The sequence below is a fragment of the Polypterus senegalus genome, chromosome 4 (assembly GCF_016835505.1).
Source record: "Polypterus senegalus isolate Bchr_013 chromosome 4, ASM1683550v1, whole genome shotgun sequence".
In the NCBI taxonomy this organism is placed as follows: Eukaryota; Metazoa; Chordata; class Cladistia; order Polypteriformes; family Polypteridae; genus Polypterus; species Polypterus senegalus.
The window spans coordinates 171,220,291-171,508,648 of record NC_053157.1 but is presented as its reverse complement, the minus strand read 5'-3'; the positions used below and the strand labels follow the sequence as shown (position 1 = coordinate 171,508,648).

Sequence of the window (288,358 nt, the reverse complement as noted above, 5' to 3'; positions counted from 1 at the left end):
GAGATTCAGGTCCTGACTTAGTTGGTCTTCTGTTGGCTCACTCACTTCACATTTCATTTCTGTTTAAGGAAAGAAATGAAGCAATTCAGAGGAGCGATGAAGAAATTCAGGGGAACAAATCATAAAAAACAAGTCAATTAAAATTCATTCAAAGGAAGTTAATTAGCAAAAACAGGTCACTAATTAAGAAAAGGGTTAGAATGAAAACCTGCAGCTACTGTGGCTCTGCATGACTGAAGTTGGGGACCCCGGTCTACACTATTGACAAAGAGACAATTTTTGGAGTCTTTGTAATCCAGTGGAACTCAGCCTTAAAAGACTTACCATTAGGTTGTAGCATTCCAGCTCACATAATGGCCACACTTTCTTAGCTACAGGGACCTCTCAAGATAAGATCCTAGTACTTCATGAGCGTTGTACTGATTGATGTCAAAAATCATATTTCGTTAATGTTTGATTGACATAAGCAAGCACAAAAGAAGCAAAAGCTGTAGGATATTTCCAAGCTATAAACTTCCCTCTTTCCTCTTCAAAAATGTAAACCTGAAAGGCATCTGTTATGTAAGTTTACTGCATAAAATAGTATTATAAAATAGGCAGGTGAACAACTTTATCTTTCTCTAAGTATCTGAAGCAGAAAGGGACATGTGAATTGTAGAGGTTTAGGATACTGTTTATAAAAATTACTAATTAAAATGTTTAAATACTGTAAAAATACAAATAATGCGAAAATTAATAACCGTCACTGAAGAGGATTAAATAAAAACACAGTGACGCCTACTACACAATGAAAAAAAAATAACATTGAAAAATAACTACTACTACAAAAATGACAAATGATGGATATCCATCCATCCTTCTTCCAAACCCTCTTTATCCTTAGCAGAGCAGATGACAGCTAGAGCCTATCCCATCAAGCATTGGGCACAAGACAGGAATAATCCTTGGACAAGGAACCAGTCCATCGCAGAAAAATGATGAATAATCATCTGAAAATACTGATAAACCCATGATGGATTTAAAGCTACCTAATTGCCACAAGAACATTAAGCAGAAACTTTTAAGAAAAACAGAATAAGCCTAGTTGGAGGTAGAGAGGCCAGGCACTGGAAACAAAGAAATTAATGGAAAGTAAGATGCTGCTTTTCTAATCCATTGTTTTGGGCAGATGGATGAGGTAACGTAACAGGTAGACAACGTTTTAAGACCACTTTAGGAATCCCTGGAGATGCAGTAGGGGTTTGTTTCCATTCTGTTTTTTTGCTACTTTGGGACCTCGCTTACTGTCCGTTTCACAGTTTTGTTTAACAAAGGGACTATTTTTCAATTATTTATGCTTATTTTCCTCATTAGGGGGCTGCCACACTTTCCTCATCAACCTGCTTACAGTAACAATAAGCCAAAACAAAGCTCTCCAAACTATAAATTAATGTTACAGTCCAACATGTGGTTACTGTGTGATCTGTAATATTCATAACATAATATTCATAACATAATATGATTTGTTAATCGTGGTGTTTCTGTCTTTGGGATGAAATAAATAATTAAAACATTTCAAAGTACAAATGATGAAGAACTGTGAAGAAAATTTCTCACTCGCTATATATCCCTCGTTGGTGTTTTCTGCTTTCAAATAACTTGCTGGGCACTCATTGAACGAAATATATTTCCAAAAAAACAATTTGAAAACTGCTTTTATTATTATTACTATTTCTGAGCTTTCCTCTGTAGATACACCTTTAACAGCAAAGAATTAAACAATATCTGCATGCTACATTATGCATGCACACTACATGTTTTTTTCTGTCAAGTGCAATCTGGTCAACGTGTTCATTATTTTTTATTTTCAGCTGCAAAAGAGTGGTCTGATTTTAATCCAATATGAGATGTCCCTGTCAATCACTCATGCAAAATCTTTTACAAAAGGACATTCACAGAATCTGTGCAAATGAAAAATTTTGGATGTGTCGAATAGTTAAATTAATAATTTCTATAAAAATAAGCTAAAAAATAAAGAAACATTCATTGAGTGTTAGCTGATCAAAAGGATTTGGTTTGAAACCTTTATTATTTTAATTGGCACTCTTCGTGCTGCCTAGAATTGCCATCAGGTGCCTCATTAAAGGAAGACGTTAAAAGCATGCATTGGTTTTCACTAGCAAGAAGATTTGGCTTTCCCTTAAGGCCTGACACACAGCATCAGTTTTGCGTTCCACTCTCTACAAAGGTCCATTCTCCACTTTTTGTTTTACTTCAGTATTTCTTTACATTGTTTCTCTGCTAAAGCAAGCATGCACTTTTCCTTGGAGCCAAACCTGTTTGTGTACAAATAAAACTCAAATATTTCATTTCAAAATGCTTATTAATTTATCCATTAATAATGTTAAAAAACTTGAAATTGAATGTTCATAGGATTTTTAATATAATGGGAAAAGTGCAGTATTTTTTCAATATTTTAATTACAATTGCTTTTGAAGGCTGCACTTAACAGACACACTTGTACCACGTCAGTTGAGGTCCACATCTTACCCTCTAATACTGGATCATCTTATTTAACACAATCTTTACTGACAATTTATTGTTCACATTTACACATCTTAATGCAATATTTAAACAATGCAAAAGCATATTCTTTACATTCTTTCAGCCTTTTATAGTTGTGTCATCAGAGCTAGTTAGACTTTATATGAACCAAGATCATCGACACCAAACAAAATTGGCTGCGGAGAAACACAAAGTCTGCAAGGGGTAATGCAAGAAACAAGCTCAGATTTACTGTATGTATCCTCAGGAACATTCCAAATCACCAAAATAGATAAATAAATGTGGTGGTGTACTAATTGTAGTTAGGCCATTAAGCATGAACACCTACAGCATGTGTCTAGTAACAGGAGGAAACTTAAACAATTTGTAGTCCATTTGCTCGGTGTAGCACAATTCAAAGATACAGTGAATGTTACATTGATGATAATAAATTCAGGAGCATCCAAAGTTGTATTCTTTTAAAAGATACAATTACAACACACGGTTTGGTTTGTATGTATGTTCTCCCTCCTCAGCTATATGATACTTGTCACAGGTCATTTGAAAATTTAGCTTTTTACTTGTTAAGCAGTCACAATTGTGTCTGCCTTGCTTCTTTACTTAAACACTGGGTACTAGACATGAGACAATACGTGTAACCCACAATCTAATTCATAATTCAATTCAGACTTCAAGATTTCATATTTGCATAGTATGAAATTTTCATAAAAGAAATCAACTGCAAGTTAGTGTTACCTATTATGAGATATTCATGAATTGAAACACTGCAAAATTTCAGATTGGTGCAAGAATACAGAATAATTAATGAAAGGTAACATAACCTTCTGAAATTTTTTCCTTTATTAAAATAAAATAATCTTTAATATTAAAATAAAATTTTTGCACTGCACTATCATAAGGAATTTTGCATTTTGATTAGCACATGCAAGTAACAATTTTACTGTACTCTGTACAAGTAACCCTAATGACCCTATAAACCTATAATATAAAGTTACTGCAGTATAACACCACCCAAATTTAAACTGATCTTTTTTATTTTCTGGTTTGCCATCAAACTGCACCTGCAATGGCTGTCCTTTAATTTCCTATTTGAATACCTCCAGGTACCATTAGCTGTGGGTCCTGAATGGATTTATGAATAAGTTAGATTATTTATATTGGCACTTATTTGCTTAGCAGTGTCTTTTGTGCAAAATGATGTAAAAAGAGGTCAAAATAAACAAGTAAACATCAGCCTAGGGAACTTTTTGGGAACATGTGTTACAGGCCATGATCACAAAATTAATCAACCCGAGTGAAGACCTCTGAACAAAATACAAGCTACTTACTATTTCTAGTTTACAAAACCCAAGTGCTATTATCAGTTATACAGAAATGTATGAAAAAAGAGAGTTTTTCAAATGCTTCTTAAACACAATATTTTACCTAGTTGGATAAGAGTATCCACAGCCTTTATTGGAAATTGGTCAGCAAAGCAATAAAAAATGTAGATCGGTCAATACAATTGGCACAGAAAAGTGAACTGGATGCACAAGTTACTAATTAAAAAGTAACCAAACTAAAACATTTACCACTCCTAATACAGTTGCCCAAAACCCAGAAGTTACTCTTCATAACATAATGTCATATACAGTATGTCAACACTCTGACTTTGCATGAAGTTGAGACCACTTTGCTGTGACAATACAAGGCAAGCTACTCAAACTCCTTAAATAGGTAGCATACAGAATAGGCACACAATAATGGCTAACTGTGGCAATGTGCCTGCCAGGCATTACTAGTTTAATGAAAAAGTTTTAAGACTAGTGTAAACCATTCATTGCCACCTGCCGCTGCAGAATAACAAGCATGGAGTGTCAGTTTAATGCATGCATTATTTCAGTTAAGGGGATTCCAAATTAACATTACAAAGGAGTAATTTACTTTATATTAAGTCTGGAGAAAATATTGGCATGTCCAATTGTCACAAATTGTGGGTGCACTTGCGTTGCCACCATATATTTTAATAGAGGCCTTGCAGAGGTGTGACAGTGCATAATCAGAGCATGCTGGCATCACCCACATTTGGAGGAAGGGAGCGGTGTGGCATAGGAGGTATTTATATTTATTGGGTCTGCTAATTGGTTTTTTTTTGTGTTTTAAACAAAAAATTCTTGATCAACGTATCAGGGTGTATATACTTTTTTGTTTCTTTTTGATTTGGGGACATTAGATTGCAATGTAAATAATCACCATATTTTTCTTTATTGATTCTTGTGTGTCATTATCTATGGACTCGCATGACACTGTTTTGTCCCTGCACCTGTAAATAAACTGCATTCTTTTCATTGAAACCCAATATTGGTGTCTGTTGTTCTGTGTCTTAGATCTCTCCTGCTGGTTTTGTTTTGTCCTCAACTACATTGATGCTTAGTGTGTAGTCTGATGCCATCTTTTCCACTACACAGGGTGTCACACTAACTTGTTGTAAATGTGTTATCTGTAACCATAATGCATCAGTTGTTTCTGCTCCTTCACTTCTACACCTTATGTGTGGGGGCTTTGACAGTTATGTCAGGGTTAACAGCTGAATTAAATATACATTTTCTTTTTTTAAATGTTGACTTGCTTGGAAAATGATTTCTAGTTAATATTTGACTTTGTTACAAAGATCAGAACATATATTTTGACTTTTGCATGTGTGTATACAATTTCTTTATGTTTAAATGTGCATTCAACATATTTTGTAATGGTTTCATGTAGAAATGTGGTGCTTTGTAGCCCTCATTTTTAGCACTATGGTGTCTGTGCTCATTAGGAGCAAGGGCATTCACACAGGCACGCCGTGATGGATGCATAGGGGCAATGACCCATGTGAATATTTGAAGTGAAGTCCATGGGTAGCAGCTTGTTCAAAAAAAAAAAAAGATTCCTAGTTAATTACCTTAGTTTAGCCTAATATCTTACCCTGACATTCAAAGTTTGGGTAAAGTATTTAAACACAACTTACAATGGTTCAGCTTTCAGATCAAAGGAACTGAAGCTCAATAGATCTTTAACACTAGAATTACCGGCCCACCTTAAATCCCTTCACACCTCTCCATCAGCGTCTTTTGTCTTCTAAATGTGTCGATAAGCCCAAGCAGCAAGCAGCCTGCAATGCCACCCCCACCACTAACCCCTCCACCCCCACCGCCTCAGAACGGGTAAGAAAAGAAGTTCTCCCAGTTCCTGCCTTGATTGATTATCTGGGAGTGAGCTACCCAGAATTGTAAGGGGAAATAATTTGATGTGTGTTTTGTGTCTACAACAATCTATGTAAACACATTGTTAAAACAGAAACGTTTTTCATGTTTTAGTAATAAATAATAAAATGTAGACATGAACTGTATAATGTGTGAAGGCTGATGGGCAAATATCAAATAAACACTTTCAGAAAAGGTGCAAGTACAATATGACAGCTTCTGTGGTGCAGTGGTTAGAACTGCTGACTTATAACCTAGAGGTTGTAAGTTTGAAACCAGCTCCCTGGCAAATTTACTGTTTTGAGTAGTGAGCTGCTCTTATTGTTAATATTATACAACTAGTAAAATACCTGCGCTTCGCAGTGGAGAAGTAGTGTGTTAAAGAAGTAAAGAAAAAGAAAAGGAAACATTTTGAAAATAACGTAACATGATTGTCAAAGTAATTGTTTTGTGTATTTGGCCGCAGTGTCACGAAGTTGTTTTCGTCTAGCTGCATCAGAAAATGTACCACGACGACTGACACTTTTTAGTATTTTCTCACAGCTTGGATTGCTGCTGTTATAATCGATTTGAGTCTACATATATACAGTGGTGTGAAAAACTATTTGCCCCTTCCTGATTTCTTATTCTTTTGCATCACACAAAATGTTTCTGATCATCAAACACATTTAACCATTAGTCAAATATAACACAAGTAAACACAAAATGCAGTTTTTAAATGATGGTTTTATTATTTAGGGAGAAAAAATCCAAACCTATAGTATTGCCCCTTGTTCAAAAATACCTAACTGTGGTGTATCACACCTGATCAATTTCCGTAGCCACCCCAGGCCTGATTACTGCCACACCTGTTTCAATCAAGAAATCCCTTCAATAGGAGCTGCCTGACACAGAGAAGTAGACCAAAAGCACCTCAAAAGCTAGACATCATGCCAAGATCCAAAGAAATTCAGGAACAAATGAGAACAGAAGTCATTGAGATCTATCAGTCTGGTAAAGGTTATAAAGCCATTTCTAAAGCTTTGGGACTCCAGTGAACCACATCTAAAGAACTGCAGGCCTCACTTGCCTCAATTAAGGTCAGTGTTCACGACTCCACCATAAGAAAGAGACTGGGCAAAAACGGCCTGCATGGCAGATTTCCAAGACGCAAACCACTGTTAAGCAAAAAGAACATTAGGGCTCGTCTCTTTTGCTAAGAAACATCTCAATGATTGCCAAGACTTTTGGGAAAATACCTTGTGGACTGATGAGACAAAAGTTGAACTTTTGGAAGGCAAATGTCCCGTTACACGTAAAAGGAACACAGCATTTCAGAAAAAGAACATCATACCAACAGTAAAATATGGTGGTGGTAGTGTGATGGTCTGGGGTTGTTTTGCTGCTTCAGGACCTGGAAGGCTTGCTGTGATAGATGGAACCATGAATTCTACTGTCTACCAAAAAATCCTGAAGGAGAATGTCCGGCCATCTGTTAGTCAACTCAAGCTGAAGCGATCTTGAGTGCTGCAACAGGACAATGACCCAAAACACACCAGCAAATCCACCTCTGAATGGCTGAAGAAACACAAAATGAAGACTTTGGAGTGGCCTAGTCAAAGTCCTGACCTGAATCCAATTGAGATATATATATCATGCTATCAAATATGAATTACAACAATTCTGCAAAGATGAGTATATAAAGACTCATGCAAGTTATACGCTTATATATTGCTGCTAATGGCCCAACCAGTTATTAGGTTCAGGGGCAATTACTTTTTCACACAGGGCCATGTAGGTTTGGATTTTTTCTCCTAAATAATAAAACCATCATTTAAAAACTGCATTTTGTGTTTACTTGTGTTATATGACTAATGGTTAAATGTGTTTGATGATCAGAAACATTTTGTGTATGCAAAAGAATAAGAAATACAAATATCACACCACTGTATATATATATATATATATATATATATATATATATATATACAGTATATATATATATATATACATACATATCTTCATCATATATGCACACACATACATACACACACACAAATTATATATGTGTGTGTGTATATATAATGTAGATAGGTGTGTGTGTGTGTGTGTATATATATATATATATATATATATATATATATATATATATATATATATATATATATATATATATATACACATACACATACATACACACAGGTATATATATATGTGTATATATATATGTATGTGTCTATATGTGTGTGTATAGCTTTGGTCACTGAGTGCAAGGGAAAATAATAAAATGTAGTCTAAGTTATTAAACAGTAAAACATTAACGTTTTAAGAAGTAAAGCTACATTGAGCATTACTGGAGTGGTTTCGGGTAAACTACATTTTAAAGACGGTGTAACATAACAGGTAAGTAGTACTAACAGCAGCTGAAATGTATATGGATGATCTCTCGGTAGTAGATCCCTTTTGAAAGGCGCTACATGACGGCTGTGGTATAGAAATTACATTTTCTATGTGAACGTCCAAATTTCTGCCTCTGGTAATGTTCCTTACTGGCATTACCAGCAATTAAAGAAAATTAGTTTTGTGTCCTCTGCAGTGTTAAGAGAGAAAGGCTTTGGTTTGGGATAAAAGAAAAAAGGTGTAAAGAAAGGAAAGTTGCCTTTTTCTTTTATATAGTGTAGAGAGATGTCTTCGCTTACGATATGAGCGCCTTTTGGGAACAGTCGCGTTGGGTCATGTGTAGACTGGTGAGACGTCCCTGCCATTAATCGGCTGCGATGGCACTGTTGGTCCTCCACTGCTGTGCGTGTCTTCATAATCCGAGCTGACGACCTCATAATCGTATACGTGCAAAAGAAAGTGCGAAGCGCCTTAATATTAGTTTGCCGTGGTGTAGAAAAGGGGTCCCGTGTTTGCACTTGTCTGGGCTATAGCTCAGGGGGAGGAGGAAAAAAATTAAAAGTGCTCACTTTGACTTAAGTCAGAAGCACAGTCAGCGTCTCAAAGGCCGGCACAGCTGTGCGTGCGCGCCGGCTGCTCGAGTTTTGCAGGGCAGGAGACGCCACTTTTTGCAGACACGTTCACGTGATCAAAAGTCTCAGCGCTCTTTGGAGGTCATTCATATATATATATATATATAACTGATCACCCATTGGCCTCGCTCACTGAGTGCAAGGGAAAAAATAAAATGTAGTCTATAAGCTATTAAACAGTAAAACATTAACGTTTTAAGAAGTAAAGATACACTGAGCACCAGTGGAGTGGTTTCGGGTAAGCTACATTTTAAAGCCAGTATAACATAACAGGTAAGTAGTACTAACAGCAGCTAAAATGTATATGGATCATCTCTTGGTAGTTGATCCCTTTTGAAAGGCGCTACACGACGGCTGTGGTATAGAAATTACATTTTCTATGTGAACGTCCAAATTTCTGCCTGTAGTAATGTGTCTTACCGGCATTACCAGCAATTAAAAGAAAATCATTTTTGTGTCCTCTGCAGTGTTAAGAGAGAAAGGGTTTGGTTGGGGATAAAGGGAAAAAGGTGTAAAGAAAGGAAACTTGCCTTTTTCTTTAATATAGTGTAGAGAGAGGTCTTCGCTGACGATATGAGCGTCGCGGTGGGTCTCGTGTAGACTGGAGAGACGGCCCTGCCATTAACTCTCCAGGATGGCACTGTCGGTCCTCCACTCCTATGTGTGTCTTCATAATCCGAGCTGACGACCTCATAATCGTATATGTGTAAAAGAAAGTGCGAAGCGCCTTAATATTAGTTTTCCGCGGTCTAGAAATGGGATCCCGTGTTTACAGTTGTCTGGGCTATAGCTCATGGGAAGGGGGTAAAAAATTAAAAGTGTTTACTTTCACTTAAGGCAGAAGCGCAGTCAGCGTCTCAAAGGCCGGCACAGCTACGCGGCACGCGCGCCGGCTGCCCGACTTTTGCAGTATTTTTGCAGTGCAGGAAACACCACTTTTTGCAGACACGCTCACGTGAGCAAAACTTTCCGTGCTCTTTAGAGGTCTTGCTTTCTCTGCGTACTGCGTTCATAGTCAGTTCACGTGAACCGCTCGGAGTACATGCATCAAAGCTTCTGAGCTGTGCCTGTGCTATCTCGTGCGATCTCGCGATGTCCACGGCGTTATTTAATGTTAGCTAAGACCCGGCACTTAAAAGTTTCTCTCTACAGCAATTTTAACTCTGTTACAAAGTGATCCAAAGTCTTGTTTATACCTCGTGTCTTCTCATTAAACTTGTATCTCGTGAATAAAGTATTCTGCGTTTTTCTTCAGCGCTCTTTGGGGGCTCTTCCTTCTTTTCTACGTACTGCGGTCATAGTCAGTTCAGGTGATTACGTGGGAGGCGTGATGATGTCACACGCAGCTCCGCCCCCCCACGGCCATTGGGCTAACGTCCATTATAGTATATGTAGAAAAATAGGTTCCAGTTATGACCATTACGCGTAGAATTTCGAAATGAAACCTGCCCAACTTTTGTAAGTAAGCTGTAAGGAATGAGCCTGCCAAATTTCAGCCTTCTACCTACACGGGAAGTTGGAGAATTAGTGATGAGTGAGTGAGTGAGTGAGTGAGTGAGCGAGGAGTGAGTGAGTGAGTGAGGGCTTTGCCTTTTATTAGTATAGATAAAAACATACATTTGATGTGTGTCTGTAACAGCCAGTGTAAATTTATAGCACTTATAAAAGTTAGTGTTTTTCTTCACTTTTATTCTCTCAGTCACAATCACAATACAACACCCACCCCCCACTCCAGATCTGACACGGTTACTTTTTATCTGAAACTGGGAATAACTGTAGATGTGAGTGGGTCTTGAGACAAATGAAAATTCTCTGATCTGGAGGGATAAAAGCTGACACACAAACGCTGGTGAATCTACCTTTTTCGTATCTCACCGTCACTTGAATTTTTTTTTATTCAGCTTTTAATTAGAATGCACCTTATGGTCCTTGATGTCAAAGCCGCACTGACAAAAAAACAGAGACATAGGTATATATGATATTTGGAATTATTCATTTTATGACCTGTATAGTACATTTCGGAAAACATTATGTCATTGATGAAACATTATTCATAATCATTCACAAGCCTTCTTGCGCTTGTAATCTGTGACTGCATTTTTTTTTCCCTGATCTTGCCAGTTTTCACTTGTTGCTGCATGGTGCTGTTTCTTTTGTACCTCAGGACATGAAGAGGAAAGAATAGTACAGTGAGGTCAGTTCTGTGTTATATGCAATCATCAGATTCAAATGTTAACAGTTCCCACACACCCAAGGACCGTCCTTTCTATGTTTACGACATGTGTACCTGTTGCAATGTACACACTTCTCTCTGCGCTGTGGTTACTATTACACTGAAGGAGCTGGGGAAGCGGTGGTCTTGGAACAGAAGCTTGTCGATGTTGCATCCTCTCTTGCTTTATCCATCGCCTTTTCTAGTAATAAGCGACAACTAGATTCCTCTGCAAGGTGAGCAAAGAACACTCTTCTTTTCTCAGTGGCCCCCGTGCATGCCTTGCACAGCACATGTGCGTTTATCGCCGCCAGGTCAAGCTTGTTATAGCACAAGCAACCGGCCACATGCATTTTCCTGCTCGTACTGAATAAGCTCACGCCTTATGGTGCACGATGTCAACGCAGCACCAGGCAAAAAAGAAAGAAACAAATATATGTGACATTTTGAAGAAATCATTTTATCAACAACAACATTTATTTATATAGCACATTTTCATACAAAAAGTAGCTCAAAGTGCTTTACATAATGAAGAATAGAAAAATAAAAGACACAGTAAGAAAATAAAATAAGTCAACATTAATTAACATAGAATAAGAGTAAGGTCCAATAGCCAGGGTGGACAGAAAAAAAGAACTCCAGACGGCTGGAGAAAAAAATAAAATCTGTAGGGATTCCAGACCATTAGACTGCCCAGTCCCCTCTGGGCATTCTACCTAACATAAATGAAACAGTCCTCTTTGGATTTAGGGTTCTCACGGAAGGACTTGATGATGATGGTCATGTAGACTTCTGGCTTTTGATCTATCCATAATTGTTGGAACATCATGATGCTTTGAGTAGGTGGTGGTTGCGCAGGCCACCAACACAGAGAAACCGGAAAAAGAAACAAGAGAGAGTAGGGGTCAGTACAGATTTTAGAGTCACCATGAATAGTTATTATGATGAAATGACCTGAATAATACCAATTAGAAAACATCATCGCACTAATAAGATGCAATATTATTTGAAAACGAACAGCGTCAGATTGGGAGTGAATTTTTATTGGCGCTGTTAGAGTCAGTTCGGGGTTGGTATTTTGGGGGATGTGGCGAGGGAGAGTGTGAACGTGACTGAGAGAATAAAACTGAAAAAAAGCTAACTTTTAGAAATACCATACATTTACAGCAGGAACGCATGGCAGGCTGGCTGCCCCACTATCTTCATGTGATGGGGGCAGGGATGGCAGCAGCAGTCGCGGTCACAGCGCAACACAATCTGGTTTGTACCTAATGTCACTATGAGTGGCAGTCTTCATCTACACAAACGTGTTCGGTACCACGATTAGCTGCGATCTCAATCTCCAAATCACTTGCATCAGAATCGGAGTACAATAATATGCAAAACATCGTCCACAGAGTAGTTTGCTTTGTGCATTTGCTTCAGTCTCTCACCAGATGTCAATGCCATTTTTGTGTTGTTTGCTCTTCACTACTCCTACAAGTGCAGGTAATCTTGGTCAAACCAACAACACTATCTTTCCTTCTAACAAAGAGAGTTGAACTAAAACGTAACAGCGGGTTTTGTCACCATTTGCAGTGGCTTAATGCTCTCAACCCCTCCTGCTGACAAAAGTTGATATGTGCCCTGAAAGAGTTAAATAAATCTGGATTGCAGTCAACATTGCTTACAGTAATGGGAGGTGGTACTCTTTAATACTGTAAGGATGGGAGAGAAAGAGATTTTTCACATAGCCCTTCATTAAGCAAACTCCTATCAATCATGAAGAATCCACTGCATCTCCAGTCAGAGGAGTAGCTTCAGTGACAGACTTTTGTCACTGTCTTGCTCCACTGACAAACTGAGGAGATCGTTCCTCCCCCACACTATGCCACTCTTCAATTCCACCCAGGGAGTAAATGCTATCTATCTATCTATCTATCTATCTATCTATCTATCTATCTATCTATCTATCTATCTATCTATCTATCTATCTATCTATCTATCTATCTATCTTGAATTGCTACACAATGGTATAGCCTCTGGACTCTCCTATGCTTGGAATAGAAACTTTCAACTTAATTCAGGATAATGATCTCAGCATTTTTTTCTGACAATACTCAGGTAAACATAACCCAGAAAAAAATAAAGCAGTTGACAGAGTTAGTCCAGTTCCCTAATATTATGCTATATGACTGGATGTCTGATTCTCATATTTCTGGAAATGATGTATTCAGGTGACAAAAGCTCCTTAGTACAACATTCACACAAACACTCTGCACAAAGTCACAATGATGCCAAGAGCAACCAATATTTCACCAAGTTCCTTCACATGCTCCACCTTCCAAGGCAGTCAAAATGAATAGGAATTTTTGTTGCCTTAGTAATTTACTAACTTGAAATAAGTATAGTTTTTATGATAATGACTGAGAATTTAACATAGGCAGGAACAAGTTAAAGTCACTGCCAAAGGTCAAATCAATGAAATGTCAGAATTAATTTGCTGAACAAGATTCAAAAACAAGTAATCAGAACAGAATTCTAAACCAAAAGAACAACTAAGATTTTAATTCAAACAATACACATAAATCTGTCAATCTTCGATACTGCACTTCGAAACGCACTAAAGCTAGATTTGTGCGCTAATTTTTGGGACACCTCACGCGGGCTAGTTTTTATAGTCTGCAGCTAATTACATGATTTTCCTGTAAAGAAAAACATATTTTTGTTTTTATGTACCTAATTCATGGCAGGTAACATCTGAATATGGATATATGAGGTAAAGTTTATGGGTACCAGATTGTACCACATAACAATTGCTTGGTCATGACCAAAGGCAACAACCCTATCCTTTTCATAACTTCCAAAAAATTAATTCACAGTTTGGTTGGCATTCATGATGTTAATAGAGTTTAGATGGTTTTGTGGGGAGCTAAACTAAAGAACTGCAACAAATCTATTTAATATAAAAGCTTTGGAATGCTTTACCATAATGCATCCAAGACTGTTCTTCACTATTTTTCTTCAAAACTGAACTGAAACCCTTTCCCATCTGCTAGTACTTTTATTGTCTTACCCTTTACTTTCTGTACTTTTTGTTTTACCTTTTTTTAAATTCTTGGAAGTTGTTTTTGTTTTGTACAGCGGACCCCCGTGACCCTGTGTTAGGGTATACTGTAGCATGACTGACTGACCCTGTTATTTTGATTTTTTTAAAATTATTCTGTTCTTATTTTATTATTCATTCTGTGTTATATTATCCTCCATTTAATACTATAAATGGTGACCTTTGAGAAAGCTGCTATATAAATAATACTTATTATAATTTACTTATATTAAAAGCAATTGCAAAGATATTAAAGAAATTCATTTGAATTAAAATAATGGTCATTTGTTTCTACCAACATACAGTATTCTTCTTTGCCTGCAATTACATTATCAGAAAATGTCATTTTCACATGAGGAAATATGTGATCCTAGTCTTGAATTAAAGCTAAATTAGGTTTATGTCCACATCATTACTAATTCAAAAGCCTAACATAAAATTGTTTGTGAAGATGCCATTATGTTAAAATACCTTGGTCTCTTCTGCTCTTCTTTTCTGACTTTCCAAAAAGTGCCAGTACTCATGTACATGGCTGCAGCCGCCACTAGAGCTGTTGTGTGCTAAGCAGAATGGAGCCCAAGAAGACAGTAAGGAGTAACATTCTATGATTTAAACATTTGATTAAGAAAAGAACAAATCATGTCAGTTTAGTGACCATGTAATTCAAATGGACTAAGCCAAGAACTGGCAGGTTTTTCTATACCCCAGTGGAAGTCATTCTCATTTTCTGCTCTGCTCTGAGTAAAGGTGAGTGTGTTTACCTTTCAGAATAACACATTGAATAAATTAAAAGGGGCGGACAATAAAGGACGGAATTTTTGTAGTTGGGCACTTCTTACTTGTCAGATATTTAGCACTAAAGAAAGTGGGAGCTTGATCACACTGAATAAAAAGCATATTTTGCCCATCAACAAGGCAGTTAACAGAATAGGGAATGTGTCATCTTTATCTTAATTATGCATTTTGCTGAAAGGATTATTGAAGTAGTGCTGGCTACAAAAAGAATCAGACCTTGAAGATGTCAAAGTGAATCTAGAGAAAACACTCCTACTCCATCTGCAATTAACTTGTCATAGTATGAATTACAAGAGGAAGGTTGCAGTATGCTGGATGATTATAAATTATATGTGAGTAATACCTTATAAATTTTGATTTGAAATCCAACATTTATCAGTCGAAAACATATAATGATACGTGGTATTTGTTGTGTTAATGAATTGCACATGATTAACATAGTAATGAACACCCTATGCATTAAATAAAATAAAAATGAGCACACTGCTTAAAAATGACAGAGATGGGAAGCCACATGAATCACATATGCTATTCATAATTTACTTTAAAAAATCAAAGCACAGCCCCATATCATTGTATAAATCCTTAAAAAATATTTTTTCCTTTATATGAATAATTAAATCAGCAATTTGGTTATAATTTTAATATATCCATATATTGATTACTAAGCTTGTTCAGTTCATTTCAGTGCCATGGACAGTTGTAGCAGTATCAGGCACAAGATGCAGGGCACACACAGACACCCACAAAGACTCCCACTGGACCAACTTACAGTTTCGAATCAGTCGAACACACATGTCTGTTGTTAGGCTTTACAACTAACAGGGTTTGCCAAGTGCTTTATTGATCTGATTTGTTTTGTTACTCACAGTACACTGCCAGTGGTTACTTGCCGCCTTCCATATTATGTAGATTGTGGCTGCTGTGAAGTATGTATGTGCACTTTGTAATCATGTGCTGTGTGTCATTTGAAGCTATGAATGCTTAATGGGGCATATCAGCTGCAGGTGAAACTGCTGTATGCCATCTTTGTGACGTTCCTGAAGTTTACACCTTACTTGTTTGTTTAAGAAAGTCTGCTATCAGAAGTAGATGTACCATAGGAGGAATATGGATATGTGTTGCAGCAAGAGGCTGGGGGTGATGGGGGTTGTCTTTGTTGTTTATTCAATGGGCTAAACTGCTGTTTCCTTCCTCTGACACTGCTGCTCTCCTGATCTACCATGGCACCTTTTAGGTGACTCATATACTCTGAACTATGGCTTCATCTACAGCATGCAGATTCACACCCTTGACTGCACATGCAAGTCAATCTGGGTCAAAGACAACACCATCTGCACTCATTTTCCCCGATTCCATGAGTTTGTCTGAGCCAGACTCCTTAAAGAATACATGCTGATAGCCACACTCCCAGACCAATGACTTTTAGCACAGAAAATGAGCCTTCTGCTTGCATGTAAGTGCACTTTATTTATGCTCTACTATTCGATGCTAAGCAACAGCTCCTTTCATGGCTGATTAATAACTCCAATGATTTTCCTATGTATCATTTCTTTTTTATATATAATTTTATTGATTTTATTGTAATCATTGCATACAAATAGATCAATTTTTACAAAAAATAGGATTGAAAACAAATCAACCCCACCCCTGAGAAGCATGGTCAACAGAGTAAAACTTAAAGCTAATAAAAATAAATAAATTGATAAGTTTAATAAGTGGATAAAGATAAATGGAGATGAAAAAGAAATGGGAAGAGAATCTGCTTCCTCAGTGCTTTAAGAGCTTATTCTAAAATATTATTTATTAGATCCTGCCAGGTTTTGAAAAAGTTCTACACAGATCCTCTAAGTGAGAATTAGATTTTTTTCAGATCAGTTACCCATGAACATGTGACCGAGTGAGGCTCGAACTTGATTGCAGCGTTTGCAGGTTGGATCTTGCCCTGAAAACATTTTGGACAGTTTTAAGCGAGACAGATGTGCTCAATATATACTTTTGAGTTGAATAATTGTATGATTTGTACATATGGAGCTCGAGTGAATTCTCTGCATTGTTACCTTCCACTCCTTTTCCTCTTGGATCTTTGAAAGGAAGGGACTGTAAAATAATTTTATATATTGCAGAAATGCTGTATGAGTCCTCAAAACTGAGCAATATTTTTCCAGCATAAGGGAAAGGTGGGAGATGAGGAAAATCGGGCAGGTTCTGTTTAACAAAGTTTCTAATTTGAAGATAGTGAAAGAAATGTGTTGCTGGAAAGTTAAATTTGGAATGTAATTGTTCATAGGATGCAAAGATGTTGTCTATATAAAGATCTCTAAGTAATTTAATCCCAAATGTTTTCCAGATATCAAAAACTGCATATGTTTGCAAGGTTTGAAAAAGGTGGTTCTCATGCAGAGGTGCCACTGATAAAAGATTGTCTAACTTAAAATGCTTCCTACACTGGTTCCATATTCTGAGTGAGTGAAGCACAATTGGGTTGTTAGTATATTGGCGATAACTTGCATTTATAGGGGCACAAAGCAGGGAATACAAAGAAGTGCTGCAGGATTTTATTTCCATTGTGCACCAGGCCTGTGTATGTTCATCTGTTTGTGTCCAGGTTTTATAGGTTTTATGTTTGCTGCCCAGTAATAAAACTGATAGTTAGGTAGAGCCATGCCACCTTCTGCCTTATGTCTTTGTAGGGTCATTCTTTGGATACGTGGATGTTTTAAGTTCCAAATAAATGAGGTTATGGTTGAATCTAATTTCTTAAAAAAAATATTTATTGATGTATACTGGGATGTTTTGAAATAAAAAGAGAAGCTTAGGAACGATATTTATCTTTACAATGTTAATTCTTCCAGCTAGAGTGAGATGAAGGGTTGACTATCTATGCAAGTCTTGCTTAATTTTTTCCATACATACGGTGAAATTATGTTGATAAAGAGCTTTATGTTTACTTGTGATATTTACCCCTAGGTATTTAAACTGATATGCAATTATAAAAGGGAAGGAGTCCAATCTAATATTGTGCGCTTGAGAATTCACTGTAAAGAGCACACTTTTATTCAAGTTAATTCTGAGACCAGAAATCTTTTGAAATTCTGTAAGTGCTGTTAGGATTGCAGGCACAGTATTTTGTGGATCTGATGTATACAGTACCATATCATCTGCATATAGAGAAAATTTCAGTTCAAGTCCTTCTCTGATAATACCCTTTATCTGATAAGCATTTTGACAGTGAACTGCCAGTGGTTCAATGGTGATTGCAAAAAGTGGTGATGACAGGGGGCATCCTTGTCTGGTACCACGTTCTAGTAATCTGAATTAATGTTGTTAATACAAACTGAAGCTCCTGGATTGGTATACAGTAGTTTGATCCATGCACAAATGTTCAGGCCAAACCCACATTTCTCAAATTACTGAAAGGTAGTTCCAGTCAATCATATCAAATGCTTTTTCTTCATCAAACTATAATATCTCTGGAGTGTTTTACTTTGCTGGTGAATATATTACATCAAGCAGGCGTCAAAGATTGGAAGCTAAGCGTCGGCCTTTAACACTAGAATTACCAGACCCTACAAGAAAGCTTGTAAATCCGGCCCACCTTAAATCCATTCTCACCTCTCCGTCAGTGTCTTTTGTCCTGTAAATGTGCCGATAAGCAGCAAACAGCCTGGTATCACATCCCCACGCCCACCACTGCAGTTCAATTCGCAAAGAAGTTTCTCAGTGCTCAGTGTTTATCTTCAAGTGAAGTGCTGGGGCATTATAGGATAAAATAGTACATCATCATTTGGAATATTGTGAGCTGGAAGGGTGATCGCACCCCAAGAGGACATGGACGTCCCTGGGAAAACCCCTGAAACACAGTCTACCTTCACATTGCTCCTTACCCTTCTCACTTGCGCTATAACGCGTAATAAAGCCCTCGCATGGTATTCCACTTACTTAAAAGCCTTGTGCAGCGCCTGTCAGTTTTAGTATTGATTTGTTTTGCTTTCTCTCTCTCTCTCAGACTGTCCCTGCTCCTGACGCATACTCCTTTGAAGAAGAAGATACGTACGCTTACCTTTAATTGATAGACGGAACTGTCATCTCTGTCAAGGAGCAAGTTTTAAAAAATCTTTTGAAGAGACAAATGTTTGTTTGCAGTGTTTGAATAAAATCCTTCTTGTCTCTATGACCTCCTGTGTCTCTGTGCAAATCTGTGACCTAAGCGTGACAAGTGGTACCAGGAGTGGTTGCACAGATGGATGCCTCAGAAGAGTTATTTCATTTGGCTCAGAATGTTCCACTTCCTTACAATATGGAGGATGACACGCCTTCTATTCCTGATCTGAATAACCGTCAACTATATATTCCTGATCCGAATGTTCCAATTCATAACCGTCAACAGTACATCCCTTTACCACCACTTCCTGAAAATGCAAAGAATGTGTTGATGAAGATGGGCCCTTCCAATGACCCAGAGATGTTCCTTATAGCCTTCGAGCAATTCGCAACTTTGCTGGGGTGGGACAAACGGTACTGGGCCATTATAATCACACCCTTTTTGTCTGGAGATGTTCTTTTTTCTTTACGAAATGTGCCTAGAGATAAGCTCGGCAATTATGAGTTCCTGAAGGAACAAGTTGTATTACGTAAGACTGTGACTTTTTTGGCTAAAGGTTTCGCACTAAATGACTGGAAACTAAACATGGATGGCCCAATCCGTGCACAAATTCAAGATTTGATACATTAAGTGCAATGCTGGTTTGAAGGAGACGTGATGGAACAAGTTGTTGAAAAGGTTGTAATGAATATATTACTAACCGGGATACCTGCAGTTCCTCAAGATGAATTTCTGCGTCATGATATTGAATCATTAACGATTATGTCCAGACAACTGGAGGGTTCAAAATCCACTAGGAGAAAGAGCGGTGGATTTGGTGCTGCTTCGCAACCTGTGAATGGACGTCCAGGACATTCAATTCTTCGATAGACGGCAAACAACATCGACAAGCTGCAGGACCGGAAAATCGAATGGGGTCAGATAGGCCTCTGGGGAATCCAGTCGTAGATGAGATGCCTATTTCTGGGGAGACAGCAGCAGCAGGCCGAGGAAACCGTGGATGTCACAGAGGATATTTTGGAAGCGGAGCTGACCGTAGATGTTTCCGGTGTGATCAACTCGGCCATTGGCAAGAGAATGTCACTTGTCAGGGCGGCATGGTGGCGCAGTGGTAGAGCTGCTGCCTTGCAGTTAGAAGACCTGGGTTCACTTCCCGGGTCCTCCCTGCGTTGAGTTTGCATGTTCTCCCTGTGTCTGCGTGGGTTTCCTCCCACAGTCCAAAGACATGCAGGTTAGGTGGATTGGTGATTCTAAATTGGCCCTAGTGTGGGCTGTGGGTGTGTTTGTGTGTGTTCTGCAGTGGGTTGGCATCCTGCCCAGGATTGGTTCCTGCCTTGTGCCCTGTGTTGGCTGGGATTGGCTCCAGCAGACCCCCGTGACCCTGTGTTCGGATTCAGCGGGTTGGTAAATGGATGGATGGAAAATGGATGTCACTTGTCTCCAGCTCAATCAATGGAAATTGGACTGGCTTAGGTTTGTTGCTCAAATATTACATATTCTTCAGATGAAAAAGATGGCTTGTTGAACCCGGTGAAATTGGGGGCAGAGAATTCTCAGCATTGTTGGACTCGGGAAGTGACCTTTGTGTCGTGAGATGAGACTGTCTTGATGAACGATGCCTTAGAGACTGTGAGACTGTAAAAATACGCTGTGTACATGGTAATGTTAAAGATTGTCAGACATTACTTCTTCCTTTAACTTATAGGGGTCACCACATTTCAGACTCCTGCTCATAACCATTACTCATAGGACGGAGAAATGCCCTTTTTCCTAAACTAATTAATAAATGTCAGGGATCAGTAGTCCAGTCCACTATTGAACTTAGTCCGGGGAGAAGAAGAAAACCAGGACGAAGAACTGGTAGCGGCCGGGGAAAATCTAGAGCCCAACTTAAATATTGAACCTGATCTCTCCAGTGAGACGGAGGTCACCCCCGACAATTTTCCAGAATGGCAGACTGGTCTTTCTGCAGCTTCTCAGATTGCAAACGCCTCCAAACACAAACCGAGCATTAACGAACAATCAGATTTTGCGCGTTTGCAGCATACTGATAGCTGATTAGAATATGCATTTGAACAGGCTCGCTCTGCCAATGACTCTTATTACCAAGAGTGTGATTCCGGGGGCGTGAAAACCCCCCACTTTATAGAAAAGGATGGTTGCCTTTTCAGAGTGATCTCAGACCATTTAATGGGGGAATTTATTGAACAACTGGTTGTACCTGAAGTACATAAGGAAACTCTTTTGCATCTGGCACACTCTCACATCTTGGCGGGGCACCTGGATGCTGATAAGACCAGCGAGTGGTTATCAAAACGATTTTATTGGCTGAATATGGGAAAAGATGTTGAATTGGCTGAATATGGGAAAAGATGTTGAACGGTTTTGTACTTCTTGTCCTGACTGCCAGATTGTCTTCGCTTGTAAGCCTCCTCGGGCCCCCCTTTGTCTTATGCCCATTATAAAAGTTCCCTTTCAGCGGGTGGGATTAGATATTGTAGGCCCTTTACCTAAAACTAAGAATGTGTACCAATATTTGCTGGTGTTGGTTGACTATGCAACACGATATCCAGAGGTGATTGCTCTGAAAAAGGCCAACTCCTCAGCTGTAGCCAAAGCTCTGTGTGATATTTTTACTCGTGTTGGCATCCCTAGAGAAATCTTAACCAATCAAGGCACACCTTTTACTTCTCACGTGATGAAACAATTATGTAACAGCTTTGCTATTAAGAAATTGAGTACCACAGTTTACCATCCACAAAGGAATGGTTTGACTGAGCGATTTAACAAACCTTTGAAACAGATGATCAGGCGAGTCGCAAAAGACAGAACTGTTATCTTTGATCGAACAGAACACTGATGTCTTTTCAGATTTACCAGGCAAGACTAACATTACAAAACATAAAATCACTACTGAACCTGATGTTTGCGTATAGATGTGGCCATTCCGGATACCTGAAGTGCAATGAAATATTGTATGCGAAGAGGTAAAGAAGGTGCTGACATTAGGTGTAATTCGTGAAAGGAAAAGTGACTGGTGCAGCCCGGTCATATTAGTCCCAAAGCAAGACGGTTTGGTTCGCTTCTGTATCGATTTCAGTCACTTGAATAAGGTCTCTAAATTCGATGCTTATCCGATGCCCATGTCGATGAACTGTTGGAAAAACTGGGTCAGGCGAGCAATATCTCCACACTAGATCTCACAAAAGGTTATTGGCAGGTGCCTTTAGAGGCTAGCAGTTGTGAGGAAACAGCATTTGCGACTCCTGACGGACTTTATGAATTTACAAAACTGCTATTTGGTCTTCATGGGGCACCTCTAACTTTTCAATGTATGATGGATCAGATCCTGCGTCCTCATTCTGAATATTCCGGGGCATACCTTGACGATGTCATGCTTTTCAGCAATGATTGGCAAACACACTTAGAGCAGCTTCAAGCTGTTCTTGAAAGCTTGAGACAGGCTGGCCTTATTGCTAACCCTAAGAAATGTAAACTGGGCATGTGTGAGACTCATTACTTAGGTTATTCTATGAGCAAGGGTTTAATTAGGCCACAATTAAGGAAAATAGAAGAAATGCTTGCTTACCCGAGGCCAAAAATGCAGAAACAGGTACACGCTTTTCTGGGGCTTGCTGGTTACTACAGAAGGTTCATTCCAAATTTTGCACATAGAGCTGCTCCTCTTACACAACTTACTAGAGGCAGGAAAAGCCGACCTATTTTATGGACAGAAAATTGTGAATGTTCTTTCAACGATTTAAAAAAAGCCTTGTCTTCTTATCCGGTTCTAAGGAACCTGGATTTCACAAAGGATTTTGTCTCACAAACAAAAATGTCCTGTCACAGATTTTTGATGGAGAAGAACATCCAACCACATATTTGAATAGGAAATTACTTCCAAGGGATCGTAATTATTCTACAATTAAGAAAGAATGCTTGGCAATTAGGTGGGCTGTGGAGGCACTTTGCTATTACTTGTGGGGATGGAACTTCATTTTGGTAACTGATCGATAGACGGAACTGTCATGTCTGTCATGCTCTACTTCAATGATTTTAAAAATCTTTTGAAGAGACAAGTGTTTCGTTTGCAGTGTTTGAATAAAATCCTTCTTGTCTCAACGACCTCCTGTGTCTCTGTGCAAATCTGTGACCCAGGCGTGACAATACATACATTTCATGTGTGTTCTGTGTCAACAACAATCTATGTAAAATGTAGTTAACAGAGAAATGTTTTTCATGTTTTAGTAATAATTGAAAAAATGTAGACACGAAATGTATAATGTGTGAAGCCTGAAATACAAATAAGAAATAAACCTTTCACAAAAGTTACAAGTATAACAAAAAAAGCGCGCTTTTATTCAAGAATTTAACCGAAGAAAAAAGAAAGCAGGTTATGGTAGGCAGTTGATACGACAGCTTGCGTGGTGCAATGCTAAGAACTTCTGCCTTCCAGTCAAGAGTTCGCGGTTTCGATATCAGCTGCTTCCCAAATTTACCATTTTCAGTAGTGATGTGCTCTTATTGTTAATATCATACAATAAAAGCATACATTTGATTTGCTTCTGTAAATTTATAGTTAAAGTTAGCATTTTTGTTTTCAGTTTTATTCTCTCACTCACGTTCAAACTCCCACACACACCCTCCGGATCTGACGCCGTTTTCAGATAAAGACATGGTATAACAAACAAACTTGTTTTGTTATACCCCTCTTTATTTGAAAACCATGTCAGATCTTGTGCGTGAACGAGAATGGGAAAACTGTGGACGTGGATGTGAGTGGTGTGCGTGACTGAGAATGACTGTGGATGTGAATTTTTTTTATTCAGTTTTATTCTTGAGTGCTCCTGCTCACGCTGAATTAGTATGCACCTTCTGATCCATGATGTCAAAGAAGCACTGACAAAAAAGAAAGACTTAGGTATATATGACATTTGGAATAATTCATTTTATGACCTGTATTGTACATTTCGGAAAACGTTGTTGCACTAATGCAACATTATATTCATTTGCATACCTTCATGCGGTTGTAGTTAGTGACCGCGTTTGTTTTTTTGTTCTGATCTTGTTGCTGCATGTTGGTATTTCTTTTGAACTCCAAGAGATGCAGAGGACAGCATAGTACAGAGAGGTCAGTTCTGCGCTATATACAATCATCAGATTCAAATGTTAACAGTTCCCACACATACCCAAGGACTGTCTTTACGACATGTGTATAAGGTGTGAAGCCCAAACATCATATAAACACTTTCACAAAAAGTACAAGTATAACAAAACAAGTGCGTTTTTATTCAAGAATATAACCGAAGAAAAAAGAAAGCAGGTTACAGTAGGCGGTTGATTCGACAGCTTGCGTATTGCAATGCTAAGAACTGCTGATTCCCAATCAAGAGGTTCTGGGTTTAATGCTGGCAGTTTCTCAAGTTTATCGTCTTGAGTAGAGAGCTGCTATTATTGTTAATATTATACAATAAAAACATACATTTGATATGCATCTGTAACAGCCGCTGTAACTTTATAGTGTTTGTCAAAGTTAGCATTTTTTTATTCAGTTTTATTCTCTCAATCGCGTTCACGCTCGCCCCGATCTGACACTGCTGTTTTCAAATAAAGACGTGCTATAACAGCAAGCGGTGCTGTTTCTTTGGAAAGGTGATTGGCAGGATGACGCTGGACTATGTCCTGTATCCAAACGGTGCCATCTTTCACCTTTACGCCTGGTGCAGCTGCATTGTTCTTATATGTGAGTGGACGTTTCTTGCGGGGAGGGCTTCTGTTCTCTTTCTCCGATCTGAGTTCACCTCTGTTATAGCACATCTTTATTTAAAAACAGCCGTGTCAGATCAGGGCGAGCGTGAACGCGACTGAGAGAATAAAACCGAATTAAAAAAAAAAACGCTAACCTTTACAAATATCATACATTTACACTGTCTGTTACAGACTCAAATCAAATGTATGCTTTTATTGTATAATAGTAACAATAAGAACAGCTCACTACTCAAAACATATATTTTCGGAGACATTATGACTCGAACCTAGGACCTTCTGAATTGGAGTCAGCAGCTCTAACCAGTATACTACCCGAAAAGTCAGGACAACAAGCAACACTAACCTGATTTCCTTTTTCATGGGTTGGTTTGGTGGGAAGCGCATTTGTTCTAATTGTTAAACTTGTATCTTTTGTGAAAGTGCTTATTTGATATTTGGACATCAGTCTTCACACATTATACACTTAATGTCTACATTTTGTCGTTAGTACTAAAATATGGAAAAAGTTTGTCTTTTAGGTATGTGTTCAACATTTCTGTCATCCTACACTTACACAGATCTTTGTGGACACGGAACACACGTGAAATGCATGCGTTCTGAACAACAATATTTTTTTTTTGCCTAGGTACCTGATTCACTAATAAACAAGGCTTCATCTGGAAGAGGTTTTTGCAGTTTGTCCGGTGGTGGGGGGGATAGTATAGCAGGCTGCTTGTTGCTTGGGATTATCGACACATCTACAAGACAAAAGATGCTGAAATGAGACGTGCGAGTGGATTTAAGGTGGGCCAGATTTACGAGTTTTCTCAAAAGCTTTGGTAATTCTGGTGTTAATAAATCCAGTTTGATCTTGTGATATTACCGAAGGCAGCACTTTCTCCATCCTTCCAGCTAGGACTTTGGAAAGTATCTTAACATCATTATTTAGAAGTGAAATTGATCTGTATGATGCACATTGTAATAAGTCCTTATTTTGTTTAGGAAAGACGGTGATTAATGCTTGGTGAAAAGTTTGAGGTAAAATTTGATTGTCTCTGGCTTCTAAAAATGTTGCTAATAAAAGGGGAGCTAGTTGAGTGGAGAATCAGGGCCTGTTGCTTTCCCACTCTGAAGTGACTTTATAGCATCTAGTAGTCCTGATAGCACCAGAGGTTTATCCAGTTCCTCTGCACTAAGAGTATCTACAGTATTTGTGGTATCTGTAATACATCCAGAAATGCATTAGATTGTGTGTTGTCTTCTTTAAACCCAGTAGAATATAAGGATTTATAGTAGTCCCTAAATGTGTGCATTATATTGTTATGGTCATTATCTCCGTTCGTGTTGGTGATTGCTGGGATTGCATTGTGAACTTCTTGCTTGTGGATTTCTTGAGCTATGAGCTCATTAACTTTCTCTCCGTGTTCATAGTAATGATGTCTTGATTTAAAAAGGAGTTGTTCAGTTTCTTTGGTTGTTAAGAAGTTGAGCTCTGAATGCAGAGCCTGCCTTTTCCTATGAAGAGCCTCACTTGGACACCTGGCATGTTCTTGATCTGTTCTAGTAATTTCGCTGGTTAGCTCTGATACCTTCTTGGCTTCTAATTTATTTCTGTAGGAAAGATATGAAATAATCTGTCCTCTTAAGAAGGGCTTTAGAGTTCCCCAGAGTATTCCTGCAGAGATCTCTGCGGATGCATTTGTCTCTAGAAAGAAACTGGTTTGTCTTAATATAAATTCTGTATAGTTCTCGTCTGCTAATAGAAGTGGGTTAAGATGCTCTCTGCATTGAATTTTTGACAGCACCTCATAATGCTTTGCGAGGCTAGTGCAAAATTTCCAGGAGCTGTAACAACCAACATTGGATGGGACTGCCCCCCAGGTATATAATATTGATCATTTCCATTACAGACTCTGTGGGACTTAGTTAGTGGTAGAACAGATAATTAAATAATGCAGGTTCTCAAAATTTCACTGTTATGAAATGAGTCATCTCTGCTTGTCAATTTCCAGGTTAGTATAGGAGATGGAGGCATGTGCCTTATGCATGCATAATTAGCTACGTGGAGATAAAAAACAAACCTTGAAGGAGCCCGACATAAAACAAACACAGAAGACTCTATCAAATCTCTAAAAATCGTGGAGAGAAACACTAGGGATACGAGACGTGATCTTCACATGCAGATCACAGAAGACACTTAAAAGACCGCCAAGACAAAAGAGAAAGAACGCGGAGCGTCTTGCAGGGACCTTAAACATGAGACTTTGTGCCAAGAGATTGACCCAGGACTGTTTCACGATGATGTAGAACATGAGATTCATGCAAGATATGCCCTACTTACAACCAATATCAAATAAGACCACGGGCAGCAAAACATTCAGTCGTATGAAGGATTTGAGCACACACAGATCCAGGATCTCAGTGCGTATAAAGTGTATAAGGACAATACGTTATAAATGAAACGTCGACGGATAAACAAACAAGAAAGCAGCACGGAGAAAAGAGACTCAAAATGTTGGAGAGAAAAAAGAGCAAAAAAGAAAAAGAATAATCTAGGTGCAAATTTAGAAAATAAGGAAAGTAAATATCAGCCCGTAACAAGTGGAATTGATAAAAAGCACATCCAATCGGGCCCAGAATTAAAAGACAGAGAGTAAAACACAAAGCAGAACTTCATAAAGACGTTCACAAACGTTTGCGCTAGACACATGCAGAACAGGTTAGAGATTATGAAAGTAGTGGAATTCGAAAGGCTCCAAAAAAAAAACTTTGGCACAGTACACATGTGGAGAAAGTTAAAGAATATGAAAGAAGGAAAATTGGTATAAAAAAAAGTAAGCAAAGATTGCATTATCGCAAACAAATGGAAATTATTACTCGAAAAAGGGAAAATAATCACCACGGACCAGGTGTCATTGAAAAAAAAGAGCAGGACAAAGCAAGGTCAGAAATAAAAGGCAGTGTAGAAAACAAAGTAAAACATCATAAAGAGGTTAAAAAATAAGGGGGCCAAACACATGCTGAGTAGGTTAGAGATAATGAAAACTGGAATTCAAAAGACTAAAAAAAACGTAGGTGTGAAACACATGCAGAGCAGGATACAGAATATGAAAGCAGAAAAAACAACAGTGTCAAAACAAAGAAAGTAAACATCGCATTAGCACAAACAAAGAGAAATTATTACTCAGAGAAATAATGAAAAGGCGAATAGAGATCGAATATATGGACATAGGTGATATGTCTGAAGTATGTAAATATTGTAAGGCTTTGAAGTTTAAGTCAGAGAATTTCAAAAACGGGGTTTACCCCACATGCATTTATTGGTTACTTTGCAAAAAAAATTATTAACTACTGATGATGTAGATTGTTTTGTCTGTGCTGAAATTCCAAACAGAGAAACCTATCCTGAATTACTGTATGGTACAAAGTCATTAAACACATGTCTCACTGACCTCATTTAAAAGATTCAGCATATTGGGACTCGAAAGATTCCAAATATTGTTTTTACAGAAGTTCTGAAATAAAAGTGAAACTAATGAAATAGCAACAATTCAAAGAAAAAAAAATCTTAAAAGTGTGTATCCGGAAAACCAAAAACGGGGGTTGGCGAGCGAAGAGAGCAGGGGGCGAAGGCCCCTAGTAATAATAATAATAAAAGGTTTATTACTATTTCCAAAATAGATACAAGAAAAAGTGCAAAGCATGATCATGACTTCAAAAATAGAATGAGCCAGCAGCTTCAATTTTGACATGGCACTTTGAATTTTCTGCCATTAAATGAACTACGTATTTTTCTGACTTTTGACTTCTTTTTTCTTTGATCTCAGGGAGGCAAGGTGGTATAGTGGTTGGCACTGCTGCTACACACCTCAGATCACCTTTCTGGCCATAATAATTTGTCCAGAATAGTTGCAGATGTTTCCTTAGCCCTCAGGGACACTTTTAAGATGATTACACCATTATAATTTAGTCAAATCTAGTTCAGTTACTCCTTCCTATTTGACTTCAATGTGTTTTGCTGAGTTTGGCGATAATCACAAACACTTCTGGAGTTCGCTCATCACTGTTAATGAGCAGATGTTACCACATTATTACTATAAAGAGGACAAGATTTTTATTTTTTTTATTTAATATTTACATGCAAATCTCATATAATACAATTCTTGGATACTTCACATGCAATTGTTACTAAAGTGCCAAAGATTTATAAATTGACTTAGTTTCAGTAATGGGTAAATTTAAAATAGACACACCCTTTGTCGTAACAGGAATTTACAACAGATTTTACAAGTTTTCCTAATTTGTTGCTTAATTAGCACATGAGTATGTAGTAAGCTTTGTTGCATTATTTTGTGTATGTGTTTAAAATAAGGTCAAAACAGTTATTAGAAACAAAATATGCTAGCTTACTTAAACAGACTGATGTTTTGCATTTACATTTCTCTAAGAGGTTAATAAAATAAGAATTAATTTCAGGGCACAAATGAAAAAACGTGTTATTGAACTGCATAACATTATTTGGTAGTTACTCTTTTTAGCAGCACACACTTTGCCTTCTATTTGATTTAATTGACACTTTTCTGAGCAGGTTACAAAAAATAAAACATGATTTCAGACATAATTATGCTGCATGTGCCTTTTTAAAACTTTAATTATTTGCCCTCATAAAGGACTAAATGGCAAGTGTTGAATAATGTGAGGTGCACTGATCAAAATACTTTAAAAAGTGGACCCACATATATTTAGTTGAGCATTAATGTTTTTGACAGCACTAAGGGAGCCAGTCAGAAGCATTCCCGTAAAATATGAGATATTTTCTGTCGCTATTATTATATTGAAAGGTCTATCTAATATTTTTAGACCCCCAGTGCATGAAGAGAAAATCAACAACAGAAAAAAAAAACTTTCTCATAACTGACTATGACATGGAATGTCAAAAACTCAGTGGTTTGTATCTTTTATGAAGCCCTTTTGTGCTGTGCTCCAGAGATCTTATTTAATAACATATTTCCAAAGTTGACATTTAATCCATGCAAACAAATCACCTTGGGGGCTACCTGCTCCGACCACTGTTTATTTATATGACCAGAAGAAGCAGGAGTCGCAGAAGCAATAGATCACACTTATATAAGATGTTAGCAGTAGGGAATTAGGGTATTTCTGAAGTAATTTTGTTATAGTTTCTTATTATAACTGTATAAATTAAGGCAAAAAATTAGTTACTGCCCAAGAAACTGATTAAAATAAAACTGTGCTAACTTTACTTTATAAAAATATGTTAAGCAAAAATGATCTGTTGATTTATGGGTTCCATCATTTTTATGAATGTCTACACAATTTACAGTTGAATATTTGCAAGAACAGAAAGCCTGAAATCTTCAAACAGGGGCTACATATATTCAGTTTTCATGTGGACGCCAAAAATATTTAGGAAAATACATTCTAACAAAAGGCATTTTTAGTTTGTTTTCCATATTTTCAAGTGTTTCGGGCTTCTCCTAAAGTTAGAAAAGTGCCAATCAGCAAAAACGTCTGCAGAAGACCAATAAACAGATAGTTTGTGGGAAGCCAAAATCTTCTAATATAACAAGAAGACAAAATAAAGGCAAAGACAAGATTATCTAATGTGCGTACTTAAAATGGCAACAATCATTCACATTATACACATCACATTTTCAATGCAAGTATTTATTCTGCTTGGTGCTTGCTTTTTAGCATACACACAGTACACATTTTTTGGGGAATATTTAATTTTGCAACTTATTATAAAGCTAGTCTTCAAAAAGAATAAAATGTCAGAATAGTTTCTGCAAACATTAAGAGTACTGGCTAAGGCATAAGTTTGTTGGTCCAATTTCAAACTCATTTTGTGAATGCAAAACATATATAACGTTTAATGTGCCCTGTACATTATTAAGGATGTTGAGCATAAGACAAGTACTTTATAAGTAAAATGTGCCATCTTGCTAATTAAACAGAGATAAATAAAGTAGATAGACAGACAGATAGAACTTTATTTGTCCTCAGGTGGAAATGCCTCAATTATAAACAAATTATAAGCAAAATCTTCTTATATAATACGCTACCGTGGTTGTCTGTTTGTCTGTCCTGGATTTTAAATCACCTGTAGCTCGCAAACTAATTGACCTATTGGCCTGAAATTTGGTACTCATATACTACATGACATCTACTATCCGCTTTCATGGTGATGATTGACCTCCAATGTTATTCCTCTTTTTATTTTTATTTTATTGTAGAATCAACTCTCAGCAGTGCCAGCAGCGGGAAAAGTCGATGGATGGCACATGCGTATGGGCGTCGTTCTCATTCCCGACCACCTTTGCCGTCTCATCCCCTACCTCTTCATATCATTCTTGAGGCAAATTGAAGACTTAAGTGCCAGCTTAAATGAAAAATGAAAGAAAACGTACTAAGTAATGGCAACACAAACACTGACTTAATCAGTTTTAATGCGAAAAGATGCCGATGAAAGAAGAGAAGAAGCGGACCGCTAGGGTGGAGAAAAGAAGTGCTTCTCAGGAAGTAGCAAGCGCATCAACCTCTGAGCAAACGAATGCTAAACGTACAGAGAAAGAGTATGAAAACTATGAATGCTCAAGTCAAGTGTATTCACTGCAAATTATCGTGCAGTGTGCCATTACTGATGTACTATAATTGTGTAAATCTATACAATGCTTATATCAACTATATAACTTTAATATAAATCATTTAATTTAATGACTTTTTACTAATAATTGTAGAACATTGTCTGAGGTCATTCATTCTGCGGACATTCACACAGACATCAAGACATTTTTCAAAATTACATTCTCTTACAAGGATATCTCAAGTCCATGGTAGTCCACCACAAGAAACACACACATATAAACACATTACGCCAATTGTGAGACACCATTTAACAAAACATGGGAAGTAATTGGAGTAACCAGAAAGAACCCACATGGCCAAAAATGAAAATTATTCCAACTTTAGAAACAGTAGGCTGAGATCAAACCGGTAACTGAATGAAGGCTCCTAGAGCTGAACAGAAGCAGTGCTAACCACTGCGTCATTGTACTTATCTTTAGAAATATACACTCATCCTTAATCAAACTAATGCTATGTGTGAGGTAGCACATTCTAGTAATGATAATGACCAAATACTGCCCTTTAAAGCTCATGGATCTACTCATAAGGTCCATTTATAAAACACATACGTAGATAGCATTCATCCAAGGTTTGCCATGGTTCTTAATGTACACAGTTCCTTATACTATTAAACATGAAATGCTAAAGATGTATGTGTCTATGCATTTACAACAACAACAACAACATTTATTTATATAGCACATTTTCATACAAAAAAATGTAGCTCAAAGTGCTTTACATAATGAAGAATAGAAAAATAAGAGACACAGTAAGAAAATAAAATAAGTCAACATTAATTAACATAGAATAAGAGTAAGGTCCAATGGCCAGGGGGGACAGAAAAAACAAAAAAAAAACTCCAGACGGCCGGAGAAAAAAAAAATAAAATCTGCAGGGATTCCAGGCCATGAGACCGCCCAGTCCCCTCTGGGCATTCTACCTCACATAAATGAAACAGTCCTCTTTGGATTTATGGTTTTCACGGAAGGATTTGATGATGATGATGATGATGATCACGTGGACTTCTGGCTTTTAGTCCATCAATGCTGGGGCATCATGGTGCTTTGAGTAGGTTGGTGGTGGCGCAGGCCGCCACCACAGAGAAATCGGAAAAAGAAACTGAAGAGAGAGTAGGGGTCAGTACGGATTTTAGAGCCACCATGAATAGTTATTATGATGAATTGAACATACAGAGTATCAGGATTAAGTTAAAGTGAAGTTATGAGAAGGCCATGTTAAAGTAATGTGTTTTCAGCAGTGTTTTAAAGTGCTCTACTGTATTAGCTCATAATTCCTATCGGTAGGCTATTCCAGATTTTAGGTGCATAGCAGCAGAAGGCCGCCTCACCACTTCTTTTAAGTTTAGCTTTTGGAATTCTAAGGAGACACTCATTTGATGATCTAAGATTTGAAGATCTAAGATCTAAGATTACGATTTGGAATATAGGGTGTCAGACATTCCGATATATAAGATGGAGCGAGATTATTTAAGGAAAAAAGAGATACAAAAATAATGTAAATCTCAACATCACCAGAACAACAAGTTTTGCATTTGTTATTAGGTTTCAAGAATTTCATATGAAGGTGGCAGTTGCTTTATTAATATCCTCTAGGCTCAGCAGAATGCAAGATGAATAGTTTGTTACATTGTAGCCTTCTTTACATTCATGAGGGACCGTGATAAGGGAAGTGAAAATTTGGGAGAAAAAAATACAAAATACATGCACCCACACCACTGTTGCAAACTGACGATCTGGTATGGTACACCAGTAAGTTGTCAACCAAATCCCAATTCTTGGAAACTGCACAAAGTCACTTTTGATTCAACACAATGGACAGGGGTTTAATCAAACCATCCTTTAAGCGCTTGTTCTCTAGGATTAGAATTAATTTAAGAAAAAAAGGAAAAAGTGGTAAATACTTCTAGACGTACACAATGTGAACACTCTTATCATGCTGACTACAGACTACAACTTTATGGTACAAAACTTTGCATACAAATGTAATGAACAGGATATTGATATGGCAAGGATGACAGGGTGATCTAAAAATGAACCCCCTTGCTCAATACGTGCAGTGTCTTAAGATTCAGGCATTACAGACTAAGTAAAAGACCACAACTGTGTGATGTACATACTTTAGGCAAGTTTTAAATGTTAACAATATTGTAGATCTCAAATATGTGCTACCCTTGGGTGTCAGGCTGAAGTTACACATGAAGCTGTAAACTTGTATTTTCCTAATGAAACACTGTCTGTATGCTACAGGATAAATGGTATGAAATTGATGGTGCTGGGGTGGTTTGTTCAATACCATCCTTGCATGATTAAAATGTACTTTATTTTTAATATACACTAATATATTATGTACCTGCATGAATTGCATCTTTAATTCAAATTAAACTGTTCAAAAATGCTTCATACAGGGGAGAGATGTTAGGAGCAGGTGCTGATACAGCGCATTGCCGCACCCACCACATGACAAACCAAATCAGGATCCCAGATTAGGACCCGAGTACAGCCATGATATGGGTGACACCTCAGCACCACACTAGTTCAGATGGAATGGGATAGTGTAAGATTTTTTATGGTGGCTGGAGTGCCAATTCTGCCACCAACCTCAAGTTATTCCTTGCAGTTTGGAGGGGCTACATGCTGGGCTGGATGCAGATTAACGTCATACCCAGGACGGAGCAATTGCAGGTTAAGGGCCTTGCTCAAGGGCCCAACAAAGTAGAGTCACTTTTGGCATTTACAGGATTCAAGCCGGCAACCTTCTCATTGCCAGTGCAAATCCGTAGCCTCAGAGCCACCACTCTGCCCAAGAAATGCTGTATTTATAATCACAGTAACACAGCTAGTCAACTGCATGAGTCACGGGTAATTAAATGCAGTTACAGTGTTGGACTTGAAGGATGAGGAACAATATTTCTGTAATTCTTTAAATATACAGTAAAAGTGCATGCCACTGAACAGCTGACAACACTTGTGGGTGCTTACCTGTAAACAACTTTTGAGTCCAACGTTGATTTTTAGTTGTCTAAGAATCATGCCTGTGTATGAAAATGTGCTATAGAAATACACATTGTTGTTATCTTTTATGTTTAAAGCTAATTAAGATCTACAAAAGTAGACAACAAGAGTACTGTACAATCGATTTTGTGAACAGTAAAGAACAAGCTACTTCTGAGCAGTGATATTTTCATTTATATTTGTAAAAAACTTGCAAACTTTCTCTCTCAATACTTTAAACTGATTAGCTGAAAAAAAGATTTTAAAATCAGGCAATATTTTTTTGAAGAGAATACAAATGAAATAGCCAAGAGAATGTCTTTTATGATATGGTGTTACTCAAATATATTACTTCATTGTTACTTTCTTCAGATTGATATCCTTGTTCTAACACTGTGATATATTACACCTATATGTGTTAGTAAACTAAATGTTTGTAGTGCATAAGTGAACACTTTTTCAAATGTTTTGCTTTTATTTGTTTCAGACCTTAGTTTCTCACTAATTAACATACTGATGTGCATGTATTATGGAAACAACGACTCTTGTTTTTTGAAATCTGCAAAACTGTAGCTGTCTTAAGCTAGGCAGAGATGAGTCTGTTGAGGAAAATGTGGCCACCAGTTAACACTACCATCCATCCATTATCCAACCCGCTACATCCTAACTACAGGGTCACGGGGGTCGGCTCCAGCCAACCGCAAGTTATCACTACTCATGGCAAAATCTTTTATTTTGGTTGTTGGCTAAAGACTAGTTGATAAGCAAACAAAAGAAAATGTTTGAACTCAACCTAATCTCAAGTCATTTTTCATGCAGTCACCTTTTTTCTAATTGTGTTGTCAACATATCTTTGACTCGAAAGAAGTCTAAACAAGTCACTGAAATACCCTGTTCATTTATCATTAAGTAGAGATTAGAAATTAAAATAACAAAAAACATAATGTCCAAATGTGCATTCTACAAATTGATCTTTAGAAGATGTGGGATAAGATGTTTTCCCTGATATTTATTCTAAAGCTGGGCTTCTCACTTCACAATCACTACACCTACATAAATCCTGTTTTAGGGTTGATTTATGTTTGGCATCCTCACCTCAAGAGTAGATGTGTAAAGGCTAAAAAGAAAGAAACAGATGAAGTGGAGATACTAGGGAAGCCACGCCTGTCCTTGTACTTTGTTAAAACTCTGCAGTACATTTCTGCATTCCTGGGACCAAACTCAATTTTTTATGCTGCAGGACTAAAATGTAAGAATAGTGAGCAGATGTGGGAGTTTAGGCCTTATACTCCTGTGGATGGGAGTGGCCGGTCAGACCTTTGATGAACCACCAAGAGGAATTACAAAAAAATAATCTTTATACTGTATGTATATATACATTATACACACGCACACATGTATATATATATATATAAACTGCTCAAAAAAATTAAAGGAACACTTTGAAAACACATCAGATCTCAATGGGAAAAAGAAATCCTCCTGGATATCTATACTGATATAGACTGGGTAATGTATTAGGGACGCAAGGATGCCACATCGTTTGATGGAAATGAAAATGATCAACCTACGGTGCCCTGAATTCAAAGACGCCCCAAAAATCAGAGTGAAAAAATTATGTGGCAGGCTAGTCCATTTTGCCAAAATTTAATTGCAGCAACTCAAAATTGTACGCAGCACTTTGTATGGCCCCTGTGTTCTTGTATACATGCCTGACAACATCGGTGCATGCTTCTAATGAGATGACAGATGGTGTTGTGGGGGATCTCCTCCCAGATCTGGACAAGGGCATCACTGAGCTCCTGGACAGTCTGAGGTGCAACCTGGTGGCATTGGATGGACCAAAACATAATGTCCCAGAGGTGTTCTATTGGATTTAGGTCAGGAAAGTGTGGTGGCCAGTCAATGGTATGAATTCCTTCATCCTCCAGGAACTGCCTGCATACTCTCACCACATGAGGCCAGGAATTGTCGTGCACCAGGAGCCACTGTACCAGCATAGGATCTGACAATGGGTCCAAGGATTTCATCCTGATACCTAATGGCAGCCAAGGTGCCTTTGTCAAGCCTGTAGCGGTCTGTGTGACCCTCCATGGATATGCCTCCCCAGACAATCATTAACCCACCACCAAACTGCTCATGCTGAATGATGTTACAGGCAGCATAATGTTCTCCATGGCTTCTCCCGACCCTTTCACTTCTGTCACGTGCTCAGGGTGAACCTGCTCTCATTTGTAAAAAGCACAGGGCACCAGTGGTGCATCTGCCAATTCTGGTATTCTATGGCGAATGACAATCGAGCTGCATGCTGCTGGGCAGTGAGCTCAGGGCCCATTAGAGGACATGGGGCCCTTGGGTCACCCTCATGAAGTCTTTCTGGTTGTTTGGTCAGAGACATTCACACCAGTGGCCTGCTGGAGGTCATTTTGTAGGGCTCTGGCAGTGCTCATCCTGTTCCTACTTGCCCAAAGGAGCAGATACTGGTCCTGCTGATGGGTTATGGACCTTCTATGGCCCTCTCCAGCTCTCCTAGAGTAACTGCTTGTCTCCTAGAATCTCCTCCATGCCCTTGAGACTGTGCAGGGAGACACAGCAAACCCTCTGGCAATGACACGTATTGATGTGCCATCCTGGAGAAGTTGGACTACCTGTGCAACCTCTGTAGGGTCCAGGTATCGCCTCATGCTACAAGTAGTGACACTGACTGTAGCCAAATGCAAAACTAGTGAAGAAACAGTCAGAAAAGATGAGGAGGGAAAAATGTCAGTGGCCTCCACCAGTTAAACCATTCCTGTTTTGGGGGTCATCTCATTGTTGCCCCTCTAGTGCATCTGTTGTTAATTTCATTAACACCACAGCAGCTGAAACTGATTAACAACCCCTCTGCTACTTAACTGACCAGATTAATATCCCATAAGTTTCATTGACTTTATGCTATACTCTGATTAAAAAGTGTTCCTTTAATTCTTTTGAGCAGTATATATAAAAAGTGCACCAAAACCCATTCAATATAAATATCTCCACCAAATCTTCACTGTGACTATGAGATTTATAATAAAGCAAAAGAAAAAAATGTATACAAAAATAGACACAAGACAATAGCAACTGAAACTATTACTGTATGAAATGCTCTGCAATCACACCACCTCACTCTCTCTATTCGATCAAAGAAAGAAAGAAAGAAAGAAAAGAAAGGCCGACTCCTGTTGGTAAGAAGTGCTTTTTATTCTGGGGAGCATTACTTCCATCCAGTTTCATTTCTTGCCGCTCCCTTCCTCCAATTGCGGCTGGTGTATACACGTTACAATTATGTGCTAAGCCACACCTCTGCAAGGCCTCTATTAAATTATACAGTGGCCACTCAAGTACACCCACAACTTGTGACAGGTGGACATGCCAACTCTTTATCCAAACTCTTTCTCTTTCATTTTAAATCGGGATCAATGTCATTGAAATAATGCATGCCTTAAACTAACCCTCCACACTTGTTGTTAACAGAGTTAAAATGTTTGCAGAAACACTCACTTACACTTCAACTGTTTGAAAAGGTTAAGTGACTTAATTTTACTAAGCATAAGATGTTTTACAGTAATAATGTAACTTTTTTCTTTGAACTGCTAATGCCTGGTAGGCACATTACCAAATTCAAGTGCAAGAGGGAAAAGTGGGAATGCAATTGGAAGCAGAGCAGAAACTTTTGCAAGCGTGGGAGAAAGCAGGTGGGAACAGGCTGGAATTTGTCAGGAGCAGCTGGGAGATTGATGAAATTGGAGTTGTAAGGAGCAGAACCAAAAAAATCAGCACCTCATAGACCTCCTTTATGTAGCGCAGAAAAGTGTAATTACACCTATTAGTTTAAAATTTCCCATTGATTAGCATGTGAGATAAAGAATCATCGAAGTGGTTCATCTTCCTTTATAAATGCTCCTCGTTGGCTTTCCAAGAAGAATTTAGTCATTGGTTGTGCTGACCATTTTTAGATTTGTTTAACCCTCAAGCACAAAGTTATTAATTCTCAAGCAGATTTGCAATGGGGACATTCATTTTCTTATATACAATTAATTGCACAAAATTATAGTAGAGACAGTTATCTATTGCTTAGCAGAATAGCGGCCATGAAACAAGCTTCAAGTGACAATGAATTGCTCAGTACCCAAGGAAAACTTTCACGAAGATCGTGCCAACTTAAGAAATTTTAAAGCTGTAAAGCAGAAATTAGAATTTAATTTTTGGTTGTTACTGGACTTCATTGTTAATGAATTACAGTAATCCCTCCTCGATCGCGGGGGTTGCGTTCCAGACCCCCCTGTGATAGGTGAAAATCCGCGAAGTAGAAACCATGTTTGTATGGTTATTTTTATATATTTTAAGCCCTTAGAAACTCTCCCACACTGTTTATAAATATTCTCTGCACAGTTATACAGTAAACCCTTGTTTATCGCGGTTAATCCGCTCCAGACAGATATATGAATTTCCACGAAGTAGGATTCTTTATTTATAAATCTTTATTTATAAATATTTTCGCAGTTAGAGCATAGAAAACCTGTTTACGACTTTCTAAATACGTTTTTTTTTAACATTATTAGAGCCCTCTAGACATTAAATAACAGCCTTTAGTCAAAAGTTTAAACTGTGCTCCATGACAAGAGAGAGATGACAGTTCTTTCTCACAATTAAAAGAATGCAAACATATCTTCCTCTTTAAAGGAGTGCCGTCAGGAGCAGAGAATATCAGAGAGAGAGAAAAGTAAACAAAAATCAATAGGGCTGTTGGGCTTTTAAGTAAATGAAGCACCGCGATAAAGCCGCCTCAATGAAGGGATCAATGTGAAGGTAGTCTTTTCAGCATTTTTTAGAGGATCGTCAGTATCTTCTAAGCAAACAGCCTCTGTGCAAACAGCCCCTCTGCTCACACCCCCTCCATCAGGCGCAGAGAAAAGCAAACAATCAAAAATCAATACGGGCTGTTAGAGCTTTGAAATGTACGAAGCACCGCGCAGGAAGCATATCGTATATCATTGAGAAGTTTTATTTAATATGTAATACGTGCTTTGATTGGGTAGCTTCTCAGCCATCCGCCAATAGCGTCCCTTGTATGAAATCAACTGGGCAAACAAACTGAGGAAGCGTGTACCTTAAATTAAAAGACCCATTGTCCGCAGAAATCCGCGAACCAGCGAAAAATCCATGATAGAGTGAAGCCGTCAAAGTCGAAGCGCGATATAGTGAGGGATCGCTGTACATTGCATGACAGTAAAAAAAATATTAAAACACTCATAATATAAAACAAACAGAATGAGAATTTAGTCAATGCATAATCAAAATTATATTAGTGTCACACATGTGCACATGGGAGGCAGCTAAAGGGCTTAAGTAAGGACAGTTCCAAGACATACTGGGATGTGGCAGAGAGCACTGACTCTTTTTCTCCCTTGCTTGCAGACCATTCACGGGAGATTCCACCTGGTCCTCTTGACGTCACTTCTGGGACTGAGCCAATGGAAGGAGACCTTGCCGGCCCCTGTGATGTCACATCCGGGCTCGCACCAATGGCAGAAGATCTACATGAGCCCAACCCCTTTGACTTCACTTCCTGTCTTCCCCTTTAAAAGCCTCCACCTTTTCCCTATTCCCTCAGTTCTGTTTTGGACTCGGTTTTGTGCATATCAGTGCTGTATCAATTTAAAAGCAACTTTGCAGGCAGGAAACCAAATTATACGGGTGGCTGCCCTAAACCTTTATATGACTCTGTCTCAAGTTTGTGACAATTGATATTACTAATATCCAATAATAAATTAAATTGGCCATTTTTTCCCACATTTTAGGACTGACCAGTCCTACACATTGTTTTGTTGTTTAACATTTATTATTTGTTTTTATTTTTAATGGTCTTCTGATGGCCACAACATTTTTATCTTATTGTGATAAGTTGTGATTCTCAGCTCTTGTTATCTTTATGGAGAGTAATATCCCATCATTTACATGTAAAATTTTGTCTTGCTGTTAATTAGCTAAACTCTTCTCTAACATTAATATGGTTTTCCTTGTGCATACTTGTGGAATGTTTTGTTTCAGCACTGAGATCTCCATGAACGTGTTATAAAAATTAAGGGCATTTTGATCCATTTTTGTATTATGTTGATAGGCACTTGACCCAGACAAACATGGTGAGCCCACAAAAACATTTCATCTTGGTTTAGTATATAATATGTTGTCCAGGTTTTTGGATTTCAGAGGTATACTGCTACTTTACTCACAATCTAAAAGCTAAGTTAAGGTAAAGGAGTTAGGTTTAGGGTTCTTTGCTGCAATTATTCTGACCTTAAGAGTTAGCTCAGGGTTCTGACTTTCACTGTTTGATTTCCTGGCTAAATCCCTGCTTTGTTTTGTGGCCTTTCTCTTTGCTATGCCCTTTGGCTTGTTTTCATCTCCAGGTTGTTTGCTTAAATATTTTCTGGCACATTCCATCAGGTAACAATTGTAACATTCTGCGCTATTTATCATAGGCACAAAATCACTCTGATCACATACAGCCAGGTGGGTAAAGGAAAGCTTTGTCAATTCAATCACAAGACCTTCATTTTAGCCCTTTGCCTGATCTATAACAGGTTTAGGATCAGAAAGCTTAGTTCAATAGTACTTGCTCTCTTTACTTTGTCATTTTGTTATGCCTGCCAAACCCTGAGTATAATCATGAGCTTTTTACTTTGGTTTTCACAGTCCATATATATTCTGGCAGATTGACTGGCATCTCTAAATTTCTCTAGCGTGGACTTTAGTGACTGTGTTTAGGATTACCCTGTAATCAACTGATTCTGCTTCCACAGTAATTTCCTACCATTTTTGTATTGCTATCAGTTTTTTGCCTCTCTTGAAACAGAACTGCAATGATTATTAAAAAATATAGAGATGTAAAAAAATGTATTTTATTTTTTTTATATGGTTTGTTTAGCATTTAGGCTTTTAAGTATTTTAAGTAATACCAAACAAGTCCTTCCTAATACATCTCAGATACACTTGCCTATGCATTGAAATGTATTTGATTTATCTTTAAATATTTCTTTTCTGCTGGAGTTCATCACTCCTGTCATTTAAGTCAATGAAGTGATGAAATAGAGGAAGGCCTCCACCATTTTAATAGGCGAGGATATGGCTTAGCAGGCCTTCTTGATCACACTCCTTGAGAACAAACCCATCACAACTAAGAAATAAGAAAGTTAATCACGCTACTAACTCTAAATTTTAGCTGCTCGTTATTTACATCAGTTATATGCAAAAGGGTTCCAAATATTTTTCTTGTATTTTAGTTTTCCTGATTTGTATTATTACATTCATTAATTTTATATTAATCTATTTAATACAAATCAAACCTGATATTGTGTTGGGGTAAATTCTGAATATTTCTTATAATGTGGCCCTTATACAAGCAGTTATCTTCATGGTAACGTATTAATTCCTGCATCATTCTCTTTAACGGCCAAATATATTTTTAGGCCATCGCTAATTAAGCAATCATAAAAGTGCAGTTAGGAAATATTCCCCTAAAACAGTATTAGATATAATCAATAAATTCTGAAATATACCATATTAGATTTTTTCATTTAACTTGAACTTTCATAAACAATCCAATGTACAGCAATCTACTTAGATAAATTAATAGCAGCTTTTAGCTTTGGTTCTTGAATCTTGAAATCGTACAAAGCAAATTTACTTCTGCAAAACTCCCCAAATTGTTCTGTCAGAGAAGAAATAATGTGAATTGAATGTCTGACAGCATCTTCAGCTGAAGAAACAAGCAGGTCAATGCACCAGACAGAGCAATCTGACAGTGTTTTAAATTCTGGACTTTCTTGTGTCACCCCCCTTATTATTGTAGATTTTCTCTTTTCTGTACCATGAACAAATCTGATTTTTCAGCTCTTGCCTCCTGGAAGTTTATTGTTCATTTTATGACAGAGAATAATAGTCCCACACCGATGCAGTTTAATTGCAAAGAAAATGAGTATGGCACATGCTATTGTGTGAAGTACTAAGATACCATTGGGGGCATACAGAATATAGCTTGAGCGCCATTCATTTGATTATGAAAATATAATTTAATCAAACTGGGAATGAAAAATTACAGAAGCCTAATTTTAACCTTCTTCATACCTTCTAGTAACAAATGATGTTGAAGACTAAGATGTGAATATTTATATTTAACAGCGATATGTAGTAGTTAAAATGTGTTGAATTAATCTTAATTAATTATCTTCAAAAAGATCTTGCAACAATCTAAAATAAATGAACTGCAATAAGGAAGATAATGAGGACAGGCAAAGTTATTGGTGAAAAGGTCTATAATTTAAACAGTTATGTATTTGAAGGCCTAAAAGCCATTTGTTAGTTTGCATTAGGGTTCCCCCTAGTGGCATACTGAAGGAATGTACTGTTGAAAGTAAGAATACAGGAAGAATATTGAAAGTAGGAATAAGCAAAGAACATGGCAGCTAGACCTCCTCACACATATCTCTTTTTCTCCCTTTAGATTATAGCCCTTTCTAAATCATACAATTCATGTTTTTTACAGAGACAGTAACACCAATAAAACAGCAACACATCTCAACTGTGCCATATAGGCAACATTTAAAACTGAAATTTGCTATCAGACCTTAATGTTTTAAAATATAGTAAAAAATGTACAACAATATATTTAAATGCAATACACAGACAATGCACATCAGATGTGTGTATCATCAGGAGAAAATGTAACTTATTTTTATCTTGCAATACTTGTAAACCCAAAAAGGGTCATGAAGGTAAACAATGGTTCAATATTTCTGAAAAATGCAATAGAAAATACATTTAAGTAAAATATTCTAATTCCTGCATATTTCTGAAAGACATGCAGCATCAAAAGCATATTTGCACATATTAAGGAAACTGACATTCATTTCAGCTTAGCTCAACAGCTGCCAATTCAATATCATAAAATGATAAATGGAACATGCAATCACTGCCTTTGTGTGCAGAAAGTGATGCTCCAGTATTCTGCATGGATGCAGAATGCAAGTAAATGTTGTGCATCATTCAGTATGGTGCATGGCAGAAATTTAAAAAGAAATTCTCATTCATTCTGTCCTGGGTATGATGTTAAACTGCATCCAGCCCTGCATGTAGACTCTCCAACCTGCAGGGAAAACCTGGAAGTTGGTGGCAGAATTGGCACTCCAGCCACCATAAAAAACCTCACACTATTCCATTCCATCTAAACTAGTGTGGTGCTGAGGTGTCACTTATTGATTGGCTGCACTCAGGTGCTAATCTGGGATCCTGAGTTGGTTTGTCATGTGGTGGGTGTGGCAATGCGCTGTATCAGTGCGTGCTCCAAGCCTCCTCCTCCTTCTCTCATTCATTCACTTATTTTGCAATAATATTCTTTCCAATGCATGTCAGAAAGAGACTCTTGGAGAAAAAATCAGGATGCCAAAAGAAATAAAGAAGTGAAAACAAGACCAGCTTGCAAAATCAGGGCTTATGACTGTAAGATGCTATGTGTCACAGATAGCACCATGACACTCCAACAAATGCAATATGAACGTCCATACCAAAACAGCAGCCATCTGCAATCATCTTACCTGATTATCTTAGTGTTACAAAAAATAATCTATCCATTGAAAGTTGGGCATGATTTAACTGATTTGATGTTTTATAAAAGTAGACATTTATTTAATTTTAAAAATACACACACACACACACATATATATATCTTGTTGCAGTTGGGCTTCCAAGTTGCACAGAAAGACAGTCAGGAGGATGCTTGCAAATAGACTTTTATTCATGAACTTGAAGAAACAGTATTGAAGCTTTTATTCAGAAACCTTGGTAAACATAATAACTTATTCATCTGTTGTATTCCAGTGGGAGATTCTTCTGAATTAAAGAACTAGAAGATGTCCTCCTCAGAGGTATTCCATTGAAAGCAGGAGGAGCTGAACTGTGGAGCATTTGTGCCGGACAGAGTACAAAATACTTTGTAAAGAATCTGACTTTAAAGTATTGTAACATCATGAGATATACTATCAGCAGTTGTTCCAGCATTTGTACATTCAAATTTATCTGAAAGTGTGCTTTCTCTGCACTTGAACCAACCTTAGGGAACAAAAGCACAGTGCGACTGGTCACATCCCTCCCCTCAACTTTGTCCACTCCCTTGTTAATGAAGTAACATTCCAAAGAGGGCTTGGTGAGATGAGAGGGGATGCCCGTGTTAACATGCAGTGCCCCAGATGGTGATGAACTTAGAAATTAAACTGTTGCAATTGATTGAACCATCTAGTGAGTCTAGATTTCATGTCTTTTTGACTGTTGAGCCATTGTAACCATGAATGATCAATTACTAAAGTAAATTTCCAGCCCCATAAGTAACAACGGAGTGCTTCGACAGCCCACTATATTGCAAGACATTCCTTTTCAATGGCTACTGAATTACGCTGTCTGGGCAATTTTCCATAATGGGATGTTAGTCCTCATTAAACACATCCAAACCAATCATCCGTTTGTAGGATAAAATCTTTGGTAAAGTCTGGATTTCGCAGAACAGGGTAAGCAGTCAAGACCGCTTTTGAATCAGTAAACGCTATTTTGCAATCATCCAACCAGACAATTTTTTGATTTTTATGTCCCTTTGTCAAATTTGTTAAAGGAGTAGGTCTACTACTAGAAATTAAATATATATATTAACCCACAAGAGCTAAAAAAGCATGAACCTGCTTCTGTGTCCCCCCTTCCCCAGTCTCATTCATTTGTGGTTTAATTAGCCTGTTACTCATTGAATAGTCAAAGTAGTTGTAAACTTGTTTCTGACAAGTTTAATTTACATTTATTTGTATTAACAGTTAAGCCAGCCTCTCTCAAACTGTCAAGAAGCACCTGGAGGCATATCACGTATAATTCCCAGTCACTTCTGAAAGTGATGTCATCCACATACACACCAGAAATATTCAGAATGCAGATGTAATATTTGATCCACGATTCACTAAAATGTCAGAGGTGCCTCACACAGTCCAAACTGAAGCTTAACAAATTCAAACAAACCATCCCAGGGGGTGAAAGCAGTTTTTTTATTACAGTTAGTTTTGATTCCGTTAGAGGCACCTGCCAATATCCTTTATTGAACTCCAACACAGAAATATTCACAAGACTTGACTGATCTTTTTCAAAAACACATCAACACGCAGCATAGGGTATGCGTAAAATTCTGAAACATTGTTCAATCGCCTAAAATCTGTACGTACATTTTACAGCTAACACAATTGAAGTACATCACTTATTCTTACATTCCCGAATTATACTCAACTTGAGCATTTGTTTCACCACCTTGCAAACTACTTTTCTTTTAGCTCCCAGTATTCTATATGGGCACATTTGCAATTTAATGCCAAGATCCATGATTATGTTGTGCTTAGCGAGTTTAGTCTCCTCGGGCAAGGAAGAAAAAACATTGCTGTTTCTAAAATAATTCAATTTCCTGTGTGTCAGTCAAATCATTACCTAAGACAACTTCAAGTTCAGAAATTTCAGCGACTGTAACAAGCACCTCACCGAATTTTGCCATTCCTTCAAAAGACTGATATGTAGTATCTGAACCTGCTTGTAATGTTCAGGTATTCTAAGTTTGTAATTTATGGGATTTATTTGTTCTTTGATCATGATCAGACCCAGCCACATAACTAGAAACCTATGAGGTTCAGTCAGAACCACAACAAGTACATAAACGCCTTTACGGAATTCACTAATTTTACACTTTTGTAATCATACAAATGTTTCTGTGCTTCTTGTTCATGCTGCAGATGTTCCTTCACAATTGAAGAAATTAACATATCTGCAAATTTACATTTCTGATTGTCATATTGACCAATTAACCACTCCTCATTAAGAGTGTCTAACGCCGTGTGGGGCTGCCTGTCAAAAAGCAATTTAAATGGATTTAAACATGTGGATGCCTGGGACGATTCTCTGACAGCATACATCAGAAACAGCAGCACTGTGTCCCAGGATGTTGGGTGATCATGAGCAACACAACTAATCATTTGTTTTAACGTTTCATTAAATCTTTCCATTGTCTCATTTGTCTGAGGATGATAAACAGCTGTACTTAACTTATTCATAGTAAGGCTCTCACACAGCTCTTTCATGAGTCTCGAAGTAAAAGGCATACTTTGATCTGTCAAAATCTAGTGAGGTATGCCTATAAGAGTAAAAACCTCCATCAGTGTCTTGGTCATCACCAGAGAATCTGTCCCTCACAAAGCTGTCATTTTTAGATACCTGTTAGTATAATCTACTTTAATATATGCTGGTACCCATTTTTACTTTTAGGGAGTGGCCCAACAATATCTAGTCAGATTCTGTTAAAAGACATTTCCAAAGCTGGCATCATTGTGAGGAGAGTGCATGGAGGTTCATGCGACGACAATATTTGACAATCAGAGCAAGATGTACAAAATTATTCCACATCTTTATCCAATAACACTGTTTCAGAATCTGTTCTCTCATTTTTTTCAATGCCGAAATGGCCACCTAATACATATTTATGTACAATGCGTATAACTGTTCCCCTTCGGGCCTGCAGAATGAACTGCTCTATAAAGCTGGCAGCAATTTGATCAGATATAACATGGTATAAGAAACCCTTTTTATTAAAAAGTGTGGAATTTCCAAACTGTTTGCATGCCACTAAAGTAGTCATCATCCTCTAAGTGAGGCTGTTTGAATGCAGATTCTAAACTTGAGTATTCTTTCTGAAACTGCATGAATTTCAGCTGTGCACCATCCAATCTACTATGAGTGCCTAACTCTTCATTAATAGCAGAGGAGTTCGAAGGCATAGCACTCTTAATTTCTGTTGGCTGGTCCGAGGTCCTTCAGAACAGCTCCTCCAAATTCACAAAAGGAGACTCCTCCCCGTCCTTACTAGACAAACTGGCCTTCAGGACAACTTTTCTGATGACAAGTCCCTACTGCCATCCAACCACATTTTCCCCCAATATTTCACTGGAAACAGTAGAGTCTCATATTTTTTAACGCCATCATAGACACAATGAATGTCAACATGCATTAGGCTTTTGCAAAACAATTCCTGGAGCAAATTGTGGTGTATCACACAAAGATCACAGCCACATCCAGTAACACAAGCACTTCCTGTCCTGCTAAGTCCACAGAGGAATTTATCTCTTTTTTCTGTCTTGGCTGGAACCACGGACCTCTGCCAAGCCAATATACATGGACTGAGCCTGGGAGGGACAGTATTCTCTTGTGATATGGCCAGTGCACCATATCAGAAGCAGAAGCAACTGCTAAGCTTCTAAGGCAGAGTTTTCTGCTTAGATTTCTAGCTTTGCCAGGTCCAGCTGGCACCATAGAGCTTGAAGTGATGGAAGCTTGACTAATGGGAGTAGAAATTTGTGGAGAAGGCTCTGGGAAAATAAGAAGACAAGCATATTCTTGGATGCTGTGATGGGCATACAGAGGGATGTAACCTTGAACACTTTGAGGGCAAGGCTCCAGGAAAAAGGACTTACATCGATGATGGTTTCCCCCAAAAGGAGTTGGACTGGAACACAGCAGCAGCTCTGGACCAGGTCAGGCTAGAATAGCCCCTCTCTTTCTCCAAGTGGCCTGTGCACTCTCGAGTCTTCTGACCAGATGCATCAGGAGTTGGACATTGCTTCTAAGCATCTCATTGTGGAACTTGTCACTTATTCCACTCGGCATCCCATCCATACAAGCTTCTCTATGATATGTTCTCCAGGGTAATTGCAGAAACAGCTTTTGATGAGGTTCACAAAGTCCTGGGCCTGCCTCTTTATAGGGTGAAAGGAATTGATCTGCCCAACTCAAAATCTAGGCCCCTTGGCAGAGGAACTCATTGAGGTACAAAGAAGAATTTGCTTCATAAATTTGCAATCATCCACCAGATCATGCTTGCTGAACATCACCAGTCAACAGAGCGGCCAGGATATCGGCTCAATTTCTTCTTTCCCAGCGCATCATTTTAGCCATGCACTCAAAGGTATACAGAACATACTTGGGGTCAATGGAAAGGGACATTTTCTACAGTATATCACTGGGATGAGTAATAACAGGAGCCCTGTCTTCTACACCAGGAAGAAGAGGAACATTCTGAGGCCTGAGTATATAGTGAGCCTAATGAGCCTACTGCTGTTTTTGGTGTGGCTAATAAGGATCCACTTTGTGCAAACCTACTCCTAATACCACTTGTCATGTTTATGCTTCTGGGTTGCACAAAAGAGTCAGGAGGGTGCTTGCAAACAGATGTTTATTTTTTAAATTAAAGAAATAATATTGCAGCCTTTACTCAAGCACACAGTACACTTGACAACTTCTTAATTTGTTCTGCTCCAGATGTGGATTCTTCTGAGTAAAGAAACTCAAATATGTCTTCTTCAGAAGAATTCAGTTGAAAGGAGGCAGAGGCTGAGCTGTGGACCACCTGGGCAGTTAATAGAATAATGTACTGTATAAGTAACCTGACTTTAAAACTTCGCAACACCATGAGATATATGAGTTACACACTACCTCCTTAGCTATCTGCAGTTGATCCTACACAGGTAAATTCTAACCTGTCAGAAACTGTGCTTTTTTATGCATTTGCTAGCTGTTTGAAAATGTGTTTTCTCTGCAGTTAAACTAACCTTAGAGAATTAAACTGTAGAGCAACCATTCACAATACATACATACTGTATAAAACTGAGACAGGATATTAATGCGGCCTAGATGTTGTCAGTATTGAGCAGAGTAAATGCACTAAGACTAGTAAACAAAGCAATAAAGCATAATAAGATCCAAATTTAGAAACATACTATACTTACTGCACAGAGCTGTACTAGTTTAAAGTAAGATGGAATCAAAAGATGGCTTGTAATTGTAATAGCAAGCCAAAGGCAAAACTAGGAGGGTAGGAATTAAAAAAAAAAAAACAAAGGTCAGGAGGTGAGACAAAAATCAAAGACCAAGAAACATAGTAAGACAGTTAATAACCAAAATATTTCACAACGCTTAAGCCAAAATGCAAGATGCAACTCAATGTCTAAGAATAGAAAACAATTTTTTTAACAATAACAATGTAAGGGCTGGTGAGACAAAAACTGTATGATGCTACTTTATACTGTCACAGTAATGACGTCACGTGTCACACACTCCCATCTGTCCTGCCTACCAACAACCTGTCAATCCTGTAACACAAACAGCAACCAATAGTAAAAACAAAACGGTGCTCCAGGAAGACATTTTTTTTTAAATAATATCTTTAAAGATTTTCTAATTAAAAAAAAAAAGTCTGAACGTTAAATGCATAGTCCTCTAAAATCTCTAAAACAATATCTCCATTATTTTTATAGGCCAAAGAAAAGACTAAAAACATATAAAAAATACCACATCATGACACAGACAAAAATCAAAACCTAAACAAAAAATTCCTAAAAGGAAATGGCTGGAGAATTTCTGGATCCTCCCTTTGACAAACAAACAATACAACAGCATGCAATTCGGCTTTACATAAAATGGCCACAAAAGTAACACGTGTGCATAGCCATGTGCATGTATGTCCCCTAGTGGCATGAAGTGTCATAGAAAAAACAAAATCCAAAATGTCAAAGTGATGACAGTGAAATGACAAAAATAGATTTAAAAAAAATAACTTTAAAAACAAAATGTTAAGTTTAGATGAGAATCGTCACAAGGTATAATCCAGGACCAAATGTTTCCTTGGCCTACTTTAGCAGCAAGTTTCAGGACAACAGAAAAAAGTCCAGGCGAATAACATGCAAACTCCATATATTGTAGATGGCAACAAAATCTTAACAATGATAATAATAATAATAATAATACATTTTATTTATATTGCACTTTTTGAATGCTCAAAGCACCTAACAAATATTCGAAATAGTGTAATAGGAATAAAATCACAGTAGTAATTCAAAAAAATAACACTAGATACAAACTAATATTAAACATCAAACAAAAATAGAAATAAATAAATGGCATGTGAGGTTCTCAATTAGAATCTATACTAATAAAAGGCAAAGCCCTCACTGACTGACTGACTGACTGACTCACTCACTCACTGACTCACTCACTCACTCATGACTAATTCTCCAACTTCCCGTGTAGGTAGAAGGCTGAAATTTGGCAGGCTCATTCCTTACAGCTTACTTACAAAAGTTGGGCAGGTTTAATTTCGAAATTCTACGCGTAATGGTCATAACTGGAACCTATTTTTCTACATATACTATAATGGACGTTAGCCCAACGGCCGTGAGGGGCGGAGCAGCGTGTATCATCATGCCTCCCACGTAATCATGTGAACTGACTATGACCGCAGTACGTAGAAAAGAAGGAAGAGCCCCCAAAGAGCGCTGAAGAAAAATGGCGAATACTTTATTCGCGAGATACAAGTTTAATGAGAAGACACGAGGTATAAACGAGATTTTGGATCACTTTGTAAAGGAGTTAAAATTGCTGTAGCGAGAAACATTTAAGTGCCGGGTCTTAGCTAACATTAAATAACGGCGTGGACATCGCGGGATCGCACGATATAGCACAGGCACAGCTCAGAGGCTTCGATGCATGTACTCCGAGCGGCTCACGTGAACTGACTATGAACGCAGGTACGCAGAGAAAGCAAGACCTCTAAAGAGCGCCGAGATTTTTGCTCACGTGAATGTGTCTACAAAAAGTGCCATTTCCTGCACTGAAAAAATACTACAAAAGTCGGGCAGCCGGCGTGTGCGCGCGCGTGCGTAGCTGTGCCGGCCTTTGAGATGTTGACTGCGCTTCTGCCTTAAGTGAAAGTAAACACTTTTAATTTTTTCCTCCTTCCCCTGAGCTATAGTCCAGCCAACTGCAAACACGAGATCCCTTTTCTAGACCGCGGAAAACTAATATTAAGGCGCTTCGCACTTTCTTTTACACGTATGCGATTATGAGGTCGTCAGCTCGGATTATGAAGACACGCACAGGAGTGGAGGACCGACAATGCCATCCCAGACAGTTAATGGCAGGGCCGTCTCTCCAGTCTACACGAGACCCACCGTGACACTCATATTGTCAGCGAAGACCTCTCTCTACACTATATTAAAGAAAATGGCAGGTTTCCTTTCTTTACACCTTTTTTCCTTTCATCCCAAACCAAACCTTTTCTCTCTTAACACTGCAGAGGACACAAAAATGATTTTCATTTTATTGCTGGTAATGCCGGTAAGTCACATTAACGCAGGCAGAAATTTGGACGTTCACATAGAAAATGTAATTTCTATACCACAGCCGTCGTGTAGCGCCTTTCAAAAGGGATCTACTACCGAGAGATGATCCATATACATTTTAGCTGCTGTTAGTACTACTTACCTGTTATGGTATACCGGTTTTAAAATGTAGCTTACCCGAAACCACTCCACTGGTGCTCAGTGTATCTTTACTTCTTAAAATGTTAATGTTTTACTGTTTAATAGCTTATAGACTACATTTTATTTTTTTCCCTTGCACTCAGTAAGCAAGGCCAATGGGTGATCAGTTATATATACAGTGGTGTGAAAAACTATTTGCCCTCTTCCTGATTTCTTATTCTTTTGCATGTTTGTCACACAAAATGTTTCTGATCATCAAACACATTAAACATTAGTCAAATATAACACAAGTAAACACAAAATGCAGTTTTTAAATGATGGTTTTTATTATTTAGGGAGAAAAAAAATCCAAACCTACATGGCCCTGTGTGAAAAAGTAATTTTTGTTAAAAAAATAACCTAACTGTGGTGTATCACACCTGAGTTCAATTTCATTAGCCACCCCCAGGCCTGATTACTGCCACACCTGTTTCAATCAAGAAATCACTTAAATAGGAGCTGCCTGACACAGAGAAGTAGACCAAAAGCACCTCAAAAGCTAGACATCATGCCAAGATTCAAAGAAATTCAGGAACAAATGAGAACAGAAGTAATTGAGATCTATCAGTCTGGTAAAGATTATAAAGCCATTTCTAAAGCTTTGGGACTCCAGCGAACCACAGTGAGAGCCATTATCCATTATCCCCTCTGGGCATTCTACCTAACATAAATGAAACAGTCCTCTTTGGATTTAGGGTTCTCACGGAAGGACTTGATGATGATGGTCACGTAGACTTCTGCCTTTTAATCCATCCATCATTGTTGGAGCATCATGAAGCTTTGAGTAGGTGGAGGTGGCGCAGGCCACCACCACAAAAAAAACGGAAAAAGAAACAGAAGAGAGAGGGGTCAGTACGATTTTAGAGCCACCATGAATAGTTATTATGATGAATTGAACATACAGAGTATCAGGATTAAGTTAAATTGAAGTTATAAAAGGCCATGTTAAAGTAATGTGTTTTCAGCAGTGTTTTAAAGTGCTCTACTGTATCAGCCTGGCGAATTCCTATTGGCAGGCTATTCCAGATTTTAGGTGCATAGCAGCAGAAGGCCGCCTCACCACTTCTTTTAAGTTTTGTTCTTGGAATTCTAAGGAGACACTCATTTGAGGATCTGAGGTTACGATTTGGAATATAAGGTGTCAGACATTCCGATATATAAGATGGGCGAGATTATTTAAGGCTTTATAAACCATAAGCAGAATTTTAAAGTCAATCCTGAATGACACAGGTAACCAGTGTAGTGACATTAAAACTGGAGAAATGTGTTCGGATTTTCTTTTCCTAGTTAGGATTCTAGCAGCTGCATTCTGCACTAGTTGCAAACGATTTATGTCTTTTTTGGGTAGTCCTGAGAGGAGTGCGTTACAGTAATCTAGTCGACTGAAAACAAACGCGTGAACTAATTTCTCAGCATCTTTCAGTGATATAAGAGGTCTAACTTTACTTATGTTTCTTAAGTGAAAAATGCTGTCCTAGTGATCTGATTAATATGCATTTAAAATTCAGATTACAGTCAACAATTACCCCTAAGCTTTTTACCTCCGTCTTGACTTTTAATCCTAATGTATCCAGTTTATTTCTAATAGCCTCATTGTATCCATTATTGCCAATCACTAAGATTTCAGTTTTCTCTTTATTTAACTTGAGAAAGTTACTATTCATCCATTCTGAGATACAAGTCAGACATTGTGTTAGTGAATCAAGAGAATCGGGTCATCAGGTGCTATTGATAAGTACAGCTGTGTGTCATCAGCATAGCTGTGGTAGCTCACGTTGTGCCCTGAGATAATCTGACCTAACGGAAGCATGTAGATTGAGAAGAGCAGCGGACCCAGGATAGAGCCTTGTGGAACACCATATTGGATATCATGTGTCTTTGAGTTGTAATTACCACAACTAACAAAAATTTTCTCCCTGTCAGGTAGGATTCAAACCAATTTAAGACACTGCCAGAGAGGCCCACCCATTGACTAAGGCGATTTCTAAGAATATTATGATCAATGGTGTCAAATGCAGCACTCAGATCTAAGAGGATGAGAACAGATAAATGGCCTCTGTCTGCATTCATCCGCAAATCATTTACTACTTTAACGAGTGCAGTTTCTGTGCTGTGATTTGTTCTAAAACCCGACTGAAATTTATCAAGAATAGCATGTTTATTGAGGTGGTCATTTAACTGCATAATGACTGCCTTCTCCAGAACTTTACTTAAGAAAGGCAGGTTAGAGATGGGTCTAAAATTTTCAAGAGCAGGGGTCAAGATTATGTTTCTTAAGTAGGGTTTAACTACAGCAGTCTTAAGACAGTCTGGGAAGACCCCGTATCTAATGACAATTTACTATGTCAGAACATTATCAATTAGCACGCCTGATACTTCTTTGAAAAATTTGTTGGTATTGGGTCAAGGACAGGTGGAGGGTTTTAATTGAGATATTATTTTTGTAAATCAGGTAAATCTATCCTAGTGAAAGAGTTTAATTTGTTTATAACAGGATGCTGGGGTTTAGGAGGATCCTTAGTGTTGGAGGATATACTATGTTATTTCTAATATCATTAATTTTTTGATTGAAAAATACAGCGATAGCCTCACAGGTTTTACTGGAAGTACTTAGGAGGCATTCCTTTGAGCTACCTGGGTTTAGTAGGCGATCAATTGTAGAAAATAAGACTCTGGGATTACTAGCATTGTTATTTATAATCTTAGAGAAATAGCAGCGCTCTCAAGATGGACAGTGTTATTGTATTCTGTTATTTTAACTTTTAATATTTCATAGGGGATAGTAAGTTTAGTCTTCCTCCATTTGTGCTCAGCTCTGCGGCATGTTCTCTTTAAATCAGACACTCTTTGGGTCTTCCATGGTATAACAATGCTAGAAGATTTTTTCACTGTCTTTTCAGGTGCAACTATGTCAACAGCAGCTCTCACTTTAGTATTAAATCTTTCCACCTTACTATTTACATTATCCTCACTATTATAGTTGGCACTATAAACGGACTGATTGCTTAGAATGTTTGTAAGTTTTAAAGCTGCTGCTGAGTCAAAGAAGCGTTTTTTAACAATATGCTTCTCATGAGTGTTTTTATCATTATTTCTATATTAAAAAGTAGAAGAAAATGGTCTGATAGACCAATATCAATGATCTGTTTTATATCAACTTTCAGTCCTTTAGTAATCACTAAGTCTAACGTTAATATGTAACGTAATAAAATGAAGGCATTCATTAAAAACACATGCACAAAATGATGATGGCATGATTTCACTGAAATTAAACTGCTCATAATCAAAAATAGGAATTTAAATTGTGTAAAAAACAAAATGAGTAACGTAACGCAGAAGATTAGCACATAGAAATGCCTTGAGAGTCTCTATCACTAGGCAGAAAAAATAAGTACAAAAACTATTTAGAGCTCTGGAAAAGCTTTTACATAGGTATATCCCAAGTATGCACACAGTAAGGAAACCTGCCTACTTTAACTATTTCCTAATGTCTATAAACCTCACTGTGATTGAAAAGGAAAAAGGCAAATAAAATTAAAATAAGAAAGAATACAGGCAAGTGCACAACAACAAAATGTTCGTAAGAAGCAAAGACGAAGGAAAATAGTGTGCAAAGAATACAGACACGGATCAAACATGATACAAAATGTTTATAGAACTGAGAGAATGGGAGAGTCGGGATTACATTTTGAAAAAATGCACAAGACAAATTCTTTTGTACATGGAAACTCTGTTACTAAAGAATGGAAACAGATATCATATACATGGATGTATACATAATTGCAGGTACTGCATAATTATATACATAATGTCTATATGAAAAAAATTATTATTCTTCCGGCAGCATGGTGGCACAGTGGTTGCGCTGCTGCCTCGCAGTAAGGAGACCAAGGTTCACTTCCCGGGTCCTCCCTGCGTGCAGTTTGCATGTTCTCCCTGTGTTTGCGTGGGTGTCCTCCCACAGTCCAAAGACATGCAGGTTAGGGGCATTGGCGATTCTAAATTGTCCCTAGTGTGTGTTTGGTGTGTGTGTGTGCCCTGCGGTGGGCTGGCACCCTGCCTGGGGTTTGTTTCCTGCCTTACGCCCTGTGTTGGCTGGGATTGGCTCCAGCAGACCCCCGTGACCCTGTAGTTAGGATATAGGGGGTTGGATAATGGATGGATACTATTCTTCCTGTAAATCATAGTCAGACTGAGAAATACGAGGCAATAAACACTAAAACCATATGCAATTAATGCAAAGAGTTTTGACTGCCATCAATTGAGTGTTAGTCATCAACTGGATGGAAATCTTGACCGAGGACAAACGCTAACAATTCACTTTCATTTTTCCCTTTTCATAGCCCATGAGACTCCTTAAGCTGGTGAATGTGGGGTTTCTGAAGGCAAAGCTCCATTGACTTAGTGGTTCAGTTTTAGTCTGACCACTAAATTCACCATCTGCAGAAAGCAGAGACTGGGAATGTTTTAAATTCACTCTATTACTTGTACTTAAGTACATTTCTGGAATATTTTACTTTTCAGGGTGGTTTTTGACAAAAAGACTTTTTATTTTATGTGTTTATATACTGTATATTGTGAGGGACGGCCGGCGGTTCAGACTGGCCGGGACGTCCCTGAAGGGAAAGAATGGAAGAAGACAGCCTTTTCAGGGCACTGCCTCCCCCAGGATGCTAGGTGGCAGCTCCCCGGATGTCAACGGTTCCCCGGATTCCCTCAGGGCATCCTGGGACATGGAGTTCGTTTCCTCAGCCTTGTTGGGTGCCATGGGTGCCGGCCAGGGGGAGCTCTCAAAGAACCTGGGCACTCCTACTGTACTCCGGAGTCACGAGGATGGAAGCTCGCAGTACTTCCAGGCTACTTGAAGAAGGATGTTGTGGCATTTGACCCAGAAGAAGAGAAGGAACACTTCCGGGTGATGGACTATTTAAAGGACTGGTGAAAACCCAGCAAAGGGAGCAGGAGTTGGGAGGTTGGGTGACGAAGCTGCTGGGAGTGGAGGATTATTGTGATTATTGATTATTGTATTGTGATTGGAGAATTGTGGAAGGTGTGGTGCTTTGTGCACTTTATTTGAAGAAAACATTAAATATTCTTCCTGGTGCTTTTACAAGTGTGTCCTGGATGTCTGTCTGGTGGGTTTCATGGGGCAACAGTGCGCCTAGCATCCGCAATATTTATATACTGTATGTATATATATATATATATATGCACAGTATATTTTGCTTCTATGGTATTTTATGCAACGCTACATTTTGTGTTGGGTATATATATTTTTTTACTGTCTAACTATAAATAAATATTCTGTACTTGCAGTAGACCACAGACAGGAATAAAGTCAATTGACATATACTACTGCGTGGTTAGTTCATTTCTGGACATTTTATAGAGTACAAAATTGTTCTGTTTTGTAGTACAATTTTTCCGACAAATAATGTCAGTTACTTTACAGATGATACTTTCATGATGTTCCATTTTACATTTTAGGTAATGCTGTCTGTTGTTAGTGTTTTGTAGGCCTTTTGTTTTGTGTTTGATGTAGTGTTCTTCCAGAAGGACATGAAGTGCTACTGTTTTGGTGCTGTAGTGTATTTTCGAAGAGGGCTTAACTGCTTGATCAGGCTGTGTGTTGGTATTGCAGACTGTATGAAGAGTTTTGAGAATCCGACTCCAATTTTGCAGAATCTGTCTTAGCAAGTGAAAAAAACTGTAAGCTGCTATTTGGAGTGTGCAACGAAAGATTATTCTCACCAGTTATTGAAAAACAAATATAACTGTGTTATTTCATTTCGAAAATATATTGACAATTTGTGATGGGTGAAATCTGAAGCACATGTGCTTTTACCATCTAGTGAGAAGATTAAGCATGTAAAGGGAAAATTCTTGAAGCCAAAGGATCAACTATTTGATCATTGAGTTAAGGAGTAAAATAATTGTTTTCATTGAGCTACTCAATTCTGGACTTTATCCAAACTCTCTGTCATCTGATTTCAAATGAATCCACGTGACGCTTTGGAATGATGTAAAAATTACTGCAAATGAGGTAATACACAAACATGAAACCTAATTGCCCATGGGATCGTGACTTCTTCTTATACAAACCAAAACTGGTATTGCCAAATTGACAAAAAAATAACATTATTACTAAAATTATAGAAGGCGTAAAAATTCTTTGGAAAATATCACTGGCACTTATGAATCCCATTGCCCTAGGTATGCCTGACCCAGAAAGTCAAACATTCATTACCAAAATATGAAACAAAACCATTTAATCATTTAAAATGTGCATTGATAAAAAGGTAATTGTTACATTAATAATGAACTTGCACTACAAGGGAGTTTTCTGGCAACTTTGTTGAAAATGAATCTAAGAAATGAGTTGTATGTTTTGTCTTGGAAATTAGATTTAATTTTATTTATTAAGATTTAAAATTTTAAGTTGTAGTAAATCCTTTAATTGTAGTGAATTTTTACAGAGAAATTGGCTGGTTTTCTATTTCTGTCAGGCCTGAATAATGTTCTCTCATTCTTCAGTATTGTACTGTTTTTTTTTTTTACCTCAACAACAATACAAAACATGCAACAGTCTGACAATAACGGAGATACATTTAAATAAGTATAAAGCCTAAGGATTAGAATGGAAGAAACCTTTGTATAGTGTGTGTCTTATTTCCCATTAAGAAGTACAAAGTAGATCTGATTCCTTTATAAATCATAATGCTACAAAGGTAATTTGAGAATTAATAAATCTGCTATACAAGGAACAGCAGGAAACAAATTGTTTCTGTTATTTTATTAACAACAAAAACTAATTGTTTAATCATGTAACTCCTGTTGACTTTTTTCCAGTTTACTATTAAGCTATACTTTAAGATAAACTTTATTTTGTCTTACTATTATGCACAAGATAAGACAGATGTCAGGTCACTGCCTTTTGTCTGTAGGAAAGCGATGCAAATGCTACATCAAATGGCACAATGCCAGGTTAAGTCTAAATGCCTTTTTTTTACCTTGCATAGTAGGAAACATCAAATTAAAAAAAGACAAAACTCACAATGCTGACCTAATGAGTAACTGCCAACAGGCAAGACCTTGAAAGATACCAGCCTGCCAACTTGTGTCCAACACTATGGAGTCACATGTGACATATTCTGACAGAACAATCTAGGGAAGTTCCCCAAGGACATGTCATCTGATTCAAACCATGGTGTCTGCCAGCTGTGCACTTCTGTCACTATCAAGTTAGCAAAAGATGGAAAAATGCCAATTGCATTACATTGCTCCTATTCATTGGCATAGCTCATTCAGTATGCTGCATGGAGAATAGCTAGATGATCAGTGAAATGTTGATATTTAGTAGCAGTAATATTGTTACATGTACAAAATACAGTAGTTACAATTCTGACCAACATGCAACACATCACTGCTTTCCAGCTCCATATTAAACCTGAATGAATTAAAATAGATAACTACATTTTAATTAACAAAAAATACAAGTTGGCTTACCTGATGTGGAATGGCACAGACTTTAGCGCTGCTCTAAACAGCAAGGGTGAAATTAAATTTACAGAATGTGTATTATATTACATTAGGATAAAAATTCTCCTCATACTCAGTAGCTTTTATACAGCTATGCTTTAACTAAACATACCTGGACTATTTGAGTCTTGTTTACCTCCATTTTAATAAGAAAAAACTAATCTTATCTGGTGTACAAATCTATTTAGATAAGGAAATGCTACAAACTTCCACTAAGATAACAGCAATGCCACTTCCGCATAATCTACAGTGACTCAAAAAAATGCTTCATTTTAAGGGTGTATTCTTTTTGTGATCAAATATTTATTTATTTTTCCATTAATAAAAAAAACAGTCAAAAGTTTCAAATAACAAGTGAGATAGCAATGTAATAAAAAAAGATAAAACAAACAAAAAACCATCCAAAGCAGCACATACTTGTAAGAACCCCACTGACCAGCTTTCTATTCAGAAATGAAAATTACACCATAAAAGAGCAAATTTAACAAAATCATAACTCCCTGAACCTCCCAGAGACTCTGGAATTTCATCGAAAGATATATAAGATCACAAGAGATACAGTATTAGACGTTAAAGGTGCAAAAAGTAAAGAAAGAAGCTATATATAGGCTTTTAGTGCATCAGCGGTCAACCTCTACAGGTTGATAGATTTAGATGAAGCATTATTAATTCTAGCAGTGGACATTTCTAAATGGATTTAATTAAAAAATGAGAAAACCCAATGTTGAGCTGTCATCAATTCTGGGGATTTCTATTTAGCTGCAATAATGATTTTAGCAGCTTTGGTACCTAATAAGAACACTCTGCCTTCTGGTTTGCATTTGCCAATTTGCTTTCTGGTATATTAACCTGTAAAATTCCCTATTTTCCTTCAGTCATTCTCCTTGCTGACAATTCTTCCCTTTCCTTTAAATATTATGAAAATGGGTATATTCTTGTTATTGAGTATCAGCTACACTGACTTTAATCTAACAAATAAATGATTTCAATGAAGGAAATGATTTTACAAAGACAGTCAGATCAGGTTAGGTTGGGGAGCCTGCACGGGTACAGCGCGTTGCCGCACCTGCCACATGACAAAACAGCATGGGATCCGTATGGCAACACCCCAGGCAGATACACATTCTAGTCCCACCCCCGCCAGACCATCTATCTGCTGCAGTCAGATGTTACATGGGTGTTCCCTAGGCCTGCTCCAGCCACTCTGGTCCTCAATAATGAGGATCCTGTGAAGAAGATTACCCTTTGAGAATCGCACCACATGGACATTGAGCCATAACTGACACTCCCTCACAATGCAGGTAATGTGTCTCATTTGGGACTCCATGTGTAACAGCTCATTCAACACAAAGACAAACCAGCAGTACCCAAAGATTCTCTGAAGAGACACAGTACCAAAGAAGTCCAGTCTTCGTCTCAGGTCACTGGATAGCATTCGTGCCTTGCAAACCACAAAGCAAAGCAGTCCTTTTGCAAAGATATCGGGAGCACCATACACCCCTTTCCAGAGACCTCATGACCCCCCCATGCTCTCTCAATCTGTTTACTCACTTCATAGGAAGAGTCACCAGAGACATGAATGTCACTGCTGAGGACACTACTAATGGTTGTGAGGTCATTAAAGGCCTGGATCCTGGTTTTCATCCAGGACACTCGCAAGCCCAGACACTCCAACTCCTCACTCAGTCTCTTGAGAGCTCTGATCAGGGCCTCCATTGACTCCCCGAAGATCACAGGATTGTCTGCAAAGTCAGTGAATCATTCTTCACCAACAGATGCCCCACAGCCCCTGGAGCCCATGACCCTGCCCAACACCCAGACCATGTAAGCATTGAACAGAGAAGGAGGAAGAACACACCCCTGACGAACACCAGAATCAACTGGGAAAAATGCAGAGGTTCTGCCTCCACTCTGCACAGCACTCACAGTACCAGTGTACAGGCCAGCCATGATATTCAGCAACTTTGAGGGTATCCAGTGAAATCGCAGGATGTCCCACAGGGCAGCTCGATCAACTGAGTCAAACGCTTTATGAAAATTGACAAAGGCTGCAAAGAAACTCTGCTAATAGTCGTATTTGTGCTCCATGAGAACCCTCAGTTCCAGGATGCAATCAATGGTAGACTTCATAGACGTTAAACCAGACTGCTCCGGTCACTGGTAGGTGAGCAAGTTATCACGGATCCTATTAAGGATGACACTAGGAAGGACCTTACCTGGCACTGAATGCAGTGTCATCCCCCTGCGGTTGCAGACTGGGATGACAAGTCCTGTTTCTAAGTTAGTTAGGATGACGTCTGTCTACCAAATGGAAGCAAAGACAAACCAAACAAATAAAATTGACTATTTGGCAAAGTCATCACTATAGCCACCACAGTCTTTCAGATGACTTGAGGTAGTGGAAATGCCTTTTAAGACACACACATGACATACTTAAATCGTTGCAATCAACTTCAGAACTTCTTTATTCAAGCCCCCCCACACACCCCCACCACCCACACACCGAAACAATTCTTACACCATCATTCACTTCACTTCCCACACACCTCAAGGGAAGGCTCCTTTCTGTGATGCTTATATATGAAAATATCAAATCATCAGCTTCAATTAAGGTGGTACAAAGAACTTTGACAGTTGCAGTGTCTTTAGTTTTTAAGGCCTCACTACTTAGATACCTCAATACAAATTTTTCACGTAGGCTTTCAGCATTAATGAGGATGTAGTCAAGAAAAAGGCAGATTTGGAAAGGTGAAGCGCCAATGGCCCAGCATTGTGTGTTTTTCTAACATGTCAAGAAGGTTACACAGTAGGTGTCAGACAGCTGAGTCCTACTGTGTGCCATATACACTCCTGTAAAGTGAACATTCTAACAACCATCAAATGACGATACCCTGGCTGAAACTTTACTGGGCCTCAAAATTCAACTTAGTTATCCTTCTTTGAATTTCTGCATTACAAATAGTTTTGAGACAAGTTTAATACAAAAAAGTAGAGAGTAGTTCAGATAATGAATCAAGTTGTCTGATGCTATATCTTTGACCCAAAATTACTGCAGAACTTGCATGCTTTTTAACAAAGGCAACTGTAATTAGTATGCACTGCATACAGCTTCTGAGTTGAAAATTGGCCAGATCTGCAGAATAAAATCCTGAAACTAATTAACACCACTGGACTTGAAAAATAAAAGAAGGCTTATTATTTCACACCTCTAAATTGCTGCTTTTCAGTATGACTGTATTCTGATCATGATTATTAATCACACATCTATACACTGCATGAATATTCATTGTTTAAGAAACTTCTTTTGATCCTATGATAAGCCTCATTCTTTCCATAAAATGTATTTCCTGTCCATTTTCAAACTCGACGTTTTCCATTATAGGATTGCAGAAAGCTGTATTCTATAGTAACAGCATGACAAGCAAATCTAAAACCACTCCAGTGCAGGGCATTCACTTGCAAATACACTCACATTCACACAAGATCAATTTATGCTAACCAGTTAGTGTAGCATGCATGTATTCAAAATGTATTGGGGGTTTGCATATCCAGTGAAAAGCCCCCAGCTATAGTAAGCAGGAAGTGTAAGGCAACAGTCTTAAGTCTCTGTAGCATTGTGCTTCCTTACATAATATGAAAAATGAAAAATAGCAAAAATGCCTCCTGAAACAAAATCCGTGTGATTACGTTCGGTGTTATGAAGGCATTTAACTACGCGACTGCCATGGGTGGTCCCTTTTTAAACAAAATGGCTGCAGCCATCAGACATCAACATGAAAAATCAATACCTGCAAGAACTAACATTCCACAAACGCACTAACATGACATCACTATTAAAACAAGAAAAAATACAGCCCAAACGAAATACTCAGTAGATTCAATAATTGCAAAAATGAGATGACTTGCATCAGATGATAACAAAACACAGATTTGATATGAAAAGCCTCCCAGATGTTTTTGCTGAAATTTAAAGAATTACCCAGGAGAGAGAAAGACAGAACAAGTGAACCTGCTGTTAAAGGAGGATATCTGATGCCATCTCATGTGCCTGCATCAACTTCATCTTCTTTTTCTTGGTTGTCATGTAACTTTGTTTTTTCCCATAAAAACATATATGGCTTGTTAAAGTATATTTCCCATGAATGCTGGTGGAGTTTGATGGTAGGCTGGCCGTTAAGAATGAGTTAAACTATTGGTTTTCAATTTTTTGCTTTCCTGCTGTTGGATTAGAGCTCATTTATGGTGTGAAAAATCATTGGTAGCACATGATCTCTGTTAAACATTACGTTTTTTCTATTATTTTCCTCACTAGGAACTGATGCTTTCCTATGCCCATTTTCTTGAAATGAAGGGCTTGTCGAAGTTCATCCCTGAAAAAGAGAGAAACTGTATTTTTTCTAAACATCTTGAGTCAGTTGCAGTATACATTCACCATGGGATAGTCCCAAGATGATCTCATCTTAGTACGCATTTACAGTAAAAGACATACTAGATGCAAAGGAGTCAGCCAAGGGGAACAAAACTGTACTCATGAGCAGGTCTAACTGACTTAGTATAGTGGTGAATGTTATAAAATGAATATCCACGCACATACAGTGTTACAGGCTTTAAAAGGAATGTATATGAAAATACATTAACTGGATCTATATCAATATCTTCTCTATGCTATATACATAGATATCCACATATATGAATGTGCCAAAGATTAAAAACATCAAACAAATGTAAGAAAACCCTTAAAATACATGCGAAAAGCATAGCAAGAAGGCATCCGGACCCAAAAATAAGGAATAACAACTGTAATAGGTCAGTTTCTAGATTACTAGGTTTCTTTTTGGAGTGGTACAGGTTAAGTAAACAAACATAAACTGAAATTACTTTTACAAGGACAAAAACAGTATAGTCTATACATAGAAGCATCAAAACAAAGAGTGAGTTGAAACTTAAGAACCGAAGAGTGCCAAGGTCAAAACCACATTCAGGTTTTTTTGTATGATTTTCTTTTGCACAGAGCACATTAGATGTGTTCTTTTCTTTTTTCTCAACACTGGATACTGCTTTGTATTCTTTAATTTCTTTTTGCCAGGAAATATTTGCAATTTTTCTGACTACTAAATTTCCTTTTGTTTTGAAAATACTATTTTTTTTCTCCCCTTTATTTTTTTCCAAAATTCTTATTAGCACTAAATTTAACCTCAAATGGGTAAAACCTCTTCTTGCATTTGGGAAGCAAATGTTTGATGTGAAAGCTCTGTTCATAGCTTTTTTCTTATGCAGCATAGTAGATGTGTATTAAGTGATGTTAACAAAGATGCCAGTAGCATGCAATAATAATAATAATAGAATACAACCCAAATTCTAAAAAAGTTGAGATACTGTATAAAATATAAGTAAAAACAGAATGCAATAATTTGCAAATCTCATAACCCCGTATTTTATTCACAATAGGACACAGAAAACATATCAAATGTTTAAAGTGAGAAAATGTACTATTTTAAGGAAATAATAAGATCATTTTGAATTTGATGGCAGCAACACATCTCAAAAAAGTGGGGAGAGGACCACGTTTACCACTGTGAAGCATCCCCCCTTCTTTTAACAACAGTCCATAAATGTCTGGGAACTGAAGAGAACAGTTGCTGAACATTTGTGGATGGCGTGGCAAACTGTGTTCACAGATAGTGATTTCCATGACAGAATCAGGCCTGTTTTTAATGCAGTGCCAACTGAAGGACCAAAGATCATGGGAATCTCATATTGATTTTCAGCTCTTGAACACAGATTTCTCCAGATTCTTGGAATCTTTTGATAATATTATGTATTGTAGATGAAGAGGTATTCAAAGTCTTCACAATTGAGGAACATTATTCTGAAATTGTTCTACAGTTTGTAGATGCAGTTTGTTCCAGATCAGTGAACCTCTGCCAATCTTTACTTCTGAGAGACTCTGCCTCTCTAAGATGCTCTTTTTATACCCAATCATGATGCCAATTAGCCCAATTAGTTGCAAAATATTCCTTTAGCTGTTTTGATTTACTACCACTTACTTTTCCAGCCTTTTGTTGCCCCGTCTCGCTTTTGAGATGTGTTGCTGTCATCAAATTAAAAAATGAGTTAACATTTTTCATGAAATAGTAAAAGGTGTCACTTTAATCATTTGATAAGTTTTATATGTTCTATTGTGGGTTCTATTGTGTATGGGTTTATGAGATTTGCAAATTGTTGCATTCTGTTTTTATTTACATTTTATACAGCGTTCCAGCTTTTTTGGAACTGGGGTTATAGATATGTCCAGCAAGTCATGAAAGTGTTAAGAATTAAGAAGTTAAACAATGAAGCTAGAATGCTTAGGTCAAATACCCAAATGATGAAGACTTTGAGTTAATTTGTATCTCATTGAGCCTATCAAGGTGTGACATACGATATAAGTCGTATATCAGTATACAGCCATTATAGATACAGTCAGCTTGTTGCTGCATCTCATTTATCTACTATAAAATGTTGCTTTAGTCATAACAGAAAATAGCATTATAAATAAATAGTCCATAGTTATCTTGTTGTGAAAAAGGAATAAAGCTACTGACATTTTGAAATACTAGATTTGTTGCAAGATGAAAATTTTAATGATAATCACAGTGATCAAGATAGTGACAATTAATTGGATGATGTGGGACCTGTAGGCTCCAGCACTGATGAAGACAACTGCCTTGAAGGCGTTCCTCATCACAAGGCATCCGACTTGCCATTCTCCTAGGACTCTCATTCAAATGGAGACTTTTACCTGTGTTGTTTCTTTACATTTGTGATGGAGTTACTATTGATAATAAAACTGTTGCTTTCTAATCCATTTCTTTACATGTTTTATAAATTTTGATAGAATTAATTATTTTTCACATATACATAGACTTATACTGCAGCATCCAGGCAATAAAATGGTCCAGAAGTCAATCTATTAAACAACAAAAAATGTAAGTAATAAATGTATAAATAAACTCTTATAATTGCAACCCTCAATCCCATAATATCCAAATGATTTAATTTTCAGTAACTTGAGTAAATAGGTTAAAAAAAATTGAAGCAGAAAAAAATGCAAATTTAAAATGCTTGAAGCTCACATTGATTTAAAAATTTAAAGCTTAAAGAAAGTTAAGTGTATTGAGCACTAACAAGTTTTGCAGCTTAAAGAACACAAGTCTAATTTTCACTTTGTGTAGAATAAATGTTTAGAGTAGTGCACCATATAGAGCTTAGTTAAAAATCCAGTGCTTTTAGTACACATATAGTAATTTCAAAGTCATATATAAAGTAATAAAAATCTAGGAGACATTATTAAAAAGGGATGTCAATGTTGAGGCAAAACCCTAAATAAGTGTTTATGTGCTTGATCCTAAACAGCAGCTTAGTGTCATGGACCTGGCCTTGAAAGTTTTGGTTTTCCATGCCATAGTAAAGATAGCAAGCTAAAAGAAATACACAATAAATAACACATGGCATTACATTAAGGTGCATTCAGAGACTTAGTGAACTGTTTTGAAAGTTGTAGCATTTTACATTTACTATAGCTTAGGTTGATATATCAAATTTTTGACTATGAAATATTCCTGATGACAATGAATAACATTTAAAAATAACAGAGATAATGCAATGTAAGTACGTGTATTAGACTATTCAAAATGTTTCAATATTATATAATGAAAACCATGCCCAAGTAGTTTTGTGATGGCTGAAACAGGATTCACAGACACCAGATTCCAACTCAAGTACTGGAAGAATTGCATCAATTGATGTACTATAGTTAGATGTTAGTTGTAGAGGGTCTATTGTCAGTTATAGTTCATATTTTTGAAAATCTAAAATTCTCCAAAGATGTGCCTGCTGAAGAGGTAAAATCTAAAGAATGTTCAACTTTATTGTCATATGTACATACTGTAATACACATTGAACATTTACACACACAAGAACAATTTACTGGCTTTAAGCAGGTATGGAAAATGCGGGAGGAAGAATGTGACATTCAGACCTAAATTGCTTCTGTTTTGTTTGCCTAGACTGGAGGAAGATATTAAAGGCAAAGCCTAATGGCATTTCCACTCCACCGCTCGGGGATTTCTTCAGGACCCTATATAAGCCAAGTTTTTATCTATATGTTGGCATTTATTATGGTCCCTGATCCCATCAAGTACAGACCTTTGTTTTGAAGAGGATAAAATGTTTGATTTTAGGGGGCAACACAGTCATAGGTGAACAAAACATACATACAGGAGCTCTGCACACTACTCTGAGGAGTGCCTGTGTTGAGAGTCAGCATGCAGAATGTGACGCTAGTAATCTCCACATGCTGAGGCTTATTGTTTAGTCCAAAAATTCTGTTGCAGAGGGTGGCGCTGAGTCCTTAATTGAGGGGTTTTGTAGTCAGCATGATGATACAACAGTGATAATCTGTAGCCTATAAACAGGACCAAAATGCCACCAAAATGGTATGAAGTGCAAAAGATATGTCGTTTTTAATGGACCAGTTGTGACAACATACAAACTGGAGGTGGTTATAGCTACCTACAATATTGTGTTCTGTGTGCCTCAGCAGCAGTCCCTCAAACCACTTCATCATTTCAGTGTAGGTCACTGGTCTGTAGTCATTCAGACATTCCTTGTATGTTTGTCTTAGGCAGAGAGATAACTGTTGACCTTTTGTGGCAGTCTGGACAACAGATTCGCACAATGAAATAAAGAGATCACTGAAGATATCAACTTATTGGTTGCTACAGATTTTTTAAAAACTAGACATTAAGCCCGTTAAAATAACGGGCGCTAGAACAGTAGTGCATAAACATTTGTATGAACAGTCTATATTAAATGGCAAGGGACCTTGTATGTGGCTGTAATATGTGTCACTGTATTGTGTGCCTTTAATTTTCTCTCTCAGTAATACTGGTTTGTATTTCCGTAAAATGCCTGTAATTTTGTCTGACAGTAATACAGTGGAACCTCGGTTCACGACCATAATTCGTTCCAAAACTCTGGTTGTAACCCGATTTGGTCATGAACCGAAGTAATTTCCCCCATAGGATTGTATGTAAATACAATTAATCTGTTCCAGACCGTATGAACTGTATGTAAATATATATATTTTTTAAGTACAAATATAATTAACTATACCATAGAAATCACAGCGTAATAGTAAACTAAATGTAAAAACATTGAATAACACTAAGAAAACCTTGAACAACAGAGAAAACTAACACTGCAAGAATTTGCGCTATAGCCTTATGACCCGCTCGCTAAAAACTCTTTTTTTAATGAGTTTTAAGCACAGGGGAAAAAATGAACATTTGAAAAATCTGTAATTTAATAAACAACCAAGAAAAGTAACATTGCAACAATTCACGCGCGCGCCTCTGTGTGTGTGTGTGTGTGACTCGCGCCGCCTGTGTGTGGGTCTGTCTCTCTCTCTGCACAGGGATTGCACAGGAAGAGACTGAACACGTGCTGTGTGGCCCCGGCATGCACACTTCTCCAGAAGACACACACAAACGGACACCGCGCGCCTGTGTGTGTGTGTGTGACTCATGTGTGCGTGTGTGTGTATGACTCGCGTGCGCCTGTGTGTGTATCTGTCTCTCTCTCTCTGCACAGGGAATGCACAGGAAGAGACTGAACACGTGCTGTGTGGCCCCGTGCATGCACACTTATCCAGAAGACACACACACACGGACACCTGGACGCACACAAGGGTTTTATTAAAGAGGATGCCCTGAAATTCCATCTAGACCAGATTACTGGTGGACATTAACTTGGGTAAAAGTCCTAATTACATCATGTACAGATACAAAAAGAGATGAATCATGTTGCGGTGCAAGCAATGGAATGGCAGGATGTTTGCTGGGCCTAGAAAGCATTAAGTTGATCTAGAAGGGATAATGAAGATGACATTGGATTCAGTTTTACTTTATAGTCTGTTAGCATCCTTAATCCCTGCCAAGTTTGCACGAATTGCTACAGCTGTTAAATGCCGTCTGTAGTTCACTCTGTTACTGATGCTTAGCAAGTCTGAATGTTATTCTGAGTACATATCTGCATTTCATTCTTTAGTTTCCTGAAGGAATTATCATTGCTATAGTACTTTTGAGCTTACTGTATTGAACACTTATTCCCACATGAAATGAAGACAGTGCTGGTTAATGTCTTCTCATTGAAGGTGAGTACATTTACATTAAAATATGGTTTGCAAGTATAGAGTAAGCCAAACCAAAGAGATCAATTTTATATTCCTTGAAGAAAAGTTTTATGGAAAACACGTTTAAAAAAACTTGAATATATTAAGACATCACAACAATGACTACAGAGACCAATAAAAGTTTAAATTTAAAAAATTAAACAATAGATTCATTTTGCAACAAAAAATATGTAGATGATTAATAATATTACTATTACACATTCAATTTTTTGAAAAACACAGAATCATCACATGTTATTTTTTAGAATTTGTTCTGCCTCAGTGTGTTATTATTTTAGAGTTCCTTGCCCAGAAAGCATTGTAGGAGAAAGGATGGCACGAGGGATATTGGGAAAAGTCAAGGTTATACAATCAAAGCCATTAAGATTCTCAATTGATTTATTTCTTCCTTGAGCTTTTTAGGATTTATTAAAGAAAATACTCTGTAAATAAAGAACAGCCTTGAATCACCACTACAAATGAATCCAAAGATGGACGTCACTTATTACACTAGGCTGCAGAATGGCTATTTTTATCAGGTAAGTGCATTTACATAACATAGTCAAGAAAGTATTTTAATTACACCAATCAGTACAATTGGCATATTCTAATAACATCTGTTAGGTATTATCTAAATGTCCCAAAATAGTTAAACAGAAAAAGTCTTGAATAAATATCTGGTTTATAGGATAAGACTTTTTAATTATAATTATTATTTTAAGAGAACAAAGGTAATCGTTAATATCTTATATGATCTCATCTCTAATTTGATGTGCTGATGCACATAAATCAGGATGTTCTAGTTTAACAGGTAGGCACAGTTTGAAGCAGTTTTTACAATCCATACAGCAAGTTTTTCACTTACGCATTACAGGTGAAATATGGGCTATAGCATTTCATACCACTTACTATTTTGAAAATGTAACTTTGTTCCCTGGCTTTGCCTGGGTATTATGTCCAAATTTTGCTGTAAATTTAAACTGAAAAAATGATTGTGTTTAAACTAAATATAATCAGTTATCCCTGTTCATTATGAGATTTGACTCAGTTTTGGAGTTATGAGCACCTGCTCTATCATTAGGCCACTCCTGCAAAGCCCTAGGGGGAGAAAAGCCTAAAGATGACAAATGTATGCAGCTTCAAATATACTAGAAAAACAGATCAAAATGGTGGTGTAATTTTGAGGGATTATGCTGGGGTTAAGAAGAACATAATTATCAACCAAGCAAAGTTCATAACCAGAAGACAATCCTATTTTTTTTACCTTAGCTAAACTCAGAGTTCAAAAAATGTAGTCAAGAATTAATAGCAAGAAGACAGGAACAAAGTCAAAAGTAATGAACAGCAAAACGCACACACTAAATAGTTTTATCCAATTGCTGGATAATTTGTGAATATATGCACCAGGCTTTATGTGGTTGTGCTGATTGCCACACATGTGCCATCCCAGAGCATTCAGGGTAGAATCAAGTTAGCAGCAAAACATGCTAACACTAGAAAAAAAACATCAAGGAATATACAACTTCTGAAAAAGTATTTTAGAAAGAAAAAAAGAGAGAGATTCCTCAGGGTAAACAAATCCCAGATTAGTCAAATACTTTGCTGTAATAAAATACCGGAAAGCTTCAAAGAATTAAAGAAATCCACCAATCATAACACATATCACCATTACTATGTCAAAAACCTGGCATATGCTGGGAAGTATCTGTCTGACAAATTTTAAATCTATGTCATAAAAACAAAACATGTGCTTAAAGAAGAAAGAAACAAACAACAACTGAACTTTACGGATATTGTGGAAATATGTTAATTAAGAGGTATCTTTAATTCTCATCTAAAAAGACCTGGTGCCATACTTGCTTTATTTCTTCAGTTATTATGTTGACAGTAACTTTACTAATTTAATATTATAATAAGAAAACAGAATGAACAATTTACTGAATGGTGTTCACCTTTTTCTGCCTTGTTTAGGAAACATAAATTGAATCCTAGCCAAGAAGCATGCAGACGGTGCGACTGTTTAGTATTCTTTGTAGATTCAGAACCTTTCCTGCCAGCGATAAATCAAACATTACACACCAGGGGGTGGACTCATTTTAACCAACAATGACAGTAAGGTTTAACTATTGTTAGTATGTGTGGTCGGTATAGTAAAGTTTACTGCCACTGCTCCAACTTCAACAAAGTGTCACCATTTAGGAATCAATATAATAAATGTCTATTAACTAGTAATTTAACCATTTTGTGCATACTTTAAACATTATTTTTTAATAGACCAGTCCTTTAATAGTAGCAGCTATTTTTTTGTGAAGGTTTTGTAGAAAATGGCCTTTTTTGCCTCTTAACACACAATTAGGGCATCAGCACTGACTGCTCCATATCTCAAAGGTAATATTTACTTCATGATTTGTAATGCCTATTTCAGATTTGTTTTACATTATATGTCACTAAGGGAATTTAAAACCAGATGCATGCATGGGCATATGGAGGAATATGTTTTATCAATAAGTTATTTTTTTTTTTTTTGCTTGTAATAGGAAGCTTGCATATGACTAATATAAACATTAAATAACAAAATAATTCTGCTTGGTCCAAGAGCATAAGACTAAATAGATTTGTTTTCCTTTTGCACAAGGTTGCTACATTGACTATATACTGACACAACAGAAACTAAACTTGACATCTTCTCTTCTAATCAGTTACAATGAAGCATACCGGCTAGTATTCTAACAGCATTGTATTTCATTTTACTTCAAGTATACAATGCCTAAAAGAGGACCTGGACACCGATTTGACCTTGATCTCTCAGAATGAAGCAAACAGAATGGCTTTTCCCAAGAGCTGCAGTTCTTTGATGGTTTAATTTCTTCGAAATTAGTATAAGTTTTATCCACTTGGTCTAGAATACTTAACAATAATTTTAAGCATACTGCTTCAAGCCACAATGACATAAATAAAAATGATTAATATTTCCAATAAATAAAATGGCAGATTAAATCATCTCAGTCCCAAACACTGAAAAAGCTGCTTCTTCTGTACTTCCTTTGTGCCACAATATGCTCGCAAACCGTTTGACATGTTGACCTGAAATTTGGTACACATATAATACGTGACATCTAATATCCACTTTTAGGGTAATGATTGACCACCAAGGTTATTCCTATTTCATTGTAGAATCAACTTTCAGCAGTGGCCAGCAGGGTGGCTGTGCGGCGCATGTGTACGGGTGCCGTTCTCATCCCTACCACCTTCGCCATCACTTTCCCTAAATCTTCATATTTTAAATCATTCTTGATGCAGATTGAAGACTTAAGTGGCAGCTTAAGTGAAAAATTTAAGAAAATGTACTAAGTAATTGCAACACAAACACTGACTTAATCAGTTTTAACGCAAAAACATGCCGACGAAAGAAGAGAAGAAACTGCACAAAAAAATTAAAGGAACACTTTGAAAACATAACAGATTTCAAAGGGGAAAAAATCATGCTGGATATGTATACTGATATAGACTGGGTAATATGTTAGCAACAAAAGGAGGCCGTTTGATGGAAATGAAAATTATCAACCTACAGAGGGCTGAATTCAAAGATACCCTGAAAATGAAAATGAAAAAATGATGTGGCAGACTAGTCCATTTTGCCGAAATTTCATTGCAGCAACTCAAAATCGTTGCTGTATGCATGCCTGACAACATTGGGGCATTCTCCAAATGAGACGATGGATGGTGTCCTGGGGGATCTCCTCTCAGATCTGAACCAGGGCATCACTGAGGTCCTGGACAGTCTGAGGTGCAACCTAGCAGCATTGGATGGACTAAAACATAATGTCCCAGAGATGTTCTATTGGATTTAGGTCAGACGAGCCTGGGGGCCAGTCAATGGTATTAATTCCTTCACCCTTCAGGATCTGTCTGCATACACTTGCCACATTAGGCCGGGCATTGTCGTGCACCAGGAGGAACCCAGGACCCACTGATACCAAATGGCAGTCAAGGTGCCGTTGTCTAGTTTGTAGAGATCCATCACTGACCCACCACCAAACCGTTCATGCTGAATGATGCTGCAGGCAGCATAACGTTCTCCGCGGCTTTTCCAGACCCTTTCACAGACCTTCACAACAGTGGCCATGCTGAAAGTCATTTTGTAGGGGTCTGGCAGTGCTCATCCTGTTCCTCTTTTCCCAAGTAGCAGGTACCGGTCCTGCTGATGGGTTAAGGATATTCTATGAGCCTGTCCAGCTCTTCTAGAGTAACTTGCTGTCTCCTGGAATCTCCTCCATGCCCTTGAGACCGTGCTGGGAGACACAGCAAACCTTCTGGCAATGGCACGTATTGATGAGCCATCCTGGAGAAGCTGAACTACATGTGCAACCTCTCTAGGGCCCAGGTATCGCCTCATGCTAGCCAAATGCAAAACTAATGAGTAAACAGTCAGAAAAGATGAGGAGAGAAAAATGCCAGTGGCCTCCACCTGCTAAGCCATTCCTGCTTTGGGGGTCTTCTCATTGTTGCGCCTCTAGTGCACCTGATTTTTATATATATATATATATATATATATATATATATATATATATATATATATATATAGTGGTAGATAGGGGGCGCTCTCGCTCCCTTGAACCCCTGTCCACGACTCCAGACACCAGGTAAAAGTCCAATTGTTGACTTTATTTTGTTGCCACAGTGTACAAAGCACACTCTCCACCACAATACTCATATAATAACAAATACTACAATAATAAACACAATAAACCAATCCTCCAGCTCCCAGACGCATTGCCACCCTTCCACCCAGCTCAGCTCGCCGTCTGGGAGCTCCCACAGTCCTTTTATATTCCCTGACCCGGAAGTGTTCTCAATCCCCAGTCCATGTGATCCTCAATCACTTTCGGGTCAGGTAAAAGTTCTTTTCTTCACCCCAGAAGCCTGTCACTCTTCCTATGACAAACTTCCGGGTCATAGGGCACAAATGAGTCCTCGGTCCTCCCTGCAGCACCTTCTTGCAGCCCCTAAGGTATCCAGCAGGGCTGAGGATAAAAACTACAGCGTCCATGATTCCCTGCTGGTCTTCGGGGCACCTCCATACTGCAGGGAGGGCTCCATCTGGCGGCCTGGGGTATTGGCCAGGATGACAAGCCGCCACATATATATATATATATATATATATATATATATATATATATATATATATATATATATATATATATATATATATGTAGTAAACATGTATGTTATCATTGTTCTGCTGCATTTTGCAGAAGCTTATTTCCGACACTCCAAAAGATGTTGCAGGCCTGCTGCCAGTATCATTGTGCACAAGCATGCTTCGGCTGTCCAGCTTGCAGACCCTGACCAAGCTAGAAATCAAACCTGCATTCCTAGTACTGTCAGGTAGGATTGGAACTCTGTACTGCACTTTACTAACCTTAAACTAACTTAACATTACCTGCCTTCTCCCAGTATGTGGATTGTAACACTCGGGGAAACAGGACTATCGACCTACTGTATGCAAACGTTAAAGACGCATACAGCGCCACCCTGCTGCCTGCGCTTGGGAAAGCAGATCATAACCTGGTTCTGCTTCAGCCTCAATACAAACCAAGAGTGAGGGCGCTACCTACAACTACACGCTCATTCAGGAAGTGGTCCCCTGAGGCAGAGCAGGCTCTGAGAGACTGCTTTGGAACTACAGACTGGGATATATTGCTTGGGTCACATAGTGAGAACATTGAAGAGGCTGTTGAATGCACAACTGATTACATCAACTTCTGTATGGACATTGTAGTTCCAGTAAGAACAGTATGCTGCTATGCTAACAACAAGCCATGGGTTACAAGTGACATCAAGGGCCTTTTGAACCAGAAGAAAAGGGCTTTTAAAGGTGGTGATAAGCATGAGCTCAAGTGCGTGCAGAAGGAACTCCGAGTCCAGCTCAGGGCGGCGAAAGAGCAGTACAGGAGAAAGCTAGAGCAGAAGTTGCAGAACAACAGCATGAAGGAAGTGTGGGGTGGGATGAAGATTATCACTGGCTGCAGCTGGAAGCGGGGTGCCGCCATCGAGACAGGCGTGGAGAGAGCAAACCAAATGAACAACTTCTTTAATAGGTTTGATCACAGTAACCCACTCTCACCTCGAGTACTGCATCCTCCAACCATCCTTCTGCTGATACCAGCATAGGTGAGACATCCCCACCCACAATTACAGCAGCCCAGGTGAGCAGAGAGCTGAAAAGACTTTGTGCCAGCAAAGCAGCGGTCCAGATGGTGTATCTCCACGATTGCTGAAGGCCTGTGCGTTGGAACTGGGGAGTCCTCTACAGCGCATCTTCAACCTGAGCCTGGAACAGGGAGAGTCCCAAGGCTTTGGAAAACATCTTGTATCACCCTGTCCCAAAGGTATCACGTCCTAGTGAGCTGAATGACTTCCGGCCTGTTGCTCTGACGTCACATCTGATGAAGACCATGGAGCGGCTGCTGCTTCACCACCTGAGGCCACAGGGCCGCCCGCCCTCGACCCTCTGCAGTTCGCATACCAGGAGAAGGTGGGAGCGGAGGATGCCATCATCTATATGCTTCACGATCCCTCTCCCACCTGGACAGAGGCAGTGGTGCTGTAAGAATTATGTTTTGGACTTCTCTAGCGCCTTCAACACCATCCAACCTCTGCTCCTTAGAGACAAGCTGACTGACATGGGAGTAGACTCACACCTGGTGGCATGGATTGTGGACTATCTTACAGACAGACCTCAATATGCGTCTTGGGAACTGCAGGTCTGACATTGTGTGCAGCAATACAGGGCGCCGAGGGGACTGTACTTTCTCGGTCCTGTTCAATCTATATACATCAGACTTCCAATATGACTCGGAGTCCTGCCACATGCAAAAGTTCGCTGATGACACTGCTATTGTGGGCTGCATCAGGAGTGGGCAGGAGGAGGAGTACAGAAAGTTAATCAAAGACTTTGTTAAATGGTGCGACTCAAACCACTTACACCTTAACACCAGCAAGACCAAGGAGCTGGTGGTGGATTTTAGGAGGCCTAGGCCCCTCATGGACCCTGTGATCATCAGAGGTGACTGTGTGCAGAGGGTGCAGACCTTTAAATATCTGGGAGTGCAGCTGGATGGCAAATTGGAATGGACTGCCAATACTGATGCTCTATGTAAGAAAGGTCAGAGCAGACTATACTTTCTGAGAAGGTTGGCATCCTTCAACATCTGCAGTAAGATGCTGCAGATGTTCTACCAGACGGTTGTGGCGAGTGCCCTCTTCTACGCGGTGGTGTGCTGGGGTGGCAGCATAAAGATGAAAGACGCCTCACGCCTGGACAAACTTGTTAAGAAGGCAGGCTCTATTGTAGGATTAAAGTTGGACAGTTTAACATCTGTGGCAGAGCAACGGGCACTAAGCAAACTCCTGTCAATCATGAATAATCCACTGCATCCACTTAACAGTGTCATCTCCAGACAGAGGAGTAGCTTCAGTGACAGACTTTTGTCACTGTCCTGCTCCACTGACAGACTGAGGAGATCGTTCCTCCCCCACACTATGCGACTCTTCAATTCCACCCGGGGGAGTAAATGCTAACATTAATTTTATTTTATTTTTTTCATTTTTATTACTATTTAATTTAATATTGTTTCTTTGTATCAGTATACTGCTGCTGGATTATGTGAATTTCCCCTTGGGATTAATAAAGTATCTATCTATCTATCTATCTATCTAACTAACTAATTAAAACTAAATTGACGGCACACTGAGTGCACAATAAATCTCTCACTATTATGATCTGACTCTTCTTTTGAAATTTTATTAGCCTTTCTGCTGTCTTAAAAAAATATTGAAATATCATTTTGATGGACTTTAGAGGCTATGTATTCTAATGATTATATTTGTTTATTGTTTTTGTGTATTTTTACTGTGGTACTGAGGTAAAATAATGCAACTGTTTTACTGACAGCAATATGAACCTGTAGCATTTAACTACCAATTAAAAACAAATTGTGTCAAACATTTTAAATGGGTATCACATGGTAAGATGTGGTAGACTAACTTTTTGTTATGAAAATAATCACCTAATTGTTGTTAAACATAATACACAGCATAAACAAAAAACAATTTTCACAGAGAAATAAGTTGTTTAAATTGCTTTAGCATTTTAATCCTTTACATTATATTCAGTGTAAAAACATATGGAACATATTTAAAAACATATGCATTACATAAGTCAAAACTTTTCTGTATTCAGAAGTTTAGAAAAACTACATTTTATTAAAACAAATACAATATAATACATGGGAGATCAAATCTGTTTTAAAATTTTCTTTTTTTTGCATTACATTCTGGGTATGGGTAACATCATATGTAATATTAACATAACCATGGAATATTTTTGTGCACATCTATTCATTCACACATCATCATCAGACCCATTCAATTCAGTTCAAAGTCACTGACGGCCCGTGTTTTTCCTGGCAGAACTAGAAATCAGAGAGCAACTATGGATAGGTTGAGGCTGTCCATTATAGGACACATGGGTGCCACCACGTACACTCATTCATATGAGGTCAACTTAGAGTAACTAGTTATCCTAATATGTGTTTCTTTGGACTATAGATTGAATAACAGAGTATGCAGGAGAAACCCACTTACACAGAGATATTGGTCAAACCAGGATTCAAACCCTCGACTCTGAAGCTGTCAGGCAGCAGTGTAAATCATTTATCTGCTGTGATTAATTTACAAACATTGGAACAACTAAAACACATAAATCATAAGAGTGATTTTATATATGCTGTGGGAGTGGGGGAACAGGGGCTTAGTAGAACAAAAGATAGCACTACCACCTCATAGATGGTTTAAATTCTGTCCATGGACTTTTTTTCTTTTGGTACTCTGTTTATCCCTCCCACATAATGGGGGGTGGTCTTGCATGACTGTCAGAATGTTAGATGAAGTTTGGTCATCAATGGTTTTCCTTCTTGGTGAATCGAGCACGATCATTAGAGCAGGGGTTGGGCAGGTGGTTTATAATGATGGGCGATCCACCCATGATGATTCAATTGTGATCGAGCACAATCATTGAAGCAGTTATGTTGTTTGGGGGGGTATTCCGAGATGGAGTTAGCCAGGATTAGCCGTGGCCCATAGCTTGGGAAATGCTGAGACAGACAGACAGACAGATAGATAGATATGAAAGGTACTATATAATACACAGACAGATAACTTTTAGCTATATAACAGTTTTATTTTATATATACTTTATATATCTAAAAAATACACTAAATCATGTACTAATCATCAGGGGCCTCATGTATAACGCCGTGCATAGAACTCGCACTATAACATGGCGTAAGCACAAAAGCCGAAATGTGCTTACGCACAGGAAAATCCAGATGCAGGAATCTGTGCGTACTCCAACTTCCACGTTCTTCTGCTACATAAATCCCAATCAGCGTGAAAACTAACACTCGTGCACGCGCATTATGTAACACCCCAAATCCTCCCAGAATTACGCCTATTTGAATATGCAAATCAATATAAATCACCCTTAAACGCAGCCTTCTGTGAAAAGACAATGGGAAAAGCACGGGGAAAATATAAGAATTTCAGCGAATACCAAGTGGAGGCAAAGGAAAAACATAGTATTTGTTCAAATAAACCGTAGTATAATCAACAAAATGAAGTTGATCGAGTGACATAGCGTGTTGGAGAAACTTGAAAGCTCACATTCACAAAATCGCACAGTGCCGGAAATAAAAAAGAAGTCACATATCAAAGTTGCCGTGAAAAGAAGAGTTGTAAGCCCACTGTCTGAGTGTCATATGAAAGTTTATTAGGGTACAGAGAAAAAAGGCACACGGTGGGGAAAAAGCACGAAATGTCAACTTTAATCTCGAATTTTCCACTTTAATCACGTAGTTTATTTTGTCATTTAGAAGAACATTATAAACTTCATCTTAAAATCGTTTAATTAACCAGTTTCTCAAAATTACATCGTAATTAAAGTAGCACGTTAAATGCTTTGTTTTGTATTTGATCTTCTACTCGTATGTGCTCTATGTGTGTGAATCACTACTTGCTTCTTAAACTGGCTCTCTTCCTCCAACTGGACACAGAGTCCATTACATTTGTGATATTACAACTCTCTGAATAACTAAAATACTGAGATGTATACGTGATATCATTTTCATGATGATAGGAGCTAAAGCACATTATTAAACATGTGTTTCATGAGCCTTGTGCTCATGATAAGTATTTATCTTTTGTCGAAATTTGTCGCTGCGTTTTTAGCTGTGTTGTTATTTTCTCTTTCTGTTTTATATTCAATATATATTGGCGGCGCCCAAGAGTCCTTGCTTTTCTTTCCCCAAGTAACAGATCGCCATACAATCAGCTCTGTAATAGACGTTAAGCCATCTGTAAGCTTAGCGCCGATTCTTCAAAACCGTTTAAAGAACATTGAAATATCTTCGTAGTACATGTTTAATTATTCTATCCTTCACGACACTCCCAGTGAAGAATATAGATTATTTAAATGAAGTTAAAGTTTTATGTGTATAATTTAACAAACATATTTTGCTGCATTTCACCTTAAAAATGATATCGTCATCATATGTAAATACGCGCTTTATAAAGTGGCCCAGGTTGTGAGATATTATAACTGTAGTGCAAGTTTACAGTGGGGTGATTGTACTTATAAGTACAAACCGTTCTACAAGGAGCAATTGATTGAGTGCATTTAAAGTTCTTGGGATTAAACTGTTTCTGAACTGCGAGGTCCGTACAGGAAAGGCTTTAAAACATTTTGCAGTGGCTGAGACAGCGTGTCCTTAAAGCTGTATACCGATAATTTTCTTTCCGATCAGCTGCTGCTGTGATTCACACAGTGATATAAATACTCCGAATCGTGCAGTGAGAGTAATAAGGAAAAAGATGATCCGCTGTGGCAACTCCTAACGGGAGGAGCTGAAAGAAGAAGAAGAAGAAAAGAAGAAGAAGGAGAAGTGAGAGTAACAACGCTAAAGCAGTTATGGTATTTGGAATACTATGGCTCTTCCCTGGACCATTATATTGTTACGAGTTAATTACAATCAGATGCATTACACTAATAAACAATATGCGGTTAGTTTCTGTGTATTTATAAAGCCGCGTCATGAAAATAATGAGTAATCACACAAGAACAGTACCATTGCTTTGACACTGGGTGCCGCCAGTTTGCAAAACCGAGCGGAGAACTTGCATACGACAAGGCATGAGGTACCGTGGAAAAGTGCGTGGCTTTACGCCAAGTGGAGGTTTTATACATCGCGATTTGAACGTGGAAAAGCTCTTACGCAACATTTCTGTGCGTACGCACCGTTTATACATGAGGCCCCAGATGTTTCAGGAAGGTAAGTAGGCAGTGGGAGTACATATAGATGTGAAAGGCACTAGATAAACTGATAGATAGGGAAGGCACGGTATAATAGATATAAAACTGTCAGGAAAAAAACAGGGAAAGCACTATACAGTATAATAGGCAGACAGAGAAAGCACTAGATAGATAGATAACAGTATTAGCTATATAGTAGTTTTATTTTATATATACTGTATATGTATTTTTAACTCAGAGATGTATGTCAAAAAGAAATTTATATCATATCAATATATCAATAATTACATAATTATCATATATCAATCAACAGATGTTGCATGCAGGCAAGCAGGCAGTGAGAGTAGAGATAGATGTGAAAGGCGCTAGATAGATAGGGAAGGCAGTGAATAAGCAGACAAGGAAAGCAGTACACAATGTGCAAAAAATAGTGACCACTACATAACAGTGTTAGGTATAATTAATTAAATCTTTAATCAACAGAAATTACATGAATCTACATTTTAAACTTGACGATTTACTTAAGAAAAAAAAGACATATGCCCCAGCGGCAAAAAGTGCAGAACAGCACCCCCTGAAATATCAATCTTAATCCAAGGTGGGCAAGTTAGGGTAATGAGTGTGACTGTGGCTGTTTCTGCGCATTTGTGAGAGGATCCTGTAATTAACTAATAGCCTGTCTACAGTTGGTTTCTCCTTTGTACCCAAAGCTGCTGGGATAAAATCCCCCTCAATTTTGGATTATAATGTTATGATTTGAATGTTTTATTTCAATAACTACTTAAATAGCAGTCTTTGTCAACAAGCAGCCTCATTCTTTGTTACTTGGGCTAAATGTGATATACAGTATTAGACTTTAAATTACAAAACATTTATTATGACACCATAATGACCTCTCATAAACTATGAACATTTTTAAAAAAGAGAAAAATGGAGCAGGTATATGGAAGAAACTCAGGTCGATCTAGAGAGGCTTCTCTGCATATTGCATCTGCTCCACACATTCAGGGCAAGGTGGCAAAACACTGTGTAGCACCATTGTATTCCCTCAATATTTCCAATAAAATGAGCTACATAATACAAAAATATGGTATGTCTTGTTGCAATTTTTCATTTTTTGTGAATTTGGAATATATATTCCATGAACCAAAAAAATAATATTTAATATTATTTTAACATTGCTTTGCAAGTGAAATGCCTTTTTATGACCATATATTTTATTTACCATAATACAAACAAACAGAGGGTTTTGCTGATAATTCGACTTAAAAAAAAGCACTGCAAAGACTTGCAATGTTCTAGTTTATAAATTTACAACATCCATTTAATGGTTAAATTAATAAAGCTATTGATTGACTTTCCACAGCTATATGAAAATACTGCAAGAGCAATCAATTTATTTTCCATGTACTTTGCTACAATTTGGATTTTACATTAGTACATTAATTCGGTAATGTAAATGGCTATTATAAACATTTCGCTGTTCTTTTGTTTTTGTCTTGGTATATACAATAGTAAGTTAAGCCTGATGCTTTTGCGTTTGGCCTCATGTTATATCTAAAACCCTATAGTTTTGAGCTTTTGAGGTTTGTCATTTCCTCCTGAAGAGAAAAACTTTCCAGTGTATAATCCTTCAACTTGTGGTGCTTCATATAAAATGATTTTAAGCTTTATGTCACTGTTACACGGTAACATGTAATTTCCTTTGCTATTCAGGTGACACAACTTCAAGAATAATCTGCAGTGTCCTTGTTGTTGAATCTATAGGATAGAAAAGAAACCCTGTATTATTTGTATGAACAGAAAAAAAGCAATTGATAACTGTTACAACTTCACCAAGAGGAAGTCAGATTTTCTGTTGCAAAAACTTCCAGAGAAGAGAGAGATATTGATTTCAAATGTATGCCTCTCAAATTGGGAGATAGAAAACAATATAAAAGAGGCTCTTTTAAGAGGGTTGCAATATAGTGAAGACATATCCTTTAAAGTGGGGACAGATTTTTTTGGTTTTATTCAGAGGATTTCTTAACCACATTAGCATGGAAGAATAACAATGGATGAATAAAAGTAGATGAGGGAGTACATAGGGTGGCCGTCAAGAGGCAGTCTTTTTTCTTTGTTAGGTTTGGTCACTTGCTCATTAATGTAAAAATATTAGTAGGATCACTCTTGGGACCAGTTTTGCTGGTTGGCATGTGTTGTGGATAATAGAATGTGCAATTGCTTGCATTTTAGGATGCAGTATACATAAGGATATGATAATATCACAAAGCAAGGCCACTATAATAACAGTACATTGCTTGCTATAGTTCTGAGTGGAAAGCACTTAATTCAGTTTACCAATCCAAGAAATGCTTTGATTTAGCAGTCATTAAACACATTATTTACTATTCAATGATTTATTTTAAGGTATTAAAATATTCTCAAACTATGCTCTGAGCGATTTGTTTACATTGTACTTACCTGTAAACTTCTGTATAATTTTTGGCTTTTTGTTCCATACAATAAAGATATAATAAGCTGGAATTCCTGTAAGTGTAATACCAAAACCAATCCCTGTGTTGATGGGATCTGAGTACAATGAAAGTCCAACCATAAGAAAGCAGCTAAAACAAAATAAAGCTGGAATGAACAGAGGAACCTGAAATAGCAGAACAGATGATATATACGGTTAATGTGTTATACTCAGAATTATATATTTTTTTTATCATTTGAATTAACAAAAAGTTTTCTGTATGACAGGAAGAGGTGTTCGTGTGAGCCCTCCACACCAAGAACAACACTCAGGAGGCAAAAGGTACAAAAATGTCAGCTGTAGTAAACACTACAGTATAAATGCAGAGAGTGACACAGAAACAAGACAACTTAAAATAGAAATAAACACACAACATACAGTAGGTGAAAGTTTAATTAAACTAAGATATTTCCTAGTAAAACTGTCTTTCATTGCCATGAAGGGGATTTGAAATACTTTTACTGCATTTTTTCCCTGTTTTAGTAGAAATTTTTGTAAGAGGGGCTGTGGTACAGAAAAGAAGTGCAAGCAAAATAAACCACAAGAAGTTGGCCAGTAACTAAACATTTCATTGCTGTCTTTGCTGGTAACACTAAAAAAAGAGTTTTCAGAGAGGAAGGGATTAATTATAAAAAAGGAGTCCTAGAGTTTGTGTAAAGTTTAGTATTCTATAATCTGCTTTTGACTCATGCTCATTTGTCTTTGCTTCAATATTTCTATTCTGATTACAATCACAGTTAAGTATCCTGGAAAGACAAAAAAAATAATAATTCATGTCTCTATACTGTAAAAAAAGGTTGCATTTTGACTTGGATTTTATTTATTGGTCGTTGAAAACTTTTATTTTATTTCTGATGTAAATGCTTATCTCCTGGTGAGATTCAGCCTAGAAAAGAATACAAGTAGGTTGGCACTCTGTTTGGTGTAGACGTTTTGATCTTTAGTGTTTTTCATGAATGACACGACAAAACTAGGGAATTGGAAGTCAGGAAGTTTAGGACAGTCCAGCTTTATATAAAGGAAAGGACAGTGGCATTATTACAAATAAGAAAAATAACTTTGACATTTCTAACCCATAGTTAACAAATTAAAGGGGAAATGAGTAGTAGTCTAAATTAGTTTAGATTAGATTAGACTGTTATACACTGCTTACTTGCCTTAATGTGACAAATATCAAGAATAAATCAAGTGAGATGGAATTATATGTAGCTGCACATAATTTTGATATGGCAATAAAAGAAAAGTGAATACATCAGAGGGAGGGAAATGAGTATAAAAATAAACAGTATTCATTATTTAGGTAAGATAAACCTATTATTATTATTATTTTTATTTAGGTGAGATAGATTTGAAAACTGAACACAATAAAAGGATTACGACATTAGTTACTTTTTTTACCACAGTATGTTAAAACACACACAAGAGGATAACCTGTCAAGATTTAGTACTTGGCAACAATAATGTTAAAATTCAGGGAAGCAGATTGAAGCCTTAGGGACAGATAACCATAATACATTCAAGCAGTTTTTGCAGAGCACATATTTATTAACTAAAAATGTTAAGTTTAATTTTAATGGGGCAAATTTTAACAGATATATCAAAACCTAAAATAAAGCTAACTAGGAAAAAATCTTTTAAGTGTGAAATTAGTGGAGAAATAGTGGTGCAGGTTTAAAAGTGTTCTATGTACAATGCGGAACAAGTTCATCCCCATATTTAGAAGCACTAAAAAAATTAAGGTGGAAACCATTGTGTAAAAATAAGGAGCTACAAAGAGGAAGCAAATTAAACAACAAAAAAATTAACAGTTATGCAATGCATACAGGTCCAATAACTACAGCCATAACTAGATCTTATGAGAACAGATGAGTAACAGTTGAAACACATAGTAGGAAAGCTAAAAGGTAATTAGAGAGAAGTACTTGTATTATGCAAAAGATTAAAATTTATTTTTATTATTTTTGTGGTAAAAATGGTTAAAGTGGGCGGCACGGTGGCGCAGTGGTAGCGCTGCTGCCTCGGAGTTAGGAGACCCGGGTTCGCTTCCCGGGTCCTCCCTGCGTGGAGTTTGCATGTTCTCCCCGTGTCTGCGTGGGTTTCCTCCGGGTACTGTGGGTCCCTGCCACAGTCCAAAGACATGCAGGTTAGGTGGATTGGCGATTCTAAATTGTCCCTAGTGGGTGTGGATGTGTGTGTCCTGCAGTAGGTTGGCGCCCTGCCCGGGATTGGTTCCTGCCTGTGTTGGCTGGGATTGGCTCCAGCAGACCCCCGTGACCCTGTGTTTGGATTCAACGGGTTAGAAAATGGATGGATGGTTAAAGTGGAAGTATATTAAAAACAGTCAGGACAAAGTAAAATATATTAACAATGTAATAGTAAATTCTCAAAATTAACTTTTTTCTGCAAATTTCAAGGTTGAAAAAGACAATAACCTTACAGCAGTTACAGGAAGAAAAGAGTTATCTTCTCAAGATCTTTTTGCCAACTGGGTAATGATAAAAATGGTGTTACATGCTGTGCGAATATCTAGCAACCCCTCTGCTTCAGCACCAGCACTTACAAGACCTCTCCTGCTGCTAGTGTCATCTGCATGATGCAAACCTGCTCAATGATATACTGGTAGTTTTTGGGTCTTTGACAACCTATTACCAGTTATGCATCTCATCAAATAATGTAGCAATTATGGTGTTTCAAAGGAGCATTACCTTACAATTTAAAAAATTTCATCCATTTACCAAACATTTTATTTCAATTAGCATTCCATCAAGAAATTTGGCCAGACAGGCATTAGAGTGCAAGACTAATTTAAAGCTCATATATAAAGGGAAGTTGAAAAAGCTGCCCCAAACTGAGGTGGTAAATGACCAGGATGATAGTGTAAATGTGAAGGGGGTTATTGTCTTGCTATCACTTGTTGCATCATATTTATCCATGTTAAAAAACAATCTTTTCAACATAAAATCTTCAACAAAGTACTTTGTCCAAATATACTACTGTAGATATTTACCTTAAAAGGACGATGCATTTGTGGTTGTTTATATCTCAGGTATATAAGTCCCACAATGACAATTCCAATGAATAGCCACCTGACAAAGCTCATAAAATTTAGCAAACTGTAAATGTCTCCCACAAACAGCATTAGTATTGTTAGAGGGTACTGCAGAAAAAAAAAGTAAAAAAAAAATTAATCAAATGATGACCAAAATAACTATGGCCTGTATCATTATGGTAAATGTAAAGGATTTTAATGCTGCATATTGGTTTTACAATGTAATATACTAGTTTGTCATTTAAAAGTAGTAATGAATAATGGCATTACATTCAAAAAACAACTTAAAATTCCAACCATACATACACTGTTTAACCGACGTTTCAATTTGAAGGTCTTTGGAGCCATCTTTATCCTGATATCACTTAGCACAAGGAGCAAATCATCTTGGATAAGACACCAGTCATCCAAGTCATTTTAATTATCTATGTTTTTCCTGCATAATCAGGGCTAATGGTATTTGGTGCTCCTATGTTTGTTTGTCTTTGTTATTAATTACTAGTCTTTGCTAACATTTTTTTTTTTTGTACAACGTGAATAAAGGAAGTTGTGAAAAAGGACTTACACACATGTGACAACAATTACTGGATGTTTGTCTGCAAGAACACTAGAGTTAATCACCAGGCTATTGCTATTATGTAGATACCAAGGAAAAAGATCAGGGGCCCAGCTCTACAATAAGAGGAAAAGGTAATGACTACACCTGTCTTCTGTCATCGTGGGCAATATAAGATCACTGGCCAATACAATAGATGAGCTCTCAACACTGATTTAAGAACAAATGGACATACAAACTCAGCAGTCTCAAGCGCTTCATGGAGACATGGTTTAGAGATGAAACTCTGGATTCTGTGGTTGCATTGAATAGATTTAAAATTGAGCAGGTGGACAGAAGCAGTAGCAAAAGTGATATAGGAAGAATGGATTTGCTGTTTTTGTGAATGAAAAATGGTGAAATCCCAGACAAATTACAATTAAAGCACAGGTATGCAACACAAATGTTGAGTTGCCAGCAACAAGCCTAATGGCCGCATTATATGCTAAGAGAACTCTCACATGGCATTGTGCTGTCAGTTTACATTCTGCCTTGGCAGTTGCAGCAATTGCAATAGACAGTATATTCTGTGGTAAGCAAACTCATTACCCACACAGCACAGTTTCAGGGGACCTTAACTATATTTCATTTTCTTGCACCCTGACCAATTTTAACCTGTTTGTGGACTGCAAGTTCCACAAAATCCCAATAACTAAGCTAAACAAGAAGGAATTACAAAAAGACATGAAAATAAATAAAAGCCTTTAAATGCAGACTTTTATTCACTATATGTCAAAATCCCTAAAACACAGAGAACAAAACCAAAAAGATATATAATAAAAACAGGAAAATTTAAATAAGAAATCAAATCATAATACTCATGTCTCTTGTAGGTACTTGTTAAGTGCTGCTACTTGAAACCTGTAGTATCCTATAGTCTTGCAAAGTCTACAAATGTGCATTTTCTTTGTGTCATGCCTTTGCAACATTGCATAGTAAACAAAATTATGTACAATCTAAAATATGGGAGCTTTGCTTTATTCAAGCTAAAGAGGAAATTGTCAAATCCAGTTGCCAGCAAATGCGGTCAAAAGACATATGAAGCTACAATGAAACAAGGTGCTTATGATGTGGAAAATTAAGTGTTTGAAGCTTTTGGAGAAAAGTAAAATGTAGTAGCACACATCATTAGATTCCTTATTTTTTTATATGGAAATAAGGGTATTAATGGCAAGTATGGCTTTAATCACACCCTATGTCAAAGTATTCAACAGGGAAAATATTCTAGTTGAGTGATATAAGTTTATAAATGATTCCATCTATGACAAGATTTTGAAACGTGATTAACTTGAAGGTGTTTACAAGCAAGAAAAATAAATCTGAGATCTGGCATACAAGGCACAAAGTTAAACAGGAGTATGGTGAGGTGAGATGTGCAGTAAAGGTGTTGGGAGCCACTCTCTCCAGCATATAAGTGGCTGGAAGAGGCTTCATGAAAGATACAATAGTATAAGGGATACTGTTCAGGTAACATTGTCAATGTGTAAGAGAAGGGCAAAACCTGGCACAGTATTTTTAATCTTAAATATCATCATGGAGTTGATTTGGAAGAAATATGATGCTCTGCTACTTATTTGTGTAAATTGCTTTAGATACAAAACAGATGCTTTAGGAGCTATTCCTCATTCTGATTCTAAACGTGTCCCTCTGGCACTGAATGGAAAATTTTATGCAAGCTGTATGGAATGTTAAAGGAAAATGTACAATTTTTAAGAAGATAAAACATTTAGAAAAAAAAAAACTGAGATGAAAATGATTATATAGATATGCAGAGCTTATCTTCCTTTGCCCTAGAAAGGTACAGAGCTGAGAGGAAGGATTTATGTTGAGAAAATAAGTTGTGTGATGAAGGAAAAAAGCTGACATGCTTTGAGTATGTGGAAAGAAAAATAGAAAAAAGGAATGGGTTTGGAAATGTGCTCTGTGTTGAATATGGAGGGGATGAGGACTTGGAGGAAGAGAAAAAATAATGGAGAGGGTTAAGAAATGCATGAGCAGAATGTATCTCTGCCCCAGGGATGTCAGAAGAAAAAGGGGAAGGAAATTTGTAGATGGGCATTTGACTGAGATAATGATTAAATCTGTGGTGTATTGTTATATAATAAGCATACTGTATTTTGTCTTCCTAGTCTACTCAAAAAATGACACAGATATAAAATGACAAATTAGGTCAATGCAGATGATAAAATAATTGTGTACTTTCTGTTTCAGGATTTATTACTCACAATACATTATTTAAAAAAGAGCAATTATTCATTAGGGTGAGGAAAGTTTAAACTCTTTCTTCAGTCTCTTCGATCTCAAGTTGATCTCTGTTCAAATCATAATTGTGAAGTAATTAAATAAAATGAAAACATTTTAGGTGTGAAATTATTAAAACAAATGAAGTAGTAGTTGTAATAAAGAAGTCAATATTCTGAAGAATTTTGATGAACCACTTCAAAATGAATTTCCTAACAATGTACTAAATGTGATAAAACCAAACCAGTCTTCATAATGTAGTTAAATTAAATCAAGCAGCAGCAGCTGTTATCCATCTAAACTTTTATGTCTGCATTTTACAGATGGGTTCATTTATTATTTCCTTTAATTTTCAAATACAGTCCAAACAAATTTCATCCCAGTAACTATTGCTGTTTGAGTCTTTTAATCTACAGTATACAATCATGCATGTGCAGTGAAAAGTTATAAAATAATAAATACTTTGCTTACTTCTAATATCAAGAAATATGAATTTTTGAGGACCTGTAAACCATGTTTTAACTTTTCATGCCTGCATTAAATTAACCATTCATCCACTTAATGAAGATGTTAAACCACGTTTTAGGGTTACAGCATATTTAAGTAAGTAGATGAGTAAAAATATTATTACTTACCAGAAAAATAACTGCAGGTAATGGTGTATGTTTTCGGATATGAACCATGGACAACAGTTCAGGTAAGTGACCCTCACGAGAAGCAGCATAAAACATCCTAAGCAAAATTTAGAAATAAAATATACACTTTTGTTTATTGAAACAAAATTAAGATTTTATAAATTTCATTATATTTCCACTCAGTAGAATATACGTTTTAGGAATACCATGTTTTAGGTCACAACAAACCAACTGGTTATTTAGAAAAACAAAGTGATTTCAGTGGGCTTTACAGTCAAAAAATACATAAGACTTACAGTATGTGCTTATGTGTCTAGTGATGTGATTCTTAAAAACAACCCTGTATGGATTAGGAGAGAGGGGGCACTTTTATTTTAATCATTCAGTTAATTAATTAACTTCAATTGTGTGCTAAGCCAATAAAACTTTCTTAGTGATCCATGTTGCATTTTTAATGATAACTCTTAAGTGTGAAAAAAACAGCAAAACATTTTTGGGAAAAGATTTAATCATCTGTATCTTGGTCATATAGGTACTTTACTCTCCCATGAACCTGAACTTTAGTATTATTGAATGCTTGGCTGAAGACATTATTCAAAGCAATGTATAAGATTAGGATAAAACAGTATAATTAGTTAAATACAGTCTTTACAATTGCATCTTTCACTATTTGCACTTATTTTATATCTGTTTTATGCTTTATCTCTGGAAAATATACTACTGTAACTATTATGTGACGTCTTGTTATTTTTGGTTTAGTTACTATTTTTAAACTGTTTCATTTTTAAATTTGTGTCTCATGTTTAATTTATGGAAGGACCATTTAGTTTACTTGGGGCCACAATCATTTTGGATCCTTTTGTTGTTTGAAGTGGTCATTTGTTACTACTACATGTCAGCTGGAAGTGATGTCATTGGTCCATAGCTATGACGTTAACAGGCTACCACCATTGTTCAAGTTTGTAGAAATTCTAAAAATCTTGTGGGTAGTAGCTAGTCTCATATAAACACTGAGAAGTTGAGATTTCTTGCTTGTTTTTTGATGATGATTTTTGTTGACATATTGCATTTTGGTGCAGTGATCTGAGTGACTGTTTTTACTTTAGAAGGGTTTTTTTTTCCCATTTGAATCTCCTTGTTTATAAACTTTGCTGATTTTGCCTGCCATTCTTCATATTTCCAGAACTAATTGAAGCACAAGTGGGACAATTGATTTGTCATATTTATTTTGTTTTTAAATTAATAACACTGTGAAATATTATGCTTTTAGATGAATACTGCAGAAAAACATAACTTCTAAATTCTCACATTAAACTCACCTGTCTATATCATTTCTGGATAATGATTATCCTACTGTATTGTATTCTGCACACAGTATGTACAGTTGCTACAACGCTACATTCAGTACAGTAGTTTATAGGGCCATTATTGCCACATTTGCAGAAGACAGTGAAATTCTTATATGCTTGTGCTAATCAACATGATACATGACTCTGTATAATGTTTATCTATAAAGTTACTTATTACTAAAGTTGAAGTCTACTTGTATTTTTTATGTACAGTATATATTTATTTTATATGCTATTTTTTATTTTATTGATTTTACTAAAATCAAATAACATTCCATAAAAATAAATCAAGTTTTACAAAAACAGGTTCGAAACAAATCAATCCCCACCCCTGCAAAACAGAACTAGGCCAGCAAAGTAAAACTTTAAGCTAGTAAAAATAAGTAAATAGATCAATTAAAAAAGTGAATAAAGGTACAATTGTGCTGAAAAAGTCTGTGAACCCTTTAAAATTTTCTATATTTCTGCATAAATATGACCTAAAACATCATCAGATTTTCAGTCAAGTCCTAAAAGTATATAAAGAGAAACCAGATAAAACAAATGAGACAAAAATATTATACTTGGTCATTTATTTACTAAGGATAATCATCGAATATTACATATTTGCGAGTGGCAAAAGTATGTGAACCTTTGCTTTCAGTGTCTGGTGTGACACCCCCATTTGCAGCAATAACTGCAACTAAACATTTCCAGTAACTTTTGATCATTCCTGCACACCCGCTTAGAGGAATTTTAGCCTATTCCTCCGTACAGAACAGCTTCAACTCTGGGATGTTGGTGGGTTTCCTCACATTAACTGCTCGCTTCAGGTCCTTCCACAATATTTCGACTTTGACTTGGCCATTCCAAAACATTAACTTTATTCTTCTTTAACCATTCTTTGGTAGAACGACTTGTGTGCTAAGGGCCGTTGTCTTGCTGCATGACCCACCTTCTCTTGAGATTCAGTTCATGAACAGATGTCCTGAAATTTTCCTTTAGAATTTTCTGATATAATTCAGAATTCATTGTTCCATCAATGAAGGCAAGCCGTCCTGGCTCAGATGCAGCAAAACAGGCCCAAACCATGATACTATCACCACCATGTTTCACAGATGGGATAAGGTTCTTATGCTGGAATGCAGTGTTTTCCTTTCACCAAAAATAACGTTTTTTATTTAAACCAAAAAGTTCTATTTTGGTCTCATCCGTCCACAAAACATTCTTCCAATAGCCTTCTGGTTTGTCCACGTGATCTTTAGCAAATTGCAGACGAGCAGCAATGTTTTTTTGGAGAGCAGTGGCTTTCTCCTTCCAACCCCGCCATGCACACCATTGCTGTTCGGTGTTCTCCTGATGGTGGACTCATGAAAATGAACATGAACATTAGCCAATGTGAGAGAGGCCTTCAGTTGCTTAGAAGTTACCCTGGGGTCCTTTGTGACCTTGCCAACTATTACACATCTTGCTCTTGGAGTGATCTTTGTTGGTCGACCACTCCTGGGGAGGGTAACAATGGTCTTGAATTTCCTCTATTTGTACACAATCTGTCTAATTGTGGATTGGTGGAGTCCTAACTCTTTAGAGATGGTTTTGTAACCTTTTCCAGCCTGTTGAGTATCAAAAACTCTTTTTCTGAGGTCCTCAGAAATCTCCTTTGTTTGTGCCATGATACACTTCCACAAACATGTGTTGTGAAGAGCAGACTTCGATAGATCTCTGTTCTTTAAATAACACAGGGTGCCCACTCCTCACCTGATTGTCATCCCACTAATTGAAAACACCTGACTTTAATTTCACCTTCAAACTAACTGCTATTCCTAAAGGTTCACATACTTTTGCCACTCACAAATATGTAATATTCAATCATTTTCCTCAATAAATAAATGACCAAGTATAATATTTTTGTCTAATTTGTTTAAATGGTTTCTCTGTATCTACTTTTAGGACATGAGTGAAAATCTGATGATGTTTTAGGTCATATTTATGCAGAAATATAGAAAATTCTAAAGGGTTCACAGACTTTCAAGCACAACTGTAAATGGAGTAAAAGAGGGTAGAGAACCTGCTTCCTCAATTTAAATGCTTATTCTAAAATGTTACTAATTAGATCCTGCCAGCTTTTTAAAAAGTTTTGTACAGATCCCCAAAGTGTGTATTTGATTTTTTCCAATTTCAAATAGTATAAAATATTGGTTACCCACTGACTTAGAATAGGAAAGTAAGGATTCTTCCAGTTGAGCAAGATAAGTCTACATGCCAATAGTGTAATAAAGGCAATACAGTTTGTTCTTCTCCACTTTAAGACCCTCTGTATGTACAACAAACACAGCTGGTAATGGGTTAGGAGAAATTGTGACTCAGAGGCTGTCTGAAAGGCATTTAAAGATTTTGGTCCAAAATAATGTTAATTTGGTGCATGCCAAAAACATGTGGCCCAATGAGGCTGGAACGTGATTGCGGTGTTCACAGGTTGGATCTTGCCCTGGAAACATTTTGGACAATTTTAAGCAAGATAGGTGTGCTCAATATATAGTTTTGAGTTGAATAATTCTATGCTTTGAGCTATATGAAGCTCAAGTGAATTCTGTGCATTGCTACATTCCAGTCCTTTTCTACGATGTTGAGTGACAGATCCTTTTCCTGCTGTAATCTTGGATCTTTGAAAGGTAGGGACTGTGAAATGGTTTTATATATTATCGAAATGCTGCCTGAGTCCTCAAAACTGATCAATATTATTTCTGGCATAGAGGTAGGTGGGAAATGAGGAAAACTGGGCAGGTTCTGTTTAACAAAGTTTCTAACTGAAGGTAGTAAAATAAATTTGTTGCTGGAAACTTAAATTTGGAGTGTAATTTTTCGTAGGAAGCAAAGATGTTGTTTATATAAAGATCTCTAAGTAATTAATCCCAAACGTTTTTCAGACATTGAAAACTGTGTACATTTGAGAGGGTGGAAAAAGGTGGTTCTCATGCAGAGTTGCCACAGATAAAAGCTTCTCTATCTTAAAATACTTCCTACATTGGTTCCATATTCTGAGTGAGTGAAGCACAATTAGGTTGTTAGTATACAGTATTGACGATAACTTGTATATATTGGGGTACAAAGCAAGAAATATAAGGAATTACTGCAGGATTTTATTTCTATTGCGGACCAAGCCTGTGTCTGTTCATCTATTTGTGTCCATATCCAGATTTATATAGCTTGTATATTTGCTACCCAGTAATAAAACTGAAAGTTAGGTAGAGCCATGCCACCTTCTGCCTCAGGGGCCTCATGTATAACGCCGTGCATAGAACTCGCACTATAACATGGCGTAAGCACAAAAGCCGAAATGTGCTTACGCACAGAAAAATCCAGATGCAGGAATCTGTGCGTACTCCAACTTCCACATTCTTTCGCTACATAAATCCCGATCAGCGTGAAAACTAACGCTCGTGCACGCGCATTTTGTAACGCCCCAAATCCTCCCAGAATTACGCCTATTTGAATATGCAAATCAATATAAATCGCCCTTAAGCGCAGCCTTCTGTGAAAAGACAATGGGAAAAGCACGGGGGAAACATAAGAATTTCAGCGAATACCAAGTGGAGGCAAAGGAAAAACATACTATTTGTTCAAATAAACCGTGGGATAATCAACAAAATGAAGTTGATCGAGTGACATAGCGTGTTGGAGAAACTTGAAAGCTCACATTCACAAAATCGCACAGTGCCGGAAATAAAAAAGAAGTCACATATCAAAGTTGCCGTGAAAAGAAGAGTTGTAAGCCCACTGTCTGAGTGTCATATGAAAGCTTATTAGGGTACAGAGAAAAAAGGCACACGGTAGGGAAAAAGCACGAAATGTCAACTTTAATCTCGAATTTTCCACTTTAATCACGTAGTTTATTTTGTCATTTAGTAGAACATTATAAACTTCATCTTAAAATCATTTAATTAACCAGTTTCTCAAAATTACATCGTAATTAAAGTAGCACGTTAAATGCTTTGTTTTATATTTGATCTTCTACTCGTATGTGATCTATGTGTGTGAATCACTACTTGCTTCTTAAACTGGCTCTCTTCCTCCAACTGGACACAGAATCCATTACATTTGTGATATTACAGCTCTCTGAATAACTAAAATACTGAAATGTATACGTGATGTCATTTTCATGATGATAGGAGCTAAAGCACATTATTAAACATGTGTTTCATGAGCCTCGTGCTCATGACAAGCATTTATCTTTTGTCGAAATTTGTCGCTGCGTTTTTAGCTGTGTTGTTATTTTCTCTTTCTGTTTTATATTCAATATATATTGGCGTGGCCGCCCAAGAGTCCTTGCTTTTCTTTCCCCAAGTAACCGATCGCCACACAATCAGCTCTGTAATAGACGTTAAGCCATCTGTAAGCTTAGCGCCGATTCTTCAAAACGTTTAAAGAACATTGAAATATCTTCGTAGTACATGTTTAATTATTCTATCCTTCACGACACTCCCAGTGAAGAATATAGATTATTTAAATGAAGTTAAAGTTTTATGTGTATAATTTAACAAACATATTTTGCTGCATTTCACCTTAAAAATGATATCGTCATCATATGTAAATACGCGCTTTATAAAGTGGCCCAGGTTGTGAGATATTATAACTGTAGTGCAAGTTTACAGTGTGGTGATTGTACTTATAAGTACAGACAGTTCTACAAGGAGCAATTGATTGCCTGCATTTAAAGTTCTTGGGATTAAACTGTTTCTGAACCGCGAGGTCCGTACAGGAAAGGCTTTAAAACGTTTTGCAGTGGCTGAGACAGCGTGTCCTTAAAGCTGTATAGCGATAATTCTCTTTCCGATCAGCTGCTGCTGTGATTCACACTCAGATACAGTGATATAAATACTCCAAGTCGTGCAGTGAGAGTAATATGGAAAAAAATGATCCGCTGTGGCAACTCCTAACGGGAGGAGCTGAAAGAAGAAGAAGAAGAAGAAGAAGAAGAAGAAATGAGAGTAACAACGCTAAAGCAGTTATGGTATTTGGAATACTATGGCTATTCCCTGGACCATTCTATTGTTACGAGTTAATTACAATCAGATGCATTACACTAATAAACAATATGCGGTTAGTTTCTGTGTATTTATAAAGCCGCGTCATGAAAATAATGAGTAATCACACAAGAACAGTACCATTGCTTTGACGCTGGGTGCCGCCAGTTTGCAAAACCGAGCAGATAACTTGCGTACGACAAGGCATGAGGTACCGTGGAAAAATGCGTGGCTTTACGGCAAGTGTAGGTTTTATACATCGCGATTTGAACGTGGAAAAGCTCTTACGCAACATTTCTGTGCGTACGCACCGTTTATACATGAGGCCCCAGGACTGTAGAGTCGCCCTTTGGATACGTGGATGTTTTGAATTCCAAATAAATGAGGTTATGGTTCAATCTAATTTCTTATAAAATTATCTATTGATGTATATTGGAATGTTTTGAAATAAAAAGAGAAGCTTAGGAAGGATATTTATCTTAACAATGTTAATTCTTCCAGCAAAGGTGAGATGAAGGGTTGACCATCTATGCAAGTCTTGCTCAATTTTTTCCATACAGACATCAAAGTTTTGTTGACAAAGAGGTTTATGTTTACTTGTGATGTTTACCCCTAGGTATTTAAACTGATCTGTGATGATAAAAGGGAAGATGTGAAATCTAATATTTTATGCTTGAGAATTGACTGTAAAGAGCACACTTTTATTCAAAATAATTCTGAGACCATAAATCTTTTGAAATTCAGTTAGTGCTGTTAGGACTCCATGCATTTTGTGTACTTGAGACACACAGTACCATATCATCTGCATATAGAGAAATTTTCTGTTAAAGTCCTTCTCTGATAATCCCCTTCTGAATTGGTATACAGTAGTTTGATCCATGCACAAATGTTCGGGCCAAACCCAAATTTCTCCATCAAATGTTTTTTTTTTGCATCTAACGATGATAATATCTCCGGGGTGTTTAACTTTGTGGGTGAAGATTGGAAGTTAAGTGTCTGTTTTTAATAAATCCAGTTTGGTCTTGTGATATTACTGAAGGGAGCACTTTCTCTATCCTTCTAGCTAGGACTTTGGAGAGTATCTTAACATCATTATTCAGAAGCGAAATTGGTCTGTATGATTCACATTATAATAAGTCCTTATTTTGTTTAGGAGAGATGATAATTAATGCATGGCGAAAAGTTTGAGGTAGAATTTTATTGTCTCTAGCTTATGTAAATGTTGCTAATAAAAGGGGAGCTAGTTGAGTTGAGATTTTCTTATAAAATTCGTCAGGGTAGCCATCAGGGCCTGCTGCTTTACCACTTTGAAGTGAGTTTACAGCATCTAGTAATTCTGATAGTGTCAGAGGTTTATGCAACTCCTCTGCACTAAGAGTATCTATTTGTGGTATCTGCAATGCATCCAGAAATGCATTAGATTGTGTCTTGTCTTCTTTAAACTCAGTAGAATATAAGAATTTACAGTATAGTAGTCTCTAAATGTGTGCATTATATTTTTATAGTCAATGATTGCTGAGATTGCATTGCAAACTTCTTGCTTCTGGATTTGTTGACCTAACATTTTATTAGCTTTCTCGCCATGTTCATAATAATGATGTCTTGATTTAAAAATGAGTTGTTCAGTTTCTTTAGTTATTAAGAGGTTGAGTTCTAAATGCAGAGCCTGCCTTTTTCTATGAAGGACCTCACTTGGACACCTGGCATGTTTTTGATCTATTCTAGTAATAGTGAGCTTTTGAGTTTCTCCGACACGCTATGTCACTCGATCAACTTCCTTTTGTTGTTTATACCACTGTTTAAACCAACAAATAGTATGTTTTCCTTTGCCTCTACTTGGTATTCACTGAAATTCTTCTATTTTCCCTCTTGCTTTTGCCATTGCCTTTTCACAGAAGGCTGAGCTTAAGGGCTATTTATATTGATTTGCATATTCAAAGAGGTGTAATTCTGGGAGGAGTTGGGACGGAACAGCAGGCGCGTGCACGTGCGTTACTTTTCACGCTGACTGGGTTTATGTAGCGGAAGAATGTGGAAATTGGCTTACACACAGATTTATGCATCTGGATTATGCGTAAGCACATTTCCGCTTTTGTCCATACGCCATGTTATAGTGTGAATTCTACGCACAGCATTATACATGAGGCCCCAGGGGTCTGATAAGTTGTGGTCAGTTACAAACTGTGTAATTGTTTTTGCAGTGTTAGATGTCATCACACCTATAGCAGGAGACCTATCTAGGTCTATATTTAAAACACAATTAAAGTCCCCATTATAATTTTATGAGTGTTCACATTGGGAATGGATGCAAGTACATTTTGGATAAAATCCCTATCATCAAAATTGGCTGCATAAATATTTATCAAAATCACTTTATAGTAAAATAAATTACATATGACAATCACATATCTCCCTTCAGGATCAGATACTACATCTGACACAACAAGTGAAACTATTCTATGTATCAGAATTACCACACTTCTAGTTTTCTTTGTAAAGCTGGAATGGAACATTTGGCCAGTCTAGTCTTTGTGCATCCGAAACTGATCCTTGCTTAATAAGTGGGTCTCCTGTAAAAATACTATTTAAGGGTTTAGACCTGTTAGGTGAGAAAATACAGTACTTTCTTTCTCTTTATTTCATGTTTTAAACCCTTAACATTCCAGCTCACAAAGTCACTGTCTGGTCTTGGAGACATTACTTCTAAACTTCTGTTGCTATTTTGTAGTCTTATTTGAAAATAAGACAGCTTTGACCTTAATTTCTAATTTTCCTGAGAGTTATTTCCATGAAGTCTATTATTACGTTGGCATTTACAGTTAGATCCATAAATATTTGGATAGAGACAACTTTTTCTAATTTTGGTTCTGTACATTACCACAATGAATTTTAAATGAAACAACTCAGATACAGTTGAAGTGCAGACTTTCAGCTTTAATTCAGTGGGTTGAACAAAACGATTGCATAAAAATGTGAGGCAACTAAAGCATTTTTTAACACAATCCCTTCATTTCAGGGGCTCAAAAGTAATTGGACAAATTAAATAACTGGAAATAAAATGTTCATTTCTAATACTTGGTCGAAAACCCTTTGCTGACAATGACAGCCTGAAGTCTTGAACTCATGGACATCACCAGATGCTGAGTTTCCTCCTTTTTAATGCTCTGCCAGGCCTTTACTGCAGCGGCTTTCAGTTGCTGTTTGTTTGTGGGCCTTTCTGTCCGAAGTTTAGTCTTCAACAAGTGAAATGCATGCTCTATTAGGTTAAGATCAGGTGACTAACTTGGCCATTCAAGAATTTTCCACTTCTTTGCTTTAATAAACTACTGGGTTGCTTTGGCTGTATGTTTTGGGTACAGCCCAAACACCGCCCAATTAATATGACTGCATTTAGCTGGATTTGAGCAGACAACATGTCTCTGAACACCTCAGAATTCATTCGGCTACTTCTGTCCTGTATCACATCATCAATAAACACTAGTGTCCCAGTGCCACTGGCAGCCATGCACGCCCAAGCCATCACACTGCCTCCACCATGTTTTACAGATGATGTGGTATACTTTGGATAATGAGCTGTTCCACGCCTTCTCCATACTTTTTTCTTGCCATCATTCTTGGTTTCATCTGTCCAAAGAATGTTTTTCCAGAACTGTGCTGGCTTTTTTAGATGTTCTTTAGCCAATCTAGCCTTTCTATTCTTGAGGCTTATGAGTGGCTTGCACCTTGCAGTGCACCCTCTGTATTTAATTTCATGCAGTCCTCTCTTTATGGTAGACTTGGATATCGATACGCCTACCCCCTGGAGAGTGTTGTTCACTTGGTTGGCTGTTGTGAAGGGGTTTCTCTTCACCATGGAAATGATTCTGTGATCATCCACCACTGTTGTCTTCCGTGGGCGTCCACGGGCCTCATGCATAACACCGTGCATAGAATTCACACTATAACATGACGTAATTACAAAAGCCGAAATGTGCTTACACACATAAAAATCTAGATGCAGGAATCTATGGTACTCCAATTTCCACATTCTTCCGCTCCATAAATCCCAGTCAGCGTGAAAAGTAACGCTCATGACTTCTGTCCCGCCCACAACTCCTCCCAGAATTACGCCTCTATGAATATGCAAATCAATATAAATCGCCCTTAAGCTCAGCCTTCTGTGAAAAGACAATAGAAAAAGCAAGAGGAAAAATGGAAGAATTTCAGCGAATACCAAGTGGAGGCAAGGAAAAACGTACTATTTGTTGGTTTAAACAGTGATATAAACAACAAAAGGAAGCTGATCGCCTGACATAGTCGCACAGTGCCCAAAATAAAAAAGAAGTTGTCACATATCAAAGTCGCTGTGAAAAGGTGAGTTGTAGCCCACCGTCTGAGTGTCATATGAAAGCTTATTAGAGTACAGAGAAAAAAAAAGGCATACAGTAGAAAAAAGCACGAAATGTCAACTTCAGTTTCGAAATTTCCACTTTAATTACGTAGTTTATTTTGTCATTAAAATGGAACATCATAAACTTCATCTCAAAATCATTTAATTAACCAGTTTCTCAAATCACATCGTAATTAAAGTAGCACGTTAAATGCTTTGTTTTGTATTTGATATTTTTCTCTATGTGTGTAAATCACTACGTGCTTCCGCTTTCTCTTTCTCCGACAGGACACAGAATCCATTACATTCGTGATATTACAACTCTCTGAATAATTAAAATACTAAGATGTATACGTGATATGTTTTTCATGATGGTAGGAGTTAAAGCATGTTATTAAACAGGGGAATACGGTGCGTGATTATATGCGACCTTCGCTGAAATTATTGTAGCAGTACTGTCTCTTTCAAACGTACTAATCTCCAATTCCTGTCCTTACTTTTCTTTCTCCACATACCCAATCGCCACACAATCAGCTCTGTAACAGACGTTAAGCCATCTGTAAGCTTATAACGACAATTCTTGAAAATGTTTAAGGAACATTGAAATTTCTTTTTAGTACAAGGTTAGTTATTCTATCCATGTATCCTTCCAGTGTCGCATCAGCCCCAGGAAAGAATACAGCACAAGGTAGGATCAATCCATGAACTAGCTAGTGCTGCAGAACCGTGTCCTCACATGTTATATTTTTAACAATACAGATTATGTAAATGAAGTTAAAGTTTTATCTATATAATATAATCAACATATTTTGCTGCATTTCATCTTAAAAATGATATCGTCATCATATGTAAATACACGCTTTATAAAGTGGCGCAGGTTGTGCAATATTATAACTGTAGTGCAAGTTTACAGTGGGGTAATTGTACTTATAAGTACAAACAGTTCTACAAGGAGCACTTGATGGGATTGACTGTTTCTGAACCGTGAGGTCCGTACAGGAAAGGCTTTGAAACGTTTTGCCGTGGCTGAGGCAGGGTGGGCTTGATGCTGTATACCGATATTTCTCTTTCCAATCAGCTGCTGCTGTGATTCCCCACTCGGATACAGTGATATAAATAGTCTGAGTGTTGTAGTGAGGGTAATATGGAAAAAGATGATCTGCTGTGGCAACCCTTAACGGAAGCAGCTGAAAGAAGGAAAAAAAGGTGCAGTGAGAGTAACAATGCTAAAGCAGTTATGGTATTTGGAATACTATGGCTATTCCCTAGACCATTATATTGTTACAAGTTAATTATAATCAGATGCATTACACTAATAAACAATATATCGTTAGTTTCAGTGTATTTATAAAGCCGCAGCAGGAATGTGGCACTAAGAAATAAAGATAAACCACACAGTAACAGTAGCACTGCTTTGGCGCTGGGTGCCACCAGTCTGCAAAACCAAGTGGAGAACTTGCGTACGACATGGTATGAGGTACCGTGGAAAAGTGGGTGGCTTTACACCAAGTGTAGGTTTTATACATCGCGATTTGAACGTGGAAAAGTTCTTACACAACATTTCTGTGCATACGCACCATTTATGCATGAGGCCCCAGGTCTTTTTGCGTTGCTGAGTTCACCAGTGCTTGCTTTCTTTCTCAGGATGTACCAAACTGTAGATTTTGCCACTCGTAATAATGTAGAAATTTCTTGGATGGGTTTTTTCTGTTTTTGCAGCTTAAGGATGGCTTCTTTCACCTGCATGGAGAGCTCCTTTGACCGCATGTTGTCTGTTCACAGCAAAATCTTCCACATGCAAGCAACTCCAGGCCTTTTATTTGCTTAATTGACAATGACATAACGACGGACTGTGAAACTGTCCCTCCACCCCCCCATTTTGCCTCCCCTCTCTACTTTTATATAGTCAGTGTTATCTGGCCCACAATTTGAAGTTGGGAACTATTAATAAATAAACTACTCAAAAAAGTTAAAGGAACACTTTGAAAACATATTGGATCTCAATGGGAAAAAAATCATGCTGGATATCTATACTGACATGAACTGGGTAATACTTTAGGAACAAAAGGATGCCAAATTGTTTGACAGAAATGAAAATTATCAACGTCCAGAGAGCTGAATTCAAAGACACCTCGAAAATCAAAGTGAAAAAATAATGCAGCAGGCTAGTCCATTTTGCCGAAATTTCATTTCAGCAACTTCAAATTGGACTCAGTTGTTTGTATGGTCTCCACATGCTTGTATGTATGCTTGATCTCCTCCCAGATCTGGACCAGGGCATCACTGAGCTCCTGGACAATCTGAGGTGCAACCTTGCGGCATCGGATGGACTGAAACATAATGTCCCAGAGGTGGTCTATTGGGTTTAGTTCAGGCAAGCATGGGGGCCAGTCAATAGTATCAATTCCTTCATCCTCCAGGAACTGCCTGCATACTCTTGCCACATGAGGCTGGGCATTGTTGTGCACCAGGAGGAACCCAGGATCCACTGCACCAGCATAGGGTCTGACAATGGGTCCAAGGATTTCATCCTGATACCTAATGGCAGTCAAGGTGCTGTTGTCTAGCCTGTAGAGGTCTGTGCGTTCCTCCATGGATATCCTCCCCAGACCCACCACCAAACCTGTCATGCTGAACGATGTTACAGACAGCATAACATTCTCCATGGCTTCTCCAGACCCTTTCACAGACCTTCACAGTGGCCATGCTGGTGGTCATTTTGTTCGGGTGAACCTGCTCTCATCTGTGAAAAGTACAGGGCGCCAGTGGTGAACCTGCCAATTCTATGTAAACTAAGTTTGAGAATAAACTGAGAGCACTTGGCAATCAGTTGGAAGACGTTAAGCAAACAATCTCAACTCGAATTGAAACAGCTAAACATCTGGTATCTACCGCTGCCAGAAAAGTGATGGCTGCAAATTCTGAATGCAACAAATTTGGAGACAGACTTGCTGCACTGAAAGATGGATGCAGAAGGAATAATATTAGAATTGAAGGCCTCCCAGAGAATCGTGAAAGTCCAAACCCAGTGAAATTCGTAGCTGAATTATTCTCTAAAATAATTGGAGAGGACTTTAAATCAGACACCGAGATAACAGCAGGTTACCGCACATGGGGATCAAATACCTCTAAACCTAGGAGTTTTATCGTGCGCTTCAAAAAATTATAATTTAAATTACACATAATGTCACTTCTTAGACAGAAACAAGAGATTACATTTGAAGGTAACCACATTTGCATTTTCCTGGATTTCTCAACTTCAACAGCTGCTAAACGTGCAGCTTTTTACGAGATTAAACAGTGTTTACGGAAAGTCGAGATCAGATACAGCCTCTAGTACCCTGCCAAACTGAAAGTGCATATTTAAGACAAGTATTACATCTTTATCACTATGGAGGAAGCAGGAAAAGAGTTAAGAAAACTGATCCTGACACTTTTTTGAAATATGATTGTGAGTTGCATCCTGTCATGGCATGGCAAAGAAGATCTTTCCAGCTGTTTGATCCTTTTGCAATGATACTGGAACTGTAATTACACATCCTTTTCCCTTCTCGTCCACTTTTTGTTTATGTGATAATTACAATAAATGGGTATTTGTATGTATGTGTGAAAGAAATTATTTTTTTTTTCTTCTTTTTCACTCTTCTAAAGGAGACTATTCAATATCATACCCTTGGTTTATTGTTATTGTTATTATTGTATTAGGATTTACTATGCTTATCCAGGGCCACTTTTTAACACCATTCCCTGGGTTTACTATTTTACAAGCTCAAGATTGCTGTAGATTATATTTTATGCTTATAGTAATTGGACTGTATTGGCAATAGATATTTCAATTTTATTCCTCATACACCGCTACTGGGGAGCTAGTTTTGTTTTGGACATGCTCTGTCTCTAGGTATGTCAGAGGAGAGGGAATTTGTGAAGTGTGGTCCTTGCTCAAGTGGGGAGTCAAATTGCGGGGGTTGGGGGGGTTTGGGTTTTGGGCTTGGGGGGAGAGAAAAAGAGCAAGCTATCTCTGATCTATCCTTTTAATTTTTATAAGTGCCAATGTAAAAATAGGCTTCATGGCGATATCTCCTGGGAAAGCTGGAAATTAAGGTCAAAGCTGTCTTATTTTCCGATATGGCTAAAAAATGACAACAAAAGTACAGAAGGAATGTCTCCAAGACTGGACAGTTAACTTTGTGACGTGGAATGTTAAAGACCTGAATCACAAATTCAAGAGAAAGAAAGTATTCTCTCACTTAACAGGTCTAAACGCTAAAATTGTACTTTTACAGGAGACCCACTTATTAAGCAAGGATCAGTTTTGGCTACACAAAGACTGGACTGGCCAAATGTTCTATTCCACCTATACAAAGGAAATGAGAGGTATGGGAATTCTTGTACATAGAACAGTCTCATTTGTAATATCAGATATAGTATCTGATCCAGAAGGGAGATATGTGATTGTCATAGGTAATTTAACTGTAAATTGATTTTGATAAATATTTATGCACTCAATGTCGATGATAGGGAATTCATGCAAAATGTATATGCATCCTTTCCCAATGTGAACAATCGGAAAATTATAATGGCTTTAATTGAGTTTTAAATCCAGACCTAGATAGGTCTCCTGTGTCAGGGGTGATGACATCTAACACTTCAAATACAATTACATAGTTTGTAACTGACCACAACTTATCAAACCTCTGGAGATTTCTAAATCCAAAATGAAGAGCATATTCCTTCTACTCAGCAGTGCATCATTGCTACTCAAGAACTGATTATTTCTTTGTAGATAATTTCTTGCCTACAACTAAATCATGTAAGTATGATACTATTGCTATTTCTGACCATGCCCCCTTAATTTTGGAGCTAAAATCACTATGCCCAATATACTTATCTTGCAGATGGCGTCTTAATCCACTTTAATTAGCAGATGACAACTCTACAGAATTTATATCCAAGCATATCAAATACATCCTCAGAGGTTTCTGTAGGAACACTCTGCGAAACCCTGAAGGTCTTCTTAAGAGGACATATTATCTCATATCTTTCCCACAGAAATAAATTGGAAACCAAGAAGGTATCACAGCTAATCAACGAAATTACTAGAATAGATCAAGAACATGCCAGGTGTCCAAGTGAGGCGATTCAAAAGGCAGGTATTCAGAGCTCAACCTCTTAATAACTAAAGAAACTGTACAACTCATACTTAAATTAAGACATCTTCATTACGAACATGGAGAGAAAGCTCATAAGATCCTGGCTCAACAAATCCACAAGCAATAAGTTCGCAATACAATCCCAGCAATCATCAACACAAACAAGGCAAAATCATTGACCATAAAAATATAATGGACACATTTAGAGACTACAATAAATCATTATATTCTATTTAGTTTAAAGAAGACAAGACATAATCAAATACATTTCTGGATGTTTTACATATACCACAAATAGATACTCTCAGTGCAGAGGAATTGGATAAACCTCTGGCACTATCAGAATTACTAGATGCTATAAACTCACTTCAGAGTGGTAAAGCTGCAGGTCCTGATGGCTACCCTGCTGAATTTTGTAAGAAATTTTAACTCAGCTAGCTCCCCTTCTATTAGCAACATTTACAGAAGCTAGAGAAAATAAAATTCTACCTCAAACCTTTTGCCAAGCAATAATTACCGTCTTTCCTAAACAAAATAAGGACTTATTACAAAGTGCATAATACAGACTAATCTTACTTATGAATAACAACATTTATTTTAGAACATTAGAACACTCTAGACGAGAACAGGCCATTCAGCCCAATAAAGCTTGCCGGTCCTTTCCACTTATTTCTTCCAAGAAAACATCAAGTCGAGTTTTGAAAGTCCCTAACGTCTTACTGTCTACTTGGTAGCTTATTCCAAGTGTCTATCGTTCTTTGTGTAAAGAAAAACTTCCTAATGTTTGTGCGAAATTTACCCTTAACAAGTTTCCAATTGTGTCCCTGTGTTCTTGATGAACTCATTTTAAAATAACAGTCTCGATCCACTGTACTAATTCCCTTCATAATTTTAAACACTTCAATCATGTCACCTCTTAATCTTCTTTTGCTTAAACTGTAAAGGCTCAGCTCATTTAATCTTTCCTCATAATTCAACCCCTGTAGCCCTGGAATCAGCCTAGTCGCTCTTCTCTGGACCTTTTCTAGCGCTGCTTTGTCCTTTTTGTAGCCTGGAGACCAAAACTGCACACAGTACTCAAGATGAGGCCTCACCAGTGCATTGTAAAGGTTGAGCATAACCTCCATGGACTTGTACTCCACACATCATGTTATATTACCTAACATTCTGTTAGCCTTCTTAATGGCTTCTGAACACTGAGGTCGATAGCTTAGAGTCCACTATGACTCCTAAATCCTTCTCATAAGGTATACTCTTGATTTTCTGACCGCCCATTGTGTATTCAAACCTAACATTTTTACTTCCTATATGTAATACTTTACATTTACTGACATTAAATTTCATCTGCCCAATTCTGTATGCTATCCAAGTCCTTCTGTAATGATATAACGGATTCCAAATTATCTGCTAGTCCACCTATCTTAGTATCATCTGCAAACTTAACCAGCTTGTTACTTATATTCCTATCTAAATCATTTATATATATTAAAAATAGCAGCAGCCCTAGCACTGACCCCTGTGGAAAACCACTCAACATTGGCCAGTTCTGATGAGGTTCCTCGCACCATCACCCTCTGCTTCCTGTGTCTGAGCCAATTCTGTACCCATCTAAAAACATCATCCTGAACTCCCACTTCTTTTAATTTGATGCCCAACCTCTCATGTGGCACCTTATCAAATGCTTTCTGAAAGTCCAGATAAATAATATCATAAACTCCACTTTGATCATATCCTTTTGTTGCCTCCTCATAGAATTCCAGCATGTTAGTAAAACACGACCTCCCTCTTCTGAACCCATGCTGATTATTCTGAGCCCATATAGCACATTTTCATACAAATAATGTACTGTAGCTCAAAGTGCTTTACATGATGAAGAAAGTAAGAATTAAAATTAGAGAACACTAATTAACATAGAATAAAAGTAAGGTCTGATGGCCAGGGAGGACAGAAAAAGCAAAAAAAAAACTCCAGACGGGGGGAGAAAAAATAAAATCTGCAGGGGTTCCAGGCCATGAGACCGTCCAGCTCCGTCTAGGCATTATACCCAACATAAATGATCAGTCCTCCATCAGTCCTGAATAACGATGTTAAGATACTCTCCAAAGTGTTAGCTAGAAGGATGCTTCCTTCGCTAATATCACAAAATCAAACCTGGATTTATTAAAGGCAGACAGCTTCCAATCTTCAACACCTGGTTAATGTAATATATTCACCAACAAAGTCAAACACCCCGGAGATATTATTATCGTTGGATGCAGAAAAAGCATTTGACATGATTGAATGGAACTACCTTTTCACCTCTTTGGAGATATTTGGGTTTGGCCCAAACATTTGTGCATAGATCAAACTACAATATACCAATCCAGAAGCTTCAGTTTGCATTAACATAATTCATTCAGACTACTTTATACTAGAACATGGTACCAGACAAGGATGCCCCTTGTCAGCACTGCTTTTTGCAATCACCATTGAGCCACTGGCAATTCATTGTTGAACTGCTATTGAGATAAAGGGGATTATCAGAAAAGGACTGGAACAGAAAGTTTCTCTATATGCAGATGATATGGTACTGTATATTTCAGATCCACAAAATACTGTGCCTGCAGTCCTAACAACACTAACAGAATTTCAAAAGATTTCTGGTCTCAGACTCAATTTGAATAAAAATGTGCTCTTCCCAGTGAATTCTCAAGCATACAATATTAGATTGGACATCTTCCCTTTCATCATCGCAGATCAGTTTAAATACCTAAGGTTAAATATCACAAGTAAATATAAAGCTCTTTATCAACAAAATTTTGCTGTCTGTATGAGAAAAAATAAGCAAGACTTGCACAGATGGTCAACCCTTCATCTCACTTAAGCTAGAAGAATTAACATTGTTAAGATGAATATTCTCCCTAAGCTTCTCTTTTTATTTCAAAACATTCCAATATACATCAATAGATAATTTTTTAAGAAATTAGATTCAACCATAAACTTATTTATTTAGAATTCACATCTACCCAAATTTCAATTTTATTACTGGGCAGCAAACATACAAACTATAAAAACATGGACATGGACAAAAATAGATGAACATACACAGGCTTGGTCCACAATAGAAATAAAATCCTGAAGTAATTCTTTATATTCCTTGCTTTGTACCCCAATAAATACAAGTTATTGCCAATATACTAACAACCCAATTGTGCTTCACTCACTCAGAATATGGAACCAATGTATTTTAAGTTAGAGAGCTACCTTTTTCCACCCTCTCAAACATATGTAATTTTTAATGCTTGGAAAACATTCTGGATTAAATCACTTAGAGATCTCTACATAGACAACATCTTTACATCCCACGGGCAATTACATTCCATATTTAACTTTCCAGCAACACATTTCTTTCACTATCTTCAAATTAGAAAGTTTGTTAAACAGAGCCTGTCCAATTTTCCTCACCTCCCACCTACCTCTATGACGGAAAAAATATTGCTTAGTCTTGAGGACTCAGACAGCATTTCCGTAATATACTGTATAAAGGTATTTTACAGTCCAGTCCCTCCCTTTCAAAGATCCAAGAGAACAGTGGGAAAAGGATATCTTACTCAACATTTCAAAAAAGGAGTGGAAAGTAGCAATGCACAGAATTCATTTGAGCTCCATATGCGCATAGCATAGAATTATTCAACTCAAAATTATGTACCAAGTGAATCTCTCTTGTTTAAAATTATCTAAAATGTTTCCAAGTCAAGATCCAACCTGCGAAAACTGCAATCAAGTTCCGAACACATTTGTTTGGAGTGCACCAAATTAACATAATTTTGGGCCAAAAACTTTAAATGCCATTCAGACAGCATTGGTGTCACAATCCCTCCTAATCCTCTAACAGCTGTGTTTGGGGTACTTCCAGATGGGCTTAAAATCGAGAAGGACAAACTGTAATTGCCTTTACTACACTACTGGCATGTAGACTTATCTTGCTCAATTGGAAGAATCCTAACTCTCCTATTCTAAGTCAGTAGGTAACTGATGTTATATATTACCGTTGTATTTAAAATTGGAAAAAATTAAATTCACACTTAGAAGATCTGTACAAAACTTTTTTTAAACATGGCAGGATTTAATCAATAACATTTTAGAATAAACATGTAAATTGCGGAATCAGGTTCTCTTCCCTCATCTACTCCATTTATCTTTATTCATTTATTAATGTATCTATTCACTTGTCTTTACTAGCATAAAGTTTTATATTGCTGGCCTAGCTCTCTTTTTGGGGGGGGTTGATTTGTTTCGAACCTTTTTTATTATTTATTTATTTAATATTTTTTGTAAAACTTGAGTTTTATGTATGAAATGTTAATTGATTTTAATAAAATCAATAAAATTAAAAAAAAGTTTTCCTTTAATTTTATTTTTTTGAGCAATATATTAAATCTACAACTAATTGCCAGATACTTATTCACTGAAATTAATGAGACCATGCCAAATACTGTTATTATTAAATAGACGTAATTTGTATACTCAAAAATCAAATTACTAACAGTAGTTATACAGTATATGATTGTCTTTGTTGCAGCATGGGCTATTCTATTGTGCATTAAATTTCACTGTAAAAATTAAAATCAAACAGTATTAAAGCACTTGCTTTGTATTACAGAAACACATTCTGCTTACCTAGAAACAGCAAATATGCCACCATTCATTGATCCGTAGCAAGAAAGAGAAACAAATATTGGAACAGCTATGGAAAATTTCCCCATTAATTTTGTAGCAAAGCTCTGTAAAAGAAGCAGAAACAGAAAAATGTATGCATTATAAGAACTAATTAGGCAATTTAATTTGTCTCTCCTTTGATGGTGATTTTTGTTGGCATTTTGGATTTTGGTACAGTGATCTGACTGGACTTTTTGGCTTTTGATGCTGTTTTTCCCATTTTCAACTCCCCATTCCTGTTATGGTGTTACATGTTTTTATGTATGTTATTGTTGTTTGTGAGTTATTATGCATTTTATTTTTATGTATTGAATCTGTTTCTAATCTCCACATGCCAGCAGGTAGTCAGAGGTGCCTGGCTGAAGTCAAGGTTTCCTCCTAACCATATATATTTGATTCTACAATTAGCATCAGCATACCAGTTCTGTTTCTGCAAGCCTCACCAAATGGTGTTTAAAATAAGTAATATTATTTCCTCGGTAATTTATTATTAAAATGTTCATAAAAAATGATTGAGTTTGTCTTCTTAAGCATTTTTTTCAATTTTCCACCCTTTATGTTCAATGTAATTTCTTACCTAGAACAATATTGCATCTTATGGTAGGGAAAGATGACTTCCTGCCATGTAATGCAAGTTCTTTTGGCCCTGCAGTGTTCTTCCTTTACTCATGAGTGTTTGTGCATATTGGGAGTATCTACAAGGCTCAAGCAAGGTAAGCCTTTGACCCCAAGTGCCTGAGAGACCACAGTAACTGATGCCTGCTTCTCCTTCACCTTCATCACTTCCAGTTTTGCATGTTGTATTTGTGTTAAAGAACAATGAAACAGTAAAAGAGCATTAAATGAGGAACACACAATCAACAAACACTGCTACGGTGTTACATGTGTATATGTATTTTATTGATGTTTTTGAGTTATGTGTTTTATTTTTTATGTATTGATTCTGCCTCTAATTGTGTATTGTTCCTTTAAATGTTCTTATATTTCTTGTTATTTGTTCGTGGAGCCACAAAAGTTCACTATCCCTGGGTGCTCCCTCTGGCCATATATGTCAGCTGAGAAGTCCTTATTGCTGTGTTTGGAGTTGGTGTTTTTGGTATTTTTATTATTTTTTGCTTTGTTTAAAGGTTTCTGATTACTGTGTTTTTTGACTTTTTTTGCTGAAGACTTCCTTTTAGCCAACTCCATTTTTGCCTCCTTTTGCTTTGTAGAACTCTACCTTGTGTTTTTCTAAATTTGTTAAATAAGTTGTTTATTTATAAAGATTCTTTGTTTGCCCTGTTCATACCAGCCACAATTCTGTGGAAGTCCTTCTCTTTGTGGGGATTCTGGCCTGAGTTTGAGATATTTATGGTTATTTTGCCAGCACTTAATGTCTGGGGCCTTTTCCAGCTGAAGCCAGCAGATAGTCTTAGCGGCATAGCCAAAGCCAAGGTTGCCTCTACTGGGCAGACCAGGTATGTTTGTGGTCTACTCCCTAGCTTGTTTTTGTAGGGCCAATCTTATTTTGCTTTGGAAAAACTTAAATAGCATTGCATGCACAGACCTGCATGGACAAAGATTAGCATGACACATTGAAAAACTCACTAAGGTGCAGCACAAATAGCCAGCAGAGGATTAAAGACATCCATGACATTTTTGTTTGAACGCTTTTCAGTATCGTACTCTTCATTATATTATATGGGGTACCCAGCCGGTCCCCAAACCTTCACAATGTTTTCCTCTTAATTATTATAGTGTGTGAAATCTGAACTTTCAAGTTTAAAAATGGGGCTACAGATCCTTATTCTCTGCTTTAAAATGTAGACCTCCTATGCTGCACAAGTCAAATTGAGGTATGAAAAGTCCTGTAAAATTTACGTCCTTAAAGGTAGTAACAATAATTTGAAAAAAGATGATCAATATCTTTAAGAAAAGTACATCACAGTGATCATAATGGGCCAACATCAAACCTTTATTTTCACCCACGGCTAACAAGGCCTGCCTTGACTGCTTAGAAAAAGCCACCAAGGAAGACCTACATATGCTCCTCCCATTTAATGGAAAATAAGTCATCAGTATAACGCCCCTATTTCAAAGAAGTTTGGAGTCCTATTGCAGACAGAACAGATATGCAGAAAATTACTTTTTCAATTGTTTGCGGGCCTTGCACTGTCCACAAGGCATTTATTGCAACTACCAGACAATCTTAGAGTCATGTAGTGTAAACAGTGTGAGTATTCTTTTTGTGTTATTATATTTTGTATTTTTGACCACAAAGCCATTCGGTTCTAAACTTGAGTTGTTGCTGTTTACATTTAGGCAATTCATAACCAATACATTGTAAAAAACCTGGTGGGTGGCAGGGGGAGTGAGAAGGAGGAATAGATTCAGTACTCAGACAACCTTGGATGGTCTATTCTTTCTTCCATGGCCAAAACTGCTGGTCTCACCATGTTTAGCCACCCTTAATTTCATTAGCATCTTCCGCGTGGCTGCCTTATTCAGTGCCCACATATTAATACTGTCGGCTCTGCCTCACACCACTCACTTAACACTAGTGGCAACACAATCTGCCACCCTTTTTTCAATCTGTGAGCCAATCAAAGAGAGGTTTCTACCTGAGATGCACACAGACCAATGGACTTCAGCAGAGAAGTGCTTGCAAAATGCTTATTGTGTGTTGTATGCATGCTCCCTCCCCCCAACACTCTACAATGGTCATTTTAGGCTGGCTTCTACAGACAACTACACCCCTTAGACACCTAAGTAGCTCATCTCTCTCATCTCTCTCGGGTCTGAACTGTGAGCATTACAATGCTTTCCTTGTCAGTGGGAGATTGTGAAGCTCTCTGTTTATGTAACATTTAAATTTTATATTGCTGAGATTTGTCCAAACATAAAAATATCAAAAGGTACCACAAACATCTAATGCCAATTGAGGATTGTAATTGATTGTAATTGTAATTGATTAATGCCAGTTGAGGATTGTGTAATTGTACTAGCATCCAATTGTTTGTTTGTTTTTTGGGACATAATTTTTATAATTAAAATGCATCAGCAGTATAGCAATAAAACAACATTTAATCCCTAGCATGCAAGTAAAATTATCTGTTAATCCCTTGCATTTAAATAACCTTATCTGTCATTTCTATAATTACATTTCATAGAAAGAGTGAAACACTGGTAGTATTAACTTCATATTACATTTCAAAGGTTTACCTTATTCAGAAGAAGTTTTCATAGGTAAAAGGCACACCTGAAATCTACGGTAGGTCTGCAATTCATTTTGTGCACGATATTTTAACTGATATGACAAGCAAACACTTTATCATGTTAAGATGTCAAACAAAGTGCCAAAGTCCCACACAATCATCAGAAAACACACAGAAAATGCACTTTAAATGTAGATAGAGATGAACAGAGAGGTCCAAATAGGGACTAAAACCAATCTTTCAAAACTGTCAAAGGCATTGATAAAGCTGATCAAGTAGATTTCTTTTAGTTAAATAGTGAATGATATACTAGAGGGCATGAACCATAATTATGGGAATCTTTTTCCGACCACATTTCTACTGTTTCTCAATAATGCATGATCATGCTATATAATATCTGCAAGAACAGAGTATGCAGCATAACGTCTGGTCCAGGCTCTGTTCTTGTAGCGTCTGGACTACTGCAACTCTCTTCTGGCAGGAGTACCTGCATGTGCTATCAAGCAGATGAGCCAGAATGCAGCAGCCCATCTTATATTTAACCAGCCGAGATGGACACATGTCACTCCTCTCTTCAGGTCACTACATAGTCTCAGTCTCATGTGGCAGCACACATTAAGTTCAAATCCCTGCTACTTGCCTGCAGAGTAGTGACTGGTTCAGCACCTTAGTATATTGAGACACTGGTGATGTCCTATAATTCTTCATGCCCACTCAGATCTGCCAGTGAATAGTGTCTGGTGATGCTGCCTCTGCGTAGTATCAAGTCTGAATCGAGAGTCTTTTCCCGTGTAGTTCCCAGTTGGTGGAATAGGTGCCTCCATCCACACTGCTGACTCCTTCAATGTATTTATGAAGCAATTGAAGACCCTGTTCTGTGAATATTTTTCTAATTGTCTAAAGAAAAAAAAAACCCTATGATCTGTGATCTTTTACATTGTTTTTTAATTTAGTTAAGTTTAGTTGCTTTATCAATTATAATCAATTATTGTAAAATTATTAATTATTATATCTTTTCACCTGCGGCAATAAACTTTTTTTACCTGTCATATTTCACTTGCTGAACAAACAGGCCCTAGCCTAATGTTATGTTTACCTCTGTTGTAAGTCACTTTAGATAAAAGTGTCTGCCAAGCAAATACATGTAAACGAAAGAATAAAATCCATTTATATTGTCATGTTGCAACTGAAGAACAGTTACTCTTTAGAACCAAAAAAGAAACATTAAGAAAAACACTACATGTGGTTTTCTCTTATGTGTCATTTTTGTCATAAAATTCATACCAGAGTGACTGAGAATGATATATACTGTAATCCCTGTGGTCTGACAATTCAAATTACCTTAGAAAGAACAGCAAGAGAGAACAATTATATCCTGGATTTAAAATGACAGTGACGTTAGTCCAATGGTACACAGAATGCCTAACTCAGAGAACGTCTATTTGTGCAACAAAGACAAATATCACGGTGCCAAAATATGCTGATTTTCAGACATTTGATGCAAGAATAGATTTAAGTTATCTAAAACATATTTTTAACCTAAAGTACTACTTTTGTTCTCTCATGCTAAGGAGGTTCTGCCTAGCAGATATGCTCCTTTTAAAATGTTTATCTGAGATTTATTATGCAATGGTAAAAATTATGGCCCTGTCCTAAATATATATTAAAAAAGAGCCTTAAACACAGATGGCTATATATCTTTTCTTCATGGATTCCTGCATATTGAGTAGATGAGTATTATGCAATCAAAAATAAAAAATAATTTGTAAATACAAGATACTGGGCTTATGGTGTTCACAGATTTTATCAATATATTCACAAATTGTATCCTTTGTTCTCAGCTGCAAGTGATCACTGTCTATCTCTCCATTACCACCCAGAGAGGTTAACAGACACAGTGTGTTTACATGTACACACATAACTGGGCTAAGGTGACTAACTCAGAAACCTGGCTTCTTAAAAATCCGCATTTATATGTATAAGTAATCTTTTTAAAGTCTCCTTTGCCTAAATTCACCAACGTCATTAAATCACACAAAAAAGAGTTAACATCATCATCAGCCACCGTGAATCTTAAAACAAGCATGAAGACTGTGATAATTAGGCTTTGTAAGTATGTTTAGTCAAACTGACACTTTATTAATATGTTTTTGTTACCAGATTGTATGCAGCAGTATTTTTGGCTTGGCTGTACAATGTGTATGTCTTCCTTTATTCTCAGGGCTACAGGGATATTAATGACGCAGAAGTTTTTACTTCAGTATAACAAGTATTGTGTGCAGTTACTTGCTACTTTAAAAATTATCAGACTAAATAATGCATGTTACTCTTAATGCATTTCCCCAGTGCACTTGAGAATGTGTTGTTGATGATTTCAGTGCTGTACAGTCAGCTCATCAACAAAAATGACTGACTTCTGAAATATTGAGACATTATTTCAACCAGGAGAAGGAATAATGCAATCGTTTGAGCACTTGCTTCTGGAAATTTATCTTGTGGATGGTACTAACAGTCGAGGTTGGCTCCCTGCTCCCTTCTGGGAACCGCTTGAACTCAAACCATCGATAGTCATGAACCAAGATGAGTCGGGCATATGAGAACACATGCTTACAGTAATGGGTAGTTGCGAGAGTGTTAAGTGTTTTTATTAAAAATCAAAAACAAAATTGTTCAAATAGGTGCAGTGCATCCAATTCTTCCATAAACAAATAATCGAATAAAACAATCCATGGATAGTGGAGGTTAAAACAGTTAAAAACATGGCAGGAAATTGTCTTTTAAAACTCACATAAGACCCAGTGCATTCTTCTAAAACTGACATCATAAAAACAAAATCAGTAAAAAAGTAAAATAAGTAAATAAATAACAATCAATTTCTCCATAACACAAACAGCACTAAATGGGCCACAAAATCCAAACTAATAAGTAAAGAAGAGCATGATGTTATGTCTTCAAGGAAGATGAGGTTTGGAGTAACCAGGAGAAGACAAAATCAGGACCAAAACGGGTCAAAACCGGATGATCAAAGAAAACCGAAGAGCAAGAAACAAAGTAATGCACATAAGAAAACGTCAAAACAGAAATAAAAAAGCACAAAGATTTTTAGCAAGAATTTTTTTTATCTGTAGCTCAGATAGGGAACTATTGCTCTGTGTGGTGGACAGCTGGGGATTCAACCCAGCCGGGACGCCTGGAAGAACCAGGAGAGGGATGATACCTTCCCCGGGCCACAAGAAGGCAGCTGCCCTGGTCTGCGTGGGGGTCACGGGAATAGAACTTGGAACCTCATCCCTGTTGGGGCCCGTGGTCATTGCTGGGGGGCGCCCAGATAATTATGGAGCCCTGGAAGGGAGCACTTCTGCCACACCAGGAAGTGCTGCCGGAAGAGAGTCCAGGTATGCCCGGAGTGCTTCCGGGTGCAAGGGCAGCACTTCCGCCACACCAGGAAGTGCTGCCTGGAAGATCATCAGGAAGCACCTGGAGCACATCTGGGTGAATTATAAAAGAGGCCACCTCACTCCACTCGAGGAGCTGGAGTCGGGTGGAAGAGGACGGAGCTTGTGAGGAGTGGAGTAGAGGCGGAAATAGAAAGAAGAAAGAACTGTGAGCCATTATTGTGGGTTGGTGAACTGACTGTATTGTGTGAGCAGGTGCAGAAGGTGTTTGTTATCTGTCTGTCTCAGTGTCTGTCTGTGTCCGGGCTTCTTTCACAACTGGAAGATCTTTTATATCCGTTGCATCACAGTACTCGGGTCACAGCTTCTGAGGACACACCCATAACAACAGGGACCCAACAGTACAGCAAATATGCACAACTGCCTGTGACAAAATCATTTCTATTACAGAGAATAAAATAAAAACTGCAAATAATCACAACATCTTTCACTGCAAGGGTCATAAACTACTATTTTAGCAAAAAAATGGCTGCAACTGCATGAAGGATATCTGTTGTTGCCAATTATAGAAAAGTTAGTTTTGAACAACATTTACAGTGTAAAGGTAAAGCTTTTAAATGTAGCCTGCACTAAAGGAATATATTATAAAAGTGTTGTTGTGTGCTGTTGTTGATTATGTACAAGTTATCCATTTCAGATACCCAACTTAGAGGTTTCTTAGTCCTTATTGTAAAGATTATTGTCTTGACTGATTCTCCTCTTAATTTGCTCTGGTATGCTTAAATGCCTGTTTCACTTTAATACTGAAAAACTGAATTTTCTGTTTTGGGTAAAAAAAAAGGGTAACCCTCAACAAGAAAAGACATTTTATTTTGGAAGACGAGACGAAATGGATTGTATTTAATGTTAATTAAATTAATTTTAGAATTTTGAAGACTTTGCTTTGTTTCTTGTTTTGAATAATATGGGTAAACCTGTGGCATTAGATGAAATATTAGGACCTTACAGTGGCTTTTGGGATACATGGGCCCTGTGCTAACCAGAAGTGCACTAGAGAATTGACAAGTTGTAGGAAAGATGCATTTAAATTAGGGAATGGAGAAAAGAGAGTGTATGCGTTTTGTTCATGTATTCATTTAGTTCCTTTGCTATTTACTGTACTACTCATAAGCCGTTTTTACTAAAAGAGTATTTAAGAAATGCCTTTTTTTGGTCTTGGATTCCAGCATCCATTTTAACACATTGATTTCTCATTTAGTATTTGGAATGCTACCTTTATTTTGATGTTAATATCTGATATTTTATTTTTTTAGGCAATTTCTTGAGTGTTCTCATTAACTTCATTTTCAAATATAGTTCAACATTTTTAGAATTCAATTTATTGTGTTTCTGCTTTTTTCACCATATGTTTTTAGTTTTTCTTCACTTTGATATGCATATTCAAAACTATTCCAAAGTTTGCCATGCTGCCATCATTATTGTTCAGTGACAATGAGTCAATCACATCTGCCTGTGTTACTGTATCTAAATTATATGAAAAAATAAATTATACGCCACCTTCCTGTTATGTTTCTGTTTCCCTACTCTATGGATCCATCCATCCATTTCTCACTTTTTTTAGTTTGTGAACACCCTATGCATGTACTCAATCAATGTGATTGGAAATAAGCTTATGGAGCTGTTTCTTGCTAGCAGGATCTCCACAAAAATAACTAATTTTGGCTTTGCATTTAGTTTATTTTAGTCAGTCAGTTAGTCATTACCCAACTCGCTATATCGTAACACAGGGTCACGGGGGTCTGCTGGAGCCAATCCCAGCCAGCACAGGGCACAAGGCCACCGCAGGGCACACACACACGCACTGGGGACAATTTAGGATCACCAATGCACCTAACCTGCATGTCTTTGGACTGTGGAAGGAAGCCGGAGCACCCGGAGGAAACCCACGCAGACATGGGGAGAACATGCAAACTCCACACAGGGAGGACCCGGAAAGCGAATCTGGGTCTCCTAACAGTGAGGCAGCAGTGCTACCACTGCGCCACCGTGCCGCCCAAGTTTATTTTAAAATTTCCTAAATTAATTGCACATGATTTTTGTTTGTGGTAAACCTGAAATATGCTAAGATGGTCTTTAGCCAGTTTACTCTTTATGTAATATGGATGACAAGATCTTCCTTACATATATATATAGTTATACTTCAACGGATTGTGTTTTTTAACAACCATCTCTAGCTTTTTTAATGTTTTTGGGGAGCAAGGGTGTGGTTTAAAATTTTTTATTTTTCTTGCTTTTACAGCAGAGATGGCGATGGATTGCTATTCTTGCTCAGACAAAAAGCCCTAACATTAAATCAAAAAGCAGAGAAAGTGCAATCACCACCACCTTCACAAAGAGAATCATTTTATAGTAGCTACAGTAGGCTGTTTTATTATACCATTTAGCAATTATACACATTTTCTCAACACATATACCATGATTACATTGCAAAGAAAAAGATACTTGGCCATTTTGACTGCTGGGGCACAATATCTAAATAAAGAACAAAAGGATTATATATACAAAATGAATATTTATGCTGATTGTATTTGACAAAAATAATGAACACTATAATGAGATATACTGTATTGTTCAATCACAGCTGCCCTGTCTAAAATAAAAATTTTCAAAGACATATTACATTAAAAATACATTAGAAAATAATGGTTGTTAAAATAATTTGTTATGTTATTATAAAATATAGCACTGCATGGGTGCAAAAGAATAAAAAAAATATCTGCTGAAAAGCCGCTATTATTTTGCAAGGCCACCAAAGGCAGCCAGCCTTGCAGTATCTGAAATAGCTGCACATCAGCAAATTTCCCACTATTTATTTATAATAGGCATTCTGTGCAACGCTGGGTGATCTTGATCACTCCTAGCCAATCTATATTTGCAACTGCTGTTTGTTGACACTTTAGTGTTCCCACTGCTACACTTTTGCCACATTACAGACCATTTCTCTTAAAACCTGTCTGGTTCGGACACTCTGAGACGCTGATAAGGCACTTGCCTGCTTTGCTGCAAGTCAGACTTTACCAGCATGATGGCAAGTATGTCCTACATACTGAAAAGAAAAAAAAAAACACAACGTTAAGGATGTGAAAGAAAAGTTGTTTACTATGTGCTGCTAAACTTCTCTCTCAGCATATTTTTGACATTATTAATGTCAAATATATGTCATGAATTGATTCTGGCAATTGACCCCTAGAATGCCTAGTTTTGCACTGCATCAAATATGACATCATAATAAGTCGTTATGGCAAAAGTTGTGAATTATGTTTTCTGTTAATTTAAAGAAAGTGTGTTGGCACTCAGTCACACAAGTAGAGGACTAGTATTCCTGTAAGCTGCTTTCACATCAAAAATGCACATAATATTTTAGTAATAAAATGGATCTGTTTGAGTGATATTTTTTTAAACCAGCAAAATGTCAGGAATTTGTCAAAAAGTAAGTCTAAAGTCCACCATAAAGTACTAGTACTGAGCATATCAGATATCAAAATAAGGGGACTGGATTTGGTTTATGACCAGTAAAATCCCAATATTTCACAATAAAATGTGTACATTTTTAAGGAGCTACAGTAGGGCTGAGTCAGCATGCATCAACAAAAGGAAAAGATATGTGTGACTGAAGATAATACCACACTAAAAATAAAACATTAAAACAATTTTGGCTGACTCGCCATTATCAGTTATTTTTCTGTTGTGCAAGATGACAGGAAGATGTAGAGAAGAGCGAGGAAGTGGGGCATGGGATGAAAAGAAAGTTAGCACATGATGAAATGGATGGATCAGCATTCTTAAATTTGGTTCCCTTACCACCCCATCTGAATGACAGACGGAGCTTTTAATCTTTAATTCACCTTCTCAGATACCCACTACATGCACCCGTCCTACAGATTCTAGCAATTTGCCATCATCCATTTACACAGCAGGAATGCTGGCAATATTCTGTTAAATTAGCTATTGTGCTTTAGGTTAAATGTGGGAACGTGCTGGAAGCAAAATGATAACATTACCTGTTTCACATTTGTGCTCACAGCTGCCTTTGAGTATGTTGTGAAAGAGACAAATGTCTCATTTTCCTTAAAATCACCTAGTAGTAATATTGAGAGCCTGTTAAATAGTGTATAAAAGTAATATCACCTTCTACTAGTTAAAAGCTTTAAAATATCTTAAACGTTAATATTGTTAGCCTGTTAAAAAGTATTTATGAGTATACATCAGTTTTCTGGATAACTGGGAACTTCTTTGAGGGAGAATGTGTTTCTATAGACATAATGGCCTACACCCTGTTCATTGTGCATGATTTCCTTATTTTAGTTCTTATGTTAGTCATAAACTCGTATTAAGATATGACAATGTTGCAGAGGATTTACCTGTGGATGTGCACTATATTAGCACTATAGTTACTGATCATAATTTAGCAAAATGGTTCGGACAAACTGGTATAAATGTGGATAACTTAATTGCCACCATAAGCTGTCCCAAAATGTTAGTACAGCTGTGCACTTCTGAGACCCTCAGTATGGCACTGCTTACCGTTAGAGCGTTAACCAACAAGACATTTTACACAATTTCTGACATTGACTGAAACATGGCTTAGTAGTGATGGAGCTGCAGTGTTAATTAAAGCAGCACCTCCTAATTACAGTTTTGCTCACACTGTTCACCATGGTAAAAGAGGTGGCAGTCTAGGGAGTATTTTTTCGAGTTAAGTTGTAAAGATGCCAGTATTGGTACTTTCATGTCTTTAGAGTATCATGGTGTAATTATTCAAGGAGTATGGCAACCTCTAGTATTGACTATTTATTTACCTCCTAAATATAATGTGTCTTTTATCAAAGAATTTTCAGATTTAGTATCTATAATAATAACAAATTTTTCTAGGTTCCTAATAGTAGGCGTCTTCAGTTTTCATATTGATAACCAGTCTGTCCCCAAAGCAAGAGAATTTAGCAATTTACTGCATTCTTTTAAACTTAGCCAGCACGTCAGTCTGGCTACACATAAGGGAGGACACATGCTGGTAATATCTAAAGGGACATATGCTGAGTAATTTCAAAAGGGTTAGGCGTTAATGTGAGGCAGGTTATAGTCTTGGTATATCTGACCATTTCTACATTTCACTTGATGTAGAAATACTGGTAACTAGAACTAAAAAGCATAATGTTACAAAACATTATTTTGATGCAACAGCAGCCTCTAAGTTTACTAATATTATGCATGACCAGTCAGTGTATTTTTGTACTAATATAGCCAGCAATGTAATCAAGAAGGTGGATAATTTAAATGCTAAGTTGGAAGATGAAACTGATATTTGTAAGACCAAAAAAATGTTAAAAAAATCCAATAGCACCAAAATACCTTGGAGGATTTGTGCTCTGTCTAAACTGAGCATAAATGGGGGAAAACTAAATTAATAGTTCAATATGAAATATTGAAGGTGCATATCACTGAATATAATAAAGCAGTATGTCTTGAAAGACAGTCCTATTTTTCTAAAATTATAAATGAAAATGCAGGAAATCCACTTTTATTTTCAACTATCAATCATCTTCTAAACCCAACTCAATAAGCCGTTTGCCTTCTGAAAACCTCAAACAAAACATGTAAAGCTTTTGCAGTATTCTTTAATCACAAAATAAACAAGATGGAATATAATACATCCATCAAAGGTATATACTGTTGACCTCTATAGTGCTTACTATAGTGAACTAAATCCTTTGACTAAAACAGGTTTACCTGAACTTCATAGAATAATTACTCAATTAAAGTCTCCCATTTGTACCCTTGAACCAGTCCCAACATGCTTTTTTAAAGAAGTTTCTGATGTGCTCATTCACAGTGTACTTGATATACTGTAGTTAACTTCTCATTAGATACTTGAGTCTCCCCAGATTCTCTAAAGACAGCAGTAGATAAACCCTTGCTCAAGAAAGATAATCTTGATGCCTCTGTGTGGTGTTATGGGTCCACAGCTCGCTGAGCAAAGGCCATTTTTTTAAATAAATAATCACTGCACTCGCAGCGGCTTAGTGAGGGGGCGTGGTGGCCATAGCAAGCCATGGGGTGAACTGCGGTGTGGGTGTTTCTCACCTAGTGCACAGGTGAGGAACTGCCCACATCCGTGATTGTTCCCGTGGCTAATGTGCTGCAGCTGCTATGGCCCCTCGCAATATAAAATGAAGCACGAGTCGATTGGGGGAACAGAAAGATCAGAGAAAAAAGGAAAAGAAAAGACGGAGGTTAAAGGGAGCAAGTCGGTGCAAGAGAGACAGAGACAAGGAGCGAGCGAACTCACTGACTCATCACTAATTCTCCAACTTCCCGTGTAGGTAGAAGGCTGAAATATGGCAGGCTCATTCCTTACAGCTTACTTACAAAAGTTGGGCAGGTTTAATTTCGAAATTCTACGCGTAATGGTCATAACTGGAACCTATTTTTTCGTCCATATACTATAATAGATGTCTGCTCGATGGCCGATAGTGCCTGCCCATATAAGGCCGTCTGTCAGCGGACATCCAATAGAAACACTGGCGCTAAATATTAACGGGTGAAGGACTGTGCTTATGCAGACGAAGATGAGATGGTCAGGGTGGTGTTTGGCACAAACTCAGCGAAACTGCGAGAGAAACTTTTAAGTGCCGGGTCTTAGCTAACATTAAATACAGCTGTGGACATCGCACGAGATGGCACCAGCACAGCTGGGAACCTTCGATGCATGTACACCGAGCGGCTCACGTGAACTGACGCAGTGCACAGACAAAAAGCAACAGTTCCAAAGAGTGCTGAACAAAAACCGAATTACACAACTGCGGAAAAAAAGCACAGTGTGAACCGTAAGTTTAAATCAAGTTTATAGACACACTCCCGCTGCCGTTTGTCATGCCTACGACGAGTATGGTATTCGCGAGATACAAGTTTAATGAGAAGGCATGAGGTATAAACGAGACTTTGGATCACTTTGTTGCGGAGTTAAAATTGCTGTAACAAGAAACTTTGAAGTGCCAGGTCTTAGCTAAAATTAAATAAAGTCGTGGACATCGCAAGATCGCACGAGCACAGCTGAGAAGCTTCGATGCATGTACTCCAAGCGGCTCGCGTCAACTGACTTTGCAGGACTGGAAAAGATTAAATTAAGTTCATACACACGCTACCGCTAAATATTCACAGGCAATTTCAACAACTTACTACCAGGAATGCCTGTTGAACATCTTACATTCACGAGTTCCGATTTGGGTGGTGAACACTTTGATGAATGAAACCTGTTATCTTTACAACGGTTGACAAATACGGAATATAACTTGAAAACAACACGTCCTCCAAATACGAACCTGATTGAAAGAAATAATGCTAATCAAATCCTTGATGACAGCAGCACTCATAACGGTCACAAGACTATTACATTGACAATCATGTTACGTTACTTTTTAAAATGTTTCCTTTTCTTAGCACAAGCACAGCTGAGAAGCTTCGATGCATGTACTCCATAACGCATTAAAAAAATAACACATTTAATCACACTTTGCATTCCAAGCAAAGGGTAACTTTTGTCAATGCATGATTTCCTGGTACATCGATTACATTGATGCACACATCACAGCTACAAAAATGTAAGAGTCGGAAGAAAGCGCGTTTCTAGGACTGATCGGAGGGAAATTTCATTTCAAAAGACTACCCGACGGAAGCCTTGATAAAAGCGTGGTTTTGTGCACACTGTCCAAATACGAACCTGATTGAAAGAAATAATAATAATGAAATCCTTGATGACAGCAACAGTCATAATTGTCACAAAACTATTACATTGACAATCATGTTACGTTATTTTTAAAATGTTTCCTTTTCTTTTTCATTACTTCTTTAACACACTACTTCTCTGCTGCAAAGCGTGGGTATTTTGCTAGTAATAAATAAATTGAACTCACCCTAGGCCTTGTGAGACTTTTGGGCTTAGATGTTCTTGCACAGTTTGTCCACTCTGGGTTGCAGCTGGCTTAGGCATAATCTGAAATCATTTTCCATTTTTTTTTCAGTGTCAATGCAGACAAACCTGCCTCACACAGATATGTAGTTGCAAATGGTAAGAGGCATTGGATGGCTTTTTTGCTCAACACTGTTTATTCGTTTCTGAAATTCTTCCAAAATTCTGACAGTGGAATGGCAGAGAATTGCATTTTCAAAGTTCCATCATTGGTTATTTCAATTAATTCCTCTTTTGACCTCAAATCAATACAATGCTCTTCAGTTCTGGACTCAAATGGACTTTTGATCCAGTTTAAATGACTATTGTCCAGGTCTAGGAAATAGTCACTAAAGTATTCCTTCAGGTGTGTCAGATGTGACAATATTATAGGCAGGACTATATCTGCAGGTGCACTGGATGTTCCTAGCTGCTGGTGAAGGACTGGGAACATTAAAGTATTTCCTTCATTTAGCGTTCTCTCCAAATGTCCAATTTTTTGTGAAAATGAACACACTTTATCTTACACATTAAGTATGCTGTGATCATGGCCCTGCACACTCTGAAATATGTTGACCAAATACACAGCTTCAGAGCCCAAGACTGGTTGTCAAAACAGCTAGCAAACTGGGAATTCTCAGGCGAGAGAAATTCATGCAGCTCTTCACAAAGATCAAACACTCATTGTAAAAATGCCCTGTGTGACAAACACCGGAACCTCAGAATACAGCAGCAGGTTTTCAAAACTGGCACCCATGTCAGTGCACAGTTTGGCAACCAGCCTGTGTTTAAGGGGATGTGCTTTAATATTATTTACAACTTTAACAACATCTTGAAGCACTTGTTGTAATTCGTCCTCAAACCTTTTAGAGACAAGTGCTTCTCTGTGAAGCATGCAGTATGTATCCAGAGCATCTGGAGCTCTGGCCTTTATTAACGCGAAAACTCCATAATGTAGTGCCTGTCATGGCACTGGTGACCCAGTCAATTAAATTTTACCTATTGTCTTCCCCTGAATTTCTTTGCAAAATAAAAGTTGCTCAGCAAACTTTCCATCTCCAATAAATCTGAAAAAGACAATAAGCTGTGCTGTGTTAGCTACATCTATGCTTTTGTCCAATGTCTGTTTTTTACCTGTTCCAGTAATTGGACTAAATTACTGTAGTGCTCTCCTAACAGGACTACATTAGGAAGACATCATCTGGTTGCAGTTCAAAATGCAGCAGCTAGAATCTTAACCAGCACAAGAAAATCCAAGCACATCTCACTGGTCTTAGGATCATTACACTGGTTACCTGTGTCCTTTAGAATAGATTTTAAAATACTGCCAATGGTATATAAAGCTCTGAATAATCTTGCTACTTCATATATTTTGGAGAACTTGTCCACACTGGTTTGCTTATTATACCAAGAGCGAAGCATAATAGAAGTGGAACAATTTGGAATATTTTATGGATAGAGATACGCCGGGCGAATATCATTGATCAATTTAAAAAAATTTGGTTTTCAATTTGGCCTTCTCTTAATTGCATTTCTGATCTACTTGTAATAGATTAGATATGCATTGCAATACCATATACTTCATGGATGTGCTATCATTATAAATTCCTACTTTTCTCTGTTTTCTTTTCAGGTTTCTTTGTGGTGGTGTTTCATGTCACCATCACCTTATCAAAGTAATGTGCAGCCACTTGTGATGATGGAATGAAAGTACATACTCCATCTGTCTATGAGACTTACTGCATCAGAGTGTCTAAAATGAAGACTAAAAATAATGCGACTGACTTTAGCAGCTTTATGTTAGTTCGAATGTCCAGTAGGGACTGGGTGGTCTTTTAACCTGGAACCCCTGCAGATTTTTTTTTTTTTCTCCAGCACCTCACCTCTGGAGTTTTTTTTTTTTCTGTCCTCCCTGGCCATCTGGATTGGACTTATCCTAATGGACCTAAAAAACTTATCGTCAAATTAGGAGTCTACTACTTGTTAAGTACATATTGATTCATTATGAATTATTTTTTATATATAATGTATTCAGTTATATCTAACTATCCATTTTTTTTTAATTGTGTTTTGCTTCTCTCTTTTAACTCTTCTTTTATATTGTGTAAAACACTTTGGGCTGCATTCCTTGTATGAAAATGAGCTATAGAAATAAAAATGTTGTTAACAAGTTCAAATAGTTACTCAGACTGATGAAACTTTTCTGTAGCTTGCACAACAACCACTGCGATACAAGTTTACATTCCAGAGGACGAATGTGCTAAGAGCCAGCTCTTTAAAAGCCACTACATCAGTCAGGACTTAGCAGATCAGTCTCCAAGGGACCTTCATGATGGGAGTAAAATTTCATAAGAGACGTTGTAACAGGGTTCAAATGATGGTTCAGTTTGCAAACTATATAAGTGTATATATCATGCAATGTGAAGGTTATTTTTACTGAAACAAATTTCTCTCATATCATTCATGTCATGAATTTATAGTGCCTATAAGAAAGTATTCACACCCTTGAAAGTTTACACATTTTACTATTACACAAAATTGAATAAAAAAAAATTCTATATATGACTGCTGTTTTGGGATTTTTCTTTATATAATTGCCATAAAGAAGTATACATAATACAAACCCACTGCAAGGATACCAGTAGTTTGTACGTAAGAAAAAGAGTGGCAACAAGAACCATACCTGTATCTATGTAAACCAAAACATTACGATAAGGGCACGGTTTTTGGTTTAAATCAAAGTTGGATAAAAAATACAGTAAAGAGGAAATATGAATCAAAACGGTATCAAAAATTTCAGCAAGAGAGAGAACAGCACCTTTTTAATCAGTTAAACTCTTACAAGACCTGTGCACTGGTATTGAGAAAGAGTGATAAAAACTAACATTACATAAGGAATTTTCCCAAGGTTTTGCAAGCTAATGAGGGCATGTTAGCACAATGTTATCAGACTCCAGCAAGGACAGCAAGCTATTTTTTGGTTTTACATAAATAAAATTAAGTTGAATTAATATGGCTACAATAAATAAAATACAGTATGTAGCTATCAATATGAGAATCTTAACAATGTTTGTAAAACTATTCATCCTTTCTGCTGTGTGGCCAGCAATTTTGATAAAAATATATTTTTTTAAATATGAGTCAGTTTCTGGCTGTTGATACACAAGAGGATTCACATTCGATTTAGACACTTTTAGAAAAAGAAAGTTGCTTGGTTTAACCTAAATATGGAAAGTCAATATTCATTAGTTTTTTAATTACTCACCATTGCAACAGCATCTGAGGCAAGCATCTCATCGGCAGTCAATACAGCATAATAAGCCACATTTATTAGCACATAGCTAAATGTTACAATCACCATTGACAGGCATATAGCAAGAGGAACAGTTCTAAAACCAAAAAGAAAAGGCACACATTAAATGTGAGTTAGAAAATCTGTAGATAGTATTTACTGTTAAAAAAAGACTATAAACTGTGTACCAGCCATGTTTCAAGACCCCAAAAATGAATAATATTCCAAACCTGCATAAACCTAGGGTGTTAGAGTAAATCAAGTCTGTAAGTGTGTGTATATAAAGTAATATCTGTAGGTTGTAACCTATTAGTCATTCCTTGAAGAAGGCCTGTTTGTAATATTCTGACATTTCTTTTTGCAGTTTTTGCTAAGCTAAACTTTAAATTTAAACATCTGGCAGTTTACTGCTTGCCTTTCACCATTTTAGGTCATTCACTGTATTTCAACACATTACATTTGAAGAAAAACTGAGGTGTTCTAAAACCTTTGACTGGTAGTTTATATATCTTGACACACATGTGCGATTAGGAGGAAGCTGAGTGGACCAAGAGAAGGTAAATTAACCACCAGGCCAGGGAGTGGCAGGGTGTGCTAAACTTACTTTTGTTGTCTCTGCAGGCCAAATACGTGAAAACCTATCTGATTCAACATCAATAACATCACTTCCGGTTCCAATGGCAAACTGATGTCACCTCTGTTTCCAGCACTGAGAATGGCGTCACTTCCAGTTCTGGTGCCAAGATGACATCACTTCCAGTTTTGGTTTTTTAAAATGGCCATCTTTTCACAATTCAAATTAGTTCAGTTTGGAACTCAACCAGTGCAATTCAGTGCTGTCTTCAGTACACTTTTGCAGCCAGGGATAATGTACGGGTGGCTGCCCCAAACCTTTTTTGTGTGTTGAGAAACCATCCAATTGTTAAACAAGACTTTGATGCAGGGGCTCGAGCAATGTAAACAGTATGTGGAACATCAACCTAAAATACTTTCCTTATTTAATACATCATTACTCAAGAGCAATTTTAAATTATACTTTGTCAAACTGCGTACACAATGCCTATGCAACATTATTTAGGAGCCTAAAATTCAATACGCATAATATATTATGCAAAGGTACAAATAATCAATGTACTTAAATATGCAATATGTGTTGTATATAATTGCAACATTTCATAAATACACTTTTAAATGAAGCAGAAGTTAGTTTATGAAATTAGTCAATAATGTTTGGTAGTGCTCCACAGAATGTTAATACGAGAAAACAACATTTAGCTTGCCTGATGAAGATTTTACTTCTTTTAATTAATTCAAAAAGAGTTATGAGGATTTCAAATGTATTGTTAAATACATTTTAATAGGTAAAAGATAACTAAATGACTGGAGGTTGATTTTTTATTTTACAAGAAAAGGCCAATTTTGGTAGGAGATACTGAATATTAGGTTAGAGTGCCACATATAAAATTACAGTGTAAACCAGTATATTTTATAGTTTGGCTTGAAAAATCCTAAAAGTGTCTTGTTGTTGTTTTTCTTTTTTAATTTCTGATTTTGTTTTTTGCTTTATCTAGTAAAGCACTGCAGTGAACACCAGATCTATTATCACTCATGTTGAACCAATTTACCATGACCAACTGCATATACTTGGTTTGTGGTGAAGAGACAATTTATCACTGATCCAGAAACAAGTGTACTTACATAGTTACACTGTATCTGCACTGCATTTCTGCATTAAAAATGCCCAGACCATGGAACATCTATTACATAGTTGTAGTTACATACCCTGATGTTTTTATTACATTTTGAAAATACAGATGCAATGTAACTATGTAAGTACACTTGTTTTTGGATCAGTGATAAATTGTTACATTGTAATTATATAAACTGTGGAGTAACAATGACAACTAAGTAATTAACTATAGTGTTTCTTTGAATTACACAGTAAGTATAGAGTAATAACTCATAGTTACATTGTACTTATACAGGTAATTACATAGTAGATATAGTGTAATTATTGATACTTAATGTATGAATCATTTTATCTCAAAATATTTTCACAAGTGTCTTGTATGTGGATACCATAATATGAAAGCCCCATAGATCCTGTATGCTGCAAAGAGTAGTATCTAACAGTGAACAATGAGGATATAAACTGAAGGTCACTCTCATTCCTTGATATATCATTGCTTTACCCACCAGAGTGAAATGGTCATGGAGATAGTGAGTTGAAGAGCACAAGTCATAAGTGATATTTGAACAGCACATATAGATTGCAATGTATTTCATCAAACAAAATTTCTTTAATTATATTAGCAGGCCACAGAGAATTTTCAAGGCGTGACTTAAATGTTTTGGATACACATATTGAAGAGATGGGAGAAGAAAAAAAAAGGTACAACATCACATTCTCAAATCTGATCAATTGAATTTAGGGTCAAAGGAGGCCGGAGACTATCCTGTCTCTGTAGGATGCTTTTACAGGAGATAGCTGTGGACTTGTAACGATTGTAGTGTTTTGCAAGGTCAGTCCCCCTAAGCTAGTTTAAAAGCACTAAGTAACCTGACTAGCATGTCAATGCATGATTTTATCTAGGTTCTCCTGCTTTCCCACCATACCATGGATGTGCAGATTATCCTGAGTCATGACTTCCAAATTATTCCACTGGTTGTGGTGTGTGTAAATGTACCTTTTAATTCATTTATAACTTATTTGGGGTTGGACACAGTGTAACTCTCCCCGCAGAATAAGAGGTTGCATAAAATTAATTGTTATATGGTTTAATAGAGAATTTCTGGCAGAACAAATGTCATATATATATATATATATATATATATATATATATATATATATATATATATATATATAAAATATATATTTTGGTCCCATATTCTCTGTAAGCTGATGGACTGGTGAAGTGCAGGATGTAGGATGCTAGGCAAGGCATGAAAGGAACTTTAAAGAAAAAGAAATTTATATCTAAGAGGCACCAGCAGTACCACAAATAGACTGTTATGCCAGTACAAAAAAGAAGACACTGCCAGGAGGTGATAGGATGTATAGTATAAATCAAAAGTATGCTCTGGAAACAAATACTAAATGGGTATGGAAGTAGCAGACTGGCAGAGGTTAAAAGTTATCTCTGTTAGGTGACAGCAAGATAGTTCAATAAGTTATATTTGGACCCCTGTTGGCTATTTTGAAGGCCACCTATTAATTACTAGGACTGATTGACTTATTGAGAAACTTGCACGGAAAAAAGTAGGCTATATTGGTCAAAGCACTTATATTCTAAAATATCAACTACACACACACACACACACACACACATATATATATATATATAAAATGAATATAATTATGTTGAAACAGTATTTTGATGAGCAACATTTTATATGAATTCAAGTCCCCTTTAATTTATTGCAAGAAGTACAGATAGGTAGTTTACAATGGCAGAGGTAGATGGATAGAGACACAGGCAGATGGATAGATAGATGCCTCGGGATTGGCAAATTTTTTTTTATCAAATTTTATTAATTTAATTATTTTATGCTCATCAGACTGCAAAAGTCTATATGTTTACATTATCCCTGAACATTTCTGGAGTAATTAGGCAAGTTGGAGAATTAACCTCTTTCGGTTTCCTTTGAAATGGTTAACCTCAATCTTACTGATTACCTTTGTCCCAAGGTGAAGAATTCCATTTAAATAAATCACTAGCCACCTGAAAGGAAAGGGAAATTGACAGACACAAGTTACATAGAAGAAGAAAAACAAAGAGGAAGAAGAAACAAGCACATGCATAAACTAAGCAGACAGGCATGGTAAGATAATTGCTTGGTAGAATTAAAAAGAAACAATTATAACGGTTTACATGCATTTGTTTACTTTCAGCTTTGCAGTTTTATGACAGCTTAGGAGTATCTGACTGCAGGTAGTGACTTTAAATTAGGAATGTTCACAAATAATAATTAATAAAGTGACAAATAAAAGCGGCAATTGCTTTTGTGTGACAGATGATGTAACTGAAGCATTATACACTTCACCAGCTACAGAATACAGCCCACCTGACAGAAAACAGCAGTTTTGGGCCCACTTAAAGGTCTTACAGTGAACATCTGCTAACTGCATTTACTAATCTGTGCTACTTGCCACTGTGTCATTCTATAACTGTTATTAAGATGCTTCTCAAAATATGAGGATAAAGCATTTGTACACTGCTGCTCTAAGCAGCATGAAAGACCATTCTTTATGTAATGCATGTTTTAATTTGTCATTTATACAAAATATATATAGTAGTGCTGTATTCATGTTCAGGTGGAGAAGTTGCTGAATAATGGACAACAGATCATAATATATAAAGTAAAGAGAGAACAGAAGTACTTCATTGTTCTCCATTGAAGGAAAAAACACAATCAATTAATGGATACTTTTACTAGCACCTAACAAAGTCAGATGCATAATGCAAGAAAGAATGTGCTTGAAAGTTTGTGAACCCTTTAGAATTTTCTATATTTCTGCATAAATATGACCTGAAACATCATCAGATTTTCACTCAAGTCCTAAAAGTAGATAAAGAGACAAAATATTATACTTGGTCATTAATTTATTAAGGAAAATGATCAAATATTACATATTTGTGAGTGGCAATTGTATGTGAACCTTTGCTTCTGTATTTGGTGTGACCCCCTCCCCCCTTTGCAGTAATAACTGCAACTAAACATTTCCAGTAACTTTTGGTCATTCCTGCACACCGGCTTGGAGGAATTTTAGCCCCTTCCTCCGTACAGGACAGCTTCAACTATGGGATGTTGGTGGGTTTCCTCACATTAACTGCTCACTTCAGGTCCTTCCACAACATTTCGATTGGATTAAGGTCAGGACTTTGACTTGGCCATTCCAAAACATTAACTTTATTCTTCTTTAATCATTCTTCAGTGGAACGACTTGTGTGCTTAGGGTTTTTGTCTTGCTGCATGACCCACCTTCCCTTGAGATTCAGTTCATGGACAGATGTCCTGACATTTTCCTTTAGAATTCTCTGATATAATTCAGAATTCATTGTTCCATCAATGAAGGCAAGCTGTCCTGGCCCAGATGCAGCAAAACAGGCCCAAACCATGATACTACCACCACCATGTTTCACAGATGGGATAAGGTTCTTATGCTGGAATGCAGTGTTTTCCTTTCTCCAAACATAACGATTTTCATTTAAACCAAAAAGTTCTATTTTGGTCTCATCCATCCACAAAACATTCTTCCAATAGCCTTCTGGTTTGTCCACATGATCTTTAGCAAACTGCAGATGAGCAGCAATGTTTTTTTGGAGAGCAGTGGATTTCTCCTTGTAACTCTGCCATGCACACTATTGTTGTTCAGTGTTCTCCTGATGGTGGACTCATGAACATGAACATTAGCCAATGTGAGAGAGGCCTTCAGTTGCTTAGAAGTTACCCTGGGGTCCTTTGTGACCTCACCGACTATTACACATCTTGCTCTTGGAGTGATCTTTGTTGGTCAACCACTCCTGAGGAGGGTAACAATAGTCTTGAATTTCTTCCATTTGCACACAATCTGTCTGACTGTGGATTGGTGGAGTCCTAACTCTTTAGAGATGATTTTGTAACCTTTTCCAGCTTGATGAGCATCAACCACTCTTTTTCTGAGGTCCTCAAAAATCTCCTTTGTTCGTGCCATGATACACTTCCACAAACATGTGTTGTGAAGAGCAGACTTTGATAGATTTCTGTTCTTCAAATGACACAGGGTGCCCACTCACACCTGATTGTCATCCCATTGATTGAAAACACCTGACTCTAATTTCACCTTCAAACTAACTGATCATCCTAGTGGTTCACATACTTTTGCCACTCACAAATATGTAATATTCGATCATTTTCCTCAATAAATAAATGACCAAGTATAATATTTTTGTCTCATTTGTTAAACTGGTTTCTCTTTATCTACTTTTAGGACTGAAGTGAAAATCTGATGATGTTTTAGGTCATATTTATGCAGAAATACAGAAAATTCTAAAGGGTTCACAAACTTTCAAGCACAACTGTATGTCATATTTATTGCAAACCTAGTATCTTTTTCTTGTTGATGTATTAACATACATTACATTCACTAAATAGAATGGAAACCGGATCAATCAAAACATTTTTAATTTAATATAGTGTTGTTAAAAATATTGACCTTCATAGGGCACATTTAACAGATTGGTAAATTTATCATTCAATAAACTTTATTTTAATATAAGCATTATTAAAAGCCTGGACCATCACAGACCATCACACTTTACACAGTATAATGGATGACATGCCGAGACTGATATCTCAGCTGGGAATCAACAAGGACTCTTACCAAGCCAGGAGGCCAGTAAAATGGAAGAAGTGGGGGAGATGAGCACTGATAAATATTTTCTCCTCCATTATGCGAGGTGGCAGCCTCCCTGGATTAGGATTGCCACATGGACAACTGCTGGACAGGCTGTGACCTTTAGTCCCATGGGGCAACCATGTTGGGCTCCATGCAGATCGCCATACAGAGTTGAAGGGATTCCCAATCTGTACTTTTGGGACTTCTGATTGACCTGGAAATACGTCCATCAGGCTATGTCCTAGAACCTGAAATACTCAGGGTCCAATGAAAAAGAGGCCTCTCAACCTCATCCAGGTGAGTTAGAGTTGGGTGGAAGAACAAAGCTCACCTTTGTTGGGAATTGTGTTGGTTTATGTCGCTTTTGAAGCTTTTGTGTAAGGTATTTGCTGTGAATAAACCTTTTATTTATACTGGAACAGGTGTTGGTGAGGTTGTGTCTAAGGTCTAGGGTGCTGCCGAGCCCCCTGGTGGTCACAACAGCAAACACAATTAAAAAAGCACATCAGATATGCATCACAGTAGTGCAATAAAAACAGTACGACATATGTGAACATAATGAGGAATACTGCTAAAATGCAAGTACACCAAAACCATATTTATTCTCAACCGTGGGCCTTCAAGAGGGAAAACAAACTGCTCACAAAGCCTCTGGTTCTTGGATCTGTACCTCTCTAGATTTAATCTGACATTTTATGACAGCTTCTGTTGAATATTGAGGCCTCTAGTTAAATCAGAGATGTCACCTGTTCAAAGCCCCCTGTTTACTGTCTTTTATTTTTGTAGCCTTGGCATTTCAGGTAATTCTTTATATGAGGGCAAATCACCATCTACTGTCCTCCTACTTAAGAAGCCCTTATGGCACTGCGCTTCCAACAATTAGAAGACTAATTTGTGTCCTTTAAAATATAACAACAGAGTGCAATAATGGCACTGGCACCCTGACAATATATGATTTCATAGTGTTTATATTGTATGTCCACAGTTAAACATTGAAGGCGATGACAAAAGGTTTGTCCAGATGCTGCATACGGTATATGCTAGCTATTATGGCTGTGTATAACAGGAACTTATGAATGGACTAATTTTAAGGGATGTAAAACTGCTACATCCCAAAGAGCTAGGTTTTGCACATATAAACATGTCATTTTTCACCATAATATTTGATTAGGTAAGTCTATAAAATTGCATTCTAGAATAAACTTTTAATTTAGCATTTTTCCTAATGTGGTACTCACACAACTCCTACAGGAAAAAATCCTGTTCTGAAAAGTATAGGGCAGAAAACCAAGGACTGCATTACACTACAGATGAAATGAGGGTTAGCTGCAGGTGTCTTTTAGAAATCTGATAAATTACAAGGATGATTCTAATTAAACAGTGCTTAAGAAAGCAGTAATTTAAAATAGTGACATTTAAAGAACATTTATTAAAAGGAATTTTAATAAGCTAACATGCTTTTATATTTATGGGCTTAAAATAATGTGCTATCTTTGTTACAGGGGAATGTGTTCTATTTAAAGTTACTGTATAAAGAATTACAGTATTTTACAAGTAAGAAAAGAACCCTAACACTTATATAATTTTAGGATACAATGTTTCAGGGGAACGAGTTCTATAACCTTCAAAATGTGTAAATTAAAACAACACAAAAAAGACAACTATTTAGACTTACAGTAGAAATTATAGTCACACTCAGGACTGTAAAGGTAGTAACATGCAGGTCTTGTTGGATAAAACTCTGCAATGGAATATAACTGCAAACTGAGTGAATAGGCCTCCCAGGAAGAAATGTTCCTTTAAAATGATAGGTCAAGTTAATGTTTGGTTTTTTTTTTTCATTCTTTACCATAGCTGATTAGCACAAGATATGATACTGTCATAGTGCAAGCCCAAATCAGAAAAAGTTGAGATGGTGGGGAAAATGCAAAAAAAAAATGCCATGATTCTTAAATTTAGCTTGACTTTTATTTCATTGAAGACAGTATGAACCCAATATATTTAATATTTTGTATAGTCAACTTCATATACATCCATTCCTCAATTTCAGGCCTGCAACACATTCTAAAAAAAGTTGAGACGGAAGCAAATTAGAGACAGTAATGAGATTAAATAATTAAGTAATAAGGTGATGTTAACACGTGACTGTATTTGTGATTTGTTTGATTTGTTACAAAAGCAGCATCAACAAATATATTTTGGACAGCAAAACTATTTTCTCAAGAAAGTGGATCCTCCTATATTGTTTATAGGTGTCAAAAACATGGATAATCATTGAGATGTTACTTTCAAAAATAATAAATACATTGAAATTCTAAGACACTTAAAATTTTCTCAAACCACCTTTTATGTTTCTCTGATCTGTTTTCACACAGTCCACCAAATCAAAAATCTTCAAGTCACAGGAATTATTCTTATGTTAAGTCAAGAATCAATAAGATCAGACAGTCATCTGCACCTTCTGCAGAGAACTAAGTGGAAAATTGCCATTACACAAAAGGTATGAAAATTGCTAACATCACTAAACTCATTACAGAAAAATGAAATTTTTTTTTGCAAAATAAAGGTGCCGTTATAGAATATTTCTATTTCATATGCTGTATGTCCACTGCTGTAATTAGTGACTCATGGTAATTTTGATGTTTTTATGTTGTATATGTTTGCTCAATTGCTCTTTACAACAGCATTAATGTAATATTTAAGTGACAGTGTTATAGCAGTTAGTGCTGCTATCTCTCAGATCTACAGTGGTAGGTTAAAATGTTCCACCTAACTATTAGAACTGCACAATCAAGTATGTTAGTTTAACTGTCAACTCTTACCCGGCCATATGTAAATGTGGTTGGGCTTTGCATTGGATTGGCCCCCCATCCAGGGTTTGTTCCTGCCTTTCCGTTAATGCTGTTATATGGGATCTGTTATTAAGTTAAGTTGCCATTTTAAATAAATAATCTCTGCACTCGTGGCTTAAGGAAGGGGCATGGTTAGTGTGGCCAGAGCGGTTACCGGGTGCGATAAGGGCATGGACGTCTCCGCACTGAAGTGCACAGGTGCATGATCGCCCGTGTCTGTAATTGAGGCCGGGAGCTGCTAATTACCATACCTGTGCCATGTCCCCATTATAAATACTGTAGGAGAAGTCTGAGTGCGGAGGGGGAGAAAAAGACAGAAAACACAGATGGGGGAGAAGGAGGGAAGGCAGGAAACTGACAGCCGGTGCAAGTGAGCGTGAGGAGGCTCACTAGTGGATGCAGGCAGCTGGGAGGAGAGCCCCACAGCAGAAGTGTATGGCATGACCAACATTCAGTGGGGGCAGCAGGAATTGGTCGCTCCAGCTGAGTGATCTCCAGGACCTGGAGTGACCAAGAAGGTGGTTGGCTCATCATGGAAGGCAGTGGGAGTCAGAGGCTTCAGAGGTTGAAGCCTCAGCATGAGCATCCTGGCCATTAGGGAACCTGAGTCTCAGTCTAGCAGGAGCTATATGGAGCCAGGGGTCAGAAGGCTACCAGACCAGTGTAGAAGGCAGCTGCACCTGCAGGTAGGGTAACTCCCCTGAATGGAAGAAGCAGAGAAGCCACCAGCTAAAAGAAGGCACTGGGTTTTTAAAGGGAACTTCTTCCATCCATTGTTTTTAACCTCATTTTAATTGATTTATTTATTTGGATTATTTTAACTTCCACCTTTCATTATTTTTATGGATTATTTATGTACTGTTTTTGAGTCACTGCAATTTGGACACTGTTTTGTTTTGGTTTTGTTTTAGCTTTTAATAAATGCATTTGCACCTTTTGTACCATCCTCTTGCTCAGTTTGATTTGTCTCCATCTGCCAATTCATTCGGTTACGTTGCCGATGGTGTTGAGTTGAGAGGCTCCCAAAAGGGAAGAGGGAGCTTGGAGCAGGACCCACATCGTCATAGGATCTGACTCCCACAACCCTGATCTTGATTAAGTGGATTATGTTATGTTAAATTACTTGAGATTGTGTTAGGATACATTTTAGATGGAGCTTCCTCACCCACAACTAAAGATTACTATAAATTATGGTGTGAAAGAGTAACAGTTGAAACATGTATATGAAGGGACACTAACTAAAATTTAATTTGTGGATCTCCTATTTAATTTTTTGTAAACGTGATATTAAACCTGTGTAGAGTTTACATGTTCTCACTATGTCTCCCATATCTCAACATGCAGTATGTGTGGGTTTTGTTGATCTGTCACACTAAATTGGCTGTATATGAGTGAATGTGCTGAGTGATGCACTGGTGACAGATTCACATTTGGCGCCTGCCTTTTTCCCAGAGTTGCCAAAATGGCCACTGGCTACCTATAACTCTGAATTAGTTTAGAAGGTTGGAAAAATTAACAAATAAACAATGACAGAATAAAGTGCATTGTAGCATAGATCATAAAACATCACATTCCTAGAGATCTTGCATTTAAAATGATTAATCTTCAATTTTCAATTACTTGCATATATACAGTACAAGGGTGAAACTACACTTTATATGAATGCCAAAGGTTTGCATAAGAAAAGCTCATATAAAACCAATGCAGGTCAACATTATTGGTCTTGAAGTGAAAGAAAAACCAACAAAGAAGTTTGGAAATAAACTAATTCAAAACAGTGTATGCAGAAACTGAACACCAGAAGGCCCTTTAAGCTTATTGGGTACCCAAAGAAGTAAATTCTCCAAAAGCACCGTACTGAGGGGAGACAGAGATATTCTGCATGAGGTAGGTGTGACTTGGTTTCCAAGAACAGAGAACAAGAAGCTCTCATGGGAACCTACTGTGGATGCTTTGATGAGAGAATGCAAAGACTGTAGGTCTCTAAGGACAAGTAGGGGAAGAAAAAAGGTTACTATGGACTCATGACATCCAGATTTTCTAGTCCTGTCTCTGAGTGATTTCAGGTCACCCAGGAAGGAGAAGGATGAGAGGAAGTGTTCTATGTTCTGGTTCTAGGAGCTAGATCAGTGGGAAAGTTTTCCTATTGGACATACAGGGTAAAACATAAACAAATTAGACCAAGTTGAGTTTAACATTTTATTTTAGGGGTTAGTTAATTTATTACTTCGTCATCATATAATTATGTTTTTTTTGTTTTTTTTTTGTTCTTTTGCTTTTGGTTAAAATAAATCAATAGGTTTAATGCTGTCCTAAAACATGTGACATTTATCCTGGGTTTAATTGACTTCCTGGTGGCATTGTTTTAAATTGTTTTAAATTTGATTTTGTAAAGGCAATGATTTCAAATTTTTTCATTATACTGTATATGCCCAAAATCATAGTTTTATGCAGGTAGGATTAGTATCATTCATAATGGATATTACTCATTGTCTGATTCTGAATTAGTTCTTCATTTACTGGCATTTAGAAAGTATATTATCTCTATTAGATTTAATCAAACAAAAGTAACTGCAGAATAAATGTAATATTTAAAAAATCTTACTTACTTTTCAGGATTTTCAACTTCTTCCGTCACAAAATTCAAATAGAACCTTAAAAACAGTTTGATACAATTAATTTACTTAAAGTTATAAAGGAACATAAATGACTTCTGCTAAAAAAAAAAGTATATTTAGCAGAATTGTTCATACTTGTTGGCAAGGTTTTTGTTATGTCTAACGGAAAATTATTATTTTTTACTTGGCAAGTTGTAAGGTTACTGGTTTTATCATTTTTCAAAAAGAGTATGTAATTGCACTAATACATCAGCCAACTCTGTATACATTCCAAGGTTAAAGCAAGTAAACATGATTTTTAAACATAACAAGTTGTGTTTATAATGCACACATTTTCCAAATCTGCTTATTCCAAGCATATGCTGTTGCATCAGGCACAATTTCAGAATCACCAAAGTTGGGGTGCCTGTCCACTGTAGAACACACTTCCACAGACCCACAAACATTCATAATGAACTAGTTTTAGGATTAAAAATCAACCTAACTTGAATATCTCTGTGATGGTGGGTGGGACTGGAGAACCTAAATAAAACCCAATATAATATGAAGAGAACATTCAAATTGCACAATGAAAATGGTCTTACTGGGAATTGAACTCTGACTCTTTAGAGGTGTGAAAAAGCTGATTCACTATGCTACTCTATTTTCTCAACCTGAAGTAACAAAAATGGGGGCGCGAAGATGTGAAAAAAAGAAAACAAGAATCGAAAAAAAGAAAAATACATCTATTGAAATCAAAACAAACTAACTTAAACTACATTCTAATACTACGAAAATAAAAAAAATAAAAAAATAAAAACGTTAGGGGGCGCGATTAAAACTGTTATAAAAACTCGGGTCACAAATACTTAAAGGTTGAGAAACGCTGCAGTACGGTATTCCAAAAGTGTAACGCTGCAGTACGGTATTCCAAAAGTGTAACATTTTCATTTTAAATTGTTACTTGAACAGAAAAAGAAAACTATGTAAAGAAGAAATGTAAATTAAAAGCAGTGCTTACAGTTTGATGTTGAAATTAACTGGCAATTAACAAAGCATCCACAATGATTTCACCCATTTAGACCACAATGTGCTGTAGCACTTTATTACTGTAAATGACAAAATAAAAAAACCCAAACTCCAGCAATCTAGGATTTGAACACTCCTAGTCTAGTTCAGGAACACTGGGGCCAGAGACTTTTACACTAGAATGTGTAGTAAACAGAAAATCAACCATGAGTGAGATATGATGTGGTGCAGTGTGTGAGGAAACCATGGCAATGTATGATTTTTGTTAAATAAAAATAGTGTGTCTGAGACTTAGTGGGTGTTGCCTGATGCCGTAAAGCTGTGTGGCTACAGGGTTTATAATGGGGATACTAGCTGATTGCTAGTTAACGGCAAATGCAATCAGTTCAGTTGTTCCTCATTGATACTTCTTGGGTCATTAAGGAAAGCACCTGCATCCAGAGAGTATATAAAGAGTCCCAGGAGAGATAGGTCAAACAATTGATTGAGAAAGAAAAGAGTTAATTAGATTGATAATGCAAAGATAAGAGTTGGGAGTAAATCAACAAGGAGAGAGAGAGAGACAGATGTGTCTGAGAAAAAGACTGAATCAGGAGTGTGAATCAGCACAGCAGATAGGGGGCATGACGGTTGAAAGGAGGACCTGCTGTGAATGAGAGAAATGGTGCTCTAGGGGCGGGTCGCTCCTATTGGGCATGGAGAGAGCAGAATTAAAATACCGTAATTCTCTAATTAATTATGAATTCTTCTTGTTAATTGCTATCGTAATGACCTATTTTATGATCCGAAAGATCAGCATCAGAGCAGTAAATAATTACTGAAATGTTACAGAATTGTTCGGGTAACTTATTTCCTAGGGCGCAAAGCCTACTGACGTGCATGTCCTATTTTATCTATTGACTGATCTTATTACTCACAATGAGTACTGGACTCATTATGAATTATTTATGGTTCATTTATTTATTTAAAGAAGTCTTTGCACTGCACTTTTTTTATGGACACTGCCTGCTGGAAAAAATTGCACAATGCACTTTTGCACTTTTCCATCTCGGTTTTGTGACTATCCATGTTCCGGCAGCAGGAGATGCCAAGTTAGGGTACACTACGCACTAGTGGTTAATAGGACATGTTATTAATTAACACTGAAAAGAACTGAACAAGTTTAGAGTGAAACAATGAGAAATCCTTTACTTTGCACTTCTCAAAATCCACTTTCTTTAACTTAAACTAACATGAATGTTCAGAGATGCAGGTAGCAGCTCCTATGGGCCCAGTGTAGAGAAGAAGCAGGACACTGTGCACTGGGTAAGGGAATGACTTACCAATGGTCAACACTGTGACTCCAGTCTCAACTCTTAACTTGCTTGTCTGATTATACTTTTTCTTTGCTCTATGACTTCATGTGTCTACTGTTCTTGAAACCAGGGACTTGATGATCCTATTGGAACTGTTTTCAACAGGGTGGTTTGAGTGGGACATCATTGGATGGGGGTTGTTTTTTTATTTTCAAACTTTTTTTCTCAAGTAATGCTGTGCTTGATAAGTATTGATTGCCTTGTTTAAATGTAAAAAAAAAAAAAAACAATCCAAGGTCTGAATCATCCTACTCCATTTCGGGAACACTTATTCCAATAAGAGACTATTCTGGAAGCAAGGGGAATAAAGCAGAAATCAACCATGAAGAAATATGTGAAAAATGTGAAATAACATAAGATTCCCAGGGTCAATTCAGGGTCTCAGGGGCAAAAGGCTATACTGGGCACTGTGCCACTGTGCTACCCCAACTATAAAAAAATATCTCTAATAATAGGCATATTTTCAGAACTGAATTAGTGTGGAAGGATTTTTTTTAGAATCTTTCTACTGTATTTTTAAATCCATGTACTATTTTTTAGAATGTATTTACATACTCATATTTTTACAAAATTAATTTACAGGAGTGTCTTTATAACAAATGATTTAATTCCTGCTGCATTTTTAACTGATACTGCATAGTAAAAGTCAAAAAATATTTATGTGATTTAATTCATGGCTTTTGCCTTTGTAAATTAATCTGAGGTTACTAAGTTTGTATTCTGTGACACTATGGCAGTGTGAGCAGTGAAGCTATAAACTGAACTGCCAGAATATTTTAAATTAACTTAGATCGATGTGCTGATCATTGTGGTTCCAGGAATACAACCAACTGTGTGGAGATGTAACCTACAATTTCTGACCTTTTTTATTGAAAAATTAATGAGCTGCACAACTAATTCAAGAAATAAATATTTTTTCCTGACATGTAAAAATGGTAAAGTTTACAAACATCAAAATAAGCTATTTAAATTATCCTGAAACACTGAAAGTTACTATCCAATTTATCACTGTGATTTTTGTTGTATATGCTTAAAAATCTCTAAGGACAATGTTAAAAAGCTTTTTGATACAACTGTGACACTTACTTAACAAAAGCTCTGAATGCAATTTTCTGAGCACTTTTTTCAGGACTTTATTTGCATAATATCTGTGAAGATATATATATATATATATATATATATATATATATATATATATATTGTGAGAACCCGGGTCCGAACACCACCAGACTGATGCCACATCTTTATCAAAGCACACTTTTATTTTCACCAAACACAGTCCTGCACAGCGCACAGTGCTCCCAGCACTAATCACCCCTAATCCGAGCCTTTCTCTCACTGTCCGTGGACCACCTTTCCTCTCTCCACGGGAGCTTCATCCTGCTCCCACTCCTGACTCTAGTTCCTTGATTGTAGGGAGGCGGACCCTTTTATAGTGACCCGGATGGGCTCCAGGTGCTCCGTCTGATGACACTTCCTGGTGTGGCGGTAGTGTCAGGAGAGCACCCAGAAGAACTCCGGGTGTCCCTGGAAGGATCATCCTCCATGTTCTCGGGAGTGGTGGAAGTAAATGTTTTCCAGGCTCTCTGAGACTCGGGGCACCCCTTGGCGGTGGCCATGGGCCCCAATGGGCTTGAGCCTCCTTGCTCCTCTCCCATGGTCCTCTCTAGATCCAAGGCGGTTGCCCCTTCATGGCCTGGAGAACGAATACACCACCTCCCGGTCCTTCCAGGCGTCCCTGGAATATATATATAGTGAGATGAAAGGCCCATGCAACAGGGGAATTGCAGGAGAGAAAGTTTGGCTTAGGGCTTGGTCAGGGTCCTACATGACACCAAGAAGAGAGAGAAAGGAATGCACTGCCAGGGAAGAGGTTTGTTTTAAGCCAAGGCTCCCCAGTAGAAGTATGTCCATTATGAGTACAGTTTGGCCAGGAAAGGCTGAGAATAGAGGGACCCACGTGACATATATTCACATGCCACCTCAGCACCAGCATGTGATATTATCGAAGGACACTAGCAGACAAATAAGTAGTGTATAAAATGCCTGGCCCTTATAAAAGTAGGGCTGGTCCAGAGACGGGGCTATTTTAAAGGACCTGATAGCTCAAAGGTGCAGGGACACCAGGAGAAAGAATTCCTGTGTGGAGACCCTTTTGTAATAGTGGGGTTGTTCCACACCTGGAAGTAATACCTTTGACTTCTTGAGTCTTTATTTTGGAAACATCAGTCTGCACCACAGATGCTACTGTACATATCTGTAAATACAGTATATTATATACATTTAAAGTATAATATATATATTATAGTATGGGGTGTCAATCTGTCAGAGGGATGTTTACAAGCAAGAGGACATAGAAAGCAGGATATGAGATAGGTTTAGCCAAACTCATCTGGGATTAGGAATAACACTTTAAATACCAGTAATGGAAAGGTTACACTGGTAAAGCATTAGATGTGAGTGACAGGTGGAAAAAGATTTTTGGCATGCAGTGCTTTCTGTGTAAGTTTAATGGAAGGTGATTCAAAAGGGCTGCCTGTCCCTATGAGTGGAGGGAAGTTAGTAGGGTTAAACAGAGGCCTAGGATAATTTTCCACAATCTGCCAGGTGACAGTAAAGGTGGCCTGCGTGTTACAGGTTCCATGCTATGAGCAACAGTGTAGATCAGTGATGCATGAATACCTGCGGATGCCAGAGGAAGCTTGGAATGCTGACATCAGAACTTACTGAAGTTCATCTGAGAACTGCTCCAGAGGTCGACTGTAGTTGAGATATAAAACTGCTTCAACAGTGTTTGTCCAGAAGTAAGTTGGGGCAAATGCTTGATTGGAACAGTAATGTTGAGAATGAGAGAGGGAAGGGATAGAGAGTGGAAGAGAAAGAGGTAGAGAGGGAGAGAAATAAAGAGAATTGAAAAAATGTTGCTTGATGCACAGTGTTTTGTTGAGTAGACAGGAGCATGACATACCCCACTGGTAGGAATTAAATTGCTGTGTAGTAAAGCCCAGAGAGGAAGCATGGTTTATTTTCTCCTTGATCCTGTTACAGTACATATTTTGTGCTATCCTTTCATTTACCATGAACTTATGTTTATGGTTTGAATAACTTAAATTAGTTATTATTTAAATAACTTTAATTCTTAGGTCTGTTTCATTCATTTTTGAGTTAGAGATTCTATATAAGGTGGTAAGTAGAGTGTGTCTTATACCTCAAACACAAGTTCTGAGTTCAAAATTTCTCTTTAATTAGATGCAATATGAGCCTTTTTCACAAAGCAAAATATATAACAATCTGTTCAGATTCCACACCAATCCAATCTAATTAAGCAACAGAATGTAAGAGCAGAAATGACGGCTGAAATGAGTGAAGGTCGTTTTTCACAGCGCAGAGACAACAGATGCAGCAGTGGTCAGAGGAGCAAAATGAAGATGGTGGGGGGAGGTGGGGATATGGGATAATCAGTCACAGAATTCACATGCTGTAATCGCACATAAAAAGGGAAGGACAGCCCTGCGTGAAACAAACGCTGTAAGAAATTATATGTTAGGCCACTTTGCAGTTGCATGCAAAACTAAAAATGTGAAAGAACTGGTAGTTAATGAAAATGACAATGCATTTTTCCTTGGGTCTATAGCTGATGAGAGTGACTTTGATGAGAGAGGGTGCATTTCACTACCCATACAAGTCACTTAAATTTAAAATTGATACAGGTGCTGATATCTCCATAACACCGGGTTCATCATATGAGAGCATAGGGTGACCTCTATTGGAGGAAACAGGTTTCAACATTAGTCCAGGGGGGAAAGTGAAATATGCAGGAAAATTACTGGAAAAGACAGAGAAAAGGGAAACAATTTGTCTTCTGGATTTATGTTGTGGAAGAGCCATTCACAAACAACCTACTGAGCTATAGTTTTGCTTATAAAATGGACATTTTACAGAGATTGGATGAAGTCTCAGAGGATATGTTTAGAGACACTGGCCTGCTAAACTGTAAGTCAGTACAAAATTGAGCTTAAGTCTGATGCTGTACCATATACATTAGCATAGCTACCCCACTCTGAATTCCCTTTACCAAAGAAGAGGAGGAATTACATAGAATGCAGTCCCTTGGGACTAGTTGCTGAACTAAAATATTTTTATTAATTATATTAATAAAATTATTATATTAATTATATTATTTTATTAATTTATTTAATATTTTATTAAATAAACTATTGTACCAATGCTTAAACAGAATGGCCATGTCAGAATTTGTGTTGATTTGAAACATCTTAACCAAGCTGTAAAAACCTGAGGGCTTAACTCTTCCAACTTTGCCCCAAAGCTTTCAGGTGCTAGTGTGTTCTCCGCACTGGATGCCTCATTAGGTTTTTGGCAAGTTCTGCTGGACCAAGATTGTATAGAGTTGACCACCTTCATAACCCCAATTGGAAGATTCTGTTTCAATAGGCTGCCATTTGGGATTACATCAGCTCCAGAAATTTTTCAAAGGGAGATGATCAACTTTTATGGGAACATAAAGGCACTGTGGTGGTCTATGGCAAAAATCAAGCTGAATATGACAAAAACCTTCAGGCAGTTCTTAAAACGATTAAAGATTCTGGACTGACACTGAATTGTGACAAATAATAAATCAGAACTGCAGTACTTTGGACATTTACTGGTATTGTGCCAGATATGACTAAGGTAAAAGCAATCACAGAAATGCCACAGTAATGTGATGGAGTTCCAGCAAATGCTGGGAATGATTAATTATCTAGGAAAATATGTCTCTTGGCTGTTTACAGAAACCTCATTATTAAAAAAAGAAAAAGATTTGATGTGGACAGTAGCACAAGAACAGGCCTTGATCAAGGTGAAGCATATGTTAGTCACAGCTCCCACTCTTGCTTATTATACCATGAAACCAATGATAGTTAGTGCTGATGCCAGCAATTTTGGCTTAGGTGTTGCTCTATTCAAGTCCATGGTGACACAGTTTGTGCAGCTGCTTTCTGCTCAGGAACTCTAACAGAAACAGGACGCAGATACTCTCAGTGTGGGCATATGAGCGGTTGGCCTGGTTCTTTCAAGGCAAGGAAAGATTTTGCTTGCAAACAGACCATAAACCCTTGGTTCCACTGATTAACTCCTACGATATTGATCATGTCCCCTTGAGATGCCAGCACTTATCAATGCAACATATGTGTTTGAATGTGAAAACAATATATTTTCCTGGCAAGCAACTAGTAGTTGCTGATATGCTCTCCAGGAATCCATTAAGGAAATACGACCACTCAGATTGTGACAAAGAAATAAAAGCATTTGGTGAAGTAGTTGTAAGGTTCAAGGAAATGCCAACACCCCAGCTGAAAATTATTAAGGAGGCAACGCTAAGTGATACTGACATCCAAGCGGTGAAGTGGTTCCCATGTGCAGGTTGTCCCAGACACATACCCTCCCATCTAAATGGATATTATGCTGCCACAGCGCCTCTGTCAGAGGGAGATGGGTTGCTACTGTTTGAGGATAGAATTGTGATTCCAACTAAAATTTTTGAGGACATGTTAAACCGAATCCACGAAGTGGAGCCAAGGGCTTACTAAGTGCCGCCAGAGAGCAAAAATGTCTGTGTGGTGGCCTAAATTAGGAAAGGACATTAACAGAAAATTGACGATATGTACCTTTTGTAGAGCTCACAGGCCTTCTGGACCCTGGTAAATGTAAATTAGCAGCAGACTTGTGTGAACTGAACAGTAAAACTTACCTTGTAGTAGTAGACGTTGAAATTTTGCACTTATAGACACCTTCTAGGCAGCAAGTAATCAATAGACTCAAAAGTATTTTTGTTAGGTGGGATGTGCCTGGAGAGCTGTTGTCAGCTAATGGCTCAAAGTTTTCTTCAGCGGAGTTTTGGCAGTTTTGTCAAGACTATGATTTTTGTCAAACAACATCCAGTCCCCATTATCCTCAGTCTAATGGAGCTGCAGAGAGAGCAGTCCAAACTGCAAAACATATTCTCCATCAGCCTGATCCCCAGTTAACACTTCTGTGCTATCAAGCAACACCTCATGCCCACTACGAAAATGAGCCCAGCCCAGCTGATGATAGGTCAGCAAATCAGAAATAACCTTGCCATGCTGGAGCACAAACATTAGCCCCAACCTACTGACCATGAAATGGTGAGGAAGAAAGATAAAGCTGCAAAGGAAGCATACATGTTCTTCTATGATCGAAAACATTCTGTCCAAGCCCTGCCAGATCTTCACCCTCGAGATAAAGTTCTCTTAATGATTGACACTGAAAAGAGTTGGGAAACCCAAGCTGTGGCAGTGAATAAAACAGGTGAGCCTTGGTAATATTTAGTGAAGACTGAAGATGGCACTGTCTTATGCAATAATTGCAGACAAGTTTTGCTGAGAGCAGTAATTCTCAAGAAGGAACAGAAAATGTTCCAGCTACTCCTCCAACAGAGGATGAAATTCTTAACCCAAGTTGAGGTTGTACTGTAATTCCTAGCTCAAATACAACACTCATAATTACAAACAGGTATGGAAGAGTAGTGAAAGCAGCAAAACACTATGGTGATACCTAAGAAGAAATGGGCACTTACTCCTGTACAGTAGCAACAGCAATTTGTAATGCCATAACTCCTGCTGTTGCTGTGTTGATAATTCAAGTTAAATGCTACCTGTCATAGAATATGTTTTACGGAAGTTCTTGTTTTGTTAATAATGCTCTAGGGGTGTTTGTTCTCAGAAAGAAGGCATATGTGTAGATACAGATGCTCCTGCTTGCCAACAAGATGAGTAATATGTGAACTACTACCACCTCTTGTGGGCAGGGCCAGTGGGATATTGTTTTCATGAGTCACTGACAGGCGGTGTTGTTATGCTTGTTATGTTGTTATGCTTTGCGTTTGGCTTAAAGAGTTATCATAATAAAATTATAGTTCTGAATTGTGTCTCCACCTGTGACAATAGCCAAAAATCACTTGCGGATTAGGTGGAACCTCCTTAAAGTAAACCAGTTCTCTCCAGGCAGCTCTCACTGGGTGTACCCAAGGATCCCAGTAGGGCTGGCCATTGGAACTATAGCTTGTAGCTGTGCATACTGAAGCCCCAGCAGGGAGATACTACATCCTGGCATAATGGAGGAGCTAATGGCTTTTTAAGTCAGTCTCCTCATGTCCTCTGCCATCTTATTGGCCTCTTTCTTTTACTGCAAAAAACAAACTCCTTCTTCACTGCCTGGCCTCATGTCAGTCGAGCTCTTGTTGGCACTAGACTAGAGTAGAGTAGATAGAACTTTACTTGTCCATACAGGGAAATCTGTTTTTTTACAGAATCAGAAGCTCTTTAAATGCATAGACAAATAAATATATATACGCATACACTATGGTCTGTACGCACACCAGAATGATTACAAGAGAAGAATATTTAAAAAGAAAGAAAACGTTAAAAAGATTATGGACTGTCCAACACAGTATCCATTGGAAATTCTCAGTTGCATGTGATATATATATTAATATACTGGCAGATTACCCAGTGGCTTAGCTCACTGAGTGGAAGGGAAAAATTTGTGGCTCTCATGAGGCAACAGCATTAATGCCGTCTGAACAACACATCCCACGTGATTCAAATTTGACCCTCTGTGCTTGGCAGTACTCACACATGATGTCAATTTCTCCTATTGTAACTTTTGGATATAGGCAATAATCTTTTTCAATGTTATAATTGAATCCTTCCATATACAGACCCTGACGCCTGTGTGACATAGAAGCCTGTGAATACTGCATCCATCTAATTCAATTCTGTTCAGCACATTGTTCGGGTGTTTGTGAGACCCTCAATTGTGATTGTCATATATGTTGATCAGCGAGCCTTCTCTCTCGATCTGCTTCTGTCTCACTTTGTCTGTGTAACCTGACTCCTGTAGTCATACGTAAGCACGTTGTTCGGGTGTTTGTGAGGCCGTCAATTGTGATTGTCGTATACGTTGATAAGCGAGCCTGCGAGCCTTTTCTCTCAATCTGCTTCTGTCTCACTTTCTCTGTGTAACCTGACTGTTGTGGTCATACGTAATTTCCGTTTCAAACAGGAGTGCATTATAATATGTTCTGTGGTCATACGTAATTTCCGTTTCAAACACGAAAAGAATTTTATATATATAGATATATATATAGAAAGAGAGTGAGAGAGTAAGGTTTCTAAACTCTTCTGGGAATCCCTCCACTGAGAAGATATGCCGAAGAGCGGGCCAAAGCGTGATTGCCACTTTTGTGGAAGCCAGTTTATCAGTTGCTGAGGCAACTGCAGGCTTCCAATGCTGTAGCAGATCCGAGTCGATTGCGGTGGTGCTCTATGTGCTTGCCATCGATGGGTGATGTAAGGAACATTATAAATGCAAGGAACAGTATAACTTGGCCAGTAGCCTGGCCCCGACTATGCCTGTTTACTGTGTTTGTGTATAGGAGAGTGGTATTTCCCGCTGCAATAAATAACCCAGCTGTTCCTGTTTCAAACTGAATAAAGCTGGTTTTGGTACTGAGACTCATTTGTCACAATATATGAAATATACAAAGTCTTTCTGAAATCTTTAAACTGTAGTAACTACTTATGTTCTAACACTTATCAATATAGTACATCAGGATGTTTGAAGCATGATAACAAGAGCAGCAATACACTGGTCCAAATGGCACATCACAGCCTATTTTTATACATTTAAAACACTGTTATTCTCCTATGTAAGACCTTAAAAAAGAAAAAGATAATGAGAATGTTTCCCACAAGCATATGAGGTTTTTAATAAGAAATACAGAAAAAGGACTTCTCTACTATAACTAAATATTTTCATCACTAATCCAAATTTCATCACTAATCCTTATTACAAATATGTAGCTTCCTATTCTAACCAAGATCAGGGGCTGTACAAAGACAGCTAAATTACATTATTAAAGTTAGTCGCCACCCGAATGCAATGGTAATTCTTTGGAGAATATGAAGAAACAGCCTTCACGTTAAACAATATCAAGGTCTCTTTTCATTCAGTGGCTTGGATTGAAGAGATAAGAATACATATGCCATTTCTGGGGAATTCTGGAGTCAGAATAGTAACACGGTTACACAAAAGAACTGCATGTTCCTTTTTTACAGAGGGAACAAGTAGTCCAGGTCACTAAATGTTCCTCCAAAGAACATACAGTAAGGACACAGATTCAATGTTACAGTGCAAGGGTGTGGCATACAGTCAATGGGGATAATTCTGGCTTGTCAAGTCTGAAGAAGAAAAAAAAAACATTTTTTCTAAGTGTAATACTGCATTGTAATTAGCCTTCTATCTTTCCTTTATATATACTGTATGTACTCCATGGATTTTTTCCATTAAAGCTGATGTAGCTGCCGAAATAAGGTATGGTCAAGGCTTTAACTTCCTCTGGGTAAACTTGTAGTTGACTCAAGGTGAATAAGTTCGTCTTCTGCTTTAGACAAGTCATTTAGAAACAGTGGCTTTAGCCTTATTGTTGATTTGTATTCCTTCATATATTCTGTGATTAATGTCTTTTGTTTCTCTGGGCCGTGTCCGGATTGACTGACCGTATATTGAATTGACTTTCTCTCTTCTTTCAGATGCAGTAGTACTTCTTTGAATCTAAGGAACCAAGCTATTGCTTTCTTTAAATTGAACCATTTTGAGCAGCACTCTACAAGTCTTTTTACTGGGTCAGTTTTTTCTTCTATTTTTTTAAGGTTTACTACACACCGTTTGATTTCTGGATCGTCGTTAGTAGACAGGTCCACTTCATCCCGTCTCTTTGGCCATTCATGCTCTGGCAAGAATTTTGGTCTTTGTATCCAAGTCTTACTTTTGATGAAGCTTTCTATTTTCAATCCTCTTGATGCTTGATCCGCAGGATTTTGCGATGATGCGTGCCCTTTCATTTGTGATATACCTTAGTTCCGTAGTGCTGTCAGTCTAAAAGATTGATTCTTGCAGGGGAATCTGTAGTTCTTGTTTTAACATTTTGTCCATTTTGACTGCTACCACTGCTTGATGCCAAGCATATTTCTCTTTACACAGTTCTCTTAGAATAAGCTTAGCAGGCAGTGTGACTGGTGCTAAAAATCCAAGTGGGTCATATATTAGACTGACCACTGACAGAATACCACGTCTTGTAGCAGGCTTATCTTGCAGCTTTACCTGAAACTTGAAACTGTCAGTCTGTGTGCACCATTGAACACCTAAGGCTCTTTTAACTGGTATCAAATCATGGCTTAAGTCTAAGTCTTTTTGATCTATTGCCCTGTCTTCTTCAGGAGTGGACAGCAAGACTGCTCTGCTATTACTTATCTATTTTCTGTGATAAAATCCTCCCTTTAAGCATGGGACTTGAAGATCTTTGGCCAATTTTATGGATTGTTCTTCTGTAGCAATTGAGTTTAAACAGTCATCAACATAGAAATTATGCGGTACTGTATATTCTTTGTCTAAAATGTCTTTTATGAAAATTTTGTAATCCTCATGGAATGTTGGATGCTTTGTAAGTTTCCTTTTAAGTCCAAAAGCATGTTGTTCTGAAACACAATGATTGTTTGGCACTTTAAGAGTCTCATCTTTAAAAAGCTGATTAATGCAATAGTGTCCGTTCACTAGCCTTGCAGTATCTGAAGCTATGCACATGAATTTAATGTCCTCCTCTTCACAACTGCGCTCTGGAAAGTCTATATTGCATTGCTGGAGTAGCATTTGCTCTATCTCCATTATTGTCACAATGTTGACTGAACATCTTTGCAGTCTTTCTTTGTCTGAGCCCTTTATAAATCCATCAACAATCCACCCTCGGAATGTTTTCACAGCATAAAGTCTTTCATCTTCACTATGTGTAATTTGTCATGGTTCCATGACTTTGCGGGCATTTGTACTTAACAACAACAATATTAATAATAGAATTGTAATTACAATATTATTGCTTTGGTCTGCATTTATCTGGGGTTGATGCACGTCTTTTAGACAAGACAATTCCATGACATCTTTTTCTTTTAGGGATGTTCTCCCTTTTTACTGATACGGAGTTCAGTGTGTACTCTTCTGATGTATCAAAAAATTTATTTTCTTCTTTTGCACAGACTTGTAACTCCATTAAGACTGTACACTTCACTATTTTCGGTCTATTCACTTTGTCTCTTTCTACAGTGCTGATGTAGATGTGAGACTTTCTTCCAGAAAGTTTTAACTGCTCTTGCAAACTTTCTGTGCAAAATGTAGCTGAGCTGTCAGAGTCTTTTAGAACATATATTTCTACACATTTTTCACTTGTTTCAGACTTAACTTGAACTGGAGTCACAGCTAAGACACACTCTTTACCAGCCCCGGTATCAGTACAAGTCTCTAGTGGTTCAACTGAAATATGGGCAAAAGAAATGTTGTTCTCTTCTATCATAACGTTCTCCTCTTTAGGAGGTGCGGCTGTATCGTCAGTGCCTTTTTCCTTATTCATATGCAGCATTACTGGATGTAACTGAGTGCACATTTTGGCATTTAATCTTTTCTTCACAGTCTTTACTAAAATAACCTTGTTTAAGGCACTTAAAGCATAAGCCTTTAGATTTCAAAAAGTCAATTTTACTTTCATAAGTTAATGTATGAATTGTACTGCATTCGTTAAGATCGTGATTTTCATTGCAAAAAAGACAGAGCTTACCCTTTGTACATTCAGCCGTCTCCGCTGTTTTGAGTGAGGTGTCTGTATCCATTTATTCGCACGCAGCAGAAAAGTTTGTAACAAAGCTGCTTTCTCTCAGGATGTCTTTCAAAGGACACTTCTCTTGATCAGTTTTGTCCTTTTCCTTCTTGAAGGTATGGCTTTGTGGAGCTGAACTGTACGCGGGATAAAAAGTTGATGTTGTTGTCTGTTCGTCAAGCAAGTTCACTGGATCGGCAAGATCTGCTCTCCGTACTTTCAATAGTCTTAACTTTGCACTGCCACAGTGCTAGTAGGTCTTGAGGGACTTTGGAGACTTTAGTAGGAAGGTTATCATTATTTTCAAATTGTTGTCCACTTTGTAAGTTGGGCATAATGTTTGTGCATCTGCCAGGAAAGTTTGCATAATCGCTCTGACCTTCTCCATCGTTTAGCTTTATTTGCGGCCGCCCTTTGTCTTTTCCCATATATGCATCTGCTTTCCGTAGCTGGTTTCCATAAAGACTTTCGAGGTTCATTCTGGCCCTTTGATAACCTTCTAATGGTGACAAGTGTTTACAGTTTTTAACAATCTCGTGAGGTGAACCTTTGGTAAACTGAGCTAAACAGTCCAACTTATCTCGCGGATTCTCTATCGCCTCATCGATATGCTCAGTCAAATGCTCTTATAAAGTCCACATATTTCAATGGATCGCTGTCAAATATTGGGACCTTACTGTATGGCACATAAGGCGTTTGTGTCTTATACTGTTGTTCTTTCTGTTGATCGTAGTGTTTATCATAAAGCAATTGCTGAGGATTGTTTTTACTTTCGTTGTTACGTGGAAAGTCACAAATACATGCTTCTTGTGGCTTTGTACTTCTCACATCCGTTTTCTGAGGAATGTTATTAGAATTTGGTTTATCTGAACTTCGTTTGCGTCTTTTAAGAACTCTCAGTTTTGCTTCTGATTCTGCGATGGCTGCCTCTAAAGCCAATTGATCTCTTTTAGATTTCAGTTGAGCTTTTTCATGTTCTCTTTTGGCTTTTAATTGCATTTCTTCAGCTTCTCTTTTAGCTTTTAACTGCATTTCTTCCATATCTAGAACCTGTTGCTTTCTTTGGTTCTCCGCTTTAGCCAACAGCACAGTGTATGCTGCCTCTTGAGATATGATGGCACTATTTGAAGTAGTCACTGTACTTGTACGACTTTTAGTTTCTGTAGAGGTTTGGCAGTCTTTAACTGCAAGGGAAATGTCATCTTTCTTTTTGTAATCCCTGAATTGTTTAGCAGAAAAGTTGGGCTGTTGATTGTAGCTTTTATTTTGGCGTACTTCCAAAGACCATTCCATTGTATTTGTTGAAAAAGTACGAAAGGTTTCCATTTTAGCATTAAAGTCTTTTTGTAACATTTTCCGTATATCTTCATTGCTCTGGTAGGATAAAAGTTTGTCACTTAATCTTTTATATTCCAATCACAAGTTGAAGAACGAATTCTCGTTGGTTATTTTTATACATTCACAGTTAAATTCATTTTTTTGTAAATCCATTACGCTCTTTATCATATCAGATAATTGTTTATATTTGTAATTTATTTCCGATTGAAGTTTAGTTGTTGCTGAGTTGAACGGCTTTCCGTCGTCTTGGAGATGGTCCTTTGTGATGTCATATTCAAAGCGACTTTCACTCACACCATGCCGACATTCGTTCTGGCTTCCGGATTCAAACGCCATGACGATCCCACAAGGCACTATACTTAAAATCCTTTGTAATGTGTACAGTCTCGTGAAGAGCACTAGCAATTCTCAAACATGTCTAACTCCGATCAAAACAAAGATTAAAGGTACCTGTTGAGTCTTTTTCAAGTTGTTGTTGATTTTTTTCGTCGCAGTCCGATCTCAGGCATAGAACACGCATCTTTGCTTTCTTTTATAATCCAAGGCAATTTTCAAGCTTTATTCTTAGGTTGTTTTCTAAATTTTAGGCTGGTTTCAAAACTTCAGGCTGGTTTTAAACTTTAGTGTATCTGCCGAAATAAGGTATGGTCAAGAATGGGTAAAACGCGTGTCTAAAGAAATCTCACAGTCCAAATGTTGGTTTTGAAAATATTTAGCTTAACAAAGGAGCTATATAGGCGCCTGACCCGACACAGAAAGACACAGAGGCACATCTAAAACCAACAAGATTTTTATTTTTCTTCACCCATGGACACACGTCTTCCCCGTAACCCACAGGCAATACACAGTCCCAAGCAGCAATCACAACAGCACCAAACACTCTCCTCCTTTATCACCACTCCTCCACAAGCATAGTCCTCCTCCTACCGAACCTGGCTCCTCGAGTGGTGGTGGCTGGGAATATAAGCAGCAGAGGCGTCCCTGCCGGGCATGGGACCCAGCTGTCCTTCACATTAGTAACAGTTAAAAGCCAATAATCCACACAAAAATAAAAAAAAAATATTTCCACACGTAGAATAAAAGGCAAAAAAAAAAAGGGAAAAAATGCATCTTGACTTAAGCTTAGCTTTTCTTGAAAAAGTTATTTCTGTACTTAAAAGTTCTTTACTTCTTCCTCTCTACTTAAAGATTCTTAAATTCTTATATACTTAAAGATTCTTAGCTTCTTCTTCTGTATGCTTTAAGCATACGGCACAGCACATAAATTAAGTGCTGTTTTCTTATATATTTACTTCACACAGTCAAAAGGCCCGTAAGCCGACTGGCACATAGGCATGTGCCCAGGCACGGTTTAAAACCATATGCCTTCCATACCTTACTCAAGGCAAGGCTGTCACTAACTGAAGATTATTGTTTTAGTCAAAGCTGTTAGAATTGGCAGGAATATTCCAATACAATTCTATTTACGGGGGTTATAGGAACCTCGCACAAATTATGCATTGTCATAAGGAAAATGGCTCTTACAGTTGATTTATAATGAAAAGTTGATCAAGTATGAAACTTCAACCTTCAAAAATCTCAGGCAATGTTCTAAATAGCATTACTTACATGGTATCAAGCCTTTTCACAAATGCTACATTAAATATTTAAAATCTTGTAGCAGTGTAGAAAACTACTCAGCACTGCCTGCTTCACAGTTCAAGAGACTATTTAAATCATGGCTTTGTTACTGTCCTTATTTTCTCAGTTGTGTCCATGTAGGTTTTTCTCCAGGTACTCGGTTCTTGTCTCACATCACAAACCAAGTGGGCTGGTCCTGTGAGAGGCTGACGCATCATGCAGCACTGAGCCCTGTCCTGGGCCCAATCCAGTAAGATTAGGCACCTGTGCCTGTAGCTCTGAAATGGATTAAGTATGCAAAACAATGGACAATTGTTTGGATCTTTAGGTAGTAGCTTGAAAAAGTTGAATTTTTGTAATTTGTTTTTCCCATTAGACTTTGGAAATGTGATAAAGCTAGAAACCAACTAATACAGTATATGAAAATAAGTTGGTAAGTTTAAAACTGACTGAAAAGAATACTCATTGATCCATTTTCTAAAATCCATCTGTTTTGTTATACTCTGAGCCTATCAGTAGAATTTTCGTCACATATCAAGTCTTTGAAATTTTATTTTGTTTCTTGCTATTAATTACTTGTGCTTTTCCCATTGAGATATTTGTCTAATATTGTACAACCATCAATGAATTCTTACACTTACTCACTTATCCCTGCAATACCACGTTCAAGGTAGGAATCAACCCTGGGTAAATGGCCTATTTGTCATAAGACACACTCATGTACACACACCAAAATTCAATCACAGGCGACTAATTTATAATTACCGATTAGCCCAACATGCGCTCCCATGTGACCTTGGAAGAAAACTAGAATACTTAAAAGACAACCTACACAGCCACAAAGAAACTGCAAACACCACATGGGCAGTGTTCATGCTAGATTTTGAGCTGCAGTTGTGAGATGTCAGGTTCTGTTGTTGGTCAAATGTATTTGGTTTTGTGAAATGATTATTTTTTCTTTGTTTGATGCAACCTTGATGATGTCATGCTGTGTTGAATTGAAAGGATACTGCCTCATTTAATTGTATCACTGTGAATGATTTAATCAAAAATAAAAGGAAGGATATTTTCCAAAAGAATTAAAAAGTGATGCCTTTTACAGATGAATTACAGATTTCCAACAAATGACTTCAGATTACAATTTCTGGTTCTAAATTCAGCTTCTTTTCCCTTGTCTCAGATGGTCCCTTTCTAAAGAGGGAATTCCTGTTAGTTTTTAAACAAATGCACCTTAAATAGCACAGAACTTCAAGCTTAAGTAAGTCCCATTTTAAACATTCTTAGTGAATTCATGCTTGCAAAGGCTGGTGCTTATCCTGTTAGCACTTTTTACAATGTGGGAACTAAACCTGAATGAGAAGCCAGGTATATACAGCAAATTTTCCTACCTGTTTTGTCTAAACAGAATAGTGGCTTTTGCAATAAAACGTATGACTTCTAATTTTCAAAACACTACTGCTATTTTTTTTCCCTTTTTTGAGTTGTTGTTTCTTTTGTTTTGCATTTCAGGATCACCATACATTGTTGGGGCAGTAGATTCAAATGTGTTTCTTTAATGGTTTGAGACACATTTTCTGGATAAATTGAATTAATCAGATTTGATAATAAATAGCTGAATCAATAGTTTACACGCATCCATTCACTTAAACGGCAAAGTCAAAGCTAATTAATAAGGTGATTACCTTCAAAAAAACAATTTTGCTTCTGGTTCAAGAAGGTTGACATTCATAATAAAAAAAATCCTTATGCAATGAAGATGAGTGTTTACTCTGTGATTTGATGTGTGTAAGATCAAAGTTATTTAATTTAAAGCAATGGTGTTCTCGGTCCCACAGATTCTAAGGGAGATCAAATTATAGATATTACAGGTATAGATATTTTAGATAAACAGAGCTTTATTTATCTGTAGGAGGAAGCTAGCTAGCTAGATAGCTAGCTAGCTAGCTAGCTAGATAGATAGATATAGATAGATAGATAGATAGATAGATAGATAGATAGAGAGACATATGGTCTGCAAAAACACCATAATTAAAAAAACAAGAAAAGTAAAAGGAAAGAAAAGTTCTGTCTTGACAGTTACAGTCCCAGTGAGGCATCATGCAGGCGTATTGCTGTTGGTATACAGGAGCCCCCAGTAGTGTTTCTTCACACACTTCTGCTGAATAATTTGTTGGCTAAATGTACTCATTGTGAGTGTATCATGGAGAGGATGTGCAGCATTGTTCATAATGGCACTCAAGTTTTTTTCATTCTCTTGTTTGCTTCTGCCTCCAAGGGGTCCAGAGTGCGTACCATAGCCGAACCTGCCCTTTTAATTATCTTTTTAATTTGGTGGGTCACTCTTGAAGTAATATTACCAGCCCAGCCTACCACAGCATAAAAACTTCCACTGGCCATCACATGCTCTACTGGATCATAACGCAGTAATTTCTTATTTCAGAAAGAGGCAAAATATACAGGAACAATGAAAGATTTGGACTCTAAAATCTAACCCAAATAGAAATGAAACTGTCAGAATGAACAGAGGCATCATAAAGGAGCCAAGTTGGTTATTACAACTGCAGATTTCATCAACATCACCAAGTCATGATTTCCTTGTACACAGAAATGTTGGATGTACTTGATGATCAATGGGCTGTGATCAGCAGCTGCTGCACATTATTGTCGAATAAAAATAATTTGGAAACTTTGAGGACCACTGGAACATGAACCAGGAGGAATAAAAAACAAGTCTTATCTTAAGCCAGCCAATTCAAATTGACAAACTTAAATAGCATCCATATTAAATTTGAATGAAATCCAAATAAATAAACAACACACCAATGTGAAACAGCCTACTAATTTAAGAATATCAATGAAAAAAAATACTTCTCTACTATTCTTGGAAAGGCTACATGAACATATTATTCCAAATGTCCATTCAAAGGTTACCTTAAATAGGCTTTACCTCAGAACAGCTCAGGTGAAGACAACCCTAAACCACACTAAAAGTAATTTTTATCAAAGTCTGTTCTCAGCTGGTTGGTAAATTTATAGTTACTCTAATTTTTCAGTGTGTAGTAGACATGAATTGGAAACCAGTTTCCTAAAATGATAAAGTGAAAAACATTTGTGATGCTTGCACTTGACATAACATGTGAAAGCCTCATAAACAGTTAATTCTCCTGATGTATGACGCTTTCCTTTTTGCCTGGGAACTTCTGAATGGAGGAGTAATTCAAAAAATCTTATTTTTATATTGGCTGAAAATATATTCGAATTTCAGCAGCAAAGGAGCTTTAAAGGACAGTTACTATACAGTATTATGCTTGTAAGTTTAACTGCATCCTTTTTTTAAAAGAAGCTAAGTCTTGCTTTAGTTTGTAGTTGTTAACTAAATATACTAATTATTTCCCTAAATTAAAAATCCCAATGCAGTATGGATTTTTTAAAAAAGATTTATAATAAACTTAACACATTTTTAGTAAATGACACTGTAGTAAACTGTGCGGTGGCTAATTATCAGGAATCCTTTAGATATCTGTTTAATTGTTTGGTATTGTTTCTGAACATTGCTATGTTTTAATCTCCATTTTTAATATTTCAGTGTTTTTGACATTTATCAACTGGTCTTGCCATTTTGGGAATGCAGATTTAGTATATTGATGGGCAACATTTGCACACACCTGTGTGACAGGGGATATCAGCATAAATACACACACAGTGAAGCATTTCAACGTTAAGTCCAAATTTCTTATTACAAACCATGAGTACAAAACAATTTAGGGATTCTTTTTGCTCTGAAACTTGTTTAAGCTTTTTAATTTCATATTTGACAGACCTCATCTTGTTTACTGAATCTTCCATGCTACTTGTAATTCCTCTTAACTTGACATTTGCTAATGTCTGTTATGCTCTGAAAATTGGCAGCTTCTCTGATTGAACGTCTGTCTAATTCAAAAAGAGCAACTGCTGCTGCCTTGTATACCCGCAGATTAAATTACAGTTTTATGATCACCCTGAATCTGTTCTTGTGTTCTCCAGCTTTCCTTCCACAGCCAACAGTCATGTAGGTTAGGTGTGTGTTTGTGAATGCATCCTGTCCAGGACTGATTCCTGCTTTGTGTTAAGTGTTGCTGGCATACCCTCAAGTACCCATAACTCTACTGAAATAAAGTAGTTTTGGAAAATGAACTAATGACCTACACAACATCTCAAATTATTGGACATTATCTATTCTATGAAATTCAGCAAGGTAAACCCTTAAAGAGCAGCTACTGTTATCCACATTCCATATCCATCCTTGAAAAGGCTTGCTTTAAAAATAAATATACAGAGAGAAATAAAATCAAAATGTTAATGTCTAGGTCTGCGAGTTGAAAACATGCCAGAAAACTAAATGTCACCCATCCATCCATTTTAATCTGCTTATTCAGTCCAGGGTGACAGACACTAAATGTTACATTAAAAATCATTAAAACAGTATAGATCATACTCATGGATGAGTGTAGACAGTAAGGATGAAATGCATTTAAGTAAAGTATTCAGTTAAAATAAGGAGCATCCTTTGAATCATGACATCCATGTCTCCGAAAACATTAAGACTGGCTAAGGGTGTAGATGCATGGCTACACCCCCAGTCACACAAAGAGTTAACAGTGGTTATAGTAAGTGATTCCACTGCACTGCATTTCAGCTTGACATTTTTGTAAAATATTCTTCAGTTCTACCTTAGATAGGTGTTTATCTGATATTAAAAATCTAAATCGAATTGACAAAGTAAATGTTATCTGTTGACCAAACATGACATTTTAAATACATTTTGGTTAAAAACAGCACCAGCAAATAGCCTAGAAAACTTAAACTGAAAAGAGAAGTGCACTCAGTTCATATTTACTTTTTGTTTCATGAAAGTATGTACTCAAAATACAATTATCTATTTTAAATCTGGGATTAATCTGAGAAATAAATTAATCTTTTCCACCTGATTTTCTAAATTACATTATAACAGTATATGTGATCCTGACCTAATCACTGTCTGTAACAGCCAAAAAAGGAAAACGTATAATTTATTAGAAATGAAATTAAATTAGTTTGTATGTTTTCCTGATTGAAAATAATGAATATAGCTTTTTAAATATTTATTTTTATAGAGCAAATAGAGCAATTTGTAAAATGATTGGAAATGCAGTATGTTAGAATGTTGTCTATAATTCACATTGTTATAACGATGATGTAATATGTTGTCATTTTTTTAATGGCAACTTGGATAATTATAATAGAGAATTTGGTCAATCGTATGGATTTTTGGCTAAATATTATTAATAAAATACTGAAAAATCAACATAGAAGGCAAAAAGGAAAGGGACATTCCCATAATTCTGTTTCTATTGAGATAAAAACAGGATTTTTGACCAATGAATGAGGGAGAGGGACGGATCTTCTACTCAAAAGCCCAGAGTTAAGGAAATGCATATGTTTTGCACGTTTTCAGCATTTACTGGATAATTGATATGTGCGATATTCTCTTGATCTGCATGTAAACACAAGATAAATTTTTTTCTTGGACTTCACTACAAACTGTATGGGGTAAGTAACATTTAAAAATAATGTTTTTAGGTGGAATATTCCTTTAAAGTTTTAAAATTCGTCAAACAAACACATTTTTTGAAAAACTAAAGGGGCGCCATGCTTTTCTAAGTTTACTGAAAAGGACTTTGATAATATGTTGTATGGACATTTTTGTCAGAAAAACAACACACTAGATATAGTTATGTTTTGTTCTAAAAAATTAAGCTGCTGATTTTTATTCTTTTTTTAATGCACCTTAAAGCATACAGATGATGCATCAAAACATAGTATAGGGGAGCTATGCTATTGGAAGTTTACTGAAATGTAATGTGCAAATACTTCATGCAGTCGCATACATGTCAGATAATTCCATTACTCTCATTTAGATATCTATACTAATAAAAGGCAAAGCCCTCACTCACTCACTCACTCACTCACTCACTGACTCACTCACTCACTCACTCACTCACTCACTCACTGACTCATCACTAATTCTCCAACTTCCCGTGTGGGTGGAAGGCTGAAATTTGGCAGGTTGATTCCTTACAGCTTCCTTACAAAAGTTGGACAGGTTTTATATCGAAATTCTACGCGTAATGGTCATAACTGGAAGCAGTTTTCTCCATTTACTGTAATGGAGATGAGCTTCAACGCCGTGGGGGAGTTTCGTGTGACATCATCACGCCTCCCGTAATCACGCAGTACATAGAAAACCAGGAAGACCTCAAAAAAGCGCTCAAGAAAACATGCATTATATAATTGAGAAGGCAGCGAAACAATAAGAAGCGAGTTCTGCTACTTCGGAAACAAAGCACGATGTAAACCTACACTTTAAATTAAGTTCATAGACAGGCTGCCGCTGGCGTTTGTAATTTAGTGCCTGCCCATATAAGGCCATCCGTCAGCGGCAATCCAATAGCAAACTGCCACGGGTAAATATTCACGGGTGAAGGACTGTGCTTATGGAGAGGAAGATGAGATGGTCAGGGTGGTGTTTGACACAAACTCAGCGAAACTGCCAGAGAAAGTTTTAAGTGCCAGGACTAAGGTAACATTAAATAAAGCTATGGACATAGCACGAGATGGCACCAGCACAGCAGGGAAACTTCGATGCAAGTACACGAGTGGCTCCGTGAACTGATGCAGTGCACAGATAAAAGCAACAGTTCCAAAGAGCTGAACAAAACCGAATTACACAATTGAAAAGGCAGCAAAAATATGAAGCGTCTGATAAGCATATTCATAAATGCAGCTACTGTGGAAACAAAGCACACGGTGGAAAAAGTCAATGTCCGCTAAAGGAAGACAGCGTAAAAAAAAAAACCCGTGCATGCAGTTTGTCACATCACAGATAAAAGGAAGGCGAGCTGTTTATTGATGCAGTAAGGAACTAATCGATGAATGAAACCTCTTATCTTTACAGCGATTGACAAACACGGAATGTAACTTGAACACATCGTACAAATACGAGCCTGATTGAAAGAAATAATGATAATCAAATCCTTGATGACAGCAACATTCAATAACACTCACAAAACAATTACTGTATATTGACAATCATGTTACGTTATTTTTAAAATGTTCCCTTTTCTTTTCATAACTTCTACTTCTCCACTCGATACGGGTATATATATATAAATGTATATATATAGCCCGATCTACAATACATACTTTAGCATAGACAAGCGGTGGCGCAATTGTAGAGTCTTAAGCCTCTAACGCCGACATTCGAGGTTCGATTCGAGAGGGATGTACTGACTATGTGCGCTACCGATTCATTTTACCTTCCCATCTCCTTGGTTTGGGGCGTATGAAAAAATATTAGGTTAGCAGAATCATGTTACGTTATTTTTAAAATTTTCCCTTTCTTAGCACAAGCACAGTTGAGAAGCTTGATGCATGTACTCCATAGCGTTAAAAATAAGCATTTAATCACACTTTCAATTCCAAACAAGCGGGAACTTTTGTCAATGCATGATTTCCTGGTACATCCATTACACTGATGCACACATCACAGCTACAAAAATGTTAGAGTCGGAATAAAGCGCGTTCCTACGACTGATCATTTCGACTACCGGCGAAGCCTTGATAAAAGCATGGTTTTGTGCACACTGAAAAGCAAGCAAAATTAGATGCATTACAGAAAGCGGACTTTGTGGCTCTTACTGGGGATCATTGGACTTCCGTGACCGTTAGTAATTCTAAATACATCTAATTACAAAATGTTCAATGATCACACTGTTTTAGCCTAATGTACAAAATAATTTTGGCTAATGTTACTCAGAGTTTAAAGAGTAAGCTGGTCAAATTACCTTTTATGTTTCTGACTTATTTTTTAAGAAGAAAAACTGCACTTTATGGTGAAATTTTGGTTATTATTATTTAAAGACAATACTATTCTGAAAATGTACTTAAAGTACTTAAACTACCACTTTATTTTTAAGTCTGCCCAATTTTAACCAGGGATGATATTTTTGTTTCTGTTTTGAATTCAAATGCAGTTTAAAACTTTTTTCAGAAATTAAAACAGCTTCAGTTTACAATATTCATGTCCATGTCTATTATTTGATTCTGTAAGCCCACTAAAACCGTTTTAAATAAAAAAAAAACATTTGCGATTTGGGGCAAATTTCGTGTCGATTACATACGATTAATCAAGATTAATTCTTACACAGCCTCTAATTAATTGGATTAATTTTTTAATCGAGTCCACCTAATATATATATGTAGATATATATATGTAGATTTGTATATATATATGTGTATATACAGTATATATGTAGATATGTATATGTTGTATATACAGTATGTATATATATGTGTGTGTATATATACAGTATGTGTATATATATGTATATGTATATATATGTATGTTTATATGTATATATATGTTTATATATGTGTCTGTGTGTGTGTGTATATATATATATATATATATATATATATATATATATATGCCAGCAACACTCATGACAATTACAAAACAATTACATTGTCAATCATGTTACGTTATTATTAAAATGTTTGCTTTTCTTTTTCATAACTTCTTTAACACACTACTTCTCCGCTGCGAAGCGCGGGTATTCTGCTAGTATTCTTATAATCTTCAGGCAAGATGTAATCTGAAGATGGGGCCTCAGTTGCCTCAAAAGCTTGCATATTGTAATCTTTTTAGTTAGCAAATAAAAGGTGGCATTTTGCTTGGCTTTTTTGTACATTCATAATGGCTAACACGGTACAACACCCTTGTACTATAATCTTCAGTAAAGCTAAAATATAACTAATGCTAACCATCAGTTACCAAAAGTCATCTGTAGTAGTTCTGTGGGCCATTATGACTGCAAAAACTTGCCAGAGCAATCATGCAACAAAAGAATAATAACATTTTAATCAAAAAGTAGTAAACAGAAAACAAATCCTACTTCAAAAATTATATTAATTCTGAATTTCCATGTTTATGCATTTAAATGACTAAACTCTCAACTTCAATATATAAAATGCATAAGAAAGAAATTTTCGTTTTTACTCCAGTATAGACAATCATGCTTTCAGTTTAAAAAAAAATATGTACTATGTAAAGTCACTTTTTTGTTAAATATTATTTGATCTGTTATTTTTTATCTAAATTACATCAAAAACTATAGGTATCCATCCCAGTTAAAATGCAATCTCATTCGATAAAAATTGAATGAAGTTTTTAACAACAGGTCACTGTGATAAGTGGTTTGTGGCGCAGTACAGTTTTTAAAGAAATAATTGTGTCCTGGGATGTGCAGGCTCCAATCAGGTGCGGGTGTGAGTCAGGGCGCTTGGCCCCAGGGTTGATTGGGGTGCTTGGCTGATCGCACATACACATGCAAAGGCATGTGGATCAGTCAGGTGCCTCATTCACACCTCGGAGGTAGCAGCGTATCACACCCTTTGCCCAATCAGGCCTTTTAAAAAGTGAAGAGGCATATCTGTGAGAATTAAAGGATTTGTTGTTTGGTGAAAGTGAAATCCCACAAGAGAAAATTTCAAGCCCCACACAACAAGTCTTTATACAAAGACATTTGGAAAAGTCCTGCCCACATCTAAAACATTTACAACCACGCACACAGTTCAATCATTTCTCAGTTGGGTGAATGCTATTGTCAGACTCGTGTAGAGAGAAAGAAATGATATTCACTCACGGGCAGTTATAAGTTGCGTTGTCACGATGTAATTCCAAATACGGAATCAAAATTCAATGCGATACTGACGAAAAGGTAAAGTGAAAAGAGATTGAATATATGGACATAGGTGATATGACAAAAGTATGTAGATATTGTTTGGCTTTGCCATCAGGAAAAGTAGTATTTCTTCCCAATGAAGAGGCCTATCTGTGAGAATGAAAAGATTTGTTGTTTGGTGTAAGTGAAATCCAAATACGCGAGTGACAGAGATGCGAAGTGGCTAGCACATAGCGCAGGCCGGAGGGGTTGGTGAGCAAAGCGAGCAATGGCAAAGCCCCCTAGTTACATAAATAATTTAGGGAAACTGGTAGATTAGTGTGACAGTATGTTATGGCATGCAGAAAATATGTCATCCTCAGCAGACTTGTTGTGATGATATGCAAACCCTAAGTGATCCGAACAAACTAAAACAATACTTTAATGTGTCCCAGAACCAGTCTGTTAAAGCATTTCATCACAATAGTAGTTAGTGCCGCCAGTTCATACCACACAATGGTAAAATTGCTAAACCAAAAAACATACTTTCATCAGAATTATTAATCTGCTGTATTAATTCATTATTACTTATTTACCCAGGATCAACTGGATATCTAAACATTTAAGTGCTTAGTTTCAAAAAAGGTGCTGAAGCAGTATTTGCAACCTTACAAATGAGGCGTGGTCAATGCATATTTAATATATTAATGAAACAAAGTAAGACAGATAGTTATAATTCTTAAAAGCGTAGGTCTTTTCTTTGCATATACTGCAAAGATATGCAAAGTGTCTGTGAGTACAACACAACAGAATCAAAACACAAGTTTGTGAGATTCAACAGCTTGTATGAAAGTGGAGAGGTTGGAGGATTAATGATCCAATGTAGTATTTCAGCTATTAGCTTTTAAGGCATGTGACACATGAGTAGTTGCCTTTACCTTTTACACAGGCGTTTATGCTTTTTTTTGTTATAAAATCTTTATGTCACTCCTTCTTCTTTACCTTCTTTTTATAAATAAATCTGCTAAACTAAGATTGACCCTTGCAACCATATTCTTTTTGAATGTGCTTTTTTCCTATACAGGGTGAGGGAAACCAGAGCCAAGGCATTCAATGAAACAGAACAGAACACTGGTCTGTTGTAAGGCATGTTCATTCATGCACTATGTTTTATCAGACAATGGTAGTTTATCTTACAAAATAACCTAATATTCATGTCTTTGGGATATGAAAGGAAATCTGGATATCGGAAAACCTATGCAAACCTGGAGGAAGACACACTTAAGAAACTCACTGTCTCTTTTACGGGTGGCACGGTTGTGCAGTGGTAGCGCTGCTGCCTCGCAGTTAGGAGACCCGGGTTCGCTTCCCGGGTCCTCCCTGCGTGAAGTTTGCATGTTCTCCCCGTGTCTGCGAGGGTTTCCTCCAGGTGCTCCAGTTTCCTCCCACAATCCAAAGACATGCAGATTTGGTGATTCTAAATTGGCCCTAGTGTGTGCTTGGTGTGTTTGTGTGTGTCCTGCGGTGGGTTAGCATCCTGCCCAGGATTGTTCCTGCCTTGTGCCCTGGGATTGGCTCCAGCAGACCCCTGTGACCCTGTGTTCAGATTCAGCGGGTTAGAAAATGGATGGATGTTTCTCTTACATAATCTATACACATTATCATCAGGTGTAATATTACAGTTTTTAATCTTTGTGAAAGATGCACACCATGCTAATCAACAATTCCTAAAATCACTTTTTGTTTGGTAAAAGATAGCACAATAAAAATTAAATGCCACTACGGTGTTGTTTCAGAATACCTGTATTTTTCTTGTAGCTCTCTGGTGAAAGTATCACTTTAATTTACTAAGAACACCAGCCTTGAAACAACAATGGTTCAGTGCTACAATATGTCTCTAATTCACAGTTTCTCACAACAAGCTGCTGAATGATTCCTGACAAAAGTAAGATTACTGCATATAGAAATTCTGTTGAAACAATATGTTTAACATATGAACCTACTCCTGTTACAATAAAAAAATTTAAAATGACTAGTGTCAATTTTTTCTCTTAGATATATCAGACACATCATACTAAAATGAATCACTTACCATCCAGCGTAGGCATACATTCCTGAATAAAAAGCAAGAGGCAATCCCATGACGGGGACTTCATTTACACCAAACGCATTATGAAAATTCTGGGTTTCACCTGCAAGAGGGTAAAAATTTGTTTTTCTTTGTTACATTGTTAGTTTATTAAGTTCAAATGTACATCAATTGTAATATATATATTTAGTTATATCTTGAAACAAATCTAATATTTTATTTTTTTAAAAATAGCTTTTTTTTTTTTTAAATGCTGTGCTATGTGGTAAATATCCAAAAAGTGACAAATGCCAGACTTAATTTAAATTGTCAGGTATTAATTTCATTATTAATTAAACAGATTTTGTCAGTCTTTGCTTGTAGTAAAGTTAAATATCTCTTACAATGTAAGCAAGTGAAGCAAAAAAATGAAGTCAAATGTACAGAAAATGTCATACATATTTAATCCTTAGGTAGAAAGGTGACTCTAAATTGATCTCTCATATGATGTTTATTATCAACTTTATTGGCCTAGTGTAGGAGAGTGTAACTTTGAGAGGGAGACTTTCCTGTGATGGCCTGGTGGCCTATGGCCCCTGTGACACCAAACTGGATTAAACAAGTTAATTAACAGATAAACTCTAAATTTATTAAGACAGGCTATTTCATTTAAAGAGGCTAAAGGACTGAATAGCCTCCTTTAGACTCTTAAATGTCTTATGTGCTTATGGTCACAAGTATAAATGAACAATCTGCTATACTGAGGAACAACACTGAAAAACTGCTCATTTTTATGGAATGCCAACACTATAGTATGTCAGAGCAGGAGCACAGTGGCATAATTAGTTGTACTGCAGCTGCTGAAAACTATTATTGATCTCCTAGATTATCTAGCAGATTCAAGTCAATTGGTATCACTAAATTGCTGAAATGTTGCATTCATCTTTTGATAGGCTACTTTGCTCCCACTATTCCAATTTAGATTTGTAGTTCATGCGTTACTTTTGAACTTTATTATGAATTATACATAATGTTGATATAATACATCTTGTAATTTCTACTTGAGCATCTATTGCATATGCAACAATGTTTTGTTAATGTGCTTGCTAAACTAAAAATGATGCAAAACAGCAATCTTTTTTCATCCATAGAAGTACTATTACAAGCTTTTATAGAAGTACTAATACAGACTGTTGCCGGGTGCATTTTCAGATTTCATTTCAATTTATAAATGTAAAATAAGTATATGATGTCCCAATAAAAGCTTTTTATCTTGGTTTAAATGGCATTGAATAATTAGGGTAAGCTTCCTTTCAGGGTGATCTGAACATAAAATGATGCAATACATACAGAAAGGCTGTTACTATGACAACAAGTAGAATTAACAGATAAACTAACTAAACACTGAAGGAAAACTATTGTGCCTGCCATGCTATTGAATTTCAGATAAGTGTTGTCTTTAGCATCAAAACAAAGTTTAATATAGAATTCCAAGATTTTCCCTATTCTATTAAACTAATCTAAACGTAATTTTAGATTACACCCTAAAACAACTTCATGTCACAATACACACCTTTGAACAGTTGAAACAATCCAGGAAAGATGATAATTAACATTGCCAAAAGTTTGCAGAATGTAAGAAAAATCTGAATGCGAGCACTCCAGGACACACTCATGCTGTTTAAATACATGACAGAGGCTGTTAGATAAAGAAAAAATAAGAAGGAAAAGTGGTTAACTTTATTTCACAAATAATTATCTTTACTAAATTATAGCTGACAAAGTTTTATATATCTGATAATATTTATGGTGGCAATTCTCCATGTATGTGTTCACCAATGTCATTCATCTGTCACCTCCTACTCTACAATCACTTTCCTTCTGGCCAGGTCCAACTGTTTTAGGAAGCTGTTTACACACTGGACAACAATTACTTCTGATGTCCATCCATCTAATAAACAACCTCTTGCTTTACTCTCCTTTACTTATTGTATTCCTGATTCTAAGTTAATTTAATAGCTCCAGCCTCAATGTGCTCCCACAAACTCCACTCCAGCTCTGCAAAAAAAAAAAAAACGTCTTTTATACCCAGGCATCACCATACTCACTGCACTTCCAGTTCTCCACACAAGGTGGTGCAGGACCATTTGTGTGACTTTTTTCATAACCCTAGAGTAAGAGACTATACATAACAAGAACTCAAACAAGCATCTTGTATTTTTCCTTAATTGTATTATATGTATGTACAGTATGTGGTTTCTTTTAGTATGAATTTCACATTCTAGAGCTTTACTAGTTTTGCTGCACAAAAAAATATTCAAAAGGATTAAATAGCTTGTCAATTTCTGTCAAAATATTGTCAACGTATTGTAAGGTTTGTAAACTCTTTTGGGACCCCCCTTAACGGTATGACATGCCAAAGATCATCCTGAAGTGCAATCGTTGTGTCTGTGGAAGACAGCCTATCAGTTGCCGGGGCAACCACAGGCTCCCAGCACTGTAGTGGGTCACAGTGAAAGCAAATCTGTGTCTGTCGTTGATGGGTGATGCAAGGAACATTATAAATACAGTGAACAGTATTTCTTGGCCACTAACCTGGTCATGACCCTGCCTGATTGCTGTGACTATCTATAGGAAAGCTGGATTTGTTAAAGTACTGAGACTTATGTTTTGGGGTGCAGGGCAGGGACTCACATGGTACCAGAAGTGGGGTCCTTGCACCAATGGATCCCCAAGAAGTACAGCAACCCCCAGAGAAAGATAAGGCTTCAGCGGCTGCCCCTTTTTTGGTGTGGCCATGAGATGTGCTGCCGAAGATGGCTCCCGCAGATGACCCTGAGTGTTTCCTATTCAGCATTGAATGTATGACAACATTGATGTGCTGGGACAGGAGAGCCTGGGCAACTATTTTTAACCGGAGAAGGCCTCCAAGCCATATGGAATCTCCATCCCAAAAGGCTTGATGACTACCTGAAGCAACAGATCCTCCTCCACACAACCGTGAGCCTGGTGGTCAAGGGCTGCCAGTTTCGACTGTGGCATATTGATCCTTTTTGCCTTGTACGAGGACAGATTCAGGACTTAGTGGACCTGATTCAAAGCTGGATCTGCGGAGACGCCTTCGAGCGTATTGTAGAGAAGCTCGCTATTGATGCTGTCATTTCAGGGATAGACATGAGCCTTTGTGATGAAATCCATGAAAACTACTGGGTGCACAAACCACCTGGAAACAACGGGGCTACCTAGGCTTGACCCTGATTTTGATCCCTTCAGGGTCACCAGTACCACAGGTAGAAGATGCCAGAGTGTGAACACCATAGTGCAGACTAAACACAGCTGCTTCCACTGTGATGAACTGGGACATCTAGCTCAGGAGTGTCCCCTCCCACCTGCACAAACAATGGCTATTGGTCTGGCCCAGGTATGTGGCTCGCAAGTTTCCCCCAAGATGTTAAAAGAGGACAATGTTAAGGTCCCTATTATGTTGGATGGATAGGAATTCTCTGCCCTGTAAGACTCTGGTAGTGACCTCTGTGTAGCCCACTTTGCAAATGACTCTTACTATCTGGAGTGAGAGGTCCCGAATTTTAAAATACCACATTTTTTACTTAAGGATGATTTTCTGTATCGGGTGATTTCTGATTGTATGGGTGATGAACGTATTGAGCAGTTGGTAGTACCAAGTGAGCATAGGGAGAAGGTTTTAAAAATTGCTCACAGTCATGTTTTGAGGGGGTCACCTCGGCATGGAAAAGACGAGGGAACATATTTCAAAATGCTTTTATTGGGTGAATATGGGCTGGGATGTGTAGTAATTTTGGAAGGTCTATCCCGACTGTCAAATAGTTTCCACTCACAGACCTGCCAGGGCACCCAGTGTACTGATGCCTATTTTAGACATCCCCTTTGAGAGGGTGGGATTAAATATTGTTGGCCTGCTTCCGAGGAGTAAAAGTGGCTTTCAGTATATGCTTGTGTTAATCAATTACGCCACAAGATACCCAGAAGATGGGCTGACGCCTGAACTATTGCAAAAGCACTCTTGGAAATGTTCACATGTATTGGCAACCCATGTGAGATTCTCACTGATCACAGCACACCCTTTATGTCTTGCATCATGAAGCAGCTATGCGAAAGTTTCGGAATTAAGCAGTTACACTCCACGCAAATGAATAGCCTGACTGAACGATTTAATAAAATCCAAAAACAGATAATTCAACAGGTAGCCCATGACAATCCAACTTCCTGGGATACTGTAGTACATTTCCTCCTGTTTGCTGTTAGGGAAGCCTCACAAGTGTCCATTGGGATGAGTCCTTTCGAACTATTGTTTGGCTGGCAACCGCGCAGGGTGTAGGACATTTTTCAGGAAGAATTGATGAGGACTTAGAAGACAACCTCTGGGGGGAGGTTTGTCAACCGAGTTGTTTTGCTACAAGAGTAGATTGCCAGATTGTCCTCTATTGTGGTGGAACATCAGCAGCGCAAGCAGATGGCACAAAGACATAATTATTACAGGACAAGTAAACCCTGCGAGTTTAAGAAGGGGGATCATGTGCTGGTGTTGATCCCATCCAATCCACATAAATTTTGGGCTGAATGGAAAGGGCAGGCAGTGATAGATGAGCATGTGTCCTCAGTGAATTATAAAGTCAGAATCCCCAGGCAGTGGAAACCTGTATAAATTTTGCATATTAATCTTTTAAAGGAGTGGCATGACCATCACAAAGTCTTGGTCACAGCAGCAGTGGTCTCTCAGACTGAGGTCGCTATTGGAGATGATTTAACTGAATTTACAGCACTCCCTTTTGGCCTCCATGGTGCACTGCTGACCTTTCAACGAATGATGGACCAGATCCTACGTCCCCATTCCATGTACGCGGGTGCCTATCTTGGCTATTTTTAGTAATGACAAGGAATCTCATCTTGTCCGCATTCAGGCGATGCTTGACAGTTTTCAGCTGGTGGGGTTAATGGCCATCCCTAAGAAGTGCAACCAGGGTATGTCAGAAACCCATTTTCTGGGATATTCAATGGGAAAGAGCTTGCTCAAGCCTCAAATGGACAAGGTGGGGGAGGTGCTTGCATATCCCCATCCCAAAACACACAGGCAGGTTTGTGCATTCCTCAGGCTTGCGGGGTATTGCAGGCAGTTCATTCTCAATTTTGCACATCAGGTCTCCACCCTCATTGACTTGGCAAAGGGCAGGAAGAATCGTAGTGTTGTCTGGACTGACGCCTGTGAGAGAGCTTTCATGGACCTAAAAGTCGCTTTATCATTATTCCCGGTTCTGCACAATCCTGACTTTTCAAAGGAATTTATTCTGCAAACGGATGCTAGTGCTCTCAATTTGGGAGCGGTGCTCTCACAAAGTTTTGAGGGGGAAGAGCACCCCATCACGTTTCTCAGCAGAATGATGCTACCCAGGGGACGTAATTATTCGACTATTGAAAAGGAGTACTTGGCGATTAAGTGAGTGGTGCAGTGTGGACAAAGCTCAGGAGGGAGATGTAAGATTTCTAAAACCTTTTGGAACTCCCTCCAACAGGACGACATGCCGAACAGCATCCCGAAGTGCAATCGCCACATCTGTGGAAGACAGCCAATCAGTTGCCTGGGCAACCGCAGGCTCCCAGTGCTGTAGCAGCTTACAGCAAAAGCAAATTTGAGCAGACCATGTTCACGCTATAAGTGCCTGTTGTCGATTGGTGATGTAAGGAACATTATAAATGTAGGGAATAGTATTACTTGGCCACTAAGCTGGCCATGACCCTGTCTGATTGCTGTGATTATGTATAGGAGAGTGGCAGATCCTGCTACAATAAATAATCATGAGGTTCCTGTTTCAAGCTGAATAAAGCTGGTTTTGTTAAAGTACTGAGACTCAGCCTCATGTTTTGGGGTGCAAGACAGGGAGTCACATGTCACAATATGCTCCCTAGCAAAGGAATCTAGCATCCTATAGCTCTTTTTTTAAAAGCTGCATAAGGCTTGCATTGATTTCAAGAATGATTTTTGAATTTGTATATACTCCAAACATACTGTATCTGGAATGATTATGAGTCCCACATATTGTATAAATTTAAACTAGTGTTAATACAGTGTATGCAAATACAGGAGTAATAGTTGGGCATTCCAAAGTCCAGAGGACGTACACCCACAGTTGCTCACTAACACCAAATAAAATTAAGAATGCTAAATTTTAAATACAGTCATTGGTAATCTATACTAATAAAAGGCAAAGCCCTCACTGACTGACTGACTGACTCACTCACTCTTCACTAATTCTCCAACTTCCCGTATAGGTAGAAGGCTGAAATTTGGCAGGCTCATTCGTTACAGGTTACTTACAAAAGTTAAGCAGGTTTCATTTCAAAATTCTACGCGTAACAGTCATAATTGAATCCTACTTACATACATATATACATCGCCTGCAGCTCGGTCGCCGTGTGAGGCGGCATTGCGTCCCCCATCACCACGCCTCCCACGTAGTTGGCTACCTGCCTATATTGTGTCCCCCATCCCCACGCCTCCCAAGTAGTTGACTGCCTGCCCATATAAGGCTGTCCGTCGCTCCGGTCTCTTCATTCCCTTCTTTGCTTCGCCACGGTATTCATGTCTCCCTGCTGATAACTGCAGCCTTTTTATTTAATCCACAGCTTCTCCGCTGTTTTATTGTTCGTTTTCTACGATGCAAAGTTATCGATGAAGGCGTTTATATACACAAGTCCTGCAAATGCTAACGTAATTGAAACCATGAAACTTAAACTGATTATGACAGCAGCAATCCAAGCTGTGAGAAAACAGTAAAAAGGACGCATGTCAGACATTGTGGTACATTTTCTGATGCAGCTAGACGGAAACAACTTTGTGACACTGCCGCCAAATACTCTTAGAAAAATCCACAAGTTAATAGACACGCTGTGGCTAAATACTCACAGTCAAATCCACAAGTTCATAGAAACGCTGTCGCTAAATACTCGCAGAAAAATCTACAAGTTAATAGACATTCTGTCGCTAAATACTCGCAGGCAAATCTGCAACTTAATAGAGACGCTGCCACTAAATACTCACAGGCAAATCCACAAGTTCATTGAGACGCTGTCGCTAAATACTTGCAGGCAATTCCACAAGTTCATAGACACGCTGCCGCTAAATATTCGCAGGCAAATCCACAAGTTAATACCAGGAATGCCTGTTAAACATCTTAGTTTCACGACTAGCGATTTGGGTAGTGAGATGTCTATCGAGGTGATCACCATCGATCAAAGAACTGTCACTTACCGAGTGGTTTCCATGCCCGGAGATGGTGCCTGCCTTTTCCATTCTCTGTGTTACATATTGCACGGCCATATCAGGCTCACTCTTGATATCCGGAGGAACATTGTGTCTTATGTATTGAATGACTGGGACAGGTTCAAGGTGTGGACTGGAGATAATTATACTACAGAGGAGCACTATAAGAGTGAAATGCTTAAGCCCTTTACCTATGGTTCTGTATGTGAGTTGATGGTTGCCTCTGAACTGTTCGGTTGTTGCTTTTAAGTGTACCAAAATGGCCAAATATTTTATACCTTTGGACAACCGCCAATGCCTCTTAAACATCTTAGATTCACAGGTGATGATTTGAGTAGTGGACACTTTGATGTTTATGAATGTTTAAACTTTCAAAAGCTGGATGCAAAGTTATCGATGAAACAGGTTCACACATTATACACTTCATGTCAAAATTTTGTCGTTAGTACTAAAACATGAAAAAAGTGTCTTTTAGGTATGTGTTCAACATTTCTTGCATTTCCTGCCATCCTACACTTACATAGATCTTTGTAGACATGGAACACACATGAAATGCATGTGTTCCAAATAACAATATATTTTTAGCCTATACAGCTCTAGGTACCTCACTCCCAGATAAACAAGGCTTGAGCTGGAAGAGCTTTTTGCCTTTTCTGTGTTGGTGGGGGGATGGGATAGCAGGCTGCTTGCTGCTTTTGCTTATTGACACATTTACAATACAAAAAATGGTGATGGAGAGATGCGAATGGATTTAAGGTGGGCAGAGATTACAAGTTTTTTCATAGGCTTAGGTTATTCTAGTGTTAGTACCTTAAAATATGATCTTCATTTTACATTTTGTGAGAATTTCTTCTCTATTGTTTTAGTGGAATACTATGATATTAATTTACACTGTAAATATTTTAAATAAGCATTATATATGATTTGTGCAAATAATATAATATACTAAATCAAAGATGTGGTGCAAAATAGCAGCATAAATAAAATGTATGCAAACATATATCCATTAATTTACCAAGAAAGGAAAGCATGTAAGATCAGGTATTTAAACGTATATCCATTAATTTACCAAGAAAGGAAAGCATGTAAGATCAGGTATTTTCAATAGAATTAAACTTTTATGAAAAATTCCCAATGTGTGCTACCTACTGCAAAAACCTCATTTAATTACATTCCATCACTCCTTTCATTCTGTATCAGAACTGTGTCCCTGAAAGTCTAATTGTGAGTGTTGGAAGCAGCGCATAGATAAATTCCAGCTTATTAGTGAAGCATGATTTCATTTGCCTAAACCCTTGCTGATGCTTTGTTGGCAGACTAGAGACAGATACACTAGTTTCCATTCTATCATGCCTTGTAAAATTAAATGTTAACAAGTCTGTATATTTAATTTCTGACTTTTTACAAGATCTTTTATTAAAAGTTGTCTAAAAATCTACTTATTTTTAAGACCTTTAGTCATTATAGCACATTACATTCTATACAGTATATTATTTTAATATGACTTGTTCCTACCACTATAAGAAAGAATAAACAGCTAAGCATCCCACTGCAAGAAGTTGATGCTTTCTATTCGTTTTCATCCCTACCTTTAGCGTTGATACAGCCTACAAAACCAAGGCCAGTAATAATACACTTTAATGATGTAAATTCATATTGACTGTAGATAAAAAATAGTGGTATGATAATTCAGTATAAGTTACAACAAGCTTCTGTCAAACCTCAAATTTACTGGGGCATGTTAGATGCACAAGTCAGTGCTCAGTCATCACTGCTCTTAAAAATGAAAGCATTTATATTCCAGAGGAGGCAGAGATGACATAGGCAAAGTTTTGCAAGGCAAGACAATGCTTAGCCCTGCTTCCCCACAAAAGTAGGACACTGGGTTTGAGTTTTCTGCTCATTCATTACCTGTGAGGCATTTGCATGTTTTCTTCATGTATATACTATTTTTTCACGATTTCGTTTTCCCACATCAAAAAGGCGCATGTGTTAGGCTTAATTAGCAGTTCTTTATTGCCCTGGTATATGTAAATGTGGATGTGTGGACAGTTTATGGAAAATATGCCCTTCTTATGTTGTTACAACTCTGAGCTTTCTTAAACCTGTTGCTACATATAGACACATAGACTAAAATCAGATTTGGCTATTCACAAAACATACAACAATACCAAAATTAAACTATAGAGAAAAACTACAGAGAATAAGGACAGAGAAAATAAATAAACAAACAAAAGCAAACCCTGTTCCAAACATTTCTTTACCATGTTCGTGTGAATTGAGAGCAATTCAACCAACTTTGTGTCACCTGAACCTATCATAGTAGCACAAGTCATGATCACACCTTGGATAGAACATCATTAAATGAAAATTAATTACGGCTATTACAATACAAATATACACAAACACACAGATATATAGTAAATGTGCCGGGAGGCCGTAATGGGGAAGTAAAATAAGCATATTGTCTCAAATGGAACCAATTACTGAGAGAGAAACATATTTACTTTAAACACAGAAACCAGAAATAAAGATTTAGTGCCTAATTTCACCACATTTACTTCAGTTTACCACCAGTTTCACCAGTAAATTGGTGAGATATATATATATATATATATATATATATATATATATATATATATATATATATATATATTCTGGTATTAGCTTTATTGGCACCGACCCAACACAGACTGACACCAGAGGCCCAGGCAAAATAAACAAAAACTTTTATTTTCTTCACCTGTGGGGCACGTCTTCCCATGAACCCCACAGGCACAACACAGTACCAACACAAATAAAGCACCCAAATCATCACACTCTTCTTCTTCACTCCTCTCAGGGCAGCTTCGTCCACCTCCTCCCGACTCTGGCACCGTGAGTAGTGGCTGCAGGCTCCTTTTATAGCCCACCCAGAAGTGCTGCAGGTGTTCATTGATCTACTTCTAGCTGCACCTCTGGGTGTGGCTGCACTCCCACCCAGACAGACTCGTTAAGCCGTGCAGCTCTATGCAGCTCCCCCTGGCGGAGCCAACGGAGTCCAACCAAGATGAGATCTAGTGTTCCATGAAAGTGGCACCGACGCAACCCAGGGTGGCTGCCACCAAGTGTTCCGTGGGACATAGCGTGCATCCCATGGCTGCTCCCTCGGATCCAGTGTTGAAGGGGCATGGGCCCCGGCCACCCGGCACAGTATTGTCACACACGTGCGCATGGGAGGCAGCTAAAGGGCTTGAGTAAGGGCAGTTCTGAAGCATGCCGGTATGTGGCAGAGTGCACTGACTTTTTCTCCCTTTCCTGTAGACCATTCACGGGAGATCCCACCTGGCTCTTCTGACGTCCCTTCCGGGACTGAGCCTATGGAAGAAGACCTTGCTGGCCCCGGCCCCTGTGATGTCACGTCCGGACTCGAACCAATGGCTGAAGACCATGAGCCTGATCCATATGATCTCACTTCCTGTCTTCCCCTTTAAAAACCTGCACCTTTTCCCTAGTCCCTCAGTTCTGTTTTGGACTCGGTTTTGTGCACATCAGTGCTGTATTTGCTGATCATTACTTTTGCAGCCAGGATACCAGGTTATACGGATGGCTGCCCCAAACCTTTATATGACTCTGTCTCGTATTTATGACAGTATATATATATATACACACATATATATATTGTCACACACGTGCGCATAGGAGGCAGCTAAAGGGCTTGAGTAAGGACAATTTTGAGTCAGACCGGGATGTGGCAGAGTGCACTGATTCTTTTTTTCGCTTTCGTGCAAACCATCCACAGGAGAGTCCACCTTGCCCTGTTAACATCACTTCCAGGTATATATATATATACATACACACACACACACACACACATATATATATATATATATATATACACATACACATATGTATATATCATATTTATATATATACATATATATATACACTGTGTGCACAATTATTAGGCAAGTGAGTATTTTGACCATATCATCATTTTTAATGCGTATATTCCAACTCCAAGCTGTATTAACTTGAATGCTTATTGGATTTAAGCACGTCAGGTGATGTGTATTTGTGTAATGAGGGAGGGTGTGGCCTAAGGAGATCAACACCCTATATCAAGGTGTGCAGAATTATTAGGCAGCTAGTTTTCCTCAGGCAAAATGGGCCAAAAAGAGATTTAACTGACTCTGAAAAGTCAAAAATTGTAAAAAGTCTTTCAGAGGGATGCAGCACTTTTGGAATTGCTAAGATATTGGTGTGTGATCACAGAACCATCAAACATTTTGTTGCAAATAGTCAACAGGGTCGCAAGAAACGTGTTGAGAACAAAAGACGCAAATTAGCTGCCAAAGATTTGAGAAGAATCAAACGTGAAGCTACCAGGAACCCATTATCCTCCAGTACTTTCATATTCCAGAGCTGCAACCTACCTGGAGTGCCCAGAAGTACAAGGTGTTCAGTGCTCAAAGACATGGCCAAGGTAAGGAGGGCTGAAACCCAACCACCACTGAACAAGAAACATAAGTTGAAACGTCAAAACTGGGCCAAGAAATATCTGAAGACAGATTTTTTTCAAAGGTTTTATGGACCGATGAGATGAGAGTGACTCTTGACGGACCAGATGGATGGACCTGTGGATCAGTAATGGGCACAGAGCTCCACTCCAACGTGGAGGTGGGGTACTGGTATGAGCTGGTATTTTTAAAGATGAGCTAGTTGGACCTTTTGCATTGAAGATGAACTCAAAATCAACTCCCAAACCTACTGCCAGTTTTTCAAGACACTTTCTTCAAACAGTGATACAGGAAAAGACCATGATTTTTATGCAGGCCAATGCTCCATCACTTGCATCGAAGTTCTCCACTGCGTGGCCAGCCAGTAAAGGCCTTAAAGATGAAAGAATAATGACATGGCCCCCCTTCCTCATCTGACCTAAACCCTATCGAGAACTTGTGGGCACTTCTTAAACGCTAGATTTACGGGGGAGAAAAACAATACACCTCTCTGAAGAGTGTCTGGGAGGCTGTAGTCACTGCTCCACAAAAGCTGATCGTCAACAGATCAAGAAACTGACAGACTCCATGAATGGAAAGGCTTATGACTGTTATTGGAAAGAAGGGTGGCTATATTGGTCATTGATTGATTGATTTATTTTTTGAAATGTCAGAAATGTTTATTTGTAAATTTTGAGGTGTTTGTTTATTATTCTCACTATAACAGATGAAAATAAACAAGTGAGATGGGAAAATTTTCATTTTTCCTTTAGTTGCATAATAAATCTGCACACTAATAGTTGCCTAATAATTGTGCACATATGTATTCCCCTGATGATGTTCACACTCACATTTCCGTTGTGAAACATTCAGGTTTCAGGTTTATTAACATTTTGGATTGACTGATAGCACTGTGTTTGTTCCATATTAAAATTAATCCTCAAAAATACAACTTGCCTAATAATTGTGCACACAGTGTATATATATATATATATATATATATACATATATATATATATATATATATATATATATATATATATACAGTATACATAAACAACATCTCTCCTTAATTTCCTGCCCCAGGCGTGGTTACATCTCTTTTTCCCGGGACTTATAACGCTGCTCGCGTTGTGAATGGGGGGTCTGAACGCACGCTAAAGATATGTGATTGGTTCAGCTCGTGTCTTGCTGCTGCTGCTGGCCAGCTGTGTGTTCTGCTTGTTGCGCTTTGCGTCAATCACTTAAAAGCCTGTACTGCAGCTGTCCTTTTTCCACTTCGTGTCCCTGCCGCTAGCGTTCTGAAGGAGAAGGGGGGGTGGTGTGAGGGCTGAACGGACGCTAAGGAGAAGCGCTCGGATCATCTGCTGGCTTGCTGCAGCTGGCAAGCTGCGTGTTCTGCTTGTCGTTGTTTTAAGAGCTGGGAGCACCTGAAGTTTGTCTGCCAAAAGCATTCCAACAACTGCTAGGTTAGATGTCAGTGAACTTGTTTTAAATTGTTTGTAAGTAGGGCGTGATGTGCAAAAGTCACCATCTCACGGGTTTTGTTTCCTAAAGGTTGTAATGTCTAGTCATGCGTGTCATCAAAGTGTCTCTCCGAGATGATCTGGTCTCGATCCCTTCACTCAACCCCCCTGGAGGCTTGCAATGCTCCTGCCACTTCACATCTCTCCCGCTCATGATGTGAAGGGGGGTTACTGAACGCACGCTAAGCAGAAGTAGACGGATCAGCTACTGGCTTTGTGCTGCTTTTGCCAAGATGCCTGTTCTGCGTGTCATTCTGCGTGTCGATCATTTAAAAGCCTGTACACCAGCTGTCCTTCTGTCTCACTGCCTTGTCTTGTGTGACGTTAAAATGTTTTATAATAGAGAGATGTTACTCATATTCTTAGCCCGACATCCACATATCATATGTGTTTACAAAGTGTGTTTTAATAAGTTTACATGTGTTTAAAGCATGTGGGAGGGGTATTTTAAGGCTTTCTATATTGCAGATTTTCACCTATCGCTAATGGGTCTGGAACGTAACTTCCGCGATAGGTGGGGGAATCACTGTACATACATACACACATATATCTATACTAATAAAAGGCAAAACCCTCACTGACTGACTCACTCATTCACTGACTCACTCATCACTAATTCTCCAACTTCCCGTGTAGGTAGAAGGCTGAAATTTGGTAGGCTCATTCCTTACAGCTTACTTACAAAAGGTGGGCAGGTTTCATTTCGAAATTCTATGCGTAATGGTCATAACAGTCAACAACGTCCGCCATGTTGAACTTTCTTATTTATGGCCCCATCTTCTCGAAATTTGGTAGGCAGCTTCCCTGCACTAACCAAAACCAATTAATGTACTTATTTCGGTGGTATGATGCCACTGTCGGCCACCATACTGAACTTTTCAACAGTCTTTGTTACTTATGGGCCCATCTTCAAGAAATTTGGTACACGGGTTCCCTAACTGAATCCTACTTACGTACATATATAGGTCCATAGCCTGCAGCTCCGTCACTGTGTGAGGCGGCATTGGGTCCCCCATCCCAACGCCTCCCATGTTGTTGGCTGCCTGCCTATATAAGGCCGTCCGTCGCTCCAGTCTCTACATTCCCTTCCTTGCTTCGCCACAGGATTCATGTCTACCTACTGATAACTACAGCCTTTTTGTTTAATCCACGGCTTCTCCGCTATTTTATTGTTTGTTTATTACAATTATAGTTATTGTATAGGTATTTTACACTTACTTTACATTGTTCAGGTACCCATTTCCTTTATTATTCCAACCCCCATTACCATGTCTATCGAGATGATCACTATTGATCAAAGAACTATCACTTACCGAGTGGTTTCCATGCCCAGAGATACCACCTACCTTTTCCATTCAATTTGTTACATATTGCATGGCCATATCAGGCTCACTCTTGATATCCGGAGGAACATTGTGTCTTATGTATTGAATGACTGGGACAGGTTCAAGGTGTGGACTGATGACAGTACAGGAGATAATTATACTACACAGGAGCACTATAAGAGTGAAATGCTTAAGCCCTTCACCTATGGTTCTGCATGAGAGTTGATGGCTGCTGCTGAATTGTTCGATTGTCGCTTTCAAGTGTACCGAAATGGCCAAATATTTTACACCTTTCGACAACCACCAATGCCTCTTAAACATCTTAGATTCACAGGTGACGATTTCAGTAGTGGACACTTTGATGTTTATGAATGTTTAAACTCTCAAAAGCTGGGGGTGAAGTTATAGATGAAACCAGTTGTATGCTTACAACGCTTGACAGATGCCGAATGTCACTTCAACACAACAAATCCTGTAAATACTGTCATAATTGAAATAAACCATGAAACTCAAACCGATTATGACAGCAGCAATCCAAGCTGTCAGATTTGAGACAAGATTACTGTTCACATGGCCAACTGTAAGTTGCATGCTCAAGAGTAAGCTCAGCGCACAGCTTGCTCATGTTACAACCGGAGGGCCGAACTGACAACATGGTATACAAAGAGATCATTATCAAATAATTATTGGCATATTTTCCCTCAGTTTAAAAAGGTTAAATTTTCTTCTTAAGCGCGGGTATTTTGCTAGTGTGTATATATATATATACAGTATATATATATATGTGTATATGTAGATATGTATGTATATGTGTATATATGTTTATATATGTGTGTGTAATATATATATGTGTGTATATATATATATATATATATATATATAAACAATTACATTGACAATCATGTTACGTTATTTTCAAAATGTTTCCTTTTCTTTTCATTACTTCTTTAACACACTACTTCTCCCAGAAGTCCAGGTATTTTGCTAGTATATATATATATATATATATATATATATATATATATATATATATATATATATATATATATTATATACACACACATATATATACATATATTATATACACACATATATATATACATAAAATACAGATTTTTTGAAGCTTTATGTTTATTATTTTAATGTTTATCTGTTGTGACGTTATATAGTGTTTTCATGAGAAAATAAATGCCTACTACCTATTAAACTTGCTTTAAAAATAATTTTCTTTGTGAATTAGGATTTTGATAGTTATAAATTATTTTGTGTATTTTAAGTCCAATTTACTATTATAAAGTCACTTCAACTAAAGGTCATTTCAAGGTATGTTTTTACTCAATAGTATTCCAAGTTTCAAATTTTACCACTGGACATAAGAAACAGAGACTGAAATATAAAAATGTTTTGATAAATATTTTTTTGTACTGTGCATTGTCAGATTTTTATTATTGTTTTCTTAATGTACACTGCAGTATATGATGTATAAATAACAAAAAATGTTACATTATTACATGGTGAAAAATATCTACTGACCGTTATTAATAGCTATTCCTGTGTTTCCTTTTCTCTCTGATTAAAGGAATTGCCTAGAAAAAAGGGTGATTTAGCTCCAGGCATTCTTGTCAATCATAACTAGACTGAAGCCTTATCTAGCCATCCATTAGCACTTTTGTAGCAATGCTGACACAGCCACGTTAACACAAAGGGTCCTAAACCAGCTGCCTCAGCAGCCTATCAATACAGTATATGCATATAACATACTGAAAATCTGCAATGCAGTTTTTTTAGGACTTTAGGCATTATTGGCAGAAAAAATGTGCTCAAAATGTTGGTGTGATTTTTATTATGATTTACTTTATGATAGCTGTTGAATAACAAAAACTATCTATGTGCTTAGCAAAGAATCATAGAAGTTTGTCAGTTGGATAACAGTTCTCTAAAATATAAAGGAGTTACCTAAGAACAAAGGGGTAAAAACATTATAATTTCTGGTAATCAAAGTTTACTAGTAGTGAACGACAACTCAGATGAAATAACTTAATGCAAAGATTTATTTCTGCTGTTCTGCTGACTGTCATTACAGTATACATTCTACCATCCATTATGATACCAACTTAATCCAGGGCAGAATTACATGGGCCAAAGTTTAATCTAGGAGTATTCGGCAACAGGTAGTAACCAACTCTGAATGAATTGTCGCTCTGTTCAGGACAGAGGTTTAAAATTGTAATAATTGCATTTATTGTTTATATGTAAATAATATTAGTGTTACTTACTTACAGGGTTTGTCATGATTGAAGCTAGATTTATTTATTGTACTACTAAGGGGCTTCGCCCCCTGCTCGCTGCGCTCGCCAACCACCGTGTTTGATTTTCCGGATACACACTTTTAAGATTTTTTTTTCTTTGAATTGTTGTATTTCCTTAGTTTCACTTTTATTTCAGAACTTCTGTAAAAACAATATTTGTAATCTTTCGAGTCCCAACGTGCTGAATCTTTTTAAGGAGGTCAGTGATACATGTGTTTAATTACTTTGTACCATAATTCAGGATAGCTTTCTCTGTTTGGAATTTCAGCACAGACAAAACGATCTACATCATCAGCAGTTAATAATTTTTTTTTACAAAGTAACCAATAAATGCATGTGCGGTAAACTCCATTTTCGTAATTCTCAAGATTCTTTATTTGTCACATGCATAGTTATACAGGACAACCCGCAGTGAAATGCATCCTGATCCGCTTATCAAAAACTATGCAAAGTTAGAAGAATATCAGTTAGATTAAAAAAGTCATAGATTGAAAGATAACAGTATAGTAGAACATAATAAATAACTAAAATTATGTGAATAAAGTAGAATTAATTGTTAAGGTGCAATAGTGCAGTGATTATTGTGCAAAAAACAAAGTTAGACTGGTGCATAGGTAAATGATGCAGTTTGTTTGTTTGCGCTACTGCGATCTTTAATTTCTTTTTTATACTTTCTAATTTTCCTACTTTCATATTCTTTAACTTTCTCCACATGTGTATAGCGACCAATGTTTTTTTTTTAGAGCCTTTCGAATTCCACTGCTTTCATAATCATTAACCTGCTCTGCATGTGTTTAGCGCCGTTTGTGAACGTCTTTATGAAGTTCTATTTTGTCTTTAACTCTCTGTCTTAATTCTGAGCCGGATTAGACCTGCTTTTTTTTCAATTCCACTTGTTCCGGGCTGATAATTACTTTCCTTATTTTCTGAATTTGCACCTCGATTATTTTTTTTCTTTTTTGCTCTTTTTTCTCTCCAACGCTTTTGAGTCTCTATTCTCCACGCTGCTTTCTCCTTCACTTAGATGTCAACATTTCATTTATAACGTGCTGTCCTTATACGCTTTATATGCGCTGAGACCCTGGATCTGTGTGTGCAAAAATCCTCCTTTACACGACTGAATGTTTTGCTGCCTCTTGGCTTATTTGATATTGATTGTAAATAGGGCGTGTCTTGCAAGAATCTCATGTTGCACGTCATCGCGAGACGGTCCTAGCACAAAGTCTCATGTTTAAGGTCCCCGCAAGACGCTCCGTGGCCATCTCACGGTTTCTTTTAAATGTCTTCCATGAAGATCACATCTCGATGCCCTTGTGTTTCTCTCCAGGATTTTTTTTATAATAGTAGGATATAAATTGAGTGGTTAGTACAGTATGCATCAATATTAGCATTTCAGGGATAGCATGAAGCTTGGAGAAAACAGCCACCCTTTAAAAATAATATCTACTACTAGATACAGTAAAGAATTTTGAGCAGTATTATCTGAATACAAAAGACGCTGTAGACAGAGAGCTATAAGTCAGAGAGAATGAGGGCCAGAGGGATGATAGCAGTCCAAACTAGCAATATGCAGGAGAACACCATATGGAAAAACAAAGGTACAAATTAGATTTCAAAAGGTAGAAAGAAGAATTTGCCAAGAACAGATAACCTCCTCATCTTATTTCAATCTATCTTATCACACTGTTCATGGTAAAGGCCACAAACAAAATTTGTGGGCATTCCCACACCACAAAAGGAAACATAATCCTCTAACGTTATATACATTATGTCTTTGTGAAGTGGATTGTGTGTGGTACATCTACTAGGTGTTCCTTCCATTAAACCCACAACATGTCAGCTTTATCCAGGATTGTGGTTTTGAACTTATTGCTCTTGATTCAGAACCATATGGCTCAACTGTGAGGTACTTCAGGAGTTTCAGGCAACTTTTCACAGTGATTCAATCTTAGAAACTTGTATAAATCTTTAATTTCGATTTATTGAAAGTTTAATTCTTTTGGCCATTGCCCAGATATTGATACTGTAAGTCAAATTGTACACACATGCTAGTCAAAACACTGAGGTTAACTTGATGAAATATCTCCTTGTTCAACACCCCTGTCCAGTATGTGTAGTACTGCTGCCATTACACCAATTTATTGTATCACAATTCAATTTGTCTTTGTAAACAATAATGTAAGGTCCTACATGATCTCCCCTCATCTGCAGAAAGCTCCCAGCACTTTCTGAGAATCATAACTTTAGATTCTCACCATTATCACATTGCACTAAGCCAAGAATTATTCACATTAATGTGATTTATGACACTCAATATGATAACATTGTCCACAATAAAGATCCCTACACTGGATGTTCTCCAAGACTTGAAAGCAACCTTGAAATATACTGTATTAATGTAAATTCAAAGAAATACAAATATGTTTTTATTATACAGATATCATAAGGTCACAAAAGTGTAAATTATACAAGCTATAAACAAATTGATGAATATACACAAGTCTGGTATGCAATAGAATTAAAATCTTTATATGATCTACTTTGTGCCCCAGTAAATACAAATTATTGTCAATATACTGATATTCCAATTGTCTGTCAATTGTTCAGAATACATAACCAATGTAGGAAGCACTTTAAGAAAGAGAAGCTTTTATCTATTGCACCTTTACATGATAATCACCTTTTTCTACCCTCTCAAACCTATACAGAATTTAATGTTTGGATTAAAACAGGATTAAAACACTTAGAGATTTGTAAATAATCTAATAAATCACCCTAATAAATCTAATTTGTAAAATATCTTTGCATCGTATGTGTAGCCGCCTTTGCATAAGGTGAAGTCAGGCACGGGTAAGACGCGTGTCAAAGAAATCTCTCAGTCCAAAAGTTTGTTTTAAAAATATTTAGTGAAAGTTAAAGGCAAATAATCCATACAAGAATAAAAAGAAAAATAGTTACACACAAAGAATAAAGGCAAAAAAGGGAAAAATGTATCTTCTATAAACTTAGTTTTTCTTATGAAGCTTTGGTTACTTCTGTACTTAAAGGTTATTTATTTCTTCTTCTGTATGCTTTAAACATACGGTTCAAAACTTAGATCTTTTAATTTACGATTTACTTCACACTCAAAAGAGACCCTTAGGCCGTTGGCACTTAGATATGCGCCAGGCTCAGTGACGTGCATAAGCACGAACGCGGGCACAAAAAAGAATTCTTTCAAGGACACGGTTAAAAAACCGTATGCCTCTGTACCTTACACAAGGCAAGGCAAAACACTTACTAAAGAACATTGTTTACTCAAAAACTGTTAAGAAATGACAGGAAAATACCAACTCAATTCTATTCACGGGGGTTTTAGGAACCTCCCATATTTTATGCATTATCATCTAGTAAATATTCATACATTTTATAGAACTAGGAAAATGGCTCTTACACATCCGGCCCCTAATTGTTTATGCTAGGGCAGAAATCAATTACTTAACTTTACTTAATAAGAGCCTTCATTACTTTACCAAACTTAAAACAAACCTTAAGAAGCTTAACTTAGTTTCTACTATAAAAACACAAATATTAAGCTTAGGAAACTTTATAGCTTAAACTCTAATGTATAAACACAAGCATTACATTTAAAAAAGGCTTTAAAATTAGGCATGTAAAAGAAAATGAGTCATTTTAATTATTTGACGCCTCCTGGATCAGGCGCAGTTTGCTCACGGGTCTGTCCAGTATACTGTTCTTGGTTTGCACGCAAACTCTTCTGACGGCACCTTTGGCATCTGGCATTGTCTTGGTGACTCGACCCATTACCCATGAATTGCGAGGTGTAGCTTTATCCACAATTAGAACAATGTCTCCTTGTTTAAGGTTTCTTTTTGGTGTAAGCCACTTTTGACGTTCCTGAAGTATTGGCAAATACTCTTTAGTCCATCTTTTCCAAAACAAATCTGCCATGTATTGAATTTGTTTCCAGCGTCTTCTTGAAAATGATTCGTTTTTTGAAACTAGTTCAGGTGGCATATCGGGTTCAGTGTCCAATAACAATAGATGATTGGGTATGAGCGGTTCCAGATCGTTAGGATCGTTAGATGTCTCTGTAAGGGGTCTATTATTTAGTATTGATTCCACTTCGCACATCAGTGTATGAAGATTTTGATCATCGAGTGTTTGTTGGTTTAGTGTCGAATTTAAAATCTTTCTTATACTTCTGATTTGTCTTTCCCAAACTCCGCCTTGATGAGAGGCTGACGGTGGGTTAAAAATCCATTTGATTTCTCTTCGCATCATTTCATTGCTGATTTTTTCGTGTTCCAAATTTTTTGTGGCTTCTCGTAGCTCTCTTTCTGCTCCAACAAAATTTGTTCCGTTATTTGAGCGCATGATTTTAACCCGGCCCCTTCTACTCTTAAATCTGAGAATCGCTTGGATACAGGAATCCGTGTCTAAATTGTGTGCAATCTCAATGTGCGCAGCTCTAGTTGTTAAACAGGTGAAAATTACTCCATACCTTTTGACTAAGCTTCGTCCTCTTTTGACAAAAAAGGGTCCAAAATAATCAACTCCAACATTAGTAAAAGGCTTTTTGTTGGGTGCTAGGCGATCTTCTGGCAAATCTGCCATTTTTTGCTCACCAGCTTTCGCATTGTATCTTCTGCACGTAGTGCATTTCGAAATAATTTTTCTGATGGCTGCGTTTGCCTGAGGTATCCAGTATTTTTGATATAGTTCTGCTAGCACATAATTACGTCCACAGTGTTTGTGTTCTTGGTGAAGGTGTCTGATTAAGAGTGTAGCAATATGCGAGTTTTTATGAACTATTGCAGGATGCTTAGCTTCCTTTGGCATAGCTGATTTGCTGAGTCTTCCTCCGACTCTAAATATTCCTTCTTGCAGGACTGGATCCAGTTTAATGATTTTACTGCTTTTCTTAACAGGCCGATTTTTACTTAGTGCTTTAACTTCTTCTGGGTAAGCTTGTACTTGACTTAGGCGAATAAGCTCATTTTCTCCTTTAGACAAGTCATCTAGAGACAGAGGCTTTAGTCTCATTGTTGATTTGTATTCTTTCATATGTTTCGCGATCAGCGTCTTTTGTTTTTCTGGGCTATGTCCAGATTGGCTAACTGTATATTGAATTGCCTTTCTCTCTTCTTTCAATCGTATTAGCACTTCTTTAAACTTAAGGAACCCAGCTACTGTTTTCTTTAATTTGTACCATTCTGAGTAGTACTCTATAAGTCTTTTTACCGGTTCAGTTTTTTCTTCTACACATGAAAAATTTGCTAAACACCTTTTGATTTCTGGATCGTCGCTAGTAGACAAGTCCACCTCATCCAGTCTCTTATGCCATTCGTGCTCTGGCTGTAGTAGGAAATTCGGGCTTTGTATCCACGTCTTACTTTTGATGAAGCTTTCTATTGTCGAACCTCTTGATTCCTGATCCGCAGGATTTTGCGCGATGAGACGTATCTCCATTGCGAAGGTTGCGTGTGCTCTCTTATCACTGCGATTCTGTTGGCGACAAAGGTTTTGTAGCGTGCACTTTCATTTGCAATGTACCTTAGTACTGTGGTGCTGTCAGTCCAAAAGATTGACTCTTGCATGGGAATCTGCAGTTCACGTTTTAACATTTTGTCCATTTTGACAAAATCACTGCTGCTGTAAGTTCCAACCTTGGTATAGTGACAGATTTTAATGGTGCCACTCTTGATTTCGATGCGGTCATTATTTGACCAAATCCAGGCGGTTTAAAGCACATGACTACATCAAAATCCACAAGTAGCTGCAAATCGTCCATCCATTTTTTCCATTGCCGAACGTACTTAGCTTCCACTTCTTGATCCCAAGCATATTTTTCTTTACACAGTTCTCTTAGAATAAGCTTGGCAGGCAGTATGACTGGTGCTAGAGATCCAAGTGGGTCATATATTAAACTGACCACTGACAGAATGCCGCGTCTTGTAGCAGGCTTATCTTGCAGCTTTACCTGGAACTTGAAACTGTCAGTCTGTGTGCACCATTGAACACCCAAGGCTCTATCAACTGGTAACAGATTATGGCTTAAGTCCAAGTCTTTTTGATCTTTTGCCCTGTCTTCTTCAGGGATTTACAGCAAAACTGCTCTGCTATTACTTATCCATTTTGTAAGATAAAATCCTCCCTTTAAGCAAAGGGCTTTAAGATCTTTGGCCAATTTTATGGCTTGTTCTTCAGTAGCAACTGACTTTAAACAGTCATCGACATAGAAATTTTTTAACACAGTGTTTACTGCTTCCTCTGGAGCTGTGTCCCTTGCATCCTCTGCTGTTCTTCTTAAGGCATAACTGGGCGACGAAGTAGCACCAAAAAGATGCACTGTCATTTTGTATTCCTCAAGTTCATTGTTTAGATTACCTTCGGGCCACCACAGAAAACGAAGAAGATCCATGTCTTTTTCTGGTACTTTCACTTGATAGAACATTGATTTAATGTCCGCCATGAGAGCGATTGGTTCCTCTCTCAATCTTGTAAGAACACCAATAAGTGTATTAGTTAAATCAGGTCCTTTCAACAACTGTTCATTTAGAGAAAAACCTTGATAGGTGGCTGTACAATCAAACACTACTCTTATTTTGTTTTTCTCTAAATGAACAGTTGTTGAAAGGACCTGACTTTTTTAACTTTAGTGTAGCCGCCTTTGCATAAGGTGAAGTCAGGCACGGGTAAGACGTGTGTCAAAGAAATCTCTCAGTCCAAAAGTTTGTTTTAAAAATATTTAGTGAAAGTTAAAGGCAAATAATCCATACAAGAATAAAAAGAAAAATAGTTACACACAAAGAATAAAGGCAAAAAAAGGGAAAAATGTATCTTCTACAAACTTAGTTTTTCTTATGAAGCTTTGGTTACTTCTGTACTTAAAGGTTATTTATTTCTTCTTCTGTATGCTTTAAACATACGGTTCAAAACTTAGATCTTTTAATTTACGAGTTACTTCACACTCAAAAGACCCTTAGGCCGTTGTCACTTAGATATACGCCAGGCTCAGTGACGTGCATAAGCACGAACGCGAGCACAAAAAAGAATTCTTTCAAGGACACGGTTAAAAAACCGTATGCCTCTATACCTTACACAAGGCAAGGCAAAACACTTACTAAAGAACATTGTTTACTCAAAAACTGTTAAGAAATGACAGGAAAATACCAACTCAATTCTATTTGCGGGGGTTTTAGGAACCTCCCATATTTTATGCATTATCATCTAGTAAATATTCATACATTTTATAGAACTAGGAAAATGGCTCTTACAGTATGAATTACGCTTCAAATTTAACTTTCCATCAACAACATTTTTCAAGTACTTTCAAATCAGAAAATTTACTATAAGAAACCAGCCCAATTTTCCTCACCTCCCATCCTTTTCCATTCCACAGGTAATGATGATTGGTCTTGAAGACTCAGACAACATGTCAATAAAATATAAAAAAAATTTAAATCTCTTCCTTTCAAAGATCCCAGGGTATGTTGGGGAAATAATCTTTCCCTTAACACCTCTGAAAAGGAGTGGAAGGCAGCCATGCATAAAATACTCTGTTTTTTAGGTAGTTCTGGGAGATATCTCCAGGGATGTGTTAATTTCAACAAAATTATCACATTGCATTGAAAGAAACTTGCACTCACCTACTAAGATTAATTGATAAATTGACAATTGATTTTAAATTTGTAATACTTGAGACTCTAAGTTCCAGAATAGGTGAAGAATGGTCAGAGATACGATTGACATCAAGCTTAAAAAATGTGAAAGAGGGTAACAAATTATTCTTATTAAAGAAGTATTTAATCTTTGAGCAACTATTATAAAAAAGATTATTGCCTAGAATATAGGTAAAATGTAAAATTGTTCAGACAGTTCAAGTTGAACACTTTAGGTAAGGTTAAAATTAGCTGAAATCTCCAACCATTATAAGTTTGTGTAAAGGAGGCACTGTGGCTTAGTGGTTAAGGCTTTGGACTTCAGCTGCTGAGGTTATGGTTCAAATCCTGCAATTGTATCATAAATGTTATAAGTTGCCTGGGGTAAAGGTGTCAGCCAAATATGCAAATATAACTAAATTTTGAAAATAAAAAAAAAACATTTTTTACATAAATTCCTTATTGTACCAGTTAGTTATGTACTGTATGTTAAAAATAATTACTGTAGCTTCATAGTTTTCTATAATATAACTGATTCAGAGATTACCTGAGAATCTACAAAAGGAATTGATTTATAAATTAATATGTCTACAGTATTCTTCTGCTTGTATTTGCATAAGTAGGAAAAGGGTGTTGTACCGTGTTAGCCATTATGAAGTGAGAAGACAAGATTTCATCAGACAAGGTTATACCCCCAAAGCAACAGAGACAACAAGAACCACATTCCCCCTTGTTGTCACATATAACCCACATCTTGAAGCACTTTGAAAAATTATAAAGAACTTCAACCAATGCTACACAAAGACGAAACACTGAAAAATGTTTTTCCAGAACCTCCCATCCTGGCATACAGACAACCGCCAAACCTGCAGCAACTAATTGTCTGAAGCTCCCTAAGTGAACCAACAGAAAATGGCACAAGTCCCTGCCAATGGAAAAGATGTAAAATGTGTGCTCACAGTTTTAATGCAGTCCATGTAGTTATACCACACTGCCGACTAGAACATTGCATAAAGGGATCATTTTCCTGCAGATCATCTAATGTTGTCTACCTAATTCTCTGAATGAAATGTCCTGGCACTGCACTCTATGTGGTAGAAACTGGACAAACACTCCGCCAAAGAATGAATTTACACAGATTCTACATTAAACGTGGCAACATAGATGTTCCTGTAGTGGCCCACTTCAACAGCCATGGCCACTGTGAGAGGGACTTTAAAGTCACAGTGCTTATGGGCAACTTCAAAACACAGGAAGAGTTAAACTCATGCTAAAATGTAATACATTACAACATAGCTTAAACAGAGACAGGAATTTTATGGCCGGATATGAGGATTGTTTGCATCTCTCGGTCTGACACAGATAACCTGTCTACAGACCCACATTGTATTGAAAAACGTTGTTGGACAGTAAATTTATCCAAACATCTTGACTATACATTGTTCTCCTCTCTTGCTTGATGAATCTCAGACTTAAGAGGTATATACATTTTTTACACTTAAGATTTCTCACTTAAAGGTTTTCGAATGTTGTATCTGTCCTGGTTTCTATATAAACACAGGGAACTCCAGTTTCTGTATTACATCTTGCCTGAAGAAGGGGCCTGAGTTGCCTCGAAAGCTTGCATATTGTAATCTTTTTAGTTAGCCAAGAAAAGCTGTCATTTTGCTTGACTTGTCACTACATAAATTGAAAAAGAAATCCAATAATTCCCTTCTTTTATGTTAATCTTTAATAGTTTAATATGTCTTCTGCTTGAAGGCTATACTTACTGTAAAGAGGTAAGAATTGTTGATATATATATATATTTCTTTCAATTTACAGAATAAAACCTTGACATTCCAACTAATAAAATTTACGATTAAAACAATTGGTCTTCTGTTTTTTTACACTTAACATTTCAAAGAAATACCGATGTTTAAAATCATTTTTAGTTGTAGATTTTGAATTTTACTCAGAAAGTCTTATTCTGTTCTGTTACATTTAACTGTTAGAAATTGACAAAGACCAATGTCTTGCAACCAGTAATATCTCATAATAATTAAGGGGATAAAAATTAAGTCAAAAAGAGCTCTCCCCGACTTGGCCTCCCATCCTACCCTGTTTTTCCTCCCCAAACAAGGCTAAGAGACAATTCACCAGAGGCTTACTCATTTGTCTAAAACATGTAACAAGGTAAGGCACACTAGAGACAAATAGATCTTCTCTGACAACGTAATAATGGAATCTAGGAAAGAGGAAATAGCAATTAGGGATTAATATCTGTAAGAATTTTAAGAAATTAAAAAGTACCTTGTAGACACACTTCTGAGATGGTACCAAAGTGTATCCCAAAAAGAACACTCTTTGGGACATATGCCCGAGCACCAACAGCACATCCTGGAATGTCCTTACATTGGTTATGGGAGCCATTAAAAAGAACTTTAGGTAGGCTTTCTGAGTTATGCCTGCTTTATTATATTCTATCATAATATAAGCTAATCTCATTTAGTTTGCAAATTGAAGCTGAATGATTTGGTTAACTGTTCAATTCATCTGTAGTATCTAACTTTACTGTACATGAGATGGTATCTCGGCTGTCTGGAGTGGAACAAAGATACATTAGTTTACTCATTGTCCAGTATTAACCAGGGTAATATAGCATTTACAGATAATTTACAGATACACTTTTATAGTTCACTGTCAGAAAGCTTAAATATAAATAGCTTAAAAAGGCTTCTGTGTTCTTTATAAGAATATTTTCTACTTACTAATTCCAATGGATGTGACAATCTTCATTAGTAGCTCAGGTACCTCACATGGCATAAATAATGGCTGCAGTATGTACTGGCCAAAGGCCAAAGATATTACAGCAGTAGCAGCGGGGCTGTGCAGAAAAAAACAAACAAACAAAAAACACATTAATCTTTCCATTACATGATCCCCAGAATGTCCCTTAACTGGCAGTCAACTAGTCCTAGACAGGACAACAGTACACACATCAGAAACACACCCTCACAATTTTCGGTTCTCAAATCAATTATCGTCAATTAATCTAACATGAACCTGTATGGGACATTGAAGAAAACCCTTTTGAACATTTGGAGAACATGCAATCTATGCACACACTGCAAAAATTTGTATGCAAATACCAGACAAAAAACTTTAAATGGAACCTCTTTCGCTTGTAAAAAATCTGCCAAAGGGGTAAGCAAAATTCACTTGACAAGAATTCTTAAAGTAAGCTAAATAATCATAAATACAAATTTTCAGATAAGTCAATGATTCTTACAATAAGGAAAACTAGACTTGATTTCATGATTTAGATACTTTCCACTTGGCTTAGGATGAATTTTTTTGCAGTGTATTCACTTATTTGACTGGGAGTCATGAGTTTGTCATGAGTTCATGACCACCACTATGTCACCACACCACCCTGGAATGAACCATTTTCAAAATATTTATAACATCTATGTTGAAATGATAGTAAAATAGTATAGTCTAAAACAGAAGATATAATATTGTTTGGAAGTATACACTGCATTTTTGAGTAGCATGGTTTATCAAGTGTTATCAGATGGAATTTGGGTAGGATACAGAATTCAGCTTAAATGTTCTTAATAACTGTCAAAGCCAGAATGGTAATAAATTGCTTTCTTCTTCCATTTTGGTTTTTGATCACTTGAAACAAAGTCATGGTTAATGTGCAGGTAAAAAATTAACAATATCATTAACAGAGAGAGCAAACGGGTGTCCAGTACAGAAGAGACATCAGGAGAATGTAATCTAGGATATGGTTCAGTGAAATTCTATATACTAAAAATGGACTAGCCACAATGAGAAAATGAGGAGCCATTTTGGATGAAGAGAAGTAAAATATTAGTAAACAGCAAGTCCATGGAAGTTTTTTATGGACAGACTAAAGATCTTTTATTATTGGCTGAACAGGCTGATATAGGCCAGTTAGCTAATTTAGCTGCCACTGTAAATTTTGGTGGGTGGATGTATCCAAGATTAGGCAAAGCATATTCACACTATAATACATTTTATTTATATAGCGCCTTTCCCATGCTCAAGGCACTTACAGAATATAAGAAAGAACAGCAGGGTATACAGTATATAGCATAGTACAAAGCAAATAAATAAATAAAGAAGATTAGTATACAGTAAATTCAGAGAAAGCCTAACAGACAACAGAATTGACGGTCTAGCACACACATAAAAGTTACATGAGCATCTTGACAGAGAGGTAAACTGAGAGAAGGGGAATGAAGTCAAGTAGAGCTAAAAGCCTTCCTGAACAGACGAGTTTTAAGTTGTTTTTTAAAAGAATTCATGGAGTCAGCTGATCTGGTTAATTTTGGTAGGTCATTCCAGAGTCTGGGCACTATAGAGCTGAAGGCCCTGTCACCCATGGAGTGTAGATTAGTGTGGGGCACAACAAGATTGCCAGAATCAGAAACCTTATTGAGCAGGCAGGCACATAGTGATGAAGAAGGTCACTGATGTAGTTTGGCGCGAGGTTATTTAAGGCTTTGTAGGTTATTAGTAGGATTTTATATTTGATTCTGTAAGACACAGGGAGACAGTGAAGACGGAGCAGGATGGGTGTGATGTGCTCACTGCTGCTGGTTCAAGTAAGGACTCTTGAAGCCGAGTTTTGAATAAGCTGGAGCTGTGATATAAGATTAGAAGGTGCACCTACCAGCAGCAAGTTACAATAATCTATGCAGGATGTGATATAAGCATGGATACGTTTCTCAGCATTAGAAAAGGAGAGGAAGGAGCGAACACGGGATATGTTATGGAGGTGTAAGTAAGAAAGTTTCTTAATGTGATTTATGTGGGTAGAGAATTGGCCTTATTGGAAGCACACGAGTTATACATGACTACTTATAGCACTGTGTGACTTCAAAGTTCTATACTTTAAGAAACTAAATATAATACTACCTTGAATCCTAGCGGAGAGCTATTACATGGCTGTGCAAAATAGTCTTACTACTTGTTTTAATAAAATATTGATTGAGAATTGAAAAACAATTTAAAAACAAGATTTGGTGGAGCAGCTTTCGTTTTTATTTGATTATTTCCACTTGTCTGTTTGCTCACCATATTTATCCTTTAAAAATAACCCCGTTTTACATCACTAACCGTATCACAAGGACCTCCACCCATAGTCTGACAAAGGCTGCCAGTGGACCAAAAGCTTCCAGGATGTAGGTATAATGACCACCAGACTTTTTGATGCATGTGCCAAGTTCGGCATAAGAGAGTGCACCTGTGTAAAAGAATAAGAGAAAAAAGATATTCAATTTTTATTTAGAAATACATGCTATTAGCAGATGAAATCACACACACACCTAAAACATGCACTTACAAGAGCAGAATATGTTACCACTGGCTACAGAGCTATTTTTTATATACATTTTGATCATAAGCAGGCTGGTGACTTTCTTGTAACAGCTACTTTTTGGGAGAAAAAGTTGGTTAAATAATATTTGTAAGATTGCCTTTTACACTTTGTTTTATTTGATCAATGCTAACACCAGAAACTGTTAGATTGCTAATTCACTACACACTATCCTGGCACTCATATAATCTGAACATACAAAACTTGTTAATCAAGTCATGTCAATATCCTACTTAAGCTAACCCATTAATCATCTATTACATTATGTTGCTGGCTCAGACTATAATGAACACATAATGTTGTGACTTTCAATTTGATACCTTTACTTTTTTTCAAGATCTACCTTACATATAGGAGATTATTACAGTTAGACACTGCATTCTTCTAAATATACTTTTGCAATAATTACCCCTTGAAAATCTTTATAATACTGGAAGAAGTGAGTGTCACTGTTATACCTGGACATCCTGGAATATTCTGAATGTTGTATTATGTCTACTTTTATTTTTATTTGGTGGCAAGATATACTTTGTAACAGATCTGTTTTTCCACCTCTTTGATAGTGTAGTGAAATCTAAATGATGCTTCCAAGAACACTTTAGTGTTTCACTTTGTTTCTTTGAGCTTCATTTTGTGCTTTATTTTTCTGGATTTTGGTTTGGTTCAGTTTTTCTTCTCTTGTGTATTGACCACTTTTAATTAATTTTCAACTTAATAGTAATATTTTTTTAATTAGAATGCTATGTGAAAACTGAAGCATCTATCTGTGCATTGCTCCATCCCAACAAACCATAATACCCTACTGCCAAGGTTAAAAAGACAGTGAAAAGGGAAACAAAGCAGAACAGGTGAATTCTTTATTGAACAATCTGAGAAGATCAGATGAAAAAAAAAAAAACAAATCACCAAAATGTTCAGCAGCCAAACCCCAAATGATAAACCAAAGTTATTGTTTAGAAACATACAGAGTCCTATCAGCTGAGAATAATTGCACTAGCTACCACTGTGAATAGTTTTTATATATATATAGAAAATCTTGGACACTACAAGTAATGCAACGCCACTTTAAATTCCTTTTGGGTGATAAAGTCATGTTGTGCAACGTCCATTGGTCACATGCTATGTAACATTGCTAATAAAAACAAGACCATTAATGTGAAAATGATTCCACAATGGTGGCTCAACAATAAGTGAAAATAACAATAAAAAATTAACACAAATTTAAAATGACAAAAAAAATTGTAAAACAGGTGCAAAAATGGGTGACCGGAAAGAAGCGCACAGGAAATATCCACAGAGAAAAAAGCGCACAGTTATATAAGCACATGGAAAATTCTGCATATGGGAAAAAACGCACTTGGATAAATGCGCACATGGAAGAATGCGCATACGGCAAAGGCGTATATGCAAGGAAGAAAAAAAATGTATGTTATACATCACATTAAGTGGAATTGTATAATTATTCGCTAAACGTATTTATAAGCTTGTATGTTTTAATTTATGCTAATTGGGGTAGTAGTCATTAATCCTTTTATTACTGTCATTGTTGTGCCTAAATTACCACTTCTAGGTAATTATTATTCTTTACAATAATTTTCAGAATTTATATTATACTTTCTTATTCCACAGGTAGACAAATTAGGGTTTTATAGTTTTGATTATGGCAAGTAAGTAAAGGTTGTCCTACAAATAGTCCACACAGTTAGAGTTTTCTTTAATCTTCCCTAACTTTCAAGCAAGGCAAGTCAACATTTTTTTTTTTTAATAAGCGGGATAGAGTTTTCAACCAGTCAGAAAGGTAAGCAAATTCTTGGTTACAAGGTATTTGAATATCTGCGTTTTCGCACAACAAATGGAATAGTTACTGGGAGGTGCTGTGAGAATCGATCAACAAAGTGCCATTCCTTAATGAAAATGAAGAACGGAGACATTGTACAAGAGCAAACCAGTCATTGTTTTATTATAATAAAAAATGTCTAGCAGTATAGGTGAAGTATATTTTATACTTGTAATAGTTATATGTCGCCGCCATGTGCTTTTTTCCACATACGCACTTTACCATATACATATTCTTCCATGTGCGTTTTTTTCCGTGTGCGGATTTTTCTGTGTGCGGTTATTTCCCGTGTGCTTATATGACTGTGCGCTTTTTTCCTGTGTGCTACTTTCCGAGATTCGCAAAAATGAGGTCTATATTGTTATAAACACCATAATTGTGACAAATATGTTGGATATTTTCCACATGACAATGCAAATTCATTGTTAAAATACATTTTCTGCTATTGTGAATCAAATAAATGCAGTAAAACTCCAGATTGTCACTCTGCTGTCTTTATCAAATAAATGATTATACTGAAGTACCCTATGACCCTTCTGTCCACGGTACATATGTTGATTATATCCATCGCTGTTAGACATTTGTCATTGTTGTAAATTTATAAATATAAAATTGCTTATTGTAAACACATCACGATTCTGTGTATTGTTTCCTGATAAAAATAAAACACCAGAATGTAATTGGCAGACATTTGTAAAGGACCAATGAGAAGAGTATTTAGGTGTACCAGTATTCTAAACATGAAATAAACAAATAATCAGTGACCAAGAAAAAAGAGCAGCTCAAAATCAGGAACCAGCAAAAAGAAATCAAAACCAAAACCTTAAAAAAATAACTACTTGAAACACTACCTTTCTCTCATTGACCAGTCTTTCCTTTGTTTACAACACAGTGCAGATACTCCCTGAGACCACAGCTTTGTCTTTGTAGATGATCTTCATTACCTCCTGATCATTCTTGATGATGCCAGTTTACACATTCATGCACGCATATGAGATAGACTCTTAATACCTTACAGTATGTCATAGTAACCCATTCCAAAAGGGATGCATGTGATGACATCACAAACAAATAACTCATGACACAGTGAACTTGTAAATAAGATAAAGAAAAGAAAAATACCACAGCAGAATATTATTTATGTTTCAGTCATGACAATAATGCATGAGAAATGTGAAATATCACAGTCTAGAAGACTATAAAAAAACGAATGACTAAAAATAAGTGGTCTATTTATTAGATTGCTAAGTTCTGCAATTGTTTTGCAGAATTTAGGTAACATTTCTGCATTATAAAATCTTACTTGAAATTGAAACCTAGACCCCAGCAAAACTAAAGGGACCAAAAGCAGGAACAGGACAAATTCAGAAATATGCAAAGGTCAAAACTTAACATTGATTCTTCTAAATCCTAAAGCAGTATGCTGCCCCTAGAAAACACAAAGAAAGCTTCCTTTCTTGTTCAGCAAGGTCATGCAGAAGTTGAACTAATTCCTCTCCTTTCTCCTCAAATTGTAACATCAGCTTTCTTGCATGGTAGAGTCACTCCAACCTTCACTAACATCCAATATGGAATTTTGCCTTCTACCTGCATTTCAATAAAAGTTTACCCTTCTCACTGTTTGTTGGCGTGTTTTCATTTATCTATTAATGACGCCTTTGGGACAGAAATGCCCCAAACATTTGAAGAGAAACAACAGAGAACAATCAAAAAAAGAAATAATAAAGCTGCATGGGTGGTGCTTTAATATTTTTAGATTTCAGGTAAGAATCCAAAGCATGAAAGACTTGTCATGTTTAACATGAGTAAAGTGTATTCTGGGAAAGCTGAAAGGCAAAGCAGGATTCAGAGTATTTTAGTAAAGTTAGCTGTTGAGTCCCATAGGAATCGACCTTGTGCTTCTGTGCCATTTTTAGTGTTTTTGAATTACAATTGGGTCTGCTAGTGGAAAGAAAGCCATGTGTTCACTTTACTTTCAAAAATAAACAGAACCGTTCAATTCAGTTGGAGCTTTGTTGCAAAAATGGAGCTTTCAGTTGCTCGGCTCAGTTATAAACATGGACATACATGAGAAGCTAAATATGGACACTTAAATGAAGCTTGTTGGATATATGGAAAATGAGTTCTGTCTCGGGCAAGAATTTTCTTTTTATTTTCTATTAAGGATATATAATCTGTAACTAAGTGTCTGAACCACCTGGATTGTCTTCTTGATACAAAGATTGCATTATCCATTCAGGTTGTAAAATTCTTTTGTATTGCTTATATTTGCTGCTATTGGTTATTATTTAAATAAATATAATTTTAAGTGAAAGCTTAAGTCAGTGCTGCTGTCTAATTGTTACTAGCAAGCCAAGTGTTATGATTGATCAAGCAGCCTGCTATTAGAGGTCACTTGTGTTGAATACATGGGGTACAATGCAGACAGCTTGAGACAGGTAAGGGATTACAGGTAACAGATATATAGCAGGTTTTGATATTTCTTCCAATTCCACATTATAAAAAGAACCTAAAAGGTTACTTGGTAATTTTTGTGTCATGTATGGTGCATGTCATGGTAGGTCTGACAACAACATAAAAGAAAAGCAAAAAACAAAAAAAAAAAGCATGTACAACAAAATTAGTTATTTTGGTCAAAGTCGCTGGCCAAGTGCTTCTATACACACACATGCACATATATAAAATGTGTATTACTGTGCTAAATGTCTCATGAGATACTTCCTCCCTGTGACCCTAAACAGGATTAAGTGGGTTTGATATTGAATGGATGAATGAATACTTCCTACTGATTATTATCCTAGGACTTGAACATTTCATCAAGGTCTTTTTCCAAAAGGATAGACATTCATTTATACATTTACAAGTCTTCAAAGTTTTAAAAGCTATTGGAGAAAAATGCCTTCTGACATCAATATTCTTAGCATTAATTTTAGAAAAGATTATTTTTAAAAGCACCTGAAAGAGATTATACTGAAAACGTTTGAAGATAAAATGATTCATTGAAAAAGTAAGATAAATTGGAACATGGTTATGAAACCTAATGTGAAATGTGGACCAGTGTAAAAAAGAACTGGTAAAACATGTACAAAGTTCAAAAGCGATTCTGGGAAAAGCACTGTGGTGTAATCCTTTAATGAGAATAACCCAGATTAATTTTACAATGTCCTAATGTCACAATAGCCATGGTTCTACACTGCAAAAAAGAAAATTGGCAAATATGAATATTTTGATTTATCTGTAAAAAGAACCACTATTAATTTGTGAGTGATCTCTGTGTATTAAAAATCAAATTTAAACTGTAAATATATATATATTTAGTATTTGTATCTACCCAAAATGTATTTATAGTTTACTTGCATAACTCTGTATTAATTAATATTTTTAGAGAGCCTATGAGAAGAGCACATGCAATAGATGATGTCTCTGCACATGAGTTTGAATATTATTTAGTCATTTTAATATCAGCTAAAGGCAAGCTGTGCGTTGTAGTCCCAAGATGTTTATGCATGCACCAGAGTAACTTTAAAAAACTGAACTAGTAAAAGAAAAACAATAAATAAATAAAAGTGTGGATCCACTATAGTAAATAAATTATTATAATATAAGTAGAACACAACTAGGGTGGCATGGTGGCGCAGTAGGTAGCGCTGCTGCCTCGCAGTTAGTTGCATGTTCTCCCCGTGTCTACGTGGGTTTCCTCCGGGCGCTCTGGTTTCCTCTCACAGTCCAAAGACATGCTGGTTAGGTTCATTGGCGATTCTAAATTGTCCCTAGTGTGTGTGTGTGCCCTGCGGTTGGCTGGCGCCCTGCCCAGGGTTTGTTCCTGCCTTGGGCCCTGTGTTGGTGGGGAATGGCTCCAGCAGACCCCCGTAACCCTGTGGTTAGGATATAACGGGTTGGATAATGGATGGATGGATAGAACGAACTTGATGATGCTCTACTGCTAAGTGGAAATATTTTTTTTTTTCCGTTGGAAAGAATATGGGTGAGTATTACCTATGGGGAATAAAATGAGTATGTGTTGTGGAAGAAAGGGAACATTCACCAGGGGTCTGTTCCAGAAAGCAGGATTAGTGTGAAATCCAGTTGGTGTAAATCAGGATTCACATTTGCAGAAACCCTGGATTAAGCCAAACCTGCATTTCTGGAACAGATTAAGCGAGAATTGCATGATCCAAGAAGGCCAAAGATGCAGATAATTTGCTAATTCTACTGTTTGGAATGGGCTCAGGATTTGTTGGTTCCAGAAAGAAAGATTTGATGAAATGCAGCTCATTTACTGGGCAACCAATGTTCTGAAACTATCCTGCAAAGGAGCAGGTTTATTGTGAAGGATTAAGACTTTGCAGTCTCAATAATTAAGCAGTAGAGCATCCAGTAATAAAATGCCCATTTAGAAATGGTGATCCCAGCTGCACCATTTAGGAAGCAAAAAAACAAAAAAATGTTGAAAAAATCATGCCCTTCCAGAACGAACAGTTGACACAGAAACACAACTCGTTTTCTGTCCAGAAAAAAAGTAATCAGACTGTGTTAAGACATTCTGGCATGCCTAAAGAAGGGTCTGCATGAATGGTGCCATTTAACACCAGAGGCTTTATGATATCTGAGCAACCCTCTAAAACATCATATATTCAGTACCAGACATTTTGGCATCATGATATGACACTGATGCAAATCATAGCCATTTCCAGCTGGTGTTTTTTTTTGGAGTTACCACACATAATGGCAAAACTGCACAACAAACTTGAGAAAAATCTGAAAGAGACTGAGAATAATACTGAATGAATTAATACTCGATATTTACAAAAAAAAAAAAAACTCTAAAAGGTCGAAATAAAAGTAAACTGCATAAATTAAAAGGAAAAACTATAAAAGTTTATTAAACAAAGAAAGCATAGGAATTGTAATAACTAGAAAAACTAAAACAGATATACTGTATATGTCAGTAAATCAAAAGTCCAAGACAAATCAAGGAAAAAGAACAACAATCAAAAACCAGAAAGCCCAGATCAAACTTATTAATCCAATAATCTTCATCTGAGTTAAACAAAAAGTGATGTCAAAACAAGAAAGACAGAGAAACACCTGAAATAACCTCAGAAAAGAACAAAGGCTAAATTTTCTCTATCATTTGCCTTCCGGCGAATGTGCTATAATTAGCAGCAGAATCTGAGAATGATTCAGAATTACAGGGCCTGTCAGCTTGGGCTCTAATTTTTCTTTTAAAGAGCAGGCAAAATTTCAAAAAGAAGCATAACTAAAAAATAGAAAGCATGTTAAAAAAGCAGGAAAAGAGGACATAATGGGCAGAGCCCAGGCCAAGCCAAACAATCACAATTCCACACTCCATTATGGCATGGCTGTGAGGTAGCTTTTATCCACTCTTGGGTTTAATTTCAGACTTATGTGAACCTGCAGTTGCTGCAGGGATACCAAGTTATAGCAACCTTGATCAGTCTGTGAATCTGTGTACCCCCGAGCCAGCAGAAAATCATATGGGCTTCAAGGCTGGGATTACTGTAGTCTTTTGGCCTAGGCAGCAAAACCCAACCGCATCAAGGACAAGCTACTTGGACTACTCTGGTGATGCATCTTCATGTAACTCTTCTGTGGCATTGTGAATATTCATAACACTAAAATTACCAGAGCCTACGAAAAAACTAGTAGATCCGTCCCACCTCAAATCGCTTTGCACCTCTCCGTCATCGTCTTTTGTCCTGTAAATGTGTCGATAAGCAGCAAACAGCAGGCAGCCTGCTATCACATCCCCCCACCCCGCACAGCTTTCTCAGCTCAAGTCTGCTTACCTGCGTGTCATTTGCTTAGAGTTATATTCCGTGACTCTGTAGTTAGGATATAGCGGGTTGGATAATGGATGGATGGATGGATATTTGACTCATCCATGTTTTTCTATTAATGTTCATTAATGTACAGTGTACATTTATTATTTAAAAGTCATCTATGGACTCATTAACCTGTCCCTGGCATTTGGTTTATTTTTGAATTTCATTTACCTCTATTAATTTTACTGATGTTTTTAACATACTGTATGTCTTCACACTTCAAACTCTTGGCCTTAAACATTTCTTGGTTTTGAAAACTTTAGGTCAGTGTTTCAATTTCAAAATTTCTAGCATTTATTTTTATGAAATGGGTAATTGCACTTTGTTTCTAGGTCATACTTTAAGTGAAAAGTGTTTTGTTGGCCCTTTTAGATACTTTAACAGTCTGGGTGAACAGTGAGAAAGAGGCCCAAGAAAGACCAGATGATCTTTTAATACTATGCAAATAGCCACATTGCCTCTGTAAAAGAAGTCAGTGCTTAATTTATTTTTGTTTTAATAAACTCTGAATAAAAAAGTGAATCCCAAAGTGAGAAGGTACTCAGCACTTTCTATAATAAGTAATTTTGATGTCTGAATACCTTTAAGGAAATGGCATTGTAAGGCTTGGCACTACAAACTGTGCAGACAACAGGTTGTCATAAAATAAATTAACATTTGCTGCCTTCAGATGAAAACAATCCAAGATCAAGAGCCACTGGGACAACAGCCAGGACAGGCATGTAGACATAAAAAACACAGCTGCTGCTTCTTAAGAGATTGGTGGCTAGACAGAAACAGGACAAACCATGGCTTTTGATAGCTTAGCAACAGAATAAACCTAGTGAGCTGCTCCCCTGATGGTAGATCAGCTGGAAATAAGGAAAAAAAAAAAAATAGGACAGTTGCTGCCCAGTGCTGGGCAGAGAGCTGGAAGAAAACAAAGCAGACCTACCATTGATTAGTGTGAAACATTCATCAAGACAGAAGCTAAACAGTCACTGCTTGACTTCAGGACAACTGCTTGAACAATACAAAAACTAAAAGGTCATAAAGCATTTCTAGGGAGTTCCTACTAAATCCAGAGGGTCTGGACAGTTTCAATAAGTGTACACAGAGAGGATATCCAACATAAAGTGAAACATACTTTAACATGGGCCATGAATTATTTTATGGTATTTCTTTGTATTCAAGCCATAAAATATTATTTTTCGACTTAAAAAATAGTAATGCGAAAAATGATTCAGTACATAAATCTTCAGTGTTTTAGCCTAAAGCATCATGGTGCAAACTCAAGTAGCTGTGTCAGTCAATACATTTCATTTAGCCTTTCCAACAGTTGTAGTTTCTTATGTTCTATAAAGTATTTAAAATGATACCTCCTCTATTTATCAACACCATATATCAATATGGCATCTATAAAAAGCATTTGCCCCTCTGAAGCTTTTAGATTTTATTATTATACAACATTGAAAACATATTAACTTCACTGTGATTTGATGTTGTATATCAAATACATGTACAAACTTTCAAGGGAGTGGAAACGTTTTGTAGGAACTGTATCTTTAATTCCTAAAGTAAATATACTTTTATTTAACTATGGAATTTCCTCAAAAAAATGGTAACAGTGTCAAACAACCTTTGGTATTATTTTTATTGTCATTTATCTTCAAAAATTCCTTTTTAGTGTTTGTCTCAGTCAGACAGTATTGAAGAAATATTTACTTTGGTAAATTTAAGGTAAATTTCACTGATGACGTCTAAATTTTTACAGTTCAAAGCTTTAAGGAGGAAGACTGACAGTCAATAAAGGTGGGATGCATACGCTTATATAGTTGTTGAAATGTGCTGTTTACTGAAGCCTTTTCATTAGACACTACAGACAGCATGTTAAAAATGTAAAGTTATAGGACAGTAATTTATTGCTGGCTAAAATAAAATTTAATTTGTAGCAGTATATTATAGGCTTTCTTTGTATCAGCACAGGCTTCCAACCTGTCTCTTTGTAAGTGAATGCAGCTACATATGCACTATGTACAGTAAATATATTATACATTCAGCTACATTATAAATATTCAATTTATTCTTACACTAGCGTTTTCTCTAAAAAATAGGATCCATAGGGACATCCTATGTTTCCAATACTATATTTGTTATTGTAACATAGAAGTAATAAAAAATGTGTAAGATACATTAAAATAAACTATTCAGTCTAGCTACTATATTTTTTCATTTCAACACCCAATTGTGCCACATTAGTTCAAAGTGTATAGTTGCTAAACTAACCTATTGACTTTAAACTTCATTATTATTTGTTTGTAGCATGTTTGTCACCCATTGCTCTTTCACATGTGGCCACAAGTAAGAAGATAAAGATGGTGGCGAACTCCATGCCAGTCTCCAAATAGCCCTTAGGAAATTCACGTGTAGCTTATAAATGAAACATGAGTGGCCTAGTGCATGATAATGGGGTTCTATCTACTGCCCACACTAATCTCTGGATAGATAATAACATCTGCAATGATGTAATTTATTATACATGAGTCAATCAACCAATGAAGATATAAAGGGAGACTGAAAAGGGGCTAACTGGCTCACAACAGGCATTTTGATTGAGTAACTGGTCTCTGCTGTTACACAGTTATTAAACAAATCATTTTAAAGGGCCCTGAAAACCCATAGGTTAGCAGAGAGAATATCAGCTGTGAAACAAAATTGTGATCTGTTTTCTCACTTGCCCGGATGAATGACTGGCACACTAGCAAAGACCTTAAAATGTAAAAAGAGAAAATGGGATTGTAACTATATTGTCCCACCACTTTACAATGTGAAATAAATGAGGACATTATCATGCAAATCTGAAATATCCATGGATTCTAAGAGAGGAAGGAACTAGAGGGTTATCGCTGTTACTGGGGAAACTGTTAAAAATTTGGATTGACCAGTGGGAATTTTCTACAATATGTTCTCAGAATGTGAAGCTACTTACAATGCTAGAACAGTCTGTAATCAGCATGGTATTTAATTCAGTTTACTCTTGCAAGGTATGCATTCATATATGAGCCCAGTCAACGATATATTGCACTGTTACAACACAGGAAATCTGATTAGTTAAAACACATCTTTTCATAGATATTTAGATAGATAGATACTTTATTAATCCCAAGGGGAAATTCACATACTCCAGCAGCAGCATACTAATAATAAACAATATTAAATTAAAGAGTGATAAAAATGCAGGTATAACAGACAATAACTTTGTATAATGTTAACGTTTACCCAACCAGGGTGGAATGCACATAATACTAAGCACACACCAGTATGTGATGTACACTGAAATATACATATACAATATATATTGTGAGTGGTGCTTAAACACATTATTTGTTATTTGATTTTTAGCAACTTCAGTAGCTGTCAAAGTAATTACAAAACAAATGTGAGAGTAGTGGCTGAACAGAATCATTTTCCTCAAGCTGTAACAGCACTCAATTGAAAGGACATTTTGTTTTTTATCCTAGTTTCCAACTGTTCTTTGGCTTATGCCTAAGTGGTTTTGGAATGACAAAACAATATTCTAAAATCTTATACTTGAGCATAAACAATTTGAACAAGTTTAAAGACATGTTAAATGGTGAAATCTTGTGATACTGAGTAGTTTCTCACTGGAAATTGCTGCCAGTTTCCTGTTACTTCCTCCTTTTTCCGCCATTCGCATTTGTGGGGTTTTGGAAGGTTCTGTTCTATTTGAGGGTGAGGGCTGCGACATTGTCTTGAGCCAGTAGGGCTGGCTGAGGGGAATGTGTAATTTTAACAAGAGGTATTCTGTGGTATTTTAGCCTGGACCACATAGAGTTCTATGGGGTCCCAACAGCATTATATTTGGTTTGAATGCTAGACAAAATGGCTGTGAAAATCTGGGTAGCTTTGAATAAGATAAGAGAAATCATAGAGGACCCACCAATGAGACAGGTATGACTTCGGAAGGAAGATGAAGCAAACTGGCATCACAATACGCTATAATACAAGTTAGATGTAGCTAAAGTTTTTAAGCTGGCATATATTTAAGCCCTAAAAAGTGCCATAGCCCTTACAAATGCTGCCTATAAACTGTGCAACAAACCAGGGTGAAGCACTCAGAGCTGTCCAAATGGCTGGTCAAGAAAATATACTAGAAGATTACAGTACAAGCTGTTTTTACCATGAATAACACACAAGAGATTGAGAGGTAAAAAGAAACGTGTTTATGTTCTTTTTGGCATCTAAACAAACCTTACTCTTAAAATACATTGAGTATGTAAAATAGGGAGCATGACAGAAATCATGAGGATCGAGGTATGCTTTAATGCTTAATATTATATGCCAAATAGAAACCAAATTTTTGAAAAGGTTGCCCATCAAACTTACACTAAAAGATTTTAGAGTCTGCATTCAATTATGCTTGGCACAGACAAGAAGATATTTTAAAGTGTAATGTTGTTACATACAGTATATGAGACACCTCACATATATTTTTGTCCTGTAGTCTGTTTTGAGTTCTCGGACCACATACTAGAAGATTATGTCTACAAAGAACATTAAACATTAATTGACTTTCACTCAAAATTCAAGTCCTCACTGTCTGGCTCTTGGATTACAAAGAACTTCTCTAAAGTTAAAATGTGACTTCAAAATGCACATGGCAGATAACAATCAAGTTCATCTTGATTTTTTGCAATATTTTGCAGTGAAAAATCTATAAAGAAATGGTCTATCCTAATTGTTGACATGTGTTATTTAAGTTATTTCACTCATCGTTCATTGGCTATTAGTCTTTCACAAATGAGAACAAGATGTATTGCTTATAAAAAACCCTGTGTTCTCCTATACTACAGAATTTGGAGTCATAACAATGGAACTTTTTTAACATTTAGGATCTGAAATCAGTTTGGATTGGCTTTTGAGTAAATCAGGAATTTTAAGATTAGTCACCACAACATAACCCGAGGAGATATTTGTTTAAGATATTAAAATTGTGGCATCTTTACATGTTGTTAATAGAGTGAAATCTTGCCAAAACTGGGCCAGTTATTCTGTAATGTATGCTTAAGTTTGAAGAAGCCAAGAACAAACCTCAGTTTGAACTTAGTACAAGTGCATTACAATCACATGTGATATTGCCTTAATAAATTAATTAATACAAGGAAGCAATGAAAAAAATACCATAAACAGAACCCAAGAATTTATGTCTATAAGAAGAGAATGCACTACTCCCAACCTGACTGACTCAGAAAATATCTCTAGCAAAAGCAGCTTGGTGCATTCGGTATTGTAAGAGACTCTTGGCAGAAAAGGGCAACATGTTGTCAAAGACAAAGACCAAGGCTGTACTTGAGAAGAAACATTATGTTAACAAGAAAGACTAAAATGGCATAATTTGCCAAAGAAGAGGCCAGCATGTCACAAATAACAACAATAATTATGCAACAGTTTTTTTATATGTCCAAGTTTTTGGTTCACAAAGCTTTTCTGTCTAGTAAGTAGAACACATCTAGAGCTAGATGTACTGCCATGCATTTGCTAAGCTTTTATTACCAACTTCATTATAACTATACTGTACAGCCCAGACTCATTTTAGAGTTCACCTTAAAAGAATGCTGCAGTTTGACATAATCAATCAATTTCTTATAAAATAGTTCAGAGCTGCCAATTAATACACTGTAATCTGCATGTGTGGGAAATGTGGGAGAAAACCAGATTCAGCAGGTAACCTTATTATTTCTGTTTACATTTTTTGAGTTAAAATACTTCATACTTTCTAAAACTTTTATTAATGTCAAAACTGTAATGTTTCTTTATGCAGTTTCATTACAGTCATTGCAAAATCATCTTGTGATTATTAGCTTTATGTGTCACTTTCTCTATCACTTCCTGCTTGTAATATAAATATATTCATTATAGTATAATGTTCATCTTTGTACTTACTAATGGTTAGCTAAAGAGCACCTTTATCATTGCTAAATGATTCATATATGTTATTTGAATAACAAGACCATTTATTTCAAGCTCTATATAAATTAATATGAGGATATTGTAATTGTTTTCAGTGATGAGATAAAGGACTTTATTTTGAACATATAGTTTGTTTGCTTAGCACCCCATTCAAGTTTGTCTCTTGCCTATTTCTGAATAGTCAAAGTCACCTTGTCACCTTGAAATGGACAAGCCATGACCAATAATGTCTAGCAAGATTAATTTGCTTTATTAGAATGTTTGTTGGCTTGAGACTGTTAAAACGTATTGAGACAATTTAGAAGTTGTAGCAATGTAAACAAAGAGAAAATATTTTTTTATTGTCCACCTACAGTAAGTCATATTCTTCAATGACACAAGTGACTTGCTCAGGTTCATATTGTTTGCCACCAGCAGGCAATGAAATGGCAATTTTAATATTTTTCACGCCCACAGCTTCACCACAAAGTCACAATGTCTGACTGAATCATCATCGTATCTAGCAGTGATAAATCTGGCCGTTCCTGGCTCTTACTCAGTCAAGACATTCCTTTTTAATCAAGTAATAGATCAGTAAATGTGGAAAGTACCTTACTTTGTGAGTAGCATTACAAAACACATTACAAAACAAAGTAAATAATACTTTAAAAAAAGAGTCGAGTGGAGTATAATTAAAAATAATAAAAACAGAACAAATAAATGGAATTGGAAATTCAACTAACCTACACAAGGACCTCATGGTGGAAACACACTCAGATACCAGTAACACAGATAGACACTGGACAGACAACTCCTGGGCATGGGATTTCAAGCCAGAACACTGGAAAATTGGTTTACCAAGTAAATAGTTTCATATGTTTGCGCTGTGAGAGGTCTTTTCTATTTTTCAAACATACAATATTTATTCTGATGCTCAATTAGTTTCCTCAAAAAGAATAAAATGACTTAACTATTATGATTGTATTTTCTGTACTCCAAAGTTATACAGTATACAAGAACTGCATAGGAATCAATAAAAACATGGTAAATATTAATTTAGCAATTTTTTGAATTCAAGTGCAGTTGATCATGCATAATAGTACAAAATTTCAAATTACAAAAATAATTTTCAGGGTTGTCCTTTACTGTTTATTGAAAAATTAGGCACAGGGCATAATATAACAAAACAATACTACAGAATAGGTAAAGTGTACATTTTTCAAAATGAGATTAATTTTATAGTTTTAGAATTTTTTTTTCATAGTGCTAGATATGTACATTCAACAAATTATCAATTTTATCTCATACTTTTAATTGAAGAACATTTACATAACAGATCGAAGTATTTTAAGATGGGGTAAGAAATAAGATAATATACAGGTATATTGATGCATTTTACTCCTATTTAGACTGATGGAAAGATTTAAATGTATTTTTGTATGCATTTTGTCCATTATGTAGCTGGTGATGCTATGACAATAGTCTGCCAAAATTAAGTATGAATGCCCTTGAAGGAGGAGAAAGACAAGTACTTCTGTGGCGTACACCTCCGAAAGTTTATTTTAACACATATACACAATTATTAAAGCTCAAGCAGGTCAATGTAAGAATTTTTCATGGTTAAAGCATGCATTCTGAAATAATGGAATTGGATGTGGCACACTTGGGAGTGCATGTAGTGAGACTGGGGGCGCTGACTGACCGTTGGACTCTGTAGCTAGAATTTATTTTTTCTTTTTTTTGTGTGTCATTTAAATGACTAACAGCTTAACTTGTATAAAACTACTTTCAATGTATACAAAAATATGTATTTGCATGCCAATATTTGGTGTTTTAGTGGCATGTAATTTTTAATAGAATTTTATTCAACAAACTGAGGGGAAATTAACTTTATATAAATAAACTTAAATAGAACTGAGTTATAGTTGTCCATCACTATTTTTCTATAATTTTTGTCATCATATATTAATCTTCTTATTATTATTGATTTTATTAAATCACATTGTTAACTTAAAAAGCACACTGTCTACTATCTTCACAATTTCTTCTGCTGTTTTGATCTGTTTGCAAGTTTAATTTTATTTGCAGTGTTTATTTCTAAAGCTTTATTTTTGGTTGCACTTTAAAAAAATAACATGGAGAAGCTCAAACATTAATTTGTTTTATTAGTTTGTTATTCAACAAAGAACCTAAAGATTTTAGGGACTTGACTGCAAAGGAAAGAAACATGAAAAATGATTGCTAGTAAACTTAACATCTGAGGTAAGCAATTTTTATTTTTGGAATAGCTCATACTGTTTAGTTGTCGTCTATGGCTGGTGGCGTACTAAAGCTAGCACACATTTCACAGCTAACAAAATGGCTTGTATCAGTGAACATAAGGTTGTTAAACATTCTAACATTGCTATTTTATGTTGGAGGAAAGTTTTGCAGAATATGATAATTAAAGGCAATGCGAAGTAATGTGGATTTTTTGTGTTATGATCCTGCCAAATCACCACAGCCACATGTATACTATATATACCATCTTTTTTTGTTCTTTATTTCGCCTTATACAGTTTCTTGTATTAGGAATTTATTCGTTTTCGCGTACCCCTTGGGGTCAGAGCACAGGGTTAGCCATTGTACAGTGCCCTTGGAGCAATTGAAGGTTAAGGGCCTTGCTCAAGGGCCCAGCAGAGTAAGATCTCTTTTGGCAGTGACGGGGATTCGAGCCATCAACATGTGAATGTCCTACAAACATGTGAGTGAGGGTGAGTGAAGGGATTTTGTATTTACTTTGAAGAACCAGCAGTTAAGGCACCCAGTAAGACAGTAAATTAAGTAATTCATCATTTTTTCTTGCTGTATAATCTGAAAAAAAACATTAGAAATATGGTGCTGGGTAAGAGAAGGTTAACAGGTATGCAAGCATGAATTGTATTTGCTTTAAGCTTATATTTACACTGTTACTTTAAATGGAATTAAACAGTTTCACTCAAAAAAATTAAAATGCCCTACCAGTCTTATTCGGGAGTAATTAGTGAGCATGATTTGCAATAGAGAATTATCTGATTAAACAGTGAACACCCCTAGGGTAGCATGGGAGGAGACATTAGTCCAGACATCTAGGAGGGTCAGGGTTAATCATAAGGTACACAATGTCCTGGAATGTCAACAGTTAGAGATGTCAAATTGTTACAAAACCTTGAAAAGCTAAACGGCAACCTATGTGTTGATATGATGAGTTACATTTGAACCAGAGAAGCACTGATGTTTTAGGAATGTATATGAGTTGGTTGTTAAAGGACTTGAGAGCGGAGACAGGCGGTTTATTTAAGATTAAGAAACTGAAATACTAATAAAAATATAAAAGTTAACTATAAAATTTCTACCCTAAAAGAAATACGCTTAAATATATTTAGTAATGCACTAATGATTGCTAGTCTTAATACCAGAAGAATTTAGAGAAAAGCCAAGCAAAATGACACCTTTTATTGTCTAACTAAAAAGATTACAATATGCAAGCTTTTGAGGCAACTCAGGCCCCTTCTTCAGGCAACACCCTAGTACTACCAGAAGAATTCAAAGTAAAATAAATGCTATGGAGTTATATTTAACTGCCCTCGCATATGATGTTATAGCAGTAATAGGATCCTGACAAAAACCTAGGGTGATAGATAGTCTTGTATGTTGTGTTGTGTTGCATTAAACTGTGTAACAAAGGCGCTATATGAGGGCCGACCTGACACAGACTGACACCTTGAGGCACGTGTAAAAATAAAACAGATCGTTATTTTTCTTCAGCTGAAGGCCACGTCTTCCCCGTGTCACTCAGCCACACCACAGTCCCATAAAGTACCAAACAAAAACATCAAAGCAAAAAGCAAACACACCCTGGTCTTCACCAGGACTCCTCCCGGCAAGTGTTGTCCTCCTCCTCCCCACTCTAGCTCCCAGAGTGGAGGCTGCTGGCTCCGTTTATAGCCCACCCAGAAGTGCTGCAGGTGTTTGATAACCTGCACCTGGCTGCACTTCCGGATGTGGCTGTATTGCTGCCCAGATGGGCTCAGGAAGCTGTGCAGCTCCCCCTAGCAGTGGCCATGGAGCCCAACAGGGCTGAGCTCTGAAGTCCCATGTCTGTGGCTCCGATGCAACCCAGGGGGGCTGCCACCAAGCGTTCTGGGGGAAGTAGTGTGTTGCTCATAGCTGTTCCCCCGGACCAAGTATTGAAGGGGCGACCCAGCCGGGCATGGGCCCCGGCCATCAACTGCATGTTCAAAAAATAAACTAATCTCCACCAACTACTGCACCAATAGACAACTTATTATTATTATTGGTTTTAGTGCTTTTTTATATTTGAATTACCCGCTGCTGGTTTTGATAGCACCCATATGTTATAATAAACAAATCATCTTCCCAGCTGTCTAAGGTTAATCAAAGACAGAAGTGACAGAAAAGTGGTAATAAGGGATCCCTTTATGTAAAACTTTGTCTTCCATTCATAAAGACCTCAAGTGGGCTGGGGGTATATTACATATTTTAATTGTTTAGGGGAATTTATGGCCTTATGTACCTTACTTTAGGGGAGCTGCCTGAAATCATATACTTGGTGAAATTTAAGAGACGACTGTCTGCAAGAACAAGTCCAAACTCAGTAGATAACTATGACCACAGTAAAGGTTACAGGGAGGTAGTGTTACCAAAATGGACAATGTGATCAATGACAGATAATCACATAGTGTGGATTAACAAGGATATCATCTGCACAAACACTCACACGGATGGATATTGCAGTTATATAATAAAGAAATTTCTCCATCCACTCACCCATCCATTTTTTTTCAACCGACTTTATGCAAGGCAGTAACAAATGCTGTGTACAATGTCATTCTATATCATTACAGTTGAATGCACCTCATCTTCTGTGTAGAATTTGTATCATCTCTCATGTCATTTACATGTTTTATTACTTGTTTGTTTTTGCTACATAAGCCAGTTTCATAACCTCAGGTACGCATGTTAAGTGGTTTGGATGCTCTAACCTGACCAGTATGGGCATGTTTTTGTGTACACAACTGTGTCCTGTAAAAAACTGGGATCCCATTGTGGATTGGTGATCCAGTGCTGCCAGGATAGGGCCTGTCTTCTCATAACCCTACAGTGGAATGAACTAATTCAACAAATGTAAAGATGAGATAACAAGTAGTACATTTTACAGTACATATGTTTTGTGCACGTGGTTATTGCACCAGTTGTGGGAAGTTCAAAATATCTGAGTCTAGACACAATACAGACATCTGTAGCTGCAGTGAAATCCAAACATGGCTTTGGAAGAGCTATATGTCTAAGATGAAATAGAATGCTTAGTCAACTCATCCTAAAATGCATCCTGCTAATCTCAGCTTTGTAAAAATCAGGTTACTAGCAACTATGACTTAAACATTATGGGATATTAAGTTAACACTGTGATAGCAGTGAAAGTATTCTACATTTGGCTATAAAAAGTTCACTGTGAACTGATAATGAATTTGAAAGAAAACAAAATAAAGAAGCAAACCAGATTAAACATTTGAAATTGTGTTGAAGGTCTCATTTGTTAACTATCATTGAACTGAATATTTTATTAGCATTGGAAATTCTGCACAAGATTATTCCCCATACTGTATGTAAGAAGAAAACAAATCTGTAAATTCAATACATTTTTCATGAAACAGGAATGTAAATTAGGTAACATTATTTTCTTTTTTATTAAATTTATGCATTATGTGAGTACACACTATGATATGAAACTAAGGCACTGTTGCACTAATTTCAAAAAAATACAGAATAATTAAAACATTCAAATTATACTTAAAAGTTTAAAAAATAAAGCATTTTCTGAGGAATATTTTAGTTTAGTGGAAAACATTGAATTCAAATACTAAAGGAATACATAAGGCAGATGTTAGCTATTCTATGTTGTTGATAATGCTTGTTTCTTCTAAAATGAATGGTAAATTTCTAACCTATGACTTGTAGTGAGTGCCATGCTAAACACAAATATACTATAACTGCAATTTATTTTTTTAGCAGCATTTCTAACAGGGACTTAGTCAAAACAGCTGATTGCATTTTAACATAATACACTCCTAAGGTAAATTGAGGTATTAATATCTGAGGAAGTACTGCATTTGTACATTATTTTTGAGATTAAAACATATATGATAATATGATTAAGGTAAAAAATCAGAAAGCTGATCTTCTCATTGTCTTAATAGAATGGCACTTAAACTTATTAACCAGTAGTTCACGAGTCCAATCAAGATCAGCTTTATGTGCATTCTACAGTAGTTCCCAAGCTAAACTTTATTATAATTTATTTTTAACATCTTTTTAAAAGTTTATAGTGAGCATATGTATCATTTAATATGTGTAATACAATTAATTAATGTGATTTAATTTCCATTTGAATGAAAAAAAAACTCAATTAGTGACCCAAATGAAAAAAATAATAAATATTTTTAAAAACCTTACCAAAAAGTGACAGCACTCCGCAGGCAGTCCAGATTATGAGTGACATCCCCACACTTCCACTATTCTTGAGGATACCTTTTGGTGAAATAAAGATGCCAGCTCCAATAATTGTTCCAGTTATAAGTGAGATTCCTCTGAGCAAAGTTACTTTCTTTTTCAGCTCCACTTTATCACTAACTGTTGTGTTGTTGCAGTCCGAAATGTCAAACTGTCCAGAAGAATCCCTTTTAGCATAACCTCCATTGGAGATGCTGGGATTAACAGGTTTACGGCCCATAGCAAAGTTCTTTGCCTTCAGATTACATCAAACTGTGGCTGTTCAAACAGGGCAGAGTGAGGGCTGGCAGCTAAATCTCAAGCTTTTCTTGTAGCCCCACAGCAGGCAGCTGTCTCTGTACTTTACTGTTGGATGAACCCACTCTCTTTTAGATACCTGCTTTTCACTCCCTGCCAACTGCCTTGTCATTATGATCCAGCCCCTCTTGTAACACCCAGAATTACTGCTTCTGCTGCGTGGAGCTACTGCTACTAATGATGAGGTAAAAATCCAGGTTTGCATCAGCCACTAGAAAACTTCAGCATTAGTCAGCAAATTACAGTAAAATCACTACAAACAAGTAATGTGATCCTTATAATGAGAAAATGACAGCTTGCCAACAGGAACTTGAGTTTTTTTTTTTTTTGCTTGAGGTAAAAAAAAAAGAAAACCGTGTTTAAGAAAGAAGACACTACCATAAACTATTCATGAAAAATTTTGCCAAGTCACTAAGTAAAAACACATATAACCAAGGTCATAGGAAAGGTTCCAACTTGTGTAAACAAGATTAAAGTTAAGCACTTATTACTCAGCATGTATAAACAACTTTAAAGTTTGCTTTCTGTGCAAGTCACACCTTCAGGTTAAATAAAAACCCCATTCAAATTTTTTGTTGCGAATATAGTTTAGTTAAATTATACTAATTTCTTGGAGGTGTACATTTTTGAGTGTGATATACGAATTTAAAAGATACTTTTACAATTTGTTTAATTTTGAATAATCTGAGGATATGCTGTAGGGGATGCATTCTTATATTTATTATTTCCAAGTATAGGAAAGAAGAGGATATCTGATTCCTTTGGACACATCCAGTATCACACTGTTGCCTTATATAAAAGAAATTACCCTCAAAGTAGTACAAGGATTCTTATGGAAATTTTTTAACTCTATCCATCCCTCCATATTCTGTACCAGTTCACCCATTTTCTAACACACCTGCCTAGCTGAGGGCCGCAGAGAACTTGTCTTTAACCTAACATGAAGGAGAAAACAATCTCAGGAAGGGATGCCAGTTCATCACAAAGCAAACTTATTTATACCACACCAACTCGGAGTGATCAATCAACCTGACATGCATTATTTTAGAATGTGGGAGGAAAACTGGATTGTCCAGAGAAAACCCTATGCAGATACAAAGAGAAAGTGCTTACACATTTATATATATAATCTCAATAATAATCTCAGTTTAGGTTTGTGGGGACTAGGGTCTATCCCAGAAGTACTGGGTGCAATGTGTGTAACAAGTATGGACACTTGACCAAGACACCACAGGACACACACACACAAATGTGAGGACAATTTAGACCCACAATTGTCCCAGCCTAAATATTTAAGGGCATATGGGAGGAAGTAGCCAGAGGAAACCTCATGTAGACAATGTGCAAATTTCAAGCAGGCACTGTCCTGATAAGGACTGATGCTCATCATTCTGGAGCTGCGAGGTAGCCATGCTAAACACTGTGCCACCATGTCAACACCACAGAAACCAACCAACACCATGTGATATCATTTAGTGAAAGTGTGTGATTTCTTTTTTCTTTCTTTCTTTCTTTTACAGATATTCTCAGACGTGACTGTTTTATAAGTTAATTCTTTTCTTTGTAGGAGATCTCAAACTCTGCTGTCTTATGACATGAATTATTAAAAGCATTTACACATTATGACACGGTAGATTTATGAGTCACACTTTACATTTCCAGTTTTTCAGGAGGCGTGATGTTTATTTTCTTAAACTTGCTTTAGTGTTTTCTAAATGTTGTCATGTATGGGTTAATCAAAGTTAGGATGTGCTGTATCTCTCAGCGTTTGATAAACTGTCTGCACAGTAGGTGTACCTTTATTTTCATAACAGGATTATAAGAGCTTTTCTTACATTTTAACTATGTTAGAACTTAATTAAACCATCTGGTTGAAAGGAATGTATTTTCCATACGTAGTACAAGGAAAAAAATACACATTCTATAACTTCTTGTACTGCAAGTCACAATATGCATAAATCAAGACAGTAATAGCAAAGCTATTTGGCTTCACGTGTATTTTTTGCTGGTGGCAACAAACATTCCTGACAAAGCCTATTACAATTTTTTTCTTTAAACGTAAATAATGCTATGTAAAAACTAGTCCTAAAGGCCAAGTAAAAAATAATAATAATGCTATTACACAAATATGACAATGTTTTTTAATAATATCCGCTTACCCTGTGTTACTCTTCACAGATATATTTCCAAAAAGGTAGCTTTTAAGTCTTCCAGCTGGGCACATCTCCTTGTTTATAGTAACCTCAGTATGAACATTTCCTAGTTTTTTCATGATTTTAAGCATTAGGATTATTCCAGCTTTGCACTGGGGTAGGCTTTGCTCCCCATCGACTTAAACAAGCAAAACTTAATCTGTGCATAGGTAGGCAGATTTAATTCCTGCCTATCACCCCCTTCATTTCATTGTGAGCTGTTTCCTTTCCTTCAGTCTTTCTTCCTAAATCATACCCATCAGTCTTCATAAGTCCTAAACATTGCTCATCTATAGACTTCATCTAATGTTGATATGGTATATTCTTAAATTGATAAGTAAACAGTGCCTTCTCATTGAAACTTCTTTCTATTCTATTAAAATAAAACTATAAAATGTAGTTTAGTGTGTTAAACATCAAACGTCAGGTACATATAACTTTTACATCATTTTCCTTAAAAAGATGTAAGGTAAAATGCCGCTATTTTAAAATATTAAATGAAATAATCTACCAAGAAGATAAAGGAGTAATAATATGATAAATGGACAAAATATATATTTGGATCCAGGGATTAGGGCAAAGTACATTTCAACAAGGAAATAAAATCATATTACAAACCTAAGAAGTTTCAGTAAAATCAATAGTCTGATGAATATTTAATTATTGTGAATTTATCTAATAATTATGAAAAAATATTTAACAAACATATTTACCTCCAGTGGTTCTTGTGGGGCGAGGTGCAACTCTCTTACTTGACAGGCTGGTTTCAAATCCTGACTTGCTCACTATTTGCATGGCCTTTGAATGTTCTGCCAGTTTCAATGCACATTCCTCTAAGAAATGTAGCAGTATTAGTAGCAGTTCTCATGAGTACCCAGTACAGAGAAATTCTTACTTGCATATTCCACCAACATGAAACATGTCACTACTCCAGTGCTATAATAAGCAAGACTTTTTAAAATTCACAGCTTCATTTTATTTAAAAAAACACATCTGTTTATCTGATGTAGCCCTTAACACCTGCTTCCTTCTGTAAAGTTATGCTTCCAGTCCCTGACACTTTGCAGAAAAAGCCTTGGGGAAAAAAAAAACACTCCTGTACAGTTAGCCTTATTTTATGTTAAAACACAACCCTATCTAACGCCTGTTTGGGCAGCTTAAAAATACTGGAAAACTAAGACGGTTTTAGAGTAAGTTAGAGGTCATCCAGCTGAGTAAATAAGTCAGCAAAAAATCAGTAAAAATACGAATACAGCAATTATGCTTTATCTGTTTTTTTTTTTTTTTTTTGTAAAATAACTTTTATTTACACATTACAAATACCAATATTACTCCAAAATGGACTGTTAGAAAATCACAGGAAATGCATAGAATAGTGACTCTAAGTAAGACCTGCATATGGAAGTGTTGGAATGTAACCTGCCACTTGCTGGTGTGCCAAAAACTCTCAGGATAGGCAGTAGCTCCCCACAGTTATGCAATGTACTAACCAGATGCTGACAATGGATCAATACATGGACATATACACTGTGACAAGTAAGGCGCTTTGCAGAATGCCCAAACCCCAGAAGCAACCACACAGACACAAGTCCCAGGTTCAAATGCAAAGTTTATTAAACAAATACAAAGGCTTCTTTCTAATACTGGCACAAGGACAATATCATTTTTTCTCTCTTTATTTATTTCTTCTCCTACACACCTCCCAGGTGAACTTTTTCCGTCCTACACACGTGAGTCCAAATCTTAGACCCGGGAGTACCCCGGCCACAGTCAGTTGAAAGCAGTTCTGGGTCAAACGGAAACCCCACAAAGTAGTGATTACTAATCCCAGTAGCCCCCATTGATCCCAATATGGCTGCCCAAAGGAACTACAGATCCAAGCATGCCTTGTCAATGTGGGAGTCCTAGCCCAGCAATGGTCCCCTCTAGCGTATGGGGGGAGACACTGGTCTGAATAGATTTTCTCTTCCTGTCCCTCCAATACATTGCCCTCTTTGGTCCATCCCTGCCAGGGTGCCACCATATTTACTCAGAGTTTACCACCTCCTTCCAACTTCCTGGCAAAGGCAGGAAACAACTGGCTTTTCTTCTTGGTCATTTAGTACGATTGCTTCCCAACCAGGTAATAAATGATGAACTATTCTGGTTGGGATGCCATCCTCTGCTTGCTGTCCATTACAACATATATATAGTAATCGCCCAAGTAATGACACAACATTCCAGGAAGTGGGCAACCCCATTTCATTTGTGTGCTCAAATAAACTGGTGTGCAATTTCACAGGGTGGCACAGTGGTAGCGCTGCAGCCTTGCATTAAGGAGACCAAGGTTCATGTCCTGGGTCTTCCCTGCTCGAAGTTTGCATGTTCCCCCCATGTTTGTGTGGGTTTACTCTGGGCGCACTAGTTTCCTCCCACAGCTCCCCCACAACCCTGTGCATGACTAAGTAGGTTGGAAAATAACTTACTGACGATGGCTCTGCATAAATATGAAAAACAAAAACTGTTTCCAGTTAACACCTTTTAAGGCAATCTCCTTAATGTGGCTCTTAAGAGCAGGGGCCTCATGTATAAACGGTGCGTACGCACAGAAATGTTGCGTAAGAACTTTTCCACGTTCAAATCACAATGTATAAAACCTGCACTTGGCGTAAAGCCATGCACTTTTCCACGGTACCTCATGCCTTGTCGTACGCAAGTTCTCCGCTCGGTTTTGCAGACTGGCGGCACCAGTGTCAAAGCAATGCTACTGTTCCTGTGTGGTTACTCATTATTTTCCTGACGCGGCTTTATAAATACACTGAAACTAACCGCATATTGTTTATTAGTGTAACGTATCTGATTGTAATTAACTTGTAACAATATAATGGTCCAGGGAATAGCCATAGTATTCCAAATACCATAACTGCTTTAGCGTTGTTAATCTGACTGAATTTAGCAACCTTCTGTCTGATTTGGCAATAAATTATGATCACGTAGTTCTGATGGGGGATTTTAATGTACACATCGATGTGGAAACTGACACTTTTAGCAAATGTTTTACTTATTTGTTAAATTCAGTAGGATTTTGTCAGATTGTCAAAGGTCCAACTCATAATCATAACCATACATTAGATTTAATTATAACTTACAAAGTTGAAATTCAAAATTTAAATATTACTCCATTAAATGTAGTTATTTCCGATCACTTCTTAATTACGTTTGATTTAGTTCTGCCCATGCCAGCGCACTCGCAGATTAAAACAAAGACAGTGCGACATCTAGATTGTAATTCTGCTTCAAAATTTATAGATACCTTGAGTAAGTCGAGTGTAATTGTGGAAAACCATTTAGATCAGTTAACATCAAATGTAAACGTGGAAAACAATTTAGATCAGCTAACATCACATTATAATGTGACCTTGAGAGATGCTCTGGACACAGTGGCTCCCCTAAAAACAAAAGTGATCAAAGCACATAGAAACTCTCCCTGGTTTAATGAAAACACTCGAGCTCTTAAATTAGAGTGTCGAAAACTGGAGCGCAGATGGAGAACAACAAAGCTACATGTCTTTCAAATTGCATGGACAGAGAGTGTTAATAAATATAAAAAGGCCCTCTTTAAAGCTCGCTCAGAATACTATTCTACATTAATAGATAGCAATAATAAAAATCCTAGGGTACTTTTTAGAGCAGTGGCTAAATTAACAAATGGGAATTCAGATCAACAGTGCAAAATACCAACAGATATTAGCAGTACAGACTTTATGAACTTCTTCAATGAGAAAATTAAAAATATAAGATCCCAGATCTCAGCATCACAGTACAAACCAAATACTAGCTTAGCAGACCCTGTCTCACATTGCATTCAGCACTTTAATAATTTTAATCCTGTAACTGAGCAGGAAGTCTTAACTTTAATTTAAAATGAAGCCCACTACTTGTTCCCTAGATCCAGTGCCAACAAAACTAGTAAAAAGTGCAATGGATGTTCTTGTAGCACCTATTCTAAACATTATCAATAGTTCATTATTGCATGGCACAGTACCTGATGCACTAAAAGTGTCAGTCATTAAACCTTTACTTAAAAAGTCAGACCTAGACCCACACATACTAAATAACTATAGGCCTATTTCAAATTTACCATTTCTCTCTAAAATACTAGAGAAAGTAGTCGCCAGTCAGCTTCAGTCACACCTTACGCATTACAATTTATTTGAGAAATTCCAGTCTGGCTTTCGCACTGGTCATAGTACAGAAACGGCACTAACACGGGTTGTAAATGACATTCTGATATCCTCTGATGAAGGAAATTCCACTGTAATTATGTTGTTGGACTTAAGTGCAGCGTTTGACACCATTGACCATTCTATTTTACTGCACAGGCTAGAAAAGATGTTGGGCTTACAGGCCCGTGCTCGCTTGGTTCAGTTCTTATTTATCAAATCGATTCCAGTATGTACAGAAATGTGCTGACAGTACTCCATCATTATACACAGAAGTTGAATATGGTGTCCGCAGGGCTCAGTACTGGGACCTTTACTGTTTTCACTTTACATGCTTCCACTGGGATCTCTCATTAGGAAACATAATGTTAATTTTCACTCGTATGCAGATGACACCCAGTTATACCTTTCATTTAAATCAAATGAAGTTTCTCCGATGTTGTCTTTAATTAGTTGTGTTAGTGAATTAAAGGAATGGATGAATGAGAACTACTTGTCTTTAAATACAGATAAAACAGAGATGTTAATTGTTGGAGGGAATGACGCTGATCACAGCAATATTTTGTCGTCATTTAACTCAGTTGGAATCCCAATTAATTTTACTGAATCAGCCCGCAATCTAGGAGTTATCTTTGACTCTAGCATGTCATTTAAAGCGCATATTACAAAGTCGTCCAAAACCTGTTTTTCAATCTTAAAAATATTAGGAAATTAAGGGCTTTCTAAATAAACAGGATTGTGAGAAATTAATTCATGCATTTATCTCTAGTAGGATTGACTACTGCAATGCGGTGTTCACTGGCTGTTCAAACTGTTCTCTATACAGCCTCCAGTTAATCCAAAATGCCGCTGCAAGAATTATTACAAGAACAAGAAAATATGAACACATAACCCCAGTTCTTAAATCTTTACACTGGCTCCCAGTTAAATTTAGGGCAGATTTCAAAATCCTCCTTTTAACATATAAAGCATTAAATGGCCAAGGTCCGCTTACTTGTCTGAACTTATCATGACTTACAAACCTGAGCGCACATTAAGATCTCAAGATGCCGGTCTGCTTAGGATTCCAAGGATTAATAAAATAACAGTGGGAGGTCGAGCTTTTAGTTACAGGGCCCCTAAACTGTGGAATGGTCTTCCTGCTTCCATAAGAGATGCCCCCTCGGTCTCAGCCTTTAAATCCCGGCTGAAGACTCACTACTTCAGTTTAGCATATCCTGACTAGAGCTGCTGATTAACTGTACATACTGCATCTCTGTTGTTAGTCATTAGCACTATAACATAAGTAACATGATAATTATATTTGAATACTAACCCTCACCTATTCTGTTTCTTTTCTCGGTACCCAAATGTGGCCATTGGTGCCACGGCCCACCTGCCAAGTTGTTTGCCTGCCTATGGTAAAGTCATCCCTGATGGAGGATCACAGGAATCATGGGAAAGAGGGGTCCTTTCATCGGAGTAATGTTTCAGCCGTGGCATGGCCAAACTGTTAAACCGTAATTCTAAAATTTTTATTATGCTGTCTTAAGGAATTGTTCTGTTGTGTATATTGTATTGTATTGACCCCCTACTTTTGACACCTACTGCACGCCCAACCTACCTGGAAAGGGGTCTCTCTTTGAACTGCCTTTCCCGAGGTTTCTTCCATTTTCCCTACAAGGTTTTATTGGGAGTTTTCCTTGTCTTCTCAGAGAGTCAAGGCTGGGGGGCTGTCAAAAGGCAGGGCCTGTTAAAGCCCATTGCGGCACTTCCTGTGTGATTTTGGGCTATACAAAAATAAACTGTATTGTATTGTATTGTAATCTCACTGCACCTTCCTCTTCTTATTTTTCTTCTTCTTCTTTCAGCTCCTCCCGTTAGGAGTTGGCACAGCGGATCATATTTTTCCATATTACTCTCACTGCAGCACTCGGAGTATTTATTTCACTGTATCTGAGTGTGAATCACAGCAGCAGTTGTTTGGAAATAGAATTATCGGTATACAGCATCAGGCACACGCTACCTCAGCCACGGCAAAACGTTTTAAAGCCTTTCCTGTACGGACCTCGCGGTTCAGAAACAGTTTCATCCCAAGAACTATAATCACTCAATCACTGCTCCTTGTAGAACTGTTTGTACTTATAAGTACAATTACCTCACTGTAAACTTGTACTACAGTTATAATATCGCACAACCTGAGCCACTTTATAAAGTGCGTATTTACATATGATGACAATATCATTTTTAAGATGAAATGCAGCAAAATATGTTTATTATATTATACAGGTAAAACTTTAACTTTATTTAAATAATCTATATTCTTCACTGGGACTGGCGTGAAGGATAGAATAATTAAACATGTACTACAAAAATATTTCAATGTTCCTTAAACTTTTTAAAGAATCAGTGCTCTAAGTTTACAGATGGCTTAACATCTATTACAGAGCTGATTGTGTGGCAATCGGTTACTTGGAGAAAGAAAAGCAAGAACTGCATGGGCCACGCCAATACATATTGAATATAAAACAGAAAGAGAAAATAACGACACAGCTAAAAATGCAGCGGCAAATTTCGACAAAAGTTAAATGCTTGTGTCAGGAGCACGAGGCGGCTAGTGTCTGCAACGGACGTGGCCATCCGCTGTGCATAAGCTACCTCACTGACATTGGCGGCAAAGGAGCCACCGATTCTTTTTCTGCCCAGTGCCACCACAAACCTAGAGCCGCCCCTGATTACTGCTGCAATAAATAATTTCATCGATGGTCGTGCACAATCGCTGCGCTGTAAAACCCATGTTTAATAACGTGCTTTAACTCTTAATGATATCACGTATACATCTCAGTATTTTAGTTATTCAGAGAGCTGTAATATCACGAATGTAATGGATTCTGTGTACAGTCGGAGGAAGAGAGCCGGTTTAAGAAGCAAGTAGTGATTCACACACATAGATCACATAGAAGATCAAATACAAAACAAAGCATTTAACGTGCTACTTTAATTACGATGTGATTTGAGAAACTGGTTAAGTAAATGATTTTAAGATGACGTTTATGATGTTCTACTTTAATGACAAAATAAACTACGTGATTAAAGTGAAAATTTCGAGATTGAAGTTGACATTTCGTGCTTTTTTTCCCCACTGTGCCTTTTTTTCTCTGTACCCTAAAAAGCTTTCATATGACACTCAGACGGTAGGCTACGACTTGCCTTTTCACGGCGACTGATACTGAGCTTTCAAGTTTCTCCAACACGCTATGGCACTCGATCAACTTCCTTTTGTTGATTATACCACGGTTTAATTAAACAAATAGTATATTTTTTCTTTGCCTCCACTTGATATTCGCTGAAATCGTTATATTTTCCCCTGTGCTTTTCCCATTGTCTTTTCACAGAAGGCTGAGCTTAAGGATGATTTATATTGATTTGCATATTCAAAGAGGCGTAATTCTGGGAGGAGTTGGGGCGTTACATAAAGCACATGCACGAGCGTTAGTTTTCACGCTGATCAGGATTTATATAGCGGAAGAACGTGGAAGTTGGAGTACTCACAGATTCCTGCATCTGGATTTTTCTGTGCGTAAGCACATTTCGGCTTTTGTGCTTACGCCATGTTATAGTGCGAGTTCTACGCACAGCGTTATACATGAGGCCCCAGGTGAGTAATAGGGAGCTCCATCCTCATAGTTTTGGGTCCAAGAAATGATGCCTCTTTCCATGGTCGATTGACTTCTATAACTCCAGCATCTTCTCGGAACTGTGGGAGAAAAAGACAGAACAGTTATATATATATATATAAATATATATATATATATATATATATATATATATATACAGTGGTGTGAAAAACTATTTGCCTCCTTCCTGATTTCTTATTCTTTTGCATGTTTGTCACACAAAATGTTTCTGATCATCAAACACATTTAACCATTAGTCAAATATAACACAAGTAAACACAAAATGCAGTCTTTAAATGATGGTTTTTATTATTTAGGGAGAAAAAAAATACAAACCTACATGGCCCTGTGTGAAAAAGTAATTGCCCCCTGAACCTAATAACTGGTTGGGTCACCCTTAGCAGCAATAACTGCAATCAAGCGTTTGCGATAACTTGCAATGAGTCTTTTACAGCGCTCTGGAGGAATTTTGGCCCACTCATCTTTGCAGAATTGTTGTAATTCAGCTTTATTTGAGGGTTTTCTAGCATGAACCGCCTTTTAAGGTCATGCCTTAGCATCTCAATTGGATTCAGGGCAGGACTTTGACTAGGCCACCCAAAGTCTTCATTTTGTTTTTCTTCAGCCATTCAGAGGTGGATTTGTTGGTGTGTTTTGGGTCATTGTCCTGTTGCAGCACCAAGATCGCTTCAGCTTGAGTCGACGAACAGATGGTCGGACATTCTCCTTCAGGATTTTTTGGTAGACAGTAGAATTCATGGTTCCATCTATCACAGCAAGCCTTCCAGGTCCTGAAGTAGCAAAACAACCCCAGACCATCACACTACCACCACCATATTTTACTGTTGGTATGATGTTCTTTTTCTGAAATGCTGTGTTCCTTTTATGCCAGATGTAACGGGACATTTGCCTTCCAAAAAGTTCAACTTTTGTCTCATCAGTCCACAAGGTATTTTCCCAAAAGTCTTGGCAATCATTGAGATGTTTCTTAGCAAAATTGAGACGAGCCCAAATGTTCTTTTTGCTTAACAGTGGTTTGCGTCTTGGAAATCTGCCATGCAGGCCATTTTTGCCCAGTCTCTTTCTTATGGTGGAGTCGTGAACACTGGCCTTAATTGAGGCAAGTGAGGCCTGCAGTTCTTTAGATGTTGTCCTGGGATCTTTTGTGACCTCTCGGATGAGTCGTCTCTGCGCTCTTGGGGTAATTTTGGTCAGCCGGCCACTCCTGGGAAGGTTCACCACTGTTCCATGTTTTTGCCATTTGTGGATAATGGCTCTCACTGTGGTTCGCTGGAGTCCCAAAGCTTTAGAAATGGCTTTATAACCTTTACCAGACTGATAGATCTCAATTACTTCTGTTCTCATTTGTTCCTGAATTTCTTTGGATCTTGGCATGATGTCTAGCTTTTGAGGTGCTTTTGATCAAATTCTCTGTGTCAGGCAGCTCCTATTTAAGTGATTTCTTGATTGAAACAGGTGTGGCAGTAATCAGGCCTTGGGGTGGCTATGGAAATTGAACTCAGGTGTGATACACCACAGTTAGGTTATTTTTGAACAAGGGGGCAATTACTTTTTCACACAGGGCCATGTAGGTTTGGATTTTTTTTCTCCCTATATAATAAAAACCATCATTTAAAAACTGCATTTTGTGTTTACTTGTGTTATATTTGACTAATGGTTAAATGTGTTTGATGATCAGAAACATTTTGTGTGACAAACATGCAAAAGAATAAGAAATCAGGAAGGGGGCAAATAGTTTTTCACACCACTGTACACACACACACACAAAACACTATATATATATATATATATATACAGTACAGGCCAAAAGTTTGGACACACCTCCTCATTCAATGTGTTTTCTTTATTTTCATGACCATTTACATTGGTAGAGCACTGGTGTACAGCACTGTTGGGGGGGGGTCTCAATAAAGCTAAAAAATTTCTCTCTATATATATATATCTATAAAACGAGTACATAGAGAATTGGACAAAAGTTAAAGCATATGAAACACAATCGCTAAATACAAAACATGTTAACAAGAGATCAGTAACTAAAGGAATTGGTAAATGAGCATTTCTATGAATGAAAAGTAAAGTTCATGCAAGCACAACTTTTTTTTGCAATATGCTGGAAAGTTTTATGAAAAACTTTCTTGTTTTTCCATCATATCACTTCTCAAGCATATGTATAGTGCTGTGTAGAAATAAAACAAGAATAGGTATATTTCTCTTTAATTTTTTTGAGTCTTTGCAGATCTCACTACAGTCACATTGATGTAGTGTATCCATATAGACTTTCTGTTATCTTTATACCTATGATCTAGTTTCTTTTTTTTTATTTTGCTGACCTGCATATTTTAACAAAAGGTCGCTTGGAACTGGAACTTTCCCTGACTCTCAATACACTCACACTCATTGAAACTGAGATTTCAAACAACCTATCTTACGCATCTTTGGAGTATGAGAGCAAGCTAGATAAAGAAAACATACAAATAAAAGGTGAGCATAAAAATTCCACATTAGGATTAACCACTACTGTGCACATTAAGGTAAATTTTTTATCAGAACCCTGTTCAAATCTATGAAAGGAAAAAACTGTTTAAAAAATATTTTTCTACAAAAAACACAATGCAGTATGCAATATGTTGAAATAAAATAAAATGTATAAGTATAAACATAAATCTACACACATGTTCTTAAGATTACTAATGGTAAAAATAAAAGTATATGGTATTACTGGCAAAAGAACAAAATAAAAACTAAAATCTACACGTATGTAAGCCTCAATTCAAATTTTGCCCAGTATCTGAGCTGTCTGTTTACTCAATGGTTATTCCACAAAATAGTGCAGTGCACTCTAGAGTCCATTATTGTGGCTGAGTACTCTGGTGGTCTAATGTACAGCCTGTCACTAGTAATTTAAAAGTTTACTATCCACTCTGAGATCTGAGATGCCAGCAAGGATAGATTTGCCAATACCCAGTAAAAATGGGTGCTAAAATTAATAAAAGCATGGATACACAAAGCTATAAGTCATACTTTCTTTTAACTTTTAAAGCTTAGATGATGGGACAATGGAACATCTCCTGTACTGCATTAAGATGACTTTATTTTTTGTGCACTGTTAGCTTTACTTGCTTTATACATATATATATATATATATATATATATATATATATATATATATATATATATATATATATATATATATATATATATATATATATATATATATATATATATATATATATATATAAATAACAGAAGCTACTCAGCAGCAGAAACAGGCCACTAATTAAGAAAAAGGTTAGAATGAAAACCTGCAGCCACAATGGACCAGAGAGTCAGAGACCCCTGGTATAGTATGTCTCTAATCAAATTTTGAACTCACTAATTGTCCTAATAAATAAAACATTCACAGACTCAACTTACCATCTACTTCTTAATCCAAAAAATTAAGAGGAAATATACATTTTATTAAATCATGTTGGCATACAAACAATATTAGGAAAAAAACCATTCATAAGCAGTAAATCTAAACTCAAATAAAAGCAACCACAGACAGTACAACAAAATTAAAAATATTTCAGCAAGATGTTAGAGATGCTAACCAGTTAAATTCAGGCATATAAAAATCTGAAAAATCTGAAAGATCATAGAAGTGAAAATTCTGGTCAGAGTTCCTTTATTACAGTGTTTTATTTTCTCATAATACTAATTTAATGTAAAAATTGCATTATTGATAATATATTTCTTCCTTCAAAGAACGCCCCTCCAAAAAAAAAAAACATAACTGCAATTTCAATATTAAAAACCCTTCCAACAATCTGAAAACCATAACAATTTGGCATCACATCTGCTATGGCTTAAAACCCTCATCCAAGGCAATCACTAAAACAATGGACATATTCCAATAGACAATTATATTTCTATGTTTTTCCACACATAGTAATATTCTCAAACCCCACTGGTCACCAGTTCATTTCATTGCTCACACAAGCATTCACCCATACAGGTCCAGTTTAGAATCACAAATTAACCAAATTCACGTATTTGAAGTTATGGGAGGAAAATTGGAGTACTCTAGTAAATCTCAGGGAGAACATGAAATGTTCACACAGACAGTCAAAGGGTGTGGGATCTGAACGCAGGATGCTGGATCCATGAGTCAGTAGCACTTCACATACTTCTCCACATACTCTAAATAGTACAGCAACCACTATGGTTAAATTCAAAAACAAATTAAACCATTTATACACTTGATTGTTATCAGGCTTCCAATTGCATTCAAAGACATTAATTGAAATTTAGCCAGTCTGTTTGCACTTTCTTTATCTGGAAATGTTAGGATAAGTAGAACTGACTTTACCATTCTTATTTGTAAAATGTTTATACTTAAAACACAGAAGTTAAATGCACTAGTATTACATACATTAATTATCTACATGAAAACATTATAGAATGTTGTTTAATCCAACAAAACACAATTACACTGTAAATTCCTTATTTACAGTAAAGAGAGATAATGCAGAACTGCTGTTTTTAGCTCTTACTGGGAAATGATCCAAAAAACATTTTTTGGGGTTTCTTAACATTTCATGATTAATCATATTCTAACCTTTACAGTCTACCACATCTTATTGTTTATTGTTTCTACCCAATTAAATCAGTTAGACATTTTTGCCTTAGTTCATTTTCAAATAAATGATGCTACCTACTGTATATGATTTTCCTGTCTTTTTTCTTGCCTTCTGCCATGTCACAGCCTTTATCCTTCTTGAGGAATAGTAGGAGAAGGACTGTCTATAGGCCTGCAGAAGCCTCAGGGTGACAGCTGATACATTGGTGTTCACACTTTTTTGCCTCAATTTCTTTTTGAATTGTACCTTTTAACCTACTTTGGAATTGTATAAGTATTTCTATGATTTTCTGGTTAATTAACTCTATCTTGAAATTTAGATTTGGTGTTTGGATTGTGCAACTGATTTTTGGTAACTTTCGCCTTGCCTTTAATACAAACCTTTTCAACTAATTTTTTCTCATTCTGCACCTTTTGAAATACACATTAAAGAAATACTGTTTTGTTTTATAGGTACTCCTCCTCACCCCCCAGTTAAGTTTGGAAACTGTACCCCCACTTGGCCTGAGCAGGCTGTAAAGCCTGCTTTTTGAGTTTGGGGTAAAGGTTTCTGTACTTCTGTTTGGAGCCCTAAAGCCTAGTTTTTTAAGGTGAAGATGTTTTGGAGTTTTGTGGGATCTAATACCCATAACACACAAAGGATGGATGATTATTTTGCACAATCTTTTTTTGGCAAACACAAGGGATTGTTAATGAGGGAAAAAATGAGGGTTGCACAGTCACTGACATGCCTTTAGTTTCCATCCTTAGAATGGAGGAGGATACCCCAGTTGAAGCCTGACTTTACCCCTGTTTCACCCCAAGCCCCACCTTATCCTGTTTGTCAGAACAACACGAGATGACTGCATTCTCTTAAATCAGCACTTGGCAGAGAGAAGACCGTTGCAATCCAAGTCAGGCATATACATCCAAAATGGTTTTGAGGATGACTTGCTCATACTTATGTTTAATTTTGTGTGCTTTTCTTTGCTTTACAGCAATTAAGCAGGGCTTGTTTTCAATTGCTGCGGTGGGTTGGCACCCTGCCCAGGATTGGTTCCTGCCTTGTGCCCTGTGTTGGCTGGGATTGGCTCCAGCAGACCCCCGTGACCCTGTATTCGGATTCAGCAGGTTAGAAAATGGATGGATGGATGGATGTTTTCAATTGAAACAGCAGTATTCCTTTTGACTGTGTTACTTCCACAATACTAAATTCAGATGGTAAATGGTCTTCCTCAGTTTGAATTTTTGAAACAATTCCTCCTCCATCATTCCTCATGCTACAGGAAAATCCTCCTTGATTGCTGGAGTGCAAAGCAGAACATCTGGGTGCCTGCATTTTTTTTTCATTCTTACAAAAAGATGTTTCAACCAAATTATAAATTGTATTTATATTTAAAAGTTTTAACTGGACTCATTTTTTGGAAACGATCTGACTAGAAAAAAAACATACATTTATAAGGACCATTTCATATTTACCTCCCTTTTCTTTCTTCTTATTCTCAAATCTTTCCCTCTCTCTTTTTCTGTTGGTTTCATGGCATTTTCCAAGTTCATCCAGGTTGGCCAGTCGCCCCACCTCAACAGGGGGTGTTTGATTAGAACTTTTTATGGCTGCATGCCCTTCCTGCTGCCAACCTCTGTTAGTGGCAAGAGAGACACTGACCTTATTCTAACCCCAGGCCATGGGATCTTTTTTTTTCTCAAAAAAACAAAATTCAGAAATATTTTTCTGTAACATGCTGCCTAATATATCAAATATACATCTATACACATATTAACTAAAGTAACTTGTAAACTGTTATAAATATAAAACATCAAAAAGTTTACATTGTTAAGTTAGCCAGTGAGTGTAGTCATCAGGGGATCCCCGTTAATGCTCAAATGTTGACTGAGTACTAAATCCTTACTTTGGGACTGTGGAATATATAGAAAATTATCCTTATGTAATGCTATTAATTAAGATATGCATACTTTAAATAGACAAATCATATCATACATTGGTAAGCTGCAAACAAAGTCAGGACATCAATTAATATTCAACCTGACCCCATTAATGCTGTATAAATGTTTCTACATATGGTGAGTTCAGACCCATTCTCAGCCTTTTTTATGTTCAGTTGTGGTACATAAAGTTCAAGACCTCAGACAGACAAGCCTCTTCACTTGGCAAGGTAAAAAAAAGTAGCTTCCTTTGTTTACTTGTGCCTGCACTGCATGCGTTCATTGGTAGTTAGTTCACACATACACAGAGCCCGACCCTACGACTTAAGACATAATCAAACCCTTTTGATTTTTTTTGGAGTGAGCCACAGACTGGTCAGACTGAATCACTGAGAATGTTCAAACTGTGTTACAGGCAGTCATGGGAGTTAGATATGACTACTCCAACTCTTTAAGATTATGCAAACAAAATCTGTGACTGAAAATTAGCAGAAAAATCATATAGTGTCACAGGGCCTTAATCCTACAGAACAGTCAGCTTAGACGTGGAGACCATCAAAATAACATGTTTTCTTTTATCCTGTAGAATTATTGGGCCACACCTGGAGGCCATAATGCCCAAGTCTATCTCTTTCTCTCTCATTTGCCTTTGGAATGCTCAAGAATGCATTTTGGTCAAATGTTTGCATGTCTCTCTATTATAATAAAAAAAATCTTGGGTCGATATGTGATCTTCTCAGAAGACACTTTGATGTCCCGCAAGGGACAGTTTAACATCATGCAAGAAAAGGCATTGAGACAAAAGGACAGCTGCTGTACAGGCTTTTAAATGATCGACATGCAGCTCAGCAGCAGCAGAAAGCCAGCAGCTGATCCGTCTGCATCTCATTAGCGTGCGTTCAGCACCCCGCCTTCACAACGTGAGCGGCAGAGACGAAAAGTGGCTGGAGCGTAGTGCGCCTCGGTGGGTTAGGGAGTGGTCAAGTGAATGCACCTAACCTTCATGTCTTTGGACTGTGGGAAGAACCCAGAGCACCCGGAGGAAACCCAAGCGGACACGGGGAGAACATATAAACTCCACACAGGGAGGAACCCAGGTCTCCTTACTGATAGGCAGCAGCACTACCACTGTCATAGGATACTTAATTTAAATTTATATAGAAATAATTATTTTAATATATATGAAAATAATTAATTAAATGCCGCTGTGGGCTGGCGCTCTGCCTGGGGTTTGTTTCCTGCCTTGCGCCCTGTGTTGGCTGGGATTGGCTCCAGCAGACCCCCGTGACCCTGTAGTTAGGATATAACAGGTTGGATAATGGATGGATGAATTAATTAAATGTGACATTAACAATTACAAAAGAATACTGTTTATTACTTTAGGATTTTATGTTTGATGTAAAAAGACAGGAACCTTAATAGTGAATCAGTAGAATGCCACTAGTTTTTAAGATGTAACCACATTTTTCTATTTCATGTTCACTTAAACTATTTGCTATTAGCAGGAGATAGCCTGAGTACTGTTAACATTGTTCCATAAAATGTATTTTGTTTCTCCTTAAGAGTTTTGTGTTTGAATAATGTGCCAACTGGCAACTACACAGACTCAATTTACTACGTAATTATTTTCACAACTTGACTGTTGAAGAAGAAAGCAACTTCCATGGCGATAGCATTACAGATTATTCAGATGTCCCACATAGCAAGCTGAATTGTTTCAGTTTATTTTGTGTGCTGTGAAAATGCCTCAATGGATTCAGAGTTGCTCAGATGGGACCCCCTGCTGCTTCACTATATTATAGAGTGAGGAAGTGAGAATGAAAAATCAAGACATGTTTTGTTTCCATTTTCGCTTGGAACAAACAGAACTGTATATAGCTCTGCACATTTGGCAGATGACCAGAACCCTGAAAACATTTTCACATATAAATGAGCTACATTATTGTTGTGAATTATGTTATTCATTTCTTTTTCCAATTTCTATATGTTGAGACAGAAATACACATTTTTTCACTCTTTAATGACACCTATAAAATCTGTGGTGCAGAACAGCATAAAACTGTAAGTTCTGCTACCTGAGTTGGATGTTTAAATACAAAATTATTCTGCTTTAGTCATACAGAACTGCCAATACAATGTGATTTAGTCTGACTTAGTCCTTTACTTTGCAAATCAGCTGCAATGATTTCTTTGCATTTCTGACACAGAGGAGCAGTTTACTATTCTCGATGGACACTGCCAATAGTATGAAACTTGCTTTGAAATCATGCTGAAATTACACAAGGTGATAAAATTGTTACATAGATAAATTGTCTGTGTCTATAGCTGTCCCCCAATTCTAAATGTGCTACTTTATCTATCAACCTAAGTACTGTATCTTGTTTGAAAGCTGAATTACAAACTAACTAATATATGTGCATAGTACTAGTCAAATGTCTGGGCACACTGAGAAACTTTCATCTTTTTGACAGAAACTGGTACCTTTTGTTTTTATTAAGATACCATTAAACTGATTTAAAATACAACCAAGCCATTATTAACATTGCTAATGGCTATGACTACATAGAATAACCTCCATTCTGCAAGAAAACAATAGACTGATATGTTTCTTGAGAAAGGTGATTACTTTTGCCATTTTTGAACAAAATCTGAGCTTTAGGAATGCCAGTACCTTGCAACCTATGAGAACAGAACAACAGGTTTAAGCAGTCCTAATGCAATTACAAATGTTTCTCTAATAAAGAATTAGCATTTAAAATGGCTAATTAAGGTTAAACATTGGGAGCTCACCATCTGAACACAGAAAGAATGAATGCTAAAAAAGATTCTTTCAGTCATATGTGAATAATAAATTAAATTATTAGTCAATCAGTCAATTCAAGGAAGCAATAGCAATTACACACACTAGTAATATATTGGCTGTATTTTAAATCAATTTAATCTTGATAAAAAAGGTATTAAATTCTTTTTTAAATGCATGCACTTTGTGGGGATATCCAAGTTTTTTTACTGTTACTTTGTAATGTGGGATTAATTGATGTTTATATTCTACAGATAATTAATTGCTAGTAGTATAATATGTAGAGAAAAGCCTGAAAGTTGTACATTTTCCATATTCTATACAGTAGATTGATGTCTGTTAGTATGACTACAATTGCAATGTAAGATTTGTTTAAAATTATCAGTTGCTGGTGGAAAGGTATTTACTGTAGAGGATGAGGTATTTAGGGATCTACGCTTCACACAAAAAAGTAATGATGTCTTTAATATTTACTGCAGTGAATATCTTAAATTATTTGAAGGTTTTTTTAGCAATTAGAGGTATGAAGTGCTTGCATGTAGTTCTTTAATTATTAGAAGCATGTACAGGAGAAGTGAAAGCGAGGGAGGCCAAAGCAGAAGTGGATGGATAAAGTAAAAGAAGATTTGAAGGAAAAGGGTCTGACAAGGGAGGAGGTGCAGGACTGAGCTGTAAGGAGAAGGCTGATCAAGCATATCAACCCCACAAAAAAGTGGGAAAAGATGAAGAAGATTAGAAACAGATCTCTAAGGGAGACCCATCACAGGGGTTATTCTTATATGTTTATTGGTATTATACAGTGGTGTGAAAAACTATTTGCCCCCTTCCTGATTTCTTATTTTTTTGCATGTTTGTCACACAAAATGTTTCTGATCATCAAACACATTTAACCATTAGTCAAATATAACACAAGTAAACACAAAATGCAGTTTTTAAATGATGGTTTTTATTATTTAGGGAGAAAAAAAAAATCCAAACCTACATGGCCCTGTGTGAAAAAGTAATTGCCCCCTGAACCTAATAACTGCTTGGGCCACCCTTAGCAGCAATAACTGCAATCAAGCGTATGCTTCAGCTTGAGTTGACGAACAGATGGCCGGACATTCTCTTTCAGGATTTTTTGGTAGACAGTAGAATTCATGGTTCCATCTATCACAGCAAGCCTTCCAGGTCCTGAAGCAGCAAAACAACCCCAGACCATCACACTACCACCACCATATTTTACTGTTCGTATGATGTTCTTTTTCTGAAATGCTGTGTTCCTTTTACGTCAGATGTAACGGGACATTTGCCTTCCAAAAAGTTCAACTTTTGTCTCATCAGTCCACAAGGTATTTTCCCAAAAGTCTTGGCAATCATTGAGATGTTTCTTAACAAAATTGAGACGGGCCCAAATGTTCTTTTTTGCTTAACAGTGGATTGCGTCTTGGAAATCTGCCATGCAGGCCGTTTTTGCCCAGTCTCTTTCTTATGGTGGAGTCATGAACACTGACCTTAATTGAGGCAAGTGAGGCCTGCAGTTCTTTAGACGTTGTCCTGGGGTCTTTGTGACCTCTCGGATGAGTCGCTCTCTGCTCTTGGGGTAATTTTGGTCGGCCGGCCACTCCTGGGAAGGTTCACCACTGTTCCATGTTTTTGCCATTTGTGGATAATGGCTCTCACTGTGGTTCGCTGGAGTCCCAAAGCTTTAGAAATGGCTTTGTAACCTTTACCAGACTGATAGATCTCAATTACTTCTGTTCTCATTTGTTCCTGAATTTCTTTGGATCTTGGCATGATGTCTAGCTTTTGAGGTGCTTTTGGTCTACTTCTCTGTGTCAGGCAGCTCCTATTTAAGTGATTTCTTGATTGAAACAGGTGTGGCAGTAATCAGGCCTGGGGTGGCTACGGAAATTGAACTCAGGTGTGATACACCACAGTTAGGTTATTTTTGAACAAGGTGGCAATTACTTTTTCACACAGGGCCATGTAAGTTTGGATTTTTTTTCTCGCTAAATAATAAAAACCATCATTTAAAAACTGCATTTTGTGTTTACTTGTGTTATATTTGACTAATGGTTAAATGTGTTTGATGATCAGAAACATTTTGTGTGACAAACATGCAAAAGAATAAGAAATCAGGAAGGGGGAAAATAGTTTTTCACACCACTGTATATATTTTTTATTTTCTTTCGTAAAATTAATTTAATCAAATTAACTATATGCAATAACAATTAAGTTGTATTTGTTTCATGAAAAGGAAGTGATAGCCATCTTATTCAGGATTTTAAAGATTCATGTTTGGGTCCAATACTATGCTGCCAGCAAATAAATTGTTCAAAGAAAAGTTATTTGATAGTCACTATGATTCAGATTAACATTTTTTATTTAAAGAAAAAATATTACTTCCTGGGGCGGCACGGTGGTGCAGTGGTAGCGCTGCTGCCTTGCAGTTAGGAGACCCGGGTTCACTTCCTGGGTCCTCCCTGCATGGAGTTTGCATGTTCTCCCCGTGTCTGCGTGGGTTTCCTCCCACAATTCAAAGACATGCAGTTTAGGTGGATTGGCGATTCTAAATTGGCCCTGGTGTGTTTGTGTGTGTCCTGCGGTGGGTTGGCACCCTGCCCAGGATTGGTTCCTGCCTTGTGCCCTGTGTTGGCTGGGATTGGCTCCAGCAGACCCCCGTGACCCTGTATTCGGATTCAGCGGGTTAGACAATGGATGGATATTACTTCCTTACAGCATATTGTACACTTAAATAAAAGTTCTACAAGGGCCTGGTGCCCCATTCAAATCTATATCTTACCTTACATCCAGTGCTGTCAGGGTAAGCTGCAGATTCCTGTGGGCCTGAATTGTATTAAGCAGGTAAGAGAATCTTACTATGATTCACAAGTTTAAAAAGAAAAAAATAAAACTGAAATGTATATATGCAATACTTTCACCACCCTTTTCTCTGCAAACCTTAAACAATTGATATACAGTGACAAGATGATTAAACATGAAACTGTATTTCCAAAACTACAAAATGTCATTGAGGTAAATAGTATTTAAAGAACCAGAATCAATCACTTGATCCCCGAAAGAATGGCCAAAAAAGCAGTGTTGCCTATTTGAGTTTTTATCCTTCATAACATACCCATCTAAGTTTAGTATAAGTATTGAAAGAACAATACGGAGCTGATGAGCAGTTGGAATTTCATTTATCAAAGTACGCTTAGATAATTTTATTCACATTCTTAACATTGTGTTGTTTTTTTAAGAATACCTGCCTTTTTATGTGAAAGGTAAAAAACAGATAGTTTGTGAAGAAAACAAAGGGAAGATTAAACTCAGCATAAAGAATCACCAATACAAAATGGATTGAGCATATGAAAATGTTTAATCAAAGTTTGTTATCTGTCAATTATTCATTCTAATTAATATCATCAATATAGATTCACACTTACAGAATTTGCTGCAGTTTCTAATTATGTGCAATACAACAGATAATAAGAATAATGTACTGAATGACACTGGTGTAGAATGCAAAAAATTCTTTAAAGATGGAATCATGTAGCACCTTTTCATTAAAAGGATAGTGTCAGTATGGAACAAATTGCTCAGTCATGTAGCTAAAATAGATTCTCTGCTATTTTCAAGGATGGGATTGCGCAAGATATTGAAACAATCTTATTAGCACTGAGAACTAGCCAGCTGGATTAAGTATGCTGCTTTCAGAAGAAATGGTATTTAGATTTACAGTTTTGTTTTGACCCTTTGAACTCCACAAATATTTAGTGTTTTATTTGTCCTTTTCTGTTAAGCGCCTGTTTCTTTGTATAGTAGTTGCCTCCATTGGTTTCATTGTTAATTTGAATCAGTTCATTTTTCTTAATTTTTAACACCTGTATATATTTCTTTATAATTTCTGTTTGATAATGGCCCTGACGGCTACCCTGCAGAGTTTTACAAGAAATTCTCCGCTCAGCTAGCTCCCTCCTATTAGCAACATTTACAGAAGCCAGAGATAACCAATTTCTTCCACAAACCTTTCGCCAAGCATTAATCACTGTCTTTCCAAAACAAAATAAGGACTTATTACAATGTGCATCATACAGACCAATTTCACTTCTGAATAACGACGTTAAAATACTCTCTAAAATCATAGCTAGAAGGATGGAGAAAGTGCTCCCTCAGTAATATCACAAGACCAAACTGGATTTATTAGGGGCTGACACTTATCTTCAAATCTTCAACGCCTGTTTAATGTAATATACTCACCAACTAAATCAAACACCCCAGAAATATTATTATCATTGGATGCAGAAAAAGCATTCGACATGATTGAATGGAAATACCTTTTTACTATATTGGAGAAGTTTGGGTTTGGCCCGAACATTTGTGCATGGATTAAATTACTGTATACTAACCCAGAAGCTTCAGTTTGCATCAATAACATTTGCTCAGACTACTTTAAACTAGAACGTGGCACTAGACAAGGATGCCCTTTGTCACCGCTGCTGTTTGCATTGCCATTGAACCACTGGCAATACATTGTCGAAATACTGATCAGATAAAGGGGATTAGCAGAGAAGGACTGGAACAGAAAATCTCATTATATGCAGATGATATGGTACTGTATATATCGGACCCAGAAAATTCTGTGCCTGCAGTCTTAGCAGCACTCACAGAATTTCAAAAGATCTCTGGTCTCAGAATTAATCTGAATAAAAGTGTACTCTTTCCAGTGAATTCTCAAGCATATAATATTAGATTAGACACCCTACCTTTTATCATTGCAGAACAGTTTAAATACCTCGGGTAAACATCACAAGTAAACATAAAGCTCTTTATCAACAAAATTTCGCCGTCTGCATGGAAAAAATTAAACAAGACTTGCATAGATGGTCAACCCTTCATCTCACACTAGCTGGAAGAATTAACACTGTTAAGATGAATATTCTTCCTAAGCTCCTTTTTTTATTTCAAAACATCCCAATATACATTAATAAATCATTCTTTAAGCAATTAGATTCAACAATAACCTCATTTATTCGGAATTCAAAACATCCACGCATCAAAAGAGCGACCCTACAAAGACAAAAGGCAGAAGGCGGCATGGCTCTACCTAACTTCCAGTTTTATTACTGGCGGCAAATATACAGGCGATAAGAACCTGGACACAAATAGAAGAACATACACAGGCTTGGACCGCAATAGAAGTAAAATCCTGCAGTACTTCTTTGTATTCCTTGCTCTGTGCTCCAATAAACACACATTATCGGCAATACACTAATAACCCAATTGTGCTCCACTCACTTAGAATCTGGAACCAATGTAGAAAGCATTTTAAGACGGAGAAGCTTCTATCTGTGGCACCCTGCAAGAGAACCACCTCTTTCAACCTTCACAAACATATGCAGTTTTAATATCTGGAAAAATTTGGAATTAACTTGCTTAGAGATCTTTATATAGACAACGTCTTTGCATCCTATGAACAATTACATTCCAAATTTAACATTCCAGCTACACATTTCTTTCACTATCTTCAAATCAGGAACTTTGTTAAACAGAACCTTCCAGATTTTCCTCATCTTGCACCCTCATCCACGCTGGAAAAAATATTGCTCAATCTCAAGGAATTAGACTCCATCTCTACAATATATAAAATCATTTTACAATCCCTTCCTTTCAAAGATCCAAGAGGACACTGGGAAAAGATCTCTCAATTAATATATCAGAAAAGGAGTGGAAAGTAGCAATGCAGAGAATTCACTCGAGCTCCATATGCGCAAAGCATACAATTATACAACTCAAAATTATATATCGAGCACATCTGTCTTGACTAAAACTCTCCAAAATGTTTCCAGGGCATGATCCAACCTGCGAACGTTGCAACCAAGCCCCAGCCTCACTGGGTCACATGTTCTGGGCCTGCACCAAATTAACATTATTCTGGACAAAAATTTTAATTACCTTCAGACAGCCTTGGACTCACAATCCCTCCTAACCCATTAACAGCTGTGTTTGGGGTTCTTCCAGAGGGGCTTAAAGTGGAGAAGGACAAACACATTGTGATTGCATTCACTACACTCTTGGCACGCAGACTTATTCTGATAAACTGGAAGAACCCAAACTCTCCTTTTAAGTCAGTGGGAAACCGATGTGTTATATTATTTGAAATTGGAAAAAATCAAATACTCAGTTAGAGGATCCGTACAGACTTTTTTCAAAACATGGCAGGATCTAATCAGTAATATTTTAAAATAAGTTCATAAAGCACAGAGAATTTATTAATTTAGGTATGTTTACAAGCCTTAAATTTTACGCCGTTTGGCTTGCTCTCTCTCTCAGGGGTGGGGATTGATCTGTTCTTAATTCAATTCTTCTTTTTGTAAAAAACTTGATTGCTTTGTATGGATTGTAATAAAATTAATAAAAATAAAAAAAAAGATAATGGCAATTAATTTAACAATAAATTGTTTCTTAGTTCATTGGAAACATTTAGTAACTGATAATCTGTTGAGGTTTGGGTGTTTTCCTGTTACATCAAGGTTGGCCCTAAATAGGTAGTGTTAAAGCCTGTAAAAAGAGCACAAAGAAACAAAAGAAATCTTGGGGCACCAGCAGATGATGCCCACTTAATGTCCAGTTATTCAAGGTAAAAAAGCTGAAAAAAGAAGAAACATAAGGATATGTCAGGCATGATGTGTTTACTGGTTAAGTTTTGCTCTTCAGTGACTTCCATCCTCTTTGAGTGGAGGGCCAGACTAACAAGGATTCCCCGAGTCAGCTGGTTTATATGCAGAGGCGGAAGTGGAAGAGGTAGGGTGACTGTTATACCTGGTGAGGGTTTTGTCATCGGTTATACAGATAATTCTTCTCCATTCTAAAGCCAATGTAAACTGTGTTAATGTTGGTGCCACAGTCAAATTATTCTCTATAGAATTTTAGCTGATCCGCTTCATTGCCCCCTGAGGCCTATGTACCTCTAATAGTTGCAAAACAGTTAATTTGTTTTCTGGCCATCTCTCCTCTAAGAACAACTATAAGTGTGCTGTTATCTAATGCTCTAGAGGAGAATTACCCACCTTTATCTCATTTTTACTGACTTTATCCTTTACCTTTCTTCAGATTATATTCCACTCCCTATACTACTGTGGCATCATACTTTCACTAACTGAAGTGATGAACAGCCATAGTTCATGTCTCCTGCCTTTCTACCATCATAGGGAGATCTCTTCTAGATCCTACCAGAGTGCCACTTTCTTTCTCTTTCGAACTGGTGACCTCAAAACTCTACATCATGGGGACAAATGAAGTTCTATCTGTCTTTCTGGTGGCAATACCATCACAGTGCCACCTGCATGTCTGAAAAACCCTAGAGGAGCACTCTACTCTACAATTGTCTACTGCACCTTTTATAAAAAATATATGCATTACTTTTCTAGTCTGTCATCTTTTTACATTTCACAATTAATCATTCATGACTCCCTAATTTCTCTATCCTGGTCCAAAATGGCTGTTCTGACTACTGTGGCAAAAACAAGAATAACTCAGTCGACTGTGGATTTGACATTGTTACATGATGAAATCAGTAGCTTTGCTACCTTACATTTTTATAACCTTAATAATTTTAATCCTGATTTTGTCACAATGTCAGTAAATGAGTTGACTTATTTGCTGTTGGCAAGTTAAACAATTACTATTTTGGACTTCACATCAGCCGTTCCTTGTTAATGTTAAAATTTACATGAAATTTGGCATTCTTTGCCGAGTTATGCTTTTATAGACCAATTATGTCATAAGCAACCCTTTCTCTTTTTAAAGAAACATAGTGCTTTTCAGTTTGAAAATCTTTCACATTAACTAATCAAATCATTGTTAATTAGCCCAAGTGGATAATTATCATTTGTACCCTTTGGTTGCATTTTCTGTTAGATTGTTTCATTAATTTTGTTAATTGAGTAATTTGTACTTGTCAGTTCTTTAGAGATTTCTTGTATGTATTTCTGTGAATTCTTTCTGTTTAAAACTTACAATGTGTTTTTTGCATGCAAGATGTGGCTACAATAATATTTTGCAACATTCCATTTTGGCTAAAATGGCTGTAAATTTTATTGACTCTCAGCACATGTATCAGCCTTTTGTTGTCCTGACATTCCTGCTTTTAACATAGTTGATGACTTACTGGGCTGGGCTGAAACCTCCTGTTACTGAATAACGGGTAAGATTTCAGACATTTTTGCTGAATGTTAAAGATGATCTCCCTTCCTTGTGATCTCCAATTCAAGTCAAATCTGTTTAACATCATGTATGCTGGCTTTTGCAACACCATTATATCTTTTTATGTTAATTTTTCAGAAAATCATTCTCATGTTCACTTTATCCATTAAAACATTCAGTGTCAACCTTGGCAATGCTTCATTTTGTTATCTCATTTTTGGAATAATGACAGGTTTAAGTGAAATAAACCTAATCTATAAGTAAAATTTGCTGTTGTACTATTTTTATTCAAACTTAAATATAATATTTAATAACAGAAGACGTGTTTGTAATGGGACAAAGTCATGTAAGGAAAATATGTCGTGGCAACCTAAATTTTTACATTACTTGCACAAACACTCATGTTGCTTAATTGGAAAATCCTAATCCAATGCTCATAACTCAATGATAAAGATGTCTTATATCTGAAACTGGAGATTTTTAAATTCTCTGTCTGAGGAATACTTCCAATATCTTTCTAGAATTTGGTAAGAACTCTTCAGCATACTGTAATTTTAAAATAGCCTACCAAGTCTCAGCTTAAACTTTGCTTTTGTTTTATATTTAACCACATCTGGCTTTTTCTTATCATGTGGCTCTCTGATATTTGTAGGGTGAGGAAGTCATGAGTATGTGGTTTTTTGCTTGCTATTTTTGGTTTTTTAAAGCACTATACCATTGTATTGAGCATATCTTTGACTGAACTGTGTGTTATTGTATGTGTTTTGGCTTTTCACATAAAAAAAATATGTTGGAAACCTCTTCAGAGCACATTAACATGCATTTGCCAACATCTACTTTAAATATTTCATTGATTCAACCATTTAGTGAGCCTGAATAATCCAAATCTGAAGTGTAGAGAGCTGTAACCTATTCTGGTAGCACTGCACACAGAAGCAATTCTAAGACTGGGAACTAGTACATCACTGGGTTCAACTACACACCCTTAGCAAATTTAGAGCCATTAGTTAACACAACATACTATATACACACACACAAATATATATATATTGTTTTAGCACTTTTAAAACATATTTCAAATCTTGTTTAATGTTCAGGTTTTTTATGTGTATAAACTACATTTACATTTTTATATCTCTCACTGTGTAGTTGCGCTAGTGCAAAATCAATAGAAATTAATGGAACGCCTCTTGAAAACTTATAATGAAATTTGTGAGTCTTTCATAGCATTTCTAAAGACAAAATAAACAATATAAGCTGTAATATAACACAGACTCCCAAAGTTAACTTTTAAATAATTTTGCTCTCTACAGTATCCTTTTTGATGCAAATGGGAGGGTCTACCTCCTATTTGGTAAAGTCTTTTATCAGGTCGTTGGTTTTGCCGACAAGGGATAATGTATACAATGCAATTTTTTCCCAACTTTCAGGTTAACGAGTTGTTTTTGAAATAAGCACTAACCTGTAAGAAAGTCATTAAAGTTTCTAAAGTCAGTACTTGCGAGGTTAACAGATGTGCTGTAACCTGAATGGTTTATGGGCTCCTGGTGGTTGTTGACATGCCAAAAATTATGGGCACTGTCGGCTTGAGTTTATTGTGTGTGATTAGAAAGGCAAAAGGATTATATGTTTCTGTTTATTTATTTTTTTTGCCGTCAGGAAGCAGCTTTGTGGTATGCTTTTAAAATCTGGGCTTCAAAATGTTTCTGGAATCTTGAGAACAAATCTTTGGTCTGTGCCAAGTGAGTCATCTGCTGCAAGATATTTTGTAACTTTTCTTTTTCATATTTTTTTATTTATTCAAAACTGCAGCAAGAAAAAAAGATATACTTCCTCCTCTGAATCTATTCTTCACAGTGTCACATTGCATAGGTAGCATAAAGTCTTGCACATAAGTCATAATTATGCAGGATTTGTTCAACAGGCCTCATGTGTAACATCACATAACGTATACAAGAAAATAAATGACCTGTTAAGTATGAGAATGCGCCAAATTTACCAATGCTATAACATGCAACAAAATCTTATAACCTATGTCCATCCTAAAGAGAGAGATTGTTGTGTTGCACCACTAAGTCAGAAGACACAGTGTAAATAGTAGTTCTCTTTATGCTGATTTGAAAAGTATGTCATAATGTTCCAAAATTTCTGCACTATAACCTGTATTTTATGTTTCCTTAAAAAATGTCACTATGTTTAACTAGGTGACTTTTACAATCTGAATAATCTAAATGTTTACAGTATCACTTTTTATAGAACACTTAAGACTTGTAAAGTAAGGACTTAAATAAATACAATTAATGACCATTTTACATAATTATATATATTTTATTGTTAGCAGTGAAAAGGCTAAATATAACTTAGTAAAATGTTATTTTATTATTGTAATTTAAATTTTATTTTCATATGCCAGACTGATTGGAAGGACTTGTATGTTCCTTTTCCATGCAGGTCTAATCAGATTTAGACTTATTCTATGAAAACTCTTTTTTCAAAACTATTGCTGATGTCTTCTATAAAACAACAATTTATGCTGGAATATGTTGGGAATTTTAATTGGATTAAATTAGTTTGAAAAGCATTAAATCCAGCAAATCTAATTAGATTTAACATATAATCCTGAATGCAGTTAGTACTCTGTTGGCTCATTTACAGTAAGCAACTTGGCTTTCTGCGTGACAGGATTTGTCTTTTAAAATACTCTTTGTCACCAGTCTTATACAAATGCAAATTAATGATGTGTGCAGAGCTGAAATGATAATAAGTCAAAAAGAGTAGTTTTAAAATATGTTTTTCAAACTTTAAAAAGATGTGCATTAAAGTCTAGTTCTGATTACACTGTTTTTAGTTTGCATGTTATCATTTTCCAAATAAAGTCAATGTGATAAATTAAATTTTACATTGGCTTAAGAAAAGCCACATGACTTCTTTTAAAAGACAACAATTTGAATAATCAAAAACACTTTTAATGACATTTTCTACTATATTTTAGGAGTATATTTGCTAGGGTTAGGAAGAAAAAATTTGAAATTGGCAAAATATGTACAAGAAAGGTAAAGAAAAATCAAAAATGATCGTGAGAATACCAAAGAAGGGTCAAAAAATAAGAAAATTGGTCTAAAGAGCCTATTATATTGTCTAACATTACATGCCTACAACAGCAGCCTGGTAGTGACTTTCTTGCACCCGCTCAGGCCATGTGACCAAGGTTTATAGATGTAATAATAATGACTGGTAACTTTGCATGATGGGCAATGGATGAGTAAAAATAGTGATAAATCGACACATACATCAGGAAACCAAAGCCCCAACAAAAACCAGGCTAATGCAGTAGCAACCACAAAACACTTTGACATTAAGAGTGGTCATTTCAACAAGTGATGCTGAGGGGAAGCAGCCAAAATGTGCAGCTGCATTCAAAGAGGAAAAGCCCGCTGTTAGTGAAAGAGATTGGGTGTGTAATTATTATACCAGACTTAGTGGACAACTCATGTACAAAATAAAAAAAACATTAGATCTATGTTGACTACTTAGATTTCAAACCGTCTTAAATGGGTAGCAAAGGTAGCAGTTTTATAAAAGCATATTAAATTGAATTAAAACATTAAGACAGTTGTTTCTAATTCTGCTTTAGAAGTCTGGAGTCTTGGGTTCAAATCCCCGTTTAGTCAATGTATATGTTCTCCCTGGACTCAAATTAGGTTGTTCCTGTGTCCATTGCAAAAATAAGAAGTTAGGTTGATTGATGTAGGCAAGAAAGTGCAAGTGAGAGTATGCTGCATTGAACTGGTTCACCTTCTAGGGCTGGTTCTTGTTTTGCACTGTTGTAGAAATTAAATTATTATTTATAAGAAAAACATATCCTCTACTGCAACAAGCTTGATGTCTTTAAGACAGAAACCAGGTAGGAGAAAGCTTATCCAGTGCATCTTTAATTTACTCCTCAGCAAATACTGAAGAGGAAGCATTAATCACAACAGTCTGTAACAGAATGATCAGAGTGGTCAAAATAATAAGGGCAGAAATCAATTTTATAAACAACTGAATTTGCATAACAGAGCTGATTAATGCATACACATATTCTGACCTTTACACTGATTGGTTAGTTGGCTTATTCACCCATATAACTTAGTAAATAAAAGTTTATTTTAGCATACTGTTGTTCTTCTTATACCTTTAGGTTTAGCCATTAACCTTGAAATTTCTGTGTATGTGACAACTGCCCAGTCTTCTTATTTGCAGAATATCTGCTGATCTCTTACTCATCTTTTAGTACATTTGGTGTATTAAATAAAACTTCTCCTATTGCATCCTTGTCTTTGTTGTTCACTTTGACTTTTATTTGGTTTCCGGATATGTCTAAAGAGGTTTCTGACATTTATTAACCCTTTTATACTTCTAAGAGAAAAGCTACAATTTAATATTTTAAAATACTTAACTATTGTTATCTCCAAATTATTCTCCCACAGCACCCCCAGAGGCTATGGGGGTGAAATGTCACTATATTGGAATAAGTGTGTTTGTAAAAGGTCGGATGAAGTAAACTTCAAATAATACATTAAATTTCTTTTTCTAGAATTTGCAATGGATGAAAATGTGTAAGGTGAATTAAATAGAGGCCAGAGTACAATTTTAAATTTTCTTTGCAGTTTCAATACAGGCATTCCTCAGGTTACGTACGAGATAGGGACTGTAGGTTTGTACATAAGTTGAATTTGTATGTAAGTCGGAACAGGTAATAAATGCTATTGTTGACCGGGCGGCACGGTGGCGCAGTGGTAGCGCTGCTGCCTCGCAGTTAGGAGACTCGGGTTCGCTTCCGGTCCTCCCTGCGTGGAGTCTGCATGTTCTCCCGTGTCTGCGTGGGTTTCCTCCGGGCGCTCCGGTTTCCTCCCACAATCCAAAGACATGCAGGTTAGGTGGATTGGCGATTCTAAATTGGCCCTAGTGTGTGCTTGGTGTGTGTGTGTGGGTGTGTTTGTGTGTGTCCTGCGGTGGGTTGGCACCCTGCCCAGGATTGGTTCCTGCCTTGTGCCCTGTGTTGGCTGGGATTGGCTCCAGCAGACCCCCGTGACCCTATGCTCGGATTCAGCGGGTTAGAAAATGGATGGATGGGCTATTGTTGACCGACTGTAACCAAGTGCTCTGCCAATGAATGATGGAGTTTCACCTCTCTCTGACCTTTTTATTATTTCTACTTTATTTTCAACGGTGATGTTTTTTCTCTTCTTTACTGTATCACCAGCACTTGCATCATATTTGTGTTTCAGAGACATTCTTTTAGTCTGAATAAAGGGTTAAGATGAGCTCTTCTGCACAGCACTGTACATGTTATCACAGGAGGAAGGCACCAGTCGTCAACACATCTGATATACTGACAAGAGACAACTTTCTGATGTGTACATAACAGTACAAGCTGGCTTGCTATTGACAATGAATGGGGGTGGTGAGGGGTGATTCACCATTCACCCACCATACAGTCACCTCCACTACAGTATGCCACCTGCAGCGTCTGCCTACCGAGAACGAACACAGCGCGGCCAAAGGCGAGTAGTGAATCGCCCACCACAGCCCCCATTCAACAGGCAGCCTCCCTACAATGCTACCCCCCGCGGCCCCGTTCATCCTCAATGGTCTCCATTCAGCCACAACCAGGTCACCGCTTGCAGCATTACCAGCCGCCCACCGAGAACGAACAGGACAGCCATGTGTGGTGGGTGGGTACTGAAAGCGCCCCCCTCTGCTCCATCCAGCCTTTGTTCAGTCAGGAGCAGTAGCTGCGGCAGCGTAGTGGGCATAGTCAAGCCTCCGTCCTGCACACGAGCGATAGCTGTGGCCCCGGTGACTACGGACCACGGGTCACTGCTTGCCGCTGGGAGCCGCCCAAAGGACTACACTGCACGAGCAGCGAAATCGCCCCCCTCTAGCCTCCGTCCAGCCACCACTTGCAGCGTCCCCAGGCCGAAGATGACATAGCGGCAGTTACTGAGGTGCATGCGTCGCAGCTGCTGCCCCGTTCGTAAGTCGTAGGTCGGATGTTCGTAACCTGGGGACTACCTGTATGTGGTAAAAACAATTCCTAGGGTGTTTAAGAAATTATGAAGCCACTTCCTGCAGTTATATTAATTTTTCAACTAAACACAAGTTTACAGCAAAGTATTTTATATAAAATATACATTTGTTTCAGCTTTGAACACCTAGACATAAGACAAAAAAAATAATGTTTTAAACTGTATTTTCTTTATCATTAGTTATATATAGTATGAAATAAGCACAATGCAAATTTGGATTTGGATTTATATTAAATATATATGGTTTAAATACAAATATACAACACAAAATATCATTAAAAAAATGTTGTTTTTTTGGTTTGCTGGCCCTAACATTGGTGATGCTAAAGCAGAGTTTTCTTGGTGAAAATGAGAGTAGTGTAATAGCCAGTAGGATGACAAAAGTATGGGGTGAACCATAGTAACACTCAAACAAAATAATTTTATTAAACAAAAGAAAGGTTTTGAAAATACTGAGGCGTGGTAGCTACTGCTGCCTCTGATATTCAGCATCTTGGGCTGAAATCCCATACCCAATCACTTTCTGTATAGATTTTTCACATTGTCTCCTTGTTTGAATATCCTGCCTATTGTTCATCCCAAAGACATTGTCAGGCTAATTGGTGATTCTAAATTTCTCTTTGGTGGTTGTGCAAATAAGTGGGCCCTGGATTGGCTCTTCCCATGTCTCAAGTGCTGCTGGTATATGCTCTGGTTCTTCAATAGTGTTTGGAAAATATATACTATAAAAGCCTTAGCAGCAGCTCTAACAGCAAAATGCTACACTACAATAATGGATTTAACATTTTCAATTTAAATGCCAAAAGAGAAGGGGCCCTCTGTAATATTAGTAGGTAGGTTATTCCAGAGTTTGTTGGCCCTAATAGCAAAAAGCTTTGTATCTTACAGAAGTTTAATTTTGATACAAAATTCTAGAAGGTTTCAAAACACTGTTGTTACACTGTTCATTTGATAATAATGACCCTATAAACCTATAAAACAATGATTCATCAGAAAATGGCATGAAGTTGAAGTAAGAAGCTTGACAACTTTTCAAAAGTTTCTGGATGAGGTATTTGGGCAAGTTATCTGTTAGCCAAACAAGCAGTGCTAATGTATTACTTCATCTCCATCCATCCATTTTCCAACCCGCTGAATCCGAATACAGGGTCACGGGGGTCTGCTGGAGCCAATCCCAGCCAACACAGGGCACAAGGCAGGAACCAATCCTGGGCAGGGTGCCAACCCACCGCAGTACTTCATCTCTCATTTGTCAAATGCCCAGTGTTCTTATTTGGAAGTTTTTAGAATATCTACAGCTTTTGAGATCAATGTACACAATGAAGTGTACTTTCTGTTAGGAAGAAAAGAGTAAGGACATGAGTTCAACAGAGGACATTAACGTGAGCTCCAAAGTTAACTGAAAAAACAAACTAATATGAGCAAAACAATACCATTGGAGTATACAAAATCACCGCTGTTAATGTGGTTGTTAATACTGTCAAAGTTGAGTTTTTCTTTTAAACCCCAGGATAACACCTTTTAATAAACCCATGTAAGACAAATCTTCTGGACTGGAACTGGTTATAGTAATCTAATACAACTAAAAAAATGGCTAAATAACAATCCTGTGACGCAGGCAGCTTTATGTTCTTGACCACTATCAAAGATTTGTAATTCACTTGAAAAATAGCTCAATGTCTATTTAACTACTGATATACAACTAAAATACATGGAATGATGCCTTGAAAATATAACAACACGGGGGAAATATTGCATCATAGATACCACCATGAATAATTGTATTGTTATTTATTTAGAATTATTTCCTAGAAAGTTCATTTTTGTTAAGAAAAGAAGAAATAAAGAATAAAAACCTCCCTAGGTCATTTGGTATACTAATTTTCACAGAAGCCCATGCCCAAGAAGCTGTTTAAATAACTTACATATTACTTGTTCTTTCTTTGTGAAGTTCAGCCTTTACCTACCATTCTTTTTTTCTCCTATGGAACACTGAAATTAAACTATAGATTCAGCACATTAGTAGCAAAACAGAATTCAAACCCATTTGCGCCTAAGCAATTCTTAATAATAATGTCAGGATACATTAATAGTTCTAGTGAATGATCTGTGTGAATGTTTAGCAAAATGATCATTTATGTACTCATCTGGGTTTAGCTGAGATTATAGGGACATTATAATACAGACTGGAAGTCCTTTATGTTTAATGTAGAGAACACAATGGGCTGTGCAGAGATTAATATGCTGCCTTAATGCAGTGAGCTTTTTATCTTTCAGACTGTAGAGTCTACGGTATTTATCAGTGCAGACTGAAAAGAAAACAAATCGCTTGTGGCTGGTGGCTAGCAAAGGCTATCTGAAAGAGCAGATTCGTTCAGGAATTGTTCAGCTGGCTGTCAATAAAATATTGTGAAGATCCCATTCCAGTCTTTCAACACTGCTAATTCAAAGACTGCATATCTGTATGTGTAAAATCTGAATCCCCTTTTTATATTTTGCTAAATACCATTTGCTTATTTCCCCCATTATATTTTCATCAAAGATGAAGACAGGGGAAGGCAAGGAAGAAAGAAGTGTATGTACATAAGAATACATTTCAATTTTAATAAAGTAGAAATAAAATAAACAGTCATTTTTAAAATGCATTACTTCATTGTGTGTATATTAAACAAATAAATGATTAGATGCTGAATAATTTGCTATTTACATGAAATACTTTTTGAAGCTGTTTCATATTAAAGTCTTCACCTTCTCAGAGTACAGAAAATTGCTTCAATCACTATCTTTAATTAACTGCCTTTTATTTATTTTTATCAATCAATTTGTTGCTACCATGTAATATCTTTGATTTTTATATTAAAACTTAATTGGGAAATGATCAAAGCTCCATTCCAATTAGTACTACTTTCCCTCATTTCATAAGGGATAAATAGCCCTGCTATATGTTATTTCAGTATAGGTTGCGCATTTCTGATCAATGTTAGCATTTTATAGCAAGGAAAATTTGTACAGCCAGCTTAAAGCAAGGGCCTGGCTTCCAAATTTGGATGAATTAAATAATTTACTGTGGAATTCAATATTTCAGTTCCTGGTAGTATAATTTCTCTTTTGAAGACTCTGAAAATGTGTCCATCTGCCTGGTGTACCCTTGGCATTGGTTGTATGGATCTGTCCAAGATGCAGCACTCAAACCATTTAATGCTAGTCCCGGTCACAACGGGTGGAAGGAGAATTTGGTGGTTGACTGTGTTGAAGGCAGAGGAGATATTTAGTAGGATTAGAAAAGATGTTGAAAAGACATGTGATGTGATGTTGATAGGTCTAGCCTGCTGGAACATGTTGACAATGATAAGTAGAACCATCTCAGGGGAATGGACCTTCTTGATGCCTGCCTGATTAGGATAAAGCAGTCAGTTCTGTAGACAGAAGGAACAGATTTGGTTAGAGACAACACAAGTCATTTTTTGGATAGAAAGTAGAGGAGAGAAACTGTTCTTTTAATTACCTACTTGAGATGGGTTGAGTGTACAATTCATGAGAAGATTTAGAAAAAACGGCTGTGCTAAGTGAGGTGTTGACAATGCGTGTTACTGCAGAAAAGGGTGAAGGAGAAAGGAGATGTGTCGGGATGGGGTCAAGGGGTCAAGACAGATAGTGAGGTGACTAGAGAGGAGTTTGGAAAAATCAGTGGTGGAACAAGGATGGAAAGAGGAGAACGTTGTGATGCAGTAGGTTATGAGAAGTGCCAAAAGAACAAGTGATATTATTATATACTGTAGAGTACCAGCTGCCTTCAAATCTGCCGGTACACGTGGAAATACATCTTGTACTCCAAACAGCAGAACGTAGAAGTGTCAATACAGACTGTTGGTGAGTACCAGCCAAATTACATAAAAATTGAATACTAAGCCAACAATTATGTGCTCACAGTATTCACTGCTCTCGAAAAACTATCCATTCTGTCCAGTTCAGACAGGATAAAAATTCAGTACAGGACGCATTTGTTTTCAAATCCACACTAATTCAAATAATACCCATTTAGAGGTGAAAGTCAGTTTGTCTTTAATATTTGAATGAAAGTAGAGGAAACCTATGCAGACACAAAGTAAGTCTAAACATACATTAACTAAGGGATACTTTAATCTGAATTGATGTGCCACCTTGCAAACCTTATGCAAAATTAATTATGGCAATCCATACATAGAATAAATGAACTGGTGAATTTGGATCAAAATGACTGGATGTGATATGGATATGGAGTTGAAGACCACAAAAGTTTATGCTGTCTACAAAGTTAAGAAATAAAATATCATGCTAAAGAATCAACTTTATTGGCCTTCAGTCTTTTCTGTTGTGCCAAACATTTACAAATATTTTCCAAAAAAATATTTTATGTAACATGCATTATATGTAAGGCTTTTACCAGACTCTCATCTCCAGTTACAACTTAATGCACAATGTGATGCCAAAACTATTTTTTAATCTCCTTTTTAGCTTAATCCAAGAGATACAAAGTTGCTGTCTCATGCTTTCCATGTTGTCTTGAACCTGTGACAACTTTGCGGGAATCGGGACTGCATTTCCAGAATCATTTGGGATTAATTACTTGGTTACGTTTTGAATACCCTTGAGCTCTTTTAGTGTGAATACATGCCTTCATCAATTAATAACCTTTTGGTCTCCTCTGATATTTAGCAGAACATACATTTTTGTTTGGTAATTTAAAATATTTATGTGGCATATTACTAGAATAAAAAAAACCCACTAACCTTTATAAGTGAAATACATTTACACCGGCTGTTACAAACTCAAATTACATATATGTTTTTATTGTATAATAGTAACATAGTAACAGCTCACTAGTCAAAATGTTTATTTTGGGGCGCAGAAATGCTCGAACCCACTACCTTTTGAATAGGAGTCAAGAGTTCTTACCGCTGTACTACCAAAGAAATCGTGACAACAAACCACAATAACCTGATTTCTTCTTCTTCGGTTATAGTCTTGAACAAAGGCACACTTGTTCTGTTATATTTGTAGCTTTTGTGAAAGTGCTTATTTGATATTTGGACTTCAGTTTTCACACATTATACATTTACAAAAACATTAAAAAAGTTTGTCATTTAGGTATGTGTTCAACATTTCTTGCATTTCCTGTCGTCCTACACTTACATAGATCTTTGTAGACACGGAACACACATGAAATGCATGTGTTCCAAATAACAATATATTTTTTGGCCTATATAGCTCTAGGCACCTCACTCCCTGATAAACAAGGCTTGAGCTGGGAGAGGTTTTTGGTGCTTCTATGGTGGTGGGAGGATGGGATAGCAGGCTGCTTGCTGCTTGGGCTTATCGACACATTTACAAAATAAAAGACGCTGACGGAGAGGTGCGAACGGATTTAAGGTGGGCCAGGTTTACAAGTTTTTTCGTCAGCTTTGGTAATTCTAGTGTTAAGGGTCATGGAGGCTAAAGTCTTGAGTGGTTGAATTGGATTTAATGGTATAAAGTGCTAGTGACACCTTTCTGGATTACTGTATGGAGTTCTGATCACCACATTGCAAAAACAATATAAAAATACTAGAAGCTCTGCACAGAAAGAGCAGCCAGATTCGGTACAATTCAATTTATTTTTGTATAGCACTAATTAAGTGCAGGCTCAGAATACCGTAATACAAGGTTTGTCCTACATGGTTCTGGAGGGCCACAGTAGCTCTAGGTTTTCGCATCAACTAATTAAAACCCATTTATTTGCTCATAAAGCAGTATGTTTTTTGGGCTTAACTTTAGTTAACTCACTTGTTACAATTTAGATCCCTTAATTGCTTATTGTAGTTTTAAGTAGCTGTATTTAGTTATTGGTTGTTTGCTACTTTCTTAAACCAGTCACAGTTAATAATGAGATGCAAAAAGCAAATAAACCACCAGCTCTCCATCTAACTTGTTCCATTTACAATTGTGAATGCTCATAATGAAATATCTGTGTTAATGGACTATTTTAACCCTTAAACCACCAGAACCGGCAATAGTCGGATCCCAGTGCAATTTGCCAGCACGCCGAAGCCGAGTATATTTGGCAAAGTACATTTGTTGAAAACTGCAACCAGCTATTGTCGACGTACATTCATTTAACTCCGCAACAGGCTACAGTTGTTTCCACTGTGCAATTTACCAGCACACAAGGGCCAAGTATATTTGGTGACGTACATTCTTTGAATGCCGCAACCGGCTATAGTCGCTTCCTAGAGCAATTTGCCAGCATGCTGCAGCTGAACAGTCAATGCCGTATATTCATTGAGCAGGCAGCTCATGACCACTGCCGGCCCCAGCAGAATTGCAGCATCATTGTCCCTGGGATTCAGCCGCTGCACTAGACTAGCCTGCAAGCATCAGCGCTTACCTCTGCGTGCTTTACTTTACTGAATTACATCAATGCCATCAGTTGCACCTTGTGCATATAATGTGCAATACTGTAGATTCGCAGTAGTTTTTTTTAAATAGTTTTTACAGTTCATTGGCAGTGTGTAAAATGATCAATGTTGCAGTAATTGTGATGTTCTTTGCACAAAACAAAATATATGTTCCAATTAAAATTTCACATTTTCTTTGTGAATGTGACATTTACTTAAAAACTGCAGCAAAAAAGTATTTGGCATCCGGGGTGCATTAATCCCCAAGTATGTGGCAGTTTAAGGGTTAAAATAAATAACAGAGAAAGGGGAGGATCATGAAGTGCAAATCTGTTCTGGTTCACAAAACATTTGGATAATGATCTCAGTAAAGGAAATGTTGCAATGTATTTAGAATTTGTATTGGATGAATGAAATGATAAACAAACAATATTGTTAAATAGTAAGTTTTATTATCACCAAGGACTGTCTTCTTGTTAGGAAATTAGTAGCTGAAATGAAAACCTGCTGCCACTGTGGCCCTCTAAGGCCATGAGTGAAGATTTCTGCTATAATATGTTAACAGCTACATTATTAATTATAAGTTTTATAAAGTACCTACACATAAAAATGCAGATTAGGTTAATTATACAGTAAAAAAGTGTGACTTCAAATTGGTTAACAACAGCAACAAACTGAGATGAGATTAGACAGGAGTCCCAATGGACTATGATGTTTGCTGATGACATTGTGATCTCTGGCGATAGTAGGGAGCAGGTTGAGGAGACCCTGGAGAGGTGGAGATATGCTCTAGAGAGGAGAGGAATGAAGGTCAGTAGGAACAAGACAGAATACGTGTGTGAATGAGAGGGAGGTCAGTGGAATGGTGAGGATGCAGGGAGTAGACTTGGCGAAGGTGGATGAGTTTAAATACTTGGGATCAACAGTACAGAGCAATGGGAATTGTGAAAGAGAAGTGAAAAAGAGAGTGCAGGCAGGGTGGAATGGGTGGAGAAGAGTGTCAGGAGTAATTTGTGACAGGCGAATATCAGCAAAAGTGAAAGGGAAGGTCTACAGGACGGTAGTGAGACCAACTATGTTACATGGGTTGGAGATGATGACACTTACCAGAAAGCAGGAGACAGAGCTGGAGGTAGCAGAGTTAAAGATGCTAAGATTTGCATTGGGTGTGATGAGGATGGATAAGATTAGAAATGAGTACATTAGAGGGTCAGCTCAATTTGGATGATTGGGAAACAAAGTCAGAGAGGCGAGATTGCGTTGGTTTGGACATGTGCAGAGGAGAGATGATGAGTATATTGGGAGAAGGGTGTTAAGGATAGAGCTGCCAGCAAAAAGGAAAAGAGGAAGGCCTAAGAGGAGGTTTAAGGATGCAGTGAGAGAGGACATGCAGGTGATGGGTGTAACAGAACAAGATACAAAGGACAGAAAAATATGGAAAAAGATGATCCGCTGTGGCAACACCTAACGGGAGCAGCCGAAAGAAGAAGAAGTATTATAGTTAGAATGCGGGCAACTGACAAGGAAAAGAGAAAAGAAGAAAACAGAAATTCCTGTCAGTGGTATTTATGGAGAAAATAAACCTCTTTGGGGGACAATTATTGGTTATAACAGAATGTCTTAAACAAAGTGAGAGGTAGTCACAGGTCTGAGGACCTTATCCAAATGGCTGCCAACCCCATCTTGAGAATTCTACAGTATTAAATTAAAGTTTGTGCAGAGCAGTATAATAAGACAACCTAATTCTTTTCACCTGTGGATTCCAATGCTATATCCTGATATCACTGGTGTCTTTTTCTTGAGTAGGGCTAACAGCTTAGCACAGTGGTTTGTTTACACATTCAGTGCATAATTCCTAATTTTAATTGACCTCATTGTTATTCGACCTACAAATGTTTCTAAGAAATTAACAAATATTTAAATTCTTTGCTGTTGCTTTAAATGCATTCATCTCTTTGGGCTTTACCTTCTTAAATTACTGTTTTTATAGAGTTTGCTCCTTTAATTGTGTCTCAGTTCTAATAATTAGCATTAAGCAGAGCAGACACAGCTACAAATAACATTGAACTACCATTTTCATTTGTCTGCAGTCTATACTAATAAAAGGCAAAGCGCTCATTGACTGACTGACTGTGACTGACTCACTCACTCACTACTCACTGACTGACTCAGTCATCACTAATTCTCCAACTTCTCGTGTAGGTAGAAGGCTGAAATTTGGCAGGCTCATTCCGTACAGCTTACTTACAAAAGTTGGGCAGGTTTCATTTCGAAATTCTATGCGTAATGGTCATAACTGGAACCTATTTTTTCGTCCATATACTGTAATAGACTGCAGCTCAATGGCCGTGGGAGGCAGAGTTGTGTCTCCCATCATCACGCCTCCCGCGTAATTGAGTGCCTGCCCATATAAGGTAAATATTCGTGGGTGAAGGACTCTGCTTAGCATATTCATAAGTAAAAATATCTGAATCACAAACTGATGTTAATTATATTTTGTCCATGAATACTTATTAAATAATTCCAAATAGTCTGTCTGCTTCCTTTCATAGCTTTTCCGATGATTGTGCTGCTTCCAGGCATGTATTTTCGTATTAAAGCATTTAACCAATCACATTTCAGCCATCATTTGTTGCCAGGCAGAGAGGCCTTCACAATCCGTTGTGCAGGCACTCTAACACAGAATAAATGTCGATTAACCAGTTGCTTCAACAAATCAGATTTTGAGTTGGTGTCTGTATGGCACTCTAGCAGGCGTACGGCGACGTCACCGTATTCAGACCCATTGACTGGATAGAAGCCGCAGGTTCGACTTTCAGCATTAGCTTCAATGGCGATAGAAAGGGACTTTTTGATGGAACTGAGGCGCATGGATAATCTGTACGACAGAGTGATTGAACTGTTTTTGAGGAAAGAGAGGAGGATGGATTTTGTTTACAAATAATCAAAATTTTTGCTGAGTAAAATGTTGCGATTTTCCTAAATAATATTGCAAGTTTATGAGTTATTATTGATGTTTTTTATGTGTGTGGCTGTGGCTGCAGTAGAAAGGAACTTGTTCACCCCTGGTTTGTCTATTCAATAAAGGCATTTATTGTGGCTACAGGAGTTATCTATCTGCGATGCAGCGGCTCTTTATACTGTATTTCTGCATATTAAGGTGGTTTTTATAACCATAAATTAGTTTTGAGGGGGTTGATTCAGACGGAGCAGTACTGAAGGCCTAGGTGTGAGATGCACGGTCCACCAATGGACCAGATGATACGTAAATTTAATGAACATTACAACTCGAAAATAAACAAAACTGTAGAGAGGCCCAAGATTAAATGAATGGTAAAAAAGTAAGAGCGAAGTGACGGTGACTTATTGAGGCAGGCAGCCAAGACCACAATAGCACGGGGCTCGATGTAGTGCACGTTAAGTCGATCTAAAATGCGCGGTCAGATTTGAAAAAATATATCTTTTCAAGTTCTATTTGGATATAAGTAGGTTCTATTTAGTCGACAGAAATAACTTTTGGTAGGAATGTAAGTTGAATTTAGTCTTTACATTTCTATGGTGAAGAAAAATTTATGCAATGAAGTACGAATACCCGAATTTAAATAGAACTTGAACAGATACGATAGTTCATAATGCCCACGCAGCACTACGTGCACATAAGAGCGGAAGTCATCCGTTTTAACAAGCAGCGTATTGCACTAATACGAAATAGCCTGCCCATTTAATTATTTAGGAATGGATAGATAAATTAAGATTTTGTACAAATAATATTTTTCATTTTACTTCCTCGATGGATTCTGGCATGCCCAGCAACAGCTGCTCGCACCCCAAAGGGTATATATATATACAGTATATATGTGTGTGTGTATATGTATGTGTGAATATATGTAGATATGTATATGTATATATATATATATATATATATATATATATATATATATATGCATATGTATATATATATGTTTATATGTGTGTGTGTATGTATAAATATATATGTATGTGTGAGTGTATGTATATATATATGTGTGTGTATGTATGTATGTGTGCGTATATGTATGTGTGTAGATATGTATATATATATACAGTATATATGTATACTGTATATATGGATGTATATGTGTGTATATATATGTATGTGTATATATATATATGTGTATATGTATATATGTATATATATATATATATATATATATATATATATAAACTGCTCAAAAATTAAAGGAACACTTTGAAAACACATCAGATCTCAATGGGAAAAAGAAATCCTCCTGGATATCTATACTGATATAGACTGGGTAATGTGTTAGGAACGAAAGGATGCCACATCGTTTGATGGAAATGAAAATGATCAACCTACAGAGCCCTGAATTCAAAGCGCCCAAAATCAGAGTGAAAATATTATGTGGCAGGCTAGTCCATTTTGCCAAAATTTAATTGCAGCAACTCAAAATTGTACGCAGCACTTTGTATGGCCCCTGTATTCTTGTATACATGCCTGACAACATCGGTGCATGCTTCAAATGAGATGACAGATGGTGTTGTGGGGGATCTCCTCCCAGATCTGGACCAGGGCATCACTGAGCTCCTGGATAGTCTGAGGTGCAACCTGGTGGCATTGGATGGACCAAAACATAATGTCACAGAGGTGTTCTATTGGATTTAGGTCAGGAAAGTGTGGTGGCCAGTCAATGGTATCAATTCCTTCATCCACCAGGAACTGCCTGCATACTCTCCCACATGAGGCCAGGAATTGTCGTGCACCAGGAGCCACTGTACCAGCATAGGGTCTGACAATGGGTCCAAGGATTTCATCCTGATACCTAATGGCAGCCAAGGTGCCTTTGTCAAGCCTGTAGCGGTCTGTGCGACCCACCATGGATATGCCTCCCCATACAATCATTAACCCACCACCAAACTGCTCATGTTGAATGATGTTACAGGCAGCATAATGTTCTCCATGGCTTCTCCAGACCTTTTCACTTCTGTCACGTGCTCAGGGTGAACCTGCTCTTATCTGTAAAAAGCACAGGGCACCAGTGGTGCATCTGCCAATTCTGGTATTCTATGGCGAATGCCGATCGAGCTGCATGCTGCTGGGCAGTGAGCTCAGGGCCCATTAGAGGACATGGGGCCCTTGGGTCACCCTCATGAAGTCTTTCTGGTTGTTTGGTCAGAGCATTCACACCAGTGGCCTGCTGGAGGTCATTTTGTAGGGCTCTGGCAGTGCTCATCCTGTTCCTCCTTGTCCAAAGGAGCAGATACTGGTCCTGCTGATGGGTTATGGACCTTCTATGGCCCTCTCCAGCTCTCCTAGAGTAACTGCTTGTCTCCTAGAATCTCCTCCATGCCCTTGAAACTGTGCAGGGAGACACAGCAAACCTTCTGGCAATAACACGTATTGATGTGCCATCCTGGAGAAGTTGGACTACCTGTGCAACCTCTGTAGGGTCCAGGTATCGCCTCATGCTACCAGTAGTGACACTGACTGTAGCCAAATGCAAAACTAGTGAAGAAACAGTCAGAAAAGATGAGGAGGGAAAAATGTCAGTGGCCTCCACCTGTTAAACCATTCCTGTTTTGGGGGTCATCTCATTGTTGCTCTAGTGCATCTGTTGTTAATTTCATTAACACCACAGCAGCTGAAACTGATTAACAACCCCTCTGCTACTTAACTGACCAGATTAATATCCCATAAGTTTCATTGACTTTATGCTATACTCTGATTAAAAAGTGTTCCTTTAATTCTTTTGAGCAGTATATATATACAGTATATATATATATATATATATATATATATATATATATATATATATATATATATATATATATATGACAGCAACACTCATAACAGTGACAAAACAATTACATTGACAATTGTTATGTTTTTTCAAAATGTTTCCTTTTCTTTTTCATTACTTCTTTAACACACTACTTCTCCACTGCGAAGCGCGGGTATTTTGCTAGTTCAATATAATTCTGAAGTAACTTCCCTACATCATTTAGTGTTGTCCATACTTGAGAAAAAATTAGGGGAGCAAACTGGATGAATTAAAAATAATGTGACAAAGGAAACTTTAGTATTTAAAATTTTGGAAAAAACAGAAATATTTCCATTTTTTTAAAGAATTAGAGAATAAAAGGGTCGTCATGCTAAACAATGAGATCGATTTAAAGTAAGAATGACAAACTGATAGTGAACTTGGTTGAAATAAAAAGAGACATCCATCAGTTTTTGGAGGACTACAGATAAAACCCCCTGCCCTAACAGTCTGGCAGTGGCAACAAGTGCCACAGAAGGATGCTGAGAAGAAATGAGATACGGAATAAAAAAGGGTCAGTAACATTTTATAATTACGCATCCCTGTCCTACTCTTTTAACCACCATTTTCTAGGTTTACCAAGGTTTGGTGGTTGACCATGTTATTGAAGCAGTGACTTCATTAACAATTAAAAAGTACTTGGATACAGTATTGAGACAACTTAGCTGTTAGCTAAGAAAATCTGCTTGATGGACTGAATAGTTTTCTCTTGACTATGACGTTTCTAATACATGCTCTTGAGTTCTTTAACTTTATACATTAAACAGTAATTTTAATCTAAATCAGTTTCTATCCTCTCAAGTAGTATAGGGGCGTCACTATTATACATCATCAGATTTTGACAGGTGTATGTCCCGCCCCCTTGGCATTTCCGGTACCCACCTGCTGCCACCTGTTTAATGGGCATTTCCCCCCGCGGTCTGATCTCTGCCTGTTGTCGGGTGCGCTGTTTAACCGGCATCGGACCTTTTGTCAGTCGTGCGCAAGGAAAATGGTCGGCCGATCTTAGCCTTGATGCTAAAACTGGGGGCTGATCATCTTTGTGAGCCGAGACGGGGCCTTTGGGAGCCTGTAAGGTGTCATAAAGGTAAGTCATCAATGGGGCGGAGCAGACACCAACAAAAAAAACCTTTTTTCCTTTTTTTTTTTTTTTTTTTGGGGGGCCCGGGGGGCCTTGGTTGGTTGGGGCTAATTTTTTTCCAAAAAAAAATAAATTCCTGAAAAAAAAAAAAACCCCTTTTTAAACACCCATTTTTTAAAAGGTTTTTGGGGGTTTCCCCTTTTAATTTTTTTTTAAAAAAAAAAAAAAAAAAAAAAAAAAAAAAAAAAAAAAAAAAAAAAAAAAAAAAAAAAAAAAAAAAAAAAAAAAAAAAAAAAAAAAAAAAAAAAAAAAAAAAAAAAAAAAAAAAAAAAAAAAAAAAAAAAAAAAAAAAAAAAAAAAAAAAAAAAAAAAAAAAAAAAAAAAAAAAAAAAAAAAAAAAAAAAAAAAAAAAAAGGGGGGGGGGGGGGGGGGGGGGGGGGGGGGGGGGGGGGGGGGGGGGGGGGGGGGGGGGGGGGGGGGGGGGGGGGGGGGGGGGGGGGGGGGGGGGGGGGGGGGGGGGGGGGGGGGGGGGGGGGGAAAAAATTAACTTATTTAAATTATGAAGCCTATTTTTTTTTTGGGAAAAACCACCAATAAAGGGGTTTTAGGTAAATTTACTAATGGACCCTTTTAATTTTGATAAAACTATATAACTTGGTTTAAAAAAGGGGAGATTGTCATTTAAAAAAAGAGCACGGGAAAACCCCTTTCCCCTTTTGGAAAAATTGCAGAATGCAAAATTGGAAGAGAACCAAATAAAAAGGCCCATCTTTTATTTGTTCTTTTTTTCCCCATTTTTCCCAAATGTTAACGGAAATTAAACCCCAGTGACAACCCAATTCAAAATTTTTTGGATAAAAAAAGGGAAAAAACCCTTGGTTGTTTAGGAAAGCCAGGGACCGGGTTTTCCCTTTCTGCTTCATCTTGGTTTCCTTGAAACAAAACAAAAACAAACATTTTTAAAGGGAAAAATACAACAAAAACAGTTTGTTTAGCATATAATGCATTTTTTAAGTTTCGTCCCCTTTTTTTTTTAAAAAAAAACTGTAATGGTGGAGAAAAGTTCGCCCCCCAAACTTGGGGTTTTTTTTACGCTCATTTTTTTGTAAAGCGGGGGTTTCCAGAAAAAAATTTAACCATTAGAATAATTTTTTTTTGGGGGGTTTCCTTTTTAACCCGAACAATGGTTTAAACATGAAAAACTTTGGTTTTTTAAAAAATTGCAGTCGAAAACCGGGGGCATCTCCTCAGAAAAGTTTATAAAGCAAGTTTTCATCCAGTTCACCCAAGGGATGTAAAAAGAGTTTAAAAATCTCACACAACTCTCCCAAAGTTTAAAAGCTTTACCTTCAAAAATAATCCCCTTTTCCGCCATCCAAGGTGTTTAAAAATTTAATACAGGGTCTTAATTCAATTTAATTGAACAATTTTCACCATGAAAAAACCTAACCCCATTTAGTAAAATTAATTTTAGGGGAAAAAAAAAAAAGGGGTTTTCCAAACATAAATAATTCCCTGAAACAAAACAAGAATTCTACATTTTTTTAGGCCAAATAATTTCAACGGGAACATCATTTTGAGCGTATAACCGTTTAAAAAACCCAGCAATACTTTTTAAAAATATATTTTATTGCTAAATTAATTAGGGAAAAAGCTAATTTTTTCGGTTTGTAAAAAAAAACACATACTGGCGGGATTTTTCCAAAGGTTTCCCTGTCCAAATTAAATTTTAACATCTGGTTTTAAACATTTCTTTTTTAAAAAGCCCAAAGGCAAAGCTTTCTTTGTTTGGGTTGCATGTTTGCGTTAAAAAAAAATAAAATGCCATTTAAAATTTTTCTCTTAACGAAATTTTTAAAGTCCGCTACCAGAAAAGTGAGGCGTCTAGGCTTTGTCCCTTTTGGGTTTAAAAGTTTTTGCATCCGCAGCGCCCGTTTTTCCCGGGTAAAGTTTCGTTTTTGGCCCCCCCTTTAAAAAAAATAAAAGGGTGTGAAAATCAAGGAAAAAAAAAAAAAACACCTGTGAAAAAAACTTTATAAAAGGAAATTCAAAATTCCTGTTAAAACATTGTTCCCTCACTTTAAACTGGTTTCTCCAAAAACACTCATTGTTTTGGGTTTTGGTTTCATTTTAAACCACTTCTTTTTAAAAAAAAAACAGTGATTTTTAAAGGGGAGAGGGTGAAACAGTGATCCTTTAAATGACAGAAAAAATTTAAATTCCAAGGATGTTTTTATTAAAACCCAAACCCCGGGTTAATAATTTTTAAAAACCCCCAAGACAAAGATAAATTTAAAATTCCCGCCAGACGAATAAACTTTATTAAAAATGAAAATACAAATTTTAAAATCCCCCAAAACAGATAGAAAAAATTTATTCCCCCAGGGAAAATAATTTTTTTTCCCCGGACAATAATCTTTATTAACCCCAGCGAACTTTCCCAAAAACATTAAATGGGACGAAAATCCAAAGCCCCCCGGGGGGAACCAGAAAGACCTTGATCCAAGACACAAAACGGGAAAACGGAGGGTTTTCAAACCCCTGCAACCACAAAGGGTTTTTTCCTGGCCCCGGGCAAAACTAACAAGGTTAAATCTTTTCCAGAAAGACCCCTCCGGGGTTTTTTTGGGTTAACTGGGTCGAAAGTCGGTTTTTTCGGTTTTTGACCCCAAACAAAAAAACCCACAAAAAGTTTAGGCCGGGCCACGGGGCCGGGGGCTTTTGGGGGGGGCCCGCCGCAAAGGTTGCTCCGGGGGAACCGGGGCGACTTTTGACTGGGGGAAAAAAGGGAAAGGGAAAAATGGCCTTAAAAACCTTAAAAAGGGGTGGCTAGCCACCTCTTCAGTTTCCCCAAAAGAAATTTGCTGAAAAAAGGCCCCGGGTTCCTTCTGCCTTAAAACCACAAAGTGTGGGATCAGAAAGGAGATGGCCAAACGGTTAAAATTCAAAGGGTGGACTAACCACTTCCCGGCAAAAAAATTTATTAAAAACAAAACCGGGGTTCCTTTATTAATAAGCGGGAAAGGCCCCTGGGGTAAAATAAATCCCCAAAGGTTAAAACCGAAAATTGGGGGATCCACAGCCTACTTATTTCCCCAAAAAAATTTAGGAAAAAAGGGGGGTTCCCTTCTGCCCAAAAGGGCGGAAAAAGGGGCCCAGGTACAGCTAAGGGGGGCCCCAAAGCCATCCACAAAACCCAATTTTGATGGAAGGCCGGGGCAAAAGCCAATTACCGCCAAAATTGAAGAAGAGCTAGGGCCCCAAAGGGGAAAAAGATAAGAATTTGAAACCCCGCCAAAAAAAACACAAACACCGGCCCCGGAACTACCAAGGTTACCCAGCTAAAAGGACGGCTTGACTGAGGCCACAGCAAAACCCAATCGGGAAAGAGAAAGGGGGGGTGTAAAGCCCCTGGGGCGTAAAAAAAACTGCGCCGTCTTTTAAATTTTTAATGGGAAAAAAAAATGTTCAGCATAAAAACCCGAACAGAAAAAAATTGAAAAAAAATGATGGGTTTCGGGGTCGTTTTGAAAAAGGGGGTTCCCCCCCAAAAAAGATTACCCCATAGCATAAAAACTTCATTTTTTTTATTACCATAACCCCATAAAAAAAAGGTAAAAGGGTCTTTTGGGTTTTTATCGCACCCCTTTAAGTTAATCGTTAGAAGTTGAAAACCCCCCGGGTTTCTTGTAAATTTAAAAAAATTTAAAAGCTTAATTTTAAATTAGCAAATGTTGTAAGTTTTTTTAGCCTTTTTTTCCTAAAAGCTTGTAATTTAAAAAGGAAAAAACATTATTTTGGTGCATTAAACCTTTTTTTAAATTAACGGGAAAAAAAAGAAGAAAATGTGTTATTTACTGAAACGATGTCATCAATTATTTAATAAAAAAAAAAAATAAAAAAAAAAAAAAAAATGAAAAAATTTTGGACTTTTGGGGTTTTTTTTAAAATTTTACAACAGGCCCAAATTCTTTTAAAAAGTTGTTAACACCGGGCCTAGTTGGGAAATTTCAAACATCCTCCATTTTTTAAAGTGAACCAAAAGGACAGGGGGGTTTTGCTGGACCCAAAGAAAAGGGGAAAGGGGAGGAAACCAATCCTCAGGCCCAACCCCCAAGAAAAAAAACAAGCAACAACCTTTTAAATCAAAATTTAAAGTTTTTTGATTGGGGGAAAACATCCGGAAAAAAAAAATAAAAATTTCCGGGAAACCGAACAACCCGGGTTCCCTTTTCAGGCCGAAACCCGGCCATTTTGACCAAAATTCCCTATTAAAAAAATGAAAAAAAAAAAAATTCCCAAAATTTTTTCCCCGCTGTCTATAACTGATAGCTTAAAATTTCCCAAAGTATTACATAAAATAAATGATCAATTTAATTGTGATCTGTTTTACAGTTATTTTTTTTCCCGTGTGTCCTCGAATTTTTTAAATTATGTCATGTTAGATGGTTTCGCTTTTATATATAAATCGCTTGGGGGGTTTTTACAATTAAAATATTTTAATGTTTCGCTTTTTCCTAGGCTTATGGTGCTTTTTGGGATTGGATAATTTGATGCACTTTTCAGATCGAAAAAATTTACCCCAAGGGGGTTTTTTAAATAAATTTATATATATAAAATATATATAAAATTTTAAAAAAAAAAGAAATTTAAAAAAAAAATTTAAAAAAAAATAATTCCATTGATTTATCCAAAGGCTATAAGGATTTTTATGTACCATTTTAAAAATTTTTAAAATCAACCACTTTTAATATTTTTATTATTATTATTTTGTTTTTAAAAATTTTTTTTAACGTTTTTTCTTTCCCCGGGGAAATTGCTTGAATTTTGAAAAACCTCACCAGAAAAACCAAAAAGCAAAAAGGCATTTCAATACCTAATGGGAAACTTTTGCCCCCCGGCAACTCAGGTAAAAAAAAAAGAAAAACTTTGATTTTTAAAACAATTATTTAGTTTTTTAGCCAATAGGGCCTTTTATTTTGTACCCATTCACATAACAAGAAAAAGCGGGCTGAATCTGTAAACCCAGTTGTCCATGAAGGGTTTAAAAAACCCCTAGTGTTACCCATGGAGATTCGGAAGGGGCCCTGTTCAAACGGATAATTTTGGGGACAACCCCCTCGGGGCCGGTTGACCCCTTGTTGTTCCACAAAGCCTACCAAAAGATTTTCCCCCCCAAAGGCCTGAAATAGCAAACCCCCCCTTTTTCAACCCCATTTACCATTTTAGGCCTTTTGGGGATCTTTTAATTAAGGGATTATGTAATATTATTTATATGATATAGCTAAAGAAGTTAATTTTTTTTTTTTCAGATATTGGGAATCATTTTAAAATTTAAAGGAAAAAAACAGAAAAGCAACAGTGAATTTGGGGGAAGCAAACCATTCCCCACATGATGTTGATAACCCTTTTATCATTTAATGAAAATGGTTGATGTGTGCTATAAAATTATTAATTCTTTTTAGAAAAAAAAGGTGTACAGTTTTATCAAACTTTTCGGGGGATATATTTTTCCTCATTGATATTTTTATCTTCTTTATTTGGGTTTTATGACTTAATTCCAGAAAAGAATTTAAAACAGCTTTCCAAAGATTTTTTGGGTGAAGCTTGATTTTAAAAAAGATTTCAAGTCGGGGTGCGGTTCGGTACAAAATCTATATGATAAGGATTTAAAATAAACCCCCTTTAACCCCTTTTTAAATAATCAAGATTAAAAGAAAAAAAATTTTGGAAAAGGGAAGGGAAGTTTGCCTGCCCCGAATTAAAACCCAAAAGATCAAAGTACAGGGTCTTAAAATGAAAAATTGAAGGGGAATTTTAAAAGGGTGGTTTGGGGGCTAGGCATAACTATAATTCCTTTATCAATTTGTGAATGTCTATCATATAAACTTGTACATCGGTATTCAGGATATTTTAACACATTATCCCCTATTCCCCCGTGATTTTGTTAAATTTCGATCTTCTCGATTTTGCAAAAAATCTTTATTCTAAAAAAAGAATCTAACAGTTTTGGCGGAAGCTTTTTAAATTTTTCTCAGATGCGGAATACTGAGATAATTACAGTTTCCCTCTCTTTTTTAGCCATGTAAAAACAGGAAGGGGACTTAGAATCAACACATTGTTTCAAAAATTTTTAATACTAAGGGGCGTATTAGGGGTTTTCCCACATCGGGGAAATTTATTTTTTGGGGCTGTCATCCTACTCAGCCAGAAAGACAACCCCGGATAGTGACATTCTGAAAAAAGCTGAAAAAATCATATGAAATTTGGGTTTTTGGAAGATAAGAAAATATTTATCAGATGTAAAAAATTTTGGGCGTCTATTAAATGTTTAAAAAGGGCTATACTTGGGGTCATGGAAAATTTACAACCCCGGACCGAAATAAAAGTGATTTTCTTTTACACAGACCCTTTTTGGGATTTTGATTGAAGAAAACGGGGCTAATTATTTTGTAAAATTTGTCATGCATATTCTCAAAAAGACGCCATTTTTTGCCAATCTTGGGGCCTGCCTAGATGCTTCTTGCATTGAGTAACAGGCTGTAATTGATGCCCGATATAAACATCTGTCAATCAACGTTTCCCCCGGAAAACCCCAAAAAAAACAAACCTGGCGAAAGAATACTGTGTTAGTTTTTCAGTGCTCCCGGGCCCCCTTTCCCCTTTAAAACCCGAGGTTATGTCAAATTGAAAAGGGCTACCCAGCTGCACGTCATTTTATATGAAACCCGTTTTAAAGACCCCGGGATCAAAAAAATTTTTTTAGTTTAACCGGAAAAAGAACCATAAACCCAATTACCATTACACATGGATGGAAACGAAGCGGGGAGTTTGCAAGTTTGGGGAAAGTTTATCCCCGTTTATAGATAAAAGTTTAAAATTACACTTTTTTTGACACAATAAAATCTATAAGTTTTTTGAAATTTTAAAATTAATAAAAAAAAATAAAAATGGATTTTTCAGGGGAAAAAATTTTATCAGTAAATTTTTAAACATCAGATTCATGACCTTTGAACTTTCCTAAAATTGTGTAAATTACCACAGGTTTTGGGGTTTTTAAAAGGGGTGGGTTATTTTCCTCATTTTTAACCCCAAAAAACCAAAAATTATGGCACAACCCGTAGGGGTGTGAAAGTAACGGGCGAAAAGAAAGATTTTCTTTTAGGTATTCTAAACACAAGAAGCGTTTTTTTTCAAAAGGAATTAAAATGTACGCCTTTAGATGTTGAAATTTAAGGTGGGGGTTATCTTGTTCAGGAAAAGTTATGGAGATCCCCAAAAAACGACCGTATTGTTTTAAAACAAAAGAGTTTCGGGCCCAAAAACAACATATTATCTATTGACCCTTTTCAATTTTTATTAGCGGCCTGTATGGCAATGTTTAGATTAAATTTTTGCAGCAAACCATATTTGCCTTTCAAGACTTATCCCCCGAAAAAAAGGGTACTCTACTCCATCCATTCAATGGCTCATGTATATGAGGAAAAGATAAAAAAATATTGATGCGAAAACCGGAGGTGAAATGCTTGGAAAATATTTCTAGGGGTATGCAGAAAATAATGGTATAAAGATGGTTTTTGAATTTGGATCTTTTACCATGGTTGTAATATTTTTAAAGGAAAAATCATGGAATAGTGTTAAAAAAACCCAATTAGGTTGGCTTTTTTCAAAACTAGGGAAAAAAGTTAACTATTTAAAAAATGCAGGGGTTTCATGCACAAATCAAACATAATTGGCGCTGGTTTAAAACACCCGGGGCAGAATTTTCTGAAAAAAACCCGCTGCCTAAATTTTTAACCCCGGGGAATCTCTCGGGGGTAGAACAAATCATCAGCATACTACAAGGTGGGGTTGGGTAAAATCCATTATTGTTTTTGGTTTAACCCGTGAATAAAACCAAAAGATATCAATGGTCACCCAAAAAATTATTTATAAGGTTTTTTGAACCATTAGAAATTTGGTTGTTTAAGGGGTGTACCCCCCAGAAATCTTCTTTTCCCTGTTTTGCCATGCAAAATAAAAAAAAAGTATTTTCCCTTTTGAAAATTTGTGCTGTAACACAACAGCAACACCCCCACACATCCCGAGGAAGGCTTGGGTTGGGACAACGGGGGTTGTTTTGCAGCCATTCAGCAGGGATACAAAATTGAAAGATATGAGATTGGTTTTTTAAAAAGTTCTACTGAATTTTTCTCAAGATTTTAATGCCCTTTTAAAAAAGCTAACAAGAATCTTGGTTTTCCCCCAAGAGCTGTCTAAACACAGAACAGTGTAAAATATGTATCCATTTTTTTATAAAAAGGGGGTCAATTACGAGCACCTTATTAAAAAAAAGAAGACAAAAAAAACTTTTTAAATTCCTTAGGGTAATTTGACAAAAATTTTCCAAAATACATTTTTATTTTGGATCCAGAACAACTGTTTGAATTATTGTTTGAAATTTGGGTATCTATTTGTGTTTTTAATTTTTAAAAAGTTTTCTTTGAAAAGTTTTAAAAACCCCAAATTTAAACATTTTTTTGTTTTAACCGTTTATGCAAGATTAATTTATAATTTTTTTAAACAAACTGACGAAAAATACTTAAAACGGATTCAATTTTTATTTTCCCAAAACAAAATGGGACCCAGAAATTGGATGCATTTAGGAATTGGGGGGTACCAGCTTAATACATCACTAAATTTTTAAAACGGCCCAAAAAAGTTATGGTTATAAGCTACCCAAACGGTGAAACCTGTCTAAAATTTAAAAGGTATAACATTAAATGTTAAGAATTTGGGGTTAATTTTCAAAGTTTAAAAAGAACTGCTATTTGACTATCAGAAAATAAAAACTGTCTCAGAACAAAAAAAATATCAAAGTTGAAGTTTTTGGTATTGTGGGGTAAAAGCGGGGCATATAAAAACCCAAAAATAAAAAAAAAAAAGTTGTATAAAAGGGTTTAACAAAAATTTCCCTATTACCTTTTTATTGATTCGAGAAATACAAAATTAGTGGGGTTGTTTACCACCCATTTTCCTTATTTTAAAATGGGCGGTAACTGGGGAAAAAACTTATTTTGTGAAAACATTACGAATGGGGCAAAATGATTCCCCCAACCCACAAAATATCCTGTATTGTTATTCCGTTTTGGCAACCTCTCTATACAGTTGATAAAAAATTCGACACAAAAATTTTTTATGAAGGTCTCCTGACCCCCTAAATGATGATGTGTTGTTGCCCGGATAAAAAAACTTAGTTGTGGGGATGATCTCATCAATCGGCCTGAAAAAGAAGGTTGGGAATTCACACAAAGTATTTTCATCATGAAACTAATAATCTTTTTTTCGAATCTTTTTGCCAGGAAAACAAAACCAACAATTACTTTAAATTAAATACATTTTTTTTTTAAGAATCCGAGGACAGACAACAAAATAATTTTGGGTAAAATTCCCCGGTGGCGCTACTTTCTCGGCTTATGAGGTGCCACTAAGCCCCTTTTTTTCCTACGGGTCGATTTAAATACAATACCCAGATGATTTTTGCTCAGAGCACCCAAATACACGGCCCCCCAGTGGCTCGGTTTAAAAGCCCGGGAAAAAATGTGTTTTTGTGGCCCGGCGCATTTGGTAAAGAGGCCCCCTGATCAACATTGGCAGGATTAAAAAAATTTTTAAGCTCATGGGGCTTATGGCCCAAAACAGAAAAATCCTTTTTGTGTGCAGCTTCTGCGTTTTAATTTGGCTTTTTGGGAAATTGCCAAAAACCCAATTTAAGGGTCCCCTTTTTAAAATTTCCCAGACAGATTATTTTAAAAGCATTTTTAAAAAAAAATTACAAAAAAATTTCTTTTAAAACAAAAAAACGATTATAAATCAGTTGGTGGATTTATGGCAACACCGCATAGCAATCCTTTACCCCCGGCTAATTTCAAATGGGAAAATGGTACACTGAGAAAATGTATCTTGTCCAAAAGAACTGGGGAAAGCCCAAACCCCTTTCGGTGGAGAAAAAATATGACAAAAATACTATGAAACTCTTGACCAAAAATGGGAGTATTTTACAAAATAGCCTATCACCACTAAAAAAGTGGAATGTTTTTTCATACTTTGCAGCGTTATCATTTTTGGACAGGGGGAATCACAGGTTACATTATTTTTCTCCGAAACAGGATCCCAGACCACAGCGTTGCACCACCAATGCAGGGGTGATATTGTCTAAGGGCTTTTTTGGGAACCGCCTCAGAGACACCGGGAAAAATACGGAAATCTAATTAAAAAATGACCCAAAACCGCCCCAAAGCCTGGAATAAAAAGGGGTTTTTTATATAAAGGCACACCTTTATTGGCACAAATATGGGATCTGATCAAGTTCCCAAAACCCCTTACATTAAAAAAGGGTGGAAAACCAAAAGGTTTGGGGTTTATTCTTTAGCTATGGCGTTCGTCGGCCCTTTTTTCCAACATGGGGTTTTTATTTCAAAGTTAAAAGTGATACAAAGCCGTTAAAAAACCCAGTAAACAGCTTGGCCTCCCTCCCTGATTTTCCATCAGCCGACCAGGCCTCCAGCTATACCCCTGAAACACCGTTATCTGAAAAAAAAATGGGCTTTAGAAAAGGTCAATATTTAAAAAACACAGCGGGCCCTAACTTATGAAAAAAAATTTTTTAAAAAAAAATTGTGAAAATAGTTTTTTAATATGGCTGTTTATTATTGTGTATTATCCCTTTTAGTTTTTTTAATTTTAGATCATTTTGTTTAATTGTGTCAAAACTCGAAAATACTTTTATATCACTGTATTAATATTAAAAAATTAAGGAAGAAACCCTTTTTTTAATGTACAGTGTTTTATTTTTGTATTATGACTATTATTATATTTTCATTTAGATCATTTTTTTTGTTTGATTGTATCATTTTTTTTTGTTTGATTGTATCATGACTCTGTTAATTTGGAAAAAACCAGGTGAACGAAAAAAAAAAAATAATAAAAAAAAATAAACATACAAACCCTTTTAATTTTTTATCTGTCTGTTTTTGGATTTTCACTAAAACCCAAAATTTTTATTTGGAAATAGTTCATTTATTTTTTTTTTTTTAAAAAAAGGGAATACACAAAATTTTAAATTTTTTTTTTTTTTTTTTCGCATACAATATTCTATCTATTCTGCATATATTTTCACAAAAAGCAAACACGACTGACTTTTTCTGATTTGGGGTAAACATTCCGTTTCATATTTTCAGTTTGCCCCCTTTTTTTGATAAAAATATCAAACAACCATCTGGTCATTTAGATGAACACCCTGGATACAAGGCCGATATCGGTTTAGGTGTCCTTTGTTTTTTTGATTCAAATAGAAAATACAATGGGACCACATGATGGAAAAAAACTCCTGTAACTGAATCGGTTATAAGTAATGCAGGCATTAATCTTAAAAATTTCTTTAAAAACTTGGGGAAAAATTTCAGAATCGGGGTCCATCGAGTCAAAAATTCAGCTTTTCCATGATCGCAATGGAATCCCAAAGCTTTCGGTTTATCATGGGGATCTGTGTTTTACCTAAAAAATCACAGCCCCTTCTCCGGGGGTTATCTGAAGGAATACATCCAGAAATGGCTGTCAGTGCCCCAGATAAAAGGGGGGTCCCGGCTGCCGGTGTCCAGAGGCGCATGCGAAAATCTAGGAACTGTAGTCTAAATGACTTGCCGGATGTTAATTTCAATGAAGATCAAAACGCATACACAATCATATTCCTGTATCTTGCAGTTTCCCCAAAACTTATTTATCCTGAGGTTGCCCTTTTTTATGAGTGAATAGTGTCCGTTGATTCCATATCAGGGCAGGTTGAATGCAAAAATAATAGCCTTTAGAAACCTTACGTGACTAAAGGGGGCCTTTCTTTCATCCCTTTTCTGCAGTTTTCCCCGTTGAAAATATTCTCTGACACAGTGACCATTAGCAAAATCAGGCTGCAGGGCTTTCATCCCTACCCGGTAAAAAAGCCATGAAAATTTGTTATGTTTAAAATTAAAGGGGTTTGTGTAAAGGGGACGAAAGCTGCATTGTCCACAAATCCCAAAACAACCAATTTTGGGAGGGCCCCGAAACAGATTTTCCTGGGAACCCCATACCCCGTGGTATGCTGAACCCCTTCATTTTGAACCGGGCGATTGGGTTTTTGGGTGCTGGTCATCAAGGCCCCGATGACCCAATCTGACTCAGGGTTGACGAAATCTTTTCCCCAAAAATATTGATAAAAGGTGACCTTTTTTCCCCTTGCTCACAGACAAAGTCATCCTTTTCCCTACCAACTTTTTTTTCCCCAACCCCCTTAATTAATAATTTCTCTTTAAAGAACAGATCTGCATGGGTTGGCCCAAAAATCAATCCAGCTTCTGGTTAATGCACCCCTTTTTTTGAACCCCAAATTGGGCCATCAGGAGTGACTTCGTGGTGACCAGGTGTGTCTTTATAGAACAGTCCAGCTGAAAATTGTGTTTTCAGGGTCTCGTCTCCGTAATTTAGTACGGTTTCGATAAAAGCTTCGATATGGGTAACAGTTATTGCTCTGGCTAATCAGTCTGTCTAACGGTGATGTCCACCTGACTGAACAAAGAAGCAATCGGTAGTTTACAAGGGCAACACTGGTCGGCAGCCAGAGTTGTTCCATCATTTTTATGTATTTTACAGCTTAAGAAGAGGAGTGTGTTGTTGAGGTCCAGGTATTGATCATTTCCGGCAATCGAAAACTCAAGTGGAGCACTTTCTGACAATGCTGTGAGGCGGCACTTCGGCATAGTAGCTTTTCAATGCTGGTTTGTGTTGGCGACAGTTGAAATACGTCCAGTTCGATTTTGCACATTCATCTGACGCACAGTGTACAAAAGCCATGTTTAGAATATATAGCCAGAATTTTGCTTAGTTCTGGATCTTCTCTTGGTTGACTTTCTTTTCTTTTGGCAGAGTGTCGAGCTTTTCCTATTTGCTCTCTTCCTGGGTGGGTGCAGGTGGCCGAGCAGTGCTAGATGGGGTGTGTATCTTCTTCTCTTGACACCTCTCTTTATAACAATCATACCAGAACCTTCTTGTTGGGGTGTTGCAACTTTATTCATTACAGCACCAGCCACGTGACTCATGACATCATTAGCAATGCTTTTGCTGCAGACTTGACATGAGGTTTAGCAATTTCTAGCCTACGCCTAAACAGAGGCACTGCTTTTCTGAAGAGAGCTTTAAAAATACCACCAATACCACCACCACTACTGGACCGGAAGACCGTGAAACCCTGGTAGACCATTGCCAGCTTGTGTCTTGTAATAAGATCGCGTAGAGTTAGTGGATCTCCATAGTTTTTGTTACAAGCATGTTTAAAATTGATAGATCTTGCTGGGCGAAAATGCAACTTGATTATTACTTTACCATACTGGAGCGGAACTGGTTTATTCTGGTCCGTCTTAATTTCAATCCTTATAGTATTGAAGCTTTGCGGCGAGAGGTATGTAGTGTGGCTTTTCAAAAAATATGGTGACATTTGCACCGTCTTCACCTTTTATGTTTACACATCTCAGTAATGGCGCATGCGTATCTCCAACAAGTTGTGGTTCGATAATATCTGTATACACAAACATGGTGGAAAAACCACCTGTGATATCAGCCGAGTTAGGTGACTTGTAAGACGGCTTATCATGATCAAACCGAGAATGTAAGACAGCTCCCCAGACACTTGAAGCAAAATGCCTTTATCACCCATCAGGCGAACGGTTCTACTGGCTGGAGTGTATTTTAAAGTATTGTCTTAGGTGATGACGGGTTGGTATTAATAACATGATTCATTTCCGACAACAATGTGCTTCTATATTCCTGAAATAACCTTTGTTTAAAGTGTATGTCCATTTTGTTGATCTTGTTTCCTCATTCATTAGTGTAAATTGTGTTGGCTGAGTGATGGAATTGAACGTTTTTGGGTAAGTCAGTTCCACCAATGCCACTTCCCAGTCTCTGGACAGTTCTATTGTCTTGGCTAGCTGCACGGTGAATGATGCTATCGTGTTCTTGGGAAAAGTCCTGGCCGATGAATTACTAGGCAGTGTCACATAAAATCCATTTCTGACTTTAGACATTTTTTTTTTTTTTTTTTTTTCTTGCTTTCTCAACTCCTTATGTCTTTCACTTCTGAAGCCTTGAAACTGTTAAATTTCTTGTCCCAGCCAAGCCATTTTACCAATACATGCTTATTTCTACGCCACGTGGCTAGAATTTTCTGGATCGCGGTACACCTGATTAGCATCAGGGTTTATTTTGTAACTCTTCTGCATAAAGCGTCCTTGAATTTCATCACCTCGCGTAATCTTTTAGTTTATAGACAGGTTTGATCCGTTTAAAACAGTCCAAGATAATAAATATCTCATCTGTAAACGACTGCTCATAGCCTTTTTCGAATACACCTTTTAATTTTGAAGCTTGGACATGATCACCTATTTTGAAAGTGCATGGAGTAGTTTTTCTTTGCCGTCCTACCATAGACTGTTTTCCAAACACTCAGAGCATTTTCGAGTCACATCTACAGGTCTTGTTTTAATGCGTGGTGTGAAAACTGTGGTTATAACTCTGGAGAAAATCTGACAGGACATCTATATACGAAAAGTATTGGCATATGTAAAATATTTCCACATTTTGGACTTTAAGGTTCTATTGAACCGTTCTACTATGCTGGCCTTTACATCGCTGTTTGTGACAAAATGTACAATATTGTTCTGTCTTAGAAGTTTTTGCACCAATGTGTTATGAAATTCTTTGCCTTGGTCTGTCTGTAGCTTCTTAGGAACTCGGCCCTCTCTAAAGATCAAACTAAAACCCCGAGAAACTTCTTTCCCTGTCTTGGCCTTTAACGGTACAGCCCAAGCATATTTTGAGAGCACATCGATACAGGTAAGGATAAATTTATGATTATCATTGAATTTTGAGTAATAACACATCTCTACCAAATCTGCTTGCCATTGGTCATCAATCGTTGAAACAATTGTTCTGTTTCTCTTGAACCTGAGCCGTGCTGGTTTGTGCACACTGTAGGTATATTGGCTATTCATCCACTCCAATACGTTTTTTCGCTTAACATTTTTCCGACGACTTGATGCATTTCTCAACAAGCTGTTAACACCACCAAAACTGCCAGGTTCCTTGGGTGTGTAATAGATTCTCTCTAAAGTTTTCTTGTACATCCTCTCGCGGGGTCTGTCAATCAGCTCTCTGTACTCTCTGTACACACCCGGCGCTGCATAGAGATAGGAGCAGGATGTCTGCTCCGCCCCATTGATGACTTACCTTTTATGACACCTTACAGGCTCCCAAAGGCCCGTCTCGGATCATAAAGATGATCAGCCCCCAGTTTTAGCATCAAGGCTAAGATCGGCCGACCATTTTCCTTGCGCACGACTGACAAAAGGTCCGATGCCGGTTAAACAGCGCACCCGACAACAGGCAGAGATCAGACCGCGGGGGGAAATGCCCATTAAACAGGTGGCAGCAGGTGGGTACCGGAAATGCCAAGGGGGACATATACACCTGTCAAAATCTGATGATGTATAATAGTGACGCCCCTATACTACTCTCTCATCTTATTTCAATCTAATGATGGGTTTAAAATAAATTACAATTAAGAATTATTAGGCATTACTTCATGCATAACTGAATTTGATTTCTGTTCACCTATTCATAGTAGTAGGGTGTTGCACCATAGTACCCATTATGGATGCAAAGAGAAGTGAAGCAAAATGACAACTTTTATTGGGTAACCGAACAGATTACAATATGCAAGCTTTCAAGGAAACTCAGACGCCTTCTTCAGGCAGTTTGTAATAGAGAAACTGGAGCTCCCTGTGTTTATATAGACACTTGGACAGAGACAGCATTGGGTCACCTTCAATGTGAAAAAATAACAGATCTCACTAGCCTAAATCAATTAAGCTGCTCAATTTTAGAAGGAGAGGAGAACAATGTATATTCAAGATCTTTTGTCTGATTAGATGTCCAACAAAGTCTTTTGAAGATTTTGATGAGTTTTCTATACAATGTGGATCTGTAGGCAAGCTGTCAGGATCAGTCAGAGAGATGTAAACAATTCTTATATCTGGTGATGAAACTATGTCTCTATTTAAACCATTGTGTAATGTGTTAAATTTTAGCATCAGTTTAAATTCACATTCATCTCTTTCTTGTTGTGTCCTGAAGTTGCCCATAAGCACTGTGTTCAGTTTTTGTTGGTTAAATTCATCTCCCAAAAGATAAAATGCTCCTAACACAACTAACATGAAGATTTGCTTTCACTGTGAGATGCTCAAATGTTAACCTCTAGCAGAAGAATAAAAACCTGTGGTGCACAAACTGATGGTTAAAATTTTGAAACACTTTTTAAAATAAAATCTCAAACCATCCTGGACTACTACTAGATTTTTTCAATAATGCTAAATTCTACTTAATGTATTTTTTAATATACAGTATTCTACCAAAATGTCTATTTCTCTGGCCTTTGGCAATTGAAACCTATTGGAAGTTTACTTATTTTGTTTACTTGATTTTATTTCATTTTATATAGGGAGCTCAGGCATGTAACTGATAGAATGTATACTGTAAGGCAAGACGGAGGTAAAGAATTTAGGGATAACTGTTGACTGTGACCTGAATTTTAAATCACATATTAATCAGATCACTAGGACAGCATTTTTTCACTTAAGAAATATAGCAAAATTTAGACCTCTTATATCATTGAAAGATGCTGAGAAATTAGTTCATGCTTTTGTTTTCAGTTGGCTAGATTACTGTAATGCACTCCTCTCAGGACTACCCAAAAAAGATATAAATCGTTTGCAACGAGTGCAGAATGCAGCTGCTAGAATCCTAACTAGGAAAAGAAAATCAGAGCACATCACCCCAGTTTTGATGTCACTATATTGGTTACCTGTGTCATTCAGGATTGACTTTAAAATACTGCTTATGGTTTATAAAGCCTTAAATAATCACGCTCCATCTTACATATCGGAATGTCTGACACCTTATATTCCAAATCGCAACCTTAGATCTTCAAATGAGTGTCTGCTTAGAATTCCAAGAGCTAAACTTAAAAGAAGCGGTGAGGCATCCTTCTGCTGTTATGCACCTAAAATCTGGAATAGCCTGCCAATAAGAATTTGCCAGGCTGATACGGTGGAGCACTTTAAAAAACAGCTAAAAACACATTACTTTAACATGGCTTTCTCATAACTTCATTTTAGTTTAATCCTAATCCTCTGTATGTTCAATTAATTATCATAATTAATTATGGTGGCTCCAAAATCCATACTAACCCCTACTCTCTCTTCTGTTCTCTTCCTGGTTTTCTGTGGTGGCAACCCGCACCACCACCACCTAAAGTGTGATTAAATGCGTTATTTTTTAACGCGTTATGGAGCACATGCATCGAAGCTTCTCAGCTGTGCTTGTGCTAAAAAGGAAACATTTTAAAAATAACGTAACACGATTGTCAATGTAACCTTTTGTAAGTAGTGCCTGGAGGATTCAGAGTGTGGAGAAACTCTAGAGACAGTGTGTGTATTAACTTGTGGATTTTTCTGTGAGTATTTGGTGGCAGTGTCACAAAGTTGGTTCCGCAAGACTGCGTTAGCTCGCGAGCTCAGCTCAGAGCGAAATGAGGTGAATGGGAGGGAGATGATGACGTGACTCCCCCACCCGCCTTAACTGTCAATCCCCCCACAAAGACAGTCTCTCGGAATTTGCATAAGCACAGCCCTTTACCAGCAATTTTAACTTAGTTACAAAGTGTTTTCTAAGTAGAAAATGGGTCTTTCAAGTCCCTCTTTACTGGGACGTGTTCTTACCACAACTAAGCTTATTATAACACTGTTACTCAGTTATAGTAAGAAGGTTCTATCTCTTGCTAACTTATAGGGGGAAAAGACTATACCATAAGTTATGACTATGAAGGAAAATTATATTCTATTCAAATTAAGCATACATTAATATGAGTTTAACTCAAAACTTTAACTTTCTAAGACTGGCTCTTACAGCACATAAACATACAAGACATCAAACCATGTCATTGCATTTTAGTGCAGTCACCTGATATACTCTTTGTATGAATTTTATATGAATACAATAAAAATGTAAAATTCCAGCAATCCAGACAGAGAGAGAAAGAAAATGTTAGACAAAGCTGGAAAAAAGAAAATTAATTCTTCCTAGTGTTTAGATAGTTGACTGTTAGTGTTTTAAGAGCATGGACATTTGTTGGTCTAAATATTTGAGTATTTTATAAACTTTTTATATTTCATTGTTTTATTGTCAGTGCAACAACAGCTATTCGGTAGGAGAGAAGCTAAGCAGTTCAAAGATATTTAATGAAAAGGTAGGTTTTCAAAAGAGGCCTAAACACAAGTAAATTGGATGCAGTTGGAATAGATAATTTGAGATTATTTAACAGATTAGGAGTAAGAATGGAGAAACATTGTCCAGTCTTGGCACATCTGGCTAGAAGAGGATGGACAGCAGACAGGTGGAGACAAAACAGAAACTTCTTGAAGGTACATAAGGAGAGACCAAGTTTTAGAGATACTAAGGAGCAGGAACATTTAGGGAAATGTATCTCAAGACATTAGTTTTGAACTAGATACTTACAGCAATAGGAAGCCAGTGGAGAGACCAAATCAAAGGAGTAGTAGGAGTGAAATGAGGAACAGAGAAGACCAGTTGAGCAGCTGCATTCTTCAGGATCTGAAGAAGTCTGATAACAGCTAAAGGAAGTCCCACCAGGAAAGAGTTGCAGTAGTCTAGTCAAGAAAGAACCAGTGCCTAAGCAAGGAGTTGTGTGGATAATTAGTGGGAGAAGAGTAAAATATTATAAAGAAGGAAACAACAGGACTAGGCCATTGAAGATAAATGTTCAATGAATGAAAATGAGGAGTCAATCTTTTCCCCCTGACTTAAAAGGGGGGTGTTGAAAACCCACGAAAAACAGGCCAAATTTAAAGAACATTCAAAAGTAAAATTTTAAACTGGGCCCTTTCCGGTTAGTGCGACTAGTTTGGGGAATTTCCCGCTTCAAAGGGATTTCGTGTTTTGCATGGGGGTCCATAAAGAAATGATTTTGGGGGAGAAATTTTTGGGGAAAGGTTGTCTGATCCTGAAGGCCCCCGTGAATGTTCTATGGAAAAACAGAATTGACCGAGTAAAAAAATGGGGTTAGGAGGGAATTGAAAATAAAGTGTAAAGCTTTTTTATAAGGGGAAATAAGAATGGTTAAAAGATAAAGTTTATGATCAAGTTAAAAAAAAAAAAGTCTGAGATTTCAGGGGAGTTCAGAGGGGCCCTTTTTAATCAACTAAGTTTAGGAAATTTGTTTAAGAAAAAAAGTTTTTGTAAAAAAAAAGTTTTTAAAAAAAAAATGCAAAAAGGGGAAATTTTTTGAACAATGGGGGAAAATAAAGGGTTAAAAAAATTTATTAAAATCAGTAATGAAATCCAAAATCGAAATATTAGATGATAAATTTTGCATTTTTTATTTTAAATTTTTTATACCAAAAGGGGCCTTCTATTCATAATTGATGATATGGAAAAATCCCCAGCTTTAAATTCGGTGCCCCCTTTACCAACTCAGGTTAAATTTTTTGCTATTAAAAGGTTATAAAACTAATTAAAAATGTTTTCATTTTTCTTTTTTTCCCTGAGTCTGGATAAAAAGTGCTTTTGGGATGGGCCCCCTTTAAAAACTAAGGGAACAGAACAGAAGCAGGAAACAAAATAAATGGGCGGGGGAAAAGATTTAAAAGTGCTGAATTGGAAGGAAAAAACCCCCTTGGGGCCTCCTGATGGGTTCATTTTCCCTTCTGCTTTTCTTTTTTAATAAAACATTTGGGGTTTTTCTAAAATTTTCCCGTTTTGTTTTTGCCCTTTGGGGTCATCCTCCCGGGGGTTTTTCCTGTTTGGCCCTTTTATTGGTCCACAATGGAATTATTTAAAATGGGTTATATGGAATTGTTTAAAATAAAAAAGGGTGTTAAAAGGATAAAATTTTTTGTTTCTGAAAAAATTGACTTTCTGGGCTTTTTTGGAAAAATTTAAAATATTAGGATTTAATTTCCAATTTTTTATTTAATTTAATTTTAATTCATTTTTAATTGGATTTCAAATTTGAACTTTTCAGAATGCACTTTGATTTTTAAATTTAAGTTTTGTTCCTTTTTTAAACCTGTTTTGGGTTTTTAAATAAAACCAAAAAAAAGAAAAATAAAAAATTTAAAAACTACAAAAGTCTGTGGACCCGCATTTTGGGAAGTTTTAGACCACAAAATACGGCCATTAAAACCAAAAGCGCCCCGGCAAAAAAACCCCTACAAAAACAAAATTTATTTAAATAGAATTATGTTTAAAAAAATATAATTGTTTATTTTGGGAAATCAAATTATAGGAGCCCCATTTTATTAAAAACACGAAAAATGTCCAAGATTACCCCGCTAGTAGGAAAATTGGCAGCGTCTTTTAGTTGGGTTTTTTGGACTTTGGTTATTTTCCCAAAAAAAGTTATTTGTTTCCGATCCATCAAGTTATAAAATTTAACCCCGGGTAATTTTTTTCCGGGGTTTTGGCCCTGCCCGGTTTTTTTCTGCCTTTTGTTTTGCATTTTTTCACCCCGACGGTTTGGGCATTTGATTGGTTTTTTGGGTGATTTTTATTGCTTTTGCCCGGGGGAAAAAGGCATAAGCTTGAAAAGTTTAAAAAAATACCAAAAAATTTTATTTCCAAAAAACAAATCAACTTTCTAACATGGATAATTTTAAAATAAACCTTTTTCTTCTTCACCACATTCCCTTTTCTTTACCCTATTCCTGTCTGCCATCCTTTGCACCCAAAATTGAAAAATTTCATGTTTCTCTGCCTTGTAAAGATTTAAAAAAATTTTTGGATTTTTAATACTTTTAGTTTTAAAGTATTTTTGGCTTTTTTATCCTGTGGCATCCATACTTATTTTCCATTGGGAAAAAAGTTATAAACCCCTAAACATTCTTAAATTAATATTTTGGGGAATTATAAAGAAAAGGTTTTAAATGTTTTTTTGGGTTGGTCCTGTAAATCATCATTCTTTCTTTGAGAAAATTTTTTCTTAACATGACATTTTAATAGAAGATTTTAATTTCAGGTCTGGGGCAAAATAATTTCCCCAAAAACGGGTCATTTTTGTGAATCCTTTTCAAAATTCGACTGCCACCCAATTTTTACTTAAGTTGTTGTAATTTTTTTTTTCCTTATTTGTTTTTTGAATAATAAAAATTTTAAAAAAAAAGAAAAAATAAAATTTTTTAAACTCTTTATTAAAAAGTTCTTGCCGGAGTAATTTAAAAATGTTTTTTTAAAAGAAATTTGCTTAGTAACTTCATTTTTCGTTTTATTTTTGTCATTCCTTTTTTTAAAAATTTTTTACAAAAATTCTTTTTGTCTTTTTGTATTTTTTTAATTCCTCTGGATTTTTGTTATGTTCCCCAAACTTTAAGTTAGAATTTGTTTTGTTAAACCTCTTTTTAATTAAATTTTTTGGTTTTAAGATTTAAAAATATTTTTTTTCTTTTCCTTTTAATTTTTAAATTTAAAAATAAAAAATAAGAATTGTGAATTGCCGCCGTGTCAGTCACTTTGGATAAAAATTTTCATGGAAGTCTAATTTCTTGGGGAAAGGCTTTTTTTATTTGTACAAATTTGGTATTAAAAATAAAACTTAAAATTGATTTAAATTTTTGGGGGTTAT

The 288,358-nt window shown here is 36.9% G+C and overlaps 1 protein-coding gene across 1 annotated transcript; it reads right to left on the bottom strand.

Annotated features, from left to right (window-relative positions):
• Positions 1–80,889: 80,889 nt before the first annotated feature.
• On the bottom strand, positions 80,890–219,839 carry slc7a11 (solute carrier family 7 member 11). Its single transcript, XM_039751681.1, has 12 exons — positions 219,256–219,839; positions 198,870–198,996; positions 196,490–196,605; positions 170,714–170,839; positions 169,165–169,264; positions 140,281–140,325; positions 128,414–128,537; positions 110,516–110,619; positions 89,986–90,082; positions 86,473–86,622; positions 83,414–83,591; positions 80,890–82,711 (listed from the first exon to the last, which is right to left on the bottom strand). The coding sequence occupies exons 1-12, from the start codon at positions 219,530–219,532 to the stop codon at positions 82,659–82,661; spliced, it is 1,497 nt and encodes a 498-aa protein (XP_039607615.1). The 5' UTR covers positions 219,533–219,839; the 3' UTR covers positions 80,890–82,658.
• Positions 219,840–288,358: the final 68,519 nt, after the last annotated feature.

What these genes read in the sequence shown, in the direction of transcription:
- slc7a11 (XM_039751681.1), bottom strand. Translation starts at nt 219,532, where the DNA reads ATGGGCCGTAAACCTGTTAATCCCAGCATCTCCAATGGAGGTTATGCT. An exon ending in GAAGTTGAAAATCCTGAAAA is followed by an intron (nt 128,538 to 140,280) that starts GTAAGTAAGATT and finishes TTTTGGTTTTAG; the next exon opens with AACTGTTCCTCTTGCTATAT. An exon ending in AATTATACAGAAGTTTACAG is followed by an intron (nt 82,712 to 83,413) that starts GTAAGTACAATG and finishes TCTATCCTATAG; the next exon opens with ATTCAACAACAAGGACACTG.